At 46.9% G+C, this 284,033-nt stretch overlaps 7 protein-coding genes and 3 long non-coding RNA genes across 39 annotated transcripts in view; 6 read left to right on the top strand and 4 right to left on the bottom strand.

Moving 5' to 3' along the window:
* NPHP1 (nephrocystin 1) overlaps positions 1–92,900 on the top strand; it is a 104,996-nt gene extending 12,096 nt beyond the window's left edge. Inside the window, exons 5-25 of one of the 11 annotated variants that reach the window (XM_033401928.2) lie at positions 4,155–4,215; positions 5,300–5,424; positions 12,872–13,019; positions 13,333–13,434; positions 16,942–17,042; positions 17,372–17,414; positions 18,380–18,467; positions 19,959–20,053; positions 21,994–22,122; positions 32,636–32,710; positions 35,019–35,129; positions 36,247–36,329; positions 38,194–38,270; positions 39,219–39,318; positions 48,115–48,227; positions 50,249–50,322; positions 52,208–52,252; positions 65,407–65,607; positions 87,049–87,216; positions 89,449–89,571; positions 91,546–92,900. In XM_033401928.2, coding sequence (XP_033257819.2) covers positions 4,155–4,215; positions 5,300–5,424; positions 12,872–13,019; positions 13,333–13,434; positions 16,942–17,042; positions 17,372–17,414; positions 18,380–18,467; positions 19,959–20,053; positions 21,994–22,122; positions 32,636–32,710; positions 35,019–35,129; positions 36,247–36,329; positions 38,194–38,270; positions 39,219–39,318; positions 48,115–48,227; positions 50,249–50,322; positions 52,208–52,252; positions 65,407–65,607; positions 87,049–87,216; positions 89,449–89,571; positions 91,546–91,608 — 2,125 coding nt within the window. In that variant the 3' untranslated portion in view covers positions 91,609–92,900. Of the gene's footprint in view, positions 1–4,154; positions 4,216–5,299; positions 5,425–12,871; positions 13,020–13,332; positions 13,435–16,941; positions 17,043–17,371; positions 17,415–18,379; positions 18,468–19,958; positions 20,054–21,993; positions 22,123–32,635; positions 32,711–35,018; positions 35,130–36,246; positions 36,330–38,193; positions 38,271–39,218; positions 39,319–48,114; positions 48,228–50,248; positions 50,323–52,207; positions 52,253–53,697; positions 56,919–59,711; positions 62,369–65,406; positions 65,608–76,120; positions 76,178–83,209; positions 83,314–87,048; positions 87,217–89,369; positions 89,572–91,545 lie in introns of those variants that run through there. The other 10 variants (XM_033401931.2, XM_033401930.2, XR_007470745.1 and 7 more) reach the window with 10 other exon arrangements.
* Positions 92,901–101,157: 8,257 nt separating this feature from the next.
* Positions 101,158–119,172, bottom strand: LOC117195833 (uncharacterized). Its single transcript, XR_004475686.2, has 3 exons — positions 117,343–119,172; positions 104,379–104,604; positions 101,158–103,141 (listed from the first exon to the last, which is right to left on the bottom strand). It is a non-coding gene; the product is annotated as an uncharacterized LOC117195833 (long non-coding RNA).
* A 1,802-nt stretch (positions 119,173–120,974) lies between these two features.
* LOC101272122 (mal, T cell differentiation protein) lies at positions 120,975–138,753 on the top strand. The gene is made up of 4 exons (XM_004277801.3): positions 120,975–121,166; positions 133,363–133,530; positions 134,744–134,869; positions 138,205–138,753. Exons 1-4 carry the CDS (start codon positions 121,074–121,076, stop codon positions 138,277–138,279), a joined length of 462 nt encoding a protein of 153 aa, XP_004277849.1. The 5' UTR covers positions 120,975–121,073; the 3' UTR covers positions 138,280–138,753.
* A 3,766-nt stretch (positions 138,754–142,519) lies between these two features.
* MRPS5 (mitochondrial ribosomal protein S5) lies at positions 142,520–179,512 on the bottom strand. Of its 3 annotated transcripts, none has more exons than XM_033401924.2 (12): positions 179,315–179,512; positions 175,932–176,012; positions 173,262–173,399; positions 169,269–169,394; positions 167,245–167,478; positions 165,261–165,295; positions 163,620–163,710; positions 161,338–161,384; positions 160,805–160,862; positions 160,435–160,497; positions 156,948–157,084; positions 142,520–143,905 (listed from the first exon to the last, which is right to left on the bottom strand). In XM_033401924.2, exons 1-12 carry the CDS (start codon positions 179,370–179,372, stop codon positions 143,867–143,869), a joined length of 1,107 nt encoding a protein of 368 aa, XP_033257815.1. In that variant the 5' UTR covers positions 179,373–179,512; the 3' UTR covers positions 142,520–143,866. The 3 variants fall into 3 exon arrangements, with proteins under 3 accessions (XP_033257815.1, XP_004277848.1, XP_033257816.1); XM_004277800.3 differs by lacking the exon at positions 142,520–143,905 and adding an exon at positions 149,586–154,551 and having other exon boundaries at positions 179,315–179,509; XM_033401925.2 differs by lacking the exons at positions 142,520–143,905; positions 169,269–169,394; positions 173,262–173,399; positions 175,932–176,012; positions 179,315–179,512 and adding an exon at positions 149,586–154,551 and having other exon boundaries at positions 167,324–167,462.
* Positions 179,513–179,603: 91 nt separating this feature from the next.
* On the top strand, positions 179,604–224,312 carry ZNF2 (zinc finger protein 2). 13 transcript variants are annotated; one of them, XM_049696454.1, is made up of 7 exons: positions 209,296–209,416; positions 210,892–211,017; positions 212,420–212,509; positions 217,374–217,445; positions 218,683–218,809; positions 221,801–221,914; positions 222,442–224,312. In XM_049696454.1, exons 4-7 carry the CDS (start codon positions 217,413–217,415, stop codon positions 223,446–223,448), a joined length of 1,281 nt encoding a protein of 426 aa, XP_049552411.1. In that variant the 5' UTR covers positions 209,296–209,416; positions 210,892–211,017; positions 212,420–212,509; positions 217,374–217,412; the 3' UTR covers positions 223,449–224,312. The 13 variants fall into 13 exon arrangements, with proteins under 13 accessions (XP_033257809.1, XP_049552406.1, XP_049552411.1 ...); XM_049696451.1 differs by having other exon boundaries at positions 217,246–217,445; XM_033401922.2 differs by having other exon boundaries at positions 210,892–211,085.
* ZNF514 (zinc finger protein 514) lies at positions 191,427–202,258 on the bottom strand. Of its 2 annotated transcripts, none has more exons than XM_049696445.1 (5): positions 201,602–202,252; positions 199,766–199,854; positions 195,256–195,382; positions 194,841–194,936; positions 191,427–192,496 (listed from the first exon to the last, which is right to left on the bottom strand). In XM_049696445.1, exons 1-5 carry the CDS (start codon positions 201,735–201,737, stop codon positions 191,511–191,513), a joined length of 1,434 nt encoding a protein of 477 aa, XP_049552402.1. In that variant the 5' UTR covers positions 201,738–202,252; the 3' UTR covers positions 191,427–191,510. The 2 variants fall into 2 exon arrangements, with proteins under 2 accessions (XP_049552402.1, XP_033257818.1); XM_033401927.2 differs by having other exon boundaries at positions 192,354–194,020; positions 201,602–202,258.
* Positions 203,747–209,134, bottom strand: LOC117195831 (uncharacterized). The gene is made up of 3 exons (XR_004475684.2): positions 208,256–209,134; positions 205,135–205,230; positions 203,747–204,111 (listed from the first exon to the last, which is right to left on the bottom strand). It is a non-coding gene; the product is annotated as an uncharacterized LOC117195831 (long non-coding RNA).
* A 4,438-nt stretch (positions 224,313–228,750) lies between the features above and the next one.
* On the top strand, positions 228,751–259,612 carry ZNF892 (zinc finger protein 892). Of its 2 annotated transcripts, none has more exons than XM_049696444.1 (5): positions 228,751–229,077; positions 229,889–229,977; positions 233,069–233,171; positions 233,679–233,765; positions 259,068–259,612. In XM_049696444.1, exons 1-5 carry the CDS (start codon positions 229,059–229,061, stop codon positions 259,094–259,096), a joined length of 327 nt encoding a protein of 108 aa, XP_049552401.1. In that variant the 5' UTR covers positions 228,751–229,058; the 3' UTR covers positions 259,097–259,612. The 2 variants fall into 2 exon arrangements, with proteins under 2 accessions (XP_049552401.1, XP_033257804.1); XM_033401913.2 differs by lacking the exon at positions 259,068–259,612 and adding an exon at positions 235,967–245,006.
* Positions 251,895–255,523, top strand: LOC117195796 (uncharacterized). Its single transcript, XR_004475602.2, has 3 exons — positions 251,895–252,100; positions 253,575–253,711; positions 254,091–255,523. It is a non-coding gene; the product is annotated as an uncharacterized LOC117195796 (long non-coding RNA).
* A 140-nt stretch (positions 259,613–259,752) lies between the features above and the next one.
* PROM2 (prominin 2) lies at positions 259,753–278,332 on the top strand. Of its 4 annotated transcripts, none has more exons than XM_033401912.2 (24): positions 259,753–262,793; positions 263,460–263,509; positions 263,941–264,143; positions 264,239–264,359; positions 264,695–264,719; positions 264,944–265,033; positions 265,316–265,515; positions 265,910–265,984; positions 266,824–266,887; positions 267,132–267,291; positions 267,610–267,762; positions 268,697–268,820; positions 269,371–269,462; positions 269,590–269,674; positions 272,392–272,538; positions 273,032–273,103; positions 273,741–273,833; positions 273,969–274,022; positions 274,306–274,386; positions 274,609–274,677; positions 275,309–275,398; positions 275,599–275,705; positions 276,056–276,130; positions 276,390–278,332. In XM_033401912.2, exons 1-23 carry the CDS (start codon positions 262,550–262,552, stop codon positions 276,117–276,119), a joined length of 2,463 nt encoding a protein of 820 aa, XP_033257803.1. In that variant the 5' UTR covers positions 259,753–262,549; the 3' UTR covers positions 276,120–276,130; positions 276,390–278,332. The 4 variants fall into 4 exon arrangements, with proteins under 4 accessions (XP_033257803.1, XP_033257802.1, XP_033257801.1 ...); XM_033401911.2 differs by having other exon boundaries at positions 264,656–264,719; positions 276,056–276,126; XM_033401910.2 differs by having other exon boundaries at positions 264,656–264,719.
* The last annotated feature ends 5,701 nt before the right edge of the window (positions 278,333–284,033 follow it).

Below are 284,033 nucleotides of genomic sequence, written 5' to 3'. Positions count from 1 at the left end.
AGGATCAGTATAGTTCTTTTTGTATGCTTGGTAGAAGTCCCCAGTGAAGCCATTTGGTCCTGGACTTTTGTTTGCAGGGAGTTTTTAAAATTATAGATTCTATTTTACTTCTAGTGATTGGTCTGTTCAAATTATCTAGCTCTTTTTGATTCCGTTTTGGTGGGCTGTATGTTTCTAGAAACTTGTCCAAGAAATGCAGAATTTAGTTAAGCAAGAGAAGGAACTTCACTACAGTCTCAGTGGAGTTGCAGCCTTTGGTCCATTTGAATCAAATGCAAGAATTATGTCATGGTATAATTTGGGTCTAAGAGCAAACAACCTAAGCCTGAAGGTTATGGACTTCTTGTTGTGACAGCAACTATAAAAACAGCTCAGAGTGAACATCAGTGGCGTAGGTCAAATTGTGGTAAGTCCTTGGCCTATGTAGCCCCAGATCCTGTGACCTGTCAGAAGTCTCTGTCTATTAGCAATTCTGCCTTGCTTGGGATGGTGACCTTAGCTCTCTTGAGATGGGAAAACTGTTCTCATGATGGATGATTGTTTTTTGTTTTGTTTTGAATTTCCTTTTTAATCCTTGGGAGAGTTTAAAATTAACTAGAGTTTAAAATTACATAGACATGATGAACTAAATCAAATTAGACTATTATTACTTTTGTATTAAGTTTAGGACATCATTAAAATAATCTGTATGCTTTGGGTCTTTAAAGAATTTATAACATTCAAATGGATGTGAGATTTGTGCTGCTAGTTTAAATGATTCATTAGAACATTTGAAAAAAATTTACTTAAGTCAGGCAGAGTGCTTAAAAGCAAAATAAAATTTAGATGAATTTTAAGATGTGGGAATTTAATTAACTACCTTCATTAGTAGGATTGATTATTTGAGGAATTTAGCTCAAGTTGAATTAATCAAACAATAATGAAAGAAAAAGGGAAGGTAATTGTACTTGCTTTACTAGATTTTAAAATAGAATAAGAGTTATATGCTGAATTGAAGTCCCAGGGAAGACTAGATTTTTAAATTTTATTTTAATAAGCTAATAATTATTTTTATACCCAAGTAATAGTCTTCTCTGTGTATAAAAAATCCCCTCACAGTCATTTTAAAATACACATTGATATTTTCATGTCTGGAAAAAACATTCAGCCCTTATGTTTGATTAATAATTGGGTAGATATGGAGTAAAAAAATTTTCTACTTAAACCTTTGAAGACATTGTCTGGTTCCTTTACACCCAGTGATGCTGACAAGTTTCATGGTCATTCTTTTGTAATTGATCTCTGTTTGAGGCTTTTCTCCTCAGCCTTGGTGTTTTGAAATTTTGTCACGGTGTATTTAGGTGTTGTTTTAATTCTTCTCAACACTCAAAGGGTCTTTTCAGTTTGAAAACTCTTGTCTCTCATGAGCTCTGGGAGAGTTTCTTTTACTAAAAGGTAATTTTTTTACTTCTGTTTGTTTCTTCCTGAAACACCTTTGAGTCAGGTATTGAACCTCCTGGAATTTTCCTCTAGGTCTCTCCCCACTAGTTTTTGTTTCTTTGCTTTTTTGTTTATGCCTGAAAGGTTCTCTTGACACTTTTTTTTTTCTTTTTTGGCTTGCGGGATCTTAATTCCCTGACCAGGGATCGAACCCGTGCTTCGTGCAGTAGAAGTGTAGAGTCCTAACCACTGGACTGCCAGAGAAGTCCCTAAATTCAGTCTTATCTTAGCCAATGCTGACCTTGCACAAGCCTTTCTCAGTGTTCCTTTTCCTCAAACCTTCTGAAACCGTGCAACTCAGATTGGGATTTGAACCCATGGGCCGGGTCTCAGACCCAGCCAAAACCCAGATTGGGACTTTAACCCACGGTCTTTTAACTGAGATCACACACCTGGTCTCAGAACTTAATGAAGCTCAGGTTCTTGATGTCTCATCGCAGAAAGAATTCAGTGAGAGACAAAGTGATAGGTAAGAAGTGGATTTATTTAGAGAGAAACACACTCCACAGAGTGTGGGCCATCTCAGAAGGCGAGAGCAGCCAACTTTTTCTTTTAACTTTTCCGTGGATGTTTTATTTCAGCAGCTGTATTGTTAATTTACAAGTGTTTTTCCTTGTTCTTTAATTTTTCTGTTTTCTAGCATTGCGTTCCTGTTTTTAGGTTATCTCATTAATACTTCCGTGATTGGGAGTTGTTTTTTTTTTTAAAGTTCTTTTCTGTTCTCTGAGTTGTCTTTGGTTCCTCTGGGCTCAGATTTTTTTACTTTTGGTTAGTCTTAAATTTTATCTTCCATGTTGCTAGTTTTCTTCATTATGCCCAATGGTCCTTAGATTATCTTTTTTTTTAAGAATGAGGGACTAAGCTGATTATTCTAGAGAGTTGCCATGGGTTCTTCTACTGTTGTGTTTACAGGTCTAAAGGACCAGCCCTTCCTGTCATTTTGCTCAGTCATCTTCAGGTTGTCAGTGACAGCCCTGCATACCATTACAAAGTCCCCAGTCATCATTACCTAAAAGCAGAAAGGATGATGGTTCTTTACCTGCTCCATCAGGGAGAATAAAATGGGAGGAACTGCCCAACACATTTCTTTTATGTATCATTGGCCAGTGCTGGGCCATACACGCACCCTACCTGCAGTGGAGGCTGATCACTTGCGTGTCAGTGGGAGGCCAAGCATGCAGCATGGAGGAGGGTGGCAGAAGGGCTTTGGGGTAGATAACTAGCAGGGTCAGCTGCAGGTTGATGTTTCTACTTGTCTTTTCTGCCTCTTTCACAAAGGATTTTTGTCCCCCTTTTCACTGCTTATTTCATTTTATCAGTCTGTGGAAGAAAAAAAAATAACTCAGCATAAAAAATAATGACTTTTTCAGGTTATTGGTGGAGAAAACATTTGATTTTTGAAAACTCATAACTAGCTGTAGCCCATTTTCAGTCATTTTTTTCTCTTTTTTTTAAATTGAAGTACAGTTGAGTTACAGTGTTGTGTTAATTTCTGCTGTACAGCAAAGTGATTCAGTTATACCTATATATACATTCTTCTTTATATTCTTTTCCTTTATGGTTTATCTCAGGATACTGAATATAGTTCCCTGTGCTATGCTGTAGGACCTTGTTGTTTATCCATTCTATATATAATAGTTTGCCTCCACTAACCCCAAACTCGGTCGTTTTCATACGTCTAATTTGGGTGTCTAAGACTTAAGCCAAATTATATGAGCTGTCCATGAAATATCTAAAACACTGTACCCATATGGATGGGCCATGTTCACAAGGGGAGTGTGCTGTTGGGGGGAGAGGCCAGCTGTAGAATCCTAAACTCTGCCTTCACATGGTTACTCTCCCTCTGACTAGCTCTGGTCACTTTTCAGAACCTCACTTTCTTCAGCTGGAGTGAGGATTGTTATGAGACTCAAATGAGGTGATGCTTGTAAACTGCTTAGCAGTATTTGTGATGCAAAAAATTAATTTTAGCTGTTATTATCATTATTAGTTTTGTCGTCTTGGTTGCATCCTAGGTTTATGGAATTTTAGAGCTGGAGAAGCATTTTTAAAGTCCAGTGCTTTCCTTATTTTAGAGATAGGAAACTGAAGCCCAGAGTCACTGAAGTTTTCTGAGTTCTGGTTATCATACCTCATACCTGAGATCTTGACTATGAGCATCACCCAAGCTAATGGATGGAAAGGCATTTACATATGAATTTTTAAACATCATTCATGCAATAGAAATTGCCTTACCTGGGCTTCCCTGGTGGCGCAGTGGTTGAGAATCTGCCTGCCAATGCAGGGGATACGGGTTCGAGCCCTGGTCTGGGAAGATTCCACATGCCGCAGAGCAACTAGGCCCGTGAGCCACAAGTACTGAGCCTGCGCGTCTGGAGCCTGTGCTCCGCAACAAGAGAGGCCGCGACAGTGAGAGGCCCGTGCACCGCGATGAAGAGTGGCCCCTGCTCGCCACAACTAGAGAAAGCCCTCGCACAGAAACGAAGACCCCACACAGCCAAAAATAAATAAATAAATAAATTAATTAAAAAAACAAAAAAATGGCAGATGCTTGCTTTAAAAAAAAAAAGAAATTGCTTTACCTGCTTAAAGACTTATGTATGATTTTATAAAATAGCTTTTCGTTCTGACAATTAAAAAACCAATATTTTGTTTCTTTCTTTTTTAAAATTTAGATGTATCCAATTAAAACAGGCAATAGATGAAAATAAAAATACTCTTCAAAAATTAAGCAAAGTAAGTATTATGGTTAATCATGTTAAAAAAAATTCCGTTTTTACCCAAATATTTTGTTAAGTGGAAGTTCATTAGAGGGGGAAGTTCCTGGGTTCACATAAGTTATGAAGTGTAACTGCGGTCAGTGCTGACCTGCCCGATGGGCTTACTGAATGTGCTTGGGAGCAGAAAAGGCAGGGCTCCAAATCCTGGTAAAAGTTCAGCTTTTAATGAACTCACCCAGCATTGAGGACTCGGAAAAACCTGGAAGGAGCTATTTTTATTTTTGCATTGTGTAAGTTTTATGTTTTACAGTTTAGAATTGTTTTCATTTTAATTACATTGTGGGGAGAGTACATAATCTGGCCCTGAGGGTAAGTGGTAGAGAAACTTCTTATATCACATGGCAGCCCTGATATTGGTGACTCTGCAGAAACAGGGCAAACTAGAGTTTACTCTGGGCAGTTCCCATCAGGATTTCCTCTTTTAATATGAGCCTGAGCTTCAGCTAGGTGTCCGGGCCAGAGACTCACAGAGCATTTAGGGTGGAAGGCATTTGAAAGTCATCTGCCTGCCTGCATGTGGATCTCCTTTACTGCGTCTGAGACAAGGGGTCACTGAGTGTCTCTTCTGCATTTCTCCAGTGACACAAAACTGTAATTCCGCAGGCAGACTGACCCTAAATTTGAAAACCTAACTATTCCTGTTTCACAAATGAGGAAACTGAGGCTTCCAAAGGTGAAGCAGCTTTCCCAGTGTCTCACTGCCGGTAAGTGGCAGAACTTGGACTTGCCACTTGTGTTTTCGACTCAGTCCTCTGTCTGGAACCTGTCCCTTACTGACTATAGAGGGACTGCAATACCAAGCAAGAAAACAAAACAAAAAAATAGGAGGTATACATTTATTTTGTCATTTGGTTTGCATTCCAACATAACAATCTACATTTCTTTTAAAGTTATTTCTCTAAGGTAGGCATAGTCTCGTATCAATATTTGCTTTGTCTTATAGCACTTATTGGAGTTTTTTACTTTTAACATAAATGTAATTGGAAACTGAAATTTTTATTTTATTTTTTTTAGTAAAATAGACTTATATTCTCTCATAGGCTGATGAACCTGCCCCTGTTGGGAGTTACAATCAGAAGAAAGAGGAGGAACACAATCTTTTGGATAAGCTTACCCACCAACTGCAGGAACTTGCTGTGTCCATAAGTAGAGAAAATGTCACTGAGTAATGCTCCCTTCCTTCCTTTCTTTCTTTCAGATATTATGTCACCAACAGTTTTAATGTTTGACTCAGAATAAAGTCATATATAGATAAAAACAAATGGCAGTAACAGTACAATTAGTCAACATTTATTTATTGTGTATAATAGAAAGTGTGAGATCCCATGGTCTCTTATCCCAGGTAAGTTATAAGCTAGTTGGGGAAACAAAACAGAGATCGGAGGAGCTAAATAAACAGATGTTAGAAAATAAGGATCAGGCTTCCCTGGTGCAGTGGTTAAGAATCCGCCTGCAGGGCTTCCCTGGTGGCGCAGTGGTTGAGAGTCCGCCTGCCGATGCAGGGGACACGGGTTCGTGCCCCGGTCCGGGAGGATCCCACATGCCGCGGAACAGCTAGGCCCGTGAGCCATGGCCGCTGAGCCTGCACGTCCGGAGCCTGTGCTCCGCAACGGGAGAGGCCACAACAGTGAGAGGCCCGCGTACTGCAAAAAAAAAAAAAAAAAGAATCCGCCTGCCAATGCAGGGGACACGGGTTCGAGCCCTGGTCTGGGAAGGTCCCACATGCCGCGGAGCAACTAAGCCCGTGTGCCACAACTACTGAGCCTGTGCTCTAGAGCCCACAAGCCACAACTGCTGAGCCCGCGTGCCACAACTACTGAAGCCCGCATGCCTAGAGCCCGTGCTCTGCAACAAGAGAAGCCACCACAGTGAGAAGCCCACGCACTGCAACCAAGAGTAGCCCCTGCTCGCCGCAACTAGAGAAAGCCTATGCACAGCCTCGAAGACACAGTGCAGCCAAAAATAAACAAATTAAATAAATATATTTAAAAAAAAAAAAGAAAATAAGGATCATGGGCTTCCCTCGTGGCGCAGTGGTTAAGAATATGCCTGCCAATGCAGGGGACACAGGTTCGAGCCCTGGTCCGGGAAGATCCCACATGCTGTGGAGCAGCTGAGCCCATGCACCACAACTACTGAGCCTGCACTCTAGAGCCTGCAAGCCACAACTACTGAGCCCACACACGTAGAGCCCATGCTCCGCAACAAGAGAAGCCACTGCAATGAGAAGCCCACGCACTGCAATGAAAAGTAGCCCCCGCTTGCCACAACTAGAGAAAGCCTACGCGCAGCAACAAAGACCCAACATAGCCAAAAATAAATAAATTTATTAAAAATTTTTTAAAAAAAGAAAATAAGGATCATGCCTTTAATGTCAGTATTGATGTGTAAAAAGAAAATTATTTGGATTGTCTATTTGCATATTTATTTACTCCTTTTATAAATATTCTTTAAAAATTGGAAGCAGAAACATGCATTCTTTTCCTGCTGGAGTGGATGTTAATAATAGCCTTTGTAAAATGGAAAGAAAACTTGATAGTATAAACAAACCCAATTCATAGGAAGAAAAAAGGAAAAAGTCAACTATTTAGACTCTTCAAATGCTGTTCCCATACTTTTACACTGTATCCTGGGAAAAAATGCTAAAGAATATAGATGCAAGGATTCTAGAATTTCCATTGATTTCCAGTACTGAGAATGACAAAAGTGGCTGGTATTGGACTTACCCTTCCTACCATAAACACTGTAAAATCTGGACAAAATATACAAAATGGCTGTTTGAACTCATTGAACATCAACCAAGCAGGGTTGATATCGTTAATACAGGGAGACACGAGCTGAGTCCTGCATTTACCCAGACCCTCTTCCTGGAGTTAGTTTATGGGCGGTGGTGCAGGAATCCCAAACAGGGAGCTGCAGTCTCACCGGGCTGAGGAGGCAGAGATAAAATTCTGGACTTGCTAAGGCTGCTGGTACTTGTGGAGAGAGTGGAGAGAGAGAAGAGAGTTGCAGAGAGACAACTGCAGAAATCTAAATGGACTCCTGGGCTACACAGAGCATGATTCCAGAAGGCCTGGCAGAAAGCGCCTGCTGGGAGACTGAGAGCTTAAAAGATTCTGGAGGCCACAGAATCCTGGAAAAATATTCGAGTTTGTACCTAGCTGGAGTAAAGATACCTTGGTGAATGCTTCAGGCATTTAGTTGGAGATCACATAAGGCCTATGCCCTAGGAGTAAGGAAAACACCCTAATATTAAGAACTGTGATCTTGGAATACAGACAAAACTGAAGTAGGGCTTCCCTGGTGGCGCAGTGGTTGAGAGTCTGCCTGCCGATGCAGGGGACATGGGTTCGTGCCCCGGTCTGGGAAGATCCCACATGCCGTGGAGCGGCTGGGCCCGTGAGCCATGGCAGCTGAGCCTGCACGTCCGGAGCCTGTGCTCCGCAGCGGGAGAGGCCACAGCAGTGAGAGGGCCCGCGTACCGCCAAAAAAAAAAACAAACAAAAAAACTGAAGTAAATCTTTTCCAACAAAGCCTAAAATCAGACCTTAACAGGAACAAGATCATTTAACTGTATAACAGAACAAAATTCAACACTCTTTAAAGGATGACCACATAATCCAAAGTCTCTAAATGTATTATCCACAATGTCTAGTAATTTTTAAAAAATGACTAGAAATGCAAAAAATAAGGGGGAAGTAAATAATAATTAAGCAGTGAAAGTCAATAAAAGCAGAGCCAAATCTGAGCCAGATAGTAGAGTAAGCTGACAAGGATTTCTGAATAATATGATTAATATGTTGAAGAAAATAGAAGAAAAGATGGATGGAATGGGAAAAACATGGCATATTTTAAGAGAACTCAAATGTAGAAAATAACCAAATGAACATTCTACAACTGCAAAATATAATATCTGATGGAATAACGGCTGAGGACTTTCTAAATCTGGTTCAATATATAGCTTCAAAAAGGTGAACGTGTCTTATAATAAAGAGAAATAATAATCATTGGAAGTCTGGATGACCCAGATGTGAGAATTAGCAAACCAGAGCTATAAAACAACTATTTTCAATATGTTAGAGAGATGGGCAGATTGCTTGATTAGAGAGGAATCTTAAGCAGAGAAATGGAAACTAATACCAACCAAAATGGAAATTCTGAAACTAAAAAACAATATATGAAAAGAAAAAAAATTGGATGGTTTAACACAAGACTGGATACAATAGAGGAAAAGATCAGTGAACCCAAAGACTGAGCAATGAAAAGCTTTCAAACTCATGCACAAAAAGAAAAAAAGAATGAAAAGAACAGAACAAAATGTAAGAAAGATCTGGGACATGGTCATAAGTTATAGCATATGTGTAAATTGAAGTCCCAGAAGGAGAGGAGAGAGAGAATGGAGCACAAGAAATATTTCAATACGTTTTTAAATTGAGATCTAAAAAAGTTATCAATTCACTGGTCCAAGAACCTCAGGCAACCCCAAACAATAAATATAAGGAAAACTACACATAGATGCATCAGAGTTAAACTGCTGAAAACTAAAAATAATAGAAAATCTTAAAAGCAGTCAGGGAAGTAAAGAAACATATGTACCGGCAAACAACAATTCAAGTTAATGTTGACATCTTGTTAGAAAAAATACAGGTCAGAAGATAATGCAGTGACATCATAAAAGAGTTGAAAGAAAAAAAATCTATCAACCCAGAATTCTGTGTACAGCACAAGTGTCTTTCAGAAATTAAAGTAGAATAAAGACATTTTCAGACAAACAAAAGCTGAGAAAATTTGTCAAACAAATGCTGAGAAATTTGCTAAAGGAAGTCCTTTAGGCAAGAAGGAAATGATGCTACAGGAAACCTGTATTTGCAAGAAGGAATGAAGAGCACCAGTATGTGGGTAAATAGAAAGGCCTATTTCTTCTTTTCTAAATGTCTTTAGAGAACACTTGATTGTGTAAAGCAAAATATATATTTAAGAATTTATAATATATAGTCAATTCTCATTATTTGCTGTGGTTATGTTCCATAAAGTTGCTACAAATACTGAATAGGTGAATACTAAACCATGGCTTCTAGGGAAAATACACAGCTAGGTTCCTGTGAGGCTCTGGTCACAGTTTTTTTTGAAACCTGAGTAAAACATGTCCTTGTTTTATGTGTGTTTCTGTTTAAAGATACCTTATTTAATGTATGTTACTGATTCATTAACATTGAACTCACAGCCAACAGCCCTATAATTCATGCCTGAAGAAATCTAGCACACTTATTTTCTCCATTAGGGCACATCACAACCTTCTTGTGCTTTATGGCCATTTAAAACAGCATAGGTAGGTTGCAAGTAAAAGATTAGAAAAAGGTATACCATGTTAACCCTGACGAAAACAAAGGTGATACAGCTATAGTAGTATCAGGCAGAGAAGACTTTAAGGTCAAAAGTAATTTAATAGATAAATACATCTTATAATAATAAAAGCATCAATTCAATAGAAAAAATTTATTCCTAATGTGTAGACACCTAATAACATAGCTTTACAACGTATAAAGTAAAAATTGTTAGCACTGAAGGAGAGCTATATAATCCACAAACCTTAACCACCTTTACCTGATTAAAAATATATTTGTAGAATGCTGTATCCAACTAGATAATACACCTCTCTTCCAAGTGCATGTATAACATTAACCAAAATGAATCATAATGGACCATAAAGCAATTGTCAACAAATGTCAAAGGATTGAAATCATGTAGTGTATAGTCTGATGACTTGGAATTACATTAAAACTCAGTGACAATCTAAAACTAATACAATGGTATATGTCAATTATATATCAATTTTTTTAAAAACTCAAATGACAGAAAAATAAAAGTCTCCAAATGTTTGCAAATTAAGTCACATACTTCTATGTAACCTAAGGGTCAAAGAAAATATTACAATGGAGATCTTGAAATATTTTGAATGATAATAAAAATACAACTGGGCTGCAGCTAAAGCAGTGTTTAGAGGGAAATTTATGACTTCAAATGCATAGTTTAGAAAAGTTGAAAATTAATTACTGAAGTTTCCAACCTAAGAAGCCAGAAGAAGAATAACAAATTAAACCCAAGAAAAATAGAAGTAAGGAAATAATAAAGAGCAGAAGACAGTGAATAATAAACAGACATACAGTAGATAAAATCAATAAACCCAAAGTTGGTTCTTTGGAAAAGGTAATTACATGGGTAAATTCCAAGCAAGACTGATTAAGAAAAGAGAAAGAGAAGGAAAACAACAACAATAAAACAGGGAAGAAAACTAATCACTACAGAGTCTACAGAAATTAAAAATGTACCATGAAGACACTATGAACATCTTTATGCCAATAAATTTGAAAATTTAGATAAAATAAGTTCCTTGAAAAATAAAATGTACTCAATTTACACAAGATGAATAGAAAATCTTAATAATACTACCAAAATATCTACTAAAGAAGTTTAATATATAATTAAAACCTTTCTACAGAATAAACTCTCAGGTTGCTTCACTGATAAATTTCTGCATTTAAGTAAGAAATAATACCAGTATTATAAAATCTTTCTAGAGAATTGAAAATGAAACATTTCCCAAATCATTTTATGAGTGCTAGATAACTTCAATATCAAAACCTGATAAGAGTATTATAAGAAAAATACAAGGCCTTCATGAATGAATGCACAAACTCTATAAAGTGTCAGCAAATAGAATCCAGGGCATATAGAAATGACAGTACATCATGACGAAGTGGGATTTATTCTAGAATGCAAGGTTGATTTGACATTGAAAAATCACTAATTGAAATTTACTGTATTAGCATAATAAGAGCCATTTGGGTCTATTTGGCTAGTTTTATGGTTAGCAGTGTCCATTTGCATCAAAGTATTGTTATCCCATTTTATTTTTTATTTTTAAAAATTTATTTCATTTATTTAATTTTGGCTGCATTGGGTCTTTGTTGCTGCGTGTGGGCTTTCTCTAGTTGTGGCAAGTGGGGGTTACTCTTGGTTGTGGTGCGTGGGTTTCTCATTGCGGTGGCTTCTCTTGTTGTGGAGCACCGGCTCTAGGTGCACGGGCTTCAGTAGTTGTGGCTCACAGGCTCTAGAGCACAGGCTCAGTAGTTGTGGCGCACAGGCTTAGTTGCTCCACGGCATGTGGGATCTTCCCGGACCAGGGCTCGAATCCGTGTCCCCTGCATTGGCAGGAAGATTCTTAACCACTGTGCCACCAGGGAAGCCTCTGTTATCCCATTTTAAGATAAGCTTCTCTAATGTAAGCGTTAGGAGAGCAAAGACCTCTATTTTGTTCATTGTTAGCACATAGCTAGCACACTAGCACATAGTGTCTGTCACACAGTAGGTGCCCAGTAAATGCTGAATGTTGAATGAATAAATAAAGCTCAGGGAGACTTAACGACTTATCCAAGCTAGTATTTTAGCTCCTCTCTCTTCCCTCCTCAGTATCTTTCCCAAACACCTTTCTCTTCATCCCTAATTCTTAGTTTAAACTGTTTCATGTCTCACTGTTAACAGCCATCTTTGCCTTTAGCCCTTCTTCCAATCTCTTGCCCATGTGATAGCCTGATCAGCTTCCTGAAGTGCAGATCAGATCGTGCCTTTCCCTTCCTTCATTTTTAGGGAACACCTTTAGAGGTAAAGCTCCCATGGGCTGCGTTCTGCTCACCTCTTTTCAGTCTTATCTCCTGCTTATTTCTCCCAGGCCTCGTCCTGCCACTCGTGAGCTACTTGAGGTTCCCTGAGCTTGAGCCTCCTTTCTCCACTCCCTTCCTTGCCTTTCTACTCCCCTTTTACCTGATTAATTCCAACTCATCCCTCAAGACCTAATTCTAAGGCTTTCTGATCTCCACCCGTGCAGTCGAGGTTAGGTGTCTCTCTTGTGCTTCCTTAGTATCCCGTGTTTACCTCTACTGCAGTATCTGTTGAACTACATAGTACTTATCCGTCTGATAGATTGTTTCATTGTCCTCCTTGAGGACAGGGAATTGTGTCTCGTTTTTCTCTGTATCTACTGTGTCTGACATGGAACCTGACATATATCATCATCATCATCATCGCCGACTTTCATTGAAAGCCTGCAGACACCGTTGTAAACACTTTGCAAGTTTGTAACTCCTCTCATCTTCATGATGACCCTATGAGGCAGGTTCTATTATTATCTCCACTTTACCAATGAGAAATGGGGAGATTAAAAGAAACCTATCCAAGGTCACTCAGTGAGAAGGAGATAGAACCAGAACTTAAACTCAGAGCCCGTGCTCTAATCACTGTACAATAATGCTCAAGCAGCGTCTGCTGAATGGATGAATCCAAGATTTCAGTGCAAGTCTTGGCCTCCAGTCCAGCACATGCTTCACCGGTCACATACGTTCCTCAGATATATTAACTCCTCCTCACTCTCAGTTCCTGGGTCACATATTCTTTGCTAGATGGTAGAAACTTAGTTGCACTTTCCCTTTATTCCCTTTATTTGCCGCTTCCAAATATAGGCCAGTTCTATATGTAGAAGTTATACCCGTACTCGATCTGGATCTGTTCTTATACGTTATTTCAGGTGACCCTTGTCAAAGAATTATTTTTTGCAGAACTGGGGCGCTTACTGAAGGAGAGGACGATGACAGTTCTGCTGAAGAAGATGAAGAAGAAGAAGATGATGATGAAGAGGCCGCAAGTGGAGAATACGTTGCTATTGGAGATTTTACGGCTCAGCAAGTCGGAGACCTTACATTTAAGGTAGTCGAAACAGACTGGAAGCTAACTGAAGGCTAAATTTTCGTACCTAACGTAGTAAGAAAACTCTACCTGTATTCCTGGATTAGATATTCCTGATATTAACTTTTCAAAGACTCAATCTGTTTAAATAAAATAAGTGATAATTAAGATTTACAAGCGGTAGTCAGGCGAAATTCTGTTATCAAAGTTACCTGGTAGTAAAATGGTAAAAAGAGTAGACGCTCTTCTGTTTTTGAAAATAGTTTTCATGTTGATAATTCTGAATTTAGGGGTAAATTTTAATTTAAAAATTTTTACTTTTATTTTCTTTAAGAAAGGGGAAATTCTCCTTATAATTGAAAAAAACCCTGATGGTTGGTGGATGGCTAAGAATGCCAAAGGAAACAAAGGTCTTATTCCCAGAACGTACTTGGAGGTTAGTCTTTTTTGTTTATTCTTTCCTTTTTCTTCTTCAAGACATTTTTTCATTTATAAGAAAACACTAAGATGTAGTCTTTGATCAATTGACTAGTGAATGACTTAGGATGTAGAATTTGCCTCAATTGTAGAGGGACAGAGCATGGGAAAGATACTGTGTATTATAGTTCTGGAGACCTGTGAAGTGCTGTTATGTAGCTGAGCCCTAGCATGTTATCCCACAATGAAGATGTTCTGTGGATTAATGTTGATCATAAAAATTAATAGGTATTTATTATTTGTTGTGAAACAAAACCACAGTTAACTTTGTGTTAACTTCCACAAATATACGATCCTTTACTAAGATGTGGACATACTATATATGCATGTTTATGGCCTATTTCCTTCACATTTCATAATATAGCATGGTCATTTTCTGTGCCAATATATATAGATCAGTGCTGTCCAATAGAAATATAATGCAAACCACAAATGTAATTTAAAATTTTCTAGTAACGACACCGAGCTGTCTTGTTTTTCTTCGCACCACTTCTAACAGCAACTGTGTGTTTCTTTTCTGACACCAAATACATGTTGTTTTTCCACACTGATTCTTTGAAACCAACCAGGTATCCAACAATTCAGTTCAATTCTGACACTAGCTCCTGGAGTTAGCACAGACCTCCACAAGGTAAGGGCTCAGTCCCGTAAGACTGCCCCACTTCAGATGCCCGTCACAAGTCCCCGGGGCTAGCTGTGCTTCTGTGTGACTGGCTCTAAACTTGGAAGTTCCCACACCTTTCCTCAGGTTCAATAATTTGCTAGAGGGACCACAGATCTCAGGAAACACCTCACTTTTGCTTCCCAGTTCATTATAAAGGATATAGTTCAGGAACAGCCAAATGGAAGAGGTGCACAGGGCAAGGTATTGGGAGAGGGAGGGAGTGGGGCCTGGTTCTTCCATGTGCTCCTGGAACCACCCTGCCAGCACTTCAAGTGATGGCCAACCCAGAAGACCCTAAGCCCTGTCTTTTAGGGATTTTGGGAGGTTTCATTACATAGACACGATTGATCGAATCATTGGCCGTCAGTGATTAAATTCAATCTCTAGCTCCTTTTCCCTCCCTGAAGGTGAGGGGGTGGGGGGCACTAAAAGTTCCCACCTTCTAATCACTGGTTCCTCTGGCCACCAGCACCCACCCCTCCCCAAGCCATGACCTCATGAGCATAAACTCAAGTATGTTTGAAAGGGGCTTGTTATGAATAACAAAAGACACTCCTGTCACTCGGGAAATTCTAAGAGTTTTAGGAACTCTGTGCCAAGGACTGGCATAAAGACCAAATATGTATTTTTATTATACCACACACATTTTTTAAAAGTAAAGGGAAACAGGTGACATTATTAATTTTTTTTAAATTAATTTGTTTATTTTTGGCTGTGTTGGGTCTTCATTGCTGCACACGGGCTTTCTTTAGTTGTGGCGAGTGGGGGCTACTCTTCATTGCGGTGTGCGGGCTTCTCATTGCAGTGGCTTCTCTTGTTGTGGAGCACAGGCTCTAGGCACACAGGCTTCAGTAGTTGTGGCACACGAGCTCAGTAGTTGTGGCTTGCGGGCTCTAGAGCGCAGGCTCAGTAGTTGTGGCACACGAGCTTAGTTGCTCCACGGTATGTGGGATCTTCCTGGACCAGGGATCGAACCCGTGTCGCCTGCATTGACAGGCGGATTCTTAACCACTGCACCACCAGGGAAGCCCGGTGACATTATTTTTAATAATTTATTTTATCCAATATATCAAACATATTATCTTATTTCAGCGTATAATCAATATTTTAAAATCCTTTCTTTTTTTTTAATGCTAAGTCTTCAAATTCTAGTGTGTATTTTACACTTAAATAGCACATCTCAGTTTAGACTGGTCACATTTCAAGTGTCAGTAGGCACAGGTGGTGAGTGCCTGCCCTATTGCCCAGCTCAGTTCTGGGTCATCTGTTTCAATGGTAGCATAGTATTCCAGTCTCATTTAGATGGACATTTAGGTTTCCAACCTATAATAACTATAAATGACATTGCAAAGAAGGTAAGATTAGCTTCCGCTATGAGTTACAGAAGAGCTCCAAAATAGTGGCCTAAATAAGGTAGAAGCATATTTCTCTTGTGTGTGGAGGAAGTGTGGAGATGGGCAGTCAAGGAATGGTAGGGCCCTATCTAATGTTTTACCCGGTGGGTAGGTGCGAGCAGCTCTTCCTAGGGTTGTTATCTCTTTAGCTTAGGTTGGCTGCTAGATCTTTCGTTATTAACAATTCCAAGCAGTGACAGAGGAAAGGGGAAGAAGAAGTCAAAAGGCATGAGTTGCAGTCTTTTAAAGGTTTCTTGGAAGTTACACAAAAAACTTCCAGTTATACCTCCTTGGCCAGAATTGAGTTTCTTGACAACACCTACCTGCAAGGAGGGCTTGGAAAATGTAGTCTTTTAGCTGATTCATTGCTATATTCAGGGATTCTGTTAGAAAAGAAGACCCTGTGTTGTGATCAGTCTGTACATATACCTTGTAGACTGTCTGGTTATTCCCCTTAAATAAATTCCTGAATGCTCATTGCTGGTGCAAAGGGTTTACACCTTTGTATTTTGATTGAATTTGCCATTTTTCCTTTTAGGAAAGTTATGCCTATTTGGACTCCCATCTCCAGCAGCCGAGAGTGCTTGTTTGTCTACACATTTGCCAGTGATGGTTGTCATCAATCTTTTTGCCAGTGTGATAGACCAGAAAAACCCAAAAGGCTCATTATTGTTTTGTATTTGCATTTATTGTACTGCTCGTGAAGTTGAGCATGATTTCATTTGCTTTATGACCATTTCTATTTCTTCTTTGTAAATTGCCTTTTCAGTTCATTTTTGTAAGGGATTTTTGAAAATTGTGTTGATTTATAAGAGTTTTTGTCATATCTTGATGATAAGGATATCAACCCTTAGAAACTTGTGGCAGATATCTTCTTTGTTGACTTTCAGCCATGTTTTATTTTTTATGTAGTTAAATCAAAGTTACATGGTTTTGGTATCATGACTGGAAAGGGCTTTCGAATCTCAAGATTATTTTCTTCGGGGACTTCCCTGGAGGTCCAGTGGTTAAGACCCCACACTTCCACTGCAGGGCGTGCAGGTTTGATCCCTGGTTTGGGAACTAAGATCCACACGCCATGTGGCGTGGCCAAAAAAAAGGAAAAAAAAAGATTATTTTCTTCTAACACTTCTATAGTTCTTTTTGCTTTTTTGTCTTTTCTTTTTTTTTTTCATTTGAATAAGTCCCATCTGGCATTTATTTTTATTAAACTTGTTCTCTGCCTCTGTCATTGTAATTTTTTCATATAGTGACATTATCAACCATGTATTGAAATCTTTTTCCACTGATTTTTTATATGCCCATCATATCCTAAATCCCTATCTACACGTGAGCCTTTCTGAAGGTACGTTTATTGGTTGATTTTTGCATTAGGTAAAAAGTACTTCATATTTCAATAATTTTTCAGCCCTATAATAAAGAAGAAGGCCCGGAGTCTAGTGAAGAAGGCAGTGAAGAAGATGTAGAGGTGGGGGATGAAACGGCAGAAGGAGCAGAAGTTAAACAAAGGTAAAAAGGTGTGAGGGGACATCAAAGTAGGTTTAGGAAACATTTTATTTGTTTATTTTTACTATTATACGTAATTCAAGAATTTCTTGAAATGGAAACAGCTGATAGTTTGGGAGCAGGGCTTTTCATATTACTGTTTGCTTAAGATCATTGCAACTTTAACTTGGTGATTATTGTTAGCACATGCTATTATGCTTAGTTTCGGGGAGACTCTCTTAGGTTTTCAGAAGTTACAATTATATACTTTGTTCTTTGATTAATGAACTTCCCTAATTGAGTGAATAGGCATAAACTTTCTGTACACTCACCTAGCTACCGTTTCTCCCTAGAACCGATTCTCATTGGAGTGCCGTCCGAAAAGCCATCTCAGAGGTTGGTATCTCCTGTCTTATTAATGATGTCTCGTTTTGTTACCTAATAGCTCTGATAAGAGTTCAGATTCAAAACAGGATGGAAACTTTAAATGAAAGCATTGGATCTTAAGCAGGATACAGAGCATGGAATGCACAGAGCTTTAAAACATATTTCTGATTTAGTAAGCCTATGCCTATGAGGGCTTGGAAATGTCTCTCATTGATTCTGCTTGAATTTTCTATCATTTGGGTAAAGACAGTTGTTAAATTTTGTTAATATTAAAAAATTCCAAAAAGCTCAAAAAAGTAAGAAACTTGGGACTTTCCCTGGTGGTCCAGTGGTTGAGACTCCACACTTCCAATGTAGGGGCATGGGTTTGATCCCTGGTCAGGGAACTAAGACAGGCCATGGGGCGCAACCAAAAAAAAAGAAAAAGTAAGAAACTATCAATAATCCTATCATTTAAAAAGTTGCATAACAAAATGAAAATCCACTCCTTCCGTAAGTAATCATCACTAACCATTTAGTAAATATATTCTTTCTGCCTTTTTTACCCTACTTATCACTTACATGGACATGCACGTGTGTGCATGCGTGTGTGTGTGTATGTACATATAGTGTACAAAAAAGCCATTAATTCTTCAGTGCATATCAGTTTACGATATCAACTCATCTGTGACAGGGCAGTACTTTGTGGAGCAGGACAGGCCATTTTGATGGGGGCCATGCAGGAAGCAGCAGGTCTGGAGCACAGTGCAGCCCCCTGGGCACTGCATTGGGGCTTAGGTCCTCAGGAAAGGCCAGGATTCAGCAATGGCGTCTTCTCAGGAATTGGGGGTTAAATTGCTATATTCTTCCGCTAAAGTCTGTACATTTGTATTTTTCTTTCGGGGGTTGTAGTTGCTACAGTGATAAAGAGAGAGTATCCTAGAGGTGAGGAAACATGAATGAAACCAAGCAAATTTTTGTTTTACTCTCTTCAGCAGATTAACACCGTTGACGTACTGACCACGATGGGAGCTATTCCTGCCGGGTTCAGGCCTTCCACCCTCTTCCAGCTTCTGGAGGAAGGTAACAGGTGTCCATCAGCCACCACAGACTTTTAGTAAAGCGGTCACGGTTTACATCTAATTTTTCTGGCACAGCCAAAGCAAGTCATTGAAAAAGTTGTAACATCTCACATCTCTTGGACGCTCATCTTTTCCTTCATCTTGCTTGTGAAGGAGGAAGGAGCCCTGATCCTATCAGAGGCCAAGCCCCCTTCCATTATTTCAAAAACATGACTCTTTGATCAACCTTTTCCTGTATCTTCAGCCTGCTCTCCCCTGCCCCATTGGCTGATTCCCTCATCAGTAGTCCTAGCAAACCTAAAACCTCCCACCTTTACGGACCAGCTCCCCGCAACCCTGTCCCATTCTGGATGAAGCCTCCCTTTCTCTGCTTTTCCTCACAGTGAGACTTTTCCAAAGAGTTTTCCCTATTCACTGTTTCTGTTTCCTTACTCATTCTTGGATTGCCCTGTACTTGGCAACATTTGTTCATAAGCTCATTTTAAAGAGGAATAATGTTGTGGGGAGGCTCCCCTGTATACCCTGAGCTGCTGAGTCATCTGTGGAAGGGCTGCTTTGAGGCTTCTCTGTCGGGAGGCTCTTCTCAGCCCTCCCTGAACACCCAGCTCCTTCTCATGCTTTGTTTTATTTTTGTTTTTTATTATAAATCTCTTTTTATTTATTTATTTATCGATCTATTATTATTATTATTTTGGGCTGTGCTGCGCAGCTTGTGGGATCTTAGTTCCCCGACCAGGGGTCATCCCCGGGCCCTTGTGGAGTCCTAACCACTGGACCGCCAGGGAATTCCCCGCTTCTCATGCTTTGGGTCTCAGGGTACATTCCCAGAGACACCTTCCATGTAGGCCCTCCTACTCCCATTCACTTGAGCACCCTTTATAAGTCTAAGTCAGCTTATAATTATTTTGTCTTTTGTCTACTTATTTTTTGTAACAGTTTCCCCCACTGAAGTGTAAGCTAATGAGGGCAGGGGCCATATTTCTCTGATTCACGTTTATGTTTCCAGCTCCCAGCATAGCACCTGGCAGAGTAGGAACTCAAAAATGAGTTCTTGGGTGAGTAAATGATTTTGTAATAGGTATTCGTCATGACACGAGTATGGAAGAACAGTATTAAAATGCTTTTGTGTTAAGAAGTAAAATTAATGATTATATACTTTCTCTAAAATATCTAAAAAGTGTTCACAGAGTTTCTGCATTTTACAAAAATATTTGAATGGATCATCTTCATCATGGAGCATGTTACTGGCCTAAAAGTCTTTAAGATCTTTCCTAAAGCCACTTTAAGATCAGCTCTCATGTGCTTCTATCCTTACATTTCCTGCTGTTGTTCTTATCTCTGTTGGTATGTCTGTCTTAGGAAGCAAGTTTCTAGCAAACAGCTTGGCATTTTCGATGTCTGTTTCCTAAGTTTGTACCATAACATCATGAATTTGGGGTTTTGAATTTCATTCGTTCTTTGTAAGAAAATAAAGGAACAATTATTTTTGCAGGGAATCAATTTCGAGCAAGTTACTTCTTACAACCAGAGCTCACTACTTCACAACTGGCCTTCAAAGATCTAATGTGGGATGCTAAAACGGGCTCTGTAAGTATGGTTACTGTCAGTAAAATTATAAATTTTCCAGATTTTGTCATGGTTGCAAATATACAGGTAACGTAAATTGATTAATGCATTATAAAAAAACAAAAAAAAATTGTCTCCGCATTGTAATTTTGAAACACTTAGTGAGTTTCATGGCTGAGACAGAACTTGGGTCTGTTACCTTGACGTTATCTTGTTTCTCTTCTCCACTGCTCTCTTCTCCCATTGTTACAAAGGAAATAATACTAGGTATCAATCTTCATCATTCTTTGCCTCAATTTTTTCATCTGTAAAAAGGGAAAAATAGTAGTAATACTTCCAACATAGGGTTATTATGAGAATTGCACTGAATGTGTGAAGGGCTTAGAACAGTGCCTGACACATGATGATAACTTAGTAAATGTTAGCCAGTATCATTATTATTAGTGGCAGTAGTAATATTATTTTAATTAAATAGGAATGAGGAACTTGGCAGTACTTTCTGATTATACTTTGTGGGGAGCTTGGAGCGGAGGATTACTGGCATCCCCCTTATTTGAAGTAGGAAATGCTCTTGACATTCAATTCTCCTCCTTAGAAGATATAAACTGCATTTGAGCCCCTCACTCCCCTTCCTGTTTACCTTCTGCCTTTTCTCCCTTGCTCCCCCAGAGCCTCAGGGAAGAATAAGAGAACCCAGTGTGGCCAGGTTTTGTGGGAAGGGGTGGTGCAGAATTTTCGTACTCTTTTCCTTCTCAACCCGAGCATGCCTGGAATCTTTTTAGCATTAAACATCTCCTATTGCAAGTTTACAAATATGTTATATTTGGTGTGTGTAGTATACTAGTACTGAATAAATAGCATTTAATTTTGTGAACTTGTATACAGAGAGCTCAATTGTCAGCTCTCATTTTTTAATGGAAAAGGTGACAAACTGTTAAACATTGTCTGATTTTTTTTCAGTGATATGTTATTTAAAAGGAAAGGCCCAGGACCATAAAGCAGAATGTTAAGAATTGAAGATGTTCTTAAATTTAAAAAAACTAGAATGCCAGTTTTTTTTAATTGACATTCTGAATTATCTTGTGAAGTAGAACTGAATAACTACATCCAATGGTCAGTGCGTTCTCTCTGTCAAAACATCTATATTAGAAGCCAGGGAATAATGTAGATAAATGCTTGGAATTGAAACAAGGAGGAGCTAGCTGGATAATATTAACGCCAGGTGTCACTGGTCACTATGCTGTGGTGACCTTCTATGCGGACCTGCCTTATGTAAGAAGGAGCTGTAAGAACGAACCTGGAATACAGTTGATTCCATGGTCAGATCATTCTTTTTCCCTGATTGTACTGACTGTTCTTTTCATCACAATTTTTGTTTATTTAACAAAAAAATGCAAAATTTTTTAAAAGATTTATTTATTTATTTTTGGCTGTGTCAGGTCTTAGTTGCGGCATGCGGGAGGTTCGTTGCAGCACTTGGGCCTCTCTCCAGTTGTGGCGTGCGGGTTTTCTCTTCTCTAGTTGTGGCATGCGGGGTCCAGAGCGCGTGGGCTCTGTAGTTTGTGGCCCGCGAGCTCTCTTGTTGAGGCGCGCAAGCTCAGTAATTGTGGCATGCGGCCTTAGTTGCCCTGCGTCATGTGGGATCTTAGTTCCCTGACCAGGGATCAAACCCACGTCCCCTGCATTGTAAGGTGGATTCTTTACCGCTGGACCACCAGGGAAGTCCCCAAAGCAAATATTTTAAATATAAATATTTATGAAAATTTTAACTGAAGTTTTGGGTTAAATTAAACAGACTATTGAAACTTTTCTTGTGTGTGTATGTTGTGTGCAAAATTTATTCTTTTGTTCTTTTTTATTCTATATGCATTTTCTTAAGCATTTACAAAAGGTGCTTTGAAAATGAATTTGTCTTATAAGTCATAAAAGTAAACCTTCCTCATAACTAATTTTTCTCTCAGATTAGGTCAAGACCAAGTCGTGTTTCCTTGATTCTGACCCTCTGGAGCTGTAAGATGATTCCTCTTCCAGGAGTGAGCATCCAGGTTCTGAGCAGACACGTGCGCTTCTGTCTGTTTGACGGCAGTAAGGTGAGCTTGCTGAGGAGTTAAACCGGTTCCCACCATATGTTAACGCCACACATTAACCGCGTACTGCACAGGGTCTGTCTGTCTCTTTCTCCCTCTCAACCTCTCTCTCTCTGCGTGTGTGTGTGTATAAGTATCTATATAAAATGATGTGTGGTACAGTGCAAACTACATGTGTTCTGATGACACAGACTTAACTCCTGGCTCTTTCAGTTGCTAAGTGTGTGATATTTATACATCACAGTTAACGCCTCTGAGCCTTAGATTTTTCACTTACAAAAAGGCACTATGCCTATCTTCTAGTATTGTATACAGTTCAGGTTTGCAGGTTAGAGTATTGCATTTTTGACAGGTGTACACACCTGTATAACCAACATCCCAGGCAACATATGGAGCATCACCATAACCTGACAAAGTTGCCTTGTGTCCTTTTCCATTCTGTGCCTCTCTGATTCCTAAGAGAATAGTTTTTACCCAGTACCAAAAAATTTGAATAACTCTTAATTAATTGATTTATGAGATACAGATGAAACAGTGCCTGGATGGAACTTTATGACTTTAATTGCATACACTAGACAAGAAGAAAGATTTTTAAATCAGTGATCTAAGCTCGAACTCAAGAGCCTAGAAAAGGAAGAGTGAGTCAATCCCAAAGGAAGTAGAATGGAGGAAATAATAAAGAGTAGAAATTAATGAAGTAGAAAACAAGAGAAAGTCAGAAAAGGCAAAGTTTATTCTTTGAAAAGATTAATAAAATTGAGAGGTGCCTAGTAAGACTGATCAAGAAATTTTAAAAGAGAGAAAGAAACAAAACAAATGATTGTTGCCGAAACTCTGCCTCTGTTCACCGGTGCCAAATAGAAACACGGAAACAGAGTTTTGGGTGAAGTAGAAAAGAAGAGCTTTATTGCTTTGCCAGGCAAAGGGGGCCACAGTAGGCTAATGCCCTCAGAACTGTGTGTTCCACACTGGAGCAGGTAGTGAAGAGTGTTACAGTGCTCAAGGAGCAGAGTGTGATCAGCTCATGGACATTCTTCTGATTGGCTGGTGGTGAGGTAATTGGGAGTCAACATCATCAACCTTCTGGTTCCAACCAGTCTGAGGTCTGCGTGCTTGTGGGCAGCACACAGTTAAGTTCTCCCACCTGGAGGGGGTTTCAGTATCTGCAAAACAGCTCACAGGACATGGCTCAGAATATTGTCTATAGCCCTTGAGGAAGAACTAAAGGTCCTTGACTTTGTTTAATGGCTAAAGTATTACTATTTTGTCTTGCTTGACTGTTTTCCTTTCTTTCTGCATTTTTTCACTTCTCTGATTAAATTTATGCTTTGACGTTTTTCTACAGACAAAAGGCAGGTGGAGGACAGGGGTGGGGCTCTTTTCTGGGAAGGCCTGGTAGGGTCCTGCTTGGTTACATGATCACCATCTGACATGAAAATGGAGACCTCAGCACAGATCCTGCCCACATTAAAGGGATAAGCAGGGGATATTGTAAACAACTTTATGGCAGTAAATTTGATAACATCAATAAACAGATAAATTCTTTGAAAACCGTAACTTAACGAAACTGACACAAGAAGAAATAGAACAATTTGAATGACCCCTGTTAAAGAAATTGAAACAGTAATTAAAAATCTTCCAATAAAGAAAACTCCAGACCCAGATGGTTTCACTGGTGGATTCCTCCAAACATTTAAGGAAGAAATAATACCAATAGTACACAAACTTCCAAAGAATAGATAAAGAGGAAATGCTTCCCATCTCATTTCACGAGGCCAGGAAAAACATGATACCAAAATATGACGAGACATTACAAAAAAGAAAAATTACACGACCAGTATTCCTTATGAATATATAACTAAAATCCTAAACAAAATATTAGCAAATTGAATCTAGCCATGTACAAAAAACGACAGTATATCATGACTAATTGGGGTTTATTCCAGGAATTCAAATGTACACACCTGTGTAACCAATATTTAACATTTGATAATAGATTATTGTAATTTGCCATATTAACAGAACCGAAGAACAAAAATCACCTGATCATCTCAATAGATGCGGAAAAAGCAGCTGACAAATTTTAACACCCACTTATGATTTTTAAAAAGTTCTCACCAAACTAAGAACAGAAGGGAACTTCAAATTGGTAAAGGGCAACAAGAGAAAGCTAAAGCAAAGCTACTAGCATCATCACACTTAATGTGAAATATTGCATACTTTTCCCCTACGGTCAGGAACGATTCAAGGATATCCAAGAAATAAAAAAGATAACTCAGGTTTTTTTAATTGACAAAAGACTTGAACAGGCACTTAAAGAAAATATGGGGGCTTCCCTGGTGGCGCAGTGGTTAAGAATCCGCCTGCCAATGCAGGGGACATGGGTTCCAGCCCTGGTCCGGGAAGATCCCACATGAGTCGGAGCAACTAAGCCCGTGTGCCACAACTACTGAGCCTGCGCTCTAGAGCCCGCGAGCCACAGCTACTGAGCCTGCACGCCACAACTACTGAAGCCCGTGTGCCTAGAGCCCGTGCTCTGCAACAAGAGAAGCCACTGCAGTGAGAAGCCCGCACACTGCAACGGAGAGTAGCTCCTGCTCGCCATAACTAGAGAAAGCCCGCACGCAGCAACAAAGACCCAGTGCAGCCAAAAATTAATTTTTTTTAAAGTATAGTACAAATGTTTAAAAAAAAAAAGAAAGAAAATATGTCAAACCAATGGGTCTGTAAAAAGATACACAACATATAATAAGTCATCCAGGAAATGCAAATTAAAACCAGAATGAGAGAGAGCCAACCATAGGCTATGCTTAAGAAACCACCTTAAACATAGTAATATAAGCAGGTTAGAAGGAGAAGGATGGAAAAAGATACACCATTCAAAACATATTAATATCAGACAAAGTATACTTCAGAAGAAGGAAAATTACCAGGAATAAAGTGGTACATTACATGATAAAATGGACAATTCACCAAGAAGACGTAACAATCCTAAATGTGTATACACCTAACATCAGAGCTTCAAAATACATGCAGTAAAAATGGACCAAACTGAAAGGAGAAATGGGCAAAGCCACAATCATGATTGGAGACTTTAATACTTCTCTCTACAGTACTGTAGAACAAGTAGACAGAAAATTAGTCAGAATATAAGAGAACAGAATAACACCATGAACAAACTGGATGTAATTAACATTTGTACAACACTTCACCCCCAAAGAGGAAAGTACGCATTCTTTTTAGTGCATATGGAATATTCAGCAAAATAGATGGTCCTGAGCAGATTTAGAAGAATTGAAATCATACAATGTATGGTCTTGGATCACATGTGATTGAATTAGAAATCAGAAACAGAAAGATAACTGGAAAAATCCTTAAATACTTAGAAATTAAACGACAGATTTCTCAAGAATCAATGGGTTAAAAGAAAATTTCAAGGGAAATTAGGAAATATTTTGAACTGAGCAAAAAAATGAAAATGCAGCATAATATTTGTGGGATGTTAGCGAAAGCATTGCTTAGAGGGAAATTTGTAGCACCAGAAAAGAATTCTGTTATGGGGAGGGGGACGGGTAAGCTGTGACAAAGTGAGAGAGTGGCATGGACATATATACACTACCAAACGTAAAATAGATAGCTAGTGGGAAGCAACCGCATAGCACAGGGAGATCAGCTCGGTGCTTTGTGACCACCTAGAGGGGTGGGATAGGGAGGGTGGGAGGGAGGGAGACGCAAGAGGGAAGAGATATGGGAACATATGTATATGTATAACTGATTCACTTTGTTATAAAGCAGAAACTAACACACCATTGTAAAGCAATTATACTCCAATAAAGATGTTAAAAAAAATCTCAATTTCATAGTCTACCTCCTGAGGGGGTGATGCTTGCCTTGAGATCTGAGGGGTGAACAGGCCGTAAGGAGATGAGGAGAAAAGGGGACAAGGGGAGTGTGTACCTGGCTGAAGGAGCAGCACAGGCCAGGGCCCTGGCAGGAAAGGACTTGGGAAGGGGAGCCAGGGGGCTGAGTGGGGGCAGCAAGAGGAAGTGTAGGACGGGGTGAAGCAGGAGGTACAGCGTAAGACGCTGTAAGCCACGATGTAGGGAGTTTCGTCTTTACCCTAAAAGCGGGGAAAGTCGTTAGAGGTAGGACATGACTTAGACGTACGTTTGGGGATGATTTCTGGCTCCTCTCTGGAGGTGGATTGAAGGGGGGCGGGGGTCAGAGGGATCTGAGTAGACCACTTGGGGGCTATGTCACAGTGTGGTGGTCAAAGGGCAGCAAGTGTCGCCTCAAGAAAACGACATCTGGAGCCATTTTGCCTGGAATTAACCCTGGCTCCGCCACCTGGGTGTGGGACGCTGACCAAATGACTCGACCTTGCTGTCTTGTCTCATGTGCATCCCTTAGGGTCGATGTGAGGACTAAATGAGTTAATGTAAGTAAAGCACTTAGACCAATACATGGAACATTATAAGTTGACCAGATGAGAGATGACGATGGTAACTTAGATTAGGGAAGTGGAGATGAGAGCTGTGGCCGGAGGGATATTTAGGAGGCAAAACCCAACACACTTTGGTTGGTGGTGGGTTGGATGTGGCAGGTGAGGGAGAGTGGGACGCCAAGCATGACACTAGGTCTTTGACTTCCACATCTGGGTGGATGGTGGTGACGTGCAGTGAGGTAGAGAACACTGATAGATATCTTTCTTTCTGCTGAGTGTACTCCTAACTCGCAGCATGAGGAAAGTGCCTTTCTTTCATCTGCACTGCGGGTAAATAAGGATCTTTCCTTCCTTCTACATGCTCTGCACAAGATCACTGCCAAAAACGAGCCAGTAGGTGTCGTCAGTGACCAAGAAAAGATGAATTGCCTTCTTTTTCCCAGATCTGGTTCCACGCTTTTTGCTGTACCTCTCGCTATTCTCATACGTGACAACATAAAACAAAGATTAGAATTCTATTTTGAATAATATATCAAAATAGTAGAAATTATTTTATATAAAAATAATAGAAGTTAGTTTATGAAACAAATTTTTGCCAAATTTTCCAAATTGAGGAGTTAGAGAACATATTTAATAGTTACATACTCATGCTATTTACTTAAGAATACTTTTTTTTTTTTTTTTCCTGCGGTACGCGGGCCTCTCACTGTTGTGGCCTCTCCCGTTGTGGAGCACAGGCTCAGCAGCCATGGCTCACCGGCCCAGCCACTCGGCGGCATGTGGCATCCTCCCGGACCGGGGCACGAACCTGTGTCCCCTGTATCGGCAGGCGGACTCTCAACCACTGCGCCACCAGGGAAGCCCAAGAATACTTCTTTAATAAGCCTAAGCCACGTTACAAATAAAAAGCATTATTACTATAACTAGTTAATGAGACACTACTTCCAATAATGACTGAGTAAGCTCCTCTCCAAATAACTTGCCCAGTGATGAGAACTGTAAATTCTGGGTAATATATGAAAAGCAGCTCCCTTGGGGCTCTGAAAAGCATCCCAAAGCAGGCGGGTCCTGGAGGGGCATCTTTCACTCTTGAGTCTGCTGTTTTATTTCTTCTCTTTGTTCCCTCTTTTTCATTCCCCTGTTTTATTTTTTTCTGTCTTCCTATGTGTTACCTGAACATTTTTTAGAACTCCGTTCTGAATTGTCTGCCGTGTTGTTGAGTGGATCTCTTTGTACAGGTTTTGGTATGACTTTATACCTACATAACTTCCCACGGCTGGCTAGTGTCAACGTTCCAGTTGAAGTGACATGTACCTCCCTTACCTCCCTTTAAAGCTCTTTACCCTCCCTGCTTTCTAATTGTCTTAAATATCTCCTCTACATACATTGAGAACCACATCACACAGTGTTAGAATTTTCCTTCAACCATCAAGCATAATTTAGAAAACTTCAGAGAAACCTCTCATATTTACCCTTGTTCTTACTCTTTCCATTGTTCTTCCTTCCTGATATTCAGAGATTTATCATGTTTTTTCTATTTAGAGAACTTCCTTTAACCATTCTTTTAGGGTAGGTCTGCAGGCTACAAATTCTCGTAGTTTTTCTTTATCTGAGAATGCCTGTTTCCCCTTTATTCCTGAAGGATATTTTCACTAGCTATACAGTTCTAGGTTGGCAGTTCTTTTCTTTAAGCACTCAAAAAATATTGTTCCATTTCCTCTGGCCTCTGTCTGATGAGAATTGGTTTTTCCCTATAGGTGAATCTAGGTGGTGTTTCTCTCTCACTGCTTTCAAGATATCGTGTTTAGAAGTTTTCAGAAGTTTATGTACTTTGTCATGGATTTCTTGGGTTTAACCTGTTTAGGGTTTTCTCAGCTTTTTAAACCATAGGTTTATATCTTTTGCCAAATTTGGGGATTTTTCAGCCATTATTTTCTCAAGTACTTTTCCAGCTCCAAACTCCCCTCTCCTCTGGGACTCCGATGACATGAATGTGAGTTAGATCTTTTGTTATAATCCCACGGGTTCCTGAGGCTCCCGATCATTTTTTCCCATCTATTCTATCTCAGTTGTTCACACTGCGTAGTTTCTGTTTTCCTATCTTCAAGTTCACTGATTCTTTTCTCTCTTTTCTGTTCTGTGGTTGAGTCTCATCAGTGACTTGTGTAGGTATGTGTGTGTGTCTGTTTTTAATCTTGGTTATTGTATTTTCCAGTTCTAGAATTTCCATTAGGGTCTCCTTTATCTTTCATTTTTTTGTTGAGATTTCCTTATTTCTTTCTTGAGACTTTGTATTTCTTTCTATGTTTTAAATTTCTTTTAAGCATCTCCATAGTTGTTTATTGAAACATTTTTAGATGGCTGCTTTAAAATGCTTCTCAAATAATTCCAATATCTGTGTCATCTCAGTATTGGTATCTTTTGATACCAATCTCATTCAAGTTGAGATTTTCCTGGTACTTGGTATAATGAATGATTTTTTTCTTTTTTTTATTGTATCCTGGACATTTTGAGTGTTGGGAGTCTCTGGATCTTAATAAGTTTAACTTGTATTTTAGCAGGCCTCTGACACCATTACTGCCAGGTGAGAATGGAAGTCCAGATTCCCCACTTGGCCTCTGCCCACACCCCTGGGGGTAGGTGTGCCTCCTTACTTTTGGGCCCTAATGGAAGTTCAGGCTCCTCTCTAGGCCTCCAGAGACAGCACTCACTGTGTCATTCCTCAGGACCTATGACCCCTAGTCAGCCCACTTTCCTGTCTCCATTGTGGACATTACAAGAAGATAAAAACTAAGGTTACTGAATTTCATTGTGTTAAATTTTCGATCAAAAAAAGAACTGTGAACAAATGATGAACTCTAGCTAATGATATGCATGCTAATGTATTTAGAGGAAAGTTTACTTACGTCTGCAAGTTTGCAGTGTGTCAAAACATTAGGTGAATTGATGGATGGACAGAAGATATATGTGATAATGCAAGTATAGTAAAATATTGATGGCAGAATTTAGGTGATAAGCTTATGGGTGTTCACTATAAGTTTCTTTTAACTTGTATATTTATATATATTTAATATATATTTGGTATATATTTGACACATTTCATAATTAACCACCATTTATGTTTCATCCTTAAAAATTGATTGAAAACCCTTAAGAACTCAGTAAGAAATAATACATCAAGTAATTGTATTAGTTTTGCCAATAATAAATAGAAAGCAAGTGTAAATCTCACATTTAGACTCTTATCTTAAAACATTACAATCTTCCAATTTGTTTATTCTTTTCCTTTTACATGTATTTTATACCACAATCTGACTTTTACTGGAATTAGCAATATTTGTTAAATTAGTAACTATTTCAAATACATAGAAACATGCAGAAAAAAACATAACAGCTACCCATGGCCTTGTCACTTAGTTCTATTGAAGCCTCTCAGTTTGCAATATGTAAATGTTTAGCCTACTTACTTAGCTGTAGATTATTCTCATAAATCTAAACTCCGTATTTCTTTCTCCTAACACACCAAAGATACTAACATGCTTTACCTACCTACTGGCCCATCTTGTCATCGTTGCTTAGAAGTTTTTTGGGTTTTTTTTTTTAATGCAAACAAATCTGTTTTTTAAAAAACAGTAAATATGTAATTATGTATAGTGACATATTTTGTTAATATCTATGCTCTGGGTTGTTTCTTGTATTGTAAGTATTTGATTTCTTCATGTGTCCTTAGAAGCACATTTTATGCAGAAGATATTTTACCCTTCCCCCACCAGCCAAGCCCCACCAATCTAATGGTGTTGTGATTGCTACCTCCAAACTCCAGTCCAGAACCAGATCTTACAGTGAAGTTTAGCGTTCTTGATCTAAGCTGATGTCAGGGACATCAGCGATTCACTTAAAGGTTCACTTGTTTACTTGGTTCTGATCCTGGTGTCATGGCTCCATCTTTGTCCTTCCTGCTTAGGCTCTTTACTTCCTATGAGGAGGAAGGTTGGCCACCATCTTTCTTCCACCCTACTGGCTTCAAGCAATAAGGCTGTCTCTGTTCCTCTATCATGTGTTGAGTACCATTAGCCTCTGTAACATACAAATCTGGCTCCTTGTCACCACGTCCCGCTCTAGACTCAGAGCCCAGGAGACCCCCAGTTTTAGTCTTGCCCTATTCTTTGTTTTTCTCTTCTGTTTATGGGCCACTGAAATATTCATCTCACTTTTGGGTCCTCCTCTGTCTTTTTAAGTGTCACTGCTTTATGTTTGGAGCAGAGCAGCTGTGTTGAAGCATAAATTCATCTTGAGCAGAAGTCCTTATGCATTCTTTTGTTTGTTTGCTTTTTAAATATTTATTTATTTATTTGGCTGCTCCGGGTCTTAGTTGCGGCACGCGGGGTCTTTTAGTTGCAGCATGCGGAATATTTAGTTGTGGCATGCAGGGTCTAGTTCTCTGACAAGGGACCGAACCCGGGCCCCCTGAATTGGGAGCGCGGAGTCTTAACCACTGGACCACCAGGGAAGTCCCCCTTATGCATTCTTTTTTTTTTTTTTTTTTTTTCTGTACGTGGGCGTCTCACTGTTGTGGCCTCTCCCGTTGCGGAGCACAGGCTCCAGACACGCAGGCCCAGCGGCCATGGCTCACGGGCCCAGCCGCTCCACGGCATGTGGGATCTTCCCGGACCGGGGCACGAACCCGCGTCCCCTGCATCGGCAGGCAGACTCTCAACCACTGCGCCACCAGGGAAGCCCCCCCTTATGCATTCTTGATGCAGTTTGCTAAGTGGAAAAATCTCTAAAATTTTGAACCCTTGATTATTTCATCCTTATGCTCTGAGCCAGTCATTCACCCTCTCTTGAGGCAGTTTTCTCAAATGTATAATGAGATGTTTGGACTAAGTCCTTTTTAGCTCTCAGAGTCAGTAACTCAAGAAGGATGTAAAACTATCAAGCAGAGGAAGTTTTTCCTCAATCAAAATCAGCATTCTCCAAGTTGAGAAGATAAAAGCAGAGATAGTATGAGACCTCAATTTCAATGATTGCAAGGGACTTCTTAGATATTAGAAGTGGGGAGCACTTCTTGAAAAACCAAGAAGGACCTTGGAATAAATAAAATGCAGTCTTAGATTAGACACCAGATAGTGATCAAAAGGAGTTTGTACTCCAAGAGCCCAGTCTGAGAATATATATCATTTTAGAAAGGGTTTAAATAAATTCATTTATATTAGTTGTGGAAGGAAATGGAGACTTTCTCTGTGGAAAACAACTTAGCTGCCCATAAGATCCTCCTAGTTGCTTGCCAATAGCAACACAGAGGGCAGTGGGTTGAATTTGACCTCATAGGACACGTTCAGGATGATTTCTAATTATTTTTAAAGCTTAGTTTTAGAAATGCTATACTAAAATATTTTTATCTAAAATAAAAATTGTATATTATCTATTCTTCTGGAAAATGTCAGTTTTGGCCATAACTTTATAGCATTTGAACTCTTTTTTTTTTTTTTTTTTACAGTTTTTGCTCCATTTGTATTCTATTGATTTGTATATATTATAGGACTAACTTCTTGCAATAGCATTTTATAAGAGATTAAATTCCAGGAAAAGTATACTTTATAGGCCTAGGGATCTTGAAGAAAACTGTAACCGTGTATCTGAGAGGGTAGCAGTGTCTCTCTTGACGGCAGGGTAATGGATTGCACATAAAATGCTCTTGTGGGTCATATTTCTTAAAAGGTCGTTCATACCTAAAATTTCTCTGAATTTTCTGGTTAATCTATCTCATATATTAAGTATTTCACGTAATACAGTTTATCACTAGTGCAAAGATCTGAGTCTGAATTCATTTATCAGTTCTTCCGTTGTGTTATAAGTGCTGTAACACTTGTTTTTTTGTTAATCATTTTAAATGTTATGTATGTATAATACTTGATGTAAAAAGAAAAAAGAATTACAGAGTTACACAAAGTAAGAAATGAAATATCCCCCTCTCCCTCTGCCCCACTGTTAACTGTTTGGGACCTGGAAGTGATAATGTTTCAACGAGCTTTCTACAATATGATTTCAAATGGGAAAATCTCATTTCAGGTTCTGAGCAACATTCATACAGTCAGGGCCACGTGGCAACCTAAGAAACCCAAAACATGGACCTTTTCTCCCCAGGTAAGTAACCTGCTCACTTGTGAATGGAAGTAAGAAGAATGGAATGAAACGTGAACTTCTTTTACCTGATAAGTATTATATGATTAATTTCTAAGGCAGGATTGTCAAAGTGTATTCCTGAAATAATGTATTTGTATTTAACACAGAATATATGGGGCCAGATTTGAATCTTTAGATTAATGTTCTTTGAGGACTTTGATAACAATTACTCATGTTTCTGACTCACCAAAGTTATAATGCCTATGAATCATCTCATTCAATGGATCACAAGGTTTAATTCTAGAAAATTCCGTCTGATGAAAAATGAAAACAGAAAGAGAAAACTTACGAAATGTTTTTCAAAAATGCAGTCTCCAACTGTGCTCGTGAGAGTTGTGCTTTCTTCAGATAAAAATCAAGGGTGACGCCTAGGGAACTGGTCAGTACACCCAGGGACTGTCAAGACTGGGACAAACAAAGGCTGGAATGAGGTTAAGTGGCTTGAAACCACCGAGTCAGTGCCACATAGATGCCAGTGGAGACGAAGATATCTTTATGTTCTTTTAATAACATTAATTTTCTATAGTTCTATTTACTTTACTTTTTTTCTACCTCCAGAGTTTCATTACTTCCCTCCCACAACTAACTCCCTCATGTCACTGCCCCTGAGAACCCTTCATTAACCTTCTCCTATTGCATCAGAAGATCTTACAGCAAGATAGAGGTTCACTGAGAGGACACAGCATGTGGGGGAGGCCCGGCCACCTCGCCTGTGGGCTGTGTGTGTCCACACTTGTCTACCACGCGACTCCTACAAGTCCAGTTTGATCTTCTAAGCATCCTACTGCTTACATTTTTTTTAAATTGTAACAATATAATTGTTCTACTCTTTTTTGTGTTAATTTCCTTTTATTTTATTTTTTTTATGTTTTGGCCGCCCCGCGCGGAGTGCGGGATCTTAGTTCCCCAACCAGGGATCAGACCCGCGCCCTCTGCAGTGGAAGCGCGGAGCCCTAACCACTGGACCGCCAGGGAAGTCCCCCTACTGCTTCCATTTTGACACAGTACTTCACAGTTCTGATAGTGCGTCTCTGTGCATGTGAAGTGGTTAGGGTAGAATTTTCCAAGGTTTTCCTGGATATAAAGATGAACTGTTTGGAGGGATAAATAATATGTGTATGTTGCTTTGTTGAATGAAATTAAGCGTCCTTAGGTGTGAGGCATTCTTCCTAGGTACTGTGGGAGCTTACACGTTAGTAGAGAAGACACATAAAACACCAATATCCTCTATTTATGGAGCTCTGACTGCGTGCCAGGCGCTGAGGTAGGCCGTGATGTGCATTTTCTCATCTAATCCTTGGAGTCGCTCTAAGGAGTGGGTGCTTTTGATAACGGTCACGTAGGCAGAATGTAATGTCACACAGGCAGCACTTGGGGATCCAAGTGCTGTGGAAGCACAGAGGAGGGTGAAATTAATTCTAGTCCTTAGGCTCAGGGAAGGTTCTATAGAAGAGAAACTAAACTTTGAAGGATGGGTAGGATTTTATAGGCAAGGAAGAGGGATGTAGTTGTCCAGGGAGGGGGAATGGAAAGGGCAGAAGGGAAGGAAAGGAAAATTTCCAAGGCATGCCTGAGGAAAGTTGAGCAAGTGTGTGTGCAGTCTGCAATTTTAGTTCTGTTTCCAAAGGACATTGGTTAATATAAATATAAATATCTTATCAGGGAATTTCCTGGTAGTCCAGTGGTTAGGACTCCGCACCGCCACTGCAAGGGGCACGGGTTCGATCCCTGGTCGGGGAACTAGGATCCCGCGTGCCACGTGGCACAGCCCCCCGCCAAAAAAATCTTATCAAACTATTTTTGTGATACCTCTGAAGACCTTGGTACAGTGCTTGTTTCACATTAGCCTCTGCTCTAAGCATAGAGTAAGTGAACGTAAAGGTAGTTTTCTTCAACACAAAAATTACATTTTAAAATTTCAAATCATTGGTATAGACGAGTCCAGTCCATCTGCTTTTTGTTTCCTTTAAAAGACCTTTATTATGATGCAGCGGCATAAACTATTTATAGATGAATAGAGCTGAACCTTCCCTCCATTTTTAAAAAAATTTATTTTATTGAAGTGTAGTTGATTTACAATGTTAACATCTGCTGTACAGCAAAGTGATTCAGTTACACATATATATACATTCTTTTTCATAGTCTTTTCCATTATGGTTTATGACAGGATATTGAATATAGTTCCCTGTGCTATCAGTAGGACCTCATTGTTTATCCTCCAACCATTTTTCATGTTTATTAGTAATTTTCGTTTTTGCTATCGTTTCAGGTTACTGGCATCTTGCCCTGCTTGCTTGATGGTGACTGTTTCATCAGGTCTAATTCTTCTTCTCCAGATCTTGGAATATTATTTGAACTTGGAATTTCTTATATTCGCAATGTATGTCAGTTGAAAGATACAGCTTTCTAACGTGTCAAAGGGGAAGTTTTCCCTTATGTCTGTCTTTAGTAAAATAATCGAGGTTTTTATGTGTAACAGAATTTTAATCTCTTGAGGAATGAGAGTGACAGTGATTCTAATTTTTTTATGATGCTACTTTTCCATTAGTGTTTAAAATAAGTGTACTTGTTTACATTTATAGCTTGAGCGAACTCCAGTGCTTTTAAAGAATGAAGATTGGAAAAACATAAGACCTTGCAGAAAGTGATAAAAGATGCTAGCGGCCTTGCAGCACTGTGCTTTAGCTCTGTCCTGGAGGGTCAGAGTCCCCCTAACCTTGTAAATGAGGGTTCTAATGAAGGGACCTGGCAGAGGGGTAATTTTTATAAAGGGAACACCAGAAACTTGGATTAATTTACATCATGTAGACTATTGAATCAGTGGGTGTGGCTCTGTGGTAATAATTATATGTTTCCATAGACAGGTGTAGTATGTGTGCTGGGCCTCGTGATAACCCAGAGATTTTTATTATGTTAATGGTGTAATACCATTATATGTAATACCATTATATGTTTTATTATGTTAATGGTGTAATACCACAATGGTGTAATACCATCCTTTCATTTCTTTAAGGCAAATTCATCCGTCTGCTGCAGGTGGGTAGGACAGGAGCAGGTCCCCCAGGTGAACCCCAGACGCCTCTGACAATTGACATTGGGTTAAGTTCTGAGCAGAAGGACCCTTGAATGCTTTAATTGGCTCCTTCCATCTCTTACTGAGACAGAGCCTCCTACGCTCATGTATATTGAGGTGATCTGGAATCATCCCACCGCATATTTATGTCACTCAAGAAGCAATAGTAACAGGTGTCATATCATCAGCTTTAGGGGTTTTTCAGGAGCAATTTAACAAGAGATTTTCATTTTATATCCTGCCTTTACCATCTGGCCTGCAAGTCAAATGGGACTCCACTGGGTTTCACTTTGTTTTCTCGTGAAGAATTTTTTAGTTCTAAAGGCAAATACTAGTTTTATTCCTTTTAGAAGAACTTGGTATGTGCTTATAGATTTGCCTGATTCAGACATTAAGTTTCATACACTTTTTTTTTATTTTCTAGTCAACTGGTGAGAGAGGAGAATTAAGTTGTGGCTGGGTGTTTCTTAAACTTTTTGATGCCAGTGGAATTCCTATTCCAGCAAAGTAAGTTGGCTTATATATTCCTTCCAAACGGGTAATTTTGTGGAAATTCATTTTTTTTAGAATCTAGATACCTCAGGTTTCCAGAGTGTATTACTTACATTTCAGTAACTTGTGTGGAGAGAGCTTTTAATGTTGATTTTAATGTTCTTTTAGGTAGTATATGAAAACAGCACACATGAGCTCATCCTAGCGGGAAGAAATGACACATGTAGCAAAGGTATTTTAAAAGATATTTGCACCGGTTGTCTGCTGAGAATATTCTTTCAGTGATTTCCTGTGGCATTAGTACATTTCACAGTGCTGAAATAGAGCCTCATTCTCGCCGAAGAGTGAGAAAGCTGAGTCTGGGGTCCCCAGGTCCTCCGTGACTCTGCCTTTCTTTCGTAGGTGGTACATGGAAATTGTAGCAGCAGCCACTGTAAACAAATTTAAAATTTAAGACCAAAAACAAATATTTGTAATGCATTTGCAATATATACATAACAGTCACGAGATTATTATCCCTAATACAAAAAGAGCTTTCAAAAATTAAGAAGAGGCCAACCCAAATTTGAAAATGGGCACACACACACCAATCTAAGTCTGGAAGATGAGAAACCCACAGAAGAGATACAGATGGGCAGTCACTAGGGTGATGATTGAGATCCCAGATTTGGAATGTAAAATTCAGGGCTGTAGCCTGGGCTCTGTCCGTGTAACTGTAAGCAGGTTGTCTGCAAGCCTCAACTTCCCCCATCTTTAAAATGGGATCATAATAGTTCCCAGGCCCAAAGGTTTAATTCAGATAATGCACCCCTCTTCCATCTTTACTGATACCGCAGGGGTGGGCGTGACCTCCTTACCACTGGACAGAGGTAAAAGCCCTCCTCTGATGTCACCCCAGTGGGAGGGGGAGGGGCACTCTATCACACCCAACCTCCCCAGCCACTGCCTGTAGATGGAGAGGCCCAGGCTTCTTGTGGGTTGTTTTTGTTTTTCTGCTTTTGTTTTTAATACTGTTCACGGTTTTTTCACTGTGCTTAGTGGGAGGGAAAAGTGTGTTTATCCAATCCTTCTTAAAGTGAAGTCATAGCTATTTTTTAAATGAGGTGGAGGCCTATGTATTGATACAGAAACATCTCCAATGTATATTATTATATGAAAACGGCAAGTTGCAGAATCGTGTGTGTGCTGACTCCACTTCTGTTCGCAAAGAGCTGTGTTCATGTGCGTGTGTGTAAACTGTTCCCGGAGGTTGTCTCTGGGGAGCAGAACTGGGGAGGTGGTGCCACAGGATTAAGGAGGCCTCTTACCTTCTGCTTCCACACTTACGGAGTACGCAACTTTAAACGTGTGTCAGTTTAAGATTTACTGTTTAAATGTATGTGTTTGTTTCCATTTGTATTGAAACAGATAGGACAAGGGGCTACCAAACTAGGGGGGAAAGAAGGGGGGAGGGATTTTTCATTTTTTGTTTATCATTTGTATGCCATTTGAACTTTCTACAACAATCTACCTGTTACTTTTATATTTTTAAAATAGTATGAATTCATAATAGCTTTATTTCCAATGATGATTTGAAACATTTGAAAAATGCATTTGAATAACACGAGTCATTAAAGTCAAAAGACCTTAATGACATCAATTAATCTTTCTCATTTTTATGTAGAAAAATGTATTTTCTGTGGTTCATAGTTAAGAAAGAGACTTTATTTACTGAGATGATAACCCCATGGAGGTATCAACAACCTTCATTCTCATTTACCAGTGAGGCATAAATAAAATGTCTGTGAATGCGTCTGTGCTAAAAAACGTTCCACTACTGACTCTAATGTTTCTCAATGTCCATAACACGTATCCATCATGGTGTATTTTTCTTTTGTAGAACTTATGAACTCTTCTTGAATGGAGGTACCCCTTATGAAAAAGGTGTTGAAGTGGACCCTTCAGTATCCAGAAGAGGTACCACTCTTCTGTGTTGCTTTCTTTCCTTTCCTTAAAGATTAAACAAGCAGAAGATACATCGGAGAAGATACCTATAGTATAATAAGCGTAACACTTTTCACGTGAATTCACATTTTTAAAAATATGTCGTTTGATGTTAAAATCTTAATCATTTTTATCTAAGTGCTTATTTTCTTGGTAGCATATTTGAGACTCTAATGTAGGAAATTAGGATGCATGAGGACCCTGTATTGGTTCCTTTTCGTTGAACACTGGGCCACAGAATTAATAGAATAGGCCAATTCAGTGATTGCCTATTGCTAGGTCAAACGGTGTAGGCATTTGAAATTGTGGTATACATACCAGGTTGCCCTCCAAAAATACTGAGCATCTTTTAATGTGTTCGTTGACCAGGCACTGTGCTAGATAAAGGGAAAATGGAGAGTAAGGCAGATGTGGCCCTTGCCTCTTGGAGCTCAGAGCCTGATGGGTTTGAAACTCCCCTCTGGCTCCTCAGACATCCCGCTCCTTGCTTTGTGATTTAGGACACACAGCACTGCTGCCGCCCCAGCAATGCCGCCGCCCCAGCAATGCCAATCCCACCTTCTTGGAACAGGAAGGAGCTGGGATCTGGGATGCAGCTGGTTCTACTTGGAGTCAGACGTGCTTTTTAAACTCCCTTTCTCTTTGTCATCTGGCAGCAGTGATGCTGTCACGGTATCTGATGTAGTGGAAGCTCCAGGGGTGGGCTGGTTGGGTACATTCTGAAGGTCCTTAGGGCACATCATATTCATCAGTCCATTTAGGGCGTATGGGCGACTGCTGCCTCTCATACAATTCAGCCCCACTGGTGCTGAAAAAAACTTTGTCTTATTTTTATATATAAAAAAATGTATATAAAATACTCTATTATATTCACTGCCTAAGCACTTAAAGTTTTGAGATGTATTTTTTATTTTTTTAAAGCACATGGTAGTGTTTTCCATCAGATGATGACAGTGAGAAGGCAGCCTCAGCTTCTAGTAAAACTGAGATCTTTGAACAGAAGATCAAGGAACATGCTAAGGTTGGTATCTGCTGTTACCTGTCCGGTGAACTTGGGCCCATTCAGCGTTTGCGGACCATCTCTGTTTCTGGCTTCTCTACGTGCTTGGTCACCTTCTGTTAATTATTTTTTTTCCTCACTAATTCTTCTGCCAAGGATCAGTAGGGAAATGGAATAATAATACATTTCAGATTAGCTTATTCTTCTGTTTACCAGTTAGCACAAATGATAGATGCGGTCAGAAATAGTATAGAAACTTTTGAGTCAACGGGACTTATCCTCCACAGTCCTACCCTCAGGGAACTTTGGGGAACTTTTTTTAATGTCAAGTTTGTTGAGGTATAATTTACACGCAGTAAAATTTGCCCTTTTTAGTTTAAGTTCTTTGCGTTTTGACAAGTATATACAGTCATATAACTACCACACGGTCAAGATAGAGAATATTTCCATCACTATAAACAGTGAACTGATGCCCCTTTGTAATCAACTCTCCAGCTCCAGCCTCAGGCTACTGCTCCTCTGTTTTCTTTCCCAACAGTTTTGCCTTTCCCAGAATGTCCTACAAATGGACTCACACAGTACATAGCCTTTTGAGTCTGGCTTCTTTCATTTAGCGTAACGCAGTTGAGATACACCCATGCTGTTGCATGTGCTAGTGGTTTTTTCCTTTTTGTTCTAATTAGTATTCCATTTGGTGGATATACCATAATGTGTTTATTTATTCACTAGTTGATAGATACTTGGGTTGTTTCTGGCTTTGGGCAATTATGAATAAAGCTGCTCTATATATTTGCGTAAGAGTTTTTGTGCGTGTGGGCATGTCTTCCTTTCTCGTGGGTATAGGTACTTAGGAGTGGGATTACTGGATCATCTGGTGTTTGTTTAACTTTATAAGAAACCGCCAAACTGGTTTCCAATATGACTAGAGGCCATTTTACACTCTCTCCAGCCACATATGAGAGTTCCAATTACTCCGTATTCTTGACAACATTTGATATGATCAGTTTTTTTCTGTTTTGCCCATTTTATTTATTTATTTATATATTTATTTATTTTTGGCTGCATTGGGTCTTCGTTGCTGCGCGCAGGCTTTCTCTAGTTGCGGCAAGCGGGGGCTACTCTTCGTTGCGGTGCACGGGCTTCTTGCGGTGGCTTCCCTTGTTGCGGAGCACGGGCTCTAGGCGCGGGCTTCAGTAGTTGTAGCACTTGGGCTCAGTAGTTGTGGCACACCGGCTTCAGTAGTTGTGGCTTGCGGGCTCTAGAGCGCAGGCTCCGTAGTTGTGGCACACGGACTTAGTTGCTTCACGGCATGTGGGATCTTCCTGGACCAGGGATCAAACCTGTGTCCCCTGCATTGGCAGGCAGATTCTTAACCACTGTGCCACCAGAGAAGTCCTTGCCCATTTTAATAAATGATTAGTGGTAGCTGTTGGTGGTTTTAATTTGCATTTTCTTCAGGGAGATTTTGCGCTGGTAGAATCCCAGATCGATCCATCTCTAACTCAGTAACCTCTTGGACAAGTCATTTACCATCTTTCTCAGGGTCTCAAGGTCTACGTCTTTAAAATGGACATAATAATAGTATTAACCCCATCAAGCACTAAAGAGGTTTAAGGAAAAGAAAATATATAAAACACTTAGCTAGTACGTGGCACACAGTAACACACAATAAGTACCAGCTATAATTATTACTATTATATAGTAATAGCTATATTATAAACAGCTATAGCTATTACTATTATTATTATCATATGTCTAGATAAATGTAAATACAATGACAGGTGGCTGGCACTGTCATCACATTTGTTCAGATGAGGATGTGCTGTGTAGCTGGTAGGATCGGGGGATTCAAAAGAAGCTTTGAAGGTTTGGAAGAGGTGCCAGTTGATGACGTGGAGATGTGGAGAGTACGCAGTGGACAGGAGGGGCAGAGGGAGGAGCGTGGCTCGGGAACAGAGACTGATGCAGTTGACTGGTCCCACACTGACCTGCTCTCTGCTCGCGGATTATCAGGAAGCAGGGAACCTTGGTCCACCTCTGTGAATGGTTGCTTTTCTCATTCTAGATCATGCTCCCAGTTTAAATATCCCTTGTTCTTATCTCTAGTACTGAAATGTGTATTATAATTATAGTGTTAACAGTTAAATCTTTCAATAACCATTAATTATGTGTTCATGGATAGTATTCATCCTCTTGGCTTTTTTTTTTCCTGGATGTTCGTAGAGCCTGTAAATTCCCTTCTTTTGGCCAGTCTTTCCTTGGACAGTTTTTATTTTTCAAGATTAATAAAAGAAGCACAGTAGCGGTCTTTGTAGAAGACAAGCTAGAATCCTGTTTGGCCTCATTCTTCCTACGTCTTCAGCCTCCCGCTGCCCCCCTTGTTGATAAGCTTTCGAGAGTCCGAAGCACTCCCAAGCGTGTCTGTCAAGCACAGCTCTTAATAGTGTTTCTTTGGCCCCAAATATCAGTTTGCAGATACGCTTTACAATCTAGAGATCAAATCTGACTTGGGTGTGCGGCGGTCAGATGGGCGGGCCCGTTCTCCCAAAGCAATGAACGTTCTTCTGCATGCTGGGTTCTCAAAGAAGGGTCCCAGGTCCTCATCCCCTGACCTCAGGAACTGAGCCCTTGTTGGTTACAGCATACAGTAGGCACCCCAAAAATGTTTGTGAAATAATTTCCAAGTAGAGCTCTTCCTGCTGGTGTAAAAGTGGTCGGGAGCTCTGCTCTGCCTTCTGCGGTCCCTGGCCTCCCCCACCTCGTCTTGGTGTGCGCTCCTGTCTCCTCCCAGAGCCCCGAGAGAGACCTGAGCACCGTCTTGAAAGTGCCGCTCCACTTCGCCTGATTCAGAAATGCGCTCTGCTCTCCTGGTGGTGTCAAGCGTGGGCCTCAGGGCCCGCCGGTCTCAGGCAGGCTCTCCCAGGGGCAGACCGTGGGCATGGTGAAGCCAGAGGCCTTGGGCCCTACTGCCGGGCCATGGGCTGGGGTGCGAGGGCTGTGCTGTGGGTCCAGGATGAGAGGCTGGGATCTGGCCTGTGCACCCTGGAGGTGGAGCCTGAGGCGGGGCTGACCCTTCTCAGTCTCCTCTCCCTGACCTGCCACCTGCAGTGAGTGGGGAAAGAAGGCGGATGATGCTACCAACAGCCCTCCTCCTCCACTCCTCCAAACGCCCATCCCGCCTCTGTCCCCACTCTCCCTTGCTTAAGAACTTCATATTTTGGGATTTCCCTGGTGGTCCAGTGGTTAAGACTCCACGCTTCAACTGCAGGGGGCACGAGTTCAATCCCTGGTTGGGGAACTAGGATCCTACGTGCCGCAAAAGAAAAAACAAAACAAAAACAAAAATACCCTTCATCTTATGTATATGTGTAACTGATTCACTTTGTTATAAAGCAGAAACTAACACACCATTGTAAAGCAATTATACTCCAATAAAGACGTTAAAAAAAATAAAAATAAATGAATAAACCCTTCATCTTTGTTTAGCCAGATTTCTCTGCTTGAAGGAAAAAGGACGGGGCTCTTTTTGTTATGCCAAGGGACCTACAAAACTGCGGGCAGGGCCAAGGGTGGGAAGCCCAGTTATAATCTGCATTAGTGCCCAGTTTCCCCAGTATCCTTGCTGGTTGGCTTCATCCTGCCCTCTCACCAGCCAGCAATCTTCCATGTGTGTCTCCTTTGGCTGTCAGGAGCCCTGTGAAAATCCGATGAATCAACGTGGACTCGTCTCCTTGACCAAAGAAACAGCACCAGAATCCTGTCCCTGGGTCTCCTTTTATGGAGACAACTCTGATCATGTTGACCCTCAGCTGAGACGGAAGAGGGAGCAGATAGGTCCTCCTGTTTCACCAAGACTTGGCTTTCTGATTTGGGAGCTGTTTTTTTGATGGGGTTTAACTTGGTGTGATTTGGCCAAATGCATGCTTTTAAGCCTCTGATGAGGGAAAGCCCTGAATTTAGACCCAGTCTCCCAGAGCACGGGGTTCTGAATACCGAGACATACTGGTCAGTGGCAGTAGGCTACATGCCTTATATAAATTTGCTACAAATTTGTTTATTTTCCTTTGCTCTTTGGATGTATGCCATCTTTTTTTCTCTTTTACTTCCATTGTATTATTGCTAAAAATAAATGAAGTAATAGTGTTGCTTGCCGGGGGCCCAGTATCATGTTTATTGCCCTTCTGTTGGTCTGTCTGTGAGGTCAGAAAGAAGTATATCTTTACTTCTTCAGCTCAGAGCTTCCTGGTCACCTTGGATTTGGGAAAATCAAAGGATTTCCCTAAAGGAAGCTCTGATAAAGAGCCAGCAGCGTTGCTTCGTGTTATGGGGAGGTACCAGAAGGAAAGGAGTGCCAGCACTGTGGGCGCTGAAGGGCTCCACTGCAGGCTGGCCGCGATGCCTGCCAGACAGAGCAGGCCGATCTGGGAGAGAAGGGGAGGAGAGAATGGAAGGAAGGTTCCACCCCTTCCCCTCGTAGAATTAATGTCTGTTTCTCAGCATGAGACATGAGTTTGGGCATGCTGCTGAAACACTGCCCACATGAGCCATAGACCGGAGGGCGGGGTGTAGAACAACTCTTGGAATCACAGCATGAACACCGAGAAGGCATGTGGTGGCATCGAGGCAGCTTAAATGTCCCCCTGCAGCCAACCTGAAATCTAGGTCAGGGCTATGCACGATCAGAATTTTAGCGGGGCTGGAAAAGGATGGCTTCTGGCTCTGTGCATGAAATGCTCTATATGAATATAAGTGTGGTAAGAGAATCTATCCTGTGTTTCGGGGCATTTCTAGAATGCAAGGGTTAGGGAGTGGTCAAGGATACGTATCTAAACTCTGTGAAACTAGTCATAGGGACCCATTACTCCTGTACCATCCCTGGGGTCACGTTCATTCTGCTCTCTTTCAGCAGGCTGGAAGCCTGGATGTTACCTCTGTGATTAATTTTCCCTTCTAAAATTCTCATCCTAGAAGTTAGAGTGAAGGATTATTTTCTGAAGTTAAAGTCTCCTTTAACTTTAGGTGGTTTCCCTTAGCCCAAAGACATCTTCCTCTTGATAGAGGACATTGTTTGCAAGGTTTTCGAGATTTCCTATACGCTCATTCTTCATGCTTAGTGACAGAGTTCATGTATTTCTAAAAATAACACAGAAAATGTGTGTCTAGAATGATTCAAGACATTTTCTTGAGTATCTGCTAAGGTTAATTCTGGTGCTCAATATTCCCAGTAAGTATTTAGTGTGTACCAGGTGTCAGGTTTTAAAGCACTCACTTGTATTTCCAGATTATATTTTGAAATCTCAATATTTGAAATTTTATTTCTATTTTTTTATTCCCGAGTATTTTCTTTCTTTCAATGCTATTAGATATGCTATTAAATAAAATTAAAGTTTTAATTTCCTTTTCAAATTGTTCAGTGTTAGTATATAGAAACATGACTGATTTGTGTATGTAGATTTTATATCCTGCAACTTTGCTGCATGTGTTTATTATAACAGTTTTGTGTGTGTGTGTGTGTGTGTGTGTGTGTGTGTTTCCTCTGCATTCGTCACATATCAATGTAACTTCAATATTGAAATCACGTTGTGTGTGAACAGAGATAATTTTACTTCTTTTTTTTCTAACTTAGATGCTTTTTATTCATTTTTCTTGCCTGACTGCTCTGGCTAGGGCTTCCAGTAATATGTTGAATAAAAGTGGTGAAAACGAACATCCTCGTTTTGATCTTGATCTTGGAGGGAAAGCCTTCAGTCTTCTCCATTGAGTATGAGGTTAGCTATGGGATTTTCACATACAGCCATTATTACGTTGAGATAGTTTTCTTCTATTCCTAGTTTGTTGGGTGTTTTTATTATGAAGATATGTTGCATTTTATCAAATGCTTTCAGCATCAGCTAAGAAAATCACGTGTTTTTTTTTTCCTTGATTCTGTTAGTCTAGTGTATTACATCGATTGATTTTCTTATTTTGAACCATCCTGGCCTTGTAGGAATAAATCCTACTTGGTCATAGTGTATAAAACTTAATGTGCTGTTGAATTATGTTTGCTAGTATTTTGTTGAGGAGTTTTTGCATCAGTGTTCATCAGGGATATTGCTCAGTAGTTTTTTTGTTGTGTCTTTGTCTGGCTTTGGTATCAGGATAATGCTGGCTTCACAGAATGAGTTTGGAAGTATTCCTTTCATTTCAGTTTTTCAGAAGAGTTTGAGAGGAATTGGTATTAATTCTTCTTTAAATGTTTGGTAGAATTCATCAGTGAAGCCATCTGGTCCTGGGGTTTTCTTTGTTGGCAGGTTTTTGATTACCATTAAGTCTCCTTTCTAGTTATAAGTCTGTTCAGATTTTGTATTTATTATTTAGTCGTGTTAGATTGTGTGTTTCTAGGAGTATGTCTGTTTTATCTAGATTATCTAATTCGTTGGCATACAATTATTCATAGTCCTCTTTTATAATCCTTTGTAATTTTTGTAAAATCAGTACTAATGTCTCCTTTCATTTCTGATTTTAGTAACTCGAGTCTTCTCTCTTCTTTTCTTAGTCAATCTAGCTAAAGGTTTGTCGATTTTATTTGTCTTTTCAAAGAACCAGCTCTGCTTTCATTGGTTTTCTCTGTAGTTTTCTATTCTCCATTTTGTTCATTTCTGCTCTAATCTTTATTATTTCCTTTCTCTGGCTACCTTCGGGTTTCATTTGTTTTTCTTTTCAAGCTCCTTAAGGTGTAAAGTTAGGTTGGTGATTTGAAATCTTTCTTCTTTTTTAATGTAAGTATTTATAGCTATAAATTTTCCCTCTTAACACTGCTCTCACCACATCCCATAAGTTTTGGTGTGTTGTATTTTCATTTTATTTGTCTCAAGATATTTTCTGATTTCCCGTGTGATTTCTTCTTTGAGCCATTGGTTGCTTAAAAGTATGTTGTTTGATATCCACATATTTGTGAATTTTCCAGTTTTCCTTCTGCTGTTGATTCCTAGTTTCATTCCATTGTGATCAGAAAATGTACTTTGGGGGCTTCCCTGGTGCCGCAGTGGTTGAGAGTCCGCCTGCCGATGCAGGGGATGCGGGTTCGTGCCCCGGTCCGGGAAGATCCCACATGCCGCGGAGCAGCTGGGCCCGTGAGCCATGGCCGCTGAGCCTGCGCGTCCGGAGCCTGTGCTCCGCAACGGGAGAGGCCACAACAGTGAGAGGCCTGCGTACCGCAAAAAAAAAAAAAAAAAAGTTGAAAAGAAAATGTACTTTGGAAAAAAGAAAATATACCTTGTATAATTTGTCTTTTAAATTGTTAAGACTTGTTTTGTGGCCTAATGTATGACCACATATGTTAGGAGAATGTCCTGGAGAATGTCCCATGTGCACTTGAGAAAAATGCGTATTCTGCTATTGGGCAGAGTGTTCTGTATATGTCAGCCAGTTACAGTTGGTCTGCAGTGTTGTTCAAGTTCTCTTTCCTTATTGATCTTCTGTCTGGTTGTTCTATCCCTTATTGAAAGTGGGGTGTTGAAGTCCCCTACTATGATTGTAGATCTGTTTCTCTCTTCACTTTTGTCACTGTTTACTTCATATATTTAGGAGCTCTGATGTCTGTTGTATATGTTTATAACTGTTATATCTTCTTGATGAATTGACCCTTTTATCATTATATAATATCTTCCATTGTAACAGCTTTTTGGCTTAAGGTCTGTCTTGTCTGATGTTAGTATAGCTATCCCTGCTCTCTTTTTCTTTACTATTTGCATGGAGTATCTTTAACTATCCTTTCATTTTCAACCTATGAATGTCCTTAGATCTAGAGTGGGTCTCTTGTAGACACAATATAGTTGGATCCTGTTTTTTTAATCCATTCTGCCAATCTATGTCTTTGGGTTGGGGAGTTTAATCCATTTACATGTAAAATAATTACTAATAGGGAAGGACTTAATTGCCATTTGTTATTTGTTTTCTATATGTTTTTTTTTTTCTGTATGTTTTAAGGGTATTTTTGTCCCTCCTTTCCTCTCTTACTGCCTTCCTTTGTTTTTAATTGATTCTTTTTGTAATGATACATTTTGATTTCCTTTTGTGTATATTCTATACATTTTTTGTGTGTGGTTACCATGAGGATTACATACAACATCCTAAAGGTCTTACAGTCCATTTTAAACTGATATCAGTGTAACTTCAATATTGAAATTTTCTTGTCCTTGAGACCTTGCTACAGTATGTACCAGGCATTGCATTAAGCATTCCACATTTACCTCATTTTAATCCTGTTAGTAACCTGAGATGCAGCTATGACTATCTGTGTTCTACAAATGAAGAAACCAAAACACAAGGAGAATAAATAATTAACCCCAAATCACATAGCTAGGAGGTAGCACAGCAGAGTCAGAATTCAGTCTGATCTGCCACACCTTCCTGTGTTCCACCCAGCACTGGGAACAGTCTGAACTCGTTTCCTCTGCATTCGTCACATCGGGTGAGGTGGCAACATGGCTTTGTTAAAACTTGTAGCTGACTAGTCCCGTTCTTTCTAAAACACATAATTGATGACTTTTATTTTTTATTCGACATTTAACATGGCTGTATATGCGAACATGGAAACACAGAAATGGTAACCCAGAGTCGCAACTTGAAAGTACACACGTAAAAATAAAAGTTTTCTGAAGTTTAACGTGGTCAACTTATAGTGGAAGTTTTCCTCAAAATTATTAAAAATTTTTTTCAATAATGAAGCAAAACTTGAAACTCTTCATTCGAGTAATAAGTATACATTTTAAAAACACCGTAGGTTGGGTCATAGGGGATTGTTTAATGAATACATTTTTTTTTCTTCTTTAATAGTCTACTGCCGGAAACATTAATTGGAAGTATGTGCTCCGTTCATTTGTTGATATTTTATCGCCAGATTCTTGGTGACGTGCTCCTGAAAGACAGGATGAGCATGCACAGTGCTGGTGAGAAGTCTTTGCAGTTTCCTCACGTACAACAGTGCATCATGCTTTGAGTAAATGTAACCTCTGCCAGCCTTTATCTTCTGCTTCTGAAGGTGACATTTGGAATAAAATATTTAGAATAGCATCAGTGTCAGTCACTTACTTCAGACGCGAAGCATTGTGCTCAGCGTGCATCCTGTGTGAGCTCCGGACGTGTTCCGTTCTTTACAATATACACTTTTTACCATTCAGATTCTGGGGACTTGAGATCCTAAATTTCAGATATAATCATATTTTCCTTTAATGTCTTTAATAATGTTTTTACTACGTGTTTGTTATGTATATCATCTTTTTTGGAAAGAGACCAAAATTACCCAAAATAACTGGTTCTTAAAGCAAGAAGTTTAAAAATCAATAAAATTGGTGAATCCAGGTAAGAGGTGTTCAGCGGTTCTATTTTTATTCTTGCAACTTTTTTGTCAGCTTGAAACTTTTTCCAAGTAAAATGTTAAAAAGTAATTTTAAAAAAAATCAGTGAGCTGTCACACATGATTGAACTTGCACAGAGATATGCATGTGTTGTAAGAATTACCTCCAGAGAAAGTTGAGTTTTATTGGATATTCTTTATTGAGTGCCTAGTATATGCCAGGCATTGTGCCAGGACCCAGTGATGAATGAGACAGGCACCATCATCCCTACTCTCGTGGAGCAACAGACTTCAAACACAAAATTATATGAATAATCCTTTTCAACCTCAAGTGTTCTGAAGGGAAATACACAACAAGAGCGTACCCTAGGAAGACCTGAATTAATTCATAGGATGAGGGAAGGCTTCTCTGGGCAAGGAATATTTAAGAGAAGACCTGAGAGAGGAGTTAGACATACAGGGGAGATGGGTGGGGGCGGATCCTTTCCGGATAGAGGGACCAGCATGTCTGAAGACCCAAGGCAAGAAAACCAGAGTGCACTGGAGAGATTGAAATTGAAGGCAGGCCAGTGTGGCTAGAATCGAGTGAGAGGGAGAGAGAGCCCCATGATGACTCGGCTCTCATGGACAAGTGGAGTTCATGGTTAGACACGAGTCCCCTCCCAGGGACACACCACCTGGATAGGTAGGTAGAAATGGAACTACCTAGAGTCAGAGAAGCACCAACATTTCTCAAGGAATAATTGTAATTCTAAAGGAAGGACAGTTTAAGCCCTTTAGTCGTCACTTGCCTCTGAATTTGTTTCAATGACTCTAGAAAAACTTCACGAACGACCCGACTCCTTAAAGAGGAGTAAGGCTTATTAGTTTTCCTATAGGTAGGGAGAAGCCTACTCAGAATCGTTGGCTTCATTTGAATCTGCGCATCAGAATAAACTTAGCAAGACCTAGAGAGAGGATTTTTCTCTACTGAGGACACAAGATTATAGAAGTCATTGCCCTTGCCGTTTCTGAAGTGTCCTTCCTGGTGGGCCTCTTTGCACAGCCCTCCACGTGCCACTATTGATTGTGAAATATCAGTATTCTCCTGCGCAGTATGTAGGCACGTGGTCAGAATACCCAGCTCCTCATTCCTTCCGATGTCATCCAGCACCATCCGTTGGCCCCAGGCTGGGCAGGAGCTGCCCGCCCTCCACCTCCTTTCCCGTGGTGCCCCTGGTTCCCACTCAGCCTCCTGAGAGTGTGGGAGCCTCCTAATTGGAAGATTCCTCTTACCACACCACACTCATGAGGAGGAAAGAGAGGTTGGAAAAAAAACATAGAAGAACAAAATGTTCTAGTCTTATTCTGTTCAGAGCCACTTTACTCCCACCTAAAAGCTTTATCTACTTGGTACCAGACTCATTTCAGACTTCCCCGGGGTGTGGATATAGGGGCAGATGGAGGCCGAGGGGGCAGCTTCCAGCCCTCCGAGAGGTTAAAGTGGGTAGAATGTGTTATCAGCAAATCACGTGGCACAGTCATTGCAATCTGAATGCATGTTTCTATGTCTGTTGCTATAAAACACATTGGCTGAAGTTTATAGAAAATCCTTTTTATTCTTCTGTATTTCAGATTTAATTAGTAATCCAGTGCTGGCCACCTTCCCCAGGCTCCTGGAGCAGCCCGACCTGATGGACGCGCTCAGGGTGGGTAGTGTGCATCGTGGTGGAAACCTGGCGGGTCCTAAAGGCGGTTAGACATACTGCACAATGAGTTCTGACACCAGCTCTAGGCTTCTGTGGGGTTCGTTTCTTCCCTATTTGGATGATGTCTTCCGATCCCTGTCTGTTGTCCAGCTAACTTGGTCTCATCTGTCCTTTCTTACTATGGAGGTGACTTCCCCAGGGCTGCCTTCCCTGACCCCATAAGCAGATGGAGTGCCTGCCTTCTACCCCGTTGCAATCTCCTCCCTATTGTTTGTTCCTTGACTTAAGGTGGCCACCAATTGTGTCCTGAGAGCAAGAATCCAAAATGGTTTGTTAGATAGATTGACTGAGTTTTCAGGGGAGAATCAGGGCCTGCATATCATTTTTATTTTAATTTGAAGTATGTTATCTGTTGTATGAAAAAGCAGCTGGATATTAGGTTGAACCGTGTGAAACCTCTAATTTTTAGCCATTTATTGGCCTTCAAAAACGGCAGTTTCACAAAGTTCAACTTAAATATTAGAATCAACAAGTATTAGGCCTGCGACGCAAATACTCAGATAACATAAGTGCCGTAGGGGATGTGTAATCCAGGTCCTTGCAGATTTAAAGGAGGCAGCATGTAAGGAGGTCCTCAGGGAGATGCACCTAATGAAAGCCTGGGGGCCAAGCGGGGTTTCGACATACTGGGCGGGAGAAGAAGACATCACAGGTGGGAGGGTCAGCACAAGCAAACATTCTGAGGCAGGAGGGAAGAGGGTGTGCTCTTGCGGAGAGCAGACGACCCCATCTGGCCTGTCGGATGTCGTCTGTAGACGGTCAAGGGCGATCTCAGTCTCATCCTGTGGGTGGAGAGTGTGGTAGGTGGTGGGCAATCCGTGAAGGGTGTTGCTTTAGGGACCCCGGACAGCACAGAGACGTGGAAAAGCACGTGCGCAGGAGGGAGGGGAGCCGTGTTGGGAGGTGCGTCCTCTTGATAAGGAGGGAGGCCATACAGCCTGGCGGAGCTGGAAGGAGGAAGCATCGTCTACAGAGGTTTTTATTAGACTTTGAAACTGATTTCACGTGCTGGTTTGGCTGGGGAGGGGGTGTCAACAGCAATGATGAGGTTTTAGCAAAAAGGTGTAAGAAAATGTTCTTGGCATATGCTTATCTGTAATTTCAGACAAGCTCATCTGGCACTATAGTTAGCTAATGCAGAATTTCTCTTTCTTCCCCTATAAAGCATTAGTATATTAATATTTACTCGTTATACAAAACGTACATACATTGATTCATTCAACAGATATTTCACGAGAGCCCGCTATGGCTAAGGCACCATGCTGGGCCCTGGAAGGTCTTTGATTCATACTTCTGTGGGGTTAATTGAACTCTGGGTTTTTTATTTCTTTAAAGAAGCTTTTGTGAAACTTGGTGCACAGATTGGAAATATTTACTTGCAAAGCTGTACTTCATTCTACCTCTCCCTGTCCACTGTCCTCATCTCGGCAAACAGAATTGTCGAGGGGTATGGTATTTGGCAGAATTGTCTATTTTCATGACTGTCTTACCTTGAAAGCGTAATGGTATTTTATTGTTTAGGTGCTGCGTTGGTGCAGTTTGCACGCATGTGTTAGCGTTGCACTGATTCTCTGTTCTTAAATTAGTTTTGACTTGTAAGCATCACGGGCTTCTGAGGAATCGTTCACTGATACCTCCCGCCTAGTCAGTCTGGTTCTGGGTCATTAGCACTCGATGCCTAATTAGAGATTCACTCCTTACATGTGCAGGATTTGTACAGCGTTTGTAATCCTGTCCGTAAGTTTAATTACAGAGTGAAGTTGCAGAGGTGTGGCAAAGACTTGTGAATACTCGGATTAACATAATATTTCTGTTTGCTTTTTAGAGTTCCTGGGCTGAGAAAGAGAGTACCTTAAAAAGATCAGAGAAGGTAACGTGACTGTGCACCCCGAGCGTCACACGTTTTGTGCTCCGTGTCTGCCGCACACCCTAATCGTGCCTCTTTTTTAGCTGAAGTAACCATGGTCCTAGTCCCTCTTGACAGTTAAACGGTGTTATTACGGTTGCAAAGACACCTTCCCAGAAGGGTATGGGTGATGGATTCCAAGTGTAAAAAGAAACACTTGATCGAGACAGTCATTTCAGATCACTGAGTTTACTGAACTGAGGGGAACTTTCTAAGCCAAAGTGTCCCAGTTGGCTATCAAATTTCTCTCATTTAAAAAAAAAAAAAAATTCCCCTAGCTCTCAAAGTCCGTATCAGGTAAGGAGAGGGAAGAAGAAAATTGGCATAAGCTGTAGCACACATTGAAAGCAGGCGTGGCTGTGCTTACGTGGCCGGAGAGTGTGGTCATTACAGAACTTGCGGTGATCAGTGAGTAGTGGCTTGGCTGCTCTAGTCTGGGATTGACAGACTTTTCTGGTAAAGGGCCGGAGAGTAAATATTTTTGGCTTTGCAGGCCTCATGTGGTCTGTCTCAAACACCCAGCTCTGCCACCGTAACGCAAGGCAGCTTCAGGCATATGTAAACACCTGGGCAGGGCTGTTTTCTGTAAAACTATTTCTAAAAAGAGATGGCAGTGGGCTGCATGGGGCCCCTGGTCCATGGTTTTAGGACTACTAATCTGAACTTTTCATTAGCCTCAAGGAATCACGGGAGAACAAAGACACTAAAAATAGAAAAAAAAAAAGTGTATATATTATATCCTTATTTGAGTTTTTGTTTGACTAAAACTGGCAGGTTTAATGCCCTTCTAGCTTGGCAGTGGACAGGTGCTGGGCCTCGGGCCTGTAGGAGCTGCCTGTCCACACACGGTAGCCTGCGGGGGCCACATCGCAGTGTAGGCCGCCACCCCGGCTGTGATGCCCACCCCAGCTGTTGGAGCCGGGCCGCGGCCCGTGGGGGTGTTGCCCAGCTCTTGTTATGGGGAGGCGGGGCTGACAGCACATTCCTACTGCTTGGGGCTCCCTTCTCTGGATTTCACGCAGAGCCCTTGCTACCCGTCCCCCGTATCACCTTGACCTCATTCAGCAATACAGCTGACTTCACATCGTGTCTTAGTTCCGTTTACCTGGAACCGCACCCTTGTCCCCGGAATTAGACTCTGGCACCCCAGTCTGCTTGATGGAATGTCCATGGCACTCAGGGGGCACCCCGGCCTCAAGGAGCCCCTTGCAGACCCTCAGAGAGAACCACTTGTCTCTCTCCGCGGTGACTCCTGTTGTGTCCACGTCCTGACTGAGCTGCCAGACACTGACGCACCCCCCTCCCACCCCCTAGACAGCTTCTAGCTAACAGAGCTCGTCCAGTGTAACCCTTGAGGAGTAATGAGCTGGGTCCACTCACAGTCACTGGTGGTGCCGGTGTTTTCGCAGAGAGACAAGGAGCTCCAGAAGGCCGTGTTCCTCCTGGTTTACCACGACTGCGCGCTTCCCCTCCTCCACTCTGCGCTCCTGCCTCCGTTCAGGTGGGCAGAGGAGGAGACCGAGGCCGCGCGATGGAAGGTCATCGCCGACTTCCTCAAGCAAAGCCAAGAAAACGAGGGCGCCCTCCAGGCTCTGCTGTCGCCAGCGGGGCTCCATGAGCCTTTCGACATTTCAGAGCAGACCTATGACTTCTTGGGTGAGATAAGAAAGGTCGCAGCCTGACAGCGGTGCCCCTTGACCTTCCACTTCCCGCTGAATCTGATAGACCCTCCATGACAACCTGCATCACGTGAGAAAACCAGAAGTAACTGTCCCATCATAACCTAGGCTTTATTCTTTTTTGTTCAGGCCACATTCTATAAGAAATATTTATCTGGTAATTTGAATATGTGTTAATACAATGAAGTAAATTTTTATGAGAAATACTATTATATCTAAATTTAAAGAGAATTTTTTTTCAAAAACCAACTAACAAATTTTTGTTTTGTTTTTCTTTTTCTTTTTTATTGAGTATAGTTGATTTACCATATTATGAAAGTTTCAGGTGTACAATATAGTGATTAACAATTTTTAAAGATTATACTCCATTTAAAGTTATTAATACTGGCTATATTCCCTGTGCTGTACAATATATCCTTGTAGCTTATTTATTTTATACTTAATAGTTGTGCCTCTTAATCCCCTACCCCTATCTTGCCTCTCCCCACTGGTAACCACTAATTTGTTCTCTATATCTGTGAGTCTGTTTCTTCTTTTCTTATTGAAGTATAGTTGGTTTACAATGTTGTGTTAATTTCTTCTGTATAGCAAAGTGACTCAGTTATACATATATATACACTCTTTTTCATATTCTTTTCCATTATGGTTTATCATAGGATATAGTTCCCTCTGCTATGCAGTAGGACCTTGTTGTCCGTCCATTCTGTATGTAACACCAAGTAACAAATTTAAGTTAACTGTATCTATAGATTTATATGGAAGCAAGATTTTATCAAAAGCTAAATTTATGACTATTCAAGGAAGTGAAAATATAATCTACAGACTAGGAGAAGATATTTGCAAATGATATATCTGATAAGAGTCTAGGACCCAGAATATATTAAATATATGATTTTGCTAATAAACTTTGTGTTGTGAAATGTAGGGGAAATCAGAGTAATCTATTTGAGAAAGTTGTGCTATTAATCACTGAATTCAGTCTAATATTTGAATGTGGTTTATTCTAATTAGATATAAAAACAGAATCTAGTTTTACCTTTTCAAGTCCATATAATTGGTGCTCTTAAAAAGAAAATAAAACAAAACAAAAAAACACCTCCAGGCTTTGGGGACTAAGTTATCCCACCCCTGTGTCAAAGAACAAAGATTTTGTTGCATTTCAAATAAACCTGTGACTGCCAGTGAATTGTCCCAAGCCTTCACTGTGAGTGATAACAGTACGGATGGCGTTTGTTGAGTGCCTGCTGCGTAGTTCTCATTTACTAGGTTAGCGCTCACAGCTACTATAGGAGGCCAGCACTGGTGTTTTCCTGTATTACTACAGCTGAAGAAACAGGCCAGGCAGATTCGATAATTTTCCTAAAGTCAGAGCTAGTAAGTGGCACAGCTGATGTACCTCGTAGAGACACCATGTATCATCTGCAACCTAAGACACTCCCCTCATCAGTGCAAACATTTAGGAATTGCATGTGAAAATAAAACATGAGAAGGCTATTGGAAGAAAAAGACGATCATATTAGAGTTTAACCTAAACTATCAGAGCACCAACTGAGGAACTTTTTTGGACAGCGTGCTGCCTTAAAGGAGGCATTTACTTTTAGAGATCCATTGTATTATGAAACTCCTGGGCTACATCTTTAGTCAGCTTCCGCTAAACCCTTAACCGAAACTCAACGTGGGCCTTCATCTCCGAACTTAACATGGTATGAAAGGGCTTCCAGCCACAGATGTCATGAGAGAACATGGCCTCGGAGAAGAGATTTCACTACGTCTCCACCGCCCCCCCCCAGACCCCACCCCATGCCCTCAGTGACGTGTGGGAAACCATCATGACGAGCTGCCTGTCCCCTTCCCAGGGCGGTGCCTCTCTCCCTCTGGGACCATGGCCCTCCACAGCTCCTGCTGCAGGAGAGGGGTTCCCGCCTGTGTAAATGGAGGTGGCGAGCGTATGTACAGAGATTTCCCGGTTCTGTCAGAGTTGTCTCATCTTAGGTCCCTGCTATCTGGTTTGAGAGAACATGAAACCATGTCACTCCCCGTTGCGAAGGTCATTTTTCTGTAGACTCTTTAATTCCTAACTGCCACCTTTTACTTTTTCTAATCATTTAGCTTATTCTTAGCATCAAGCCAGAGGTGGGGCATTCTGAGTGAAAGAAAATATTGCTGGTGAATTCCTTTCAGTGAATGCACGGCGTGGAGCGAGGGAGCTTTCCTTAGAGGGTGTTTTCACAGACTGTCTTCTGTGTTCATTTGAAATGTGTCGTGCTTGACGAATGTGGCCAACTTCAGGGTTTCTGACACATAAGCAAAACACCGAGACAGGCGAGAAAACAGTTTCAGTCATGCTCAGGCCCAAAAGGAAGGCGCGGAGGCAGTTGGCCCGCAAGGAGGAGGCTGTTCCGCAGGGGTGAGCGTGTCTCTGCCATCGAGAGGCTGAAGTTCCCTCCTCAGTCAGTGGAGGCTTTTTTTTTCAAAACAATGAAACCTCTCTGGCTTTATAATGCCACCTTTTAGCTTCCAAAACAGGAAGAGGCTGTCAAGGAGCCAAAAACATCCTGGAAATGAGTCCTTGGGGGTCCGCATGTCAAGGAGCGTGACTTGGCAACACACCGACTTAACCGAGAACTGAAGCGGGGGAGCGGCAAGACGGCAGCAAGTATGGGGTGCCTCCCTGTGAGGGGGGGGGTCCCCACATCAGAATCACAGGTCGGGGCAGGGGGACCTTCCCTGGCGGTCCAGTGGTTAAGACTCCACCTTCCAGTGCAGGGGGTGTGGGTTCGATCCCTGCTCGGGGAGCCAAGATCCCACATGCCTCGCAGCCAGAAAACCAAAGCAAAAAACAGAAGCAATATTGTAACAAATTCAATAGAGACTTTAAAAATGGTCCACATCAAAAAAAAAAAAAAAATCTTAAAAAAAAAGAAAAAAGAACCATTGTGGAGGACGGGGGGATTGGCCCGCTCCCTCCACCTCCAGCCTCATACAATGGATCGAGCATCACATCCATCAGATCTGCTGGAGGCGGAAAATGTTGCAATTCCCTGGCCTGGGGGGCCAGTCTGGATGGCAAGAGACGGGGCATGTACTACGGAGCAGGTACCACCTCAGTCTCCAGTGGTTTTATGGTCTAAGATTGAGGCCAGAACAACTCACAAGGGAGTGGTTGAAATGCACGATACCACATACAAACAGAGCAGGTTTAACTTGCCAACCCAGCAGCATCTGGGAAACCTCCAGGGACCAGGGAGGGCGCTGGAAGTGTCATCTGCCAGCCCAGGGCTTTGTCAATTTACAGTGTTACAGGACATCCTTTGCTGTGGACTTGGTCACTTCCTCTGGTGTGAAGCATTCCAAGCTGGGAGGTTTTCTCTGGGCGTGGAGGTGACCAGAGCTGGCTGGAACCTAGCTGCTTTGTGTTCTGCTTCCTCAAAACAGAGAATCTGAGACAGAGCCCTACTGATTCAAGGCACCGTACATCTGAGGTTTATAATCGCCCGTTCGTTCGTTCATTCATTCATTATGTATTTGCTGAGCACCTACTATGCTCCAGGCACAGCATTCAGCTTGGAGGACCAGGTGGGAGCAGCCCTGATGAGATCCCTGTCCTGACTTACAGTGCACGATGTGGACGTAATCACACATGAGAACCGTGAAGAAGGGCACAGACTGCTGGAAGGGCCTCTCGCTGTGTCTTTCCGTTGTTGCTGTGATATTTAAATTCCAGCCATCCCATGTCTGCAGGGTTAAGAGCCCTGAAGCGGGCACCGAGTAAGCGATCAGCACAGGTGGTCCTTCTTACTGCGCTCTCTCTCCCCAGACGCCGCCATCCCACGTTGGGGACCAGCTGGCTTCCACTCAGTTTTTGGATGAATCCCTCACTCTCTGAACTCCCACCGTTCGCTGTCTGAAACTCAGGAATATGTGGATTTAATAACATGTGGATCCCTCAAGAGCCAGACTTGCTGGCGGAAATTCTGATACATGAAGGCAGTAATCGAGTAATCACAGATGGACGGGGGGAGGGATGGGAGGAGTGATAAATGAACGGTGAGTGAAGGGCTGTGCCACGATGTGTAGGAAAACGGAGGCCTCGGAATTTATGTCTCAGTGACTGACACTGAATGAGGGCGTGCAGGCAGAGTATAAAATGGAAACCAGAAATCACGGATGGAAAACAGCTTGCACTCGGGACTTTGGTAATATGGCCCTTGGGTAGTCCATTTCTCGTGCTCTGGAGACAGACTGGACCTTAACCTGCTCATTTGTATTTGACTTTGCCAACAAAGATTAACTTTGCCGAACTTCGCCCTTTCGAAGAGGCCACTTTGGGGAGATAACAAAAAAGGCTCCAGGCTTTCTGAGCCATTCTCCAGGGAGGTCTCTCTAGATGACCCAATCATTATCCCATGAGTCCGTCCTTTTTCCTGCCAGCTGTCCTTTGACCCTGAAGCCTTCTGTGCCTGCCCAGACCCCAAGGACACTGGGAACCAGACTCAGTTCTTCCTAATGGCCACAAACAGCATTAACCGCAGCCTCCTCCCAAGCCTGGTGCTGTGGTTGTGTGCATTTCTAACTCCCCCATTTGGGAGGCAGATTGATTTGTAGAGATAGTAGCTGCAATCCAGCTGTGTCTGAATGAGCAGGCCAGAGCCAGTGAGACATGAGTGTCCCTGCAGGGTGAAGGGGGCGGGCTGGGCTCCTCCTTCTACAGGGGGAAGCAAGTGCATGGACATCTGGTGCATTTGCTGTCCAATATCCATAGACTTCTGGTAGCTCCACCCCCCCTTCTCCTTCTGGAGGAGCCCCCCCCACTACACCACACCCTTTGATCCCTTTCATCACAGCTCCAGGAGGGGCTATGATTGGCTCAAGAAGATCAGGATATGCCACTCCCCTGGTCACAGTGATTGGATTAAGAATGGGCCAATAGAGAGCAAACCCCAGATTTATTCTAGAGCCCTCTCCTTCCCTGCCCAGTGTAGCAGGAGATGTGAGATCTGGAGCCACTGTGTATTGCCACAATTTTACTACTGGGAAGTGAAAGCCTAGAGCTGTGTGTACATGGGGGTAGCACCGAGTGAGGTTAAGAACAAAGCCAACGGTAGTGACAGCGACAGGCAGGCAGGGCTGACCAAACAGGGGATCTTAGGTCCTTGGTAGCATTGTTTGAGTCCCTGGATCAAGCCTCACCTGAAGCCAACATTCCCCCAACTTCTCACTTACCTGAGGTAATAAATTCCCTTGGTTGTTAGAGCCAGTTGGGATGGGTTCTTCTAACACGTGCAGTGGGAAGAATGGATATGCTGTCCCTTCTCCAAGCATCTCTGGCTTTCTCCTGGCCTGCCCCTTATCTGTCAGGCAACCAATAAATCTTTTATGAAAAATGTATAAGGCGATTTATTGGTGGGGAGAGAGTTTGAGAAAGAAGAGACAAAAAAAAAAAAGAGAGAAGCAGTTGTCTCCAAAGTCTTTCTGACGGAGAGGCTCGATTCAATCATTCGAAAACATTTATTGAGTGCTTACTGTGTGCCAGGCAATATTCAATACAAACAGAGTTACTGCTCCTCCGAAGCCAACATCCGAGGGAGGGCAGGGGCGGGAGACAAACAATATGCAAATGAATCAATAAACAAAAATACGAGGTAGTGATAAGTGCTATACAGAGAATCAAAACAGGCTGGTAGAGTTTTGGTTCTGGTCAAATAGTGATGGGTATTCTACCCTTTCCTCCCCACTGAATGCAGCTAAAGCCCTGGACAGGATGCGTGAAACAGCTTTCTGAGGACTCTGAAAAATAAGTAGAAGTGGGACTATTTGGGAAGGAAACCAGAATTGAAAATACTACCAAAGTGGTGGTGAGTTTCCCATTTTTTCCCTCCAGATTCTTCAGGCCTGGGCTCAGACAACATGAAACCTAGAACTGTGTACAGGATACAGACCAAAAACGTCTTCGAAAAAGCCCTCCATTTCTGGGCTTAGGAATGGGAAAGAGAGCCCATATAGGGCAGAGAGAGTGTAGAAAACCCCTGTTTATTTGTGGAGTTTTTTCCATACTTTCCTGCCCCCAGGCAATCTAGTGACAGTAGGGGTGACAATGGCAGTGGCAGCCAGACAGGTGACTAAACTCTAAGGAAGGGCACCCTTCTCTCTGACCAAAGGAACTGTGGTCCTAAGAGCATGGGGGGAAATCCTTCCTTCTTTCTCTTTCTCTGTGTAAATATATCTTGTTGCTTTTTGTCACAGTACAGCAGGGAGAGTAAAACCCTGGCTTTTTAGCCAGGGGACCAAGGTGAGGGTGGAGGGGTCAGGATCACCTGGGAACTGGAAAGTGTGGGGGGATCATGGGGAGGAGGGAGCTAAAGAAAGTGATCCCATAAAGTAGTGTGTGAATGTCTTAGCTGCCCCTAAACAGCATGCCGGAGGATTTTAGAACGGAGCAGCACGGTCCCAGACTGAGCCTAGGTCCAAGACTAGCACACACACCAAACAGATCTCAATAGCACTGCAAAGCCTTGAAAACTGAACTGACATTGTTCAGGTGGTTTCAGACCAGAGAAGGTAGACAGGAACTTACTTGCAGCCTGCATCTAGCCAGGTTGGTCACCTGCTAAAGCAAACAAAAAATCAACATTTTCTATAGGATTTAAAGAAGACCCATAATCCTATAACATAATATTCAAAATGTCCAAGGTAAAATCCACAATGACTTGATATTTGAAGACCCAGGAAAATCTCTCAAAGGGGAAAGATGAAAGGACAATAAGAGAAAACAAGTCTGAGATGACATGGTTGTTGGAATTGAGACATTAAAGCAGCTGTTATAATCATGCTCTAAGAAGTAAGGGCAAATCCCCTCGAAATGAATAGTCTCATCAGAGAAACAGATGATATAGAAAGAACCAGATTGAAGTTTTAGAAACAAAAAATACAATAACCAAAATGAAAAAGATTAATGGCATGAACTCAGTAACAGTATGCAGATGATAGAAAAGTCAGTAAATTTAAAGATACTTCAATAGGTCAACGTAAATCAATATAGATAGATCAATACAAATTGTCCAGTTGAACAATAGAAAGGAAATAGATTGAAAAAATAAACAAATCCTTAAGAACCCATGGGACAATGCCAAAAGGTCTAACATTCTTGTAACCAGAGTCTCAGTAGGAGGGGAGAAATAGTGTAGTACAGGAAAAAAAAGTTTTTTTGAAGAAATAATGGCTGAAAACTTTAAAAATTTGATGAAAGACTTAAAAGTTACAGATTCCAGAAGCTTAGTGAACAACAAAAAAAAAAACTCAGGGAAAGCCATGCACAGCCGTATCAGAATCAAACTATAAAACTAAACACGAAGAAAAAAAAAAAGTCTTGGAAGCAACCAAAGAAAAACAATGCATTCAACAGAGGGAACAACAGTTTGAATTACTGAGAATTTCTCATCAAAACCAGAGGCCAAAACATTTCTTAAGTGCTGAAAGAAAAAACAAAACTGGCAACCCAGAACTCTATATTCTGCAACAATACCCTATAGGAACGAAGGTGGAATTAAGACATTCTCAGATGAAGGAAAACTAAGGGAATCTATTGTCAACAGACTTGCTCTGAAAGAAATGCTAAATGAAGTTCTTCAGGCAGAAGGGAAATGATACCAAAGGAAAGCTTGGAACATCAAGAATGAAGGAACAGCAACAGAAATGGTAAATATCTGGGTAAACAGATTAATTTTTTCTCTTAAGTAAGTTCTTTAAAATATGTTTGATGGTTGAAAGCAAAAAACATAACATTGTCTGATGGGGTTTTCAACGTATGCATTTATAACGTGAATGACAACTACAACTGAAAAGAAGAGGGTAAAGGGACCTATATGTTCTTCACTCCATCCGAAGTGGCAAAGTACTCTTGAGTTGACTAGAAAGTTAAGTATGTATACTGTAAATCCTAGAGCAACTTCTAAACAAATAATACAAAGAGACATGGTAAAAAACTCAATAGATGAATTAAGATGGAATAATAAAAATGTTTTTTAAATCCAAAAGGAGGCCCAAAAGATGAAAGAAAGAAATGAAACACAGAGCAAACAAATAAAAAACAAAAAATGAAATGGTAGACCAAAATCCAAATATATCAATAATTACATTAAATGTAAATAGTCTAAAAATACCAATTAAAGGCAGCAAATTGTTGGGAGTTCTCTAGTGGTCCAGTGGTCAGGACACAGCACTTTCACTGCCATGGCCGAGGGTTCAATCCCTGGTCTGGGAACTAAGATCCCACAAGCTGTGTGGCACAGACCAAAAAAAAAAAAAAAAACAGCAAATTGCAAAACAGATTAAAAACAAAGGCCCAACTCTGTCATAACCACACACACACACACACACACACACACACACACACACACACACACACACACACACACACACCATTATAAATATAGTGATATAGGTAAGTTAGAAGTAAAAGAGTGGGAAATATATATCACGCAAACACCAAGTGTATTACAATAAACATGCAAACATCGATTATAAGCAACAGTATTTGCATACATTGTTGGTGGGAGTATAAATGGTTTAACCACTTTGAAAAATAGCTTGACATTATCTAAAAACGCACACCACATGACCCACAATTCCATTCCTGAGATATTCCCAATAAAAATGCATACCTAGATGCCCTGAAAGATATGTTCTAGAATTTTCATAACAGTGTTACTAATTAAGACCCCAAATTGAAATAACCCAAATGTTCATAGATGATAGAATGAGTAAAGTGTAGAATATTTATACAATGGAATACTGTGCAGCAGTGAGTGAACTACAGCAGCACACAACAACGTGGATGAGTTTCCCAGGCATAATGTTGGGCGAAAGAAGCCAGCCGCACAGAAATTCATTCAAAATCAAGCAGAACTGACTGATAGGGTTAGACATCATGGGAGCAGACATCTGGGGAGAAGGGAGGGCGAAATGACTGGGTGGCGTCTGGCAACGTTCTATTTCTTGCTCTGGGTGGTGGTTTCATGGTCTGTATGTTTTGTGCATTTTTTCTGTAAGCGTATTATACATCAGCAAAAACAATTTTGAAATGATTTTTTAAAATCAGAATGGAGGGACTTCCCTGGTGGCACAGTGGTTAAGAATCCACCTGTGAATGCAGGGGACACAGGTTCGATCCCTGGTCTGGGGAGATCCTACATGCCGCGGAGCAGCTAAGCCCGTGCGCCACAATGACTGAGCCTGCACTCTAGAGCCTGCGAGCCACGACTACTGAGCCCGAGTGCTGCAACTACTGAAGCCCACACGCCTAGAGCCCGTGCTCTGCAACAAGAGAAGCCACTGCAGTGAGAAGCCCGCACACCGCAATGAAGAGTAGCCCCCGCTGGCCACAACTAGAGAAAGCCCGCGTGCAGCAATGAAGACCCAACGCAGCCAAAAATAAATAAAAATTTAAAAAATATCAGGATGGAAATATTAACAGAGGAGGTGCTGGTCTTACTATGGAAAGGAGAAGCAAAGAGAAGTGATTTCAGGATTAGAATTAGATGAACAACTACTTGTTAAGCGTCTGCCGTTAGCCAGCACTGTCCTGGAAGTTTTCAAATAGACTATATCTCATTTAACTCGCCCCAACACACAAAGGAGAAAATGTGACCCGCAGCCTCACACCAGGCTCTGACCTTGTCTCACAGTGCATTCACACCTACAGCCCCAGCGAGGCATCAGCTGGACTGGAAGGCGAAGATGTTCTCACAGCTCTAAACTTCTGTCCGTCCCGGCATCCCATTGCCTGTGGTGCATTATGAATCCTACAGCTTTCTTATGAAGAGCCTCAGTAGATTGTGCTATACTTCATCGCATATAATAAAACATGACTTGGCTAAATGTAAAATGTTTAAAATATGCCAAATTTTTTACAGCCTTGTTTTGTCACATCTTCCCTTCTAAACATATGAATTGTCTCAGAAGGTAGAAGTGGCTCAGGCCCTGTCCAGGTTCTGGTGTTAACTCTACTTCATAGTCCGAGAAAGGTTATTTTCCTTCTTGTTTTCCCTGAGCTGTTCCCATAGACTATGTGCCATGTTGTCGGTGGCTGAGTCCAGGGTATCCTACAGCCCAAGAGAGTGGCCACGGCTGATTTACAACAGTCCAGAGAGGGGGCAAGAGGTGGGATTCCTGGGGCAGTGCCTGCTGTGCTGGGTTCATCCTGCAAATGAGGTGGGGCTGGAAAGCAGGTGGGATCAGGGCCTCACTTCCCCGCTAGATCCCCCCAGGCCTGAAGGAGGGCATGACCGGGCTGGCTTGACATTTACTCCATGTGCCCTTTGCCTCTCTTTGCAGTGACTTTGCTTTGGGCTCATTTGTCCAAACTCCCCTGTCCCCTGGCTCTCACCCAGCTCTCTCCCAACCAGGCAGGGGCCCAGCAGATTGCTACCCTGACCTGTGCCCGGGAGGGCCGGCCCTGGTTGTTCAGGAGCTGGCCTCTTGTGGTGGACATCTCCTGACCCCAGCACACAGAGCAGTCCTCCCACATCCCCTCCACTCCAGGGCTGAGGCCACGGAGGGCAGGGAGAATGGACCTCCAAACCCCGAGCATCCCCAGCAGACTTTGGGGCACCAGGCCTTCCTGCAGGGTGGCAGATTCTCAGATGGACAGGCAAAGGGCCCACATCTCCAGGCCCTTTCTTTAGAGGGAAAGGAGCCACTTGGTCGCTGGGTCACAGCCCTGGAGCTCGGCCAGTAGGCAGGCGGAAGGCAGGAAGGAAACGCTTGGCCCCAAGCCTGGCTCCTGAAGCACCGGCTGGGGTGCTGGGGCAGGGAGGGGGTACCCACTGGGGCGGATTCTTCCCAGAGAGGGAGGCCTCCTCCGCTGGGAGAGAAAAGTAGGAGAGGAGGATGGTGACAAGGGTGCAGAGAGAGAAGGAAGTGCTACGTCCCCAGGACGGGGCAGGAGCTGGAAGGGAGGGCGGCTCCTCGCCCTCCGGCTTGAGGCCCCCAAGGTGGAGAAGGCGGGAGCAGGGCATGCTGTGACCTTGACTTGACCTGGCAGATTCTTGGTCTCCTCACTTGGAAAAGGGGCAACCCGGTCATGTGCCGGGCTGTGGGGAGCACCAGAGCTGACTGCGGATTTCTTGGCTCCTAGTAGCTCTTCAATAAACGGTCCTTGTTATTCAAGCGGCTCAGCCTGTATTCTGGGCACCCGGTTGGGGTGGTGGCTATAGCTGGCCTCCCCTGGAGTAGCATGCCTGGGATTCAAAACTTCCTTAGGAGGAAAAGTCTAGGAAGAGGCTCCAGCTCTCCTTCCTTAGCGACTCTGCCCCAGCCCGGGCGAAAGCCTGTCTGATGCACAAACCGCATTTCACTGAGGATTCTCTTGGCTGGAGCCAGTGGAAGGACCTGCTGGGCTGGAACGGTTTTTTTTTTTTTTTTTTTTTTTCTTCCTTCCAGGCAACGTCCTCTGATGGGTGTGTCGGGCAGGAGGTGATATTTGAAGGGCTGCGGGCACGGGCTGTGGAGCCAGGGCGCCAGGCAGTGGGTGAGAGCATGGCCTCCCGCGACCCACCTCCCACCAGCTACACCCAGCCCGAAGTACCCTCGGGGATCGCGCTGTTCCTCACCATCCCCTACGCCTTCTTCTTGCCCGAGCTGGTGAGTGGGGCCGTGGGGGCCACCTGCGTAAAGTGGGGGCTGGGAGATGCCGGCCTGGAGCTGGAAGCAGCTCCCTGGGGAAGGGGCTCCAAGGCCAGAGCTGCCGTGGCCTCCAGTCTCCCCCATGGGGCTCCAGGCTGGGTGTCCCCTAATCCTTCCCTGAGCACCTCTGGGCTTCTGCAGCATGGGTGGGTCACCTGCTCCCCAAATGAAACCCACCAGGGTAACTGGGCAGGCGACCTGGTGATCGGAGGTGTGGGCGAACTGCTAAAGTATCCTGGGTCCTCAGGAAGATGTTGGGAACGGACTTTTATGATGTGGTTTCTTTTCTCCAACTACTTGTTGTTTGTGCTTTTCTAAAGTTCACAACGGGGGCACTCTGTCTTTCCTTCTGAGAGCAGCTCTTCCAAGATTTTCTTAATTGTCACGTCAGCTAACCTTGAACTTGGAGCTGTGTGGGAAGTTGCTTATGATAAGATCTGCCATAGAAGAGTCGTGTGAGATGCCCTGGGTGCTCTCAACGACCTGTCACTGCTTTCCTCTCCGGGTCCCTGCAGCTGAAACAGGGCCCCAATCCTTGCTGGGTCCAGAGTGTTCAACAGAATTCGAGTCTACTCCGAGCCGGCTGTCACCATGTCCTTTTCACTGACGGGGATCACAAGTCTGGTGAACAATTTAGGGCAGAGAAGTTTCTTTTGGTTTTCGAGCACCTTCTGAAATATCTAGTTGGTGGGTGATATTTTCTTACCAACTCTGAGTTTGGCAGTGCTGGCGCCGGGCAGGGAGAAAAAGACAGAAAGTGGTTCTAACTTCCAGTTGGAACTGACGGCCCTGTCACCCTGTCATCTGCCTGGAAGGCTGGCCTGATTGAGTGATCTTTTGGCAAACTGGCTAAAGGGAGCCCATTGATGGCAACATGAAAGCTAAGCCTGGGAATTCCCTGGTGGTCCAGTGGTTAGGACTCCGTGCTTCCACTGCAGGGGCTCGGGTTCGATCCCTGGTTGGGGAACTAAGATCCTGCATGCCCTGTGGCACTGCCTTAAAAAAAAAAAAAAAAGAAAGAAAGGGAAGCCAGCCAGGGTGGGCCCCACGTTTGGGTGGCTCCAGCTGAAACCCCACCCAAGAAGCAGGTTTCTGCCAGGCCTGGCCCCTAGGGGGATACAAGTCAAGGCATCCCGCCAGACTGATGGCATCTCAGCGCTCCTGTGAGTTCTCTGGACCAGGTGTGCCCCTCGCCTCGGAACAGCCACAAGAATGGCCAGGGTCGGGGTCGACTCCTCCCCTTTTTATGGAGCACATGCTCTATGTCAGTCACACCAGCCACTGGCGACAGGACCCATGCCCTCCCAGGTTCCCTGTCTGCTGGACAGAGGCCCGCAAGCACTTCCTCGCTACAGTCAGACGGTACTTGAGGGGGCGAAGGTCCTGCGCTGTGACACCAGCAAGGAGAGGCCATCCGACCTTGTCACCTCGGAGAGGGGTCCGGGCCTGTCACTGAGGAGGTGACTTTGCAGTTGGACCTCAAAGGACAGGCTGGATTTCCAGGCTGGGGGCAGGAGAGGGAAAGGCCTGGACCCCAGGAGAGGCTGGCAGGTAGGAGGCTGGAGGGATGGGGCTTCAGGAGTCAGGAAAGTACCCGGCAGTCGTGAGAAGGGCCATCTGGTGCCCGCAGCCCCAGGACGCTGGGCTCCTGCAGCGGAATTCCCGGAGGGGAAGAAAAGTGCTTTGTTATGCTGGGCTCTGGGGCCTTGAGTATCTCAGGGGGTGGGATGATGTCACTGGTTCCATATCGTTCATTTCCTTTTCTTTTGAAATCATTTTAGATTTATAGCAACGCTAGTAACAGTAGAACAGTGTTCCCATATACTCTCTACTCAGCTTCCCTTAAGGGCCACATCTTACATAGTACAACTGTCAAAATCAGGGAATTAACATTGATACCATGCTATCCACTGTTCTAACGAACCTCGTTCAGATTGCGCTGAATTCCCCACAAATGTCCTTTTCCTGGTCCAGGATCCAGTTCAGAATTCTGCATGTCATTTGGTGGCCGTAACTCCTTCATCTACTTTGATCTGGGCCGATTCCCTCCATCTTTGTCTTGAGACTTTTGAAAATACTGATCAGTTATTTTGTACAATGTCCTTCCATTTGGCCTTGTCTGATGTTTCCTCATTACAACTTCAGTTTTAATTCGTAAGTAACCCTTGTTCATTGCTGAGCACTTAGAAAATACAGAAAGAATTATAATCATGTATATGCATATATTCGTATTTATACACATATGAGTATATATTTAATGGGTTTATTCGGTACATGCTCTTCTGCACCTGCTTTCTCCTTAAATGAGCGTTCCTAGCATGGAGTATAGGACCAAGTGTGCATCATATCTGGGGTGCAGATGGGAAGGTAAACGGGAGAGGACGGGAGAATGTCCAGTTGGTGGTTAATTATTATTATTTTTTTTAACCGCGTCGCGCGGCCTGAGGTATCTTATTTCCCCAACCAGGGATCGAACCTGCGCCCCCTTAAGTGGAAGCGTGGAGTCTTAACCACTGGACCACAGGGGAACTCCCTGGTGGTTGATTCTGATCCCCGTGAGCAGGAGATGTGCTGGGCTGGAGAGAAGAGTGCTGGATAAGCCTAGCAGAAGCCCCTCTGTCCCCGGCCGCCTGGGTATGCTGCCTGCTGCCACCCATGGGGCTGCCCACAGAGCCCCAGGCCTTGGGGGGTCCCAGATTCTCAGTCTGGGGGGCCTAAGGCATCAGGGACAGGCGTATGCTTTTCTAAGGCCATGAGTCCAGAGAGTAGATTCTCAAACTGGGAGCTCAGGCCAGCAAAAAGGGGCAGAGAAAGCAAAATCTATAACCTGGATTCAGATGTGGTCCATGATGGGGGCGGCCAGGGTGTACATCAGGGGTGACTGCAGGCATAGCTTCCTCCAGCCACTGTTCCCTAAGACAGAGAGGGTCTTCTTATAAAACGAGGGCCCCAAAACACAGGGAGAGCAGAGGGCTCCCCTGAGGCCTCACGCCAGCCCCCCGCTGCCAACAGCTCCAGCTCTTTTGTATCAATGATGATGACAGACTAGGATGGCCCAGACACCAGGGGCTCTGCGTGTTCCCTGCCAGCTCTGCTCCCCACAGCCTGCTGTTAACGATCTTTGCCTAAGTGGCTTTATTTTAGAGTTTTTAACATTAAAATGCACATTTTCAAACCTTTGTCATAGTTATAGATTGATAGGGAGTTGCAAAGAGGCCTCCCACACCCTTCCCCCAGCCTCTTCCTGTTAGTCACACCTTTTGTAATAACTCTCTTTTACAATATGACACCAGGGAGCCGACATTCTTAAGCTATGTCTCTACTTCCATGCCATTTTCTCACACGTGTAGATTTACGTAACCCCTACCACCAAGACACAGAACCGTTCCATCATCATGAAGATCTCCCCTCCTCCTTCTGTTTTATAGTCACCCCATCTTGTCTTCCTTCACTCTCTCACCCCTGGAGACTATTAATTCCATCCCTATAATTTTTTTTTCTATAAATTTATTTTTATTTTTGGCTGCGTTGGGTCTTTGCTGCTGCACGCGGGCTTTCTCTGGTTGCGGTGAGTGGGGGCTGCTCTTCGTTGAGGCGCGTGGGCTTCTCATTGTGGTGGCTTCTCTTGTTGTGGAGCATGGGCTCTAGGCGCGCCGGCTTCAGTAGTTATGGCATATACATTTATTCATTCTTTTTTAGATTCTTTTCTCATATAGGTTATTGGGTGGATGTAATTTTCACGTCTCTGGGGAAATGCCAGAGTGAGTGTGATTGCTGGGTTGTATAATAAAGTGTCTGCTTCACTACAGACAAACTGTTTTCCAGAGCGGCTGGGCCATTTTACATTCCCACCGGCAACGGATAAGACTTTGGAGATTTTAACATTAAAGTTTGTATTTTGTTTGGTTTACAGTTGAATTCAGATTTCTCATCTGAAAACAATGTTAATTTCAAAACGTAAGCTCCAAGCGTGAGGAGCCTCTGAATCAGTGCATTTTAAGGTGAGAACAGATGTCGTTTATTTTCTCCTTCATTCAGTGAGCAGACATTGTTTATTCCCTCCTTTCCTCAGTGAGTGTGGGAGCCTGCTGGTACCAGTGCCCCGCGGGCTGGGGACCAGGTGACTCACAGCCCCACGGCCGGGCTCTTCAGAGCAAACAGCGTGTGGGTGGCCGGCCGGGGGCAGGGATCACATGACCATTACCTGCCTGCTGTGAGCTGGCTCATCAGCTTTTTTACAAGATGAAAGGTGGACACACAGCTGGCCCTGGTGACGACAGCTGAGGGGCAGTTCTGTAAATAAGAGTCCAAGGAAGTCTTTTAACTTTCAACCTTTTCACTAGTGAACTTATTAATCAGATACTTGACTCATGACAAAGAAACAGCTAAGAAGGTTTCTAGAGAGTCAGCCAGTTCAAAGGAGAGTCAGTGTGGACACTCTGGTGTTTGATTCTTTCAGCTTTTTAATTTGCCCACACAGTGGTCAGAAGGAAATACTCTGACCACCCTAGAAGCTCATTCCAGAACCTTCCCGCTGGGGAAGCTCACCTTTACATCTTATCCAGATCCCCAGCTTCCCCTTCATTTCAGCCTGTTTCTTTTTCTACTCTGTTTATATGTAAAAGCCTGTTTGAGAGCTTACTGAGTCCCAGAACCGTCAGTCAACTGTGTGGGGCTGAGAGAGGGAATTAGGGCTCATCTTGGGCCTGGTTTAGGGCAGGTACCACCCCTTTGTCATAACACTTCTTTAGAAGTTGAGTTTTCCAAAAGGAAAAATCCTTTCTCTTGTTTCCCTCTGCTCCCTTTTCAATTCTCCATACTTCTGAGAAGCAGTAAAAGTAAACTCAATTTGCCCCAGCTTTACTTCATCTTTGTGGCGTCTGTCTTTCCCTTCATTCCACACCTGGTCCCCGGCCACGCCCCTGACCTTGCCCAGCCCCTGCAGGACCAGGGGCCAACAGCCTCCATGGCCAGGGCACCACTGAGACCCAACCCAACGCAGTGATGCCCAAGGAGGCCCCAGGAAAGCTGCGACAGGGCGGGAGGACAGGGCAAAGGGAAGGTAAATTAAAGTGTGGAGCTGGGAAGAGCAAGTATCCTGAGAAGAACGGGAGGCGCCGTGTGGACAGGAGTCGGATGTCAACCTCCCCAGTTGCCTGGACCCGTTTTGGCTTCCTGGCCCCAGGCCCAGCCCTTACCCTGGGAGGCCCCCCGCCCCTCCCCCTGTGCTGTTCAGGTTCAGTAAAATAGAGTCAGTTGGGAGGGGTAAGCCTGGCTCTGCCGCCTAATGGCTGTGAGACCCTGGGCAGGTTACTTGACCACTCTGAGCCTCAACAATGGGGCAGCAGCAGCAAAGATCTCCTAAGACCGCTCTGGGGTTTCGGTAACAACTGTTCTAGAAATGTGAGCCCCTGCTATGTTATTGTTGGTGGTCGTCTGGACCTCTTACTAGAAAGCGTGGGTCTCTTGTGAGCCAATCCCAGTTGTAAACCAAGAAATATTTACTGAGATTCTACTATTGCTCTAGCCCCATGCTTTGCTTTCAGGGGGATACAAGAATAAAAAGGTAATAGTAAGAGGGATGTGGTAAATCCTGGACCCTGTCTTAAAGGAGTGATGCATGAGCGTTGAAGAGCATCGCAAGATAGGAAACGGTAAAAAGCAGGGGTGCACAGCCTCACCTGTCAAAGGCTCCTGCAGCTAGAGAAGTGGTCAGGACAAGCTCCCTCGGGAGGAGGGCTTGGCATTCTTAAAGAGTTTGGATTAGGGATTAGATATTTGCTTGTTCAGACTAAGACTTCCTAGGTCTGAGAAGTTAACAAATATATAAAATCAAGCTGTAAGGAAAGAAGTCAGCCCCACTTAAATCCCATGTATTCACTCAACAAATATTTATTGAGCCCCTACCCTGTGCCTACCACAGGAATATAACGAGGAAGAAGACAGACATGGCCCTGTCTCAGGGAGTTTGATGCTTAATGGGGGCAGACGGAGCCTAGCCAAGGAGACCAATAAGTGGTGTCTTTCAGTGCAGGAGGGAACGGAAGGCGCGGGGCGTTCTGCCCACAGAGGGCATTGGACATAGGGAATTGTTCCTGCAGTTGTTGAAAGGCTGAAGGAGCAGCAAGGAGATGCTGAAGCACCCGAGGGTGATAGGTACACAAAGCAAGCACCGTGCACCCTCCAGCCGCTAGAGGAAGCCCAGCTTTGGCGGGGTGCGGTGGGGCTGCAGTGAGGCGGCGGTTGCCCCAGGGGAGGGGCACAGGGACCTTGGGGTTGGAGCCAACTGTTGCTGGCGTGACGGTGACAGGACCTGGGAAAGTCTCCTTTTCCAGTCCCCTCCAAGTTCTCCCAGTGCCAGAACTTAGCAAGAATCCAGCTTCAAAGGGAACCGGGAAACGTGGCTTGCAGGGCCCCAGCCGCATGGCGGAGCAGACCACGGCAGGATGGGCTTGAGCTGAGACCCTCAGAACTAACTAACAGCCCACATCCCCACATCTGCACACTCCCCTCTGCCTGTGTCTGGACGTCTGGTCCTGTGCTTCCCCCGACCATTCAGCCAAACCATAAGCAACCTTCCCTGAGCTGGTGGCCTTTCTCAGTTCAGACAAGACAGGCCACCAAGGCTGCTGCTGGAAGGTCAGCAGCCAGGAGGACTTTTCTTAACCGGCAGGTGCCCTGAAGGGAAAAACCAGGGCCCCCGGGCAGAGGGAACCAGGGAGGGGCCAGCACGCTGAGTCCCGCTGGGCCGAGGGAGCCCCAGATAAGAAGTCTCACTGATAAGAAGGCTCCACCTCTGCCAGTGCCCTTCCAAGGGCTCTCCACCTGGGGAACTTTCCCTGTGGGAGGCAGGAGAGGCTGCTAGAGTCTCGTCCAGGCGGGCAAGTGGCGGAGTAGGGAAGCAGGCCAGAGTAGGGCAGGGTGGAGGAGCCCCACGGCCGGTTCCCTGGACTTGACCCCTCTCCCCTCTCCCCAGCCAGCTTCCTTCCCTACCTGCCAGCCAGCCTGCCCCTCAGCTGTCACCACCTGGTCAGACCTTCCCCATCTCAGCCCAGCCCTGTTGTAGCAGAGTCGGCCGGTGCCCATGTTCCACAGTTGCCCCCAACCTCCAGCCTCAGGTTGGACCCAGAAGGTACCAGGTAGGCCCCAAAGCCGGGCCTCCGTGGACTCCCCACCCAGCGGGGGCCAGACATCACGGGTTTGGGGCTCCAGAGTCCTTTGACCTGTTTCAAATACGTCGCCCCCTAGCCCCTTCCCTTGGAGGGATTCTCTGAGCTTAGCTTCTCTGCGCCTGCACTGCTTACTGCTTCAATTTCCACCCCCTGACACCTGGCCCCTCTCTCTGCCCACGTGATGCTGGGTGGGAGTGGGAGTATGTGTGTTTATTTGAACACCGTCCTCTCCGACAGCACGTTCTTGCCCAGTCCTTCCTACATGCCGGGGGAGGAGGAAGGGGGTTGGAAAATCTTTCCAGGGAAGCCCAGCTGCTCTCCCAGGGGAGATGCTCCCGACCTAGAGAATCTCTAGGGCCCAGGAGGTGATGGAGTAGGAAATGCGTGAGGATGAAACAGATGGGTGTTTGTCCCCATGTGGTCCCGGCTCCTGGCAGAAATGCCAGTCCGTGGCTGGGCCAGTGGCTGGCCCAGAAGGCGTCAGGTACTGCCACCTGTGTGGGAATCAGGCCCAGGAAGATGAGACTGCACTGCCAAGAGGGGAGAGTCCAGCAAGCTGCCACCTGCCTCTTGAGTGGATCAATAGCACGTGCTGCACACCTGCTTCATGCCAGGCTCCGTGCCCCACATCGGGGACGCAAAGACCACAGGTCAGAGTCCTGCATCCAGGAGCTCAGGGACTGGGGAGGAGTAGTCAGGAGAGGCTTCCTGGAGGAGGTGACAATTGGTCTGGTCCCTGCCCTCGAGGGTCTGGTCTTAGACAAGCAGGGGAAGGGCAAGCTGAGCAAGTCAACTGGAACTAGAGTGAGTGGATCCTCGGTGCCTGGAAGGGCAGGAACATGGCCACGAGTCACAGGATGTCTGCGGTTCCTGAGGGAAGGAGAAGGTGGGGCCCTCCCCTGAGCCCAATTCCAGGGCTCATCTGGGGACTTCCTGGGGACATGTGAAGGGAGCCAAGGTTAATAAACATAGTGGGAGCCAAGGAGGGAGAGACCAGGGGGGAGGCCTGGGAAATGGGGACCACTGGGGGGAGCGGGATGTATTTATCCTGCTTCTTTATATCTTTTCTGTACTTTCTAAGTTTTCTAAGGTGCTCAAATTTTTTTTTAAAAGGAAACAAATTTGCCCCTAAAATGCTTAGGTTTTTGTTTGTTTTTTTAAGCCCTTTAGACTTTAGAGGAATAAGAAGGTTTTTTTTTTATCTTAGTTTATGTTACATTGTAAACCTGGACTGCTGAGTCCATGAGAAGCGGGTCCAGTGGGGGTGGGTGTCTGAATGGGCGGGCGCGGTCCTGGGGGAGGAAGCCGATGTCGGGGGGAGGAAGCCGATGGGGGGGCGGGGGGAGGAAGGCAGAGGAGGCCTGGCCGCTGACTCACCAGCCCCTCCCAGCGGCATCCTGCCCCTCCCAGGCTCACGCCCCAGGGCAGGGGCTGATTTCCTGGCGCGCGGCCAGCCCAGCCTTGCGAGCCCTTGTGGGTACCAGGGGTGCGGATATGACTTCTGCCGGGGGCGGAGCGCTGGCCCGCACCATTGTTCCTGGGGTGGACCGAATAAGACAGGGGTCCTCACGCGGAGGCCAAGGGGCCTGGGCCAGCAACTTCCTGCTCACCTTAAAGCCACAGAGAGAAAATTCTCACTCGGGGAGTCAGGACGGAGCGGCTGGTGTATGGAAGGGTCCTGGGTTGAATTATGGAGCGTAGCGCTTCCACGCAATGCCAGTGGCCTGGGTGGCCTGGGGGGTCCGGGATGGCAGACCAGGCCGGCCACGCCCCCACGGGGAAGTCGCTCCGCCTCTCAGAACCGGTTTCCTCCCGGGTCAGAGGAGGTGACCTGCCAGCCCAGAGATCCTCACAGGCTGGGGGCCCCAGATGTGGAGATGGGAGTGGCCTCGTGGGTGCTGAAGAGGACCCACGTGGGCACTGGGGGCCCTGCGCTGCCCGCAGGGAGGCCTGCAGCCAGGGGAGGACTGCTGAGGGGTGCCTGACCCCACGGAGGGGCGGGGTGCGGCCTGGAAGAGGCTGGGCCCCACCCCCCGAGCTGTGGAGGCCGCCGTGCCTTTATGCTAAGTGCCGTCGCCGCAGATAGGGGACGTTCCAGGACTCCCCCGCGTGTCTGACAACCCGCCGTCCCCTCTCCCTCCCTCTCAATGGCTCACGCTTCCCACACAGGCCTCAGCATGGCCCCCCAGGATGCAGGATGGGGCTCCGGCTGCAGCAGCTGCCAGGGCTTTGAGTGTCCGCCCGCTGGCACAGTGCAGGGGGGGACTGTGGAGAGGGACAGAGGCAGGCTAGACCTGGGGTTTCCACAGCTGACCGTGATGCACTGAAGAAATGTATTTTCATGGCAACTTCGTGTGTGTGTGTGTGTGTGTGTGTGTGTAACTGAAACAAAAGATTCAGGAAACAGTATTTCCCTTTCTATGGACAATGCACTGTATTTTTTCTTCTAGTCTACTTAATTTTTTTTCAAAATAAGCTACTTTTTATTGAAGTATAGTTGATTTACAACGTTGTGTTAGTCTCGGGTATACAACGAAGTGATTCAGTTATACGTATATATATTTTTTCAGATTCTTTTCCATTGTAGGTCATTACAAGTATTGAATATAGTTTCCTGTGCTAGACAATAGGTCCTTGTTGTTTATCTATTTTACATATAGTAGGTTGTATCTGTTAATCCCAAACTCCTAATTTATCCCTCCCCCCTTTTCCCCTTTAGTAACCATAGGTTTGCTTTCTATGTCTGTGAGTCGGCTTCTGTTTTGTAGTAAGTTCATTTGTATCGTTTTTTAGATTCCACATATAAGTGATATCATATGGTATTTGTCTTTCTCTGTCTGACTTCCTTCACTTAGTATGATCATCTCTAGGTCCATCCACGTTGCTGCTAGTCTACTTAACCTCTTAATGCTGGTGGTGACTAGAGGGACTTCAACACCCACTAACAGATCTCAGCCCGCATTTGGAAGGCCCGATGCTGGGGTCACTGCAGGGGCCTCAGGGAGACTGGCACAGGCAGAGCCTGCTGGGTGGTGGCCGAGTGTGGCCTGGGGGTCACGGGGAGCCAGTGAGGGGGTGAGGGGTGTGGGTGGTGTGTGCAGACTCGCATCCCATGTCCTCAGCAGGGCTATGACAAGAGCTGTCGCTGGCTCAGACCGGCTCCAGCAGAAGGGAAGTAGACAATCTCACGTCCCGGGAAGCCTGAAGTTAGGCAGGCTCTGCCTGGGCTGGTTCTTTGGCAGTGCAGTTGTGGCATACATCTTTCCTTCTCTCTCTCCTCTTTTTCATCATCGCTCCAGGCCTAATACCAGACACAGCCATGGCCAGAGTAAGAGTGGAACTGTCTCATCACTGAGGCAGGAAGTAGCCCTTCCCAGGAGTCCCCAGAAGGCTTGCATCTCACTGGCCAGGGCAGTCACATATGTGTCCCAGCCAAGGGATGCGTTGAACCTAATGCATGTTGGAAAGTCACCCACTGCATCCCCTCTCTCCCCACGCCACCCACCAGTACGCCCAGTTGGGCAATTTACTCCACAGAAAGAATTTTAAAAAGACAACTATCTCTGCAGTGTTATTTACTGTGTCATCATCTATAACAGGGAAAAGCTAGAAACATCCAACCTCCTTGCCCTGGGGCCTCATTGAGCAAATGAAGTTTTATCAACTTGATGGAATGTAACGGTGGCATTGAAAGTATAGTCAGGCCTCATTACTCATGGATTCTGCATTTGCAAATTCACTTACTAAAATGTATGTGTAACCCCCAAATCAATACTTGCAGTGTTGTCACTGTCATTTGAGGACATGTGCAGAGTGGAAAAACATTTAAGTCACAAATTTGAGACACACACGGTAAACCTGAGGTTGATAGCTGCCTTCTTACAGCTCATACTGTAAACAAGGTCCTTTCCCAGGTCTGTTTAGTGCCATGTCATGCATATTTTTGTGCTTTTGGTTGGTGATTTTGCTATTTAAAATAGCCCCAAGTCCTCTGCTGAACTTATTTCCAGTGTTCCTAAGTTTGACAAGGCAGTGATTTACCTTATGTAGAAAATACGTGTTAGATAAGCTTATAGTTATAGAGCTGTTGGCTGAGAGCTCAATGTTAATGGGTCAACAGTATATATTAAAATAAGGTGTCTTTAAACAGAAACACACATAAAACAAAGTTATGTGTTGATCAGTTGATGAAAATGTTGTGACCACAATCTCACAGGAACCTAGCTCTGTATTTTCCCAGGAGCAATGCTTCACGATTCACAACTAAATCTGCCAGTGCTGAGGGCAACTTTACAGAACTACCTTGAACGACAAGAATCGACTGTATTATTGAGCCACGTAGCAAAATAGAAAAATATGAAAAGTTGGATACAAAATGTATGTTCACTATGATTTACAACTTTATAAAGAATATGTATACACCGGCACTAGGCCTGGGAAGAAACATACTAAAAAATTCCTTTGCTGTTAACATTATTTTTACAATCAATTTAAAATATTAGGGTTGAAAAATAATAACAGATCTAATTCCTGGCATGCCGTTTAAGCCATTAAAATCGCCCTGGAGTTAAGGCATTTTGAGTGGATGGTACCAAACTCCCGAGGGACGCATGCTCTGGCCACAGTGGCACAAACAGGGGGTGCTCTGTTCAAAGGAGCTGTGTCTCTCGGGCATTTGCACCAGAACTGCCCGATGGGGTCCAAAGTGCAGCCCTGGATGCATCTCCTCTTATTTTTCCCGTTTAAAGGAGGTGCGTCAAACAGGTAGTTGTACGTTCATGTTCACAGTAGCACTAGTCACAAGAACCAAAAGGTGGAAGCAGCCCACGTGTCCATCGATGGATGAATGGATAACAAAATAGGTACATGGTATAATGGAATATTATTCAGCCTTAAAAAGGAAGGAAATTCTGACAACAGGGATGAACCTTGAGGACGATACGCTGAGTGAAATAAGTCAGACACAAAAGAACAAATACCCCGTGATTCCACACATATGAGGTACTTAGAGGAGACACATTTATAGGGACGAAAGAAGGACGGTTGCCAGGGGCTGGGGGAGGGGGGAAGTAGTAAGTTATTGTTGAATGGGTGCAGGGTGTCAGCTTTGCCGGATGAAAAGTATTCTGGAGATGGATGGATGGTGGAGATGGTTACACAACGACATGAATGCACTTAATACCACTGAACTGTACACTTAAAAATGGTTTAAATGGTAAATTTTGTTCAGTGTATCTTACCACAGTGTTTTTTAAAGGGGAGGGGGGTAAGCAGTGGCCAAAAGACCCTGGACTCACACAACGTGGGCCATGGACACCTGAATGTGAGGGACAATCATTTTCTTCATCTCGAGACACCTCAGCATCAGAGGGAGCCCTCAGGGAGTTCTGGTTCCCACCGTGGACAAGGCCAGAACTTGTCCTTCACGAAGCCCGTTCCTCCCGGGCCATCAGAATAGGTGGGAGCCCCCAGTGCACTTGGCACTGCTGACCTCCTGGGCCTCCCCGTCTTGAGTCAGGCCTTTTCCTCCCAGCCTGCAGTTTCTGAGGCTTCGTGGTACAGTCTGTGTTCACCCGAGTACCAGGAAAGGGAAGGAGGGGCCGTGAACGCTTCATGAAGATTAAGGCAAGTGGTAAGAAAAGGAATGCAGTGCTGGTGGTGAGTGGACCAGCCAGGCTGAAATACCGCCCAGCTATGCAGAAAAACCTGCCACCTGTAGTATCACCTGTAGTATCGCCAGCATCTCCTCCCGGGTCTCAGCACCTGGTCTGCCCCACCTGGACCACACCTGCCAGGTACAGCCAGGTGTCTTCTGGCTCCTCCTACCCCCTTCACATGGGGTCATCCCTAGGGCAGCTCTGTCTTCAGAAGCTCTCAGGGTGTGAAGTTCGCTGCCCTGTGGCAGCCCAGCCCCTGCATGGGCCCTTCGGAGGCCCCTCAGCTCTCTGCTGCTCTGTCCAGGTGTACAGATCAAAGAAAAGGCAATTCTCCCCAAAGGAAAGGCAATTCTCTTTTTGTCTCTCCCATTCAAAATCTTTTTTTTTAATTTTTATTGGAGTATAGTTGATTTACAATATTGTGTTAGTTTCAGGTGTACAGCAAAGTGAATCAGTTATACATATACCTATATACACTCTTTTTAAAATTTTTTTTAGATTCTTTTCCCATATAGGTCATTACTGAGTATTGAGTAGAGTTCCCTGTGCTGTCCTTATTAGTTATCTATTTTATATATAATAGTGTGTATATGTCACTCCCAATCTCCCAGTTCATCCCTCTCCTCCCTTTCACCCCTGCTAACCATAAGTTTGTTTTCTACATCTGTGACTTTGTTTCTGTTTTGTAAATAAGTTCATCTGTACCATTTTTTTAGATTCCACATATAAGCAGTATCATGTGATATTTGTCTTTCTCTGACTTACTTCACTCAGTGTGACAATCTCTAGGTCCATCCACGTTGCTACAAAATCTTTTGACTTTTGAAACGAGCATCCATCATCCAGCACAGCGTCTTTCTTCTTTCTTTTTCAGTGTATATGTTGGTGATTTGGATTAGTTTAAACCTTCCCAACCCTGTCCCTGAGCCAAGAAATTTTCCTCCCAGGAGGCCGGGGCACTGATTGGTTTATGGAGTCTCATTCCAGAAACATTCTGTGCACCTACAAACAAATACACATAATACACAAGCGCACACACATACATTTTCTTCTTTTTCTATATAAATCATAGCATGCTGGGCACGCTGGTCTCTGCCTTGTACAGTTCTTAGAGTTTGTTTCATTTTGGTATACAGAGTTTTCATTCTTTTTGAAGGCTGCTGAACGTTCCATTGTGCAGACATAATTGTTTTCACTAGCCCCGTCTGAATGAACATTTGGGATGTTTCTTTATCTTTCTGTAGCCAGCGAGGCTTTTTTGGGGGGAGGGGGGTTGAATTTTTAAATTTTATCTTATTTATTTTTTATACAGCAGGTTCTTATTAGTTATCTATTTTACACATATTAGTGTATACATATGCCAATCCCAATCTCCCAATTCATCCCACCACCACCACCCCCGACATCACTTTCCCCCCCTTGGTGTCCATACGTTTGTTCTCTACATCTGTGTCTCTATTTCTGCAGCAAGGCTTTAATAAACAACCTTATACATTCATCATTTTGTGCATGTGCGTTATTTATAGGACAGATTCCAAAAAATGAAATTACTGGGTCGAACCATATGTGCATTTAATGTCTTGATCAATATTGTCAAAATAGTAGATTGGCTGACAGCACCGTTATTTAACCTGGCGATGGCATTGGCAATTGACTTCAACCTGGGGGCTGCAGGTGGGCTTTGAGGGTCTGTGAGTCCCAAGATTTGTAGACAAAAATCGTGCACACACATCGGTACATTTTTCTAGGTGACCAAAACTTTCATCAACTCCGTAAAAGGGTCTGTGCCCGCTAAATGTTCTCACTCACCCCACTGATGGGTCTTCCAGCTCTGACAGAAGTGAACTTCCCATCCCTCAGGAAGGCTGGCCTTGGAGTTTCCCACTTCTGGGTCTTTCTCAGGGAAGATTCCCTCCAATCTCATTATAGCTAATAACATGGCCACAAATGGTTACTCAACACTCACCCTGTCCCAGAGAAACTCATCTAATTTTCACAGAAACCAGGAGAGAGAAGCCATCCCCACCTCCTCTGTTTGATGGACCAGGACATGGACACAGGGATGAGTTAAATAACCTGCCCAATAGGCAGAGGTAGGATTCGAATCTGGGAACATTGATGCTTCCTGTCTCATGAACTGAAGTGGATAAGCCTGGAAGCAAAGAGGGGCTTTGGGGGTTCTCAGTCCTGGCTGCATCACCTGGGGATCTTTTAACAATGCAGCCTCCCTCACTAGTTCCATCAGAATCTCTGGGGCAGGATCCAGACCTTGGGGCTTCCTCAAAGTCCCCGGATGGTTCCAGGAGTAGCAAGACTCAGGGTGCTGCTCTGAGGGTTAAGACTCAGGAATCCAGGTATTTTAGAAGCTCCTTACCCTTATGCCATATTTTTGGCTTAATTCTTTTCCTTTGTTAAGCATTTTTCAAAATAATAATTATTGGCGGTATAGTGGTGACCATAGCTGCCTTCCAAAATAACAAGCGTCCTCCAAAAGTGACCAAAGTAGGGCTTTTTAAAGAGTATCATTTTCAACTCATGACTTGCGACTTGGTTGATATAGTCCAATCCCATAGTAGTTATTATATTTATTTAGAGGTCAAGTTGTCCCATCTTTGGCCAGCAGGAGCCTTCTGAATCCTTCTGACCTAACCCCAGAAGGCTTTGCTATCTGCCGTGATGAGGTATCATGCCCAACTTCTCACCCTAGACCTGGAATCAGCCATCGCTCCCATCTGGGTGCTGTTACCCCAGTTCTCATCCTCTAGTTCTTTAACCAGCTCTCTAAACGTGAGGGAGCTATTCTCCATGTTCTAGAGAAGAATGAGTAATTAATAAACTTCTTGTTAAGCTCTGTCCTCCCTTAAGTGATCCTTTCCAGTTTAGGTTTAGCCTTTAGAAAATGCATAGATGGGGCTTCCCTGGTGGCGCAGTGGTTGAAAGTCCGCCTGCCGATGCAGGGGACGCAGGTTCGTGCCCCGGTCCGGGAAGATCCCGCATGCCGCGGAGCGGCTGGGCCCGTGAGCCATGGCCGCTGAGCCTGCGCGTCCGGAGCCTGTGCTCCGCAACGGGAGAGGCCACAACAGTGAGAGGCCCGCGTACCGCAAAAACAAAAAAAAAAAGAAAATGCATAGATGAGTAATCTGTGTTTGTTCTTAAGGAAGAGGCTTAAGAAATTGCCAGAATTGTATTTGAAATACACTTGCTCAGAATGTCTGCCTCTAATAAAATATTCTTCCAAGTTGAAGGCCAGCCCCAGACATCTAAAAATATCTCCTGCTCTTGAGAAATATAAAATGAGGATTAAAAGGAGACAGCAGTTTAGGTTGCCAAAGAAAATTTGGAAAGCTAAATATAAATTAAAAAAAAAAGTCAAGACAAATACTCGAAATTGCCTTCCTTGTAACGAATCCAACCCAGGCTGCTTGAGACAGAAACAGGATAACAAACTCCACCGGGTTTCAGTTCACCTGGAGTTTGTCCTTGGCCCTGGTCCCTTCAACTGTTCAGAAGGTAGAGGGTGTGGAAATAAAAAGTAAATCACATTCCTCTTTGTAACGTTGATTATGGATTATGCAACCTTTACGCCAAGAAGATTCCCGTGCAATTTGAGTAGATTCCCAAATGCTCAGAGGCCCTACCTTTAGGGTGTGAAATCTGGTTGTGAGGCAAGACAGCACAGGCGCCCTACCCTGTGCCCTGCGTGGCCTCAGACCTCAGTCCCCTGCAGGGCAGCAGCACCTCACAGACCGTGGTGAGAATGAAGTGGGGACATGTAGACTGCGTGCATGCAGCAGTGTCTGCCCAGGGTGGCCTCTGATGGCAGGAGCTGGGCGGGGACCCCTTTGCCAGCACTGACAGGCCGGCTGGGGCTGAGGCACACTCGCCCGCTCCCCCGGGCCTGGCACAGGTAAGCTGCCAGTAAGTGGCGGCAGGTGTCAAGTGGCAGCTGTCTGGTCTTAGAAAAGCCCAAGGGAGTGAGAATTGCTGTACAGAAATGAGGCCGTCTGAGTGAGTGCATTTTATAAACTGTAAAGCCCCTAGTGAATGTGAGGCGGTGGTGGGCTTATCACTGAGTCAGTTGAAAGAATGCTCTTTGATACCCTTCCCACCTACTTTGTTCCAGGCCCTGTGCTGGGAACTAGGAATACAGCGGTGAATGGCACAGACCGTTCTCTGTCCTCGGAGGTCTCAAGTGAGACTAAAATTTTACAGGTTCTGGTGCAGTCACTAACTCCCGAATGCTATTCCCAATAATAACCAGCATTGTTCGGGTACCGGCGGTGGGCCAGCATCTTTATGCACTTCCCATGGCTTGGTGGGGAAGGTGCTTGGCAGGTACCCACCAGCCAAGCCCTGGCACCTCCCTGAAGCATCAGCGCCCCCGTCACTGGGATCAACAGGCAAGAGCCTGGGGACAGCGGCTCTCATCCTGCATCGCTCCCTCCTCAGGACAGGGCAGCCCTGGCTCACTCACTGGCAGTCCCAGGCCCAGCCTAGGACTTCCAAAATTCACTCGGAGATTGTTTGTTGAGGTCTGGGGAGATGTGCTCCCAGAGCTGGTGCTTTCAGAGGCGGCCAGGCTTCCGGGGGTGTTGCCCAGCCCTACAAGAGCCTAGGAAGCTGTGACTTGTTGTCAACTCTCTGGTCTATTCTGGCTTCTTCTCCTGGTGCCTTTCTCTTCAGAAGAACCTGAGAATTCTCCATAAATTCAAACGTACTTTTCCTCTCCAGGACAATGGCAGTGGGAACCTTACTGTTTATTTGTAAGATGAGAACTCTAGTCCCAGAAAAGCAGGACCTGAAAGCTGCATATCTTTCAGCCGAGCTGGACAAAAGTAAGTGGAGTTGTTTATCCGGAAAGTCTCCAAGAGCATCATTCAGAACTGAGCTACACCCACAGTTGTGATCACAATCAAACTTCAATAAACATGGGAGGGAAAAAGTGAACAGGAATGAAAGTTAACAGAAGCCACAAACTAGAGAATCAGGCTACCAAGACAAAGACAATGGAATCATCAGATATTGAATATAAAATAAATACCAAGCAAAATTAATGAAAAGATACGCAACACCTCAACGCCCTGTACCATTATTGCACAAACTGCAGAACACCAGAGACAGCAAGAAGACTCTAAAAGCATCCATATACCTAAGACAGATTCCACAGCAGCAATGAAGCTGGAGCAAAATGGAATACTATGGAAAGATGTAGAACACTGTGGGAAAATACCTTCTAAGGAAATAATTGTCAGGGGGGAAATAAGGACAGTTTTCTGACAAACTGACTGCTGCCATCTGAACTTTCCTAAAGAAACTACTAACAGTTGTATTGCAGGAAGAAAGAAAGTGATCCCAGAAGAATATCTGAGATGCAAGAATATCTTCATTTCTTAAGGCGATCTTAAACTTGACCGAAAAAGCAGTCTATAAAAGAAAAGATTAACATATTCAATTACTTTAAAATCAAGAACTCAGTTCACCAAAAGACATCATCAAATGTGAGATATAAATTGGTGCAGCCACTATGGAAAACAATATGGAGGTTCTTCAAATAATTAAAAATAGAACTACTATATGATCCAGCAATTCCACTCCTGGGTGTTTATCCAAAGAAAGCAAAAACACTAATCAAGAAGATATATGCACCTCAGTGTTCGTAGCAGTGCTATTTATAGCAGCCAAGATATGGGAGCAACCTGAGTGTCCATCAACAGATGAATGGATAAAGAAGATGTGGTATATACACACAATGGAATATTACTCAGCCATAAAAAGGAATAAAATATTGTCATTTGTGACAACATGGGTGGACCTGGAGGGTATTATCCTTAGTGAAATAAGGCAGAGAAATACAAATACTCTATGATTTCATTTATATGTGGAATCTAAAAAATAAAACAAATGAACAAGTATAACAAAACAGAAAAAAATGTGAGAGACATATGCTGGCAGAATATATCTGCCATATTTATAACAGTTAATGAGATCCACACTATTAGGAAGAATTCCTATGAATCAATTAAAAAAAAGACACACTGTAAGAAATATGTAACCAATTAAAAAACAACAATAAAAAATTGCACAGAAGAAGAAATACATGAAACATATGAAAATAGAATCAATATTATTAGTAATCATAAAGATTAAAATCTAATGAGACACATAGAAAATCCCAAGGAACCTACCAAATAACATCCTCCCCCTCAAAAACCAAAACCCTCCTTCAAGTAATACGTGAGTTGCAGGATACAATATTGACAAACAAAAAGTCAATCATATTTCTATCTGCTAGCAAGGAAAAACTGGGAAATGGAAATTTTAAAAAACAACACTATTTACAATAGCTCCCCCAAAATAAAATACTTACGCGTAACTATAAGAAAATGTGTACAGTATCTGTATGCTAAAAACTACAAAACGTTGATAAAAGAAGTCAAAGAACATCTTAATCATTGGAGAGGCATACCATGTTCATGGACTGGAAGACTCATCATAGTAAAGATTTCAAGTCTCCCCAAATTGATCTATAGATTTAACACAATCGAAATCCCATCAGATACATATTGTAGATATTGACAACCTGATTCTAAAATTTATGTGAGCGACTTCCCTGGTGGTGCAGTGGTTAAGAATCCACCTGCCAATGCAGGGGACACAGCTTCTAACCCTGGTCCAGGAAGATCCCACTTGCCGTGGAGCAACTAAGCCCGCAAGCCACGACTACTGAGCCCGCGTGCCACAACTAATGAAGCCCGCATACCTAGAGCTCATGTTCCGCAACAAGAGAAGCCACGGCAAAGAGGAGCCCGCGCACTGCAACGAAGAGTAGCCCCCACTCGCCACAACTAGAGAAAGCCCGTGAGCAGCAAAGAAGACCCAACACAGCCAAAAAGTAAAATAAAAAAATTGTTTTAAGTAAAAAAAATTTTAAATAAAATTTGTGTGGAAAGGCAATAGAACTAGGGAAGGGGGTGAGCTTTCTCCTGAGATGGACAGAAGTGTGAGTCACCTGCACTGACAACTATTTTGAGTGCTGTAACTTTAGAGAAAAATTTTTTTAAATCTAGTAGTGTGAATCCTCCAAACCACAAACCCAAGAGACATCCTTGGCTCCCTGTTTCCCATCACTCCGAATCTCCAGTGGTCTCATAGTCCAACGAATTCTTCTTTTTCAGAATTACTGTATTACTTAATAAAAGCTATACTCCCATGTACCTTCTATGAAGTGAACGACATAGAACATTATCACATCTTTGGAGGCCACTGCACACTCGTTCCCAATCCCAAACTCTCTTCCTCAGAAGGATCATTCTCAGGACGTGCTGATGAGGGTTTTGAAGGAATTGGGGAATGGCAATGAGTTCAGATTTTGTACCTGTTAGACTTGAAAAGCTTGAGGGGGAGGGCCAGGAGTGGGGTGAGGCAAGTGGGGTGCCTAGGGTGCAAATTGTAATGAGGCACTTGCTCTCAGGGGTCATACAAGTGCAGAGAGATGTCCAGGTAGAGACACCAAGCGGGCATGCAGGGCTGAAGGCTGCAGAGAGAGACAAATGCCCTGCACTGGGTTCCTGGGATCGCCAGCCCGTGTGGTGCTTAAAAGCACAGATGTAACAAGGGGGAACCCAGGAGACTCGCCAGGACATTCTAAGGAGGGCCAGGAAGGAGAGGAGACAAACCAAGAACAAAATTCCTTGGTGTTCATGTGCTGTAAACCCTTGTCGTCCAGGCCTCTAACTGAATGTGCTGTCTGGTGGACATTTAGTTCCTCCCTGGGCTCACCGACATGGCTGCAAGCCCAGCCCCAAAGCAAACAAATGCAGAGCCCAAGGCAACAGCAAAAATTTTGGCTTTTCCGCCAAAGGGATAATAAGTGGCTAGACAGAGTTGAGAGGTGATTTAAATGGAACTGTATTGCCCAACTGGTAACTGACTCCAGGGCGTCAGATACTATACCCAGGAGGCTCCAAACCAAACGTCCACAGGGCCAGGCAGGGACTGTCGGTGGATGAAGGGAGCCAGAAGGAGAATAGTATTCCACAGTGCAAGTGAGCAACCGGGAATGTGCCACACAATGGCATAGGGATTGGGAAGGTTGGGGATGTGATCCACTGAGAACTCCAGGTCCTTTTTAAAGAGCCAGTCCCAACTGGTTTCAGGCTACTCTGGCCTGGGAAATGGGTTCACTGTGGCCAGAACTATGGATTTCTCAAGAAAATGTCTGAAATCTGAATTTTTCGTGTGAAATATCCCGTTTTAAATGTTGGCAACTTATGAAGAAATGGTTCAAAAACTCTATATGCCAACACTGTTTGGGCCAAGAAGACACATCCACAGCCCAACTTTAGCCAAGTCCTTCCATTGGAAACTTCTGTGTTAACCAGGTGTATTTCCTAACAAAATTTACTCTGACTCAGGGGCCAGCCTTCCTTCCCCATTTCCCTCTTGAATCCCACCTAACTCCACCTGAAGAGCGTTTAACCAGAGCCAGAGGAGGAGAGAGGTGACCTGCAAAGGGAAACGTGCCCCACACCAGCCAATAAAGCCCCTTCTTCTGTGGTTTTCTCTTACAGATATTTGGGTGCTGGGTCTGGATCCTGGTGGCCGCCACCCAGGTAGCAAACCCACTGCTACAAGGATGGGTGATGTACGTCTCACTCACCTCGTTCCTCATCTCCCTGATGTTCCTCTTGTCTTATGTGTTCGGATTTTACAAAAGATTCGAGTCCTGGAAAATCCTGGTAAGAACAAGTGAGAGCGACCCAGGCCCTCAGGCTCCTCCCAGGCCAACGTCCTAGGTGTGGTGACGACGACAGGCCTTCTGGGCGGGAAGGAGAACCAGAGACCTTTCCTGGCCTGGGCCCCTAGGGCAGCGGTCCCCAACCTTTTTGGCACCAGGGACCGGTTTTATGGAAGTCAATTTTTCCACGGACCAGGGTGGGGGTGGGCGGGTGCTTCAGGCGGTGATACGAGCAATGGTTCAGGCGGTAATGGGAGAGATGGGGAGCGGTGGGGAGCAATGGGGAGCGGCGGGGAGCAATCGGGAGCGGCAGATGAATCTTTGCTCACTCCCCCCCGCCCCTCACCTCCTGCTGTGAGTCCCGGTTCCTAACAGGGGCTGGGGACCCCTGCCCTAGGGAACCCCGACTTTTTGTTTGAATGTGTTTACTATTAGGTCGGAATGAAAGCTTCCCTCTGCTAGAGTCCATCCTTCACTGTATTCCCCCCATTGCCTCCCTCATTAGGGAATATCCATGGCCTGTCTGCTCCTGCAGCAAGTGCATCTGGAAGCGTTTTCCCTCTAGATTTAATTTATGGTCAAATCATTGGAGCAGCATTGAATGAAAGGCTATAGAAAAAGACTCACCCCAATCTCAAGACCCTACCACAATCACCTATCACAATTCATTCTTCCATATTCCCGGCAAATTTTATGCGAAATGTATAAATCGCACTGAACCAATAATCTTGGATGTAGAGTCTTTCGTTTAATGTTATGTTGTTAAATTTTTTTCATCCCATCATCTCGATAACCACTGAAATTTTTTCTATTTTGAACAAGTCAAAACATATACAAAAAGTAGGGAGGGTTATTTTATGGGCCGTCACGTAACCATAACCCAGATTCCAGAATTTTCAAGATTTTATCACAGTTGCTTCACCTAGCCTTTATTTTTCCCCCTGAAGAATTTTAAAGCAAACCCCAAACATCATGTCATTCCATTCCAGACACGTCAGTATACCTCCAAAAAATACACAAATTTTCTTATATTATCACACTTACATAAAGTTAACAATAATTCCTCGGTATCATCAAAGACGCAGGTCACATTCAGGTTTCCCCCATTGTAACTGAAACATCTTTTTGCAGTTAGCCTGTTTGAATCGGGGTCCTCACCACGCCCACTCGCACTCGGTAGTGATGGTTCTTGGGTACCTTTAATCTAGAATGATTCTCCCTGACGGGGACTTGCTGAAGAAACTGGGTGGTCAGGTGTCCTGTAGAAGGTCCCACATTTTGGGTTTGTTTGCTTCTTCCTGGTGTGATTTGATTTGCTCGTCTAGTCCCTGAATTTTCTGTAAGCTGGAAGTTAGCATCTAAAGGCTAAACTGAAGATGGGTTAAACCTTTCTGGCAAGAACGCTTCATAAGTGGCTTCAAGTCACATCACACACAGTGACTGGTGGTCCCTCTGTGACAACCATACCCCATCAACTTTTTCTTAATGCTTTCTTTCATCTACTGATGAATATTCTTTAGGGGCTGCAAAATGCCGATTTACCTATTATGACATTTCTCCCAGAATTGATAACTATGACATCCTAGTGGTATTGAAAACTCTGCTGAGAGTTTAGCATAGAGGTTCAAAAATTGAAATCTAGAGTCAGATTAGCCTGACTCTGCCATGTGTCAGCTAAGCCTCAGTTTTCTCATCTGTAAAGTGGAGATGTTAATAGTAGCAGCCTTATGAAATTAGCTGCGAAGATGAAATGACACATGTGTATATTGTTAGGACAGCGCCCAGCACACAGCAGGTCTTCATAACACTAATGGTTAGGAGCACAGGCTTGGTGTTAACGTGGCCTGGGCTCAAATCCTGGCTCAGCTTTTATTCACTGACTTTAACCTTGAACTTCTCTTTCCTCAGAATGGCACTAACGATAAATAGTACCGACCTCATAGTTGACAAGGGTAAATGAGATAAATGGGGAAAAGGCTTAGCCTAGATCTTGGCTGGGAAGAAGCACTCAATAAATGGATGCCATACTGGTATTATTATTGCAGTATATTAATCCACTATTGTTCACCACATAGAAATTTCATTAGAAACACTGCAAAAGAAAAAAGCAGGAGTTTCGGGAGCAAGCTAGTCTCTTTTGCCCCCTCTTCCCAGCTACGTAGTCAAAGAGGAAAGAGTTACCTGCTCGCGTGTCCGCGTGACTGTGGCCACGGCCTCTGCTCCATCTTTCCAGGACAGCCTGTACCACGGGACCACTGGCATCCTGTACATGAGTGCCGCCGTCTTACAAGTACATGCCACGATCGTGTCTGAGACCCAGGACCTGAAAAACTACTACATAAACACTGCAGCCTCGGTGAGTGCTGGACAAGAACATGACAGCTGCCACCACGGAGGGAAATGCATGAGGCTTAATTCTGTCTCCCGCAGAACAGATGTTCCTGAGCCCTCAGGCAGAAGGAGCCTTGCAGGATAGGAGGAGGGGTGTGTGTGTGTGTGTGTGTGTGCGTGCGTGTGTGTGTGTGTCTGTGTCTGTGTGCACGCACACACATGCGCACGCAATCAGGTGTGCCCAAGCTCGCAGGGTACCAAGCCCAAGTTCAGGTGTCATCTCTCGTCTTTGGTTTTCTTGCCCCCTTACACCCACTACGCTATCCTCAGAATATGCTTTTCCAAAACGTAAATTTTCCAAAATACACATCTCTTATTGCAAATTCCTCAGTGACTCCCATGGCTACTGGAACGGAGCCGGCATTCCTCAGCATGGCTCAAGTTCCCGTGTCCTTTTATTTCAATGACAGACGTGCACAGGGTAACATATTGGCTGATGGAATCCGAGGCAAGGTGGTCCAGGCGAGTCATGGGACGAGCAGGACCCCTGGACTTTAGGTCCACTGGGACCGGAGACTCTAGGCCAGCAGGGCCCGGCCTTTCCAGTCCCCGCGAGGCAGCCTCCTTCCTCTCTTGGTGGGATGGCGCCCTCACGTGGCAGCTGGCTCACAGCTGGGGAATTTCACCTCTGGAGCCGCCTAACCTTCCTTACACCTTCCCAGGAAGGTCTAATACCCAGGCTGGGTCCCAGTCCACCCCCACCTGTCGCTGTGACCGGAAAGGTCCTGTGTCAGTCGGGGACTCCCACAGGGATCAGGCAGCAGGAGGAAGGGGTGTGGCGCAGGGTGCTGACCCCACTGTAAGAAGGATGAGGTGACCCACGAGGTGACCCACGAGGGAGGCCTCAGGGGACTTCGGCTGCCTTTCCGGCCTGTCTGCTTCCTCCCGTTCCTGGCCCAGCCCCACTGCACCCCGCAGCCCGGCTGCTCGCCCTTGCTCTGCTGTTCCAGCCACATCAGTCTCCTTGCTGCCCCTGGACCCGCTCTCGCCTTGGCCTCCTTCTGGGTGAGGCCATTCCCCTCCCTGTCCCCTTCCTGCTTTGTTTTCTCCTGCGCGCTTAGCCCCACCTTCCATACCACTCTACTGGTTTATCTTGCTGATTTTCCGCTTCTGCCACTAAAATGTAAGCTCTAGGAGGACAGGAATTTCTGAATTTTGTTCAGCATTATTGCCACAGTTGCTCTTGAAGCACAACAGGTGCTTGCAAGATATTTGTTGGATGAATGAATGAATGGAACAGAGTGTGATTGGACGGGGGTTGAAGTGAGGCTGGAGTCGTCTGCTGGGCCAGGACATCTTCAGGCAGTGCAGTTGGGCGACTCTGGGGATGGCTTTGGACGTGGCGGGTTGGGGAGGGACCCCTGGGGAGGGAGGGGTGGGAGGGATCACAGGTTTGTGGCTTGGGTAGCTGGATGAGATGAGGGTCCTGGGGCCGACTGAGCTTGTGAGGAAATCCCAGGAGTTCAGTTTGGACCACAGAGAGGTCGTGGGGCCTCTGAGGCTCTGAGGGGCTGAGAGGTGGGTGCGCAGATATGATTTCTGGACCAGTGAGTGAAACTTGTCATCAGAGCACAGACAGTGGCTGAAGGTGGGTGAGGGGAGAGTGCCCAGAACCAGACAGCAAGAGAGAGAGACACAGAGAGAGAGAGAAGAGGGGGACAGTGTCCAGGGCAGGGATGGAGATGGACCCACTTTATGGCCAGGTAGAGGAGCACACGTCTGCAGATGAGAGGGACGCTGCACAGTCACAGTGGAACATGGGGATGGAGCGTTTCAAGGAGGATGGAGAGGCTGGCCAGTCGTTGCCGCCCTTAAGCCAGGCAGGGCTGGGGCAGGGAGGGGATGAGGCAGGGTCAGAACAAGGGCCTCCCAGCAGCTAAGGGCCTCTGTGGGCTGGGAGCGGGCATCCCTAAGGAAGTAACTCCCCGGACTCTTCCAGTTATTTGCCTTCATCACCTCCCTGCTCTACATCCTCCACGCCTTCAGCATCTATTACCACTGAAGAAGCAGGGAGCTGGGCCGGCATGGGAAATGCTCTTTTAAAGCCTGGAGTATCAGCTCCCCAAAGAGGTTTTCAACATGTGCCATCTGCGTGATAAACAGAAGCTCAACGATGACATCACTGGATCAACAGACCATCTTTTCAGAGCGAGTGCTGAAATCGCATGCTGGGCAGATCTGTTCGGACATTTTAATTCATTGTGATGAATATGAAAAAGCTGGGAGGAGGGCTTTGTTGTTTTGTGTTGTTTTGTTTTGTTTTGCTTTGCCTGGGAAAGTAACTGTCTCTTGGAATTATCTGACAATGAACCTCGCTCTTCTAGAAAACTAACATCTGTAAGCCCTCACTACTGAAAATTCCAGGTCTACCATCATCAGGCCTGTTTGGGGATGCTGCCTCAGCAACGAGATTCCCCACAGCAGGTCTATGGGAACCTTCATAATTTTCTTAAAATCGAAATGGTGCTGTCAACGCTTTCAGATCTGAAGACCCATAGACCTTGTTCCTGTCCCGTGGTCTTGTCTCTGCTTCTCAGCAGTGGTCCAAACCCACTGCCCCCTCCCACGCTGCCCGACCCCCATTCACATGCCCTCCCCTTTCCTCCCCAGCTTTGGGAGCCAAGGGAAATCTGTGTAAAATCAGCTTTGAGGGTAGATTTGTGGGGGAAATAAGCGATTGGTTCTAGAAAATTTTTACACAGCAAGACCTGGGGGAGGGGAGGAGGGGTCAGGGAGGGAAGGGTGTAACCCGCTTCTCCATAACTGTAAGTCAGGCCGCTCTGCTCAGAGAACTGCAGGGCTGCAGGACGCCTGGGTCAGGCCTCCGGACCCCACCCCCTAAGGACTGGGAGTCACCCTGTCCCTCAGAAAAGACCATCAAGGAAGCCGGCAGGACGTTACATGCCAGGATTCTCCTCTGGGCTCCTGTCACACGTAGGACACCGATGAGGCCGGAAAGGACCCATCCCAGGGTTCCTACTGTTTCCCATGCATCCCTGAGTGGTCCAGCTGGGAGGGGCCTGGAACCACCCAGCCAGCCTCCTGCAGTGAAGGGCTCCCAGGGGCCAGGACATGCAAATGCGTTTGCACTTCGGGGCCATTCTCAAAGAAAAGGCACAGAGAAGTGTACAATCGAGGTGCTGGATTCCCAAGTAAATGTTGTTCAAAAGTAGGCGTGCCATCTGGGGTTCCAGCTGCTTGGCCTCAATCTCTAACGTTGAGTCAGGGCTCAGCCCCTTAACTGCGTGGACCCGATGCCATTTTGAAATGAAATAAATTATTATGTGGAAGGGACTTGTCTTAGCCTATTCTAGGGCTTACAGTTTTGTATTGACTCTTTTCTGCTCCTGAAGGGGAGGGGGAGGCAGGAGGGGAAGTCGCCGGAGAGAAAACTCTGGCTTCATTCCCTGCTCACTTCCTAATCGCCCCCATAGCTTGAAAAGCCACCGTTCATCTCTCACGTTCTTGCCTGGTGGCTATCTGAGATGGTCACTGTTAAGTATTTACTGAGTAACCACATCCAAGTAGAAGTCATTTGTACAGTCAGAAGCCTGGAGTTGGTCGGTTTCGTGGTGTCCACACTGGAACGGGCCGCCATGTGACAGGTCCCGACAGCAATTACACAGAAAGCGCCCCGTGGAGGGTTTTCCGGCCCAGCCCACCCGGCCCTGCTTCTAGGGCAGCTACACAGAGACACTGAGACTGTCTCCAGGGCTCCGGTTTGTAGTGTCATTTCCACTTCAGTAAGAATAGTTTGGGTGCAAGTTCCAGAAACCAAACTCATGCAGCTTAAGCAAAGGCAGGGATGCCCTGGCCAGGGCTGGGGGGTGCAGAGGCCTGGGGGGGCAGGAGAAGACCCCTTACCCAGCCCTCTCCCTCATGTCCCTGCTCTCCTTCATGGGGTGCTGTCCTGTCCTCCCATCACATTGCAAGGCCCCCCACCCACTGGGCACACACTGTGGACCCAGCCCTGAGCCCCGGCACCCCCTAGTTCACCTGCAGCTGCTGCAGCTCCCGGCCACCTTCCTTCCTTCAGGACGGCTGTCCTCTCTCTCTAGGACTCTCCCCAGCTCTCATCTTCTGTGGGGAAGACCCGAGGCAGCCTACCAGACTCCTCAGAGCCCCCAGCAGAGGGACGCACCCCCTGGGCCGAGCCAGGCTGGGCTTTGCTGGGTGGCCCTCACCCAGCAGGAGCCAGGGAGCCCCTGCTTTCCCATGGGGCTCCCTGGATTCTGCACCGACATCCTTGCCTCAGGGTGGGCTTCAGGGGAGCTCAGGCTAAGACACCCTGATCTCGGGTAGCCTCAGCCTGCAGCGGCTTAAAGCAGGGTTTCGGTTCCCCAGCCAGAGCTTGAAGTCAGGCCGAGGCGGCGAGAACGCTGAATCCTAGCCTCGAGGCCACGATGGCCAGTGACAAGGCCCCTGGCCCTTGGGCTTTGCAGAAATGAATTCCCACAAAGAGAGAAAGTAGCAAAACAAGTAAAGTGTTTATTAGGAAGAAAAAGAGTACGTGTGGATAGACACAGGGGTGGACTCAGAGAGAGAGTTGAGCCCTCAGGGTAGTTTGAATCACTTACCTGGGGCATTTGTTCCAGGTTTCCTTTGGCCAATTATCTTGCTCTGCCTGGTTCTGTGTCCATATTTGGTTTATCTCAGGGTCCTCCCATGTGTGCGCATGCGTCTCTTAGCCGAGATGGATTCTAGCAAAGAGGAGTATAGCTAGGTTGACATCACTCCCTTTGGGACCTCCTGAGCACGTATAGTCGGGAAGGTCTCCTTGACCTCAAGAACAAGGAATATGTGGTCTCTATCTCTTATCTGGGCGGGGCTCAGCGCCTCTCTCACTCCTGCCATTTTGGAGCTCAGCCTGGGGCCCATCGAGCTCCTGCCTCAATCCCACAACCTTGTCCTGAGCCTCGAGCCCATGCTGGGCACTGGGGCCACGGGCACTGGGAGGCAGGGTCCTGCCAGCTGCACCCTGTGGCCCTGGCTGAACAAGTCGGTAGCAGGTTTGACTGGCAGCTTTGTCCAGACAGCCCAAGTTCTGCTTTGACCAATAACTGGGCTGTGATCTTTAAATGAGATAAGAAAAAAAAACCCATTAAAATTTGAAAAATAAACAACATACTTAGCTCTGGGGTCTACCTCAGCAGGAATGGAAAATCCCTAGTTGACAGGGTGTTACCCTCACCCTCCTGCCCCCTCCTGCCCCCAAATCTGTCACTGACCTTCCCGTTAGGGATTTGCCGGGGAGCACATCTGGACGTTGACCATGGAGGACCTCAGGCAGCCCTTGATCAACGTGATGGGCAGTGGGGGAGCAGTGCCGATGTCCCCTGACATCTGCAGAGCTCACACCCCACGTTCTGCTACTAGATTCGCCCGGGTGGGACCCGGTGCATCCTGGGACACCAGAAGATGACGAATCTTATTCCCAGCACTCCTGTCCCTCGGTCAACCATCTCCAAGGCCGCATGTCCCTGCCTCTGTCCTAGCCTGGTCTACACAGCAGCTGGCCCATCACCTCTCAGCAACTCGTGGGCCGGGCGGTGGAGGCTGTGGGTGACATTTCCATGGTGACGCTGGACCTCCCCTGCACAGAGACTTTACTCCCAGGAACTCGTACCGGCCTACTCAGCCTGACTGTGTTGGGATTGATCTCTGCATACAAATCTGGAACGGGCGTGTAAGACGCTCTGTCTCCTCTGTGTGTGTGTCTTATCAGAGAAGAAATGTTAGAGGTAGTGATTAAGCACCTGGCGTGAGTCAAAACCCCACCTATGGAGAGGTGTTCTGGAGTTCTACAAATAGAACTACCATATGACCCAGCAATCCCACTACTGGGCATATACCCTGAGAAAACCATAATTCAAAAAGAGTCATGTACCAAAATGTTCAATGCAGCTCTATTTACAATAGCCAGGAGATGGAAACAACCTAAGTGTCCATCATCGGATGAATGGATAAAGAAGATGTGGCACATATATACAATGGAATATTACTCAGCCATAAAAAGAAACGAAATTGAGCTATTTGTAATGAGGTGGATGGACCTAGAGTCTGTCATACAGAGTGAAGTAAGTCAGAAAGAGAAAGACAAATACCATATGCTAACACATATATATGGAATTTAAGAAAAAAGATGTCATGAAGAACCTAGGGGTAAGACAGGAATAAAGACACAGACCTACTAGAGAATGGACTTGAGGATATGGGGAGGGGGAAGGGTAAGCTGTGACAAAGCGAGAGAGTGGCATGGACATATATACACTACCAAACCTAAGGTAGATAGCTAGTGGGAAGCAGCCGCATAGCACAGGGAGATCAGCTCGGTGCTTTGTGACAGCCTGGAGGGGTGGGATAGGGAGGGTGGGAGGGAGGGAGACGCAAGAGGGAAGAGATATGGGAACATATGTATATGTATAACTGATTCACTTTGTTATAAAGCAGAAACTAACACACCATTATAAAGCAATTATACTCCAATAAAGATGTAAAAAAAAATACAGTATATTGATGGAACTATATCAATAATCATTGTGAATGTTCATGGTTTAAATGCACCAAATAAAAAACAGGGATTGTGGGAGTAGATCAGAAAACAAGACCCAAATATACGTTGTCTACTTTAAAAAAAAAAAAAAGACCTCACCTAGACATCTCTTTTATTCTAACTTATCCACCAGGGCGTCCAGGAAGCACACTGGTTTCTGCCCACTTTAAAGTGTCCCATTGGCCCCAGTCCCCCACTTACACCCTTGCTCCAGGGCCTTTGGCTGCATCTCCTGCAGGGTTCAAGCGAGGAGGGTCATCTCTGGCCCATCCTTCCCCTCCCAGCCCCGCCCCCCAGGCCTCTGCACCAGCCCCCCTCCCTGTATCAGCCCCCTCAGAGGCGGTGCATCCTTACCTTACAGAGAGGAAGACATCTGGATCTCACATCCAGAGCGCCGCAGTATCAAGTCATAGCTCAAAGCCCCAGGGTTTCTCCAAGTTTTCTTCCTTGTCTTGACCCTTCCCTGTAAGGAGACGTTCTCAAAGCACAGGAAACAGAAAAATATGGCCCAGTTTATCAAAACATGCAGAACGTCATCCCAGGAAGGTTGTGCATCCCTGAATCACACTTTCTTCTCGCTTTCACGTTAGCGCCGAGTTGTTAAGTTAAGCGTGTGTGACAGTCAGGGTTCCCTCACCCATGTCTGGCTCCCCCTTTGCTGGCAGGATCCAGCTATTGCTAACAGCAGCAATGTACCCAAGCTGCTTTGCAGCTGGGGCTCGATTCTGGCTACTGAGAGAGAAGCAGAGGCCTGCTCCAGTGGAGGGTGGGGTGCAAGACTGGGGAAACATTTTTCCCTCTGGATAAAAGGGTCAGACATCACTGGTTGTCTGAGATTGAGTTTCCCCGGGGACAGACTCTGTGACCGAAGCTGCGTGCATGCAGCTTCACCAGGGAGGGCTCTTGGGAGATGCACCTGGGACAGGTGGAGGACGCAGGGCCAGGCAGAGGGAGGAGGTGGCCTGCAGTGAGGTTGCAGCCGAGGCCTTGGTGGATGAGCTGGCCACCCTGTAGGGACGCCCTGCCTGAGTCCAGAGGGCAGAGCCTTTGTCTCCCACATCAGCCATCATTGGCAATCATTGGTATCAGGTCGTTTCCAGAGGGGAGGGGGGCGTGTCCATCAGTGTGAAGAGGTGGGCTGGGCAGTCACCACCATGCCCACTGCTCAGCCATGTCCCCTTCCTGCCGTGAACGAGAACACCATGGCCGGGCTACTGACAAGGAGAGGGCAAAGACATCGGCCCAGACACTGAAGACTGTTGGACAAACATAGCCACCTCTTTCCTCAGACTTTTTTCTCATTATGTGAGAAAGATGACTCCCTGTTTGTTTGTTTTTTTGTTGTTGTTTTTTGTGGTACGCGGGCCTCTCACTGTTGTGCCCTCTCCCGTTGTGGAGCACAGGCTCCGGACGCGCTGGCTCAGTGGCCATGGCTCACAGGCCCAGCCGCTCCGCGGCATGTGGGATCTTCCCGGACCGGGGCACGAACCCGTGTCCCCTGCATTGGCAGGCGGACTCTCCACCACTGCGCCACCAGGGAAGCCCGACTTCCTGTTTGTTTAACCCACCGTGGTCTGTTGGCCGATACAGCGGCTGAACGCACAGCTGCCAGAGACTTGTGTTCTTTCCTGCCTTCCCCTCCACCCCCAAAGCCTGGCCTCCCCTCAGCGCTATCCCCAGACACTCTACGTCCTGAATGAATCTGAAATTTGTCTTCTCCGTACTACCTCCCAGGTCCTCATCACTGGGAATCCCAGGACCTAGGTCCCCAGAGCCAGGCAGCCAGTCGTGGATAAGATTCTGTCCCTCCCTGGCTCCAAATCCTTCACTGCCCTCAGAAGAAAGTCCAAACCCCTTGGAATGTGACCGCCCAGACTCTAAATGCAGCTCTGACCCCTGTCCCAAGTCCAGCTGCATCGCTGTCTGGCCCTCACCCCAGGCTCACCCAGCTCTGATGGTCCAGCTCAGCACTGCCGCTGTGTCTGTGCATGTGGTGGACATTCCACTCCCTCTTCCTGGGAACTTGAAGGCCCTGACCTTCCTGTGTGCATAAAAAACTCTTGTTTATCTTGCAAGATGGATTTCTTGTCCCCTGGAGTTAATCTTTGCCTTCTCAGGCTGCCTCTGTACCTGGGGCGTGTGCTGCCGTCCCACTGCATTGCTCTAAATGCTGTGGTGTCCCCCCACCAAACCAGGACGTTTCAAGGGCAGGGGTTTGGGTCTTGGATGTTTTTATTGTCTTTGCTCTTCCCTACTGTCCCCTGCCAGGGCCCTCTAACCTCAGCTCTGAGTGCTTGGCCAGCACTGATGACAGAGATGTGGCCTTGCAAAGGCTGCAGGGACTGATGGCAGAGCTGGCTCCCAAGCCCTCCCTCCCAGGTCTCACCTCCAGCCCACGGTCTGACATCCCGGGGGGCAAACGGGTGTTCTCTGCCTTGTCCCTTTTCTTCCTGGACTTTCACATGACAGTTCAGCTACTTTCACCCTAGAATCCCATCCACAATGAGGAAGAGCCCAGTGTGCCACCGCCAGGGCCCAGTCCAGCACTGGTGGCCCTGCTGCAGTCAGCTGGAGCTACCCGTCTGGCAGACTTGCTTCCCAGTCCACACTGGTGCCGGGCCCAGCGCACAGTAGGGTGGATAAAAAGGCATTAAGTGTGCCCTAGAGTTCCGAGGGCCCGGGTATAGAGGCGGCTCCTCCGAGGGAACTGTTAGGACAGTGCCTCCAAAAACATCAGAGCCAGACGTGAGAAGCACGGGGATTTGGGAGCTGGGAGGGGCAACTGTGAGCTTCGGGTGCTACTGGGAGCGAGGTCCTCCTCTTTGCCCGAGGAGGACCCTGGCTTCGGGCTGCCGCTGCTCTTTCCAGCCTGCGGCGCAGGGAAGGCTGTGCAGAGGAGGCTGCTTCTGCCTCTTTCCAGCCTTGTGAACTCAGGCAAGGCGCGTCACTGCTTCAGGCCTCACCTTTCCTATCTGTAAAATGGGATGCGAGGGATCCCTACACTATAATATCAAGATGAGCTGTGTCAAGGTAAGCTTATGCCGAGGTGAAGTGAGGTCCAGGAACAGATAATGTTAAGCTGTAATTACGCAGAGGTGGAGTGATATTAAGGTGCATTTATGTCAAGATGCAATTATGCAGGATTTAGATATGTCGGGGAGTATTATGTCAAGGTTCAGTGGAGCTATACCAGGATGTGCTTATGTTATGGTGTACTCATGCCAAGTTATCTCAAGGTGCAGGTCAGCTATGGGGCACCTGTCAACGCCATGGCAGCTGTAGGATGGGAACCTGTGAAGTGGGATCATTATTGACTTGTGTAATCGGACTTGGCAGGAACCCACGAGGGCGCCCGCGAGGTTAGGTCCCTTCCTTCAGCAACAATAGGAAACGACTCCACCTCCATTAAGATCATGAAACTATTTCTCCTTTCACAGTTGACTCCTTCTAAGCGAAAATAATTCAGGAGCCAGATTGACGTGGGAAACTGGTTGAAGGAGCTCGGTGCAGTTACCCGAGTGCTCCACTGGGTGGCGCGCGGGCTCTGCTCCGATGCGGGAAAGAGCGGACTTTCCAGGTGGCGGGAGGTGGTCGGGCCGGAAGTGGCGGGAAGTGGGGACCCGACGCAGGCGGGCGTCTTTGGGGATTTTGCCGGGGAAGGCGGCCCCTGCCGCAGGAGACAGCAGAGATGTTCCCTGCCCTCGGAGCTTTACCCACTGCCTCACAGATGGGGAAGGAGGCCCAGGGACCTGCTCTGGCACAGTTTGCATGTTGGGTCAGGGCTGAAGGAGAGGGGGCGGGTGTCACACGGAGGTCCCCTCTGTCCATCCACCGTTGCTGTGGCGGGGGGATAGCTGTGCCCAAGTCAGGGGAGAGGTCTGCTCTGCCTGGAAGGGGGGCGGAGGGACTTCTGTCTGATGCCCTCCCAGCCATCACCACCCACTCCACTCTTTTCGCTGGGCTATGTTCACCGAGCGCCCACAAACTCCTGGGACCTGGGGTGATGAGTCTGTGCCGAGGATGGACACATGCTGGGTGGGAGTTGAGGCTGCTCCCAGGGGCCACTGAGGGAGGGAGGGCAGAGCATGGAGGATCCCAGGGTTACAGCACGACATTAAAAGCCACCCTTTCCTTTAATCAGCTTCTATCAGGTATATGCCCAGGTTTCCAGACGCTTCCAGGGGCATCCCTGACCCCGCCCACCCAGCTCCCCAGCCCCCTTCAGCGCCCCTGAACAGATACCTTTATGCAGGTGTTTTGGGCCCCAGCCCTGTTATGTGGCCCTACCCATTGCTGAAATTCTGCAGCTGGGTCCGAGGAGGGGGCCCCCAGCGTGCACTGACACCTGCAACCCTGGACATGTGCCTTCACTCTGTGCCTTGGTCTGCTTCTCTGTGGATGCAAAGATGCCCTGGAAGGTCCTCTGGGGCCACTGCTTCCTCCTAGAGAGGCAGGCAGGGAGGGTGGAGAAGAAAATCGAGGAGGGAGACCCCAGGCCACTTTTGTGCAGTGGGAGGGCAGGTCATGAGGCCCAAGTCAAACCTGGGGGGTCCCCTCCGAGCCAGGCTCCTTTGGTGTGGACTCAGGAGACACGGGTGGGAGCAGCTGAGAGCTTTGGGGCAGGGTGCATGCCTTCTAGGGGCAGCCTCGATGTTTGCTGTCAGCAAAAACTCACAGGTTTTGTTCTGTCGCCTGCATGTTTGCTGAGTGTCTGCTGTATGCCTGGCCCTGGGCAGGGCTCTGCTCTCAAGGACTCAGAAGTGGGGTGTGGCAGGGGCCACAGGGCTCACGTCTTAGGGCGATGGGCCACTGACCCAAAATGGAAGTGATCTCGGGTGGCCTCGGCCTGCAGTGGCTTGAAGCAGGGTTTCTGTTCCCCGCCAGAGATTGAGGTCAGGCCGCAGCAGTGAGAGCACTGAATCTTAGCCTCTAGACCACCAGGGACCAGTGGCCAGTCACAAGGCCCTGGCCCGTCCGCTGTGTAGAAATGAATTTCCACAGAGAGACAGAAAGTAGTGAAACAAGTAAAGTGTTTATTAGGAGGAAGAGTACAGTACGTGTGGATAGACACACAGGCGGGCTCAGAGACAGTCGCGCCCTCGTGGTAGTTTAAATCACTTATATGGGGCATCTCTTCCGGGTTTCCTTCGGCCAATCATTTTGACTTGCCTGGTTCTGAGTCCGTATTCGGTTTATCTCAGGGTCCTCCCTGTGTGTGCGTACATCTCTCAGCCAAGATGGATCGCGGTGAAGAGGCCTATGGGTAGCTCGACATCGCTCCCCTTTTGACCTCCAAGAAGCGTTATAGTCGGGAAGGTCTCCTTGACTTCGAGAATGAGAAACGTGTGGTCTCCTATCTCGTACCTGGGCGGGGCTCAGCTTCTCCTCCCTCCTGCTATTTTGGAGTCTCTGTCCACAGGGGACCAACTCCAGCTGTTCGGCCTGGGGCCCATCTATCTCCTGCCTCAGAAATAGCGGGGAAGGATTTACAAAGGGCCTCCTAGAAGATGGGACCTCCTGAAAGTTTACCAGCGCGATCAAACACCTGGAGTCCTTCCCCCACCTGGAGTCGCAGGCTGGGGTTCTAAAGATGGGATGCAGCCTTTAGCGGGGAGAGGGCCGTCGGGATGGGGAACAGTGTAAGGAAGGGCTCCGAGTCCAAAGCAGCTGTGTTTCTGGAGCCAACGGCAACCAGGGGGGAGGGTGACTGTGACAGCGCCTGGGCTCACAGGTCTTAGCAGTTACCACGATTCTCCCACAGGGATGAGGACCTCGGGGTGGAGGTGCGGGTTAAGCAGGGAGTTCTGACCCTTGTGCCTGCACTGGCCACCCTGCTGACCAGAGCATCTTTGGAGACTTGTGTCCTCGTTAAGAATCTGTACTCTCGGGAACTCCCTGGTGGTCCAGTGGTTAGGACTCTGTGCTTTCACTGTCAAGGGCCTGGGTTCGATCCCTCGTTGGGGAGCTAAGATCACACAAGCCACAGGGTGTGGCCAAAAAAAATCTGTATCCTTGAAAAGAATGTGCAAAGTAGGAAAAAGTCCATTTTGGTTTTGGAAATTACAGCCTGCATAGCTCACACATGTGTGCACACCTGCACACACACCTGCACACACATGCCCTCAGCGTAGGGTGCTGCCCACAGTGGGATCTCTGAGCCTGAACTCGCACCTGTGGACACTACAGCCTTTCCTCTTCGGCTCAGCCCACAAGCAAAGGCCAGAGCAGCTGTCGCCCAGGACTGTATTGTAGGGATTGGCTGGAAGCTGCAGGGAACACCTGCAGGGGTTGTGGGAAAGCCCGTCTGCCTCCGTCTTCCTCTGTTGAGGGGGGAGGGGAAGGGGCAGGCCAACGGGCAATCTGGAACGATGTCAGAAGGGCCAGTCCTGCCCCCAGCACAGCCCTGCTTCACGTGACCTTGTTTCCAGGACGACTGTGGTGGCCCAGCTGAGTAAGTGGCCTGGTGCCCATTTCCCTGGGATGGAGGTTTGGGTCCTCGCTCAGTTTGGGCTGAGAGCTTATGGGTGGTGGAAAGGGGGGACCCAGCCAGGCCACAGTTCACGAAGCAGAGGACCAGTGGGACTGCCGCGTTCAGGCCTGGGTCTGACCGGCGAAGGCCCCCAGGGCCTGTCCAGCTGAGGGGAAGCTGAGGGAAACAAGGGCTCTGCCCTTGACCTCAAGTGGCTTCTGTGAGAAACTGGCTAGTAATATCTCCCATGCATTCCAGAAAGGGCAAGATAAAGCAGGGTGTGGTAGGTTAGGTTGTTTATTTGAGATTTTCCCTGTTTCTTGAGTTAGACCTGTATCACTAGAAACTTCCCTCTTTGAACTAGTTTTGCAGCGTCCCATAGATTTGGGAAAGTTTGTGTTTCCATTTTCATTTGTCTCGAGGTGTTTCCTGATTTCCTCTTTGGTTTCTTCTTTAACCTCTTGGTTTTTTTTTAGTAGCATATGTTTTAGTCCCCAAGGGTTGTTGTGGAACCTAAAAAATAAAACGAATGAATATAGCAAAACAGACTCACAGATATAGAAAACAAAGCAGTGGTTGCCAGTGGGAGAGGGAAGCCGGGAGGGACAAATTAGGGGTAGGGGCTTAAGAGGTACAAACTGCTGTGTATAAAATAGTTAAGTGACAAAGATACATTGTACAGCACAGGGAATTAGAGCCACTATCTTGTAAAAACTTTTAATGGAGTATAATCTGTGAAAACGTTGAATCACTGTGCTGTACACCTGAAACTAATATAATATTGTAACTCAACTATACTTCAATTTAAACAAAAAAGAAAGATAGGGGGGAAAAAGCAGGGCATGAATGACCCCAGCTCTGGGGCCGAAGCAGTGGGCAAAGCAGTGGGCTTACCACAGGAAGCTGCTGGTACCCCCTGCCTGGAGTCACAGTTCCCAAGGCAGGTGGATGCATCTGCCCAAGATGAACAGACCTGGGTTTTCAGTGTCCAATCAGGCCAGTGTATTCTGCAGCCCTGGGTCGAAACACTGGTGTGGCTGAAACCAGCCAGCCCCACGGGCATCTCTTACTCATGCACTTTAAATGAAACCTTTGCCTTTCATGTCACACATAGAGGTGAAGTAATGCTCTAGAAATAATTTCACACCAAAATGTAAGTGGCGGGCACAGGCCATTCCTTCCTTCACAAATGTTTATTGACAGCCAACAGGTCAGCAGTCAGAGGCGAGAATTAAGTGAGGTAATGCAGATGGACAACCAGGCACGTAGGAGAACCTCCTTACATTTTACTTCCCAATCCTTTACACATCGTGGAACACATAGAAAATAATACAACTCTTTCTGCACATTGGGATAAACTGAGATAACTATATAGGGCTTAATAAAAAAATTCATTACATTATCTTTAAGTATATAAACAATTATGATAAAGATAAATTTAAAAGTTTGGGGGATGGGCTTCCCTGGTGGCGCAATGGTTGAGAGTCCGCCTGCCAATGCAGGGGACACGGGTTTGTGCCCCAGTCTGCGACAATCCCACATGCTGCAGAGTGGCTGGGCCCGTGAGCCATGGCCGATGAGCCTGCGCGTCTGGAGCCTGTGCTCCGCAACGGAGAGGCCACAACAGTGAGAGGCCCGCGTACCGCAAAAAAAAAAAGTTTGGGAGAGATATTAAATGTGGAATTGGTATGAAACATCAAAATACATTTTCAAAAAAAAAAAAAACTTGCGCTTGCATTTATGTACATACCTTTGGGGGTCAGCTTGTTTGTTTGGACTGGCTACAATCAGCTCCTGATCAAGACTTTTAGATCATTTCTCAGTTGAGTGAGTGCATTTGCCCCCAAGGTCTTCAGGTAACTGGCACAAGAACTGTCCTTGCCAGCAGGCACCTGGATGCCCAGATCAGAAGGACTCCGCATGAATTCAGAAATGTTTGGGTATTCGGGTCCGGGTGTCAGGAAGGAGTCTCATATCTGGAATTTTTTGCAAGTAATGTATTAGAGACTGGGAACTCTCAGACTCTGGTGTGTAATTGCTTTAGATTTGCGGTTTAGGCTGAAATCTAAGTTTGTAAACAGTGCTGGAACATTTAAGAGAATGTAAGGTTCATCAAATTCAGAATTTGAAATTAAAAGGCTCAAAATGACTTTGTCATCAGACCATTGAAATACTTAAAAAGGAAAACGTATATTAAACTTATAAAGTTTTAAATGTTAGAAGAGTTTTCCTTAAGTAAGTTTGCAGCTGAAAACAAATGTTAGTCAAAGGCCCATTAAAAGTGATTGCTGGCTGTACACTAACAATGAATAATCCAAAATTAAATTGAGAAAACAATTCCATGTAAAATAACATCAAAAAGAAAAAATACTTAGGAATGAATTTAATTTATAAATTGCAAGACTTGTACACACTGAAAACTACAAAACATTGTTGAAAGAAGTTTTAAAAGACCTAAATAAATAGCAAGATATCCCATGTTTATGGATCGGAAGACTTAATATTGTTAAGATAGCAATATTCCGCCATTTAACCAACAGACTCAGTGCAGTCCCTATCAAAATTCCAGTGGCAGTTTTTGTAGAAAATGACAAGCTGACCCCAAAATTCATGCAAAACTGCAAAGGACCCAGAACAGTCAAAACAACTCTGAAAAAGAAAAAGTTGGAAGATTCACATTTCCCAATTTTAAAACAATACAAAGTACAGTAGTCAGGACAGTGTGGTACTGGCAAAAGGTTAGACATGTAGATCAAAGGAATAGGGTTGAAAATCCGGAATTAAACCCTCACATTTATGGTCAATTGTTTTTTGACATGAGTGCCAAGACGATTCAATGGGGAAAGAATTGTCTTTTCAACAAACAGTGCTGACAACTGGATATCCACGTGTAACAGAATGAACTTGAGTTCCTACTTTGCACCAGATACAAAAATTAACTCAAAATGAATCAAAGACTTAAATGTAAGAGCTAAGCGCTTCCCTGGTGGCGCAGTGGTTAGGAATCCACCTGCCAATGCAGGGGACATGGGCCTGAACCCTGGTCCGGGAAGATCCCACATGCCGCGGAGCAACTAGGCCCGTGCGCCATGACTACTGAGCCTGTGCTCTGGAGCCCACGAGCCACAACTGCTGAACCCACATGCCACAACTACTGAGGCCCTCACACCTACAGCCCGTGCTCCACAACGGGAGAAGCCACCACAATGAGAAGCCCGCGCACCACAACAATGAGTAGCCCCCGCTTGCCGCAACTAGAGAAAGACTGCGTGCAGCAAAGAAGACCCAATGCAGCCAAAAATAAATAAATAAAATAAATAAATTTTTAAAAAATGACAACGTTATAGAAATAAAGAACAGATCAGTGGGCCTGGGGCTAAGGAGCGGGTGGGGCAGATGAATACTGAATGTGATTATAAAGGACACATGAGGGTTCCTTGTGATGGTGGACATGTTCTATATCTTGACTGTGGTGGTGGATACATAAATCTACACATGATAAAACTGCATAGAACTAAATATACACACACACACACACACACACACACAAACACACACAAATAAGTACAATAACACTGGGGAACTCTGAGCAGGACCAGTGGCCTGTGCCAGCGTCACATCCTGGTTGTGATGCTGTACGATGGTTTTGCAACACGTTCTTATTGAGGGAGACTGGGCAGAGGGTACCAAGGTCTCTCTCTGTATTATTCTGACAACTGCATAGGAATCTGCAATGATCTAAAATTTAAAGTTTTTTGCTTTTTGTTTTTTTTGGGTTTTTTTGCGGTACGCGGGCCTCTCACTGTTGTGGCCTCTCCCTTTGCAGAGCACAGGCTCCGGACGCGCAGGCTCAGCGGCCACGGCTCACGGGCCCAGCCGCTCCGTGGCATGTGGGATCCTCCCGGACCGGGGCACGAACCCGCGTCCCCTGCATCGGCAGGCGGACTCTCCACCACTGCGCCACCAGGGAAGCCCGAATATTCATATTCTTATTTGATTCCTAGGCTCATTGGTTTTCTCAAAAAAACCCTCATGATAGAAATAGTAAATTGCAGACATTTTTATAATATTTTAGGAAGTTTCAAGGTGCAAAAATAAAACTCACTTGGAGCGCCCCTGCCTTGGCGACTGCCAAAGTTAATAATTTGGTGCGGGCGTGCCCTTCCTGACGGTCTTTGTAAATGTGACAGGGTGATAATGGGGTCTTGGCGTCTCTGTGGAGAGATGGGAAGTCCAGCCACGTAGGTTTTATCAAAGGGATCTTCTACCACTATTATCGTCCGTTATCCACTTTAATGGTAGGGGGTAAGGGAGGACAGTACCCGCAAAGCAAACAAAGGGGCATCAAAGGAGCTGCCAGAGAACTTGGCTGGGTCGCCGGGGGGGTGGGGAGGTAGGTGCCAGGGTGCGGCAGCAGATTTGTGCCTGGAGGATCTAAGAGCAAAGAGCTGGGCTGGGGCTGTCCCTAGAGCAGAGCGGGGAGAGTCACGCAGAGAGTGCACTGCCCTCCGTGGGGGGGCCGCAGGGCCAGTCTCGGTAACAGGCATCGCCAAAGGGCCCGGGAGGCCTGGAGAGGCAAGGTGACCTCCCCCCCGGGGAATCCAGGAGTGGAGGGCAGCCGGCAGCCCAGAGCTGAGTGCAAGCAGCCCGCAAGGGAGGAGCCCCTGTCAAGGAACCTGGGGTGGCTATTCCCCAGCACAGAAGCCCACGGTGGCAGAAGGCAGCCCAGGGTGCTACCCTGACAGGAACAACTTCAGGGACACACAGCGACCCAGGATTCTGTCCTTGTCCTCTAATGGCCCCTGCCCCCGGTCCTGGGCAGAGGAAAAGGGGTGGGGTGGAGGGGCAGAAAGACTACCTATCAGTGGGAGAACAGGTGAAGTGAGGAAGAGAGAAAAGCAGCCCTCCACTCTGCCACCTTCTGCCCCTTCTACTGCTGGTTTCCAAGCCCAAGTCTGTTTGGACTTCTGAATTGGATAAAAGATGGCAGCTTTGGGGCTTCCCTGGTGGCGCAGTGGTTGAGAGTCCGCCTGCCGATGCAGGGGACACGGGTTCGTGCCCCGGTCCGGGAAGATCCCACATGCCACGGAGCGGCTGGGCCCGTGAGCCATGGCCGCTGAGCCTGCGCGTCTGGAGCCTGTGCTCCGCAACGGGAGAGGCCACAACAGTGAGAGGCCCGCGTAACGCAAAAAAAAAAAAAAGATGGCAGCTTTGGTTCCAGACTGGACCAGATTTTTTAAGACCTGAAAACAAAACCATTCCTCGATATCTGAGAGCCAACTGAGACTACTGAGCACTTGAAGCAAGGCTGGTCTGAACAGAGATGTGCTGGATTGTGAAGTACATACTGCAGTTCATTTTTGTAGTTGACGTAAAAGCAGTATTGACAGTATATTGGTTTCGGGTGTACAACCTAATCATTCGATATTTGTATACACTGCAAAGTGACCACCACAAAAGTCTAGCTCCCATCCGTCACCACACAACTGGAGCCCTTCACCTTTTTGTCCAACCCACAGCCCCTGGCCCTCTGATATAATCACCAATCTGTTCTCTGCATCTATGAGGCTTTTGGTTTTGTTTTGTTTTCTTTGTTCATTTGTTCTGTTTCCTTTAGCAACAGACACATAGATCAATGGAACAGAATAGAGCCCAGAAATAAACATAAATTTACGGTCAATTAATTTACAACAAAGGAGGTAAGAATACACACTGGGGAAAGGACAGTCTCTTCAATAACTGGTGTTGGGGAAGCTAGACAGCTACATGTAGAAGAATGAAATTAGAGCACTCTCTAACACCACACACACAGAACTAACTCAAAATGGATTAAAGACCTGAATGTAAGACCAGAAACCATAAAACTCCTGGCAGAAATCATAGGCAGTAAGCTTCCTGGTACCAGACTTACCAGAGGGGTCCTGTGGTGTGATCCGGCACTGGCAGAGGTGGGAGCGGCCTCTTTCTCAGACAGGTGTTTTCACGACTTCTAGGGAGATCCCCAACCCACTTCACGTGCTTTCCTGCGCACCTGTGACCCACAGACCCGCAGTGAGGGAGGCGGTCTCTGTGCACCCTGGCTGCTTACTAAGGAGCCCTGGGCAGCCAGCCTTGCCTCCAGCCTTGCCTCCAGTCCCTCAATGTGGCCCTTTTCCCATGTGAGGCCTCTCCCTCGCTCTCTGGTCCACAGTAAACCTTCCCAGCATCCTTTGCCACGACGCTTGGGGCTCCAGCAGGAGAGCAGAGCATCAGCTGGTCACTCACTCTCTGGATTTTTCAGGCTGGAATCCCAGACCAGTCCCTGTGTTCCCCAAACCGTGGGGTCACATGTTAGCCTCTTCAAGCAGGCTCCTTAAAGCCCTGCACCTGAAGCAGATAGTACCCCCTCCGTCCCCTTGGGGATCAGCTCCTGAGGCCTGCCAAACTCCTTCTCATTTCCAACTCTCAGCCTTCTACCCCGCGACGTGAGCCCACTGTTAGGAGTCTTGTGACTGATTTTCATCGCTTTGTTTCCAAAGCTCCAGGGCACAGCGTGCCTGGGGGTTCCCATGAGAACTTCCCTCACTGCCAGGCCAAAGTTTCCCGAAGTGTGACCTAAAGTGGCGGCCTTGCTGCAGGGATGACCTCCCTGGGCCCTGTCTTGGTTTCCTCGTCGAGTAAATGCATGGACGTTAGCACACGTGACCTCACGGTGCTGTGCTCACTCCCATGAAGATGGTTCCACTCTGAGCAGTCGCTCTGGTCTCTGTTCTAGAACATTCTCCTTCTCACACAGCTGCGCACCGGGCCCCTAACATTCTCCATGTCCTCAGTCAAGTTCAGAGCCAGGCCTCTTGACTTCTAGCAGGTTGCACTTGGTCCCCTCCTCCTTCTACCCAGGGGGGTCCGGCCTCTCCTGTGAAATGCAGCATCTGCTGTCCATGGTTGCCTAAACTGACATTTCTGTGCTAACATCTGCTGCACACGTGCGCAGCTAAATGGGCTCGTACTACACACGCTCCCTTCCATGTAGTAGATTTGAACATCTCTCCAGGTCACTGTAGGTTCACATTAGAGTTTCCACATGGCAGATCCCAGAATCTCTGCAAGGCAGGGGTGATGAAACCACCTCTAGCTTGGCTTGCGGCGCCCTGTCTCTGGGGCAGCTGCCTGTCTAGAAAGCAGTGTGGCACCTTGAGAGGGAAGCAGCCTCCCCTCCCTGGCAGGTTGGGGTGCGTGAGGGCTTCTTTCAACCCGGAAACATCCTCTTCAACACCACACTGTTCATTGGCTGCACTGCGGTCAAAGCAGTGTCTCAGACAATGTCTCCAACCTGTGCCCCGAGGTCCCTGCCGTCTGGAAGGCTCATGGAAGAGCTTGCTGGAGGAGCAGGAATTGGGGGTGAAGAGGAAGGGACCCTCCGGGCCAGGACACAGGGGAGGCCGGCGGGGTGGGGGGCATGCAGGCTGGCTGGGTTTTACAGAGAGGAGGAGAGACGGGAAGGCGTCTACATCATCACTAGTGCCTGACGCTGTCCTTGAGTAGTCCGCCGGTGGGATGGGCTCCACGTAGGAAAGGCTGGTTTAATCCCTCAGCAGCCCCAAGGGGAGGTACCACAAGTGTGTCTACTTCACAGGTGAGGAGACTGAGGCTTCAGGGTGTGAAATGACTTGAGCAGCCTCCAGGTGACAGGAGTGGACTTGAACTCATGCTATGTGACCCACACCCAGCAGACTTCACAGCGCCCGCTGAGGGCTCCTTCCTGAGGTCCCCGTTGTCCCTGCCCTACAACTACCATACTATCCACACCAGGGGCCAGGAGTTGGAACAGGCCTTCCCGTGAGCACTTGGTATAACACTCTTGGAGGTGGCAGAGCTGCAGGGGCGGGGGCCCAGCTCTGCCCCAGTCGGTCGCACCGTGAGCTCCGTGGGCTCCAGTCCTCCACCACGGACAGAAACTTAAAGGCACCCAGTGACCAGTGGTCCAGCCCAGCACGGGCCGGCGAGGGCCAGTCCTGTTCCAGCTGTGGAGTGACGGAAACCCAGATTACGTTCCAGGGTCTCTCGCCAGGCTGTACACCCTGGAGCTGGTTGGCGACCCCACCCCTGTGTGTACACGGCCGCTGTGCATCTCCAGCTCCCCGCACATCAGAGGCTGGGGCGGGGGTCTCTGTAGTGGGGGAGATGAGATGGTGGGGCCACCGTGACTGTGAGTGAAAGCCCAGGGCTTCACTCTAGGAGATGAGAAATTCCTCAAGCTAGCCAATCCACAGGGAGCCCGAGAAGCCTAGCTAACGGCTTGCTACACACAAGCTGCCCTCTGCAGCTCCAGCTGCCTGGTCCCCGGGTACGAGCCCCTGTGTGGCCTTGCCTGGCGGCTTGCTCTGGCTTGGAGCTGTAAGTAACAGAGTCTGCCTTTCATATATCTGAGGATCTTTGTGTCAGGGCCACCATCAAAGGGACCTTTAAATCTTAGGAAACAATTGGTGCTGTGAGCAGAATGGCGGGGCCCTGACCGTTGGCTTCTGGAGAGCTTTGTCGGGAGACGGCTCTTGGTTTATTTATTGGTTCTAGACCACGGTGAGAGGGCTGGGGACAGAGCTGGGCCTTGCATGTCGGGCTTGTTGCTGCTGCTGTGTGCTTGCTACTCTCCCCTCGCCCAAGCGTCCTCAGCATGGGAACATTCAAATGAGGGGTGCTAACTGGCCGAGCTCTGGGGACTGCCTGCCCCCTCAGGTGGCCCACTTTAGGGCCACAGGAGTGACGTGGGTCACCAGAGCAGCACTTTTCTGGGTTGCTTGTTCCAATGTGTCTCCAGCATTTATCCAGGACCTCATCCTGTCTTCGGTGTCGTTTTTTTTTTTTTTTCTTGCGGTACGTGGGCCTCTCACTGTTGTGGCCTCTCCCATTGCAGAGCACAGGCTCCGGACGCGCAGGCTCAGCAGCCATGGCTCACGGGCCCAGCCGCTCCGCGGCATGTGGGATCTTCCCGGACCGGGGCACGAACCCATGTCCCCTGCATCGGCAGGCGGACTCTCAACCACTGCGCCACCAGGGAAGGCCGGTGTCGTTTATTTAATTGTCCTTTGGGGCGGGACTCTGGTTTGTCTGTGTGTTTTGGGTGATCCCCGTGGAAAGATGTGCTGGTTGGACCCCCCTGAGGTAGAGAAATGGGCCCCGCCTCACTGTCCGTGTTGCTCAGGTGGCGCTGGCGGCCTCCGTGTCTTTGTGGCTGCATAACTCACTGCTCTCACCTGCATACTCCCTGCTCCCCAGACCCTCAGGGGTATTGTGAGTTACATGTTCTCCCATCCACCCCCAGCCCCTGCCCGAGCCACGTGTGCTTGGGCCTGACTAAGCACCCCCAAATATTAACATGCAAAGGGACTGATCCCTCAGACTGAGGGCCCAACTGTGCTGTCCCAAGGAGAGGCTGCTATCGCTCTTCTAAATGCAAACCCCCATCTCTGGGAGGGGGAGGCCCTTTCCCCACTCCTTTTCCTTAACCTCCTAGAAGGCCTACACTATCAGTTATCACAGACAAAAACTAAAAACCACAGCTTTAGGATACTAGAAGCCCCCCAAAAGAAAGAAACCTGGATACAGAAGGAGGTTCATATATATTATATATATAAATTATACACCAACCTTAAAAATACCTTCCCATCCCCCTTTCCTATATTTAAAGGGAGATATGTCTCAACTTCATATATATGAAGACTCATTACACATGAGGCCCTTTACTCACATCTTTCCTTATCTGTATGGATTTTCAATCCTGCCCCCATCCCATAGGGCTGGAGGCCAGATCGAGGGCATATATTCCCTCGGGACGCATTGACCACAGATTGTCTCATGGGCCGGACACCTGCCCATCTGGTATGGGGCCCATTTGAAACTAAATTTCCACCATCCAAAACTCCTTCCTTAACGACTGGGTTCTAAGGGTGCGTAACTCATCCGGGCTTCCCCAAGGATCCTCTCCAGGAAAGTACAATTATTTCCTCAGAGCCGTTCCCACAGATAGTGTGGTCTATCAGAAAGAGAGATAAAAAGACAAAAGGTCCACTCAGTAAATAAAAATCACTGTATCCCATAATGATGAAACCAGCCAATCCCTCATTTGTAATAGCACATGCTAGGGGAAGATCGACCGCAGACCAGAAAAGCCTGTCTGGTACAACTACACGCCATGCTATTAACTCTTGGTCTTGTTAATGCTGCTCTGGGTGCTTTCACCACTTTGCAATTCAGAGGCCAGAACCCTCCAAATGAGCCACTGTTTCAACCAACCACGGCAAGTGCCAAGGCCCGCACGCATTCTATCGTATTAGGCTGATACTCTCTCTGAAGCCCAAAGACCCGGCTGGCGTGGCCGTCACCAACCAAACCAGCACCTGAGCCAGGAGCCCCATGGCAATTGCCAGATTGGAGGGCCTGCCCCCAGGCTGTGCTAAACTCCTACCTCAGCCACGGGGATCTCAACTGACAAACAACCTGACACTCTCTTAAGGGCCCAAATCAGGCCATATGTTTCCAGCCTATCTGCGGCAAAACCCCTCTCATCACCCGTCTGGGCAAAGGCTGGGAACCTTGGAAACCATTAGATTCGGTCACGCTTAAACAGGGCTTGAATTGTGGCAGCTGGGTTCCAGAGCTCTGGTCCAGTGACAACAATATCAGAGATGCTGAGCTCACCTTTGCTGGCTGTGCACCCACAAAACCGCTTGATTTAAAAGATATTCGCAGGGATTTGCTGGTGGCACAGTGGATAAGAATCCGCCTGTCAATGCAGGGGACACGGGTTCGATCCCTGGTCCGGGAAGATGCCACAGAGCAGCTAAGTCCTTGCGCCACAACTACTGAGCCTGCGCTCTAGAGCCCGCAAGCCACAACTACTGAGCCCACGTGCCACAACTACTGAAGCCTGCGCTCCTGGAGCCCGTGCTCCGCAACAAGAGAAGCCACTACAATGAGAAGCCCGCGTACCGCAACAAAGAGTAGCCCCCGCTCGCCGCAACCAGAGAAAGCCCGCACACAGTAACAAAGACCCAACACAGCCCCCCCAAAAAGATATTCACAAATCAAGCTCCCAGGCTTCAAATTACAAGGAGCTGAGCCACAGAGCCACAAAAACACAGCCCACATCAACCCAAGTGGATCTCCACTTGGAAAGACTACCTCAGTCCCACAATCCACATCCAAGACCTGATGGTTAGAGACGGCTTTGCTCCAGACAATGAGACCATTGCCACAGTGAAGGCCAGGGGCTGCTCCTAAGGGGCTGACAAACTGGACTCAGGGTATTTATGGCTTTTCTTCCCTTGATATTAGGGATTCTATTCTGTTTCCTGAGCTTGCTGTTTGCCTAGCCCACGATCCTGTATATTCCTTGCTCTCTGCCAAAACGTACACCTCTATATTCCCACGCCTGGGGTGAAATCTTGGAGATGTTACTACTGTCCATGCATTTGCAGCCATGTTCACCACAAGCACCTCCTCCCCCTTGGTCACTGTTCCTTGTCCATGTGTCTCACTGAACTATCAGTTCAGAGCCTCCAACAACATAGCTGCTGGACCTGCCCCCTCGGCCCAAGAAATATACCAAGACATTATCATCATAAAAATGTCACTCGTACTTTTAACGTACTTTACAATTCCACCAAGATATTATTAAAGACCCCAAAACATTTCAGATCTGTTTTCTTAGCTAATGCCACGTAACCAGGAAACTTGGTTATGGGCCAGCCTATACGGACTCCCTGTATGAATATTTCTTCTTGTTTTCCTACCATTTACAGCAATGTATGCCCTGCGCTCTAAAAGTCTCCTCTACTAGTCAGGCCACTAGTAATACCCCAAATAATCAAGCTCAAAACTGACGCCAGGACATTAAGGGGTCAATTATAATAGAGTTGTGTTTTGAACACCATCTAGACCCACTTTTGAGGCCGTGGCTAGAGGCTTGTCAGTTCCTTTTCTTGAGAAGATGATTAAGTCCACACTCCAACCACTTCCCTTATCAGGCTCTCCACTGTGGACCGCTACACATCAGGCCCCGGGAGCAGGTGCCACAGGTACCTGCCAACCAGGCACAGGCCCTAGACCCTAGGGCTTATAATTCCAAGTCATTCAAATTAGCCAGTCCCCGGGAAGGCTGTGAACCCCAGTTAGCTCACCTCACCGGCCACAGCCAAACTGCTCCACACAGCTCCCACTGCCTGTTATTCTGCTCCCAGGTGCACGTCCCCTGCTGTGGCCCTGCCTGGAGGCCTTCTCCCATTTGGAGCCATAAGGAACAAAAAATTCTGCTAGAAACTGCCTGCCTAGAAACAGGCTCAGGCCTGGGAAGTGACCACCAGGAAACCAGGCAGGCATGCAGGGATGTGAATAAAAGCCAGAATGTTCTCTAATGGAATCTGGGTTCAATAAGGGAGAAAATTTATCCTCTCCCTTATTGGACCCAGAATGAAGGTGTGTGAAAGGGCACACGCACGGCAATGATGAATCCCAGGGGAGTTTTGTGAGCATCTACTCATACAAACTTCCAAGTCTTGAAGTTTACCTCATGGCAGGCACTGCAAAGGGCACCTGACACATATTACCTCATTTAATTCACAAATATCCCTGTGAGAGAGGGATTACTCTTGCCATTTTATAGACAAGCAAACCAAGGCAAAGAAATCAAGTACTTCATCTGAAGTTGCAGCGAGTATATTTCTATCTACTTCTATTTACTTCTTCTCAGGAGAGATTTTTAACCCAAGTTCCACATTCACACTCTATAAGCTGAGGGCTCACCAAGGTCTCTCACTAAGTATCTATTGTATATTCAACATGGGACCAGAGGGAGGGCCATGACTGTGATAAAATTAGGGGTGCAGCTGTGGCTGTACGTGGCTGTCTTTGTGGAACACAAGATGCAGAAGAGAAAGCCAGAGGCCACAGTTCAGAACAGCCAGATGCCTGAGCGCTCAGGTCCTTCTTGCAGGAAGGAAACCCAGGCAGGAGGACTGACAACCAGCGGACCTGAGGCAGCCCAAGCAGGCAGAACCAAGATGTGCCCTCCCGAATGGGGTCTCCAACGACAAGTTCTATGTTCCGTGTCCACTGTTCAAGAAACAGTGTCATTTCTCTCCTACCCTCAGCCTCACGTCTCTACGTACTGGTCTGCAGCTTCGTCTTTTCACCTCCAAATTATGCTCTCCTGGTCATGTTCCTGTGTCAGCACATGGATGTCTACTGTGCCTTTTCCAGCTCTGAGAGGGCCTCCCACAGAATGGACACAGCCCTGGTGCGTCTGGGTGACCTGTCCTATTCGGAGTGGATGTGGTCACAGGGCTTCTTGAGAATGGGCTGTCCTTTCCCACAGAGTTGCTCTCTCCCATTGACTGACCAGAGGTGGGGAGGGGATGTCGTGTCTCAGAGAACCTGGTAAGGCCAGGATTCGGGTCCTTCTGATGTTTAAGTTGGGGTCTGAAGCACCTCCCATGATGCAATGGCTGCTCTGCACAGTCACGACTGCTGCCCAAAACAGCTGGGCTGGTCAAATGAGGGCCAGGCCTCGTCCCCAGGGGCTGTGGCCCCGTCCACCCTGTTCAGCCAGGCTGTGTCCTGCAAACTTCTGGGTGCAGCTCTCTGGAGCCTTCTCTGTCATCCAGGTGAAGCAGCGACAGGCGCCCTCCCTTCCTTGCAAGGGCTTAGCTGCTCCGAGTCAGAGACCAAGACCTAGAGCAGCCAAGAGCTCTTCCTCCTTTCTGTTCCCCACATCTGGAAAAGCCAGTCTGTTTACAGTGATAGCAATCAATTCACCCAAAGGACACATCCTGGCAAGTTCAGGAAACCAGTGGGACACAGCCCCTGTGGAAGCTGAATGTTCCTGGGCTTCCAGAAACCTGCCTGCACGCTTAATATTTCCCTCCCTCTTTCTGTCCCTCCTTCTCCCCACCCTTTCTCCCTGTCCTTCAACAAACACTCATCACCCTTCACATGTACCAGGCACTGTGGTTAAGTACTGAGCACCGAAAGGTGAATTAGCAAGTTCCTACTACTCTTCATAAGGACGTGCCGTTCTTCTGCACCAAGTTTCAAATTCCGCTTGGTTGAGGTTTTCTATAGTTTTATTGTATTTTCTGAATTCATGCTGTCCCAGATATCGAGGGTCCCTACGCTGATTCAGAGAACTATGGGCTGGTCCCTGGACCCCTGTTTCTTTAGGCTCTGTCCCAAGTGCTTTGCACTGACCAAGTCTTCCAAGAACTGAAGAAACATGGGCACCTGCTGAAATCCCCTCTCTTCCCTGGAGGAGAACTCACAATGGCCTTGTCAAAGGCCGTCATTGCTGCCACCTGGAATGCTCCCAGGTACAATGGCCTCACCTCCGCTACCCAGGCTCCCACATATACCTCCCTCTCCAGCCTGGTCACTTGTGCTCAGACAGCTTGGGCGTGGCACTTTGAGGGTACATTTTAGGTTGAATGAATGGACAAGTCACCAGGTGGAAACAGAAGCTCAGAGAGGTAGCAAGTCTGCCCCTTCATGACTTCTAAAAGGTAACATGCAGAGCTGAAAATAGTTGCCTTGATTTGAGAGAATCAGGGAGTATTAGTACAATTTTCCTTTCTATGTTTTCTAAGTTTAAGTGTATTTTTTCCAAAAGAAAACAAATGCAGAGAAAAGATAACAAGAAAGGTCCCTCTGGCACAGTAGGTGGGAGGGTAAAGGTTTCTCAATACCTGGAGGCAAGTGGCTTCTCTAAAAGGTGGGTTCCTGGTCATCCAAGAGGGGGTCAGTTCCCATGGGGAGGCCTTCGGAGGAAGCCTGAGTCTGAGAGTGAAAGGCCCAGGATCAAGGCTGTTCCAAGATGCACCTGCTAAATTCTAGTGCTTTCTCAGCAATTCTTCGAAGTCTTAGTAGCATGCTGCAAGGCAAAGGCTATTTGAGAGGTGCTGTAAGTGAAACCTGGAAAGGACATGCTTAACAGGGAGCAGCCTGCAAGCCCCAACCCGCACAGCTTGAGTAGTGAGTCTGCATCCAGGGGACCCACTGGCCCAGCCCTCTCTGTGCATCTGATGCTTCCTGATGTCCTGGGCAACTTGGGCCAAACTCTAGGTGTAACTCACTGGGCAGGCAGTGAGCTCTCCTGCAGAGTGGCAGGGTCCCCACCCCTCTCTGGGGCAGAGAGCATGAACCTGATTATTCTCAGGGCTGAACAGGGGGAAATTACTAAGCTTGAAGTATGCTTAATACTCTTTAGATTTTGCCCCTTTCCTCTGAGCCCAGCCTGCCCTTGGCCTTTCCAGCTCTGCCCCAGGAGCCACCCTGCTCCCCACAGAGATCAAAGACTTTCCAGCCTCCAGGACCCTTCCAGGTGCACCCTGCCTCCCTCTTCCTGCACAGACTCCCCTATCAGCATCTGTCCTGTCTTCTTCTCCCAGAACCCACCGTCTGTGCCTATTTCCTTCTGCCCTAGACGTCCATGGCTCTTCTCCCTTCTCCCCCAGCACAGTGGCTCTGACCCCTATCAGGGATTCCCTTATTTATCCTGCAGCCCTTGCAGCATGTGGACCATCCTCCAGGGCCCGTGCCTGCTGTTCCTCTGTAGGGAAGGCCTCCTTCTCTCTCTAGTTAACCACTGCACACTCGCTCAAGGGTCACTTCCTCCCACAAGCTCCCTCCACCCCTAGGCCAAGCCAGGCTGGGCTGCTGGGTGCCCCTGAGGATCCCTGCAGTCTCCTCCCAGCACCAAACCCTTTACACATTTATCATGCAGTGTTTGATTGATCTCTCTCTCTCCTTTCCCTAGAGTAAGCTTCAAAAAGGCAGGGATCCACATCCTCACCAACATTTGTTCTATGTGTTCCTTTTGATGACAGCCCTTCTGAAAGGTGTGAGGTGACATACCACCATGGTTTTGATTTGCATTTCCTGGATTAGTGATCAGCATCTTTTCATGTCCCTTGGCCATAGGCATTTCCTCTTTGGAAAAATGTATATTCAGTTCTTCTACCCATTTTTAAATTGGTTTATTTATTTATTTTTTTAAGTTATATTAGCTGTTTATATATGTTGAGTATTAACTCCTGTCAGTCATATAATTTGCAAATATTTTTCTCATTCAGTAGGTTGTCTTTTCATTTGTCAATTGTTGTCTTTGTTGTGCAAAAGCATTTAAGTTTTATTACTAAGGTCCTATTTGTTTATTTTTGCTTTTATGTCCTTTGCTTTAGGAGACAGATCCAAAAAATATTGCTACAATTTATTTCAAAGAATATTTTGGCTATGTTTTCCTCTAGGAGTTTTATGGTTTCCTATCTTACATTTAGGTCTTTAATCCATTTTGAGTTTAGTTTTGTATATGGTGTTAGAGAATGTTCTAATTTCATTCTTTTATGTGTGGCTGTCTAGTTTTCCCTGCACCACTTATTGAAAAGACTGTCTTTTCTCCATTGTATATTCTTTCCTCCTTCATCATAGATTAATTGAACATAAGTGTGTGAGTTTCTTTCTGGGCTCTCTATTCTGTTCCATTGATTTATGTGTCTGTTTTTGTGCCAGTACCATACTGTTTTTTTTTTTTTGTTTTTTGTTTTTTGTTTTTTTGTGGTACGCGGGCCTCTCACTGTTGTGGCCTCTCCGGTTGTGGAGCAGAGGCTCTGGACACGCAGGCTCAGTGGCCATGGCTCACGGGCCCAGCTGCTCCGCGGCATGTGGGATCTTCCCGTACCGGGGCACGAACCCGTGTCCCCTGCATCGGCAGGTGGACTCTCAACCACTGCGCCACCAGGGAAGCCCTACCATACTGTTTTGATGACTGTAGCTTTGTAGTATAGTCTGAAGTCAGGGAGTATGATTGCTCCAGCTCTGTTCTTTCTCAAGATTGTTTTGGCTATTCAGGGTCTATTGTGTTTCCATACAAAATTTAAAATTATTTGTTCTAGTTCTGCAAAAAATGCCATTGGTATTTTAATAGGGGTTGCACTGAATCTTTAGATTGCCTTGGGTAGTATGGTCATTTTAGCAATATTAATTCTTCCAATCCATGTTGGTGAGGATGTGGAGAAAAGGGAAAGCCCACACACAGTTGGTGGGAAGGTAAATTGGTGCAGCCACTTTGGAAAACAGTATGGAGGTTTCTCAAAATACTAAAAATAGAACTACCATCTGACACTACTCCTGGGTATAACTAAACCACTCATTTGAAAAGATACATGCACCCCAATGTTCATAGCAGCATTATTTACAATTGCCAAGATATAGAAGCAACATGAATGTCCATCAACAGAGAATGGATAAAGAAGATGTGAGATACACACACACACACACACACACACACACACACAATGGAATACTACTCAGCCATATAAAAGAATAAAATTTTGCCATTTGCAGCAACATGGATGGACTTGGAAGACGTGCTAAATGAAATAAGTCAGACAGAGAAAGACAAATACTGTTGATATCACTTATATGTGAAATTTAAAAAATACAACAAACTATTGAATATAACATAAAAGAAGCAGACTCACAGATATAGTTTTCAAGTGTGTGGATTTTATGCAGGGGGCACGGAGGCAGTGGGACAGTCTGCCTTCTAGAGTCAAGAGGCCCAGTTGCCCTCCATGTGGCCTGGGCATGTTCCTTCCCCACTCTGAGCCTGTAGGTGGGGTGACACCTACTGGAAAGGCTCTGTGGGATTAAATGAGGTCATGTGTGCAAAGAGCCTATGGCAGTGCTGGACACTTAGTAGGCCCTCAGCAGTGCTGGCTCCCCTCCACCCTCCAAGGTCCGAGGCAGCTGGGACTGTCCTTAATCCATCGCCCAGCAGCTCCACCACAGAGTGATGCGGACCGGGGTGCAGCGTTCCGGTCTCCGGGCTCTGAGGGTGCAGGGAGAAGGAATGGGTGGCCGGAGCTGGTCTCAGCACCGCCTCTGCAGGGCAGGGAACTGGTCTCACGATGAGCCTGGACCCAGAGGTCACGCGTATTAACTAACCCAGCAGAAAGATGAAAGAGCTCCAACTTAAGAACAGTTCGAGCAGTGGTGACCCGAGGGGTGCCACGGTGGAGAGTTTGGGGGGAATAGTGGTTGATGGTGATCATTCTTAAATGGCGATCACCTGCAGAGTGCAAAGTGTGCGAAGTGTGCGAAGCGCCTCACCGCGGTAGCTTTGGCTCCGGGTGGGAGGTGGCGCCCAGACGTGGGAATCAGGAGTCAAACCCCCGCCCCAACCTCGGGGTGGTTCAGGGCTGCGCCCTTGGCGCTGGGCAGGTCCCTTGGGGTGCCCCTCAGTCTAGGGCGGGGGCCGGGCGGCGGCCGGGGCTCCTCCCTCTTCGTCAGGGGCGCCCCTGCTCTTAACCCGCGCGCGGGGGCGCCCTGGCCACTGAGCTCCGCCGGGCAAGCGAGCGCTCAGCGCAGAGCCAGAGCTGCGCGCGTCCTGTTCCGAGGCCGTCGCCAGCCCACCAGCATGGCCCCCTCAGCGGCGTCGGGTGGCAGCAGCCTGCCTAGCGGCTTCGCGGTCTTCATCACCTTCCCGGACCTGCTCTTCATCTTCGAGTTTGTGAGTGGCTGACGCGCGACGCGCCCCGCGCCCGCGCCGGGGAGGGCGGGATGGGATGGGTCGTGCCGCGCGCTCTCCTGGGGGATCCGCACAGCGCGCCGACTGATCCGCAAGCAGCGAGGGTCCCTGAGCCTCGGTAGCCGGGCCCGGGGAGGAAAGACTCTCCCGCACGCCCACCCCGCAGTAATACTTTGGCCCCTTCTAGCTAACGGCCATGGGGAAACCGTCTCCAAGACTTAGGTGGAAAAAACGAACTCGCAACACGGGTCAGATACCCGAAGCCGGCCCCGGTCCACTCTTTGCGCGCCGGTTTCGATGCTGCGCTCCCGACCTGTCTCCCATGGGCCGAGCAGAGGAAGCCCTTATTGGAGAGCGACGTCCCTGTAGAGGGGCCCAGCTCTTTCCAGGGTTAGGATTTTGCTTCAAAATTTAAAAATCATCAAAGGAAACCTGAGGATTACCAAGCGAACTGTGGAGATTGGGTTGGTGTCATAGGAGGAGCCGAATCCGGATTATTTTCTCTTGAACGTCTCTGGTGAAGGTATTTGCGACAACTTTGATCTGGAACTAATAAAACACGCTGTCGTTTGCTCCGCCACAGCCATGGTGCCCAGTGTGGGGTGTGCGAGGGGAGAGGGACCTGTGAGAGCCGTCCCCGGCCTTGGCTGACTTTGAGCAGTCTGTAGACCTCTGCACCGCGGCTGGTCCCTCCTTACACTGGAGCCGCACAGCCTCGCACGGCTGCAGGAGAGCACTTCCTCCTCTGGGCTCCTGTAAAGTGCTCACTGCCGGGAGGCTTCAGCCTAAACTCCCCAGGGCCCCAGGGCCTCCCCTAAGGGGGTGGGGGGAGCGGGTGCGGTATTTCTTCTGTGGGTGCCATTCCACGGGCTCCGAGACTCCTTTCCCTGCGTCCCCACCGCAGAAGTGGCTGCCTGGAGAGTCAGCTGGAAAAGAAAATGTCCAAGCCTGTTTAAAAACGGGACCCCAGCTTCTTATCTCCTGACGGTCAGGGAGGGTGTGAACAACAAAGGGATCAGGTTCTGTCATCCATGGAGGGTTGGGGGAAAGGGAAGCGGGGGTTGAGTTTGCTTAATGGTACCATATCAAGGAAGTGACATCTAGGAGACACACTGGACACCTCTAAGCTGAGCCACACCATTTATAGGTAGGGACACCCAGGCCCAGAGTGGAAGGGGCTTGCAGTCACTGGAACATTCCTTCCCCAAATGGCTCATCTCTGCGCTTCCAGTTGCACTTAGCCTGAAAATGAGTAACAGGTGGTTTCTTCAGAGGCTACTGTACTTACAAAGGCAGCATTTGGTGACTGTAAGTGATGATGGCTAGAGGTGAGATGGGGCAGAGAGATTTTTAAGCAACAAAATGACTTGCTCGTATCTCTTGAGTTGCCCTAATGAGTTTTTTACTCTGCCTTTGTAGCTGTTTGGGGAGCATTATAACAAGAATCATAAGAAAGTGTGTTGAGAATTCCCTGGCAGTCCGGTGGTTAGGACTCTGTGCTTCCACTGCCAGGGGCCCGGGTTCAATCCCTGGCTGGGGAACTAAGATCCCGCAAGCCACACGGCATGGTCAAATAAATAAATATATATTTTTTTAAGTGTGTTAATCGGGCTTCATGCAAAAGACTCTCGCACACCCTCCTCCTCTTGCCCTGACCTGAACAGGTACATGAACATGTGTGTCACAATAATCAACAGGTGGAAACAGCCCAAATGTCCCATCAACGGGTGAACGGATAAGCAAACTGTAATATTCCATGCAACAGAATATTATTCAGCTGTAGAAAGGAATGAAGTACTGATACAGGTTGATAAACACTGAAACACTGCTCTAAGTAAAAGAAGCCAGGCACAAAAGGTTACATAGTGTATGACTGCATATATCTGAAATGTCCAGAATGGGTAAGTCTATAGAGACAGAACACAAATTGGTGGTTTGCCAGAGGCTGAGAGGAGAGGGAAACTGGGAGCAGCTTAATGGGTATGGGCTTTTCTTCCAGGGTGATGAAAAGGTTTTGGAGTTGGCGGTGATGGTTGCACAACATCGTGAGTGTCTTAAATGCCATCCAACTGGTCCATTTTAAATGGTTAGTTTTCTGTTGTACCAACTTCAAATCAAATTTTTTAAAGTAAGAACTATTTCAAAAATGACAGAAAAGTATATATACTTTAATAGGCTTCCATGTAATTCACATTCAACTTTGTCAAATCTTAATATTTTGCCTTATTTACTCTCAGTATTAAGGAAATAGGGCTTTCAGAGGACATCTAAGCCCCCTGGGTATTTTGCTATGATCTTACCTTATCTCTCCTCCCTCCAGCCTCAGGACGACCCCTGGGCTGAATGTGTGTTCAAGATTAGACCTTTATTGCACACCTAGCTATCCATGACTACACATAGTGTGGTTTTATATTTTTTCTCGCTTTCTGAAAGTACTGTCACCCCGTACACATCCTTCTGCAACATGCTTTTCATGCAACCTTGTTCTGAGCTTTATACATGTTGACACTGTTTATTCAGTCTTCTATTGATGGACACTTGGGCAATTTCCAATGTGTTGCATTTTGATAGCGCAGATGGAACCGCCAAAGAACATCCTTGTATTTGCCTCTTTACTTTTGGGAATTTCTTGTGGGAACACACAGAGATTTGACTTGCTGGGTCATAGGGAATGCACACCCTTGTTTTCCCAGATGTTAGCACACTGATGTCCAAAAGGGTTACAACGTACACAGCCAGAAGTGAAGTTTCCAGGAAGCTGATGAAGCTTAATTAAGCTCAGGACCCCCGCTTGCTCAGGACCCTTCCAAGACTCTGACTCACTCTGCGTGCTTTCGTAAAGAGGGCCCCCATATTGTATAACTTCCTGACCCCACCAGCGGCTTATGAAAGTCTCCATTGTTCCTCATCCTGCCACACTTGGTAGAGTCAGACTTTGTAATTTTCTGCTAGTCCAGAGGGTGTGAAATGCTTGATTATTTTTTAACTCTGTGGTCCAGCGAGTCGTTGATTACTCCCAGTCTGTATTCTCATGCCTGACCTCCCAATAGCCTGGGAGGTGCAGATGCCAAACTTTCAGCCTCCAGGACTGAGGGTGGAGCTCTGCCCAGCTCCCAAGACATGCCCACAGAGCAGGGAAGGCTGGTAGCTCGGGCTGGCGCAGGGCAGCTCAACTCTGGCCCTGCACCCCTACCCCTGAGCTCCTGACTTCTGAGAGTTGCAGGGTCTTCACGGGAAGGGGAAGGCAGGCCCAACCAGTGGTGTGACCCTGCCCCCGTGAGCACTCCAGAGCCGCAGAGGCCATGCCGCTGTTGCAGGCGGTGGGGTCACAGGTGTACCCCCATTCAGGTGCAGGTGGAACGCCCAGTGTCCCCCCTCCCACAACAACTCCGCCTAGGGCTTTGCTTCTGGTCTGTTCCCGCACTGCCACCCAAGGACATTTTTCCTTTTGGAACCAAGGCTCTGTCTCCCCATCCTCGTCTTCCCTCTAAGCCAGGGGCTTTGGGACACTTGGGACATGTTCAGAAAATGGGATGTTAACATAGGATGTTTTTTGTCTCAGCTCTGGCCAGCTCTGGTCTCCCCAAGTGCCGGGAGAGACGCCTCCCTTTCGAAACTTGTGAAGGGGATACCTGAAAACAGGTTATGTAATAATCTTTAACCCAACTGCCTCTTCCCCAGCCTGCTAGAGATGGAGCCGCTGATAGAATGGCTGGACCTTGAGAGAACATTTCTTTGGAAAGAGTGTGCGCACCTCAGAGTGTGCCCTTTGGGGGGCGGGGGTGGGTGTTGGAAGCCACCCGGAATCAGCTGGCAGTGTTGATTCTTACAGTGAACTGGACATAGTAGTTACTGAAATGAGACTGCTTCTAGGACCCAAAGTGACTGGGGACTTTTTATTATTTGAGAGTGACCAGAAAAATCCTGGGACTGGGGGGGCGGGGGGGGGCAGGATGACAAAGCACTTTTCTGACGGGTGGTCCACATTCTGGCTACACTGGGAAGGCAGCATGAGGACCCCTAGGAGATGAGAGATGTGGAATCACAGAAACATAGTTTTCAAGAGGTGGGGGGAAACTGAGGCTCAGAGAGGGGAGGCAGCTCGCCTGGTACCTCCGTCTCCAGTGGTACTTCTTGCAGTGACAGCAGAGCTCTTGCAGGTTCCTGCATTCACCCAAACACCCACGATGAACTTCCGTCTACAGCAGAAGGGACCACACTGCCCACCTGGCAGCCCTGGGCAAGGCCTGGTTCCCTCTTCTCCCCCCAAGGGAGTGAAGGGACAGCTCGGAGCCACTGGGGAGCTCACAGCTGCCTAGGCCTTATTGTCAAAAACACCCTGGAGGTCCTGAGTCGCTAGGTCCTGGGCCGGCCCAAGAATCTGCATTTGATAAGCACTGCACAGCCCGCATCATCCAGCTAGGTTTGGAGTGGTCGACGGGAAGCCAGTCTACCCCTCAACGTTAAATGGGCGACACGACACTGGAGATGGCTCTCAGTGAAAGGCTTGGGCAAGAAGCCAGGTGCCCTGAGGTTCTCCTGGGCTCGGCGGAAGCACCCTCTCTGCTCCTGGGGAAACATTCCTGCTGCCCCAGGCAGGGACCTCTCCTACAGTCACCAGAGAGTGCGGGCCGGCCCTGCTGCCAGCGCAGGACGGTGGCAGAGCCTCACTTCCCTGGCTGTGCCCACTGACTCCTGGCCCTGTGTCTCTCCTCGTGTTGCAGGCCCCTCCCTGGAGCTGTTTAGAAGGAGGTAAGGGTACTGCTGGGTTTTCTCCTTTCCTCTTCTCTAAAGGGAGGGGAAGAATTACAGGTAGAGGTCTCTCAGGGGTTTGTCCTTGGAGCTGAGAAGTGACTTTTCCAGGTTTTCAAGAATGGGAGGCCTGCTTTGATCCGAAGTCAGTGACTGAGCTGTTCTCTGGAAACCGCTAAGCGTGATGATGCAGCTCAGCTCCAGGATCCTCATGCGTATGTCGTCACAACCAAGCTGCCTTGAAAAAGATCGCTTTAACGCTTTCCATAGGTCACCCGCAACTCGACGCAGATGGGCCCCCCTGTCTGTCCGAGTGCTTTCAGAAGAGAGTAGGCAGGTTCCAGATGCCCCTGCAAGGCACAGCTCACACTCAAGTCAGGCCAGGACAAAGGATGGCTGTTGTACCCACTCCCTCCATGCTGGCTGCCAGGGCGCGTTGGGGACGTGTGCTGTGCTGCCAGCCAAGGCTGGTTCTGCAGAGCCTTAGGAATAGCTTGTGTTTTTTGTTTGTTTGTTTTTTTAATTGAAGGATAGTTGATTTACGTTGGGCCAATCTCTGCTGTACAGAAAAGTGACTCAGTTATATACATACAGACATTCTTTTTTAAAATATTCTTTTCCATTATGGTTCATCCCAGGAGATTGGGTATAGTTTCCTGTGCTATACAGTAGGACCTCGTGGTCTATCCATTCTAAATGTAATGGTTTGCATCTACCAACCCCAAGTTCCCAGTCCATCCCTCTCCCTTCCTCCCCCTTGGCAACCACAGGTCTATTCTTTATGTCTATAAGTCTTTTTCTGCTTTGTAGATAGGTTCATTTGTGCCCTATTTTAGATTCCACATGTAAGTGACATCATATGGTATTTGTCTTTCTCTTTCTGACTTACTTCACTTAGTATGACAATCTCTAGTTGCATCCATGTTGCTGCAAATGGCATTATTTCGTTCTTTTTAATGGCTGTGTAGTATTCTATTGTATATGTGTACCACATCTTCTTTACCCAAGGAATAGCTTGGCTTTGCTCTGGACTCAGAACACTTTATCTGAGGGAAGGGCTGGGCATGGGAACTGGGCCACCTGGGGCCTGCCTCCAGGCAGGATGGGGCCAGCCAGTCTGGACCTGGATGGGGGCTGGGGACTGACTCCCCCTGGATTCCGTGCTGAGCCCTGGCTTCCACCCCTGACACAAGCCCAGCTGCGCTTCTTCTTGGCTCTCAGGTATAGGTCCCTGGACTTGGTGCTTTGGACCAGAGGCCACTAGCGTCAGGCACTGATGAGAGGCCCCAGCAGGTGCTCTCTCCAGATGCTCATGAATGTGAGGACAGCAGGTGAATGACAGCCCTGGTCCCTGAAGCACTGATGCCTTGGGTAGGTGTGGGCCAGCTCCTCACGGGTTCCAGACTATTCCTCAGAGCACGCAGCAGGGCCCTGGTACTCTCTGCATTGTGAGGCTCTGACCTGTCTTCTGCATTCTGATGGGAAGCTGTGGTTCCTGGTAGCTTCTGGATGGGTAGCTTCTAGTGGCATAACTACTTCCTAGGGGAATGTAGTGGCCTTGATTCTCTGTCCCTCCCACCATGTGAAAAATATTCAGTTCACGCTGGGGCAAAACAACCCTTGTGTTGAATCATTTTAATACACCAAGGTCCTAGGACCTAGAACGTACACGTAGGAACTAAAAGAAAAGCCTTGGCACCAGCCATCACACATTGATGTGCATGTGCAGTGAGAAAAAGGGCCACACGGCCAGTCTCAGCTGACCTGAAATTCCACACTGGAGCCTTGGTTCCTATTAGAATACAGTCAGGCTGGGAGGGGAGGGGGCAGAAAGAGAGGGACGGGGGGAAGGGGGAGAAGTACCCCCGCATGCTAATGACCAGTGCTATGGAGAGAGGGGGGGTGGTACTCACCTGAGGGAAGAGGGGCTCAGGCCTGGACGGGGGGCCACTTCCCAGTCCACACTCACCCTGTTAATATCAACTACAGACGTGAACCCACACCCTGTCTTTTTGAATCGCAGACCTCTATCCTCCTCTTCACAAACAGACTCAAGGTCCCCTGAGTCCTGGTCTCACCCTCAGATTAAAGGGACATTATCTAAGTCTATATTGGGAGGGTCATGTAATGATGGTTCCCCAGAAGGAAGGAGCCTGCTGACAATGGGACCAGGAGGGCAGAGCACCTGGCATAGGTAAACTGAGTCACGAAGCCTCAGCGGCATTCCTGGTGTTCACCATGGGATAGACTCAGAGGTCAGACTCCTCAGTTGGCAGAGGGGGAGAGGGTCCCCACAGAGAGAATCTCTGACCTGCCCCAGATACCTCCATGCTGTGCAAATTTCTGGGCTCTTTCCCTCTCCTTGGCAGAGGTGTTCAGCTGGTCACCCTCACTGGGGCCCTGACACTCACCAGGACCTGCCTCTGCCCTTGGTGGCCCCAGAGCTGCTTGAGTGGGACTCGGCAGCAAGACTGGAGGAGAGAGGCCAGGACGGGCGAGATGGGCTCCATTTACTAGTGTGTCTTTGAATAAAGTCTGTCTCCCTGGACATACCTGCCCCCAGTGCTGCCATTTCCTCTCAGTATCTGTTAAATGCATAAGTGAATGAATGAATGAATGGGTGGCTGAGTAAGTGAGAGGTGAAGGAAGGCTTTCCTTACTTGCTGGGAGCCCAGCTCCTCCATACAAGGGTGGTGGGGCTCATATGAGAACTAGTGTTTGCTTCCTGCTGTCTCTGCTTTTCAGAACAGGAAGAGCCCCCAGCCTCCCCCTTAGACCCCTTTTCGTGGGTCTTGGGGAAGATTTCAGTGCTCCGACCTCCCTCTCTCTATACTCTCCTGCTGCCTGGCGCTTAAGTCCTCTTGACCTGGTGCCTATCCCCTTCCCTGCAGTAGCTCAGCCTCCAGACACACACGCACAAGAAAACGCCCTCTGCTCTACCTCACGGAATGACTGCTTGTTTTAGTCAACCAAGGCTCAGAGCTGGGACTGCTGCTTCTCCTGGAACACCGTTACTCTACTGGCCAAGTCACCTGCATAGGCCCTCCCAGCATTGCAGTGACCCCTGACTGCCAAAAGAATTCAGTGGATAGAATTCAACTCCACAAACTGGAGTTGCTCTTCCTGGTGGCCTTGGGAGAGCACCTAAGGGCTCGGAGCTCTCGGCAGCCGGGACAAGTCTCATTGGTGTGTCCATCTCTCTTCTCCCTCCTGGGGAGGTGGTTTTTGCCCACCTGACCGAAGTAGCAGGACTGCTCAGGGCTGGGTGCGCCACCTGTGTTCTGCGGCCAGTTTCCTTCTCAAGAGTTCAGGGCACAAGCTCCTATTCACATACATGTGCCCTTCAAGACCACACCGTGCCCTCGGAGCTTGGGAATTCTGACACTGGGCCCCGAGGGACTTACTACCGGTGTGTGTGTGAACAGCCCCACGTGGACGTCCTCCTTGGGTCACGTCTTGCCTTGTTATGGGAAGACTGCCTGCTTGTGGTGACCCTGACAGAGTAAAATGAGCCCCAGAAAAATATTCAGAGAATTTGAGCGATTCTTCTGCCTTGAACTCGACGATCCAAGTCCTGCCGCAAAACACTGGACAATTGTGGACCCAGAGCTCTCAGCCCTGCACAAGCAATGGAGACACCCTACCAATCTCAAGAATGTGCCGGAGGAGTCCTTTTCCCACTTCTGTAACCGGAGCTCATTGTTGGAAGGAAGGCTTTCGCATATTTTTATGTCCTTTGTGTTCCCTTCGGCAGAGGCAGACACATTTTCCTCAGCTTTTGATTTCTGGGAGATTTTAGGTTTTTCTCTTTTTGATGCTTCTGAAGTTATTTTAAAATTCTGGGTCCCCACAAGGTCTTGGGGGGGATAATTGTGCAAGTTGAGATCTTGACCTACTGGGGTTTTCACGTGGTTACAGGAGTGGCTTCGCCCCATCGTAGGACAGTTATGACAGCAAGTACTTAGAGCACTCGCCGTGTGCCAGGCACCTGTAGATATAAACTCATTTCACCCCGGTCCCATTGGGTGGGCACTACTGCTATCACTATTTTTCAGATAGGGACCAGAGAGGAAGTAACCTGCCCAGAGACAACCAGTGACCCAGCAAAATGTGGCAGAGCTGATTCAGATTCAGTAATTCTGAAGCCTACACCCTTAACCACCCTGGCCTGCCTCCTCTGGATTAATTCAGAAAAGAAAAGAAAGAACCTACTCTTGAGTTCACGTGAGACCTTCCCCAAGACCATCTCCTGAGGAAATTGTTTTCACAAAAATCATGTGATGGGGTAGACCGCCGATTAAAACTTTTTTAAGTCTTTGGAAACTTTTTGTCTGGATTTGTACGATATCCTTGGTTCTTACAGAACTTCACCTCTGCTCAGCCTCCACAAGCACACTGAATGAAAGATGGGCGGTTTCCAGGCCTGAAACACCAGGGTGGGTAGAGGCCTCAGATCCCCAGCTCCACCCCATTCCTGGATACTGAGGCTGTGTCCCCGTGTCTAGAGGACACCCAAGGACAAGCGACTCTCACGTTCAGAGCAAGACAGGGATGGAGGCTTAAGGAGAGGAAAGGAAACTTTGTATCAGAGCCAGTGAGGAACTGGAGAGGCCTCTTGGCCGGCATTGCTGGACGTTGGAGACAGGAACCATTTCTCCTTGTTTGACAGGAGTTACCAAAACTCCATCCATGGACCGCTTGTGTTATGGAAACATACTCCAAAGCCTTTGGCAAAGAGCCTGGGATGTTTGCTTCTTGTCCTATCACTCTGCTTCTCTCCTTGGCATGAGACCTGGGCACTGGGGTTTTCGAGGTGACCCAGGCGATTCCAGTGCAGAGTGAGGGCTGAGGACCACTGAGCCCTAGTCCAGGCCCCACCCCCGTTTTCTAGCGTGGGGATCTGGGACCCAGAGAGCGAGCTCAAGTCTGGTGACTCTCGGGCCACTCAGCTAAGAGATGTTATGCAAGACGGTGACCTGGGCGCAGGTGAGGGTGGTGGGAATCTGGCCTGTTGACGGAGATGAACGGAAACTGGGGCCATGCCTCCACCTGTGTAACTGATGTGTCAAAACGATGGCCTCTCAGCGTGCTTCCTGAGAGCTGGGAGCCCCTCCGGGTTCTCTTTAGGAAGGGAAGTGCTTGAACCCTCACCTACCCCTTTGCTCTTGACAAATATTTGGCCAGTGGGGCTCTGAGGCCAGGGTGCAGTGGACACTCCCTGCCTGGGATGCCTTATCTCCTAGGTGTGGGTGCTGTACTTGCTCTGTTTGCTCTCTGCAAACTTTGTAGGTGGAGTGAGGCAGGCACTGGCTTTGCCCCGTGATTCATGCTGAATCTCGGCTTTCCACTGAGCAGGGCCTGGCACGCCTTTGAGGTGGCCCAACGATCAGTCCTGTGTGAAGGTCACCCTTCCTCAAGCCGCACTCCCTGCCCCTCCTTGTTCCCCAACCTCGTGCCAACTCACGGCCTTCCCAAGCCCTCACTGCTGCTGCAGCATCCTTTGGGCTTGGCATGTACCCTTTCCTCCCCTGGAAAGCCTCGTCCTGACCTTCTGGCCTAAGTCCACCTCTCCCTTCAAGACTCAGTTGGGGCCGTGTCCCAGTCAGGACTGCTTTGCCCAATCGTCCTGCGCTGTCACTGGCTGACTCTACGTCTGTCTGCACTGGGCTGCCGGCATCCTGGGTGAGCAGACTTCCCTCTGCTGTTGGGTGGTGAGGGGGCACAGGGCCAGAAGCTTCACACTCACGCCCGCAGTTTCAGGCGGTTCGCACCAGCCGGCAACGTGCGGAGTGAGCTGCCAGGTGCCATTTACAGTGGAGGAAGCCAGGGCCCGACAGGTGGAACCACAGGCTACAGCATCCTCCAGCGGGTGCGGTGGAGAGGCCCTCTCACGCCATGTGCCAGCAGCCCTCTGCTCCCAAGATGGGCAAGCCAGTTCCACCCTCTTCTCCATGCCACACGCTCGTGCCTTCTAAAGCCAAGTCTGTCTCGGCCATCGGCACGATCACATCCTTTTGTTAAGCGTCCCTTATGAAAAAGTCCCGGCAATCTGTTTGATCTTAAAGGCAACTATGGATGAGTCTACACACACATCTTACTCTACAGCAGTCTGAGGATTTTTATTTAATCGATTTTGCTCCACTTATTGTAAGTTGGAAAGTGTGTCCCACTGCCTCTCAGTCATCAGTAGAGGAATTTTCTGATCAGAGATGCCCACATATGATTCATCAGACCCAACTTGGTTCTGATAACTCCAGATTCTTCACTGCACTGATTTTCCTACCCAAATGTGATGGTCACCTGAAGCGTCTCAGCTAAGAGGCTCAGAGAACACCTGGGGAAGTGCTATCTCTTACCCAGCAAGTGGGCAGCAGGTGCAGGGAGACAAGGTCAGGGTACCACATGCATTTACACCCCAGGGAATGCAGGGCTAGGAGGGCAGCCCGTCCTCAGCCCCCAGACCCTCAGGAGGATGGCGCTAAGCTCTGCAGTACCTTGGACCCTGTGACTATCTCCACCCGTGTCCCAGCCCAGTCCTTCTCTGGGTGGGGTCGGTGAAGGAGGCTGAGGTGACTTCACTGGGATGGAGAGGGACAAGGAGAATGGAAGACAAGTACAGGAAATCCCAGCTTGGGTTGTACCTTGTCCACAGGGGGAGCCGGACTATACCATTGAGATTATGAACCCCAAGTCTGTCCTTATGCTTCCCTTGAAAACATGGGGCTCCCTGACCCTGAGGACACCAAGTGGGATGTCTTCTGGATAATGACAGGGGGAGGAATGCTTCTCCCACCTCTGAGGAGACCAGGCTGACCTGGGCCCTCCCCACTCCAACCCCATCTCCAAAAGTCAGAGAACTTCTGGGACTTGGGGATTTAAAGGTCAAGTTTTTTTCTTAAATGCTAATGATATAGTATGGCTAATTTGTTTTGCCAAGTAAAGACCAAAAGAATCAGCTGGCCACTACCATTTTATAAAAGAAAGAATATTTGGGGGAGTTTCCTGGTGGTGCAGTGGTTAGGACTCAGTGCTCTCACTGCCATGGCCCCGGGTTCAAGCCTTGGGCCACAAGCCGTGCAGCGTGGCCAAAACAAAACAAAAAGGATATTTGTCTATAAAAAATACTAGGAAGGATATAATCTCAGAGTTTGCCCTTCTACTAAAAAACCCTGGATGGCCTAAGTCCTTTCTAGGGGTAACAAATTTTTTTTTTTTTGGGGGGATAACGAATTTTTAATTCAAAGGTGCCTCTGTTTCCCCATCTCACAAATGGGTCAGTACCACACTCCCAGGGATGTTGTGAGGATTGACTGAGTTACCATTTATAGAGTGCCCCCGGTTCCCCAGCGTGACCTCTGGGTCTGGTCCTGCCTGGGTGTGGGCTCTCCCGGTCTGACCCTCACCCCTTCTCTCCCTCCCTCTGCAGGTCTTTGGGGGGCTGGTGTGGATCCTGATTGCCTCGTCCCATGTGCCCATCCCACTGATCCAGGGCTGGGTCATGTTCACGTCTGTGTCTTGCTTCATAGCCACCACTCTACTGCTCTTCCTGTACCTAATTGGTGCCCACGGCAGCAGAACTTCCTGGATCACCCTGGTGAGTCCCGGTCCTGCGATGTTTGAGGTGCGGGTGGGGGTGGGGTGCGGCATCGGAGCGTCGCCCCTGGTAGGTTGGCTTGGCCGGTGCTGGGTGAGGTGCCCCGTACACGTCTCCCACCCATGCGCCAAGGCTGAGCCGGTCAGGCCCTCAGATCCGAGCTGCCCATAGCAGCCCAGGGCTCCCCGCCGCAGGAGGTCGGGCAGAGGTGAAAGGCAGAAGCGGACTGTCACTGTCACTGCCTGATCCTCTGCGGGCCTGCTCTGCTTTCTCCCGGGTGAACTCCCTTTTCATGCAAACCGGCAGCCCAACAACCCTCCCTGTACCTCCTGCACCTGCCAGGGGCCAGCTGGCATCTCCCACCACCCAGAAGGGCTGGCTTCCATTTCGGGGGAGGGGACAGGGTGCTGGGGGCTGGTCCTGGCTGCCCAGCGTGAGGCCACGCTCACTGCCCAGCTCTCAGTCACCACCTTCTAGAGCAGGGTCACCAGAGAGGGACTTGGCCCAGGAAGAGGGAAGGCCTATGATCGCTCTTGCACATGAATTCTGCTTTGAGGCCCATGAAGGGGGTAAACTTACACGTGGGCCACCTGCCCTTACCTCCCCTGGAAGGGGGTGGGGCTGTTAGCCAGGCCTCTTAGTCTCAAAGGGCCTCCAACCTAGACCTTAGAAACCACCTCCAAATCGTAACTACTCAAAAACCTGTTCTAGCGCTTTTCTGCTTTTAAAACATACCTGGAGCCCCAATCCCTGGCTCCCCCCAAGAAAAAGCTAACAACAACACAACAGTGGAAATGGCCTGAGCCTCTCACTCTGTATTGGCCACCAAGGCCACACCCGAACTGGGGACTGTGACTGCAGCTGACACTTCTCAGGTCCAGAACCAATTTCTACCAATCCCAAAGGGCCACCTCCCCACCCCTTACTAGATCCCACCTCAAGGGAAAGCAGTATCCTTCCTCCATCAAAGTCCTTACTCTGGCCCCAAACCAGTGAGATAACTCAGCTCGGCCGCTCTGGTTAATCAATGTCTCTGAGGAGGGGGGCAGGGTTGGGGGGTGTCAAAGGGAGTAGCAGATGATGACGGGGGACCGGGTCCTGGGGTGGGTTCCCCGTCATCTGAGGGGTGGACAGGCCCTGCTGGGACCACAGCTGCCCCACGTCTCCACATCTGGGTGCCCCACCTGTCTAGTGGCCTTTTCTCACCCTGCAGGATGCAGCCTACCACTGTATCGCCTCCCTGTTTTACTTTGGTGCCTCTGTCCTGGAAGCTTTGGCTGCCATCGAGCTGCAAGTGGGCTTCACCTACAAACATTACCATGAAAACATCGCTGCTGTGGTGAGTCCCCAGTCAATTTGCCCCGTTCACAGCTCCCACTGAAAAGGTTCTGAGTGGAAGGCTGCCTGGGCCCTCCCGCATTTTTTTAGTTCACTAAATTTTGAATAAAATAAACCTTCTCCTCATTTCTGAAGAAACAAAGCCTCAGAAAAGGGAAATGATGTGCCCCAGACTCCCTCAGCCATCAGTCAGTGCTGCACTGCCCAGGCCTGCACTGCCCAGGGGTCCAAGCCTGGTTGGGCTTTGAGGCAGATGTGGGAGGAGACATGACCGTGGGGCCTGGCACTGTCTTGGGCCCTTGTGAACAATCTTGCTAACCCCTCACGACACCGCTAGGAGGGAGGTGCCGTTATACCCATTTCACAGATGGAGAACTAGGGCCTTAAGAGCATGCACAACCTGCCCCAGGGTCACCCAAGGTCAAATGTGATGACACACCACGAGATGTCCACCCCAGGTGCCAAATCTGTGCCACCCCCGCCTCTCTTTGGGAAGGGTAGAGCAGAGGCTGAGAGAAAACCCACAGGGTGGGCGCAGTTGGGCTCTGGGAAGGGGGTTAGTGAGGGTGCCCTTCCTGTCCCCAGAGGGAGGGGTCTGGGGGAAAGCTCCTCAAAGCCTGTCTGCTGGTCCCCAGGGGCCCACCCCCTTCCCTGGGGAAGCCACACACTCCCCTCAGCTCCCAGTCGCTCTCCAGTTCCATAAGCATGGCCACCTCCTGGTTCCTGGCATCCCCTCAAATGTCCCACCGTGTGGGACCCTCCCCCATGTGGGCTCATCTCCCAAGGTGGCTGGTTCCTAACCAGGAGCACAGCCAGGCAGCACCTTGGGTGTTCTTCCCTCTCTTGGGAGACTGGTCATCTGCCTCCTCCGTCACCTTCAAATGACTATTTCATCGCCCCCTCACAAGAGAACCCACACACACCTCCCCCATCCCAAGCCCAGAAGCCTTGTCTCTGAACAGACATCAGCCAGGCATTTGACAATCGTTTCTGTAAAATTACTGCAGAAGAGGGCAGTGAAATGGAGATGGAATGTGGGTAGTGGGCCAGCCCTTGACTGAGCAACGCAGGAGCGGGGAGTAAATGACCTGCCCACTGGGCAGATATCTAATTGGGAACCACTGGGCTCTACCAGGCTCTACCCTATTCTGACTTCTCCCTTTTACTTTCCATCAAAATGCAGCATAAACAGGCATCCAGGGAGGTGACCTGGAAGCACGGGTACAACCTGATGAATTCCCATAATGCACCCAGGACTCATAGTTCACAAGCCCTCCGTGTACCAAAGCATCCAGGTTAAGAAACAACATGATAAGCAGCTCCCAGAAGCCCCCTTCCTGTCCTGCTGCGGTCACTGGGCCCCTGAACTGAGGATAAGCGCTGGCCTGGTTTCCAGCTCAGGTTCCACTTCCCCTGCTTTGCATTCTCACGAGCGTGACGTGCCTTCTCCCGTGTCTGGCTTCTCTCTCTTCGCCTCCCGTTTGTGAGGCTCCTCCACACTGCTGGGTGGGGATGCAGAGGTTCGTCCTCTGTGCTGTTTAGTGCTCCACTGAGGACTGTACCAACATCTATTTATCCCTGCCACGATGGATCACGTCCCCACGTCTCTGGGAGCTGAGCTGGAGAACCATGAGGAGGCCCAGGCAAAGTCAGCAGGGCTGGAACCAGGAATCCACACGTTGCCAGCGGACGGAAATGCTGGGCTGGAGCCCCCCGGGGGAAATACGAGCCCAGTTCAATGGAAACTCACGCCTTTCTGTTCAAAACATCAGTTTGTGTCCGTGCACACGGGAGACGGGATCATGACGACACGCTCAGGATTTAACCCCAGACCCTGCCCAACACCCACATGCCCCTCCCATGGTCTCAGGGTGGGGCGGGGCTGCGGCAGTCCGGGGATGTGACCTCCCGCACACCCCTGGCCTTTGGGAGCATCTGGCCTCCTCTCACCCCTCTGGGGCTCCTCACTTGCCTCAAAAGCTGAGCTTCTCCCTCTCTCCTCGGCTGGCAGCAGAGAATCTGCACCAGAGGGATCCCTGGGATTGGTGAGAGTTGCCTGAGAGTAGCTGGAAATTTCTGGAGAAATCTAGAGGTTTCTGATCTTAACTGTGGTGGGCAATAATGGCAGCTGTTCAGGGAGAGGGGTTTTTAAGGGCCTAAGTTCATGTCCATTCATGGCCCTGGCTCTCCATGTTCCGTGTGCCATTTCTTGACCCCCCTTTAAAGTAAGTGTTTCCTGTTCCTGTGGGGACTTCTGAGGTGCTCCTGCCAAGGGTCTCCGTTGGGCTCGGAGTCCCCGACACAATACACTGCTCCCTCCTGATGCACAGGGGGGTCTTCGAGGGGCTTCTCACTCGCGTGTGACTGCTCCCTTCAGACAGGATATTTGATTCCCAGATACATTTTCTTACCTTGGTTATTAAATAACTCAGGTTACTTACCGCCTCCGGCAGTGAGGGTGAGGGTTCGCCCAGGTGTGGAGGCAGCGGAAGAGCAGGCACAGTTACGGCTGGTTTTAGGGGAATTTTCAACAGTCACGGGAGTGTAGCCGCCCTGATGTTATGCCTGGGTTAGAAACTCCTGACCCTACACCCAAGGTCACAAGCCAGGTGCAGATATTTGCTTGGGAGCAGGCAGCCCTCAGGGCCGGCCACCCAGAGCAGGGTGATAGGACAGATGGTGCCCAGGTGCACAACAGCAGGTCAGAGCCTTGACAGGGCACAAAGTGACCTTTTGCCACATTCCCCAGCCTCTGTTCCCAGTAGTAGCTTTCTCAGTAAGCTCCCTGCTTTTGCCAAAAGCTCAAAATCCTTCCTCTCCATCCCAGTCCCTCACTTCCTGTGGCCTGGCTCCCTGGCCCATGCTTGTGCAATTCAGAATCTTAGAATAAAATTCTGGTCAGGGTCTGAACACGTCCAGGCGGCAAACCCATATGTTCAGACTCTCTTAGCCGAGGCCGCTGGGATCACAGCTGGTGGACTCTGGTCTTATCAGTGTGCAGGCAGGAAGTTTTCCATGAAGAGCCCTTCAATCATCACTTGAAGGGTCTCTGAGGACCCTCGTTTCCAGTTGGATGGTACCAATATGATGATGTGTGACGGCAAATTGTTGACCTTGCACACCAAGTTCAGTATATCATTAGGTCACCTGGAGTCTGTGCTGAGAGCGTTCTGGGTCGCACCTAGGCTCTGCAGGAAAGCATACCTGCGTGTGTGATGGGAAGCAGTGGCAGTCCACAGACGTAAGGGCCATGCACGTGGCGACCCCAGTGTGCACAGCCCATGCCTTTCCCTCTCCCCATGCACGGCCATTAATTGTCACTTATCTTGCTTTCAGGTGTTTTCATTCGTAGTCACTCTGCTGTACGTGGTCCATGCAGTGTTTTCTCTAATCAGATGGAAGTCTTCCTAAAGCAGCAGAAGAACTGTAGCTGAAAACCAAGAGGGTTATTAACGGATCGGCCCGCCTTCCAGCATAACACTTTAGAATGCAGAAATGTTCCTGATAATGGGTAAAGAAAGAGGTTTACTCTCCCATATACCTTCATGTCAGAGTAGGAGGCTTGCTACATTTATCCTCCGACTACTGAGCTGTCTTTCCAAGATCGTTTCCTATTTGAAAGGGGGCAGTGGGAGTGGGAAGTGAGGAATGTGATCTGAGAGACCACAAAACTGGACTGCTGACTCCTGGACCGGACCGTGAGAACCGTCTACTGGAATTTTCCTCCGGCTCTTTTGAGTGTCCATCTTGCAGCAAGTTTCTCTGTCTTCAAGGATATTCTACCTGTCAAGGGGAATAAAATTCACCCAACAAATGTTTGCAGATGTCCACAGTGGGATGTGATAAACCTTTGAAATACTTTATAAAGTACCTTTATGTTCAATACTTTCATGGGGGTGTTTTTCAGTTTTGTTTTTTTTTTTCATTCTCCAGCATAGAGAACACAATCATGTCAGCTTTCTGAGGAATCCTCGGTTTAGACCAAATCTCTGGAGGCAGCATCAAAGGGCAGTTCAGGTGACAGTGTGCCCAGCCACTGCATCTCAGAGAGACCACCGTGGGTATCCCATTCTCCCCAGGAACCAGGGAGGTCAGAGGGCTTCGCCATCTCTGGAAACTAACCAAGAACCAGCCTGGGTGACCCCTTCTTTTTCCTACAAAACAGAGGGGTGGGTCCGCGCTAAATTAGAAAATCCTTAAGCCAAAAGAAAACAGGGGCAGAAGTTTCTTCTGACTCTCTATGAAGCTGATCAGAAATTTTCTGGGCAGTATCTTCCATGTTCTATTCCCATTAGGAACGTGGATAAGAAACTGTTTTTAGAATTTCCTTGGACCACACTGTTGGAGAGAAAGGGGACCGGGCCACAGTGTGAAAGGAAGTAGTATGACAAGTGGCAGTGCTACCTTTCAGGTATGAGATGTCTGGGTCGGGAGGAGAAAGGATGATTAGGAAGGAGGGCACTCAGTAAGGAATCCTGAAAACTCCGCTCCCGTTACGAAATGCTCCTTCGTTAAAGGAAGGGAATGATGTTCTAGAGCTGGGACGCCAGAACAGGTGTCTCAAAAGCTGGTCACGTTCCAGCGTGGAGGTGCAGATGCAGAGGCTGCACGACTGCTGGCTGGCGGGCACGCAGAGCAAAGACTGAAGCCTCAAGCAGAGGTCTGACTAGTGGATGTGTTACTCCCCTTCCAACATGGGGACCCTGTGACTCAACTGGATCTCAGTGGTATCTTCAGGAGCTGTTATCCCAGGGTAATTGTACCAGAAAAGGCCACTTTCACTGAGTCCACTTAAATTTAAGGTAAAATTTTACATTATTAGGAGCAAAAGGTGATTGGGGCTATATCCTGAAAAATACAAGTTAAGAAATGATAGCAAGTTTGTCACGTGTTTAACAAAATTTGCTACCAGGTGTTGACTGAGGGAAGTCTACAATTTTTTCATCACGCACCAAGATGCTAACAGAAGCTCATATTCGACCCCATCGAAAAAAAAGAAACCAGAGGCTTAGTCGAATTTCCCAAGGGTTTCTCAGTGTTTTTTCAATTATCCTCTTTAAAGGAAATTTGATGTGCTCTTTCTCTACTTTCCCTTTTTCAGTTGGGAACTGTCTAATTCTAAACCCTCATTAATCCCAAGCTTTGCAGAAGATTCTCTGACATGACCTTCTCATTCCTTCTATCCTGAGTCATTTTTATAATTTGCAGTTTCACTGGGCATTCGACTTGCCTCCTCTTGCTTTGGGTGTAATAAGGGTGGGCAGCCTCAAGAAATGCCCTCTCCTGGTCCTGTTTTCCTTCACCCAGACCACCCCGCCTCTCCCCACCCCCAGCAGACCCTGGTCCAGTCTCCCGGCTGGTACATCTCACTGCTCAGCTCCATCTGCATCCAGCTACTTAGGAAGTGTTTGCAGGTACAACTTCTGGCCAGTGGGCAGGGCTCCTTGCTAAGGGCAGTGCTCCCAGGAACCCACGTGGCCTGGGGAAGGGGGCATTTAAGAAGCCTGCTGGGCAACAGCAGAAAGGTCCTCCGATCACAGAGACTGGGCGTCAACTGAGCACCTACTGTGTGCTGGGACCATTGGTCCCTCCAGGTGTGGGATGGTGTCTGCCCCCCAAAGCTTCTCGTGGCTGGCATGCCTCAGCTCTGCCTCTGGGTCTTGGGCAAAAGGGAACCTCCTATGGGGCACATCTGGCTCCCACCCCAAGGGCAGGTGGGACATGCCTTAGAGGTTGCCTGCTTGGTGGCCCTGGCTTGGACCAAAGGGCAGGTCACACTGCCCTTTGCACTGTGTGACCATCTTGGCTGCCATGTTTGGAGCTCCTGGCTTGGGTCAGACACTGTGGAAGCACCTCCCATGTAGAGAGCCTCCTGTCATCCTCCCAGTGGGCACAGTAGACAGCTATGACTGTCCTTGTACAGGTAAGGAGACAGACTCACTGAGCAGGTGAGAACTGGAGCTGGGTCTGGGGCCAGCTTCTTCCGTCCCTGAAGCCCTGTGCTCACTCACTGTCCTCAGGTGTCCAGACCTGTCCCCATGAGGGTCTGTCCTCTGGCTGCTTCTCAGGAAGTGACAGTGAGACAAGACCTTGTAGTAGACCTGCTATCAGTGAGCAGAGGACGTCAGAGGGGGATGAAGCCGGGCATGTGGGACAGACCCGGACCGCTAGCAGGGCTTGCAGGAGGCCACACAGCCGAGTCCAGGTCCTGGGCACCGTTGTCTTCCTGAAAGGGGTGGGCTGCTCTGAGCTGCAAAGTCATGGCCAAGCCTGTCCAGGCAGCGGCCGAGCTCCACGCTGCAGTCCCGACAAAGCCAAAGGGCCCCCGGGCCAGATGACGCTCTGTGAAGAAGGTGAATAACTGGATGTCTCTAAGTTCATAGAACAAAGAGCTATGTCCCTCCACGGGCCTGAGAAAGGAGTAAGAAGTCAATGTCTGTACGTGACCAAGAGGCAAAGCTTGCAGCACAGAACAAACCATGGTGACTACAAGCTTGGGTGAGGGTGTGCGTCTCTGGACGGAGAGAAGGAGAGGCAGCCGTGGATCAAATCCCGCCAGGATATTCGGGGTGCTTCTACCTGTGACTTCAGTGCCTGTGGCCCCCTTGCTCTATGGGGGCTCTGGGGACACATCCTAAGGGCCTTCCCTGGGCAGGGCAGGCGGCCTGGGAGGGGCTTCATCACACGTAGTCCCCCTCCAGGAACCGAGCCCCTACCCCTTGCTGCGCTCCCAGTGGGTCCCACCAGATCCGCCCTTCTCCTGGAGAGGACAAAGCGTAGAGGAGCTGGGCTTCACCGACATGCCCGAACCGAACTCTAAAAAGCACCTCTTATCAGAGCCCCTGCGGCAGCCCACGTGCGGGATTTAAGGCCTCTCCATGCTGACCTTAAAGAGACACAGGCTTTGCACTGCCAGCCGTGGCCCGTGGGCCGTGGGCCAGTGCAGCCTTCAAGCCCACACAAGGGATGATTGTTCCCGGGGTCACAATGGGGCCTCTGAGGGCCAAAGTGCCTCTGGCCTGGCCGAGTGCTCCTACACACATGGGCATCCGCCCAGGGCATTTAGAATAACACGACTTGAGAAAAAGACTGAAAGTGATTTTCCCCGCTCTCTGCATGACTCATGGGCTTTGTTCTCATGGGCCTTGTTCAGCAGCCTCCAAGAACTGGGGTGCTGGAGGCAGGCGCTGGGGTTCCTAGCTGTGCCCTCTCTCTTCTCTCACAGGTAATCTGGGACAATCACAGTGCCAGGCTCTAGACATGGTACCCAGAGAGGTTTGATACATGCAGGGCGTTCAGCTTCCAAGACGTCCTTCAGCCAATTTGTAGTCAAGGAGAGCCTGGTAGGAGGCAGGCGCCCAGGGACGTGATGGGAGAAGCCTTGCCAACAACACTGGCTGCTCAGTGCTGCTTAAAGCACTTTACTTATTCACTTAATCCTCATGACAACCCTATGTGGTGGATACTGTTTAGACGAGGACTCTGAGGCGAAGAGAGGTTAAGTGATTTACCCAAGGTCACAAAGCAAGCAGGCGTGACTCGAGTTCCAAGGGTCTGGCTCCACGGCCCCCAGTGTTACCTGTCATGTGCCACATCTCACAGGACCAGGGGGCACAGACCTGCCGAGCGAGTCCTTCAAACCCACAACGCTGACAGACGATACAGAAGGTTCCAGACTACACACAGGGACTTTCAGGAAACGCAGGCCGAAGCCCAACCCGCCAAGGAAGCGTGTCTGATATGAGAACACCTGCAGGCAGGGAGTCTTCCCCAGGCAGAGCCGGGACAATGATCCAGCCAGGTGGGGCGGGGGAGGGGAGGCGTCCAGAGGTCAGGAGAGTCTGACATGGCCCTGAAGGCGAGTACCTGTTGGCAGGGGCAGCTCTCCAGGTGAGAGATGCTATGGGTGTGGGCAGTAGCAGGGGTGGTGGGGGAAGAGCGGCGGACAGGCTGGGCTGGGGAGGTGGGATAGACCTGACCAGGTTTTGGTGAACAGAGATCCCATGGAAGGCAGCGGCTGAAGACACGGACCCTGAGCCTGCACACGTGTGTGACCTCTCAGCCTCAGGGCCCTTGCCCACAGAAGGGGAATATTCATCCTGCCTCACAGGTTGTTGGGAGGATTCAAGAACTTGGTTCAGGTAAGCACCTAGGACCAAGGAAGGCTGAGGCAGTGTCAGCTGGGCTCACCATCATGGGAATGAAGGAGGAAAAGGTCTAGAATGATCCTAAGTCTCTAACCTGGGCAGATGATGGTTATTGGCATTGTGTTTATTAATTAACCATGTTCCTGACATTGTCAGAAACTCGGACTGACACTTTTGCTTTTCCCCACAGAACTGAACATTTAATCAGCCATGACATACTTTAAAATAGCCCCACCTAGAGAGAGTGGCATAGACATATATACACTGCCAAACGTGAAGTGGATAGCTGGTGGGATGCAGCCGCATGGCACAGGGAGATCAGCTCGGTGCTTTGTGACCACCTAGAGGGGTGGGATAGAGAGGGTGGGAGGGAGGGAGACGCAAGAGGGAAGAGATATGGGAACATATGTATATGTATAACTGATTCACTCTGTTATAAAGAAGAAACACACCATTGTAAAGCAATTATACTCCAACAAAGATGTTAAAAAAAAAACAAGCCCCACCTAGTTGATGACAGACTGAAATCATACGGAAGTAATCACAACTCAGGAATACAAAACAGGGCAGGTGGCCACTGAGAATCTTGTCTCAGACACGTCCCTGCACCACTGAGAACTTCAACATTTTCTTAACTATATCAAACCAAGGACACCAGTTGTTTTTCAAACAACATCTGTGGTCTCAAGGCTGTTCCCCCTTCTAACTACACAATCACTTCAGACTCCAACTGATCCTTACCTCCTGCCGGCTCCAATTATAATTCTTGATCAACAACTCGTAACTAACTGTGGCCTTGCGGGTTTTGCCTTTATAAGCACTCTCCATTTTGTCGTCCAGCAGAACACGATTCAAGTGCTTCTTGAATCTGGCTCTCCTGGGCTGCAGTCCTAAAAAACCCCAAATAAATGCCTCTTTATTTCCATTAAGTCTTCATTCCCCAAATTTTGATTAACAGAGTAAACCAACTTTCAGTCCCTTGGGAAGGAAGCCATTTCTGCCAGAGCCCTCTGACCGCCAAGTGCAGGTCACTGTCATGGTCATGGTCATCTGACCAGACCCTTCAGTCCCTTAGTTGCCCAGGCATGAGTAGCCAGACCTAACAAGCTTCACTCCTCCCTCCTGGGGGCAGTGCTGGGAGGGGTCGGGGACATTCCAGATGAAGAACAGGAGGCTGGAGAGGCCAGGAGACTCACCTGAGCACCCAGTAAGTTAGCGCTGGAGCAGGCACGCAGCCTCAGGGCTCCCGGGCACCCTCCTCTGAAAGCTGCCCCCCTTGTCTTCCTGCCCCTGCCACCCTCCTCTTTTTCCCTCCAGTTTTATTAAGATACAATTGTCATATAACATTGTAGAAGTTTAAGGTGTTCAACATGATGATTTGATCTATGTATATATATACTGTGAAATGCTACAAATGCTTTAATTAACATCCATCACCTCACATAGTTGACACAATCTTTTCTCCTTGGGATGAGAACTTTTAAGATTTACTCTCTTAGCTACTTTCAAATATACAGAAGAGTGTTGTCACCTATTGTCATCATGCTGTACAAACACGCCCGGGACTTATTTATCTCTAACTGGAAGTTTGTACCTTTGACCATTTTCACCCAATTCTCCAACGCCCTAGCCCCACTTTGGCAACCACAAAACTGATCTGTTTCTATGAGGTAGTTTTTGTTTGTTTGTTTTAGATTCCATATGTGAGATCATACACTGTCTTTCTCTGACTTACTTCACTTAGCATAATCACTATCCCAGAGAGACACCTGTACCCTCACGTTCACTGCAGCATTATTTACAGTCGCCAAGACACGGAATCAATCGAAGTGTCCACTGACAGGAACTTGAGGGCGTTGTGTCTTCCTCTTTTAAGATATCCCACCGCTTTCTGCCACTTGCACTGAGGCAGAACAGAGAGAGGGGCTAACTTAGCAACCTGCACTGACCACAGGGCAGGAGGTCAAAAAGAGCCATCCCTGTGAGTGTGGAGGTTCAGTGCCTGGGCTGTGGGGCCCACCAGCTGCCCTGCAGACTTCAGTTTCTGGGGTAAGAACGGATGACGACCTTGCGAATCACCGGACAGCATCCACCAGCGGCTCGGGAGGGGCACGGCCGTCCCTGAGAGTCAGGCACAGATCACCCAGCCCACTCTTTGAACACTGTACCACGAACATCTGTGACGATGCCGACGCGTCCCCACACCCAGCCTGCTCCCGGTGTCCTGCTCTCCACACCACCAGCCTCTGCTCTTTAACCATACGAGCACCTCGCCCACCCCCACCTCCCAGGCAGATGCCCTGACTGGTTGCTTCTCTGCAGATGCTCGCCCTACCCACCCCCCAACAGGACACAGTGAGGCTAGAAGGACCGAGGGGCTCTCAACAGCTCCCAGGAGGAAGAAGTTCTTTGGTCCCAAGGGCCCCTCCTGGGACTCATTCCTATCGCCCCGGTCGGGAAGGGATGGCAGGCAGGGCAAGTGCAGGTGGACAGACAGCATATTTCTGCCAAGCCCTCACTTCTAAAAGTGGGGCAGGGGCCTTCAGCCTCGGCCTGTGCCCTGCCTTGGGCAAACAATGCCTGGAATGCACCCCGAGACAGCGTGCCTGGAGAGCTGGCCTCTTCCTCCAGATGCTCTGATAGGGCTGCCCGCCCTTCACCCCACTCTCCTAAGTCAGGTGGATTTCTGGCCTCTGACTCTAACAGGGGAAAGATCCTGGACCCTTTTGGGGGTCTCCCGACAGGGTGTCCTCCGTGGCCGGGCACAGCCCTCAGCGGTAATGGAAGGCGCAGGGGACTCTGGCCTCACCAGGCAGGGAGGTGGGGGAGGGTTAGGGGGAGAGGAAGCTGCCACGTGGTCACCATAGGGCCCCATCCTGCCCCCCTGCACCCGCTCAGCTCTGCTCCCTCCTGGGATCCACACGAGGGCCCCCAGTGGCTGGCGTGCACCCCCAGTGGGACGGAAGCTAAGAGCTCCCCACGTGTTCTCTGCCGTCACCTCACGGCGATCCTACCAGGCAGGTGTGGTCACCGTTTCCACGGCGCAGCCTCTAGATCACGCCCCGCTGAGGCCGCTGCTAAGAGGCTGAGCCCAGCCCTGAAGCAGGGAGGCTGAGCGGGCGCCCAGGCAGGGAAGGAGCCATCCCGGAAGAAGCATCGCATTCCCCACCTTCCCCGGTCCCCTCGAGCACCTGCCTCCCCCGCTCCCCCAGCTCCGTACAGGTTCTCAGCTGCCCCGGTTCACCTTCGGGGCTTAAAGGGACTACGGCTCCCGAGGATGTTGCATTTTAGCAGGAGACCCTGAAAATCTGCAAGGAAGGATTTAACGGTGTTTGGCCACCAGAATCCCATCCTTCCCGGCCCCGAAATCTTTCTCTCAAGGAGACTCTTCTTCCCGCTGGGGTGAGAGAACAGACCCACAGGGAATGGAACCCCCCCTCACACCCCCAACCCTGAGGAGCAGTAAGGAGCCCCAGCTGGACTCCGCGAGCTCCGGTCTCCTGGGCCCAGAGAAGTCATTTCCCAGAACAGCTGTGAACAGGAACACACGCGGCTGCAGAAGCCGCCGGGGTCCGGAGTTGGCAGGAGGCAGGGAGAGGTGCCCGGGACAAGGGCAGCAAAGCGACATGCAAGACGGCTCTCCTGTCACTTGCCCAGAGGGTGGGCACTAGCGTCACTGGCAAAGCTCATTAACAATTCCTAGTATATAAAAACAGAATCTGAATAATAAAGTCTAAGCTCTTTTCCTCCTCTCTTTTCCTTTGTGCTCAGTCTGGTGTCACTTGGTCAAAGGGTGCCTCGAGCAGTGGCTTCGCACCCGGCACTTCAGACAGAGTTCCCACAGCCAGGGGCTGCGCCTGACCACTCAGCTCGGCGGGCCGTGCGCAGACGGTGCCCAAGACACTCAACCCAAGATGGCGGCGGCAGGCGGTGTGCAGAGACGTTGCCCCGCCCTTCAGTGTTAAGTGCAGTGAGCAATGCGCCTGCGCTGGACCTGCAGGAGCCCACCCGGCCCTCCATGGAAGAGAACCTGATTGAGCAGCCCGGCCCGTAGCCTTTCGGGAAAAGCGTGTACTCTGAGGCCGCTCACACCTCTCCATTCTTTTATCAGAGAATAAAACTTCCCTTCGCTTCTGAATCGAACTCCCTCTCGTTCTATTGGCACAAGTGATGCCGGACAGAAGGACCTTTGTTGGGGCCTGAATCCAAAGTGTCAGTAAAATGACTACTTTTCTTTTCCTTAAAATAATTTTATTTCCCATAGGGTTAATATCTGTGGTTTTTTGTTTTGTGTTTGTTTTTAAAGGGGAGGGATTTATTTTTTTCTATTATCATTAATTCAACCAAAATACTGTAGCAGTTTTCTAAATCTCTCAAGTTGTGAGATGTGTCAGATATTCCCTCAGTTTTTTTTTTTTTGACGTTAATAAGTCTCTCCCAGAGCTTTGCAATCTGAATTGGTTGTCCTGTTGGGACCTTGTGCCCAGCTGTCCCCTCATCATCACTCTGCATGTTCTCTCCCTGCCACGTTGCTCTCTGGTTTCCTGTGGTCCATACAACCCTTGCTCCTTGTTTGGCTCACTCCTTCATTTGGGGGAGCACATGCTTTAGTTACTTCCTAGGAAACAGGTCAATGGGGACTGAGGTGATTGCTTTTAGACTGCTTGTGTTTGAAAATATTTTATTCTACCTTTGCACTTGATTAATAGTTTAGCAGGGTATATACAATTTGGGTTAAAAATAATTTCCCTCCAATCATCAAATAAATAACAGCTCTGAAATCTTGAATGCAACAGAGCAATGCTTCACATATACATAGCAGATATACATTTGATTATCATTATTCACAATAACTAGGTTCTATAAAGTCACCACAAACACTGGCTTGGTAAATACTGAACTACTGCTCCTAGGATAAATACAGCATTAGGTTCTATAAGTCTATGGTCACTACATTTTCACCAGTTGGCAAATACATCCCCTTGTTTTATCTGTGTTTCTGTTTAAAGACACCTTATTTAATGTATTTGGTTGATTCACTAACACCGAATTCATGACTAACAGCACTATGATTCATTCCTGAATGAAGCTTGCCTAACACAGGTATTTTCCCCATAAGGCACATTACAGCCTTTTTGCGCTTAGGGACACTAGTCAGCACTAACTGTGCTGCACTAACTGCACCATTTTAAAAAGTAAAATCACCAACAAAGAGCACAAAAATGCAAAACACATGGCACTAAATAGACCGTGAAAAGGATACTTGGCTACAGGACAAGGGCTGAAACATGAAAGCAGAGCACCACCTTGTTCAACCTCAGCCAGAATGTGCACATCAGGCAACTCAAATTCCCAAGTACCCTGCACATGTCCACAAATGACCCAGAAGTACCATGAGGATCCACTTCAGGGGTAAAATGAATGTTAGCAAGTTGGCAAATTCACAGTACAGAACAAATAATGAGAAGCAAGTGTACATATTGTCAGAGGGATGCATGACCCAAGTTGGATACAAGTCCTTTGTCAGTTATATGTGTTGTGAATATTTGCTCCCAATCTGTGGCTTGTCTTTTTGTTTTCTTTTTCTGTCTTTTGAGAAGCAGAACATTTATTTTTATGAAGACTGGTCTACCAATGTATCTTTTTTATGATTTATGTTTTTGTGTTTCTAAGACAACAGTTATCGCCTACCCTGAGGTCTTCAAGATTATCTTCTAGAAATTTTATTGATTTAACTTTTATATTTAGGTCTATGATCCATTTTGAGCTAACTTTTGTGTGTAGCCTAAAGTAAGGTCAAGCTTTTTTTTTTCCATTTGAATATCCAAGGGTTCCAGGCACTAAATGTTGAAAAGACTATTCTTTTCCTCCTTGAATTACCATGGAGTCTGTCAAAAATCATTTGACAATATATGTGTAAGTCTGAAATTGCAGAAAATCAGAGAGTTCCATGATGGCCTAGTGATTAGGATTCTGGGCTTTCACTGCTGTGGGCCGGGTTCAACCCCTAGTTACAGAACTAACATCCCACAAGCCACATGGCCAAAAAAAAAAGTACCCTCTGAAATTTCAGAAAATCAAAGGTAAAGAAAAGCCTTGAGAGAAGCCAAGGGAAAAAATATCTCACCCATAGAGAAGCAAAGATAAGAATTACATCCATCTTCTCCTCAGAAATCATGCAAGTAAGAAGCGAGTGGAATGAAATGTTTAAAGTATTGAGGGGAAAAAAATCTCACCAAACTTGAATTTTGTATCCTGTAAAATTATCTTTCAAAAGCAAGGGAGAAATAAAGACTTTCTCAGACAAACAACAATTAGGGAATTTGTCAAGTAGACTTGCCTTGCAAGAAATGTTAAAAGAAGCTGTTCAGAAAGATGGAAAATGATATAGGCCAGAAACTCGGGTCTGCATCAAGAAAGGAAGACCATTAAAGAAGGAATAAGTGAAGGAAAAATAAAAATTTTTTCTTAGTTATCTAACATAAAACAGTTCAAAATAAAAATAGTCACAGTGTATCATTGGTTATAAATTATGTATAAGTGAAAAGAATGACATTAAGGGACGAGAGGGAAGAATTAGAAATACTTTATTATTATAAGGTACTTGCACTACCCATGAAGTGGTACAGTGTTATTTGAAAGTGGACTTGGATTAGTTGTAAGTTTATACTGGAAACTTTAGGGCAGCCACTAAAACAAAAAGTATAATGACATGCTGAGAGAGAAAATGAAATCATATAAAATGCTCAATTATAACAACACACACACAAAGCAGATAGGGGTGGAAGACAACAATAGGAACAGAGAACAAGGGCAACAAGAAAGGGTTCTCAGAACCCTTTGGTTGTAGCAGGCACCAGGAATCTGTCTCCCCATCTAAATAACAACTGTGCTGGCAGAATCTGATGTAACTGTTTTGGAATTGTGGAGTCTATTGAAGGTTTCTGACTTTCAGGGAAATGCATGGATGGTAAATTGTGGCTAATTTTGGTCAGTTTCATCGCTCAGCACAGTAGCAGCTCCCCACCCCTGCTTTAAGCCACCTGGCAGGCAGCTGTGCAAGTGTCCTTGGAGCAGCCTGCACACAGCTTGCTGAAGCCAGGGTGAGCAAAAAGGACCCTGTCCCCCAAATACCAGGGATCTCTGCTCTGATCACTGATTGTTGCCTCTGATCAGAGAGGTGTAGACAAAAAGGCTGGTGGCTAATTTTGTTGCACCTCCCACAGCTGTTCGAAGTCCCTCCACCTCCAGCTGAAGTGACTTTAAGGGGATTTAAAGGGATGATGCCCTTTTCCCCTTCTCTCTATTTTTCTCTTTTTCACCTTTTGGGGGTCACACATTAAAGAGTAGGAGGTTCAAAAGGAGCTGCATATACAAGGAACATTATAAAGTGACCATTCATACCCAGGGAAAGGCACAGACTCAGAAAAGACCTGAGAAGACCTTAAGTTTACATCTTGGCATATTCTTGACATAGAGGCAACCTACAACAATATAAATACATACATACATAAATTTAAAAACATCAAACCCTGGGGAAGGAGGAGAATCTGATTTCTGGAGTTACCACATTATTAGATTAAAATGTCTACTTTTGAATCTGTCCCTGAGAAAGACCTAATGGCAGATCTAACAGACAAAGACATTAAAACAACTGTCTTAAAGACACTCAAAGAACTAAAGGAAGATGGGGACAAAACCAAAAAAACACAATGTAGGAACAAAATGGAAACACCAATAAAGATATCGAACACCTAGAACGAAGCAAACAAAAAAGTTCTGTAGCTATATTTTAATAACTGAAATGGAAATTTTTATTAAAGGGATTAAAAGGCAGGTTTGAGCAGGCAAAAGAAAGAGTCAATTAACTTAAAGAAATTATCAATCTGAGGAACAGAAAGAAAAAGATTGAAGAAAAATGAACAGCGCTACGGGACCTGTGGGACAGCATCAAACAGATCAACACGCAAATTGTGGGAGTCTCAGAAAAAAGAGAAAAGGGGAGAATAAAACACTTGAAGAAGTAATGGCTGAAAACTTCTCAAATTTGATGAAAGACATGAATATAAACATCTAAAATATAAATTCCAAGTAAGATAAACTCAAAGGGATCCACACCAAGACACATTATAATCAAATTTTCAAAGGACAAGCACAAAGAGACAATCTTCAAAGAGGCAAGAAGTAAATCATCACATACAAGGGATCCTCATTAAAACTACCAGCAGATCTCATCAGAAAATTTGGCTACATCGTATGTTAGGCCAGAAACTGTCATACAGATTTTAAAAGATAACTATTATAAAAAGTAACCTATCCAACCACAACAAGAAGTCAGAAATCAATAACAAAAGGAAAACTTGGAAATTCACAAATTTGTAGATCTCAAACAACACACTTTAAACAATCAATAAATCAAAAAAGTAATCACAAAGTGAATTAGAAATACTTAGAGATATATAAAAAAGAAAATACAACATACCAAAACTTATGGGACACAACAAAGCAGTGCAAAGGGTGAATTACACAGCTATAAATGCTTACACTGAAAACCAAGAAAGATTTCAAATTGACAACCTAATTTATAAATTAAGGAACCAGAATAAACTAAACCCAAAACTTGCAGAAAGAAGGAAATAATAAAGATTAGAGCAGAGATAACAAACTAGAGAATAGAAAAATAATTGAAAAACATCAATGAAAGCAAGAGTTGGTTCTTTGAAAAGATCAACAGAATTGACAAACCTTTAGCTCGATGGACTAAGAACAAAAAGAGAGAAGACTCAAATTATTAAAAAATTAGAAATAAAACTAAGGTTGTTAATACTGATTCTATAGAAATAAAAAGGATTATAAGAGAGTATACTGGACAATTGTACACCCATAAATTGGGTCAGCTAGATGAAATGAACAAATTCGTAAAAACACAAAAGCTACCAAAACTAAATCACGAAGAAATAGAAAATATGAATAGACCTATAACTACTGAAGAGATTAAGTAGGTAATCAAAAATCTTGTGACAAAGAAAACCCCTAGACCTGGTGGCTTCACTGTTGAATTCTATCAAATATTTAAAGATGAATTAATATTAATCTTTCTCAAACTTTCCCCCCAAAATTGAAGAGGGGGGAATACTTCCTAACTCATTCTATGAGACTACCATTACCCTGATAGAAAAGCCAAAGACACTACAAGAAAACTACAGACCAATATCCCTTATCAAATGGAAATTGCAAAAGCAATTTCATTTAAAATGGCATCAAAAAGAATAAAATACTTAGGAATTAATTTAACCAAGGAAGTGAAAGTACAATGAAAACTATACAACATTGCTAAAAGAAATTAAAGATGTAAATAAGTGAACACATACCCACGTTCATGGAATGGAACACTTAATATTGTTAAGATGTCAATACTACCCAAAGTGATCTACAGAGTTAATGCAATCCCTATCAATATCCCAATGATATTTTTTGCAGAAACAGAAATACCCATCCTAAAATTCATATGGAATTTCAAGGGACACCTGACCAGCCAAAACAATCTTGAAAAAGAAGAACAAAACGGAAAGACTCATACTTCCTGATTTCAAAATATCCAACAAAGGTATAGTCACCAAAACAGTGTGGTACTGGCATAAAGACAGACATGTTAACCAATGGGACAGAATAGAGAGCCCAGAAATAAACCTCTGTATATATGGTTGAATGATTTTTGACAAAGGTGCCAAGACCATTGAATGGGGAAAGGACAGTGTTTTCAACAAATGTTGCTGGGAAAACTGGATATCCACATGCAAAAGAATGAAGTTGATCTCTAACACCATACACAAAAACAAACTCAAAAGAAATCAAAGGCCTAAATGTAAGACCCAAAACTATAAAACTCTTAGAAGAAAACATAGGACAAAAGCTTCACGACACTGGATTTAGCAATAATTACTTGTACAGAACACCAAAGATACAGGCAACAAAAGAAAAACAGACAAATTAGACTTCATGAAAATTTTAAAATTCTGTCTCTCTTCCATCTGGAAGTTCATCTGTATCCTTTATCATATCCTTTTATAATAAACTGGTAGGCAATAAATAAACTGTATTCCTAAATTCTGTAAGCCACTCTAGCAAATTATCAAACACAATGAGGGAGTCATGGGAACCTCTGATTTACAGCTGATGAGTCAGAAGCACAGGTGACAACCGGACTTGCAATTGGTGTGAAGTGGGGTGGGGGCAGTCTTGAGGGACTGAGCCTTTAACCAGTGGAATCTGATGTTACCTCCAGGTAGACAGTGTCAGAATTGAGTTAAATTGTAGGACAAGTAGCTGGTGTTGCAGAGGACTGCTTGGTGAGGGGAAACCCCCCTCATCTGCTGTCAGAAGTGCTGGGAGTGTGGTAGTACTGTGAGAGTTAAGGAGACACACAGGAGGGGACCTTGGCTTTTCCCCACTGAAAATGACAAAAGGACTCTCGGAATATCAGGAAAGAAGAACGACTGAAAGAGCAAAAACATGGGTAAATACAATAGGCTATTTTCTTTTCTTCTTTAGTTTTTTTGTTTTTGTTTTTTTTTGCGGTACGCAGGCCTCTCACTGTTGTGGCCTCCCCCGTTGCGGAGCACAGGCTCCAGACGCGCAGGCTCAGCAGCCATGGCTCACGGGCCTAGCCGCTCCGCGGCATGAGGGATCTTCCCGGACCGGGCACAAACCTGTGTCCCCTGCATCAGCAGGCAGACTCTCAACCACTGTGCCACCAGGGAAGCCCTGCATATTATTTTTTATTAGGTCAGACTAGAAGCCCTGCCTCCCTAATTTGCTAGTTTAAATGAATATTTAAAGTAGTTTTTAACTAAGATAGGTATGTAAAGTTCCTATCACAGTAACTGGTATATATGACGTGCTCAATAAATTAAATCTATAATTATTTGTTATTTGTAAATAAAGAAGTGTAAGGTTGGCCTTTCCTTTAAAAAAAAAAAAAAAAGTGACAATCCAAAGTGTGAGGGGTTGAGGGCTTCCCTGGTGGCACAGTGGTTGAGAGTCTGCCTGCCGACGCACGGGACACGGGTTCATGCCCTGGTCCGGGAAGATCCCACATGCCACTGAGAGGCTGGGACCGTGAGCCATGGCCACTGAGCCTGCGCGTCCGGAGCCTGTGCTCCTCAACGGGAAAGGCCACAGCAGTGAGAGGCCCGCGTACTGCAACAAAAAAAAAAAAAAAAAAAAAAAAAATCAACAAAGTGTGAGGGGTTGACTCTCTCCCAGGTGTCAGAAGCAAGAGATGCCAGGCTGAGCCAGGCCAGATGGAGGCCTAGGTGGCGCCTCTCTTTAAACTTGACCACACAGAGCGCTTCATACCCTGGGCAGCCTTCACATCTTCCCAGTCCAGTTTGATGTTTGGAACCTCATCTTCCGGCTCCGGATCCTTTCTCAAGGCCCCCTTGGGGGAGGCAACCACGATGGGCAGAGGGCCACATTCCTCCCGGAATTCCACAACATGGAGACTCTTCTTATCAGCCAGCTGTTGATGGGTTTCCTGGACACGACCAAATTGAGGACACGAGGTTAGGTCTATGAGGTTGGTCTAACATGGTCCAGCCCTGATACTTATCTTGCATGGCCAAAACTGTCTGGTTGATTAAAATGTAGCAACTCTTTAAAATTCATTAACTGAGGGTGATTATTACAGCAGGAAACATGGCCCAGGTAATATAATATCAAGCTTAGTTGTTTACTGAATTATTTAAGAGTGATTAAAAACAAGATCTTAGGGCTTCCCTGGTGGCGCAGTGGTTGAGAGTCCGCCTGCCGATGCAGGGGACACGGGTTCGTGCCCCGGTCCGGGAAGATCCCACATGCCGCGGAGCGGCTGGGCCCGTGAGCCATGGCTGCTGGGCCTGCACGTCCGGAGCCTGTGCTCCGCAACGGGAGAGGCCACAACAGTGAGAGGCCCGCGTACCGCAAAAAAAAAAAGAATCCGCCTGCCAATGCAGGGGTCACGGGTTCGAACCCTGGTCCTGAACGATCCCACATGCTGCGGAGCAACTAAGCCCGTGCACCACAACTACTGAGCCTGCCCACGTGCCACAACTACTGAAGGCCGCACGCCTAGAGTCCGTGCTCCGCAACAAGAGAAGCCACCGCAATGAGAAGCCTGCGCACCGCAGTGAAAGAGTCGCCCCCGCTCGCTGCAACTAGAGAAAACCCGTGCACAGCAACGAAGGCCCAAAGCAGGCAAAAATAAATAAATTAATTAAAAAAATTTTTTTAATCTGACAAATGGATACATTTCTATGAACACTGACTAGATGTCTGATATCTCGTTACTGTTAATTTTTTACATATGATATTAGTATTGTTGGGTCCTTTTTAATCCTTACCTTTTAGAGATACATGATAAAATATTTATGAGTGAAATAAATTGATATCTGAGATTTGGGTCAAAATGACTAGGGCTGGTTGGGGGTGGTTTAGAGAAACAAAACTGGCCACGAGCTGCTAACTGTTGATGCTGTATAAGAGAGCCATGGGGGTTCATAACAGAAGGTAACCATAAAAGTCGGAAAAAGGCGAATAAACTCAATAGATGGTTTATTGATCGTAATTAAAATACCTAAAATACCATGAGAAATGTACAATCTCATGTTTCCAGACTTTATGCGCATCTTGTACTATTCTAATTCTATATACGTTTGAAATTAGAAAAGAGAAGAGCGGATTCATAAAAAAAAAACATAAAATAATTTAAATTGGAGTGTCTTATAATCAGTGGCATGTTGCTTACACTGGTGTCATTTTTTTTCTTTGAGTAGCAAAATGCAACTTTTTATAGCTGATGGCATTTTAGAACAGGTCTACTTGACCATAAATATGACCTATCTAAAACAAATATCTTAGCTACATCAAACAATTAAACCTCTTAACAGTAAGTGTAAATTTAGAAGTGCTTTTGAAGGATGTTTTAGATAGTAGTAACACACACACACACGTTTTAGACAGTAGTAACACACACACAAACACACATACACAAACATGAACACAGCTGTTCAAAAAAAGTTTTTTAAGCAAAGCTTTTTCTTTCAATTAATTTTCCTATTTTAAACAGAGACGGCTACAATTATTCCATGGATCACTTTATTCAGAAACAGCCATCACACTCTGTCAGGAAGCCTGTCAAAGTCCTCAGCAAATGGAGGTCAGCAAATGTCTCTTGAACCTGGCTGTCTTTCTGCTCACCCAGCTCTGCTAAGGTCCACCCATCCTTTCAAGGCACAAGCCATCCCCACCGAGCTGGCAGAGAGGCAGCAGGCAGCCCAGAAGGGGGGGCCCCGTGCAGCGACAGCCCTTCCTCCCTACCGTTGGAGTGATTGTGAGCCTAGCCGAGGCTGAGGGGGTGAGCTGGGCAGGGGCCCAGAGCTCCCATCTATGTGGAGAAATAACCTGAACTACTAATGTTCATATTCCTACTGACTCAGATGTCCCTCTGAACTACCGATACAGGTGACATGAAAACTGACTGTGCTTCAGTTGAAGACCGCTCTCGAGTAGAGGCGCCCGAGGGGCTTCACCCAGTTCCAAAGGAACGGACGAAATTAGGAAAGAGACTTTCTCTTTTTACTTTACATCTTTATGTTGTTGAAGCTTTAGAACAGCGGGTATTCTTTCCATAATAAAGCAGATTATAATTACTGGCTTTTAAAAATACTTAATTTTAAAACTTCAAAACACCCACAGAGTATTTTTTTACAGGATAATTCTCATGAACTAACTCGTCAGCTGGATTAACTAACCTGCTGCAGCCACAGACAACAAAGAATGCCCAGTCCTCAGGTGGCCCGAGAGCAACTCCAGGACAGCCCAGGAGACGGTGGTCTCAGAGCACACAAATGACATACAAACTAGCCCTTCTGTTTCAGAGCCCAGGGAAGTTACCTGGCGGGAGAGCCCGTAGAAGAGGCCCCGGGTGAGGTTAAGCATGTTGACGGAGCCAGAGACCTTGATATACATGTCTTTGATGCCAATGAGCCGGCAGATGGTGATGATGGCCCGGTGGCAGCGGAGGCCATAACCTAGAAAGAGGAAGAACAAGTCAAACACCTGCCCACTGCCCACGGTGCAGGCGGCATCACCTGCTGGCTTCGCACAGCTTCCAGCTCTGGGTTTAGGGGATGCTGGTTCACATTCCGGCTTCACCACTTCCCAGCTGGGTGACACTTCACAACTTACTTAACTTCCACAATGACACTTATTTAAATGAGATGTTATAAGGATTAAAGAAATAATATATAAGTTTCTTAAACATATGGGCAAAAAAAACAGGGCTGTTAAGATTAACAGAGATGCCTGAAGGTTCTTGGTGACCCGTGTCCATGTTAACTAAGACTCGAGGGACACATCTGTTCTCAACCTCCTTGAATGCTCAGCTGCACTGAGCAGAGACATCCACTTCCTCCTGGAAAAACTCTTTTAGCTTCGGTAACACACCCTCTCCCGGACTTCCTCCTAGCTACTGGCCCATCCTTCTCACCTCCTTGCTGGCCTCTAAATCTTGGGTGGCTTCCCCTCCAGCCATTCGCCCTACTCTTGTCTACCTGTAATCCCTTCCCTAGGGAGAGCTTTAAAAACACAAAGCAAACACATCACTCCCTCTTTAAAGCCCTTCACTTCCCACTGTCCCTTGAATTAAAATAAGTACAGTTGACCCTTGAACAGTGTGGAGGTTAGGGGAGCCGACCCTCCACAAAGTGGAAAATCTGAGTCTAACTTATAGCCGGCCCTCCATGTCCTCAGTTTCTCCATATCCAAGGTTCCACATCCATGGATTCAACCAGCCACGGACTGTGAAGCACTGTAGTATTTAGAAAAATAGCCGAGTATAAGTGGACCCGAGCAGTGCAAACCCGTGCTGTTCAAGGGTCGACTGTAACAAAGAACTCCACGGCCTTCAAAGCCCTCTGTGACTGACATCTCACCAACTTCATCCAGAGACACCACTCTCTGTGTGCTGGCCTTCCCGCCGCAAGGACTTTGCACTCAGTGTTTCCCTCAGCCTGCTCTCCCTGCACGACCCCTTCTTACCTTCAATGTCTCGCTCAGATACATCCTCCTCAAAGAGACCTTCCCTGACCACACTAGTGAAGGTGGCCTCCTTCCTCCCTCCCCATGCCCTCCCCTGCAAACCAGACCCTGATGGCTGCTTTCAAGCACTCAGCCGAACTTGTTATCCGATGTTTCCCCTCAGCAGAATGCGAGTTCCATGAGAGCCAGGATATTGTTTGCTTACTGCTGTATCCCCAGAGCCTAGACCAGCCCCTGGCAGATGCAGGTGGGAATGATGCAGAGAAAAAGCCCAAATTTAGACTCTTAACATTCTGATTAACCAGGCATGGACCTCAGGACATGCCTTAAAGGCAGGACTGAAAACTACAGCTTTGATTAGAAGACAGGGAAGATAAAAAAGGTAACTTCTGCAATTAAAATGGTAGCAGTCTTTCCAAAATCATTCAGATAAAGATGTATCCAAAGTAACATGTCTAACAAAAACATGACACAAGCCACAAATGTAAGCCATATATATGATTTTAAATTCTCTCGCAGATATGTTTTTTAAAGTTTTTTTAAAAACAGGTAAAACTGATTTTAGTAATGTATTTTATTAACCCAATATGTCTAAAACATTATCATCTGAACATGTAATCAATACAGTAATATTTTTGAGATATTTCTTATTCTTTTTTTTATACTAAGTCTTTGAAATCTGGTGGTATTTGACACTTACAGGGTCTCTCAGAAGCCACATTTCACGTGCTCCGTAGCCACACAGGCCACAACTACCACATGGGACACACCTTAGCACAGGTCTAAACCTTAATGTCTAAGTGTTCAACTCAATACTTTTTCTAATAATAAGATAAATGGTTTTTATCTGGCATATGAATGATTAATTATGACTTTAAAGCAGAAGGCAAGTTCTGGTGCACTAATATAATAGGTACTGTACTTGATTTTTATTTCTCTTGGTTTATTTCCATGCCATAGCTCTAGCAAAGTTGTATGAGAAGCTTTGACATGAAAAATTTAAATACTGTTTAATATTTTATCTTCTGATCCAGACCTTGCAAGTATACCTAGAGTTATATGAGATCATTTTTACTGTAGAACCACAGGTGAAACACAAATCAGAATGTTCAAGAATTCTACACCTCGAGACCACTGGGCATGACTGGCATAGCTCCATGACCCTGAACTCTGCCTGCTTGCTCTTTCCAAGACAGGAAGAAGGTCCATCTCTGAAACCTCAGAGCTCAGTGTAGCACCTGGTTCACAGAAGATGCTCAGTCACTACTTGGTGATGAGAATAAATGAGTGGAACTGAACAAGCTGTAAGAAAAGAACCACCTGGGACTTCCCTGGTGGCACAGTGGTTGAGAATCCGCCTGCCAATGCAGGGTACGTGGGTTCAATCCCTGGTCCGGGAAGATCCCACATGCTGTGGAGCAACTAAGCCCGCGAGCCACAACTACTGAGCCTGCGTGCCACTACTACTGAAGCCCGTGCGCCTAGAGCCTGTGCTCTGCAACAACAGAAGCCACTGCAATGAGAAGCCCACACACCGCAACGAAGAGTAGCCCCTGCTCGCCGCAACTAAAGAAAGCCCACATGCAGCAACTAAGACCAAACGCAGCCAAAATAAATAAACAAATTTATTTTTAAAAAAAAGAATCCGCCTGCCAATGCAGGGGAAATGGGTTCAATCCCCGGTCTGGGAAGATCCCACATGCCACAGAGCTACTAAGCCCGTGCGCCACAACTACTGAAGCCCACGCGCCTAGAGCCCATGCTCCGCAACAAGAGAAGCCACCACAACCAAGAGTAGCCCCCAGCTCGCCGCTAGAGAAAGCCCACGCACAGCAACAAAGACCCAACACAGCCATAAATAAATAAATTAAAAATTTTTTTTTTTTTTTTGCGGTACGTGGGCTTCTCTCACTGTTGTGGCCTCTCCCGTTGCGGAGCACAGGCTCCGGACGCGCAGGCTCAGCGGCCATGGCTCACGGGCCCAGCCGCTCTGCGGCATGTGGGATCTTCCTGGACCGGGGCACGAACCCGTGTCCCCTGCATCGGCAGGCGGACTCTCAACCACTGCGCCACCAGAGAAGCCCCAGTTATTGTTTCTTATTCATTAAGTGCTCTTCCCACCTACAGTCACCCCTGGAAGTGTTTTAATCATGAGAGCCTGGGTAGGATGACTGCTTTTTATTTCCCCAAAAGCCTCAATCTTCTTAAATCTAACTTGGGCCTTTACATTTTGGTGTTTTCAAAATGAGTTCAGGTAAAGGTGAGCAAAAATAGAGGGCAGGATGAAATTGGTACAGTTTCTCTGCTTTATCTTCAACAAATTATGAGTTTTTTTAGTTACCTCTGGTTTGTTTCTTCATCTTGATATGCGTCCTTTTAAATCTTAAAGAAATATCATGGTATACTGGAGGGTAAAAACATAAATATAAGAAGGGTTAGGGGTATAGATTCAATGCCCTTGCAAATATCACAAAGCAACCAATACTACCCTAAGCAGACGCCACATGTTGGCCAAGGATGAGTAACAAACTCCGATTTCACTCATTACTAATCTTCTCAGGAGAGAAAGTTTGTTTCTACATTTTATATATTTATATGTAAGAATGCAGTAACAAGCAGGGAAACACAGAAACACCCACAGAGATATACAGCCACACATAAATAAAACAAATATAATCCTGCAAAGTTTAAAAGAAAAGATTAAAACTCACTTGTATGGTCTTCATATCGTTCTATATAATGCAAATAGTGAACGGCCTTGTTCTTTGCCTGAAAGAAAGAAGGAAAATATTTTTCTTAAATCTACTGTTAGAATTTACATTTCTTCAGGGATTTCAAAAAATACCTTTTATAAAATATTTTATTATGGAAAATTTCAAATTTACACAAAAATGTCAGTATATACTTCTAAAAGCTAAGGATTTAATTAAAAAAAAAACAAACGTAAGTATAACATCACTATCACACCAGAAAACAAACCCAAAACAATTCCTTAATATCTCTGACAGTGTTCAAACATTCCCTGTTGTCTCGTAATTTTGGTAAGCAATTACAAGTCTGATAGAAATGATGCAAGAATACAGGCACTTCTGAAATTGCTTTTTCTGAGGTAAGTAACCTTTGCCAGTAAGTATTTGACAGTTATTAAGTAACCTTTGACAGTAAGTATTTTTTTGTGGTTCCCACAATGTCTAGCACATAGCTTATTGGTCTTTTACTGTTAACAAAGGGAAAATGTACATACTTTTCTGAAAGCATCTGCCCGTTCACTGGCTTTCCCAATGGCAAAACCTTTAAAAGAAAAAGCATAAATATGAAAAGGGGCATAAATTTGGCACATAATGTCTTTTACCACATTTCAGGTTTCAGTTCCTACAACATTTCACAGTAGTTCATCTTTCCTCTGCCCACAGAAAACCCGCTATCCAAAACAAATGACAAAGCATGAGGCTACAGAGATTTGCTTCTTTGTTTTGGGGCATTTTGGAAACATTACATTTGAACGTACCTATGAAATTCAAGGTTAGATGCATAACATTACCTTTTATGAATTTCTAGATAAAACTACACTGAATAAAAAAACAAACGAAAAACCCAAAAAAACCCTAACCATGCTAAATTAATAAGGTAAATGGTTTTCACAAATTCTGAAAACAGATTAAAATAACCAGAACAGCTGGGAAAATAACATACACTGCTAGACATACACGGAAATAAAAATCAATGATTCCTGAGTTTGTAAATGCTTAATCCTGTGAAATGAGGTTTACCACAAGTTAAGAAAATGTTTGCATTATTTGCTATCACCATTATTTATTTTGAAGAATGTATTTTGTTTTTAAATTATCCACAGAAAAGTAACATAAGACAGTACTGTTCCATGAGATATGCAAGACATCTGAGAAGCTGGGGCAAAAGGGGCTGTGGATTACAATTACTAGTTTAAAAAAAATTAAACCATGTAAGTCCTTGAGGAATATATGGGTGAACTTACTTGCTATATAAAGGTATAAAGTTTCTGTGATTTAAAAACTTTCATGTGGAAAAAATTTAAAACTAAGTCAAAATATATGACAGATAAAGGGCTAATGTCCTTAACATACAAAGAGGAAAATCATTGAGGAGAATAATCACCCAACAGAAAGTGGGTGAAACACATGAACTAACAGATCTCAAAAAGGAAATTATAATGGCCAACGGACATGTAAAATGGTGTCCTAACTCTCATAACTAAAGAAATACAGATCAAAACTAAGAGTTATGTTTCATATCGTCACTTACTTACAGTCAGTAAAGTCTGACTCTATCCAGGACTGGCAAGGGTGTGACGGTGCAGATAAACATAAACGGATGCAGCCTTTTGGGAGGGCAATCTGGCAACACTCATCAACATTTCAAATGCATGTAACTTAAGAGGCAGCAATTTCACTGCAAGAAATTTCCCCCATCGATATGCTTGCAAAAGTACAACATATGACATGTACAAGAAGCTCACTGTTTTTATAAATAGTAAAAAAAAAAAAAAAAAGTATAAACAACATAAATATTCAGCAATAGGAAAAAGGTTACAAAAATTACGCTATCCATACACTGGAACACGATGCAATCAATACCAAAAAATGAGGGGGAATCCACTTATGCTAATATATAAATCTCTGGGTATAATACTAGGCAAGAAAAACAAGCTATAAAATTATGGATATAATATGACCCTTTGTATAATTTTTTTAAAAAAGATATATGGTGATATTTGAACAAAGAATTTCTGAAAAGATATAAAAGTAACTGTTAAGAATGGTTTCCTTTGGCAACATACTATCTACAGGTATTAATTGTTTTGAAAGTGTCAGTATGGATTTAAATAGGCAGTTTTCCATTTTTCTTTCCACTTTTCTTTCCCTTTTGAAATGTATTCATGTATACATTTCAAAAACAGATGTTCACTATGGAAACTTTAGAGAGAAGTATCATGAAGAAATTTAAATGACTGGCAAACATACTAATTAAATATTTTTAATCTTTTCAGTGTATATCCTTCCAATCCTTCCAGTCTTTTCTTTGCATATAAACATACTTTTAAAAAACTGGGATTATATTATACAGTTCTATATGAAGTGGGTTTTTGTTTCTCTGTTCATTTGACTTACCATTATTTTGTAAGTAATTTTCCATAATTCTTTAATGGCTATAGACTATTACAATGTATAGCTATACTCTTCTTGTAACTGTGTCCCTACTGTGGAACATTTAGTGTCCACCCCCCCCTTGTTTTTCACTATTATACATAAACAATAGTGTCTTAAGCCTTTTAAAATATTAATTGTCTTCATGGAAAAAGGCAGATGTAGGAAGATCCTTCTTTTGACTCTAAGGGATTATATGGGTTTACCACAAAGTTTGTGAGCCCAAGCCGCTGAAAGATGTAATTAGCCAAAAAAGCCTGAACCCACTGACTCCACGGCTGAGCCCAGGCCACAGCTGTCCCTCCACCACCAGCTCTCCGTATATGATCACAGCTCCATTCACCTGCAGCTCCTCTGCCATTCCCCACAGCGACCAGGACACGGACTGATCTCTTTCTTCCCTCTTTTGCTGTCATGTTGAAAACATTCCTCACCTAAAAGAAAATGTTTCATAAATATTACACCTTAAGAAAATTCTGAAGTAGGGAACTGGAGTGACCTCCTCACACACACACACACACGTGGTGAATACACACATCATCCCTCAATCCCACGAGCACCAACAGCACACTGTCTCCAATGGGAAACCTCCATCTGGACTGTTTCTTCAGGAGTAAAACGGAAGTAAGACTTTCTCTTCTTATTTCACAGGCTTGTTAGAAAGTTTGACTGAGAAACCTTTTAAAGGATGTGAAACTGTAAAACTCAATGCACCCTATTTTAATGAACGCACCACAAGAAAGATAAAAAGTTGCCGATTAAACTCTGACACAGTTTATAACTAACTGATTATAAAAGCACAGCCTTCGAATTCCCTGGAGGTTGAGTGGTTAGGACTTGGCGCTCTCACTGCTGGGGCCTGGGTTCCATCCCCGGTCAGGGGACTAAGATATAACCAGCTGCGGGGAGCAGCCAAAAATCAATCAATCAGTCAATCAATCACATCCCAGTATCACAGATGTTAAAATATGAAAAAATGTGCATCTTAGAAATGATAAAATGCAGTGTATAGAAATAATTAGCACAGGACTGGATCTCTATGGGTTAGGCTCAACTGAAAATAGAAAATTTGGAAATACCTGCTTATTATGAACTACAAGAAAATCTGCATTTTTTTGGCATATTTATAAATTTACCAAGAACTATGAAACGTTAACTAAACTGCTTACATGGCAGCCCCTTTCCCATAAGGTAAGAAAAGGGGGCTCAAGCCCACTCCTGTGGATAATCCTACAGGAAATCACCCACACAGACAAGAGTTCTTCAAAGGAATTAATTTCAAAAGGGTGTAAGCTAGGACCCAAAGACTTAAAATACTTGTAAATATATCTTAAACTCTGTAATGCAACTGATATTGAAGAAACAATATACACATTCAATCACAAACTCAATACATGATTATTGCATATGGCATTTAACACTAAGTATGCAGCACTAGCTCAAAGGGAAGTTGACTATTTTAGGAAACACCCTGGAAAGAGTGATTGCAATTTACCTGATACAGGCTTCAGTTTCAAGGGCCTACAAGCAGCCCAGCAGATCATTTCCCCACCAAGAGCTGGACATACACAGTAACTCCAAGCTTTCTACCCTTCCCCATGGCTCCCCTCAATCTCTGCCCGCTGAACTGAGCGTCAGATACACCGAATTCAAGGAGAAATTGCTACTGCAACCTTTGCTTTAAGAAGGAGGAAATTTAAATGCAATCTCCAAATTCTGTTACCTACAATAACACTGAAGTTGCTTTGTCTTGAGACCTTAATGGGTGGCCCCCCCAGAAGGGCAGCAGTCAGAAAACCCAATATGATCAAGTAACTGAAATTAAAGTTTCATTATTTCCTTACCCAAAGCAGCTCTGTAGCTCAGAAAAAGTCATGCATCAAAGGCTTTTCCTCACTGTTCCTCTTACCCTCTCCACCCACCCCACTCCATCCATCCCAACTTCTCCGAAGGCTTAACTGGGTATTTAATTCAGCATGCCCACCTCAAGTATTCTGGTATCGAAATCATCATATGTTTCTGTAGGGAGAAAAGAAACAGGTATACAGATAAATGTGTCTATATAATTAGTGTATGAAAGTTTTTTTTGGTTTTTTTTTGTTTTGCGGTACGCGGGCCTCTCACTGCTGTGGCCTCTCCCGTTGCAGAGCACAGGCTCCGGATGCGCAGGCTCAGCGGCCATGGCTCACGGGCCCAGCCGCTCCGCGGCATGTGGGATCTTCCCGGACCGGGGCACGAACCCGTGTCCCCTGCATCGGCAGGCGGACTCTCAACCACTGCGCCACCAGGGAAGCCCCAACACTGACTTTTAACTAAGAAAGAATCTCAGATATTTTGGTGCCACTATCAAAGCAACACCGTGGTCCTCCATCATCACCAGAAACTGTTCTACCACTAAATTCATAAACTCGACCACTATCTCCCTGACTGCACCCTCCCACCTCTCCAGCTCTCACTCAGTGACTGAAAGGTGATGGTCCTTGGGGCTTCCCAGCACCTCCAGACTCTTGACCACTGTTCCCCTTCCCCATCACCCCTCTGGTCTTCCAGTCTCTCCCACTCAGTCAAGACACCACAGTCCAGCACTTCCACCAGGTCTTGTGAATGTCCTCAGCTCCCTCACCTCTTCCCCTCTCCACCACACTATCCAGGATGGAATCAATGCCGCTGTCTGGGCACACCTGACCTGCCAGGCGCTGCTGTAGAGAAGTCAAAGCATGGGACACACGTGGGCCACGAAAGACTCATGGTCTCCAACTCAGTCAAGTCCTCCCTGCTGCCTGCTGGCCTTTTACATCCTTTTAGTTAGGTCTCTCTCCTCTCACCACAGCAGCCATTTCAAACACTCTCTGTGTTCTTTTATTGTTAATGACTTTTTACTAAAGAAAATTTACATTCATAGGCAAAAAAACACCCCAAAAAACAGTAAAACGTGAGCTTATGTACCATTAGCTAGCTTCAATGATTATCAACTCACAGCCTATCTTCTTTCCTCTAAACTGTCCAAGTCCCACTCCACTGGATAATTCTGAGGCCCGTCCCAGATACCCTACCTTTTCATCAAAATATTCTGGTGGCCGTGCTCATCCACGCCCATCTCCTCCTCACAGACTAACTGAAGGCTCCAGAGAGACAGCATTGACACAGGCCCCACCCCCTCCTTCCACTACCAACAACACAGCGTACCCGGCTCTGTCCCCTGCCCTTTCTCCCATCACAAGTTCGTCCATTTATCTACACTCTAAATCTGGGCCCTCCCTAGGGACTTAAGTTTATGGGTTTTTTCTCTCCCTCCCGTATCTTCATTCTCCCAGTGGAAGCATTCTGCTCAGTCCTAAGCATGCTGGCCTGAGTCTCTCCACCTCAACCTCTCGTCTCCTCTTTGAGCCGAACTAAAGAAAGCAGCGGAACCCTTGTCTATTTCTTCATCTCCTATTCATTGACAAGAATGAATATTTCAGATGATTTTTACTTCTTTACGTACTCAGGAAGCAGTGGGGAGATGACTTTGTTTTCTAATTTAGTCTGATAAATATTATCAACTTTTATTTCATGTGTACTTTTATGAAGCTTAATGACAACTATTTGGTTTCTTCTGTTATCAAAACAGCACTCCCAAGCCATGCTGCTCCGTACCCAATGACCAGCAGCATTTGGGAAACTGCATCCTACAGATGACTTATATAGAGCCATATGCACACCACCAAGTTCAAATGCTCTGAGAAGCCACACAGTAAAGACACCAGAACCCAGTGCTTTGCCCCCTATTTGTGGAATACTTCTTGGCTCATAGGCCTCTAGTGCTCCATAAAATACATTTGGGTAATAATGTGAAGTTATTTCAATGATGCTCAAATCCTTTTTAGGAAGAAGGCAATCTAAACAGAGTAAATAAAATCATATCAAAGAATTCCAGAAATAGGAGTGCTCTCTCTGTCACAATGTAAGCAAAACCAGGACTCTGCTACCTCCGTTGGGACCAGGGTCAGGGGGGCCGAGACTGACGCCTCCCCATGTGTTTCCGCTCCATCCTCGCTCCCGTTTAACCTTCATCTTCCTCTTCCAGTCCCACTCTTCTCTCTGCCGGACCATATCCGCCTCTACCTTCTCCTGCTCTTCCTTGCTTCTTTGGGCAATGGTCTGCACAGCTCCATTTCTCATAAGAGGGACATTCAGACCAGGCCATAGGAAGCCATAACGCCCTGAAGGTTTAAAAACATACATAAATAAGGATTTTTTTAAAAGCATTCATTTCTTGAGTATTAAAATGCCAGGCAATGTGTATATAGATAATGATACCGCTGGTGGGAGCTTAAGCTAACATAATCACTCTACAGGCCACTTGGCATTGTTCATTAAAATTTTAAACATACCTACCGTAACAGCTAGTAATTCTACTTACTGGTATTGCCTAGAAAAACACTCCCATGCAGGTATGAGGCATATGTGTGCTTGGACAAGGATGTCCACTGAAGTGTTATTTGTAAAGGCAAAAAACAGAAACAATCTAAATATGTCCAGCAATATTGGAACAGTAAAATGAACTACGGCATATCCAACCTATGAAATACTCTATACTAAATTCAAAGAATAAGTTAGCGCTATAGGTTCTGATGTAGAACAATTTCCAAGACCTATTATTGAGTGAAAAAAAGCAAATAAGACAATATGTACCATATGACATAATCTAATTATTTTTAAAAGAAAATATATACTCCTTTTAGGGTATTTATATATATAAAAGCATTAGAAAATGTCAGAAGGAAACACATCAAAATGAAATCAGTGGTTTCCTTAGGGGAGGCAACTGGGATTGGGGGAGATAAAAAAGGCATCAAGGGGGACTTTAGGTTTCTCTATTTTTTTTTATTGAGAAATTTTTTTTATTGAGAAAGTATACATATATGATTGTTTAAAATGTTAAAAAAATAAATAAATAAAAAAGATATAAGGTAAGTCATGGAGAAAAACATCCAAGTAGACATGCAACAGCTACAAGTGCAGTGAAAGGTGTTTTCTTTACATGCAAAAGGCTATTACTATCAAAGATAATTTGTCAGCAACCACAGTAAAGAATGTTGATTCAAGTATACTATTTTTATTCTTTAAAAAACACAAGTATAAACAATCATGTGTTCCAGAAGTTGGCAAAGGCCCACAATCCAAATCTACTCCACCACTTTTTTTTATTTTTAATAAATTTATTTATTTATTTATTTATTTTTGGCTGTGTTAGGTCTTTGTTGCTGCGTGCGGGCTTCCTCTAGTTGTGGCGAGCAGGGGCTACTCTTCGTTGCGGTGCGTGGGCTTCTTATTCCGGTGCCTACTCTTGTCGCGGAGCACGGGCTCTAGGCTCGCAGGCTCTAGAGCGCAGGCTCAGTAGTTGTGGCGCACGGGCTTAGCTGCTCCGCAGCATGTGGGATCTTCCCAGACCAGGGCTCAAACCCGTGTTCCCTGCATTGGCAGGCGGATTCTTAACCACTGCCCCACCAGGGAAGCCCTAGCCCACCACTTATTTTTGTAAATAAAGTTTTATTGGAACACAGGTATGCCCATTTGGTTATGTATTGTCTATGACTGTTCTTGTGCTACAACAGCAGAGTTGAATAGTTGGAACAGAGGCCATGTGGCCCATAAGGCTAAAAAAGTATTTACTACCTGGCCCTTCAGAGAGAAAGTTAAGCCAGTTCTTCAGTTATTCCACCTTCTACCTCTGAATCGTAAGTTCTTTGAGGATAGGGACTTTTGCAGCAGATGCCACACAAGGGCATTTAAGGCTTGTTGAATGAATAACTAAATGAATGAATCCCTTTCTATGGGATTTTCCTTTCCCTGAATCATGGGGCAATAAGCCATTTGGCTGGACCCTAAAATCACAGAACCTAATGCCCTTCATGAGAAATGTTTTATGCTTCTAGTTTGTAAAATATCTATAAAATTTTGGAGAAAAAATCTTAGAAAGCACATTAGCTGTTTTTATAAATAAGTTTACCTTCACCGATGATCTGACCCCTGTTCAAATCTTTTCTTTTCTTTTTCTTAGTTCTTTTGCCTCTTCCTTTTCTTGTTCCGGCACCAGACTCTGCTAAGGCACCTTTCCACAGCTCATCTGCTGTCACTATAAAGAAATAGGTTTTAAAAAATTTCTTCAAGAAATGATTTACGGTCTATTGATTTATTCCTGTTGAATACAAAAGGCTGGAAGAAGTCGGGTCACATATCATTACGGCAATGAAAGCAAAATTGAAACATTCTTTGTACACATCACATGGTTACATTTGGAAAGCCCAAGAGGAAGCGATTCTACTCCTTTTACAGAATATGGCCTTCCCCCACAAAAGACAACCATATTTCAATCCCTGTTACTTTCCAGTAGATTTGTCTCCCAGACATTTTAACAACTGTGTGACTGGTCTCTTCCCTGCCCTCTTGCCTCCATTATAACTATTGAGATAATCAGTAACTAGACTTCCAAAATACAGATCTCTTAGCCCAAAGTACCAACACTGCAATTTGAACCCCAAAATCTTAATAATTTGGATTGTTTGCTCTATTCTGTAAATGCCCTAAACATCTCTGTATATCCTTCAAAATGAGATGCCCAAATTCACCTTCAACTCTGATTATAGCCTAACCAATACTTGCAAAAGAATGAGTGTGTAGAGGTCTGATAGTTAATACCTGCATGTGTATGTGTGTATTTCTTAAATCATTGTTGTTGTCTTTTTCTTTATATATAGACCCTGACACTGCTGATTTATTTCCATTTGTGAGTTTCCAGGGTCCCCAGATCTTTTTCTATCATAAATTGCAAGCAGTATTTTCCCCTTTGTACTTGTGGAATATTCAGATTCTTTACTTTTGACCACTTCTGAATTTTATTGGTCTATGTTGTTTAGCTAGCTATGTTGTTTATTAGATTTAAATTGTCTTCACAAGGACTTCTACCTTTCACAGTATCACCAATTGATTTTATGACCACAGATTGTTCCATTACCAATTTAATAAAGAATCAGAGCCATACAAATGTTGTACTAGTCAAAAATCTAAGATACATATATCTACATGCCTGAAATATTAAACATATTCTAGAACTCAAATGAGTATCTTCATTCTCCTCTTCTGAGCCCTTAAGCTTTAAAAGTTCTACCATACCAAGGGGGTAAGAGGGGGTGGGTGGGATGAATTGGGAGATTGGGATTGACATATATACACTATATATACACTATTGATACTATGCATAAAACAGATAACTAATGAGAACCTACTGTATAGCTCAGGGAACTCTACTCAATGCTCTGTGGGGACCTATATAGGAAGGAAATCCCAAAAAGAGGGGATATATATTATACATATAGCTGATTCAGTCTGCTGTACAGTAGAAACTAACACAACATTGTAAAGCAACTATACTCCAATAAAAATTTTTTAAAATAATAAAAATGAAAGTTCTACCTGCTAGCCTCCTGAAAGGCCTTACACCTTGATCCTTTGGGTAGATAACATGAAAAGGGAGAAATGCTTTGGATTTATAATATTTTTTAATGCTTTATAGCTATACAGTACCCTGTTTTTAAAAATACAAATGTATTATTACAGATGATCTGCATGACTGAAGCTCACAAAAGTAAGTAAGCTTCCACATCACATGCTGCTTTGTGTATCCCTGATCAAAGCAAAGGGTTAACTTCAAACTTTAGGCTGACACTGATTCGTTTAAAAGAACCACAGGTTTGAAATAAAATTACCAACCTCAAACTAAACTCTCACTAAAGACTGCTTTTCTTTCCTAATTGCTTAAAAATGATGGTATCTATAAATGCCATCAAAAACTTGAAAGTTCACAGCGAGAGCACTTTTAATGGAGGCATAAGGAGGTCAATCAATTACAGTTTCTCTTAGAATCAGAATAAGCAAATCACTCATTAAGACTAAAAGGGATTCAATTTTAAAAGAAACAATATTAAGACGAAGATTTAAAAGACTCCACCATTTAATGGTGGACCCTCTATGGCAGAGGGATAGATTTACAAATACAATGTTAAACGTTTTTAGGAAATCTTAATGAGTTTTGAAAAAATTATGGTTTTCTTTATTTATTGGAAGAGATTTAGAAAATCAAAGACTAGTTCCTATTAAAACAGCAAAAACTAGCCCCATGCTGGTTTCAACTGAGTTCACCCCCACCCCGCCCTGACTTGGGAGCAATAAACTCATAAGGGTACAGAGTCCTATGACTGAGGAAGAAGGGAGGCTAATGGAGAGTCAGAGGCAGGTGTGAGTGGTCTCAGAGGGCAAGGGGCACCTCTAGAACAAGAAGAGTTAGAGAAAAGGCCTTTCAGGGCAGGGAAAAGACTATTTTTAAAAAGGCCTGTAAGTCTGATATACACCCGCCCAACACCCCCCAACCACCACCATCGAAGCACAAAGTCAGCTCTTAGAAAACACTGGGGCTGTAAGTCTGATATACACCCGCCCAACACCCCACAACCACCACAATCAAAGCACAAAGTCAGCTCTCAGAAAACACTGGGGCTGGGGGCACCAAGAGCCTCATGGCTCCAACTCTACCCACCTCTCTTTTCTCTTTACACCAAAATCCTCTGATACAAGGAAGACTGTGTTACTTGCAATTCCCCAACATCTGGTCCTCTTTTCTGCATAGCTACACAAATGACCTAGTAGGTCATTATTTAATTTAATCCAAATTAAAGTGATCTGTACCCACACAATGAAATATTCTACAGTTATGACACTGCACTGGAGAAGCCCATGTACTGTCATGGGAAAATGTATAGCGTACTGCTGTATGAAAATAGCAGCAAATCCAGGATTTCAGGGTAGTAGGATTACAAGTGATTTTTTGCTTTTTGATTCTGTATTTACCAAATAGTCTAAAATGAATTGGCTTTATAATCCTAATTTCTTTTAATTTGCCTAATGCTGAATTGTAGATTCAATCTCCATTTCTTACAAGCTAATTTCAGTTCAGACTGGACTCTCAAATACTATCTCAGGTAGGAGTAATATTAGTAAAACAACATCTCCTTAAAATTAACTTTTCCTGATTAGTCCTATCTCCTCAACTAAAGTGCAGCTGAAAACAGATTTTGAGTATATTCTTGGTGTGAATCTAAATCAGCAGGGATTTGGGCCACAATTCCATCCTGGAATTCCAGGGATTCCACAGGTCCTTTAGACCTCAGGTGCCCCAAATGAGGGGATTAAAGTAAACTAGTGCTCCCAAAAGTGTGTATAGTACAACTGGTAGCATGTAAGATAATTCTAGGAGGTACGTGGAGGAACATTTTTATTTGAATAGCACAGGCACACCTTGGAGACATTGTGGGTTTGGTTCCAGACCACTGTGACGAAGCAAACATCACAATAAAGTGAGTCACACAAATTTTCTGGTTTCCCAGTGCCTATAAAAGTTATGTTTATACTATACTGCAGTCTTAAGCATGCAATAGCATTATGTCTAAAACAACAATATATATACTTTAATTTTAAAAATATTCAAAAATAACATAAAAAATACTCTACTGCTAAAAAATGCTAATCTTCAGCCAGTCATAGTAGCAACATCAAAGACCACTGATCACATATCACCATATCAAATATAATAATAACTAAAAAGTCTGAGATATTGCAAGAATTACCAAAATATGACACAGAGACAACACACAAATGCTGTTGGAAAAAATGCTGCAGATAGATTTGTTCAACACAGGTTGCCACAAACCTTAAATATGTCAAAAACGCAATATCCACAAAGCCCAATACAGTGAAGTGCAATAAAATGAGGTACGCCTGTACATCATCATTAATACATTAAAATGAGGTACGCCTGTACATCATATGTTAATCTCTGAAGTGGTAGTTCATTTAAGGAGGAAAAAGAAAAAGAAGAAAAATTAAGATACAAATCCACCTTTTATTTTCCTGTTTCATGAAATGGGAAGTTTGTGGCCAGTCTACGTACATTTAGTGAAGAAACTATAGAATCTATACTGTTGGCCCATCAAGTTACTGGGAGAAGAAATACAGCACTGTGTCTGTAGCGCACGGGTCAAGCTGATAAAATGACGGTTGTCTCTGGTTCCTGGAGATGACAAACAGCCTGCAGGTAGATGGAATAAAACTTTGTTAGATGCTCCACACCTATGGAGAAACACTGCCAGCACCAAAAAATTAACTGTTACTAATAAAAATAAGTCACTAAAATCCTGAACTTTTAAGAATCTTTTTTTTTTTTTTTTGCGGTACACGGCCTCTCACTGTTGTGGCCTCTCCCGTTGCGGAGCACAGGCTCCGGACGCACAGGCCCAGCGGCCATGGCTCATGGGCCAAGCCACTCCGTGGCATGTGGGATCTTCCCGGACTGGGGCACAAACCCGTGTCCCCTGCGTCGGCAGGCGGACTCTCAACCACTGTGCCACCAGGGAAGCCCTAAGAATCATATTTCGAGGACAGTCTCTCTTTAAAAGATAAAACTTCTGGAGGCTGGCTCAGATGACATAGTGAGGTCTCTCTGGACCTATTAGCTTACTTTGTAAATTACTCAATTAAAAGTAAACAGAAAATACTGGCTTTTCATTTTAAATATATTCAGATCTTCAATAATCATTCTAAATCCCATTATGTTGGACACATTTTAGTTTTCCTTGTAACCTTCTCAATCTTCAACAAAATATCAAGTGCACATGAATTTATTCTTGTAGTTTAGAACTACAATCCTTGACATACTTTAAGAGTGTAAAAATCACTACCATCAAATTTAGAATTCTTTAATCTTTTTCTAAAGACCAAAATACTATTCACAAATAATAATGTAGTTAGCCTACAAAGGTCCAACTGTCAAAAATAGAAAGAAATCAACTTCAGACTTCAGAAATAATCTCTTTCAATGTACTGTTGCTACAACTGTTTGCTCAAATTGCATTGTGCTTTTTAAAACAGGAGGTGGCAGCAGCTCATGCTAAATCACATTTGAAGTCCAATTACAGATTATCATCCACTAATGATCAATTAACAATTTTGCTCTGATCCTTTGAATGCTTATAAATTTCAGACCATGAAGTCTCCATCTCAGGAATAGCATGGAGTCCACAGAGGGCCAAGCCCAGGAAGCTCCCTTGGGTGGACTTCTTCAAAGACAGAGTCTGCCCTTGAAGGTTTCACTTCAGTGTTTAACAGTTTTCACCATGAAGAATTTCTTCCTTCTAATTTAAATCTCTTCTATTAAATCAAACTGGTTAATGAGTGATGTGTTTCAGGGATTTTAGAAAAATTATTGCTATTTCTGACCAATCTGTTGCAGCCTTTAGGAAAATACTGCAACAGGTACAAAGAATACAAAGCAATTTTTTAAAAACAAGGCAATTACTAACTCTAGGGAAAAGAAAATGTTGTAGGAGAAAGGAAACATAATAAGAGAATACAGCTGACCCTTAAACAGCGTGAGGGTGATGGGCACTGACCCCCCCCCCCGCCAGTTAAAAATCCACGTATAACATATAGTTGGCCTTCCCTATCTGCGATTCCACATCCTTGGATTCAACCAACCTCGAATTGCATGGTACTGTAGTACTTATTTCTTGAAAAAAATCCACATATAATTGGACCCGTGCAGTTTAAACCCATTCTGGTTGTACAGGGTCAACTGTACTACCTAGCTCGGCTGTGAAGAACATATACATAACTGCCTACAGATTCGACCAAAACTGTGCTTACAACTATGCTCAGAAAAAGCAGGGATGGTGTCTAATTAAATCTTCAATTAGCATAACGACGTTAACAGAGAAAAGAACAAGTATATACACTATCTGTTTAGAAATATAACCAGATGGAAGTTAAAGTGTCACTGGAAGATGAGAAGGCCTAGAAAAGGGAAGTGGTGGGTTTTTTTTGTTTTTTTTTTTTTGCGGTACGTGAGCATGTGGGATCTTCTTGGACTGGGGCATGAACCCGTGTCCCCTGCATCGGCAGGTGGACTCTCAATCACTGTGCCACCAGGGAAGCCCTGGGAAGTGGTTTTAAGATATAAACCTTTTAGTACTCTTCGGAAGTACAATGTTTCAAGATAACAATCTTTAAAGTAGGAACTACCATCCTCATTTTATAGAAGAGGAAACTGAGGGTCCAAGGGGTGTGGTGTCATTAGTTCATGGTCGCACAGGCAGAAAGTGGAGGAGCCGAGAACTGTGCAGTCATTCCACCAGTCAGCACTCTCCCCACCCCTTCTACAAACACGGTGTTTCCAGAACACATCACAGTATCCAAGACAGCTCAGGACCCAGTCCTGCCATTACTGGCTGTGTGACCTTAAAGCAAGTCACTTAGCCTCTCAGAGACTCTCTTCAGCATCTGTAAAATGGGAATAACAACTCCTCATAAAAACTGGTGTGAGGATTAACCAAGATAACATACTATTAACCTGACACAGTCATTACTCAATAAATCATGGCTATTATTTTTTAAAGCCTTGAATTATAACAGCTGTAATCATTAAAAAATTGAAAAATACTCTTTAGACCTTATCCATTTCTATTACAAAGAATGTACTTCATTCCTCTACATTTTTAAAAAACTACATAAAGTACTCTTAACACTAGCTCTTATAAGAAAAGGTAGTTAGATAAATAAATCTCACCATTGCTGGGAACAGTCTTCAATGCCAAAATGGAAGCTGCTGGAAAGCTGTTTAGGTAAAGCTGCCTGGACCATAGATGACCTATAAATTAAAAAAAAAAAAAATTAAGATCCATTTCTACATGAAAAGAAACATTTTTTAACACCTAAAGAATAGTATTATCTATAGAATAAAAGAATCAAGACAAGTAAATGAGTAATTTCTGGGCTCCATGACCACTTGCCCAAGTAAATGAAATCACATCACATCGGCTCCTTCACTCTCACATCTGACCTGTTACCAAGCCCTAGAGATTCTCCTCAAAAATCAATCCACCTCTCAGCTACACACCCTCCTACAGTCTCACCGCCCCTCTTTGTTCAAGCTCCATCCCTCAGCCACGGGGTAAGGACAGTCTCCTGTTGACAGTCTCCTAACAGGTCTCCAGTCTGCCTCCAGTCTCCCTCTAATTCACCATCTGCTGTCAAGCAGGCCCTTTTCTCTCTCTCTCTCTTTTTTTTTTTTTTTGCTTATTTCAAACTCCTAATTTACCCCCCTCCCCTTTTCCCTTTGGTAACAGGCAGGCCTTTCTAAAACTACAAGTCTAGTCACCGCACAGCCCTGATATATCATTCTTTGGCTCCCTACTATCTGCAGAACAAATTCAAAACTCCTCAGCATCACCTACAGGGCTGCGGCTTGGCCCCAACCTTCCACGTCAGCCTCATCTCCACCACTCTCCTCTCCATCCCCCTCTGGCCACACCAGACTCGCAGTCAGTATGGAACACACTCAGCTCTTGAATCCTTTACTGTGTCTCTGACACGTTCTCCTGGTTTGCCTGAAACACCACCTCTCGGTGAAGGCTCCCCAATTCCCACAGCACTCTGCTCCCCTCTTTCATCAGGAGCTCCTGCAGCGCCAGGCTGTAACTATACGGTGTATCACTTCACACAGTACAGTACTTCAGAACAGGCTCTGACAACATTCACTGGACACTAATTTTTGAAAAAGGCGCCAAGAAAAACCAGTGGAGAAAGAATAATCTTTCCAACAAATGATGCTGGGACAACTGAGTATTCACATGCAGAAAGAATGAAGTTGGAGCCCTACTTATACCATACATAAAACTTAACTCAAAATGGATCAAAGACCTAAAGGTAAGAGCAAAAACTATAAAACCTTTAGAATAAAACATAAGGGTAAATAATTATGACCTTGGATTTTGCAATGGTTTCTTAGATATGACACTAAAAGCATAAGCAACAAAAACCAAAAACAGGTAAATCAGACATTATCCAAATTTAAAACTTTTGTGTTTCAAAGGACACTATCAAGAAAATGAAAAGACAACACAGATGGGGAGAAAATTTTACAAATCACTTATCTGACAAGGGACTTGTATCTAGAAAATATAAAGAACTCTTACAATTCACTAATAAAAAGACAGCCCAGTTTAAAAATGGATATATATTAGAACAGACATTTCTCCAAAGAACATATAGGAATGGCCAAGAAGCACAAAAAAAGACGTTCATTAGCCATCAGGGAAATGCAAATCAAAACCACAAATTGATACCACTTCACACCCACTAGGATGACTACAGTCAAAAAGACAGAAAATAACAAGTGTTGACAAGGATGTGGAGAAATAAAAATCCTCATGCTGGTGGGAATGTAAAAAGGTGCAGCTACTTTAGACAACAGTCTAGCAGTTCCTCAAAAAGTGAAACATGGAGTCGCCGTTTGATCCAGCAATTCCACTCCAAGGTGTATACACATGAGAAATGAAAATATAAGTACATACAAAAACACTGCACACAAACATTTACAGCCACGTTAGGCGTAATAGCCAAAAGGTACAAACTACCCAAATGCTCAATAGATAAACAAAATGTGGTATATACACACAACAGAATATTATTCAGCCGTAAAAAGGAATTAAGTACTGATTTATGCTACAACATGGACAAATCTGGAAAACATGATGCTAAGTGAAAGAAGCCAGTCACAAAAGACCGCGTATTACTTGATTCCATCTATACGAAATGTCTAGAACATGCAAACTATAGAGAAAAAAGTAAATTAGTGGTTGCCCAGGGCTGGGGGCAATGGGGGGCTGGGGGGATGCTAGCTAAGAGTACAGGGTTTCTTTTTGGGGTGATGAAAATGTTCTAAAATTGACTGTGTGATGGTTGCACAGCTCTGTGAATACACTAAAACCCACTGAACTGTATACTTTAAGAAGATGAATCCTGTGGTACGTAAATTACATCCCAATAAAGCCACTACCAAAAAAAAGTTCATACACTAGAAAAAGAAAAAAAAAAAAAAGAAGGAAGGAAATAAAGAGGCTCTGGAGCCAGGTGGTGTGGGTGCAAAAACCTGACATCCTCCCAGGCTAACTTTGAACAAGTTTCTCAACCTCTGTGTGCCTTAATTCCTTCATCTGTAAAAGGGGAATAATAAGGGCATCTATCTCATACAGGCATTGTGAAGATGAAGCGAGGAAAAAAGCATAAAGAGTTTAAGACAGTCCCTGCTACACGTAAGAGCTCATGAAAGAAAGCTACACATGCTAAGTGCTATTTGATCGGGGCTTTGGAAAAGGAGGAGGTGGTCACAACATAAACAAAAGTAAAAAATGCTCAGGTCAGATTTTCCTACAAACGATTGCAGGTCAAGTTTCCCGACAAAATGAGTTACTAAAAAGAACTTTTCGATTTTTACAGATCTTTGGATTTCGGAATTACGAATGTTGGATTGTGGGTTTATAATAAAATAGAGCGAATAGAGGTCAAATTAATTACGAAGTGGTGCCTAGAGATAAACATCAGGCTGGAGGATAGCAGATTGCCTTTCCTCGGGCTGCAAACAACCAACTAGGGGTGGGGGAGGACAATAAGAGCAAAACTACTGACATTCCAAACATCCTTGTTTTTAATAAAGGGCACTGATCAGCCCGGAATCTAAAATAACTGACACTAATCCTATCCGACTCAAGCTGGAGGGCAGCCTATTTCCCTTTCGAGCTGGCCGCCATCCACCTCGAACCCCACATCAACATCACCAAATGAACCTGTGAATCACGCCCGCGGGGAAGGCGATGCTCGCCTGCCACTACCCTGCCCCTTTTAACCGAGCATGCACGAGCGGCCTGGTGAACTGGAAGAGACTCTGGACCGCGTCCAGTCCACCCTCAATTTACAGACCCGGGCCCTGCGACCCAGAGAGGATGCGGACGCGCACAAGGTCACACAGCAGGTCCCAGCGGGACAAGAGCCGGGCGTGAGAGGCCGGGGCTGCGGCTTCTCGCTTCTTTCCACCCGGGTGTCTGCAAGCCCTGGGCGAACCCCCACTCCCGCCGCGCTCTGAGCCCCTGCTCCCAGCGTCCTGGCTCTCACCCGCCGGCGCGCCACACAGCACAGGGAGAATCCCCGCAGCGCGCACCGTCGCCGCCATGGTGGAGACCCACGAGCGCCTCCGTCCGGGCAGCCTTCCCACCGCCTGCCGCGACTGCTCCTCGTCCAACGGCCGCGGACCTCGGCCCGAGACTGAATTTCCGAGGCCAGGGGGCCGCCCCGCAACGCAGGCCCGAGTGAGGGGTTGTCTGGACGGGAAGCAAAGTAGGATGAGTACGGCGCAGCCTCGGACAGCCCCCGCGGGGGACCTCGCGTTAGGACCCAGGGGCGGGGCTTGGGCTGGCTGCCGGTGTGGCCGGGGCTGCCTCTCGGTGTTCTCTTCAGAGACCCGGCGGCACCGTCGGGATCTACAGGGCGGCGGGACCGCGAGCCGGTGACATCCTCCTCCCTTGGAACGGAGCTGATGCTGCGGACTCTTCCCAACCAGAAGTGCGAGGTACAGACGAGCACGGAGAGGGTCTCAGTGAAGGTCCGAGGGGGGGAAATAAATAGGAGAATGAAAAAGCTATTCATACCCAACTCCAGCAAAGCTCTGGATAGTTGTTTTGGGAGAAGCATTGCGGGCAATGAAGACAAATCCATATCCAGAGTGTCTGTTCCAGTCAGAACAAGGTGCTGCTCCTTCCATGATAGAACTGGCCCGATGTAATCAATCTGCAACCAGATAGCTGGCTAATCCTCGTGAAGTAGTGTCATAATGGGGGCTCAGTGTTGGTCTCTGCTGTTGGACTATTGCGCACCAAGCAGTGGCTGGAGCCCGATTGGCCCTGGTGAGTGGAAGTCCATGTTGCTGAACGCAAACGTAACCTCCATCCCTAGTGCTTTGTTCTTGAGTCCATTTCTGTGGAAGGAGGCTGACTGACATTCACAGGTTGGTTATTCTGTCCACCTCATTAAAATCCTCCTCTGTGGAGGGCACCCTTTGGTAAGCATTCATATGGAACATAATTATCTTAACATTCTGTGCCAAATTAGAGAAGTCTGTCTACACACCTCTCCCCAGACTCCTTGTCAGGCTTCCTTGAATTTTCTAATCATACTCCTTTCAAGTACCTGACCATCCAGCCAAGCCATTAGCCACAGCGCATGAAAAAGTATGGCTCTGTGCTTCTCATCAGGCAAAATGAACAACGAGGTGCACTGCTCAAATTTCTGCCCACTGAGAGGATTTCCCTTCATCACTGTCCCGCAGAGCCTTCCCAAAGGGAGATGTTGTGCAGCTGTGTCCTTTTAGGTGATGCATACCATGCAGAACCCAAGAGTTTTCCTCTTCAGGCAACTGGTCAGAGGGAGGTTACCGTGAAGCTGTAGGTAGGGGTTGGAGAGAGAAGATAATGTCGCAAGAGTAGAGGCCACGGTCATGAGGAAATCAATTTCTTGTGCCTCCAGGATCTGCTTGAGCGCAGCTTCATATATACCACTTCCACTTGATGGTGGCGTGCTGCTGTGTGCCCAGCTTTATGGCTTGGTGGGTCAGATGGCACCCAGTTCATGATGGACAGCTCAGGTCACAAGGGAACTTGCTGGCCCATGGCCAACCAGTCAAGTTCTGGTTTGTTTGTTTTTTCTAACTTGTCATTTTGAAATAATTACAGACTTATAGGGAGCTGCAAAAATAGGACAGAAAGGTCCCATGCACCCCTCACCCAGTTTTTCCCAATCGTGACATCTTATACAGTCATCTCTCAGTATCCACAGAGGATTGGCTCCAAGGATACCAAAATCCATGGGTGATCAGGTCCCATAGTTGGCCCTCTGAATTCGTACTGTTGCATCCATGGATTTAACCAATCGCATATCATGTAGTACAGCAGTATTTATGGAAAAAAAATTTGCATATAAGCAGACTCATGCAGTCCAAACCCATGTTGTTCAAGGGTCAACTGTATAACTATAATACAGTATCAAAACCGTTGTACACATTGATACAATTCACAGAGTTCATTTGGATTTTATCAGTTTACATGCATTCTTGGGGGTGGTGTGTAGTTCTATACAATTTTTATCACGTGTAGATTTCTGTAACCACCACAATCACGATACAGAACTATCATCACAAAGATCCCTTGTGCTTTCTCTTTAGAGTCACATTCTCCCTCTTCTGTCTTCCCCAACCATCCCTAACCCTTGGCAACCACTAGTATGTTCTCTATATCTAAAATGCTGTCATTTTGAGAATGTTATATAAATGGAATAGAGAGATTGGCTTTTTTCACTTAGCATAATACCATTGATGTACATCCAAGTTGTTGAATGCATCAATAGTTTCTTCCTTTTGTTCCACCATTCATCATTGTAGGATAGCTAGTTTTTCTCCAATTTTTGGCTGTTCCAAACAAAGCTGCTGTGAATATTCATGTGCATTTTTTGACATTTAAAAATTTTCAAATTGTGCTAAAATACACGTAACATAAAATTTACCATCTTAACTATTTTTAAGTGTACAGTTCAGAGCATTGAGTCCATTCATATTGTTGGCAACCATCGCTACCATCCATCTCCAGAACTCTTTTCATCTTGCAAAACAGAAACTCCCTATTCCTTTCTCTCGCCAGTCTCTGGCAACCACCATTCTATTTTCTGTCTCTATGAATTTGATTAACTATCTCCTATAAGTAGAATCATACAGTGTTTGTCCTTTTGTGATTGGCTTATTTCACTTAACATAATGTCCTCAAGGTTCATCCTTGTGTAGCATGTGTCAGAATTTCCTTCCTTTTTAAAGGCTGAATAATATTCCATTGTATGTATATACTGTATTTTGTTTATCCATCTGCCAATGGACAGTTGGGTTGCTTCTACCTTTTTGCTATTGTGAATAATACTGCTATGAACATGGGGTACAAATAGATTTTCAGGTCCCTGCTTTCAATACTTAGAGGTATATGCCCATCATGTACATGTTTTTGTGTGGGCATAAGCTTTCATTTCTCTGGAATGAATGCCAAGCAGTGAGATTGCATGGTAAAGGTATGTTTTGTTTTTTAAGAACAGCCAAACTCTTTTTTTTTTTTTTTTTTTTTTTTTTTTACGGTACGCGGGCCTCTCACCGTTGTGGCCTCTCCCATTGCGGAGCACAGGCTCCGGAAGCGCAGGCCCAGCGGCCATGGCTCACGGGCCCAGCCGCTCCGCGGCATGTGGGATCTTCCCGGACCGGTGCACGAACCCGCGTCCCCTGCATCGGCAGGCGGACTCCCAACCACTGCACCACCGGGGAAGCCCAGCCAAACTCTTTCATAGTGGCCGTACCATTTTATATTTCCACCAGCAATGTGTGAGATCTACTTCCTCTGATCCTCACTAGCATTTAGAATTGTCACTTAAAAAACACTTTTTTAAGCTGTTCTAATAGCTGAGTAGTGATAAATCATCATGGTTTTAATTTACATTTCCCTAATAGGTAATGATGTTTGAATGTCTTTTCACGTGCTTGTTTGCCATCTGTATGTCCTCTTTGGTGAAATGTTTGCTCACTCTCTAGTTGGATTGCTTGGTTTCTTTTACTATTGAGTTTTGAGAGTTCTTTGTATATTCTAGATGGGAGTACATTCCGAAATAAGTTGTCTGCAAATATTTTCTCCCAGCCTGTAGCCTGTCTTTTCATCCTCTTAATAGGGTCTTTCACCAAGCAAAAAGTTTCAGTTTTGATGAAGTCCAGTTTATCGGTTTGTTTCTTTTATGGATCATGTATGGAAATATTATTGATTTTTGTATATTGATCTGATTGTATCCAGGAACTTTGCTGAATTCATTTATTCCAATAGGTTTTTAGTGTATTTCTTAGGATTTTCTACATATCAGATCATGTCATCTGTGAAAAGAGAGAGTTTACACTGTCAGCCTCCTAATTAACATCTTATTATGTTATATTCTGTTACTCTCTCCCTCTCACATTTCTGTTCACTACTGCAGCACCCTGAACCCTGCCACACTCCTGCCCCTAACAGAAGGAGAATCTCATGATTGTCTTACCTTAGTTAGGAAACTTTCTGTACCTTGCTCAGATTTACCAGAGACTCCAATTAAGAATTCTGAACTAATATTTTTTTGTTGATGAAGCATATCTCAAATATGAAACCAAAGGTTATCAAGAAGGATATGGTGTCACTAATTTAAGTTCTCTTTAGAATGTAGTCCTTTCTACCTGAGTTACAGTCAGCCCAGATGGCAGAACTTATTGCACTTACTCTATACAGTTAGTCGACTGGCCAAAGACCAGAGGGTAAGCGCGTACACAGATAGGAGGTATGCTTGAGATCAGAACATGACTTTGAGATGCTTTGAAACAAAGAAGGTTTCCTAACCTCTCCTAGAATCCCCATCAAAAACGGACAACAAGAACTTACGGATTCACTCCTGTTTCCTAGAGAGGTGGCTATTATAAGGGCTGAGGCACATATAAAAGAGATAATATGGAAGTGAAAGGAAATGCACTAGCAGATCATTAGGCCAAACAAGCAGCCTTAACCCAGGTGAGGTTCCTAACTAAACCCTCAAAGGATAAATCTCTGGAGGAATTCAGAGAGGCCACTATAGAATATCAATGTTTAGCCCCTGACTCTGAAAAAGAAGAATGTTAAAAAATGTAACCTTCACTCAGATCATCACTGGTGCTCCCAAGGTGGCCACTTGGTGGTGCCGGATGATTTCAGATGACAGCTGAATTTTTCCATGAAACTACACATCATGATACAAATTGGTTACAATCTTAAATTAACATTGGTAAATAAACTTTAAAAAGAAAACTTTTTAACAGGTTATTTTTAGGTCACATGTCACCTATAATCATAATCTTGACAAAACTAAAGGTGGGACATGGCCTGGAACCAAAGCCTCCAAGATCCTTGGACACCTTCAGATGGATTTTATCCAGCTCCTACCCTTCATGAAATGGGAATGTTTTAGTTTTTAATATGTCTATTTTTATGATGGACTGAAGCATTTAGCTGCTATGAAAAGCTATAGTCCTTACTAAAAGCTGCTTGGTTTTGTGTATCCAACCTATCACATCCCATTTTTTATATCAGGTGATCAAAGCACACACTTTACAGGAATCAGTGACATCCTTAACTTAAAATTAGCAAAAATCTCAGAAACCCTTTAGCTCCCTGGCCAAGGGTACTCCCAGAAGCCCTTATGGCCGTATGGTTCACTCCCTTGGGGATACATCAGTTATCTAAGAACTGAACCCATTTATTTAGAGATTCCACTTCCAATACTAGACTCTACCCTGCTGCGTGCAGACATGGCAAAATATTACAAGGGATTCATGTACTCTACCCAGTCCTATCATCAGCAGGTTAAGGACATCTTCCCCCAGCATCTTCCTAAATAGCTTCTTGGTGATCTTCAACCATGAGATTTTTGTCTGAGACATCAGAGAAAAATTGTTCTTGAACCTTATTGTATAGAACCTTATCGGGTACTGTTAACAAATACAGCAGTGAAACTCCAGGGGGTCAATTCTTCAATACATATTTTACAACTAAAGAAGAATTTCCGAATTGACACAACTGGAAGCCTATTCCAGTAGAGGACTTCAAACTGAGGATTCTCCCAGATGCTCTAGAAGCAGCTGGTCTTCAGAAGCATACAGCTGACCAAAGACCTTTGGAATAAACAGATGACTTCAGGTGACAGATAGCTTCTGCCCAAGATGTCAGACCAAGACCTGTGTCAAAGCCCTGTTTTGCCTAACACAATACTGTATCAACTATACTTCAAAAATAGTCTTGTTTTGTTTTTCATCTGCTTGCTTATAGTTACTCTTCTCATTTCTATTGATTCCTGGTTGTCATCCACCCATAACGACCCGTTTTCTCTTTTCTTCCCTCTTCATTATAATTGTTAGGTCAGAGCGTACTCATTCTTTTTTTTTTAAAGTCTTTTATTGAATTTGTTACAATATTGCTTCTGTTTTATGTTTTGGTCTTTTGGCATGTGGGATCTTAGCTTCCCAACCAGGGATTGAACCCACACCCCCTGCGCTGGAAGGCAAAGTCTTAACCAATGGACCGCCAGGGAAGTCCCCAGAGCGTACGCATTCTAATGCCATTCTTAGATTATCCTAAATAGTAGCCACTGCTCTAAATCTCACCAACTGCTGGATATGCCATCCATTGGCAGACCATCATGATAAATATATATGAACGGTTCTGGTCTCACCAAATGAGACTATAGAGAATTAAAGCCAGTGGTTTTTCCATTAGCACCTACAGGGACAAATGACCTTAAACAAAGCAACCTGTGACTTTGCTAGTGTCCCACTCTCCCAGAAAAAGAGCCAGTTATCACAATCTGTTGATCAGAATCCAGGTAATTCTGAATTCGAATTCAACAACCTTCATTAGGGTAGTAGGCCAGTTACTTATCAGCTGGAAGACAGTAAAGGGATCCAAGTATATAGCAGAGCTAAATATATAGCAAAGCTGCCTAAGGGTGGCTTTGGCTCCAATCTCATGTCATGAACAACTTTTTTCCTGGATCTCTATGTGCCCTTACTGGATTCTACTTCCTTTGTAACCAGGTCAACAGGTCTCGTTTTCCGCAGACTAAAAATTCATGCACTTTAGGAATAGCATCCCAAAACTGTCTGTATATAGAAATCCTAACTTTATACATCACCAGTGCTGGAAATTCCAACCCAGGCAAGAGCTCCAAAATGCGGCCACCCTTAATTATTCATACACTCTGCCTTGGGGAATTGCTGACTCATTGTTTATGTGAACAATCAGAGCAGTATTTCCAATGGTGGGAGACAAAAAGACTATAAGAGACCTATCACTCACTAACTGCCACAAGTTATGACATCACCTCTTCCCTAGACTGAAGATCTGTAGATTTGTCTCAGCTCATTGGCTCAAGTAGTTATGGGCGATTGCTTTGCACTAAACTTCTTACTGACTGATCATGGGGGCATCTATGCCATTGCTATAGTTGGCTCAATGAAACAGGCATGGTAGAACAGGCAGTACATCACCTGAAAGAAAACACTACTTGGCTCAATGCTTCTGCACAGCTTCTCTCTCATCAGATCTGATTGCCATGATGATACAACAAAAAGATCAAAAAGATCTCATGATAAGTTTACTATGGAGACAACCAAACAGTCCTCCGTAAAGATCTGGCTCTCTAGCATCTCTGAATTGGTCAACCTCTCTCAAGCAAGAAAGTGACCAAAAGGGAGAACTGAGGGACTAAATATACCAGTGGACAATGGATACACCTTATATGACAATAGAACTCTGTCCCACACCTTTGCAGCAACCAGCCTGGAAGCCAAACCACAGCCTCTGCAGCAATCAGCTCAGAACAGCCAAATGAATGCTACTTCCCCCCTATTCTTTGCCCTCACTTCCAACTTAGAACCAACCATAGAAAACCAAATATGCTGCCCAAACCAATCACATAAGATATCCTGCTCCGACTTAGCCCCCCTCCAGTTTTCCCATGCCGACAACTTCCAGTCAGGGCATACCTGAAGCTTTCACTTTTTTTCTTCTCATCGTAAAGCTTTCTTAATCCCTTCATGCCTTTGGGTCTCTGCCAGGTGCAGGTGATAGTGGCTGATCCTTTGCTATGGCAAGCTCTGAATAAACAGCCTGTTTCTTCTCATTTGGGTAGTCTTCATTTATTTCCACAAGTGCAAAGCCCTTCATCTTACAGAGGAGAAGACTGAGACCCAGAGAGGATCGTAGATATGATCTCATTCCCAAATGACTTTGAAGTATTGGGGTCTTCAGGCACAGATTCCTGGTCATTTGTCAATATCCATCCTCCTCTTCTTCCTTAGTAATAGAATCCCCCAATTTTCGTTGGCCCCATTGCTGCCCAGGACAAAAACTTCCATTTCCAGCCTCCCTTGCCATCAGCCATAGTCCTATGTCTAAGTTCTTGCCAGTGGTCTGCAAGCAGAAGTGGTATATTGCAATTATTTGATGAGGAATGTTTAAAGTACAGTCTTTATGTTTATGACTTATTTGAATAATAACTGAAGAAGCTTTTTTTTTTTTTTTTTTTTTTTTTTTTTGCGGTACGCGGGCCTCTCACTGTTGTGGCCTCTCCCGTTGCGGAGCACAGGCTCCGGATGCGCAGGCTCAGCGGCCACGGCTCATGGGCCCAGGCGCTCCGCGGCATGTGGGATCTTCCCGGACCGGGCCACAAACCCATGTCCCCTGCATCGGCAGGCGGACTCTCAACCACTGCGCCACCAGGGAAGCCCAGCATTTTTACATTGATTTGAATGTGTGTTAGGAGGTAACCTCTAAATCCTTGGAACTTCCTGAGTGATAGGATATCTCTGTTATTCATAGTGACCCCCCCAAGGACCATATCTGATAGTTTATGCTAATGAAGTGACTCGTGGTTGGCCCCTAGTTTACTCAAATGAGATGACTCAAGATGGGGACTGGCCATGCCTGACAGATCAACCAAGTGATTAGAGGGTTGGGGCTTGAGCCACATGGTATCAGCCCAACCTGGGGGTGGAGGGCACTGGAGATGGAATTCAACTGTGTGGTCAATTGATCACGCCAGCGTAATGAAACCCCAATAAAATTCTGGGCAATGAAGCTCAGGTGAGTTTCCTGGCCTGGAAGCACTCTATGTATTATTGTTACACATCAATATGCCAGAAGGGTAATGTGTTCCTGGGGAAGCCTCACATTTGTGCTGTTCCCAAACCTTACCCTATGTGTCTCTTCCTTAGGCTGATTTTGATTTGTATCCTTTTGCTATAATAAAATTATCATAACAAATACAGCACTTTTTTGAGTTCTGAGAGTAGTTATATATATAGAATTACCAAGTCTGAAAGAGTAGTGGGAACTCCCAAATTTGTAGCCAGATGGTCAGAAGGGTGACCTAGGGACCCCCAATTCATGGCTGGTGTCTGAAGTGAGAGCAGTCTTGTGGGTGACTGTTTCCTTAACCTGTGAAGTTTGGCCCACCTCTGGGTAGCTGGAATGAGAAGTCATTGTAATGCTACAAAATAAAATAGCAGTGAATTTTCATATACGCATACAACAACCCCAAAAGATGGAACAATGCTAATCTATATTTGAAATTGAAAAATAATTACAGGAACAATGTAGTATTTTTCTAAGAAAATATTTGATTGGTAGTGTTCTAGAAGGAAAGATTTTCATCTAGTAGAAACTATGCAGTCAGAGCACTGAGAAAACTTGGGCAATACAAGTTGTTTTTCAAATTAATACGTGGTTAGTGAGGACCTACTGGGTGCTCATTTCTGAGAGGAAGTGTGAGAAATGACCTGAAGCAGCTGATAATCTGGTTCAGGAGACAAAGTGGCAAGATGATAAACAACCCGTGACTTAAATAGATCAAGGCAGTGATAAGAACTATCCCTATCTATATGTTCATTTTTAAATACTTATGGATACAACAAATGCTTTTACAATTGCAAATGAATAAGACCTGACTTCTCATCAGTGTTCAAGAGAATTATTCCCTAAGGAGTGGACCTTTGAACAGGGTTCTGACTGATTATTAGGCTTTAGACAGTGGAGGGGGCATTCCAGGCTGGTGGAAAGGCTTGAGCAGAATGGCCCAGGCTGGGAAGTGCAGAGGCATGTCTTAAGTATGGCAGGCAAGCTAGTTTTTCTGAAATAGAGGTTCTTGTCAGGAGCAGCAGGAGATTAGGGCAGACTGAAGAGGGCAATAAATGCTAAACTGAGAGGTGAGCATTTATCCTGTAGGCAGTACAAAGGCTTTCAGGGGTGCGAATGGGTGCACACTGATGAGAATGGTTAATGTGGCTGAGGTACAAAAGAGGAAGGGACAGATGTTAGGCAAAGACCAGCTACAAAGTTGTTGCAGGTATCCAGGTATATAAAGTGACCTGGGCGGGGGTTAGAGAAGGGCACTGGAGGGAAAGAATGTGTGATAGAGCAAACTAAGCTGTTACTAATGTAAAATATTTGCTATTTCTGCTTGTGAACTTTGAATCTCTGGGAAGAATTTCCCATGATTTTCAGGCTCCTAGGCTGGCATCATGATCTTAGCTGTCCAGATGCCTCCTGTGCCTTCTACCTGCCTACTCCCCTCTGCCAACCTCTTGTACCCCTAGATCCTGCTTGTCTGCATGGCCCCACTTTGAGCTGGTTCCCTGAATTCTGGGCTCAGCTAACTCATCTGAACTTTAAATGTTTGAACGACTGTCCTTAGTGCAAGCTAATTCCTTTAGCCAAGACTCCTCTGGCCTATGACAGCTCTTGGTCTTGGCTTCTCCACATAGGTTGCAGAGACATGATATGAACTTGAGACCCAGTAAGCTTAGGAATAACCATTACAGAAAATAGAAAGTGATAGCAAAGACACACAGATGGCTTGAAGTAACAGACGAGATAGGAAAATTGGTTTAGCAATAGTTGGTATGTCTGTATATTTGATTTTTGAAAAACAGTTGAGGTATAATTTACATACCATAAAATTTAATTTTATTTGCACATTTCAGTGAATTTTAGTAATTTACCAAGTTGTTCAGCCATCACCATAATCCAGTTTTAGGACAGCCCCACCACCCCAGTGAGATTCCTTGAAATATTTGCAGTCACTCCCAGTTGCCACTCCCAGCCCCAGGCAACCACTGATCTACTTTGTCTCTGAAGATTTGCCTTTTCTGGCCATTTCATATAAAGGGAACCATACAATATGTGGTCCCTGGCATCTGGCTACTCTCACTTAGGATAATGTTTTTGAGGTTTTGATTTTTAAAATACCCATATTTTAATTGATGTTTAAAATTTTTTTATTTCAAAAATCCCAAATCTAGTAGCATAAAGATCTATTAAAATTGCTTTTTGCTCGCAAAAACTTTAATAAGAGTACTCTACTGCCTCATAAAAGTAACATTACAGAGAAACAAGTGCATGGAGCTTTTGTGTAGAGAAGGCCTTCACTCTCTCAATCCCCAAACTATAGCTGTAAACCAGGAGGAAAGAAGTCCAGCAGTTAGGTGTATAGACCAGGGCATGGCACTCTCTGAACCTCAGATTCCTTAGCTGTAAAATATGGCTGGCCTAGGTCCCTGGTGCCTCCACCTTCCTCAGCCTTCACTCTCTTCACCCACACAGCACCCCCTCTCCCATCAGTAACAGGATGGGGAGACAACACAAGTGGTTATAAAAACAACCCCCAGCAGGTAGGAAATCACCAGACTAGGTGGTCTCTTATCTTCCTTTCAGCTCTAGATTTATGAATCAACTTTCCTCACATTCATTAAGCTCCCAGGGTTTCCCTTTTGGGTGAAGCCTTAATGCATGCTGAGGGTTTTGGATTTGGAAAGGCTTTAGTTAGAGAACACACATTATTACTAGTGGAGTTCATATAAAGGGAACTATACAATATGTGTAGTTCTGGCTTCTGGCTAGTGGGCTTTCCCAGTTTCACTAAATTCAGAGAGTCACTCTAGTACAAATTCTCTGATGTGCAAAAAGGGCAGAACATCCACCAAAGCCTTTCCCACATGCTTTACATCCCCAGGGTTTCTAACCAGTGGGGTGAGCTTGCTGATGTTTATAAGGGGAAGAGGTTTGGCTGAAGGCTCTCCCACATTCACCATGTCCACAGGGTTTTTCTCAAGAACGAATTCTCTGATGCTTAATAAGGGATGTGCTGTGATTGAAGGCCTTCCCACATTTACTGCTTTCTCAGCGATTCTCTTTAGTATGTATTCCTGCTGCTTAGTAAGGCAAGAAGAGAAGTATTACTGACAGCTTTTACTGTACTTGAGGAGTTTCTCTCCAGTATGGTTATCTGGTTTGTTTGTGTTTTTTTTGGAATAATATGTGACTGAAGGCTGTGCTATTCTCATTACACAGATAAGGCTTCTCCCCAGTATAAATTGTCTGATGTTGAATAATGTGTGTCCACTAACTAAAGCCTTTCCAAATCCATTATGTTCACATAGTTTACTAGTTTGAATTCTCTGGTGTTTGATAAGGGAGGAGTTGTGACAAAAGCCCACTCCCTCTCTTGATATTAGCAGAGCTTCAGTTTAGTATGTCCTGTCTGATGTTTAACAAGGTCCTCCGACCAGAAGCCTTCCCACATACATTACACTCATATAATATATGTATATATATACACATATATGTATATTCTCTGAGGTTTAGTGGTGTGTGTACTCCAGCTGAAAGCCTTCCCACATTGTCTGAATTCATAGGGTTTTTTTCCCAGCATGACTTTTCTGATGTTTAATAAGGGATGCAGTGTGAGCAAAGGCTCTTCCACATTCGTTACATTTATAGGGTTTCTCTCCAGTGTGAAATCTATAATGTTGAGTGAGAGAGGAACTCTGGCTGAAGGCTCTCCCACATCTATTACATTTGTAGGGTTTCTCTCCTGTATGAAATCTGTAATGTACAATGAGAGAGGAACTCTGGCTGAAGGTTCTCCCACATTCTCTGCATTCATAGGGCTTTTCTCCAGTGTGAGTTCTCTGGTGTTTAATAAGGGATGAAGTATGACCAAAGGCCCTTCCACATTCATTACATTTGTAGGGTTTCTCTCCAGTATGAAATCTATAATGTAGAACAAGAGATGAACTCTGGCTAAAGGCTCTCCCACATTCGCTGCATTCATAGGGCTTTTCTCCAGTATGAGTTCTCTGATGTTTAATAAGGGATGAAATATGACCAAAGGCTCTTCCACATTCACTGCACTCATAGGGCTTTTCTCCAGTGTGACATCTCTGATGGCGCCTAAGTTCTGACTGGAAATGGAACAACTTCCCACATTCATTGCATTTACAAGATTTCTTCCCTGGATGGGTTCTCTGAGAGTTATTTCTCCCTGAAGTCTCTCTGAAATCTGTATCACATTTATAGTATCCTTCTCCCATGAGAACACTGTGTTGGTTAACAGGGACTGATCTTAAACCCAAACTTGTCCCAAATTCACTCCACTCGTGATCTCTCCTAAGGGTGGTAGTATATTTGTGAGTGAGTGACATTTCTTTCAGATGTCTCTCCTGCTTTTTTGGATGCATCTCTAACTGGTCATCACAACCACAAGTTGCTTTCAGTTTGGAGGACCAGAGTTCATCTCTAATGTCTTTTTCCACTGATGCTATCTGGAATAATTCTTCTTTGGAAATTCCCTGACTTAGCACTGATTCCTTGGCTTGATGCCTTCTCTCCCAGTCTGGGGAAAAAAAAAAAGACAGTCTGTTATTACCTGTTCTATGTGCCAAGAGGAAGTAAAGTCATAATAGATCTAAGATAATTAACCTTTAAAATAATATCTAGGGACTTCCCTGGTGGCACAGTGGTTAAGAATCCGCCTGCCAATGCAGCGGACACGGGTTAGATCCCTGGTCCGGGAAGATCCCACATGCCATGGAGCAAATAAGCCTGTGTGCCACAACTACTGAGCCTGTGTCCTAGAGCCCACGAGCCACAACTACTGAGCCCACGTGCTACAACACTGAAGCTCACATGCCTAGAGCCCATGCTCCACAACAAGAGAGGCTACCGCAATGAGAAGCCTGTACACCGCAACAAAGAGTAGCCCCTGCTCACCACAAGTAGAGAAAGCCCGCACACAGCAACAAAGACCCAATGCAGCCGAAAATAAAATTAAAAAAAAAAATTTTAATAAATAAAATAATATCTAAAAGAGGTGTACAGTTTCTTCCAAGAATGGTGTATGTATGAACAAAGTTTTGGAGGTGTCAAGAATAAGATACACAGGTGACTGGAGATTAGGAAAACCTGAGAGAAGAGTGTTTGGACTCCAGGACACAAGATAAGTCCAAAGATTGTAAAGATGAGAGGAGGGTTAGGAAGATGCCCTCCACAAAATCTTCCCTCAGTCCACACCACACATTATTATGTATTATATAATATACATATACCATGTACTATATTACTGTATGTAATTGTGGTGGGCAGAATAATTATCCCCCAAAGATTTCCATGCTCTAATCCCAGGAACATATGTTACTTTACATGGCAAAAGGGACTTTGCAGATGTGATTAAGGGCACAGACCTTGAGATGGAGAGATTATCCTGAATCATTCAGGTGGGCCCAATCTAATCACAAGAGTTCTCAAAATCAGAGAACATTTCCTGGCTAAGTCAGAGAGATGTGGTGTGAGAAGGACTCGATCCACCATTTCTGGCTTTGAAGGTGGAGGAAGGGCCCCAGGGGCCAAGGAATGTAGCAGTCTCTAGAAGCTAGGAACGCCCCTCAGCTTACAGCCAGTAAGACAACGAGGAGCTCAGTTTTACAACTACAAGGAATTGGTACTGCCAACAACCCAAAGGGACAGGAAACAGATTCTTCCCTAGACACTCCAGAAAGGAACTCAGCCCTGCTGATACCTTGGTTGTAACACTGTGAGACCCATGCTTGATTCTGACCTATGAACTGTGAAATAATAAACATGTTGCTTAAAGCCTCTAAGTTTGTGACAGTTTGTTTCAGCAACAACAGAAAGCTAATACAATAACAGTGACCCTTCTGAAGAGTAAAATGACTGGCAATGCCTAACCAGGGCTCCCAGAGGCCAGATTCTGAGCCAGTAGGTCTTGTGTGGCTCCTGGGGATATGAGTGTTTATCAAGCTCCCCGAGAGATTCTGAAACACAGCCATGTTTGCAGAACATTGTAAACAGACATATTGATGATGAGACTAGATCCAGACGTCAGACCCTTGCCCTCATTCTGGAAGGAAACAAGATCAAGAGAGTACTAAATACAGAGGAGATCAGCATCTTCCCTCTCTCTTCTCTCTTCTAGGTTCCCATGACAAGGCCCAGCCTGTGCTGTCGGGATTTGAGCCCTGCTTTCAGGAGCGTTAGCTCTGGCCTGAGGCTGATTCTGCCTCAGAGATGGACACTGACATAGACTGTCATCTCCAGTATGCTTGGGCTACACACGGGAGTCAGGAGAGCTTTGTGTCCATAATTCTACCCCAAGGGGTGGAGCCTACGGGGTACTCTCAAATCACCTAGGAATAAACAGTTTCAAAGAGGTTCCATCAACAGCTAGTAAGGAGTAGTCTTTGTTCCTGGAATCACCTCTGTTGCAGCTTAGCTTAACGAAGCTTGAAGTGTCCTCACTTTGATCTTCCTGACTTTATCCATCAGGATGTCCTTGCCAGTAACCCTTTAATTTCTGGGCTACTTAACTGTTCAGTCTGGTCCCTTGCTAACTCTCTTAGCCCTGCTGATACAGGATTGCTGGGCACTTACATCTGTTGTTCCTTAGATTCCATCTAATACTGACCGTGTGACATCTAGTGATGATGCACAGCCCCAAGAACCCTGAAGGGTGGGCAGAGATAGGTAACAAGGGAAATATAAACACTAGAGAAGAAAATGAACATCTCTTCTTTTCCCACCAGAAAAACACAAAATACTGGTGTTGAGGGTTCCTGGCAAGTGACCTCACCCTTTCAAAGAAAAGCCCCCTGACCAAGGGCTCAGGGGAACTTCCCACTCTCGGTTGGGCCTTATTATCTGCTTTGGTCCAACTCACTCACCTGCGGGGGCACCTGTTGAGATTTCTCTCTCCAAAATACAGGGCTCTTCCCCTTCCTCCAACCGGCAGATCACATACGGTTTGGACATTGGAAACCCTGGTGGAAAGGAAAAGGATCATGACTGTGTATGTCAGAGGTCAAGGCTTGTAGACAGCCTCCAAAGAATAAGCATTGTGAAGTATCAGGAGCAGAGTCATGAAACTTCTTATTCTGAGTTCATATGGAGTGGGACCTTTCCTAGGAACAAGGAGTAGAAATACTGTATCTCTGGGTGCCAAAGAGAATGTAAATGTCTAATTCCAGAATCCCAGGGCAAAAATCAGTCAACAGGCCCAGACACCCCTAGCTTTTAAACACCAAAGAAATAAAGATGGCATGATGGGCAGGCTTTGGGCTTTGGAGGAGCTGAGCTCACCCAGGGAGGCCAGGTTCTTGAAATTCTCTAGCATCACTTCCCGGTACACATCCTTCTGAGTAGGGTCCAGCTGCCCCCACTCCCACCGGGTGAGTTCCACAGCCACATCCTCAAATGTCATCAGGTCCTGAAACACAGAAGACACTCTTGCACCCTCGGGAGCACACTCATGACCCTGGGGAGGAGAGTAGACTGGTGTCTGAGTAGAACCTCAGGATGTACGGGAAGGGATTCCGAGAGTTCCTAGCGATCGCAATGCCCCTGTTCTGGGTTTTATCATCTCAAAAATATTTTAAGCTGCTCCAGGGATTGTGTCATCCTTACTACTTGGCATCCCACCCAGTGCCCACATATGTCAACATCAAGTGCTTAGAAATGTAATCGGGGTCTCAGGAGAATCAGGCCTACAGAGACACTCTGCTTATATGGGAGAGAGAAATACCATCCATTTCCTCAGTCTTCCAAAGGTTTCACTCTCAATTTAGTGACATTTAAATAGAATCAATTCGAAGTAAACTCATATACTCTGCATTCTGAAATGCAATGGTATCAGTAGTTTTCTAATTAAGTATTTCTGAAACTTGTGACCTAGGATTTCAATGACAACTGTTGCTAAGGCCAAATAAAATCATCTGGGGCTTAGAATAACTTATCCCCAAAACAGCCTGCCAGCACGCAGTTCACTGGAAGTATATCAAGTGGCCTTATAGTGAATCAGTTAAGACTTCTGCGAGTTTGATTCACATAAATCCTCTCCCCCAAAGCCTAATCATTTTTCAGTTCCTGAATGTGCAAAGTTGAGAGTGAGACCCTGGATCTCAGGTCCCCACAAGGTACAACCATTCTGTGGGTCCCAACCAGAACTATCCTGTCACTCTCTATAACAGCAACACTCTCATTTGACTTACATTGTACAATAGTCCATAAACTATGAACTATAAAGCAGATAAGTGAACGTAGTCTGTTACTTTCCCCCCAAAACGTTTAAAAGTCAAATCCCATTTAGATACTAAGGTTTCCACAGAATAAGCCAAAGTAACAATTTTATATTAAGTTAAAGGCAGTCCAGAATAATCAGATGTGGAAAACTCACTACTTTAGTAACCTCCTGTGATCGATTATTATATTATTTGTTCAAAATATTCATTGGCCCTCCCTACAAAATTGATCTTCCTACCCCACTGTCTCAGGTGTGGCCAAATACTCTGCTTTCACAGATGGAATGTGAAGGAAGTGACATGAGCTTCTTAATGAGCGAAAGCCTTCAGGGTCAGTGGAGGTTCTGCAATTGCTTCTTTTTCCTCTGCTTTGAGAACAGCAAACGATCCCAGAGTGAAGATGTGGGGCAAAACCACAGCTTGTGTGTAATGTGGACAAGAAATAAACCATTGCTGGTGTAAGTCTCTCAGGGTTTGCTGTTGTTATCATAGCATAACTAGCCTAAATTGACTCATTAAAAAAGCTGGTACTCCAATAGGGTTCTGCCACGACAAAAAGCCTAAAATACGTGACACTGTCTTCAGGGCCAGGCAGTGAGGAAACTTATTGGCAAGATGGCAGCCCATGTAATTTGGTGCTGAACTGTGGGGTAAAGCTGTTGCTGCCGTAACTTGAAAGACAAACAGTGCAAGCATGAGCTTGTGAAGTTACGAAAAGAGGAGGGAAACATAATATCAGTAGTATGAGTTGGTTGTCATTGGCACTGTCACTTGACAGTATTACAGGAAAACCAAAAAAAATGAGCTCAAGAGTTTGCTGATTTGCAAAATAAAAATGGAAGGCCAAAGAAAGTGTCCAGAAACTCCAGGACCTGCAGGGTTGGAGAGTTAACCAGTTCTCGTTTCCAGCTGGTCAAAGACAAAATAAATATGGCTTTTGCATGACAGAGGCTGATTAAAACTCAGCCTAATGGCAAGGACCAAATCATGGGTGTGATTGTCAAACCTTTTGTTTAAACCTCTTATTAATTTCAGATGGCTCCCAGTAAATCCTTTCAGTGGGCCCAATTTGTTCAGAGTGACTAAAGTATGGTTTTCCCAAGGAAACCCCAAAAGCTCCACAATTAAGTCTAAAGAGAGGGGCATATTTCAACAAGAACTGTGGGAAAAAGCTATTGACACAGGGAGCTAATGGAAGGAAGTACACAAAAAGCTGGTCGAGTTTTTGAGAGTTACACTGAATGTTCATGACTGGAAACAATCCTTGGGCCATCAACCTACTCAGGCAGAATGAAAAAGCTGCTTAGCCCTCAAAAGAGTTTATCCTCCAACATCATCTTCATATGTGACCAAGGGGGATACTGCAAAAGGAAGGAACTTCTGGAGGGCAGAGCCAGGAGCCAAGGAGAACACTGGACTGGGGAGCTGTACCCAGGGAGCAGAGCCACTGCATATAACCAAAAGACTTCCCCACTCCCAAGGCCAAGGTCCTCACCAAGTCTGCCCAGTGGAATTTTTTTTTTTAAGAGATCTTTATCGGAGTATAACTGCTTCACAATTCTGTGTTAGTTGCTGTTGCACAACAAAGTGAATCAGCCATATGCATACTCTGCCCGGTGGAATTTCCTAACTGTTCCAGACCAGGGACTGCTGGGCTCCTCCCACGGTTCCCCTTTCTGAACAGCGGTGTTTATTGTGGTTATCCAGCCCCATTGTTCCACTGTTTGTGGGATATCTGGATTCTTTTTTCAGAGATCTCCATATCCAGAGGAGAAATATCCAGACCTGATGTCCAAAACATCACACCATCCAGGACTTCAATCCTCATGCTCCGACTGGATGGGGCTTTGGGGTTATAGCTCCCCTGGGGAGAGATTCTGTGTGCAGGAGGGAGGGAAGTGAACATCTGTGAGCAAGAGAACAGACAGTGTAATTGTTCAGAATGTTTACTGCCCCTCCCTCTGGGCCCCTTACTATGGGAGGCTTATACTTCCCACCTCACGGACATTAGGCATGGCCACGTGACCTGCTCTGGCCAATGGGTTGTGAGCAGAAGCAGCACATGCCAGTTCTCAGCAGAAGCCTGGAGAGCCGGCTCCTGAGCCTCACACTGCACCTTCCCCCAGCCACGAGAACAACACACCCCAGAGGAGGGCTGATCCTTCATCCTGAATCCCACAGTGAAGAGGGTATGGATGGAGCAGAGTCACGGCCAGCCCCCTAATGACAGGTAACGTATAGAAGAAACACACTTCATTACCGTGAGCCAGTGAGAGCTGCTGTTGCTACCACAGCATAACTAGACGAAGCTCTCTGATATACCTCTGAATGGTGTACATCAAGGCCAAAGAGGTTTAAGCTCTTTATTACTCTACTAATTACTTGAGACAATTCCTTATTGGTGAGGGTTTCCCCTACTGACTAGAAAACTAATTATGAATGTCTATTATCAAGCCAGAATCCCACTTGGATGCTAGGAAACGATGCAGGCTGGCGTTCACGGCCCTCCACTTGGTTCTCCCTCCACATCCAGCCTCCTACAGCCAAACCTGAATCCACCTCTACAGTCAGTCACCATTAACCCCTGCATCCCCATCGCAACTGAAGCTGACAAGGACCAGGCAACTCCATGTGCCAGGAGACTCCAAGAGCGACATGAGGTGGCTGTGTTACTGAGTGGTTGAGTCTGGAGCCAGGCAACCCAGATCTGAAACTGGCTCCCCGCCCCCCCCATTAGCTAGATAACCAGGACCACGTTACTTTATCTCTCTGTGCCTTGGTTTCCTCAGGTTACCTCTCTGTGCCTCAGTTGCCATTCTTCAAAATGGGACTGTTTTAAAGATGAAATTAATTAGTATAAATAAATTGTGTAGAATAGTTCCTGATACCTATTTGGTTTTCAGCAAATAATAGCTTTTATTATTTTCATCATTATCATCCTCATTTTACAGTTGGCAAAACCAGGGCATTGAGAGCTTAGGTGATTCATCCAAGGTCACGCAGCCGGAAGCAGGGAAGTTAAGTGTGTTGCCACACTAATCCGGGAAGATAACATGTGCACGGGGGTCCAGCCTCAAATGACCTCCTCACCTGTCCGAACCCTCAGAACCTCCTTGTCCCCCCTTCTCCATGCACCTTCCCCAACCTCTCCAGCACAGGCTGGTTCTCCTTTTCCCAAACTGATGGAAAGGCCTGTCTATGCCATTCCATCTGCCATCAAACCACGCACATCCTTACTGTGATTGGGGCTGCATCCCGGGTGCGAGAGTCCCCTCCCCTCCGTGGCTGTGACATCTCCTTCAGGGCCAGGGTGCTCTCGCATTACTTGGTACTCACCACAGTGCCCGTTACAGAAATAAACCAAAGGATCTGAGTGAGTGCTCACTGAGCAGAGAGGAGAGGGCCCTGGACAAGGGGCAAGGAGGCCAGCAAAAGCCTTGATGGGCTCGGCCTCCTGCAGAGCAGGAATTGGGGTCAGTTCCCTTTGGCAAACCAGGAAGCTCCAGAGAAAAGGAGGCAAAACTAGCCATAGTTCAGGCAATGGAGGAAACATCAAAAGAACCCCAACTCACCTGGGGCCTGGCTTTCAGGAATAAGCTGGCTGTTCCCTTTTCTCCTGGGCATCTCTCTGGAGGAAAAGCAGGGTCCTGGGAAGGGAGAACTAGGAAGGTAAAAGGAGACATAAGGAAGGCTAACCCTCATGAGATTTACAGCTCCCAGACTCCCCAAGTCAGTGTGTCACTTCCACGGTTCTGGGGACAAGGCTGGGCCAAAGGGAGCTGACGGACGGGCTAGAGGCTGCCCTTGGACACAGCTGCGTGAGGTCCCCACCTGTCCATAGGCCACAGCAAGCTGTAGGTAGCTGAAGTGTGACCACAGTCTGGCCACTCTATCGGAGAGTTATTTACTGGGCCTCCAATAATGCAGGTCATTTACTAGGCCTTTTGAAAATATAAATGTGAATAAGAACTTCAAAGAATTTTAATGTAACCTGAGGATATAAGACAGGTTAACAATACAAAATAAGGCCTAGGACGAGGCCACATAGGGATATAGGACTTTGGGGAAGAAGTTACACCTCTCCCCTTATCCCTGGGAAGCAACGCAGAGGCCAGCTCTTCCTGAGAAGCTGTCCTCTATGTTCTTAAGCACCATTAGGTCTCTAGAGTGTATTTTGAGAGCCCCTCTATTATAGGCCTTTGTATCATACTCTTTTTAAAGTCTTCAAACAAAAAACTAACCCCAACCATGCCAGAGAAGTGGCTACGGCCACCACCAACAAAAGTAGGGAGGTAGGCAGGCAGCGTGGTATAGCACAGGTCAGCACTTTTCAAACTTTAATGTGCATATGCATTCCTGAGGATCTCGCTAAACAGACTGGGTCAGGGGATGTGGGGTAGGGCGTGAGAGTCTGCATTTCTAGAGAGCTTGCAGGGGAAGCCTGTGCTGCTGGTCTACAGACCACAAGGCATATAGGAAAAAAGAGAGGGTGAGAGTCCCAGAGATTTAGCCCAGTTCTGTCATTGGCCAGTTTTATGACCCTGAGCATGTGCACTGAAGAACTAAAATGCCCACCCGGGACTTCCCTGGTGGCGCAGTGGTTAAGAACCCACCTGGCAATGCAGGGGACATGGGTTTGAGCCCTGGTCTGGGAAGATCCCACATGCCGCAGAGCAACTAAGCCTGTGTGCCACAACTACTGAGCCTGCGAGCCACAACTACTGAGACCATGCACCTAGAGCTCGTGCTCCGCAACAAAAGAAGCCACCGCAATGAGAAGCCCGTGCACCACAACAAAGAGTAGCCCCTGCTCGCCGCAACTAGAGAAAGCCCGCGTGCAGCAACGAAGACCCAAGGCAGCAAAAATAAAATGCCCACTTGGTGAAGGGCGGGAGATTCTAAACTAAGAAAGGAATGGCTTAAAATCTCCTGGGCCACCTGGATTGCACTCTCCCCAACACTGGGGCAGACGGTGGTCACAGGAGGTGCCCACCTTGTACACTGCTGACCTTGTACCCAGCTGCTCCGGAAGAACATTATTACTTAATGAAGTAATAAGGGAAGTGGGTGGCAAGGCTCCAAATAGCCCCACTGTCCTCTGATCCCTGGCCAAGGGCCACTCCCTCACAGGTCTATTGCCGTCTCCCTGCCACAGCAGGAAGAGATCCCCTCCTGCTCTCCCCTCTGTCCTCTGGCCTTTGGGATAAGTCTCCCATGGCCATGCCCTCCATGGTCTCTGGATGCTGGGACTTCACGCTCATTAGCCTGGAAGGCACCGCCACAGGGAAGGCGGTTGCAGGCTCTGCCTCTCCAGTGGGATTCCCCGGCCCTTTCCTAGGGCCCTCCTCCTCGACCCAGCACTAACCCCCCAGGAGGGGTCTGGCCCGCGGCACCCTCGAGAGCCAAACCTGATGCTGTGGAGTCCATAGCTGGTGCTAAGGGACGATGTCCTTTCACTAGGTCCAAATCTCTGTCCTCCGGCCGGGTCCCTGCGGTCCTCCTGGGGTTCAGGGAGCGGGGAGCAAGCTGGGTGACACCAGGCATTCCCACTCCGGCAGCGACGCCCAGCCAACCCGCAGCGCCCAGAGCAGGGCCGTCAAACCCGGGTCCACTTCCCAGCGGCGCGCAGCATGACTGCGGGGGCGATGCTCTTCTCCCGCTCCCACTCCCAGACCCCTCACGCGCCCGGCCTCCGCCCACGGGCTCCGCTCCGCCGCTCTCCTCCTAGGGACCAGGCTCTGGAACCCAGCTCTCACGCAGAGCACCCGGAAAAACGGCCCCAGCCACACCTGCGACCTCGGTGCCCGCTCCTCCACTGCCCGGAGGCAGCAGGGATTCTGGGGAGAGCCTCACAGGGAAACGACCGGCCCCGCAACTCTGCGCCCAGCTCCAGGCCTCCTCAGCCCCTCGCAGGTGGGCAGACGAAGGGACACTCCCCACTGTGTCACGGGCTCGGGGCACGGTGCCCAGGTCAGGCCTGCGCGCCAGGAGTAGCTAAACCCACAAAGATCCAAGGGACGCCCGGGTTCCAGCCCCAGCCCCGCCTCCCGGGACCCGTCCTGAGCCTGCGCAGACCGGCCGCCACGCGAGGAGGCGCGGCTGCAGGGCGGGACCCAGCAGCGCCTGCGCCCTGGCAACTGGGGAATCTTGGGTGCTGTGCTCCCGCAGCTGCGGATGGGGAAAGTGGGCATCAGCTACGTGGATGGAGGTGTCACCCTGCTCCCAGCCACGGGCAGGGAACCGGAAGCAACCCCCATATTGGGAGTGCCTTTAGTACCTGGGCCGGAGAGCCTGGCTTGGGGCTGCTGAACAGAAGTCACTGGAGATTTGTTAAAAAGCCTGGGCCCTACCCTTAATCTGCCAAATACGAATTTCTAGGAGGCTCTCCAGACATGTGTATTTCTTATAAAGTGCCCAGGAGATCTGATGGCCCATGGTGAGGCAGGAGATAGATGGGTCCCAGGCTGGAAGGGGCCAAAATAGCAGGAAGGAGGAGAAGCTAAGCGCTAGACCGCTTATTTCTCATCTGGAGGTCGAGGAGGCCTTCCTGACTACACATACGCAGAAAGGCTCCTTGAAGGTCAAAAAGGGAGGGGCCGCCACCACATAGTAGGTGATGTCAATCTACCCATAGGCCTCTTCGCTAGAATCCATCTTGGCTAAGAGGTGCATGCGCACATATGAGAGGACCCTGAGATATACCAAATACGAACTCAGAACCAGGCAAAGCAAGATGATCGGCCAAAGGAAACGTGGAAGAAATGCCCCATAAAAGTGATTCAAACTACCACAGTGGCAGGACCCTCTCTGAGCCCACCTGTGTGCCTATCCACACGTACCCTTTTTCCTCCTAATAAATACTTTGTTTCACTACTTTCTGACTCTATGTGGAAATTCATTTCTACACAGCTGATGGGCCAGGGCCTTGTCACTGGCCACTGGTCCCTGGTGGTCTGAGGCTAGGATTCAGCACTCTCACTGCCACGGCCTGACTTCAATCTCTGGCTACAAACCGAAATCCTGCTTCAAGCCGCTGCAGGCCGAGGCCACCTGAGATCAATTGCAGGCTACTAACTGCATTCTACAGGCTGTTAACGTGCCTGTCTTTCTCCCACTGCCCCCCGGTTTTGGATTCAGTGAAGGGTGAACTCAAAGAAGGGAGGGCTTTGGACTCCCTCCTCTTCTGGAAACGCGTATCATATAGGACCTAAAAGAAATGGAGAAACAGTCTGGATATTAAAACAGTGGTTCTCTGGGGGCACTCCTCAATCAGAGAGGGGATTTGTGAGGACTGAGAGGTTGATTTATAGACCCTAATTAGGGGTTCAAGGAAGAATAACCTATTAAATCAGGGCAAAAAGTCCACTCTCCTTTTTTTTAAATAAATTTATTTTTGGCTGCGTTGGGTCTTCGTTGCTGTGCGCGTGGGCTTTCTCTAGTTGCGGCGAGGGGGGCTACTCTTTGTTGTGGTGCATGGGCTTCTCATCGCAGTGGCTTCTCTTTGTTGCAGAGCACGGGCCCTAGAGTGCGCGGGCTTCAGTAGTTGTGGCACGTGGGCTCTAGTGGGCTCAGTGGTTGTGGCTCACGGGCTCTAGAGCACAGGCTCAGTAGTTTTGGCACATGGGCTTAGTTGCTCCGCGGTATGTGGGATCTTCCCGGACCAGGGCTAGAACCCATGTCCCCTGCATTGGCAGGCGGATTCTTAAGCACTGCACCACCAGGGAAGTCCCCATTCTCCTTGCTTGTTCTTTCAATCTGTTTCACTTTTCTGCCAGCACTTCTGGTGGCACAGATGGCCAGGGTGGTACAGCAACTGCCCGGCAAGTAAGCCCTCTTTCTCCCAAGCCGAGGAGGTGTGGAAAGGGGGTGCTGCCTGGGAACCATGGCTGGCACAGGAGTTTCTGTTCTCTTCTGTGCTCTGGAACCAAAAAGGGGAGGGTATGGACACATGAGAAAAGAGCGTCATCTCATTGGTGGCTGACATAACTAGAAATGGAACTGCTTCGGATGAACTTGAGGGGCTCTGCCTGCCCCTGATACCTTTTCCTTTAGGCATCGGCCTGCTACAGTGCCTGACATTTCCCACTCTTAAATTCCGTCCTTTGGGACAGACCTTGAGCTCGAGGCCCTTGTTACAATGCTCATTTGTTACCCTGGAGAGTTAATCAATAGCTTACCAGTGATGTCTCTTCCCCGACTCCGAGTGCTCTGGTGCGCCATTTGATGCCAAGTGCAGTCAGGGGAGCCCTGGTCCCCAGCAGCCTGATAGGTTTCCCCATTACCCCTGACTTTCCCTTTTGCTGCTCCTTTGTACTCAAACCCTTCTCCCATCCCAACCCTTTGTGATCACTGCTCTATTCTGTGCTGTACTTTTCCAGAATACCTTATAAACAAGATTATACAGTATGTAACCTTCTGAGAGTGGCTTCTTTCACTCAGAATAAAGTCCTTGAGATCCAGCCATGTTGTCATGTGTATCAGTAGTTCATTCCTTTTTGTTCTGATCCAGCTCTCCTTTTTGGAAGGTTGTCAGAAGGTGCTGTACAACACATCCACTTACATCCTATTTACCAGAACACATGACCACACCTAGCTACCAGGAAATGTAGTCTTTATTCTTGTGCCTGGCTAAAATTCTACTACCACAGAAAAATAATGGGAAATATCAGATTTTAAGAACAATAATATTTTATCCAGAGGAAAATCAGATAGCAAGAGCATCTCTCTAACTCACATTAGCCTGAAGGAGATGGCTTACTCTAGTTTAAAGAGCTAAAGGAATTTTAAGAACTAATTAAAAGAAACAAAAATGTGAAAGACTGGCTGGTGCTTTTGAAAGGCAGAACTGAAGCACAGAGATTTCTGCAGGTCCAACGTGTGCTCTAGCAGACAGAGCCTCCTTAACTAATGTGGGATGTTAGAGCACCGCCATGTGACTTACCTGGGTAAGGAGTCCCACGGTAAAAACAGGAACCTGTTCACAATTAGGGCTCAGGCATATACAGTCATTTAGGGTGGACTAAAAATCCAATGGTATCTATTTTGAAAAAAATATATTAAACAAACAAAGGTATAGAAGTAGATTACCGGGCTTCCCTCGTGGCGCAGTGGTTGAGAGTCCGCCTGCCGATGCAGGGGACATGGGTTCGTGCCCCGGTCCGGGAAGATCCCACATGCCGCGGAGCAGCTGGGCCCGTGAGCCATGGTCGCTGAGCCTGCGCGTCCGGAGCCTGTGCTCCGCAACGGGAGAGGCCACAACAGTGAGAGGCCCGTGTACCACAAAAAAAAAAAAAAAAAAAGAAGTAGATTACCAATCTGACCTGGAATCAGACCTAGGCATCAGAAGAAACAATGCTTTTCAGGTATAGCCTAAAATTGTGCCTGAAGATTTCTCTTCCACCTCACCTACCCAGCTTCTGATGATACACATGCACCCCAGGAAAAGAGAGGTGGTAGTAGAAAATAAAGAATATTACTGCTAACTAGCCAAATCCCTTTGCTAGGGGACAAACCATCCTCTACCCCATAGACTGAGTGGTTAAACTGAAAACACTTATCACTAAGGGTCCATGCTCTTCTGCTAAGATAACGCCTCTTAAAAGGCCACATGCTATAAAAGAATGATGTTTTCTTTTGACAGAGAGTTTGGAGAGATGTAGATCTGGATACAGAGTACCAGGTAGTAGCAGCAAAGAGAAGAGACGCTCAGAGAAATAAGGTCAAATGGTGTCCAAGAAGAGGGGTCTTAGAATTGCAAGAGGGGGCCTGGGAGGAGCTGTTAGAAGCAAACTGCAGCAGTTCAGGAGACAGCAACACAGCTGAGCAAAACAACGAGACACAGCAAAACTGTCTGCTGAAAATAGGGACACTGCAAGGCCACATTCCACCCCCGCCCCACCTGTCTCATAGAGAAACACCCATGAAAGGGGAAGGCTAAAATCCTATGTTGCAGATTTTTTTAAAACGACCATCGTTTCTTTGACATGCCTCCCTTTGAGAGGTGGGCTGTAACGCCCTACCCTTGAATCTGGGCACGCTTGTGACTGCTTCAGCCAACAGTGTAAAGCAGAAGTGAACTGATTTTCGAGGCTAGGTCATAAAAGGCCATGCAGCTTCTGTCTTGTTCACTGGGACTTTCTCTCTTGGAGCCCTGAGTTGCCATGTAAGAAGTCTGACCACCCTGAGACCACCACGCTGTGAGGAGGTCCAAGTACAAAGAGAGGCTACGTGTAGGGACTTTGGTCCACAGTCCTGGTGAGCCCAGCCATGGATGCCAGTCCATGTACCAGACACACAAGTGATGAAGACACTTGAGTCCTCTTCACACTGGAGTCAGTGTGAAGCAGTGACAGACCACCCTTGCTGTGCCCTGTCCAAGTCCCTGACCCACAGAAGTTATTGGCATAATAAACGTTGTTTTAAGCCACTGAGTTTGAAGTGATTTGTTACACAGCAGCAGATAGCCATAACATCTTGCAGTTTGGCAGAGCCCCCAGCTGGCAGGCCTTGTTTTATTCTAAACAACGTTGTTTCTCGGCTGTTCAGCATCCGTATGCCCTTCCTAACTCTTCTAAGAAAACTGGCTAAAGTTATCTTAATCTTTCCAGCAACATGGCAGATTGGGTTCCCTGAACAACCCTAACTGAAAAAAACAAACTAAAAATGCTGAAAACTTATAAATCATCTCTCTAAACACACAGGCATGAAAGTAAGGAATTTGCAAAGTTAAAAAAAAAGAAAGAACGAAAACAAAAAGATACACTCACCCCAATGTGCACAGCAGCATTATTTACAATAGCCAAGATATGGAAGCAACCTGTGTCCAGCAACAGATGAATAAGATGTGGTATAAAATATTCCAGCAAAGAATGGGGGTAGGTTGGACTTGGTCTCCTTCAACGGGTATCTGCTGCCAAGGAGGACAGTGGACTTGTGTGTGTACACACACACACACACACACACACACACAATGGAATACTACTCAGCCATAAAAAAGAATGAGACTTTGCCACCTGCAACAACATGGATGGACTTGGAGGGTATTATGCTTAGTGAAATAAGTCAGATAGAGGAAGACAAACACCTTACGATATCACTTATATGCAGAATCTAAAAATACAACAAACTAGTGAATATAGCAGAAAAGGAACAGACTCACAGATATAGAGGACAAACTAGTGGTTACCCGTGGGGAGAGGGGATGGGAGAGGGGTAACATAGGGATCGGGGATTAAGAGGTACAAACTACTATGTAAAAAATAAATAAGCAACAAGGATATATTGTACAGCACAGGGAATAGAGCCAATATTTTATAGTAACTATAAATGGAATATAATCTTTTAAAATTGTGAATCACTGTGTTGTACAACTGAGACTAATATAATATTGTAAATCAACTATACCTCAATTTAAAAAAATAAGGAAGTGTGAGCTAGAGCCCTGAGAGGTGAGTGAGCAGTAAACCCAACTCTTACCCTGCTAAACCCTGGAGAACTTAAGCTCCCACTCTGACAGCAACCTGGGGAGTTAAGGTAGCGATGAAACCCTAAGGCCTGCCCAAGGGTAGGGAACTCTAAGAAACTCACCCAGGACCCTCAGATTTCCACTCTCAGCATAAGGCTAAACGAATAACAAAAACCACTTGGGCTTCCCTGGTGGCGCAGTGGTTGAGAGTCCGCCTGCCGATTCAGGGGACACGGGTTCGTGCCCCGGTCCGGGAAGGTCCCACATGCCGTGGAGCAGCTGGGCCCGTGAGCCATGGCCGCTGGGCCTGCGCGTCCGGAGCCTGTGCTCCACAACGCGAGAGGCCACAACAGTGAAAGGCCCACGTACCGCAAAAAACAACAAAAAAAAAACATCCACAGAAGGGAACAGCAAGAAAATATGTCTTGGACATTGTAACTTTTCCAAGTCCTAATCCTCTTGGAAGGTACAAACCCCTTACTATAGCACAAAATCGTCCTCCATCTGACTCTAAGTCATGGTTATCAGCCCCTAAACCTTATCCATCAGCCACTCATCTTGCTACTAATTCTTTGCACTTTTACCCTCTAGCCTATACCTTTGCAGATGCTATTCTCTCTGCATTTTTTCTAATTACTCTTCTTCAAGTATACCAGTTATAGGAAGCTTTTTCCAACTTTCTCGGCCATAGTTAATTGCTTCCTCAGTTGTACTCCCAATAGTGTCTCCCAATAGTGACATAATTGTAGAACACACTGCTTTGTGTTGTAACAATTTCACATTCTGATTTGTCCACTGGAACACGAGTTCCTTTGGGGCAGTAACTGTGTCTTATTTGTATTTGTAACAATGCCTTGCCTACGGCAGGCAATTTAGGTTTTTTGAGTGCAAGTGTAGACTTGTTCCTGACTGTAGAACTTCATCACATTCTTTGTATCTCAAGTCTTCCCTGAAGCTATAGAGCAGTGATTCTTAGCTTCAGCTGCACATTAGGATCACCTGCAGATCTTTTCAAACTCTCACTCCTCATAGTGGGCCCCAAAAATCAATGTATCAAAGCTCTTCAGTGATTCCGGCGTGCAGTCAAGGTTGAGAAGCCCTGCGAGACTCCAACGAGGGTCCTTCCAGTAGCACCAAGGAAGACAGGCTGGTGTGCACTCAAAATGTCGGGAGTCGGGCTACCTGACTTACTCCTGGGCTCTTCTCTTTTCTGCACAAAAATGTGCACATACCCAGCCCCATCCTCAGAACCAAACTCTGCGTCACTCCTGCCCAAATTTTACAACCAAATTCCTTAAAGTGAACAAGTTGAAGCGGAAACAAGCCCCTTCCGAGGGCCAGAAGACTCGAAGTCATTCTCAGTAGGGACCGGCCCCCAAAGCTAAAAGAGGCACATTTCCTTAGGACGGCCCTCCCATCGGAGGACTGGAGGGACGTGACATCACACATAGGCAGCACTTCGAGGCTGGCCACGAGCCTCCCTAGCGTCCACGACTGTTCCCTCTCCGTGCTCAGGTTGCCGCACTGCTGCGTCGGATCCGGTTCGGCACCGCCCACCCCTTCATTAGAAGGGTACGCTTGCGCAGATCTTTAGACATCAAATTCAAGCTCGCCAACCGCTGAGACTTCTGGGAAATGGAGTCTGCCAAAGCCGAGCATTGGTGGGGAGCGCGGACGTCAGAACCCCCTGCGCCGGCGCACTGCTTTCCCGACCTGAAAAGGCGCCGTCTTCCTGGGTCGCGAGCAGTCTGTGCCGGAGGTGAGGGCTGTGGGTGTGTGTCTTGGCGGAGCCGAGTGAGCGCAGCGGCCGAGAGAAGGGGACACTGAGAACTTGGGGGAGGTGCTGTGGGAGTAGAACAGGTGACGCGGGCGGAGCCAACCTGCAGAACGTCTGAGTGTGTGCGTGTGTGCGCGTGAGTGTGTGCGTGTGTGTGTGTCGACGTCCCGGCTCGGACAGGTGCGGACGGAAAGTTGTCCCCCCAGCCCCCGTGTGCGCGTGTGTTCCGTGGGAAGTTTGGAGCCTTCCTCTGCACCTCCCGTACCTTCTTCCCATAATAGGTGCTTAATAAACGTGGGTGGAATTGACACTAAATCTAGGGTGCCGCCCACTCCAGTCCCTCCGTCTTTCCCAGAAATCGCATCAGATTGTCTCGTTTAGCTCCCTACCATAGGCCTCCGCACTAGATCAGGGGACCTTCGTGGAGGAGGTAGAATTTGATGTGAAAAAAATAGGAAAGAAGTAGCGAAGCATTAGGCAGATTTGAGAAGGAAATGCTATGTATAAGAGTGAAGTATCGAGGAACAGTGGGGGACAAGGGTGGGGAAAAGCACAGTGGGGTCAGAGCATAGAGGATCAGGACGAGACACGGTCAGCAGGGTGGATTGTATGCGACGGATCGGGGACTGACAGGACTAAAACTATTTTGGTACAGTTATTCTAGAGGTTCCATCCAGGACTAGAGAGGGGAAGGGACTAGTGCAGGGAACCAGTTAGGAACGCTTGGTAGTGGTAGTAGTCCTGAGGCAAGCTGTTGTGGACCTGAATTATGATGGTGTCGGTGGTGGGTAAGGATACAAATGACATTGCAAAAGAAGACTCAGAAAGATCTGGTGACTAACTAGATTTGGGAGGAAAGATAGCTAGATAGGAGTTTGAATTTGGGGCACCTGGGAGAATAATAGAACATCTGCTACAAATGTAAGGACAGGGAGAGGAGCTCATGTGGGGAATTGCATAGGGGGAGGTGGTTTTAAGATGCCAACAAAATGTCTAATTGAAAATTCTTAGTCATTTGGAAATGCAGGATGAGTTTGGAAGAGGGGTTGGGACTAGACCCGGGAAGCATTTCTGTAGAGGCGGAAATGGAGCACCAGGTGTGCATGGACTTTCTGCGGGATAGCGGGAAGAACGCTGTACGCAATCTGAGCCTTGGGCAGCATCAGAAACTTGTCAAAACAGTCAAAAAGCTGCAGAGAAATGAGGAGAAAAGGACTATCGGAATTAGAGCTCAGAAATGCATTGGCAGTTTTCAAGCATGCGGTTTCAGGTGTGTGAGGGGTGGCAGGAGCAGAAAAATGGCTTTGAGAAGAGTAGGTGGTGATGATGTGGCATCAGTAGGTATGTAGAAGTTTGATCATGAAAGGAAAATCTAAATCAGAACTGTTTTGCCAGAGGGAGGCCATGGGGCACAGTGAAGATAATTTCACATCGAGGAGGATTATATCTGTTTGCAGACATGTGAAGAAGCTCCTGAAGCGATGGGAGATGCTGGAGAAAGGAAGAGTGGGTCATGCAGGAAGCAGATTCTGAGAGGAAACAATGGTGGAAAAGAAAGTAGGACACAGATGTAGGACGCTAAGGTAAAGTCCTGGAGAAGAGACATTTCCATTTTGCTGGCCTCACACCCAGGCTGCCTAGCACATAACAGGTACTTGGAAATATTGGTTGAATGGGTTGGTGTTGGGCAGTAGAAAGGAAAGAAGCTTTCATTTTTTGAACAGACTGTAAGATAAATGCTTTACATTAATTTTCTCATTTACTATTATAACTGCCCTGTGAAATAGATATTAAAAAACAGGGGATGGGAGGTCAACAGTTAGCTTAAGTAACTTGCCCAAGCCTTCACAGTCAGTAATCCAGGCCTGTGGAATGCTTTCTACCACAGTCCTACCTTGCTCAGTGACTCACTCTTGCGAAGCTTCAGTGTGGTGAAAGTGTTCTGCTGAAATTGAAGAGTAGCCATGGAGGTTTGGGATAGCTGTGTAGCTAAGATGGGAACGGTAAAAGCTTTCTAGGCGAGCACTCTTTGAAGGTATAGAATAAGAATTTGAAAAGCATTTTCTCCAGAAATACTCTGAGATCCAGAAATAGGGAAAGGAAAAACAGAGGTGACCCTTTGCTGGCAGTGATTCCATGTGAATGTGGTAGATTTGAGGAGTCCTGAGTACCATTGAGAGCTTACCAAAGTGACTGCTGGTGGAGTCTAGACCTGACGGGGAATGAAGTTGGCCTGGCAGGGAGCCCACAGACGATGAGCACCTTGGGAATACTAGCTGGTCGTTTAATGGCTGGGGAGCTTTTATGCTCACCTTTGTTTGTAATTTGGTTAATACTCAGTGTATTAAAGTTATAATCTAATAAATGAAACTTTGAAAATTGTCTTTAAGCATTTAAACATTGAGCAGTTTGAACCACAATTTCAGATGTAGTTCAGCTGATTTGTTCAAAAAGTTCTAATGCTTTAGACAACATACACAAATACTTTGATCCCAATATTGTGGCTACACTTACACTTAAACCTACTCTAAAACAGCAGCGACACAGTGTAATTAATATTTTCTTTATTTCTACCTTCCTAGGACTCCTGACACTTACTTAGCATATTATTCTAAATGCCTTACACGTATTATCCTATTTAAGGATCACGATAACTTTATGAGATGTGTACTTTCACTATCCCAATATTACAGATGAGCAAACTGAGATGTTAAGAAACTTACCTGAGGTCACACAGGTAGGAAGAGGCAGAGCTGGACTTTGATTTCAAGCGGTCTGCCAGAGCCTTTACTCCTATACTCTCCTGTATCTCTAAATGCTAGTTTTGACATCTCCATAGGACCCAAGGGTAATATTTTGAGACCCTCCTGGGGATGGAGGAATCTTGACAGACCAACAAGTGTAAGAATACATATTGCCGCAGACAACACAAGTTGGAGACTCTGGTTGCCAACTGATGTTGTATATTTGTTTCCATTTGTACAGGTATCCTCTTGGCCTCCTAGCAAGATTCAAACCCCAATCTCTCCTCAGGTTGAGATTCTTTTTTATAGTTACACCAAACTTCTTTTTCCAGTAAGTTTTGTTTTAAGTTTTTGCCTTTCACATAGGTTTTAGTTTTTGCAAACTGTTGTTCACCCTCAACGCAATATTCTTTTAAAGTTTGCTTGGCCGGTGTTAACCCGTTGTCTAGTAAGTATATATTGATCTAGTCTTTTGGCATTTTTGAAAACGTAACTTACCTTATTAGTATCTTATAATTAATAAGACCAGCTGGAGGGCTCATCTCCTAAGGGAAGAAGGATTAAGTCTGCAGTTACTTTGCCTCTTTAGAATCTGAGGTTGGTTCATTGTGAGGAGCCCATGTTCTTTCTACCTGGTCCCATTGCTGGTTAGTCCTTCCTGTTTGGGGTACGGAATTCCTATTTCTGGGATTACTTTGTTTATCCCCTTTTCCTAGGTTTCTTTTTTCATGCTTATGTGAATGAATACAACTATATATCTCAAGGATACGTCTATACTTTATGAATAGTCTTACAAATAATAGAAAAAAACAAAGTACTATTATATATAACTAAAGGCTTGAACATTGCCTTCTTTGTATTATAACCATTTTTAAAATACTTTATATTAACCTTTCTATTTTGAATGAAACTCACAGTTTTTCAAAATTCAAGTGATTTCATTTGGCAATAATAATTTTTACAACTTGGTCAGTGGGAGCCAGAGTCATCTGATTTTTTTCCTATCCAGAGATGTGGAAACAGCTCAAATTCTAAATGCCCAAAACTGTACTTCTTAGCTTTCCCTCCAAAACTACTTTTCTGTCGCTCATCTCTATGAATGGTGCCATTATTCACACGTTGCTCAGATCTGTGACCTGGAGTCATCCTTGCCTCTCCCATCACCTTCAGCCTCCGCTTCTAATCTATGGCCTATTCTTAATATCTCAACAGTAATTCCCCTTCTCTCTATGTCTGCTGTCCAGTTCTTCATCATTTCTTGCTTAGTTAATTGTAATAGTCTCCTCACCAGTCTACTCACCTCCTCTGCTCCCATTCTGCCACAGCTACCCAGAGTGGTATGGCGGCCTGTGTGGGGGGTGCCCAAGATCAGCCAGATTATAAGGGGAACAGATAGGCAGAGTCTGGAGGAACCCATGGGAAGTCTTCCTCATGCTCTCTCCCTCCCATGAGGGGTCACACAGAGCACTTCCTCCTCCGACAATGAAAATGCAGCAACATGTGTGTGATGTGTCAGCCCAGATAAGTTCTTTAGACTCAGAGCCCAAGCTTTTTAGTGAGGGCTAGCCACGTAGGCGCCTCCTGCCTAACATATACCAAAATTCCAGGCCCTCTAGCAAGACAGCAGGTGTTCAGCAGAAACCATATTGTTTGCACAAATAGTTTAGGCATAATGGCCCACCCTACCTCTTAGGAAACCCTCTTAAAATGGAAGTTCCCAGACCCCAGCCAAGGGCCAACATTGCAAGTAGATGTTCCCAAGAATGGCAGTGTCAGGTCTGCTATAACTTTCTGCACACCTCCTTTCCTTCCTTCCTGTTATTTTTCCTGTACACCAAAGTAAACACATAACTCTTGTAAAAAAAAAAATCAGAATATAAGGAATTGTAAGAAATAAAATAAAAATCACTTGTAATGCCACCACTCAAATTCCATTTACATTTTTTTCCATTTACATTTTAATATATATTCTTCCAGTCTTTTTTCTGTACGTGTGTGCATGCTCAATTATGTAATTTTAAAAGTGTGCATTCTTCACTTAATATTGTGTGAATTTCTTTGGTTTATTTTTTTTCCCTTTAGATTTTTTTTAACAAAACTTTACAAAGTTGAAGTCTCCTAGGTATCCCTCCCCAATCCTATTTCCCTTCTTTCCCAGAGATACTCACAATCTGTTGCTTATTGTCCCATATAGATTTTTGTAGATACCATTTACCTGTTTTTAAATTTTATATAACTATTACATAGTAAGTCATTCTATAACTTTATTTTTGCTCCGTAATTATATTTCTGAAATTTGTATTACTAACATGAGGTTCTAGTTCATTCATCTTAATCAAGGTATAATATTCACACACACATACACATATAAAATCACAGTTTATCCTATTGATGAACATGTAAGTTGTTTGCAGTTTATTACTAGTGATCGTTCCCCCAGTGATTTGTGATGCCACTTCTGTCATGTGTCAAGCTTTCCTACCTGCTTTGATATGTTTTGGTATTTTCTAGTCTATTGGTCTGTTATCTGTATGGCTATCTTTTCACGAAAATAAATCATTACAGCATAGAGGTTAAAAACTGCTAGCCAGACTGGGGTTCAAATTCTGCCGCAGCCTCTTACAAAGCCTAAATTTCCTAATCTGTGAAACAGTACGTACCTTATTGATTCATAAGGATGGAATTAAACTGTTCTTATAAAGAGTACTTAGTACAGTGCCTGGTCAGTAGCATAAGTTCAATAAATGCTAGTTATTATTAATATGATATTAATTATCATATAAAATAACATTTAAAATATGATAACATTATCATACTAATATGATAATATCAGTGGTATTCCATTATATGTATGGTCTGGACCATAAATTATTTAATCAAATCTCCTATTTTATTTTTTATTTTATCTTTTTAATAAATTTATTTATTTATTTATTTTTGGCTGCACTGGGTCTTCATTGCTGTGCGCGGGCTTTTTCTAGCTGCAGTGAGCGGGGGCTACTCTTCGTTGCGGTGCGTGGGCTTCTCATTGTGGTGGCTTCTCTTGTTGCGGAGCATGGGCTCTAGGCACACGGGCTTCAGTAGTTGTGGCTCGTGGGCTCTAGAGCGCAGGCTCAGTAGTTGTGGCACATGGGCTTAGTTGCTCTGCGGCATGTGGGATCTTCCCGAACCAGGGCTCGAACCCATGTCCCCTGCATTAGCAGGGGGATTCTTAACCACTGTGCCACCAGGGAAGCCCTCAAATCTCCTATTTTAGAAACTTAGGCTATTCCAAATTTTTGCTGTATTGTAAGGATTAAATGAGATGACACATGTAGAGTGCTTAGGAGGTTGCCTCACATGGCACTCAGTAAAGGTTAGTATTAGTGATGATTAATAAAAAACTTTGCATGTGTTCTTACTTATTTCCTTAGGAAAAACTCCGAGGAGAAAATTGCTGGGTCAAAGATATGTATTTTAAGGCCCTTGATACAAATTGCAAAGATCTTTCTAAAACACAAATCTGGTGGTGACCCTTCCATGCTTAAATCCTTCTGTGATCCCCATGCCAGTGGGAGTAGGACCACGCAGAGCTCTCCTTGATCTAGCTGGTCTCTGCCTACTTCTTCAACCCCATCTTCCCCCCCAGCACTGCCCCAACCTAAACATTGCCATTCTAAACTCATTACAGTTGTTAATCCTTTCCCTGTAAAGACCTGCCTCCTTGTTTTTGGAAAACTTGATTTTTTTTTTTTGTTCCTAGAATGTTCTAATGCCTCCCGCAAATCAAAACTTACCTTAGGTCCCACTTCTGCCAAGAAACCGGCAGTGTTCCTCCCTGCCTCCCGTCTGGGTTAGGCGAGCCTCTGATGTGCTGTCTCATAGTTAGCTGTGCACATCTCTTTAGAGCATCTATTCATCCTGTAGTGAAATATTAACTTGATTACTTGTTTGTCCTGCATAGTAGTCCATAAGCTTTTGAAAGACAAGGACAGTGTCGTACTTCTTTTGCATAAATAGTTGGTGCTGAATAAATGTTGGTTGGATAGATGGATGAAGGAATAACAAGGATCAATGAATATATTCCCTTGGCTGCAGGACAGTAGTCATTGAGCCACATACACACCCTTTCCTTCTCCTTCTCAGGACCACACTCTCCCCACACCCCACTCATGAATCCCCAAAATGCTTGATTTGACTGTGTCTCAATTAGACTCTTGATTGTGAGAAACTGAGATGGACTCAGTTAATGCAAGTAAAGTTTGGTGATAAAGATTCACACAGAGCCTGAGAAGGTTACAGTCTTATGGAAATCTAAGAATAAATAAGACTGGTCTGCATGCACATTGCTGTCTGGGGTGGTGCTAGGTGAATTAGGGCCTTCAAGGCCAGGAATTCTTGGGTCTTTGCTTCAGTGCTTCACCACCAACGTGCCCGCCTGTGTTTAGTCTGTTACAGCCTATTCTCTACCTCGTGCCTCCCACATGCTCATGGGTTCTGCTTCCTGGTACCTTTGGCTCCTTGACCCTCGTGGCTACTTCTGTCCCTCACGGTATCCTTTCAGCTCATCACCCCCTCGTTGTCCCAAATATTTCTTAGTTCACGATCCTGAGGATGGATGTCATCTTTTCAAGCCAGACCATATGTCCGTCCACTGGTCAGCCTGTGCATTGCCCACCTGTGGCCTAATCAGTGTGGCTCCAGGAGTGAGAGGCAGGGTCACGTGGAACAAACTGTGGCTGCCCAAGGGCTGCTCCTTTAGCATCGGGTATTGCTGTGAATGGGGCATTTTTCCTTTGAAGAGGCTATGGGTATTTCCCTGACAGAACTTGTCCCTATAGCCATTCATAAAATTTCTTATGCTTTTTGTCTAGTAATCATTCTGAGCAATGTTGAATGTGAATTTGTAAAGACAGTATGAGCCTTAATATGTTCTTGACTGCCAGGAACAGAACTTTGCCTCTAAGATTATGGTAAAACAAGCACCACATTGTGTTCTGTATAGCAACATCCATGGCCTTTCGCTCTAGCTCTGGGATGGGGTGGGCTTGCTCTTGGCCTTGCTTTACTTTGCCTTCCCTTTTGTAGGGTATTGAGAATGAAGGTGAGTACCTAACTCACTGGTGTGTGGAGATTTCTTGCCTCATGGGTCACAAAACTACAAAGCAAGACTGCTCTTCTACCCTCTTTCTCATCCCACACCTCTGCCTCATTAGGACTCGGCTCTTCTCTGCAAGGAGAGCACTCGGGAGGGAATGGCTGCTGTGTCTCCGACTACCAGATTCCAGGTGAGTTGGACTTTTGTGTTTCTGAAATACTCTATCGGGCTCCAGAATGTAACCACGTTTCTTTCTCTATCTTGGAGCTTCTTTGATCAAACCCAACCAGGTGGAGGAAGGACTCCTTAGGGAGTGTGTCCTTCCCATTTGATTTGTGATATCTTTCAGTGATGCTTCCTTGCCTTGAACATGTGCCCACTAGCCTGTCACCAGGCACGCAGCCCCTGTGGCCTTCACCCTAAGCAATTTTGCCCAAAAACCAATGGTACGGGTCTGATTGGAAGGTTTGGGGAACAGCGGGCTGTTTCTAGTTCTGACTTCCCTTTAGTACATCCACTGTGTATGGACTGAAAGTAGGTCCCCATATCCCAGGGAGTTCTTGGGTTAGGCAGAGAACGTGACACATACTGTAAAGCACCTCAGTGAAGTTGAAAGAGTCCTGAAGAGAGTTGTGTGTGGGTAGAGACGTGTGGTTTACCCCCTTCCTGCCCAAGGGCAGGGAGTCTTGAATTCCGTGCTCTGGCTTAGAGCTTCTGCAGACACTGTGGAGACTCATCTGGGTTTCAGGATTGGGGGTAAAGATGCAACCTTACAGAATCACAGAACAGCAGAGTGAAATGAGAGAGATCTTAAAGATGATCTAATCTACACCATTATTTGAAGGATTTTTTAAAACACACACACACACACAGACAATTGGTGAAATTTGACTAAGGTTGTAGATTAGATAATTATATAATATCACTGCTATCCTGATTTTTACAATCATGCTGTGATTATACAAGAGGATATCCTTATTCTTACAAAATACACATTGAAACATTTATGAGTAAAGAGACATCATGTTTGCAAGTTACTCTAAAGAAGTTCAGGAAGAAGATAGGTGAATGTGCGTGTACTGAGAGAGACAGAAAGATAAAGCCAGTGTGGAAAATGTTAATTTGGGGAAGCTGGGTGAAGGGTACATGGGAATTCTTTGTTCTATTCTTGCACATTTTCTGTAAGTCTGAAAAAAGAGCCCCTGATATTCAGAGGCTCGGCTAGGAAGAGAGTGTGGGGTTGTGACCAAGAACTTCATGCCTCGGGGGAGTATAGCACTTTCCCCAAATGCTTCAAAGCCTTACTTTGTCAGAACCATTTTCTTTCCACTCCCTCTGCATCCTCCAGGCTGTCATCATTATGATAGTTTTGTCTGGCCATGTAAAGAGAAGGGTTATGAATAAGGAGAACATAATTGTGTTTCCAGGACCCAGTGACATTCGAGGACGTGGCGGTGGTTTTCACAGATGAAGAGTGGAGGTGTCTGGTCCCTACTCAGAGGGACCTCTACAAGGAGGTGATGCTGGAGAACTATAAGAGCATTGTCTCGTTGGGTAAGGAGAGTTTCCCACCAGGAGTAGACTCTGTACTGTGTTGATGTGGGCTCGAGAGGCTAATAAATTGACACCTCTTCTCCTCCCACCCAAGTCAGAACCCCTGAGAGACAAGATCGAAGAGCAGAGGGATATGGCTTAGGTGTACAGCAAGAGTGGGTTTCGTAATCCTGAACCCCAGCCTGGGACAGGCTTGCTCCCTGAGCTGTAAGCAGACTGGACAACCAAGGGGCCCTTGCTGAGAAGCCTGGCCCTGCAACACGGAGGGCCAGGGCCAGGGCCAGGAGGATCAGGGCATGTGAGAGCCTGCTGCAGGGAACTGCTCTCCAGAGGGTTGGGGCCAGCAGAAGAGGCCGAGTTACCTACGCCCAGGTCTTCCCTCAGCTCAGCAGTAACTTACTCAGCTCCATCCAGAGTACTAAGGGGGAGTGCAAGGGGCATTCTCGTTGAGGGAAAATTTCTCCTCAGAGAAACAGAGGAGGGGGAAAGAAGTGTTTCCATTTTTTAAAAAAAGGGCAGATGGACAACAGGGTCCTACTCTTTAGCACAGGGAACAATATTTAATGTACTGCGATAAACCATAATGGAAAAGAATCTATTGATAAAAAAGAATGTATATGTGTGTGTGTGTGTGTGTATATATATATATATGTATGTATGTATGTATGTATAGCTGAGTCACTTTGCTGTACAGCAGAAATTAACACAACATTGTAAATCAGCTATTCTTAAATTTAAAAAAAAAAGAGGGGGACTTCCCTAGCAGTCCAGTGGTTAGGACTCTGTGCTTCCACTGCAGGGGGCGTGCGTTTGATCCCTGGTCAGGAACTAAGATCTTGCATGCCACACGCGCATGCCAAAAAAAAAAGAGGGCATGTAGGGGTGAGATTAGAAGGTTGTAGCTCAGAGTAGGTCACTAGAAATGTGTTTGATTTTGAATATTTGTCTTAAGGACATCTTAGAGAGATGCCTGCAGAAGGCACTTTGCAATGATAGAGACTTGTGTGACAAAAGGAAAATTAAGAGCTAGTGCTGATGTGAGGTATTCGTGAGAGTAAAGTTGGGCTCCTGTAAGGAGAACCTCTCAGGAGCTTCCAGAATAAGAGGCTGAGTGTGTACAGATTTAGAATAGACTTAAAATCAGCAGCAGGAGGCGGTAAAAGGAGTCACATCGCAGATTTCATTCAAGGCAGGTCAAAAAAGCAAGCACAACACCCTGGAGTAGCTTAAACAGGACAAATCTGGAAACAGAAGAGAATGTTTAGGGAGCATTAAGGGAGACTGCTGAGCCTTTGTCACTTTGGTAGGAAAAATAGAAATCTAAGGACAGAGACAGGAAGCCATGGGCAGGTGATGGATGTGGCCGTTCTCAGCAGAGAGTCAGCATACAACCAGATTGATGATCCTTGGGCCCAAGAAGAAAGTACCTCTCTTGCCCAAGTCAGGGGTCCCAATGCAGGGGAAGTTTAGACCTCAAGACTATTTCTAGGAGGGGATCTGTTTTTTAAATGTAACCAAAGATGGACAGATTCACTTCTAGAAATTTGTCCTAAGGAAATAATAAGATTAGCAGCCTGTGGTGTACACAGATATTCATCATACCATTGTTTGTTTTAGCAAAACATTGAAAACAGTCTGGAATGTCTGTCAGCAAGAGATTAATTAAATAAATGATGTTATTCCATGCAATGTAATACCATGTAGCCATTAAAATGGTGAGGTAGAGCTGTGCTAATTAAAGTAATATTTTAAATTTTTTATTATGTGAAAAAATCCAAGTTTAAAATTTAACATTATTTCATCATCCAGTTATTTGGGGTTTTTCCTTGTTTGTTTGTGTTTTTAATTGAGAGTCTTCTGCCCAAAATGATGTTTTCGATGTAAAAGGGCCTGGAGTGACATATATTATATATAGTGAATCGTTATGGATTTAGAAATTATCTACTTGTGGATGTCAAAATAAATCAAATAGGAATGATTTTAGTTGGAGTAGTCTTAGTTATTTTCCAAAATCGCTCTCCAGTAGTTTTTTATTATTTTCAAAAATTGAGATATAATTGTCATTATCCAGTTTTTAACAAAATGTATCTATAGGTATCTTTCAGTATCAAAGTGAATAGAAAGAAAGAAATGAATACAAAGTACGAAAGGTGATTTTTTCTTATTACTTGTACATGCCTCTAGATTTCCTACAATGAACATGATCCACTTGTTTAAATAAAATCACAATAGTAAAGGGTAAATAAACAAAAATGGGCACGTATATAATACACATTACATATTCTTTTTTAAAAAAATAAATGTATTTATTTTTGGCTGCGTGGGGTCTTCATTGCTGCACATGGGCTTTCTCTAGTTGCAGCGAGCGGGGGCTACTCTTTGTTGTGGTGCGCGGGCTTCTCATTGCGGTGGCTTCTCTTTGTTGCGGAGCATGGGCTCTAGGTACGCGGGCTTCAGCAGCTGTGGCTCGAAGGCTCTAGAGCGCAGGCTCAGTAGTTGTGGCACATGGGCTTAGTTGCTCCGCGGCATGTGGGATCTTCCCAGACCAAGGCTCAAACCTGTGTCTTCTGCATTGGCAGGCAGATTCTTAACCACTGTGCCACCAGAGAAGCCCCCACATTACACATTCTTATTCACTGTGACCTTTCTTCATTCTCATCTTCTCTGAGTTAAGGACTTTTCCCCCCATCCTACCAGTGCTAAAGCTAGGATCATCCCATTCACTTCATGGGGAAGAATAAACACATTAATTCAAATGGAGTCTATCAACTCTCTGACCAAATGCTATTTGTTCCTTTTTAGAACCTCAGTCTTAACCTCCATTCAGAGTTTCCTGAATTCCTTATATGACTTCATACTCTGTATTCCTGGTGTGCACTTTCTGCCTTTTGCATTTGCTCTCTGAAAGACGTAGAGGTTGGGATTAGCTTTGGAGTCATTGTGTATTTAATCACACATGACCACCTGGCTTGTTTCTTTCTCCATGAGCAGGACTTCCAGTTCCTGGACCTGATGTGATTTTTCAGTTGAAAAGAGGGGATGAGCCTTGGATAGTGGAGCTTCATGGATCTGAGGGGAAAGAATGTGCAGGGAATGTCTCTCAAGGTAATTGAGTATGAACTGGGCAGGGCAGAGTTTTGTTTTGCTTTGTGGTTGTTATTTAGGTGTATGTGGGAGGGAGTATTGGGTATCACCTTTTTCTCAAATTCAAATCTTGTCCTTTATTATTTATTCTCTGTCCCCCACCAGCTCTTTTTTTTTCTTTTTCTCTACACCTTAAAGTTCTGTGCACTATTATTCACCAAATGTTTACTTTCTCAGACCTGTCACATTACCCATTCACACTTTGATATTCCTATTCCTCACCATCCCCTCCACTTAGCCAGCTCTCCTAATTAACCTAGCCATGCTCCCAATGGAAATTCTCCTCTTTTCTGAGATTTCCACTATCAGTTCTATTCCCCGTTTCAGTCCCAAGTCTTGGTTTCTCCCTAGATTGTAACACTTTCTGGGAGCAAGCAATGCGGTGACTGTACATGACTTTTCAGATTTATCATAGCATCTCTCCTCTCTGCTGTAACATTTCCTAGCCCAAGAAAGAAACATGCATCTGTGTTTTCTGTCCATTCCAGACTGGGAGACTAAGCCTGAGATTCAAGGTGCTTCAGAAGAAGAAAAATCAGAAAGAACCTTGAGGGAAAAGCTTGGAATGAAACGTCCTTCATCTCCTAAATTTGAAGTTCATGCAGTGGATGGTGGGTTGGGAACAGAGAAGGAAAGCCCTGCAGAGGAGGCCTGCAAGAAATCCCTTTCTCAGGAGGAAAGGTTGCAGCATGGGGCAACCCCTCCCAAGAAAATTCTCACTAAAGAGAGAGACCAGGAATGCAGTGACTGTGGGAAGACCTTTTTTGACCACTCCTCCCTTATTCGCCATCAGAGGACTCACACTGGAGAGAAGCCCTATGACTGTCCTGAGTGCGGGAAAGCCTTCAGTCACAGGAGCAGTCTCAGTAGACATCTGATGTCGCACACTGGGGAGAGCCCCTACGAGTGCAATGCCTGTGGGAAAGCCTTTTTCGACCGTTCATCCCTAACTGTACATCAGCGAATTCATACTGGAGAGAAGCCCTTTAAATGCAATGAGTGTGGAAAAGCCTTCTTTGACCGCTCGTCCCTTACTCGACACCAGAGAATTCATACTGGAGAAAGTCCTTATGAATGTAATCAGTGTGGGAAAGCCTTTAGCCAGAAAAGTATTCTTACTCGACATCAGCTAATCCATACGGGCAGGAAGCCGTATGAATGTAACGAGTGTGGGAAAGCCTTCTACGGTGTCTCATCACTGAATAGACATCAGAAAGCCCACGCTGGAGAGCCTCGCTATCAGTGCAGCGAGTGCGGGAAAGCTTTCTTTGACCGCTCCTCCCTTACGCAACATCAGAAGATTCACACCGGAGACAAGCCATATGAATGCAACGAATGTGGAAAAGCCTTTAGCCAGAGGTGCCGGCTTACGCGACACCAGAGGGTTCATACAGGAGAGAAGCCCTTTGAATGCAGCGTGTGTGGGAAGGTTTTCAGTTCCAAATCATCAGTTATTCAACATCAAAGGCGTTATGCCAAACAGGGAATAGACTGAGTTGAGCAAAAGCTTTAGTTAAAGGACCTCCATGCAAACTCAAGATAGGTCTTCCCCAACTTAAATCCATCTCCCGGTCATTGCACCTATGCTGGCTACTACTCTCCTTACCTGCCTCTGTTACCACAGTGTTTGAAGGAACATTCTCTACCCACTGTGTTATAGAGCTGATGTGGGATGCCAGAAATTAGGATGTGACTCTTTAGAGTCAGCATTTTGCAGAGGTTTGTCAGACGATAGGGACAAACGTTAGGAGGCCGTCCTCAGACACACCTCTCGTCCTATGCCCCAGGTATCACTACACTTTAAATAACTGGAGGCCACAGCAGGAGAGGAAGGCACACTAATGTCAGAGCAATACTGTTGTTTCCAGAACAGTTCTTTATAGCCGTTAGTCCCTCTCTCTTGGAGACTTTTTGGGCACTGACCTTGTTCTGTTGTGTCCCAGCTTCTAGATCTCTTAATACTACTACTAGTAGCTAGCACTTATTGAGCGCTTATTATGGGGCAAGCACTCAGCTGAGAGTTTTGCAAGGAGTAGATTATTTGCTCCTCTCACTAACCCTCTGAAGTAGGTACTGTTACTACCCACATATTACAGATGAGCAAACTGAAGTTTAGAGGAGTTAAATAACCTGCCCAATATGACAGCTAGTAAAAGGTGAAGCCAGGTCTTGAATACAGGTCTCCCTTCAAAGTCTGTTCTCTTTACCATAATGCTATAAGGTTTGTTTTATAATTTATGTACATGTATTATTTCCTCAACCAGGTTGTAAGCACTCGGAGTTGTGACTTATATGTCTTTGTATCTCACACAGTGCCTTGCAAATAAAAGGTGCTCAATAAATAATTATCTGAATTAATGACTCTTTGACTTACCAAGTTCTATTTAAAACACCTCTTAGATTCACATCCTTTCTCTGAATTTCACAGTCTAGCCTGTACCTTTATCATCTCAGGCTCCCATTACTGCAGTAGACACTCCTTGATTCGAATTCTTTCCTCTTCATTATTGAGGAGGGAGATGTTAAGCTATGGGGCAATAAGTGAACCCCAAATAAAGATTCATTTCTCACATAAACTCAGATATGAGTCTGTCTTCCTTCATCCTCATCATTTAGAACATGTTGCCTCCAAGGTCATCATGGCAGAGAAAGCTGGGGGGTATGCTGGGATATTTTTCAGGGCCATCACTTCTGTTTATATCTCATAAACCAGAACCCAGCACCAAGATACTAGGAAAGTCAACAGGCACCTCAGCATTTGGTTAATATAAACAGCCTCTGTCACAAGTTACATTTTTCATATTACTGTTAGGCCGGTCTTTCCAAATGATCCCTTCCTGCCCATCATTGCCTTACTCAAGACCTAAAATAGCTCCCTGTTTAATGAAAACGTCTCTGAATATTTAAGGTCTGCCATGAGGTGATCCCACATTGCTAAACTTGAAATCTCGACTCCCAAAACCCTATTCCCTGGACCCAGTCCTATATTTTTATTTTATTGACAGTCAGGCACTAGGCAGCTTTGACTCTAGGCTCTGCATTCCCTTTCTATTTGCTTAAGGTGAAGCCCAGAAGAGGACTTGATTCTGAAAGGCTGTCTGGAACTTACCTCGCCCTGCATGAATCCCAGTGGACCAACATGCATTTCTCCCTGGGAGTAAAAGTCTGATTCAAGAAGCTGGAATTCCAAACAGACCCTTCCCTAATCTACCCACAACCCTATTGATCCACCTTTCTTAAAGCAGATAAGCGGCAGGAAGACTTTTCACATGTGGACTCTCAAAGTAACTTGAGGAAAAACAGTGCAGAATCTACTGAAGTGGATAATATCATTATTTAATAATGTCAAGTACAAAATAAAAGAAACTACTGACAGACTTTTGGCTGATGACTGTCTCTGAGAGTTCTGAATCTTTAATTTATTGCCTTGTTAAAAGTAAATTGAATGTCAGGTATTCCCCTAAGATACTCTGCCATTGTCAGCAAGATGAGACTAGAATGGACTTTTGAGTAAAGTGGTAATCAAAACAGAGTGGGGACATAAAGTCAGCAGTTCTCCCTTTGTTCCTTTCTAAAATTTGGTGATCTGCAGAGCATTTTTAAAAGGTGGAGTACTGTTCCATCTCCTAAAAATTCTGAGGAAAGGGCCATTTTACCTCTCAATAAGGTATGGAGTAGTGGAGGTCTTAAATTTTGAGGTTTTAGCTTCACTGAATGGCCATTAGTAGGGTGAAATCTTCGAATCAGAAATTGGACAAACTGGAAGTATGCCAGCATTCTTTTTTTTTTTTTTTTTTTTTTTGGCTGCAGCACTCGGGATCTCGTTCCCTGACCAAGGATCGAACCTGGGCCCCTGCATTGGGAGCGCAGAGTCTTACCCACTGGACCACCAGGGAAGTCCCTATGCCAACATTCTTTAAGATACAAGGCAAAATACTTTAAAAGGGGTTTCAAAAAAATGAAATAATCTCTCTGATGCTTAAATAAGCCCTATCTAAGTTTAAGAGAATTGAACACTTACCACAAAAATTAATAGAAGCACACCATGAATCAACACTTTAAAGAAAAGGATAAGCAATGCTAGGGAACTTCGAGATGAAGACAATATGGTAAATAGAGAAAACCAGTGCACTGAAGCCTGGGACAGAGAATTGGTGGGACTACTAATCCCAGAAATTTATCTCACCCCCAGGCCTGTGCTTCTAAGAATAAATTAACCCCCAAGTCTCACATAAATAAGACAGAGGTGAGGAGGAGCTGGGGAGCAAGGCTACTGGGTGCTGGTCAGTAGATAACTTTTTTTTTTTAAATTTTGGCTGCACCAGGTCTTCGTTGCGGCACACGGGATCTTTGTTGTGACATGCGAACTCTCAGTTGCGGCATGCGTGTGGGATCTAGTTTCCCGACCAGAGATTGAACCCGGGGCCCCTGCATTGGGAGTGCAAAATCTTAGCCACTGAACCACCGGGGAAGTCCCTAGATAACATACTGATAAAGCCAGAATCATGATTCCTTAGTAAGTCCAAGAGAAAGCTGGCTGTGGATGTCAAGTTCCTAAGTGGTCTGTCTTATCGAGGTGGGACTTCTGCGGTAAAAAGGCAGAAAGTAGTTGAAGTACCCATGTTGAGGTGATGGGGATCCTGGTGAGAGTCTTCCTTGACTATGCATTAACAAGAGCCTGAATGTACAGGGGAAATGTATGTATCAGCTTATATCGATAGTAGAACTGTGAAGATCATATGGCACCAATGTGAGAGACAAGAACCCAAATCTGACCCTGGAAAACTGCAGTACCTTTCCCCTCCAGGACCATTAAATATGAAATCAACTTGAAGAGACTCTAAGCCCTATACCCGAGTCCAGGCATTTTAGATCAGTGCTGCCCAACAGGAATATAATGCCATATTTTAAATATTAAAATGAAACAGCAAAAGCTAATTTTAATATTTCATTTCAATCAATATTTGAATTTCATTCAAATATTTTTAAAACTTCAAAATAGAGTCAATATAAAAAGCATTGAGATAGATACTACATTTTTTTAAAACTACGTCTTCAAGTACTTTATTCTTACAGCACATCTCAAATTCGGACTAGCCCCGTTTCAGGTGCTCAGTGGCCACTCTGGGCAACTGCTATTGTATTGTATAGCACAGTTTTGCAAAATCATCAGGGGCTGTTAGAGGTAAAAGGTAAGGGATTACTTTGATCATTGGAGACGTTAGAGGGATGCCTGCTCCTGGCCACGTGGCAAGCACTGTGTACCTGCAGAAAGCAGTCTTCCGCTTCCAGTAGGACAAATATCTGGGTGGGGTCCAGGCTGGGGAAACCTGTTGTCACTGTCCCTCAGACACATTTTTCAACAGCTCTCAAAACAGCTGTTCTGATTTCTATGTGCCTGCCTCCTTTGTTCTGAGTTCGATCAGAACTCAAGCGGGGAAAAGATGTTACTTGATGAACCTCTAACAACCCAATGAGGATATGGAGGAGGAAGTATCCAAGGTTGCTAGTTAGGGAAAGTTAAAAGATACTTCGTGTGATCATGTATTTTATCTCTTTCTGAGCAGGATATTAGAATCCATTTATTATGATTCTGGAGGGAGGAGGAAGCTCTATTAGAGTGGCAAAGCATGAATGGGTGCTGGCAATGGACACTCCAAAACTGTAAATATAAAACAGTGAGGGGGCTTCCCTGGTGGCGCAGTGGTTGAGAGTCCGCCTGCCGATGCAGGGGACCCGGGTTCGTGCCCCGGTCCGGGAAGATCCCACATGCCGCCGAGCGGCTGGGCCCGTGAGCCATAGCCGCTGAGCCTGCGCGTCCGGAGCCTGTGCTCCGCAACGGGAGAGGCCACAACACTGAGACGCCCGCGTACTGCAAAAAAAAAAAAAAAAAAAAAAGAATCACTTTGCTTTCATCCCCCTGGCAAGAGGTAGGGATGATGAGGAATGTCATTTTTACTCCAGGCAGCCTTAAGCCTAGCTAAAAGTTGGGGATTCTATTAGAGAAAGGACAAACAGACGTTGTGGCTTATACCCAAGCAGGGACAGTTAGGTACTTTGATTTTCTTTCTTGGGAACTTGAACTGGATAGAAAATTGGCCACTTTATTGTGGGAAGGAAGGTGAGAACATGCACCAGCCTGAAGATAACCCCACTCTCAGCTGACGTTTCCTAGAGCTCCTTGGGAGTTTGAAAGACTTTCATGTTCCAGGCACCTTAAGGTCAGCGGTATCAACTATTAACTAATAGCTTCTTGAGGACCGGACTGAGGTGCTTTCCGGGACTGAGATTCTGCTTTTCAATATTTCGAGGTGCTGCATGGAATAAACATCCCTGGTTACTTGAGGTAATCTCTGCCCCCCGACAGTGGGTCGTGGAGGCGCAGTACAGGGGAAGCGACGTGGTGGGGTGAACATCCTTGGAACGCGGACGCCTTCCCTCCGAGGGAGCAGAGCAGCCAGGGAGGAATCCTGGGTGGGTAGCGGGGCGCCGCCCTCTGCCAGTTACAGTTGGCTGGGAGTGAATTTCCCTCTCGAGGCGGGGTTTGGCGCGGCCGAACACGTCCTCCGGGGTTGGAGGCCAGAGTACACACTGAGGAAAGGGCGGCCCCTGGAGCGTCCAGGAAAGAGCTCTCCGAGAGGCCGAGCGCTGCTAATCACCCGGCACGGCCGCGCGCCATCGCAGAGATGCAGGGCCGGGGGCAAAGGCGGACCCGCGGGGTCCTCTGGGAAGCGTCCTCCGGTGACGCGCCGCCGCGCCCTGCGGAGGATTCTGGGAGTTGTAGTTCATTAGCGAGTTCGGGCTGGCGCGACTCGGCACGGCCGGCTCCTAGATACCTTTGTCGCGAGCCGGACCTCCACAGCGTTGTTCGCGAGGTCGAGCTTGGGCTCCAAGAGGGCTGAGCGCGTGTCCTTCGGAGTCTGAGTGGCCGGAAGGAGGGCGGTGGAGGGCCTCCGGGTGGAGGACACCGGGCTGCCCAGCTATAGGGTCGCGCGCGTGTTCCCGGGCCTCGGGGTGGACTAGAGCTGTGGACCCCCGGCCCCTAGTGCGTTCGTCGCGCCATTTTCCCACGGTCGTCACTTGCGCCGGCGGGCAGGAAGTCACCATGGAGCCTAAGGGCAGAGGTGAGAATTTCAGAAGGATGCCGCCTGCTGGAGAGAAAAAAGGAGAAAGGCTGCCCTCTGGCTGGGGCAAGCTCTGGAAGGACAAGCATCACATCTTCTCTGGGAGGGAGCCCATTCCTACCAGCTGGTCTCATGTTGGGGTTTAAGGGGAGCCCGCTACCTACATTGCCCTGCTGGTCTTTAGGATGATGTATACCTCCTTTGCCACCCCCCGCCAAATCACCATATCTGACAATTTGGCTTTTCATAATGACTTTCTTTTGTTCTCACAGGAACCTCGTAAGGCGGTTATGGAGGAAGGAGACTATCAAATAGACCCATCTGGCAGATGGGGAAAGTGAGGATTCGAGAAGTCACAGGATTTATTTAGAGTACTTGGATTTTTTTCCCCACAGGCCCATTGCTTTTCTGAGAAAGCCAGTTTTGTATCTGAAAAGCCAATGTTCAAAAAGAATTTAACTAGTCTTTCATCCTGTGAGCCTGGAATAGAACAGGAGTGACTCATTGAGGCACGGATTGACACACCGAGACTTTGAGATTATTTTGACGACACTCAGCAGATGAGAAATGGAAATATGTATTTAAGTGTCCAGGATCTCCTAGCAGAGTTCTACTGGAGTTTAAGGGCAGAGGAGCATAGGAGGAACCTGAGGCAGCCATGGTCATGACTGTCTTGTATAAGAGATGTTGTGGGATTGTCCCTTGGTTCCCTGTGTTGACTCTTCTCAGGTGACAAGTAGTTGTGTGTGGCAGTTTCTGTGAGTGTACTGCAAGCAAGAGTAATCACTGGGGCTCCTATTTCCACTTCTAGGGTCACTTTCTGAGAATTCAGACCTTCCCCATGCTGGAAACCCAAAAGAAAATGGCCTGACCTCTGTGCTGCTGACCCCTGCATACCAGGTGGGTTTAAATTTCTTCTTTTTTTTTCTGTTCTCAGAACATGAATATGGTTTCTAGCATTGTTATGGACTTGCTCAGCCGTGGTTCCTAGACCACTGGCTTCATCCTAATAAAATAATGAGCAGTGAACCTGATAGTAAATGCTCCTCGCAGGGACAGAACTTTCCCTCCTGGCATCACTTCTGTATCCACTTAGTGCTAGGTGCACACTTAAAAGCTCTTCAGTGCTGTGATTGGCCTCCTGGCGAGATGCAAAGGAATAAAAGCCAGTTGCCTCTGCCTTGTGAAGTTTACTGAGGAAATAAGATATAGATAAGTAAAATAGTTAAACAGCAAGAAGAAATATATATATAGAGAGAGAGAGAGAGAGAGAGAAATTACTAGTACAGACAAGTCATAAAAGACCTTAGAAGAGGTTTTCCATCCCCTAGAGTATTTGGGGGTAAAATGCTGGGATAAAAGCTGCATTTTGGAAGACAAGAGAGAGTAGGTAGTTGGAAAATAGAATATAGGAATATTCCAAGAGAGAACAGCTTTGACAAAAGTCTCCAAGTGATGAGAGAGTCAGAGGTCTTCAGGGAGAATGTGTGTCACTGTGGAGTGAGCTGGAGTGTGGTGAGGGAAGTGTAGGCGTGTTGTAGCCAGACCACAGGAAAAATCCACACAGGATCTTATTCCAAAGGCAGATGAGGCCCCGTGAAAGTTTTTAGAGGCCCAGCAAGATGAAACATGCCGTGAATGATTGGAGAGAGAAGATTAGTCAAGATACTTCTGTAGGATCTGGTCTAGGATACTGGGAGAATGGCAGACCCGTGGTAAAGGCATTGGGACCGCCTGTCAAGCTCAGACCTGCCTCACAGCATCCAGGTGCTGACAGTGCATGCAAAACGCTAGGAAGAAACACCAGTACTGATTCTGATCTGAATTGGTAGATCTCTTTCAGAGGGAAGAGGAGAGAGAGTCAGTAGCATCTGCTGGATGGTAGATGTGGTCTACCTGTGCCCTCAAGCCCCCCACATACTCACACTGAGCAGCAGCTCCTTAAATGAGTTTGATTGCTGAGGTTTTCTCAGAACTAAAGTCTGAAAGGAACTGCTAGGCAGTCTGTTACTGCTGCGTTGATTGTAAAGAAAAGAGACTGTACAAATTACATGGCTTGTGTTGAGCACTCCTGAGGCATGTGGCCTTAAGGGACCGTAACTTAAATAAAAAGGGAAGTTATTTCATAGTTCAAGTATTAGAAGAAGATTTAAATTATTTTGAGCAAGGGATTTTCCAAGTAAGTTCTCTTAACTTTGTGTCATTATGTGAATTATTTTACCAGTTGGTTTTGGAGGATATGTACACATATATACGTGTGTGTGTATACATATAACATGTATATATGTATATACATATATATTCAGAGGCTATGGCAAAAGCGGTGTTTCAAAGAAAGCCATGACTGGTTCATTTGCTAGCATCCCAGGGACTGGTCTGTTTCAATGTGACTCCATTACATTGAAGTTGTATAGAAAAAATTTTTAATAGAGTTAGAAAAATTATTAGACATTTGTTTTATCAGCAGTAAACAGATTCAGCTCTAGATTCAAAGGAGCATTACCCACCCTGCGCACTCTCCCTACATTTTAGTAGACGGTCTAAACTTTGTGCCTGTCATCTAGGTCAAGGTAAGGTAAAGTAAACACTCCTGTAATGTTTTCAATGTTTGATACACTTCTGTTCCCCTCCCACCTCTGTTCCCAGGCACACTTTTATAGAACTTTTAAACTTAATTTTAAACCCCATTTAAACTTAATTCTTGTTTCTATTAATTCTTGTTCAAGTGTTTCACCTTCTTTTAATTCTTTGACAAATATTCACCGTGTTCCTGCTCTGTGCCAAAGACTAGGGCTGCTTCACTGGGAAAAATTAAACCTGGCCTCTACTCTCTTCGAGGTTAGCTTCTAATGGGACAGACAGACGTTAATCACAAAGTCCCCTTGCTGTGTGCATAGCCCAAGAGGAGGGAAGGAACATGGTGCTACCACCCAGAGAATCAGGGAAGGCTTCCCTGAGGAGGTAACCCCTGAGCTGAGATCCGAAGTGTGAGTAGGATTAAAATAGCTGAAAGGATGGGGAAAGGGGGGAACATTCAGGGACAGAAAGCAGTGTGTGTAAAGGGGCAGAAGGGAGGGAGTATGACGTACATTTCAGGCAGCCAAAGGGCAGCCGGCAGCTGGAGCACAGAGAATGCAGGAGAAGCAGTGTATGATGGGGTAGAGAGGAGATGGTGGAGGTGGGGGGAGAGTGGTCAGACTGACTGGGGAGAAATGGCAAGAACACTTTCGGAACTCTGATAATTTGGGCTTGAAATCTGGTTTGTTTGTTTGTTTTTGCGGTACGCGGGCCTCTCACTGCTGTGGCCTCTCCCGCTGAGGAGCACAGGCTCTGGACGCGCAGGTTCAGCGGCTATGGCTCACGGGCCCAGCCGCTCCGCGGCATGTGGGATCTTCCCGGACCGGGCCACGAACCCGTGTCTCCTGCATCGGCAGGCGGACTCTCAACCACTGCGCCACCCAGGAAGCCCTTGAAATACTGTTTTACAAATCTATATACTGTGACGTGTGTAGCAAACACCTTAATTTTTAGAAAATATATTGGACTGATTTTATTCTCAAAGGAAAACGAGAGAGAAAAATAATTCATATTTCTTGAATCTCTTGTATTTTAAAAACATACCATAAAGAAAATACTTAATTCATAATTATATTTTCTCCACTTTCCCATATCTAAATAGTAAGGATTTCTGTAGTTCTATAATTTAACTTTTCACCACGTAAACTAGTAACTTGGTACCTTCAGATTTTACCCTGCAGGTGTTCTTTCCCACTTGCAGGTTACATGCGATTCTGATGCGTGGAGGTAAGGAGCGAGTCTGTGACTCCAGATACACCAGAGAATCTTAGTATTGGAAGGGATGGTAGAGGTCGTTTTGTCTAACCTTCCTGTCCTTCCTGTCTTTCTCCTCTTATGCCGTCTGTTTGAGTCCTTCCCAGAGGCTTCTGGAAGGATGTCCCTTGGTGAGCACTTGATGTGTTCGGTTTTTCAGGAGTCGATGATCAGGGATATGGCTGAGGCTCTCACCCAGTGGGGGCAGCTGAACACTCCTCAAGGAGATGTGCCTGAGAAGCATAGGAATCTGGTCTTGCTGGGTAAGCATCACCCCGGTCCCCACCCAGTGTGGGAATTTACCCAGTGTGGTACCTTTGCTTCCTCAGTTCCTAGGAGCTCTGACGTTCTTAGATTCAAAGATTCTTAATCCCTGTGTAAAGTCTGATGCAGGCAATTTCTTCTTTTTGTTTCTGGATATAAGTTTAAACCTTCTGGAGTCAGAAGTGGACACCTTTATATCGTAATTGCCTAGGCAGTAGCGTCCTTCTTCCCTACTCCCTGACCAAGGATGTTGAGACAAAGTTCTAATAAAAACACCTCTTAAGAGATGGGTGCTTATTCTTTTAATAGGGAGAGGTAAAAACAAGTGATTCAATTATTCTGAACTCAAATAGACCCCATATCAATCTTCCTACCTTCTTCTGAGCGCTGTTGAGGGAGAAATCCAGAACCGACCTTTCTCTCTCTTATACTGACTGTCTTTTCTAACGACCAAGGAGCTAACACTGAGCTCTTTACCAGACTCCTTTTTCTTTCCCCACAAACAGGGCTTCCAATTTCCAAGCCTGATGTAATCTCTCAGTTAGAGTGTGGGGAGGAGCTGGAGAGAGAAGTCTCAAAAGCAACTAGTCCAGGTGAGTGATTTGTGGAAACAGTGAACGTAAAACCCAGATGGTCAGTGGGAAAAGCATCTTTGCAATGCTTGTGGAGGAGCCTTTCCAGATTTCGCTAGACCCATGGAAAGCTTGAAGTGAACTGCCTTTCTCCTGGGCCATACTCCAGCTCTGTGTATGCTGACCTGTTATAGAGTCATAATTTTATTTTTTAGAAAGTCAGTACTTTCCACCCTTTCAAACCAATTCTTTTTCCCAAATAAGGTGAAATAATGTTTGTTAATAATTTGTTTGGGTGCAAGGCTCTAAACCAGGTTTTTTATTTTATTTATTTATTTATATTTATTTTTTTTGCGTTACGCGGGCCTCTCACTGTTGTAGCCTCTCCCGTTGTGGAGCACAGGCTCCGGATGTGCAGGCTCAGTGGCCATGGCTCACAGGCCCAGCTGCTCTGCGACATGTGGGATCCTCCCGGACCGGGGCACGAACCCGTGTACCCTACATCAGCAGGCGGACTCCCAACCCCTGCGCCACCAGGGAAGCCCCAGGTTTTTTCATATATGTTATTTTATCTCTGCAGGATAATATGACTTTTTGTCTCAGAACACTGACTATAAATTGATCTCTGAGTCGTCCCTTGCCTTCTTCTTTAAGTGGAGGTAGCATAGCATAGTGGTTAAGAGTGCAGACTTTGGAACCACTCTTCCTGGGTTCAAAGCCAATCTGAACTACTTACTAGCTCTGTGAGCTTTAACAGATTGATTATTCTTTCTGTGATTCAAATTCCCCAACTTTAAAATGTGGGTAATGATAGCACTTAACTCATAGGGTTGTTGTGAGGATCAAATGAAATAATCCAAGGGAATGCTTAGAACAGTACATGGCTATGTGCTAAGCAAATGATAGCTAATGATTAAGTCCTGCTAACTTTTCTTTTGAAAGATGTCATGGATTTGAGCCTATCACTTTTGTCAAACTGGATACTGCAATAGACTACCAGCTAATTATACTTTCTTTAGCTTTTAATTATACTTTCTTATCCTTGTCTAATTAGGCAGCATAATACTGCCAGATTTCCCACAGTGAGTTGTTTACTCTGCCAGTTCTCTATTCCTCTACCTGCCTTCAAGACCTACCTGCCTAGTCATTTTATCTTCTCTGTTCAACTTGAACCCTTAACACGAGACAGGCAAGTCTCTGACTATCCTCCGCTAACCATGTGTTTTCTGCAAATGTTTGGGGCTTCAGTTCTTCCACTCCCCTTAGCTAAAACTCCATTTGCCTTTAAGCTGTTTCTACCTATTTATCCTTACAATCCTAGCCACTTCCTTGATTATGATACGTCATTGAGAAGGTTATATCGTATTGATTTATTTCATGTAGAGTCATGGTTGGAATGGATAGTAATGACCATTTAAGCCTAGAATATTTAAAAATTTCTAGCAGTGCAGGTTTTTCCCCCAAACTCTTCCTAAGAAGCCTGGAATTTGGGGACAGGTGTCCTGACAGGTTGGGGACCAATCTGAGCATGTGGGGATTTGACCTTCCCCTCCCCACACACTACTTATTTTTTTGTAAAGGTTGGTTCTGTTTTGCTGTTTCCAATTTGTTTGGTGTGGCGCGATCAGAGATGATCAGTTGCTTTTTAATTACTAATTGAATTTGTAGATCTGAACTACCTTGAATGCTAGCTTCTAGGATTTGTGTCTCACCTTGAGACAGTGGAACCAACAGAGATTTTTGTGTAAGAGGTATGCTTTTAAAAGGTTAGTCTGCCAGCAGTGATTGGGACATATTGGAACAAGAAAAGATTGATGGTAAGATCAGCTATTGATGGACATTCTCAGGGCATGATGCTCTGGTGAGGTGGTGACAGTGGGCAATCCATGGGAGACCATCATTTTCTGATCCCAGTCCAGTCTCCACCAGACCCTGTTTCTTATCTGCTATTTCCCCCATCACCTCTGTTTAGTCTTGTTCTGTTATTCTTTCTCATTTCCTCCCCTGCTGGATACAGGAATGTTGAGCACTGCTTTGCCCAGTCATCTCTCTTTTCTCATGCTCTCTCAAGGTTGCAGCGCTATTTTTGAGAACTTACAAGTTCCTCTGTCCCCTGTAAGCATTTTTTGTTCGTTTCATTATTTTCCTACCACAGCAATTATTTTTCTCTCAGTGTAGGAAATGATACATTGTATTTTTGTTTCTTTCACACTGGGATACAGGACTGGAATGCAAGGAGCTAACTCCAGAGCAGGACATTTCTGAAGAAGAATTAGCCCCTGTTAACACTGGGGTGTTAATAGAGAGATTTCCAAAGGAAAGTTCCAGTGAATGTGAGGATTCTTTAGAGAGTCAGCAGGAAAACCATGAGAAACATTTAATACAAGAGGTTGTGCCTCAGAAGAAACCTTCTGGGGAGAGAAGTTACCAGTGTGATGGATTTGGAAGAAATTTTAGTCGGAGGACATTCCTTGTTCAGCAGCAAGGAGAGCGACGACACAATTGTGATTCATTTAAAAAGAACTTGAAACAAAATTCAGATCTAATGAAACATGAGAAAATTTGTGCAGAAAAGAAGCCTTGGAAGTGTAATGAGTGTGAAAAGGCCTTTAGTTACTACTCAGCTTTTGTCTTACATCAGAGAATTCACACAGGAGAGAAACCCTACGAATGTAATGAATGTGGTAAATCCTTTAGTCAGAGCATACACCTTACTCTACACCAGAGAATTCATACGGGAGAGAAACCTTACAAATGTCACGAATGTGGGAAAGCCTTCAGTCACCGCTCAGCCCTTATTCGGCATCATATAATCCATACTGGGGAGAAACCCTATGAATGCAATGCATGTGGGAAGGCCTTTAATCAGAGTTCATACCTCACTCAACATCAGCGAATTCATACTGGAGAGAAACCTTATGAGTGTAATGAATGTGGAAAGGCCTTCAGCCAAAGCACATTCCTTACCCAGCATCAGGTCATTCACACTGGAGAAAAACCCTATAAGTGTAATGAATGTAGGAAAGCTTTTAGTGATCGTTCAGGCCTTATTCAGCACCAGAGAACTCATACTGGGGAGAGGCCTTATGAGTGTAATGAATGTGGGAAAGCCTTTGGCTACTGTTCAGCCCTGACTCAACACCAGAGAACTCACACTGGGGAGAAACCCTACAAGTGCAATGATTGTGCCAAAGCCTTCAGTGACCGCTCAGCCCTTATTCGTCATCAGAGAACACACACTGGAGAGAAACCTTACAAGTGTAAGGATTGTGGAAAAGCTTTCAGCCAGAGCTCATCTCTTACAAAGCATCAGAAAACTCACACTGGAGAAAAACCTTATAAGTGTAAGGAATGTGGAAAAGCTTTCAGCCAGAGTTCATCCCTTTCTCAACATCAGAAAACTCATTCTGGAGGGAAAACCAAGGAATATGGAAAAGCCTTTAGTGAGCATTCAGCCTTTGGCCAGCAAAAGAGAATTCATACTGGATAAAGGTTCTGTACGTGTAGTATGTTCAGAACATATTTATTGAACAATTACTATACATGCTGTGAGGGCTACAAAGGAATTTAAGACTATGTTACAAAAAAAGATCTAATTGAGAAGTCATTGTTGATATGGGACATAGCTTATTTAGAGTGTGAAAGAAGGATTTTACATTTTTTTAAGTAACAGAGGAAGTTGTGTATTTCCCTGGGGAGAGAGGGAAATTATTTCCAACATCCTAATGTGTATGTAAGCTACCAAATCCTTGCGAGAGAAATAGGGTGTGCCATGATGGAAAGAGGCCATCTTGGCTGGGGTAGGTGGTCTCATAATGCTAAGGAGATGAAGTTTTGAAGGGATAAATGGTCCTTTTAGGCAAATTGCAAGGGTGGAAATAAGAGGTTGGCAATTCACAATGAACCTGTACAGGGTTGAGAGTGGTGGTGGAAGGGACGTTGTCCTTGGGTCTTAAATACCAGAGCACTTAGGAGGTGGATAGAAAGCATAGACAAAAAGAGCTTGGGGATGAACTCAAATGTTGATTGAGATAACTACTCAAATGAGTACCAAGAACCAGGAAAAATATCAGTCAGGCTTGTTAGTTAGTCACAAAGTTTCCATCTTGAAGCCAAGGAATATTGGCCCGGCAAGTCCACTTCTGCACTTTTGGTCTTTTAGACAATGTTCATTGAGAAGTTACCTACTAAGAATCACAACTCCAAGGGTCAAGGCTGACAACCTAGAAAGGGAGATTACAGAAGGGACCTCTGATGCTTTCAGTCTGTTTTAAGGTGAGTTACCTGAGAATGTGCATATTTATAAAAATTTGCCTCAGTTGTATGTAGTTTGTACCCTAAGCTTTTTCATACCATCGTTTAATTTACCTGTAGACCTGAACTGACGCGGCATATTAGGTGGTAAACAACTTGAAAACGCTAGAAACACCTTTCATCATTTTACTCTTAAATAGAGGCAGGTGACATCTTTATATTTGTTTTTTTTTTCACTGAAACTTTGAAGATTATTTTTGCAAACATTTTGAGTACTGTGTTTTTAGTGGTTACAAGTTCGACTGTGATGTCTTAGTGTGCATTTCTTTCAGTTTATCCTGCTTTCTGTGCTTCTTGAGGCTGTAGGTGTGTGTCTTTTGCCAGATTTGGGGGATTCTCAGCCACCATTTCTTTGAATACATCTTCAGCCTCCACCCCCACCCCTTCTAACAAATGTTAGATCTGTAGTCTCACAGGTTCCTGAGACTCTGTTTACTTACTTTTTGGTACGTTTTCATCTTAGTCTGCATGGGTTGCCATAGCAAAGTGCCATAGCTTGGGTGACTCAAACAACGGAAATTAATTTCTCACAGTTTTGGAGGCTGGAAGTCCAAGATCAAGGTGTTGGCCTTGGTCTCTGATGAGGGCTCTCTTCCTGGCTTGCAGATGGCTGCCTTCTTGCTGTGTCCTCATATGGCCTTTTCTTGGTGCCTGAGCATGGAAGGAGAGAAAGAAAGTGCTTGCTCTCTTCCTTTTGTAAAACCACCAGTCCTGTCCGATTAGGAATCCAGCCTTATGACCTCATGTAGCCTTAATTTACTCTGAAAAACCCTATCTCCAAATACAGTCTCATTGGAAGTTAGCACTTCAACATATGAATTTTGGTGGGATACAATTCAGTCCATAGCATTTCAGTCCCTGGCCCCCCAAATTCATGTTCTCACATGCAAAAATATATCCACTCCCTCCCAACAACCCCCAAAGTCTTAACTTATTGCAGCATCAACTCTAAAGTCAAGTTCAAAGTCTCACCTAAATATCACATAAATGAGATATGGGTGAGACTTGAAGTATCATTCATCCTGAGGCAAAATTCATGTCCAGCTTTGAACCTGTGACACCAGATAGGTGATGTGCTTCCAAAATTCGATTGTGGGACAGCATAAGATAGACATTCTCACTCCAAAAAGGAGAAATAGGAAAGAAGGAAGGGGTGATGGATCCCAAGCAAGCCCAAAACCTACCAAAGCAAGCTCCATGAGATCTTCAGGTGAGGATAAACCTCTCTGGCTTTGTGTCCCACCTTCCAGACCTGCTCGTGCAGCCATCCTGCTGCCAAGCTCTGCTGGGCAGCCCTGCCTCCAAACTGTGGCTGGAGGCTGTCTGGCCTGTTGAAACCAAGCTGATGTCCCCACCCTTTGAAACTGAGGAGGCAGCCTCAAGATCTCTGAGTCGACTTCAGAGTCATTCTTCCCTTTCTTGAAGCACGGCGCACGTTTGCAGCTGAATAAGCTCTATTGTCTGGCCCTATAGGATCTAAGAAGTCCAACAGCCTTCCTTCATTTGTCTGGTTTTTCTATCCCCTTTAGTCCCAGCTGGCTGTGTTTCTGCTGGTATAGTCCCATTTCTGTCCCTGGCTTCTGCTGAGATGGCTGATTAAATCTACGAGTCACACCCATGATCTCGTTATCAAATGGTTGCTCAGCCTCGCCCTTAGTGTTCTCTTCAGAACAAGTTTTCTCGTGTTTTGCAACATGGATAGAATTTACCAGACCTCCAAGTTCTAGTTCCTTTTGGGTTAACAATTCCTTTTTCATTCATCTCTCTTCTCTCGAATATTTTTTTTCTTGGTTGGGTTGGGTCTTCGTTGTTGCGCACAGGCTTTCTCTAGTTGTGGCGAGTGGGGGCTATTCTTCATTGCGGTGCGTGGGCTACTCATTGTGGTGGCTTCTCTTGTTGCTGAGCGTGGGCTCTAGATGCGTGGGCTTCAGTAGTTGTGGCGCATGGGCTCAGGAGTTGTGGCACACGGGCTTAGTTGTTCTGCGGCATGTGGGATCTTCCTGGACCAGGGCTCAAACCAGTGTCCCCTGCACTGGCAGGCGGATTCTTAACCACTGCGCCACCAGGGAAGTCCCTCTCCTCTCGAATTTTGCTCTAATCAGTAAGGAGGACCCAAGCTGTGCCTTCAATACTTTGCTTGGAAATCTCCTATGTTGAACATCCAGTTTCATTGCTCACACGTTCTACATTCCACAGAACACTGGAACACAGTGCAGTGAAGTTCTTTGCCACTTTACAACAAGGATTGCCTTTCTTCCCATTTCCAATGATGTGTTCCTCATTTCTGATGTCTGAGACCTCACCAGAATGGCCTTTAATTCTAGGAGGCACCTCAAAACTCTTCCAGCTTCTTTCCGTAACCCAGTTCCAAAGCTACTTCCACATTCTTAGGTATTTGTTAGAGCAGCATCCCTCTTCTAGGTACCAAAACCTGTCTTAATCTGTTTGGGTTCCAAACCAAAATACAGGCAGACCTTGTTTTATTGTGTTTCATTTTATTTGCACTTTGCAGGTATTGTGGGATTGTTTTTTTGTTTTTTGTTTTCCAAATGTAAGGTTTGTGGCAACCTGGTGTTGAGCAACTCTATTGGTGCCATTTTTCCAACAGCATTTTCTCAGTTCGTGTCTCTGTCATATTTTGGTAATTCTCTCAATATTTCAAACTTTTTCATTATTATTATTTGTGTTATGGTCATCTGTGAACAGTGGTCTTTGATGTTACTAGTATGATTCGCTGAAAGTTAGCATCTTTTAGCAATAAAGTTTTTTTTTTTTTTTTGCGGTACGCGGGCCTCTCACTGTTGTGGCCTCTCCCATTGCGGAGCACAGGCTCCAGACACGCAGACTCAGCGGCCATGGCTCACGGACCCAGCCGCTCCGCGGCATGTGGGATCTTCCCAGACCGGGGCACAAACCCATGTCCCCTGCATCGGCAGGCAGACTCTCAACCACTGCGCCACCAGGGAAGCCTGCAATAAAGTATTTTTAAATCGAGGTACGTACTTGTTTTTTAGACATAATACCATTGCACACTCGATAGACTACAGTATAAAGCTAACTTTTATATGCACTGGGAAACCAAAAAACAGTATGTTACTCACTGTTGCGATATTCACTTTATTGTGGCTTTCTGGAACTGAACACACAGTATCTCTGAGGTGTGCCTGTACCATAGGCTGGTGGCTCAAACAGAGATTTAATTCTCACAGCTCTGGAGCTGGGAAGGCTAAGATGATTTGGTTTCAAGGGGCCAGCAGATTTGGTTTCTGGTAGGAGCTCTCTTCCTGGCTTGCAGGTGGCCACCTTCTTGCTGTGTTTTCATGGCCTTCCCTCAGTGCATGGGTGTGGAGAGAGAGAATTCTTTCCCTCTCTTCTTAGAAGTCTACCAGTCTTATCACATTAAGAACCCATACTTATAACCTCATTTAACCTAATTACCTTCTAAAAGCCCCATCTCTAAATACAGTCATATTGGGGGTTAGGGCCTCAACATATAAATTCAGGGGACACAGTTCAGTCCGTAGCAATTTTCTCTTTGTTGTTCAGATTGGGTATTTTCTATTGTTCTGTCTTCAAGTTCACTGGTTCCTCTGTCCCTTCCATTCTACTATTTGAGCCCATTATTGGGTTTTATGTCAGTTATTGTGTTTTTCACTTGCATTTGATTCTCTATTCTGTTTCTCTGCTGAGACTTATATTCTTTAAATTTGTGTCAGGTGTGTTTGTAATTGCTCACCGAGGCATTGTTATAATGACTGTTTTAAAATCCTTGTCAGGTAATTCTCACATCTGTGCCATGTCAGTGTTGGCATCTGTGGATCATCTCACTCAGGTTGAGATTTTCCTGGTTCTTTGTGTGATGAGTGATTTTCCATTGAAATCTGGACATTTTGAGTATTATGAGGCCCTGACTCTCTTTGGAGCTTCCGTCTGGGCAGCCTTCCTCTGACACTGCTCTGGTGGAAAGCGTTGGGGGGACACTGCCTTATGACTATAAGTTGGTGTTGGAAGTCCCGGTCCATCATTGGCCTCTGTTGATACGTGGGACAGGGATCCTCAGTACTGCTGGGCTGGGGGTGCAGAGGAGTTCCAGCTCCCCACGTGGCCTCCACTGACACCACACCAGTAAGGAAGGGGAGAGACGTCTTGTCTCTGGGTAGGGTTGGAAGCCTAGTCTCCCCAGAGGGTCCCCGGTGACACTGCTGAGGTGGGATGGGGGAGGGGTTGGCTTTGACAATCCTGTCCCCCACTTGACCTTCTCTGACACCACTCAGGGTGGGGATGGGACATTGAGGAGCCTCATTACAGCCTGTGAGGGTGGATATGTAGGCTCCCCACTTGGCCTTTGTTGGTTGTGGATAAGAGCACAGTGTTTTTCCATGGTCTCTGGCCGGAGTAGGGTGGTTCTTGTCTAAAAGTTTTCTGTCTTGCTAAGCTGCTCTTTTTTCCTAGTCCTTTGGCTAGAATGAGCAGACTTTTCTTGGGCTTTTTTTTTTTGGTCTGTGCTTGTTGTTGTTTCTGGATTTCCTGCTTCTTCAGAACCCAGTCTGGGACAAATGAAGCAAAAAGAAAACCCAAGGAGCCCTGCGTTGTTCTTCAGGTCCAGAGGTCCCCAGCCTGTCTGTATTCTCTCCACCTTTCAGAATCTTATGTTGTTTTCTATAGAACGTGCAGGGGTTTTAGCTATACTTAGAGAAATAGGGGAAATCACCACTCCATCTTTCCCGTGACATCCTCCATCTGACACTGAAATGGCAGGTCAAGTTGCATCAAAGGTTTGTAGCTTACACCGGGCATTTGTAACCAAGTAAGGACCAAGAGGAATGCTCACTTGTTCCCCAAAGATACATTGCCTAGTTGGAAGGTAGAAACTATCAGGCTGCAAGCGTCATCTAGCTTTGTGGGAACTATAGTTTTTAAGTTGAGGAAATACCAGCATTTAATTGTAGTTTACAAATTCAAGAAGGAAGAATAGATATGACTAAGAATATAAACTATGAGGTTAAGCATTTTTATTTGTATCTTTGCTCCAAGAACATGTGAGGACCACTGGAGAATTAGATTCAGAATTGTGTGTTTTTTTCCTATTATGTATTATCTATGTGTGTATATCACAGAGAACCAACAAAATAAAGAAGGAAAATAATTGGAATTTGGGACAAATCACGTCATCCTTTTAAATCTGTTTCCTCATTTATATATATTTTAAAATGTCATACCTCCTTGAGAGTGGCTAGATTAGATAGATAGTGGGTGCAGAGTGATTTGTAAGCTATCAAGTGCTGTATGACTATTAGGTATTGGTATAGCTGTTTAGATGACCTGCCATCATGTAAGCTTTATGATGGTGTAGCCCAATAAAATGATGATGAATATAACATGTGTCTTTTAATCTTTTATTTAAAAAAGTTTTTTTTAATGAACAGTAGTAAAATCTGCATCTTTTGAGATGATTGTATGGTTTTCTGTAATCTGTTAATGTGGTAAATTACATTGATAAATCTCCTAATGTTAAAGAACACTTGCATTCCTGGGATTTACACAACTTAATGATTTTCCCTACCCTTGGAAGAGTTTGTGCTCCTTGAATGTTTAGTTACATTCACCTGTTAAACTGGGATTATTGTTGTATAGTGTGTGTTTTGACTGGTTTTAGGGGATATTCAGATTTTCTATCTCTTCTTGAATTTTTTTTTTTGAATTTTTTTAAGTTAGGCTTTTCTAAAAGTTTTCTTTTTTGCCATTAAGTTTTTCAAATATTTTTATTTTATTTAAAATCCCTGTTTTATCTGTAGTTATGATCTCTTTTTCATTCCTGGAATTGCTTATTTGTCTCCTCTTCTTTTCTCTTGATTGTGTTTCCAGAGGTTTGTCAGTTTTACTACTCCAAAAAAAAAACCTGGCTTTTGGGCATTTTATAAAATCAACTTTATTAAAGTATACTTTTAGATAAATTCACCCATTTAAAGTGTCCAATGAGTTTGATAAATGTAATACCTGTTTAACCACCAAACTTGTGTGTGTGTGTGTTTATAGTATGGTTTTTTCCTTCTCTCTTTCCTCCTTTAATCTCATTGACCCAACTAAAATAACCCAACTATTAGTTTCATTGATTTTTTTCTATTGTTTATTCTCTATTTTATTTATTTCTGATCTATATTAGTTTCTTCCTTCTGCTAACTTTAGTCTTAGTTCTTTTTTTTTTTTTTTTTGTGGTACGTGGGCCTCTCACTGTTGTGGCCTCTCCCGTTGCGGAGCACAGGCTCCGGATGCGCAGGCTCAGCGGCCATGGCTCACGGGCCTAGCCGCTCCGTAGCATGTGGGATCTTCCCGGACCAGGGCACAAACCCGTGTCCCCTGCATCGGCAGGCGGACTCTCAACCACTGCGCCACCAGGGAAGCCCCAAGATTTTTTTTTTTTTTTATCAAGATATTTTTTAAGTTCCTTGTGATTTCTTCTTTGACCCATTTGTTGTTCAAGAGTGTGTTGTTTAATTTCCACATATGTGTGAATTTTCCAGTTTTCCTTTTGCTATTCATTTCTAGTTTCATTCCACTGTGGTCAAAAAAGACACTTAATGTGATTTCAATCTTCTTAAAAATTTTAAGACTTGTTTCGTGACCTAAAATGTGATTTATTGTGGAGAATGTTCCATATGCACTTGAGAAGGGAATGTAAATCTCTGAGTTTATCCTTTTCTTTTACCACTTTGCCCAACAACATCAGGAGTAACCAGCCAACTTTATTCTATTTGTTTGTTTTTGTGTTGTCAATCTCAGCCTATAATGATGCTATTGGCTAGAAGTGCCTGAGGTACTCACCTAGGCCCATACTACTAGTAGTGAGCCCGGAGCCAATGTTGTGGCTGGACCAGCCCTTGTGTTTCTTGCTATGACTGCAAGATGCACTTCAGCAACAACCATCAGAGTACTTTGAAAAAAAGATTTATTACTCACAGGTCGTAGAGGGTACCTGGCAGGCCCAAGGGCTATACAGCATGGTCAGGGGTAGAAAGAGAGAGAGTGTGGACCTGGGACTCTGCCTTTATTGGGGTCTGAGTGTTTCACAGTTTTATTCTTTATTTGTGAATTTAAAACATAAGAGCAGGAATTAGTGCAGGGGAAGAGAAAAGCAGGGTCACTGGAGTAGTCAGTTACCTAGGTTGCCTAGGGCTTTCTAAAAGGGGAACATACATCATGGGTGGGGCAGCCCGGTTTCTTATCTAGTTGCTTTACTATTAGGTGTGTCATACCACTGGCAATGCGTTTATTTGAGATGGATGTCTTTGAAATGGATGTCTTGGCAATCAAAAGCTTAATGTCAGACACACAACAGTTAGTTTTCTGAAAGTGTTCCTCCCAGCTTCTTGCCTTTTTACAAATGGTTGAAATGATTAAGAGTATCCAAGGCAGATATTTTGCATATCTCTGTGGCCAGATCACATCATAGACTGTCGGTGCTCTCTTTACTACTGGAAATAGCGTCATGAGGGTCTTTAAATCGAATCGGATTAGAGAGCCAATTCCAGAACCCCTAGGACCAATTCAGAAAACTCATCCTTAAAGTTTTGATTTTCTAGAACCACTCTTGGTACCAAACTCTGTATTAGTCAGGGTTCTCCAGAGACACAGAACCAATAGGAGATAGATATAGGTATAGATGATACAGATATAGATATCTATCTGTATCTCCAATTGGATAAATAATGATATTTATTGTAAGGAATTGGCTCCTGCATTTATGGAGACTGAGAAGTCCCATGACCTGTTGTTTGCAAGCTGGGGACCCAGAAAAGCTGGTATATGGTTAGAAGGCCTGAGAGCCAGAGAACAATGCTGTCGATTCCATTCCCAGTCTGAAGACCTGAGAGCCAGGAGTGCTGAGGGCAGGAGAAGACCTATGTCCCAGCTCAGCACTCAGGCAGGGAGAGCCAGCTCACCTGTCCTCTGCCTTTTTGTTCTATACATGCCCTCAGCACGTTGCATGATGCCCACCCACACTGGGGAGGGTACTCTTCTTTACTCAGTCCACCAATTCAAATGCTAATCTCTTCTGGAAACACCATCACAGACACCATGTTTAACCAGCTATCTGGACATCCCCAGGCCCAGTCAAATTGATCTATAAAATTGGCCATCACACTAATATATTTTTACCATTTAGTCTTGTGCTTTTTTTTTTTTTTTGCCTCCCTCCACTTTTCTGTTTTCTTTTGGATTAATTAATAAATTTTATTAAATTTCTTTTTTTCACTTTATGAGTTTGAAACATATATACCCTGTTTCTATTCTTTTTAGTGGTTATTGTTCATATTTTAACAAGCTGAGTTAGCTTAAAGCATGTTTAACTGAAACTCTAAAGTTAATCAATTTCATTCCTACAAAGAAATTAGGGACCTCAGAATCCCTTAACTTCAATCACTCCTATATCAGCTAGCTATTGTTGCATAGCAAACCATTCTAAAATTTAGTGGTTTAAAGCAATAACTATGTCTTATCCTCCATGAATCTCTGGGTCAGCTGGATGGCGCTACAGATCTGATCTCAGCTGGGCTCGGTCATGTGTATACAGACAGGCTGGCTGGCCGAGGATGGCCTTGGATGGGATGCCCCTGCCCTCCTTCTGCCGTTCCAGCAGGCTAGCTCAGGCATGCTCTCCTGGTGACGGGTCCAAGAGAGTGGAAGCATGCAAGGCTAGAAATTAGCACACCATCTCTTTCATCACATTCCTGGGCCAAAGCAAGTCACAAGGCCAGCCTGGATTCAAGAGGTAGGGAAATAGATTCTATCTCTGTATTAAAGTCACCAGGGACTCCCCTGGTGGTCCAGTGGTAAAGAATCCACCTTCCAATGCATGGGACGAAGGTTCGATCCCTGGTCGGAGAACTAAGATCCCACATGCCGCAGGGCAGCTAAGCCCGCATGCCGCAAGCGCCTCAACGAGAGAGCCCGCGTGCCCCAAACTACAGAGCCCACGCGCCCTGGAGCCCAAGCACGGCAACTGGAGAGAAACCCGAGCAGACCGTTTGCCGTAAGGAAAAAAAAGATCCCGCATGCCTCAACGGAGATCCCGTGTGCCGCAACTAAGACCCGACACGGGCAAAAATAAATAAATTTTAAAAAGGAAAATAAATAAAATAAATATTTAAAAAAATAAAAATAAAGTCACATTACAAAGGCTGTGGACATGGAGGGGTGAAGAATTGGGTCAGTCTTCGCAACTGATATACCACACTCACCCTCCCATCTTAAATATTAGTGTTATAAGTACTGACATTGTCATTGTTTTATAAAGTCAATGTTCATTTAGATTTGCCCACAGATTTATCTCTATTCCTTCTTGCATTCCAGAAGACCTTCCTTCTGGAATCATCTTTCTTCCTGAAGGATATCTTTTAGAGGTTACTCTCGTGAGGATCTGTTGTAAATTGTCAGTTTTTTGTTGATTGATGTCTTTATTTTTGCCCCAGTTCTTGATGTATATTTTCACTGGGTATAGAGTTCAACGCTGACTGTTACTTTTCTCTCAGCATTTTTTTTTTAATTGGCTTGCGGGACCTTAGTTCCCAGACCAGGGATTGAACCTGGGTCCCATCAGTGAAAGCACTGAATCCTAACCACTGGACCGCCAGGGAATTCCCTTCCTCAGCATTTTAAAGATATTGTTCTACTTTTATTCTGGTTTCATTTTTCATGGTTTCATAGTCATGAGTTGTGAGCTTAAATCTTCCTGATCTTTTTTTTTTAATTTTATTTAGTTATTTTTGGTTGTTTATGTTTTTCCTTTGCCAACCTATTTGAAACTAGATTGTTGACATTCAGTTTCAGCCCTGATGTCATATATTTTATAAGAATATGTATCAGCGTGTGAGCAAGTATATCCTCCGACATAACCACAATACCATTATTCAACCCCCAAAATCTAACATTTATGCAATAATATTATCTAACATATAGTCAGTTTTTTCCTTAAAATATTTATTTATTTATTTATTTTGCTGTGCCAGGTCTTAGTTGCGGCACATGGGATCTTTAGTTGCAGCATGCAGGATCTGGTTCCCTGACCAGGGATCAAACCCGGGCCCCTGCATTGGGAGTGTGGAGTCTTAACCACTGTTCCACCAGGGAAGTCCTTGGTCAGTTTTAATTTATCCACGGTTATCCCAAAATGTCATTTACAGCTCCACCGTCTGTTTCCAATCAATGATGGCACATTGCATTTTTTTGGTCCTGCCTCTGTAGTCTGCTTCAGTTTAGAATGGTCTTTTAACCTCTTTTTGTCTTTCATGGCATTAACATTTTGAGGAGTCCAGGCCAGTTGTTTTGTGGAATGTCCCACAATCTGTATTTTCTGATTATTTTCTCATGATTAGATGCAGATTAAGCATTTCTGGCAAGAAAGCTATATAGCTGTTGTGTAATCCTCAAATCACATCAAGAAACTCAAGATGCCAATTTGTCTATTGTTCCTAATGCTAAGTTTGATTACTTTGCCTTTGGTTCCTTTTAATGAGAAATGATTTTTTTAAAATATTTATTTATTTATTTTGGTTGCACCAGGTCTCAGTTGAGGCTCGCCGGCTCCTTAGTTGCAGCACGTGGGGTCCTTAGTTGTGGCATGTGGGATCTAGTTCCCTGACCAGGGATTGAACCCAGGCCCCCTGCATTACCTACTGCGCCACCAGGGAAGGCCCGAGGGTTTTTTTTTTTTTTTTGGTTTTGACGTCTGAAAGTAGTTCTTACATTTCTATGAGCAGACCTATGATTTTTTTAAAATACTGTTTTATTATTTTTTTAATTTATTTTTGGCTGCTTTGGGTCTTCGTTGCTGTGTGCGGGCTTTCTCTAGTTGCAGAGAGCGGGGACTACTCTTCATTGCGGTGCGCGGGCTTATTGCAGTGGCTTCTCTTGTTTCGGAGCGTGGGCTCTAGGCATGTGGACTTCAGTAGCTGTGGTGTATGGGCTTAGTTGCTCCGCGACATGTGGGATCTTCCCAGACCAGGGATCAAACCCGTGACCCCTGAATTGGCAGGCAGATTCTCAATCTCTGCGCCACCAGGGAAGTCCCACTTATGATGTTTTAATCCAGCATTTCCATCTGTGTGTGGAGTTTTAGAAAGAACATCTGCCTCACTGAATGCTGACATAATAGTTTATATGAACGTTTATTCTCCTTGTTTCTCTGCTCATATAGAATTGGACTTCTCCAAACTTTAGAAATAAAAGGAAACTCGTACACTGATGGTGGGAAGGTAAAAATGCTACCACCACTTCGGAAAATGGTTTAGCAGTTTCTTAGAAAGTTAAACATATACCTACCCGTTGACCCAGAACTCTGACTCCTAAATATTTACCCAAGAGAAATGAAAACATTTGTTCACAAAAGCACTTACACAAGATTGTTCCTAGTAGTGCTGTTCTTAGTAGCCAAAACTGGAAACAGCCCAAATGTCCACCAGCAGTGTAATAGCAAACTAAAGGACAGCATATGCACACAATGGACTACTGCTCAACAATAAAAAGAATGACCTACTGATGTATGGACGGATTTAAAAAACATCATGTGAGTGAAAGAAATCAGAACATACAGTACATGCAATACGATTCCACTTATATGAAAGTCTAGAAAAGACAAAACTGATCTATAGTGACGGAAGGTAGGAGAGTCACTGCTCCCTGCGGGAGCACTGTGTGGGAAGGGGCACAGGGAACTTTCTAGGGTGACGAAAATGTTCCTCCTTATCTTGATTGGATGTGGATTCTACAAGTGTGTATCTGTCAAAACTGTACAGTTAAGGTTTATGTATGCATGGTACGCGACATTTTTCTAAAATGCAAATAAATGTATGTGAGTATGTGTGTATGATTCACATCTCCACGTTTAAAAAGAGATAAAAAGGGAAGGAAGGAAAAAATTTTTTAACGTCTTTATTGGAGTAGAATTGCTTTACCCTGGTGTGTTAGTTTCTGCTGTATAACAAAGTGAATCGGCTATACATGTACATATATCCCCATATCCCCTCCCTCTTGCGTCTCCCTCCCACCCTCCCTATCCCACCCCTCTAGGTGGGCACAAAGCACAGAGCTGATCTCCCTGTGCTATGCGGCTGCTTCCCGCTAGCCACTCTCTCACTTCGTCCCAGCTAACCCTTGAAGGAAGGAAATATTAACTGCCTGGCAAAGACTCAGAATTAACTGAGTAGATCACGTTAATTTAAGATTAGGCGAAAGGGGGAACTGAGATCTCTGCAGTGTGCTGGATCCCCTGGCACTGCTGTCCAGGAGCTCAGCTTCGGTTTTGCCCTTTTAAGAGGCTTATTGTCCTTTTAAGAACTGCCCTGTAGTTCCCTTTGGCTTCACCAGGTGGCAGTGTTGTACCAATCAGTCAGGACCAGTCAGATCTCTGGAGATGCCTGTGGTGTCCAGAGCCGCTAAGGAGAACTGGTTTCCTTTTTGTCATCATTATCATCATCATCCACTTTTGGGCAGGTGACATTACTCATCTCAATTACCTATTTAATTTACCAGCCTCAGCTGAAAATGACTCATCTTTTTCCAGCCTGAGGAGGAGTCTGGAAAATGATTTACCTTCACAGAGCCATGCCCCTGAGATTTTCAATTTATTAATGAGCTCCAGGCTCATTATATTGAAAATTACCAACATTTATTGAGCGTCCGCCACGCAGCAGGAGCTGTGTAAGTGCTGAATATATATTATATCATTTCTGCTTCCGGAGGGAGGGACTGTTCATAAACCAAACTTTCAGGTGAAGAAACAGATGAAAAGGGTCCTGTGATGTCCCAGTGCAGGGAAGAGGGGAACTGGGCCTGGCTCCAGCAGCGGGCTCCAGGGCCACGGTCGAGGCGAGTGGACCTGGGACTCTCCTGGTCTCGTTGCTGAGCAAAACAATAGGAGACAAGTTTTGCTTGACGTTTCCATGACAGGACTTTGCTTTTCATCCCTTCCAAACTCTGGGGTGGCTTCACCACTTCAGTGCATGTCATTCTTAGTACATCCTGTGGACTTGCCAACAGGATTTTCAGCCTGTCTGCTTCAAAGAGGAATGAGGTGATTAGAAGCCTTGTCTATGGAGAAACCACAACAAGAAAATGATTCTCTTTTCTTGTCATTACTGAGCACATCTCTGTGCCCTGATCCCTGCCATGGGTCCTGCTAATTTAGACCGCTCCTTTTATATCTTCAGGAGACAGAGTTGTAGAAATATTCCTCCATCGCCTTGTGCTCTCAGCTCCCAGCACGGTGGTGGATACACAATGGGTACTCAGTGGAGGTTGGTGGACTGAAAGGCCTTTTGAATTCTTGGCAAAACACACCTGAAATTATTTTTAGCTCTCTAATGATAGTTTGCCTCATTATGTGGGATGTCCTGTTCTCTGTTGGACTCACTGTTTTCGAAAGATGCGCTTTCTCTGGGGCTGACTTCAAGTCACGTTCGAGGCTTATGGTTTTAGATTTTAGAAGCACACCTTCACCCAGAGTTCCTTTTTTTTTTTTTTTTTGCGGTACGAGGGCCTCTCACTGCTGTGGCTTCTCCCGTTGCGGAGCACAGGCTCCGGACGCACAGGCTCAGCAGCATGTGGGATCCTCCCGGACCGGGGCATGAACCCGTGTCCCCTGCATCGGCAGGCAGACTCTCAACCACTGCGCCACCAGCGAAGCCCCCAGGGTTTCTTTTAAGGACTCCAAATTCTAGCTCTTCGTTTTAGCTTTTTACAGACACACACACACACAGGTTTTTAATAGTTCTTTTCCTTTTCAATACACACGTTTGCTCAGCTGGGGCTGCTGCTTTGTGCTCCTGCCGCCCCACAGAACCAACAGCTGACACATGGTTCATCACCTCGTGTCTCCCACAGAGTCAGGTCTGTAAAGTCGTTGCCATGGAGATGACTGGAGGCCGAAGGATGGGGGAGCAGAACACGACCTGCTGTGGGGAGATAGCTCTGACCCCGGCTTCTCGGCCAGGAAGAAGGAGGGCCCCGTGCCTTTGAGTTGGGGTTCCTTCTGACTATGTGCTGAGGTGAGACCCAAGGCCCCTTGCCTGGAAACATGCCCTTGGGTGGTTCTGGTCCAAGCGAGGCCTTCACACGGAAACCCAGTCCAGCGTCCTGGTGAGCCTGCTCCGAATTCTTGCAGTGCTGTAGACTCATTTCTCAGAAACTTGAGTCAAGTGGAGACAGGAGCAGAAACAGTTACACTCGCAGAGCAGAGGTGCAAGACAGGTGCTCGGGCCTCAGCCCCACTGGGCGATGCAGTCAGCGGCTTAGCCGCCAGGAACTTCAGGAGGGCACTTGGGTCGGGACACAGCCTGTCCAACAGCAGAGAAATAGAAGCATGAAACACCGGCAGGCTGGGGGCAGAGCAACTTCAGCGCGGCTGTCTGGGGCTGGAGGGGTATGGCAAAGTCTCTGGAATTAATGGTTGATGGAGAGCGCCTGATCCCCGGGGTGTGGGTGGAGGGAATGTATTTAGTTAGGATCGTCTAGGTTATGCTTCAGTAACAGATGAACGCCAGACCTCAGTGCCTAATCCAACGAGGATTTATTTTTCTCTCTGGTGGCCCAGGGTTGGGGGGCCAGTGTAGTCTGGGGCAGGGGCGGAGGGTGTTGGGTTTGGCAGCTCTGCCAAGGCCCCGGGATCCAGGCTCATGGAGGTGCCACCGTCCTGTAACATCCTCATCTTTATGTGCGGCTGCAGGGGCCCGACGCAGAGGGAGAGAGTTGTGGGACCTCATACCTGCCCTGCTGTGCTTTGGCCACAGAATAACTCCCTCTACTTCTGCTCACAGCCCGTTCGCCAGGGTTAACCAATCACACGGCCTCAACCCAACTACAAGGGAGGCTGGGAAACGCAGTCTGCCTCGGCCTCCGGGAGAGGAGGCTGGACCGGGGCTGGGGCTGGTGAAGGCGGACACTGTCTTTGCTGCAGCATCTGACCAGCGCTGGGGACGGAACATTATTAGGGGCACGAGTAGCCCTGAAGTATTTCACGTAGGGGGGTGTCATGACCAGATGGGGTCCCCTGTGGGCCATTCCCAGGACAGGCAGACGGGAGGTGCAGAGGCTCCACAGGTGCTGCTGAATCGCAAGGATTTTCATCTGCCAGAGAATCAGGGGAAGGGATTCCCGCTGTGCCCACTTCCCCGACCTGAAGCAAAGGCCATTTCTCCCCGAGAGTTTCCAGGTGTTCCTGGGTGCCTTCCATCTACCCAAGAGGAGCCACGTTCGGCCCAAGTCTCCTTACGAGAAGTTGGGTTTGGAGGGACCTGAGTCCTTGAGCTGACCCTGGGGGGCTCCCAGCAGGCCCCAGAGCTGGGCCCTCCTTCCCACCACCCTGGGCCAGCTTTCCTGCCCTGGCTGCCTGTTGCCTGCTGAGACTTACGCTCACCTGCTGGTGTCTTGGAATCTGCACTCACCTGGGTCCCACCTGCGTATCCAGTTCCTGCCGTCCTTAGCCTGCTGCTACCTCTTTTTTGTTTGTTTTTGGCCTCGCAGGCTGACTTGCAGGATCTTAGTTCTCTGACCAGATTGAATCCACGCCCTTGGCAGTGAAAGCGCGGAGTCCTAAACACTGGACCACCAAGGAATTCCCGTGCTGCTACCTCTCGATGCCAAACTTCTGTCCACCGAAGGTTTGCCAACTCATTGCCTTACACTGACTGATGTGTGTGTCTGGACTCCATACATCCTGCCGGGTCCCCAGTTTAGTCTAGATCCTTGGTCCCAGTGTACTCCCTTAGCTCTTCCTCTCGTTGAGCTATCCTGCTGACACCCACATCCCTGCTTTGTCCCGCCTCCTTTCGAAGGGCCCAGTCTGCTTTGGGGTGCAGTGCCCTCATCACCAAAGTGTGCTCCTGGCCTGGCCGTCCTCGAGCAGTCCCCTTCCCAGCTTGCAGTCATTCATCCCACGGGTCACCTCGCGGGGCATCAGCGTTCACCCCAGCTGCCCCTCCATCGATGCCCTGATGTTCTCCGTCTCTTGGGTTTTCACCCTCCCTCCCTCTGGGCCAGAAAGACCCCGGCTCTGTCTCAACCCTGGAAACGGGCACCCTTGCCTCTCGTCCCCGGCCTGCCTCATCTGTGGGAACGATGCTGTCTGGGCCAGAACTCGCCCTGCTGCAATCAGTGGAAGTCAGCCGTCACTGTGTGGGATTGAGGGGCCGACCTCAGCAATCAGGCAAGACCAAACCTCCCTTTTGCATTTGCGGAAACTGAGGTCCTAAGAGGTTAATGAGTCTGAAGTGAGAGGCCGGAACCCAGAGCCGACCTCCCTGGGTGTGACAGACGTGTCCTTGAAGTGTCACCTGCTGTGTACACAGAGGGCGCTCATATCCCAGCCCGAACAGAATCCCTTGACGACAGTACCCTCAGGTTACAAGTTGGGGTTTTCAATACCAGGACCTGGGACAGGAGGAAGACTTAAGACAGCACAGTGGAGGAAGGGCCTGAGGACAGACAGAGCCCCGGAGAAACTTCCCCCCGGCGAGAGCTGAGCGGGTTGCTAGGAACGCGATGACTGACATTTCAGTTTGAGGATTTTTTCCTTCATCTGCTGCAGTCACCTTCCTTTACCCCCTAGCCCTTAGTCAGAGATCTTTATATAATTGTTTTAGTGGTGAGTCAGGGATGAAGGAAAAAGGCCGGCTCCCCAGGTGCCAGGTGATGACTGCTGCAAGGTGAACAGGGGCCCTGAAATATGGTCCTCGTTCGCTCCAAGGCCTCCAACAGAGAAGTGACCTTGAAAGGGAGTGGGGGCGGATGGTGCAGGGCAGGAGTTGAGCCGTATGACCGGGACAGGAGAGGAGAGGAGGAGCTGGGGACCTCCAGGCAGCAGTCCCTGCTCAGGGGTCCAGTCCCGGGGGTGCAGCTGGCAGCATGGGCCCCAATGCAGGACCTGCAGCTCCCCTGCACCTTGAAGGCTTTGCCTGGAGCTGTTGTACCCGCCATGCACGCTGTACCACATTTGAGTCCCAGCAGAGTCAAACGCGAGCGAAAGGGGAAGAGGAAGACACGAATGATGTGGCTTGGGTTTGGCAAGCACAGGGTCCTGTTCTGATACAATTTAGGGATGAATGTTTACGTTTTCTTCAGTACTATATAATTCGGTCTTAAAATACTTTCACTACTCGGGGACTAGGAGAGTAGAACCTAAACGTATTGGGCAGCTAGACGTAACACATTATTCTGCAGTTTAAAGGAAAACACACTTTCTGAACTGTGCTCTGAAAACAAAGGCATCTGTAGTCAAATATGCTTGGAGCACCCAGGGTAGCAGTGAAAGCTGGATCTACCCAGTGTCCACACCCCACTTCTTCCTGAGCCACAGAACCCTGGCTTTATTCCAGGCACAGAGCACCCAGCCCAAAGAGCATGTTCCCAGCCTCCCTGTAGCTCCGTGTGGCCTTCTGATCAAGCGCTGGTCAATGAAATGTAAATTCAAGGTCTGGGAGTGACATGGTGTGGGGTGGGTTGTGGGGGGGTGTAGAAGCTGCTTTAAAGGAAGTTGCCTTAGCCAGGAGGGTTATCAGCCCCTCCCAGCTGTTCCCCAGCCCGGAATGTCAATGTGATGACTGGACCTCCAACCCTCATTTTGTTCCAGGAGGCAATCACGAGGTTGGAAACCGCCAGAGTAAACAAAAGAGAGGAGGAGCCTGGGTGCTGTTGCTTCGTGGAACTGCCGGGCCAGCCCTGGATGACCAACCTCCAGTCTCACTTTATGTGAGACTACATTCCTGTTTTGGTTTACCCATTGCTATTTTGGATTTTCTGACGTAGTTAGTTGAATCTAATCTTAACAGTAACGGCTGGCATAGAAGACTTCCTTTTGGGAGACTCAGAGATCATATTAGCAAATTAGAGACGAATGAGAAGCTTTGCAATAAAGTAACCTATCATACGCAGAAGTCTAGAGATATCCCCTGAAGATTCCTGTCCCTTGGTTATTCACCAAACACTATTCTAGGCACTGCTGTGACGGGATTTTGCAGATGTAATTAAGGTTACTAATCTTCTGGCTTTAAGATAGAAAGCCAGTTCTGGAGCATGCAGGTGCGAGTCCCTAATCACAGACTGGGAAGAAGAGTTGGCCAGAGAGACGAGCTGGAAGAGGCAAGGGAAATATGATTGATGGGGAAGTCAGTATGGGAAGGATCGGAGGCACCATCGCCGGCTAAGGGATGTAGGGGCCCACGTATGGGAGCAGAGAGCAGCTGCTAGGATCTGCCCGAGGCTGACAGCCAGCCAGGAAGTGGGGACCCCAGCTTGAGGCACTGCTGCCCTCTCCTCTCCGTTTGGAAGCCGATGCTACCCTTCACTGCTCCACTGCCCTTTTTTTTTTTTTTTTTTTTGCGGTACGCGGGCCTCTCACTGTTGTGGCCTCTCCCGTTGCGGAGCACAGGCTCTGGACGCGCAGGCTCAGCAGCCATGGCTCACGGGCCCAGCCGCTCCGCAGCATGTGGGATCTTCCTGGACCGGGGCACGAACCCGTGTCCCCTGCATTGGCAGGTGGACTCTTAACCACTGCGCCACCAGGGAAGCCCTCCACTGCCTTTTGAAGGGACTGCTCCTTTGCCAACTATTTTGGACGTCCTCTGCATCTGGAGGTGGTCCTCCTCTCTCCCCGGCGTGTGGAAGGTGCTGAGCCCGGAAAAGCAACTACCCAGTTCCCTCCTGCAGAGAGCGTCCTGCCTCCTAGAGGGTGGTCACTGCAGACATACTTTTCAGGGGTCTGCTGCAGGGGTGCAGGAGTGCCTGGGACCTCTTGGGTATCTGGGGGCTTCCTATGTCCTCATACACGGTCTAGGGGGACCCTGACGCGTTCAGCCCCATCGTCAGCCTGGAGGACACACCAGCAGCACGGAAAAGGGGAAATGCTGCTGGCGTGGAGCCCCAGCAGGACTTCGTGTGCCCGTCTGTGTCCCCAGTGGCTGTGACCAGGTTTGTGGCCCGGTCTGCAGTGGGGCAGAGGAGGAAGGAGGCAGGTCGGGGTGGGGCTGGGGGGACAGTCAGGGCAGGTCTCGTGGCTGCTTCCAGCATGGAAGATGGGAAGCCAATGGGGTCTTTTCCCTGGCTCTCCTGTCCTTCCTCCTGACCTCTGGGGGTGGTCCTCTCCTGGGCACAGGTGGCCGCTCCTGGCTTGGTGCTCTGGCCCTGCCTCACCTACCTAGTCGTGGCTGTCACGAGAGGGAGTTTAAGTTCCAGAGCAGGGCTGAGCCGCACAGGACAATGGCCCTGGCCTCCCCAGGGGGGACCTTTGACCTCTCAGGCTGGCTAGCATTACAAAGGCATCTTAGCTGTCTGACCTCATTATTGAGGTGCTACCTCAATAATGTGCTACCTTGTGCTACCTTGTGGTCAGCTGGCCCATTACGGTCTTTTTGTTTCCACAAACAGTTATGAATCTAGGAATCTGTGAATTGCCTGTGAATAGTTCTCCTGGCTGCATTTCATGCTGCGGGTTTGAACCCCCCAGTCCAGTGGATTGAGATTCTTTCGAACCCTCACTCTGTTATCAGGACCACACACCATTCCTCCTGGTTTCGCGTAGTCAATGTTGAACAGGAGACCGGTTCTGATTCAGAGCAGGCAACACGCCACCTGAAACTACCCTGTGGACTTTAGATATCACTTTTCAACTCTCCACGATGTAACCCATCTGCTGGTCATGGTTGGGTGGGCTTATCTTTTGGGCTTAACCCCCCTCTTCCAGGTCTCCACTCCCGGGGAGCCTCTGCTTCTATAGCCTATGTCCTCGCAGAGCTGTCTTAAGGGGACAGAGGGTGGAGCCATTTTTTCCTAGCTACAATATAGGACCTTCCTCTTTAAGACTTTTGGTCTGGACCTCCTGGGCACCTGAATGTGCCCAAGAGGAGACTCAGGGGTCAGACAGAGCTCCTGAGGGTCTGGTCAGTGGTGCTGTCACAAGCACCCAAGGGGAAGCAATGGACGCAGGGCACCTCCAAAGAGGGACCATCAACAACCTTCCCTGGCACCTGCTGTGGTGATGGGAGGAGGCTGCACTGGAGAATAGGGCCAGCGGCCCTTCTCCAACCTGTGCCTCTTTCCCTTCTAAGTCAGGCTCTAGGGGAGGCCGGCACCGCAGCCGGCTCCTGCGGTGCTCCTGGACCACACGACTCCCAAAATGGCCCCGAGGTTCTGCAAACCAGGCCTCTGTCTGTCTTCTCCCCAAGAGGCCATGGCCACAAGTGCCACAGGGTGAGGAGGGAGCTGATGTCAGTGTCAGATGAGGCCTGGGCCCTGACCTTGGAGAGAGAGGGCAGCCCAGGAAGTCTGGCTCAGGCCAGAAGATGCTGTCCTCCCAACTGACACAGAGATCAAGTCTTGAGGACATGGTGACCTTGAATCACATTCAGTTTCAGACTCTCTGGCTGCAAGAAAATCTTATCTTCAAAGGTTTTGAAATCTGCTTTCCTCAAGCCTAGGGAAACATTTATGGAGAATAGTCGGTGTGCCGGGGACTGTACATGGGGCTGAGGAGATGGTGAAGGTGAATAAAATACAACCTGTTGGTACTTCCCTGGTGGTCCAGTGATTAAGACTCCGCACTTTCAGTGCAGGGGCCCAGGTTCCATCCCTGGTAGGGGAACTAAGATCCCACATGCCGCATTGCACAGTCAAAAAAAAAATTAAGAAAAAACCCTAATGAATAAATACAGCTTGTTTATGTGGGGGAGACAGACTGGTGAACAAGTGATAGGGAAGCAGCCTGAAGGGGCCCCCAACTCAGCCTGGGGGAACGGTCCGGGGAGCCTCCTAGAAATGACCACCAAGCCAAGTCTTAGGGGATTAACAGAAGTGGGGTGCAAGATGGGAACAAGAGTGAAGAAGAGGGGATCCTGTGGCAGGAACAGGACAGAGGGGAATGTCACAGGGAGGGCAGAGCACTCGGGAAATTGCCGGGGGGACTGAGGTGGGACCAGTGGCCAAGGGCCTGGTGAGCCAGGTTAAGGAATTCACTTCTATCCCGAGGCTGGTGCAAGAGCCATTGGAGGGTTTGACGCCGAGGAGTCACGTAGCCTGATACCCACTTTCGATGGTCCATTCTGAAGAAATGCCCAGGAGGGGGCACTGGAAGGACACTGCTGCGTGGCTGGATGCAGGTATGAGGGACGAGAAGCCAGGGATGCTCTCGTGGGTCTGGGTTTCCCCAGGTCTCCACCTCCACTCTCCCCTCCCTGACCTCAGGGCTGTGGGGTTTGGAGACCATCAAACTTCTGATGATGTTTGAAGTCAAGTGTGGGAAAGTGGCCCTGGGAAGTGTTCCCAAGGTAACAAGGGCCAGCTTATCCTAGATCAACCAGAGAATTTCCATGGGGCTTCCCTGGTGGCGCAGTGGTTGAGAGTCCGCCTGCCGATGCAGGGGACGCGGGTTCGTGCCCTGGTCCGGGAAGATCCCACATGCCACGGAGCAGCTGGGCCCGTGAGCCATGGCCGCTGAGCCTGCGCGTCCGGAGCCTGTGCTCCGCAATGGGAGAGGCCACAACGGTGAGACGCCCAAAAAAAAAAAAAAAGAATTTCCATGGATGGTAGCGGGGCCCAGGAGCAGCGGGAGGAAGGGAGGTGCAGGTGTGCCCAGAAAGGCATGACTAAAAGGAGTGCGCAGGACAGAACCTCCTTTGGACCCCCTTCCCGACATCTGGAAGCCCTCCAGCCCTGCTGCCTGCCAGCCCCATGCCCTTAGAGGCTGCTGCAGGGGTATCCCCGCTGCCGAGGGGCCCGGCCCCACACAGTCTGCTCGGTCTGTTCCTCCAAGGAATTCAATTCTAGCAGCAATTTCATCTCCTCCTCTGCCCAGCACCCAGGGCTGACCCCTGAGCCCCACCTGCTCTCCCAGTTAGGGCTGGGGGAGGGGAGGAGACTCAGGCTGACCAGCCAGCTTGATGATAGATTGTTCCATCAGGATCTGGCTCAGGAAGGAGGCTCTTGGCTTGGCCCCTGCCTCGGGAAAATCCCTTCTTCGATGCCTCACTTTGTCCACCTATCAAATAGGCAGATTCAGTATCTTTATCAACCCTCCTGGCCCTATGCTAGAAAAGAGGCTTGGTACGTTTTGTTTTTTTCTTGGGTGAACGCTTATCTTCAAAGTGCAGCGCTTTTACTAGAGACACAGGAAAACAAGAGCAGTAGCGACTGATTGCCTTAATTACAACAGCTGAGAAGAGTCTGGCGGGGAGACAGGACGTGGGGGCCTGGGCTGCTTATTTCCCAAAGCTCCAAGGGTTCCTAATCCTCCCCAGGAGGCTGGGACCTCAACTCTCCTACACTCTCTGGGGTGCACCCAAGTCAGAAAATACAAAAAAGCCTAAATGGCATTTACTAAATCACCAAGGTGGATTATATCAACTTGGGAAAGGGCTATTGCCATGCTGCTGGTGGCGGGACTCGTTATTGATAGAAAGTGATGGCCAGGGGAGTCATTCCTTCTGACAGCTCACATTGGAGGAGGAGAGCGAAGAGGGGCAGGCAGGCTGTGGGGAGACCAGGCCTTCCTGACGGCAGCTTCCGGGAGGCCAAGACACCCCCCAGCACAGCTGCTGAGCTCAGGTGAGTCACATGGGAAGGGTGAGGGGTGGGTACGGCCTGCGTTTAGCTTTTCAGCACAGTCAGAGGGGGGAGGGGTCAGGGGCCTTCCCCCGTGACTGAGGTTGGGCTCCAGGGGTCAGTGCTGGCCCTGGACTGCACCCCCTGCCCTGGACCTGAGGAACTAGGGCACCCCCAGCCCATTCCCCACTGCAGCCGTGACCCTCATCTCTGAGTCACCCTTTGATGAGGTTCCGATTCCTGTCTGCACCCCGTTATTAACTGGACTCTTCCTTCCACAACTGTGTACTCTTATCCCCCAGCTCTGAGCAAACTGTGGGGGCAGCAGTGGGAAGCGTGGGCACTCTGCCGCAGGCCCAGCTGTGACTTACACTTAAATCACTTCCCTACTGCAGACTCCCGTGAGCAGCCAAAGACCCCTGTGCCCCTCACACACCCCGCAGACCAGGGCTGAGCTGGGGGGATGCAGGGACAGGCCCAGCCTCTCCCTCCAGGGCTCCCATGGGGGCTGCTGTGGAAACTCACAAACTTCTAATACTTCTTTGAACACAAGTAACGCATGTTTGTTGCACACACATTAGGAAGCACAGATGAGCAGAAGAGAATTAAAAATTGCCCGTGATTCCACCCGGAGATGATCATCGTTTTATGCCTTCACTCCGTGTATTCAGCCATTTGTCATCAGCTGTTCACACTTGTTAGTGCGCTGCGAGCATCGTTCAGGGCAAAAGAGCCATTTCCCCATCATTTTCTTTAATGACAGCCCAGTGTGTGAGGTGGTCATTTCACCAATTTTTTCACGGTAGTGCCATCGGGGCTGCTTCCTGTATCATGAATAACGTTGCCAGGATCATCTTCCATCCATTTAGCAATATTTTCCCCGACTGCTCAGCTACAGGCACCCTCTGGGTACTGGGCTTACAGCCACTGACAAAACAGAGGCCTGTGCAGACACATCTCTGGGCATATTCTTTTCTGTTTTTTTTTTAACATCTTTATTGGAGTAGAATTGCTTTACAATGGTGTGTTAGTTTCTGCTTTATAACAAAGTGCATCAGCTATACATGTACATATAACCCCATATCTCCTCCCTCTGCGTCTCCCTCCCACCCTCCCTATCCCACCCCTCTAGGTGGTCACAAAGCACTGAGCTGATCTCCCTGTGCTATGCGGCTGCTTCCCACTAGCTATCGATTTCATATTTGGTAGTGTCTATATGTCCAGGCCACTCTCTCACTTCATCTCTGGGTATATTCCTGATAGTTCTTTCAGCTGATGACTGGATGGGACATTGCTGGGCACAGCTTTGCTGGGATTCACTCTTCCAAAGGATTGTGCCCGTCTCAGTGGCCCTTCAGAGAGCCGCTCTGGACAAAGCCCTGTGGCCTCTGTGCTCCAGAATGACCTGGCATGGGCGCAGGCATGACCCTAGGAAACAGAGCAGGCCCCAGCGGAGTCTGGCCGCACTCCGGGCCAGACTTTCACGGGGTGGTTGTTTTCCCAGGCCCCAGATTTGGCGGCTGCGTCTGGGCGCAGGATGTAATAGTTGAAATTGGGCCATCCTAGATAACCCAGAGGTACTGAGGTGCCTTCCCCACCCAGCTCCGGAGGCAGCCCTCCCAGAAGCATCTGGGTAGGGGAGAGGGCGCCCAGGCTCCCACCCCAGGCCGCTGGGAGCGGGTCCGGACCAGGCCCTGCCCCCCACCCCACAAACCCCACCCCCAGCCCAGGCCTCCGCCCCTGCCCCGGCCGCGCTCCGGCGGGTGCCCAGGTAGCCCAAACCTGTCGGGCCGGTTTCGAGAGCAGCGGGACGGAGGCTGGTGAAGGATGCACGGCCAGCCCCGTGCGCGGCCCGCACTCTCGGCCGCCTGAGCCCCGTCCGCCCGGCCCGCAGCCCACCGGCCGACCCCATGGTGCGTGCGCCCGGCCTCCTGGCGGCCCTGCTGGGCCTGGGGCTGGCCCTGGCCCTGGCCCTGCGGCGGGTGGGCGCGGCGGACTGCGGGGCCCTCGGCCCGGCGGAGCGCCTGGCGTTCGCCCCGGCGGCCAAGACCCGCTGGCTGGCCCCTCGCGTCCGCGCGCCGGGGCCCCTGGACCCCCTCTACGGCACCGTGCGCCGCTTCCTCTCCATGGTGCAGCTCAACCCCTTCCCCGCCGGTGAGTGCGTCCCTCCCCCGGGCGGGCCTCGGCGGGTATTGGGTCCCCACTCTGCACCCTAATCTCCTCTCCACCGAGGGGCGCACCCACCGTCGGCAGGCACTTGGAGGGCAGGGTCCCCAGCACTCCCCAGCCCCATCTTCCTCCCCAGAAGGCCCGGGCACCCAGGGCATCACCTTCCTGTGTGACCTTGGCAAGCCCCTTTCCCTCTCTGAGCCGCGGTTTCTCTGTCCTAAGGTAGAGGAAGTTACAGGCAAAGTTCTCCAGCAGCGGGTTGAGCTTTTTCTCTGGGTCTGGTGGTGCCGTGCTGGCTGTGAGGACCAGGATGGGCAGCAGGACAGCTCCCAGCCCGTCGCCTGCCTCTTAGGGGAAGGGCTGCTGCTAGGCCAGGCCCCTTCTCTGCTTTTAACCGGGCTGCCGGCTTCCCCGCTGCAGGGCCTACCTGGGGGGCGCAGGAGGAGGGGGGAGCCAGGCTTCCCTGCAGACACAGCCTCCTGTAGCCCGGCTGAGGCACGAGGGCTCCGGGCTGTGGTGACACTGCCTTCTCCGAGGGTGCCGAGGTGGTGGGAGGACACCCTTCGGAGAGCCTACCTTTGCCTGGCAGCGGGGGTGGACGCAGGGGCAGGGCAGTCACTGCCCCCAGACCCAGCTTGACTCTTTTCCTAGAGCTGATAAAGGCCTTGCTGAATGAGCCATCCTCCGTGAAGGCGGATGAGGTGAGCGGCCGGGGGGCGCTGCCGGGGGAAGGCGTTCAGCGGTGAGCACGAGGGACCGGAGAAGGGGAAGGGCCTCGTCGGCTCAGCCCACTTGCTGGGTGTGCCCCAGGGTGGGGTTTCTGGCATCCCTTCCCCTTTTCCGTGAGCACTGCAGTCCGCGGACCTGATTTCTAACCACGGCTCTGCCCTTCAGCGGCTGTGAGGTTTGCAGGGAGCCCTAGCCTCTCTGGACTTCAGTGTCCTTTGTTTGTAGGATGGTAACACGGTGCCCCTCACAAGAGTTAAAGGAGATGCGAGATGTGTGCATAGTGCCCCCGCCGCCCCGCCCCCGAGTGTGCCTCCCTCCCCTTGGGTTTCCCTCTAGAGTCAGGCGGGAGAGGGCTGGGATGGCAGGATCAGGACAGCCCCTCATGCCTTGCTGCCCTGCCCAGGTGGTGCAGTATGAGGCAGGCTACGTGGTGTGTGCCGTGATCACCGGCCTCTACCTCCTGGTGGTACCCGCCGCTGGGCTCTGCTTTTGTTGCTGCCGCTGCCGCCGGCCCTGTGGTGGCCGAGTGAAGATGGAGCACAAGACGATGGCCTGCGAGCGAGGCACCCTCATGGCCTTCCTGCTGCTGACCACCCTCGTACTGCTGTGAGGGGCGCCCAGGTCAGGCGGGAGGCGTGGGCTGAGGCCCAAGGTGTCCACAGGCATCCAGCCAGCCCCTTGCTCTTCCCCCATCCCTGCAGGATCGGCGTGGTCACTGCCTTTGTCACCAACCAGCGCACGCATGAGCAGATGGGCCCCAGTGCCAAGGCCCTGCCGGAGACTCTGCTCAGCCTCCGGGGCCTGGTCTCCGATGTCCCCCAGGTGAGCACCAAGTAACCCCACACGTGCCCCCATGAGCGCCAGCCGTGGGCGGGACAGAGCAGGGTAGGTCCTGCAAATTCGTGCGTAGCCTGCGCATTAGAGAGGGTGCCCCCTTCCAGCACGCACCTGACTGCCCCCTGCTGGAGAGTCCCTGTAATCCATGACAGTACCCATGGTATTCTCAGGACAGACGCCCAGTTGTGGCGGGTAGTGGGGGAATAAGGGCTGGGGAAGGGCCAGGAGCCGGGGTGTCCAGGGACAGGAAGGAGCAGCCTCGCGGCCCTGTGTTTGCCTAGGAGCTGCAGGCCGTGGCACAGCAGTTTTCCCTTCCTCAGGAGCAAGTCTTGGAGGAACTGAATGGTGAGGATTCCAGCTCAGGCCTGCCTTGGGGAGGCCTCTCATCCCCTCATCCCGGGCTCCACCTGGGAACACCCTCGCAGAGGCGGGGATAGGGTCCAGCTGGGGAGCACGGCGGCCGCTCTGCCGCAAGACCACCCTCCGGAACCCAGGGGAGGAGGATGGTTGGGGGGGGAGGCCCCTAGTCTCCTGGGGGCCAGCCCTGCAGACTGCCCTGCACGCTCCAGGTGTCCACGGGAGCATTGGGAACACGATCCACACGCAGCTCCGGAGCACCGTGTATGAGGTCCTGGCCTCTGTGCTCAGCCTGGGCCAGGGTGAGTGTCGCTGGGGGGCAGGCCCCGCCCTCGCCCAGCCCTGCATTTCTTACACTGTCCGCGGTCCCGCCCCTGACTTTCTCACGGCTTTATCCTAGGATCCCTTGTGGCACCTTTGCCCACTCCTGGCTTAACGTGCCCCAGGGCAGTTTCCATTATAACTACAGAGATTAAGGACCACCAGTCCCCTGGGTTTGGGAGGGAAAGATGTTCTGCCTCCTGCAAGGTCTCCAAGGATGCTGTAGCAGTGGAGACCACTCAGTCCAAATGTGGGTCTCGCAGCCCTGCAGGTCTCCGTGGACCACCTCCGAGCCCTGAACGCCACCTCCGTGGAACTTCAGGAGGGGCAGCAGGCCCTGGCGCCGGCTGTCCAGGGGCACCGGGAGCACCTCCTGGCCCTGCTGCAGGAGCCCAGCTGCCGGGGCTGTGCAGAGGCCCTGGACAGAGCCCACGCCTTGGAGCTGGGAGCTGACTTCAGCCAGGTGCAGGCCCAGGCCTGAGGCCCCTTGGGGTGAAAGGGGCTGCTCTGCCTGCTGCCCCAGGAATCCCTGGGCAGCCTCTGTTCCGGCTGTTTCCTGAAGCGGACTCCTGATCCCTTTCCCTGGGCTGCCCCTGCCCTCTCCACGCACCCAGAGTTAACGATGGTCATCCTGGCAGTGGAGTGAGAGCTTCCCTGGGCCACGCGCTGTGCCGTGAGCCTCGTGTGACTTTGCTTCTTGAGTTCTCACTGCCACCCAGGGCCTTCGAGGCTGTGGTGGTCCCCATCTTGCACACGAGGACACAGTATTCAGAGGCCTCTGCCCCCATCCTTCCCCAAGGACCCCTCCCAGGCCTCTCTGTGGACTTTGTCATAAGAAGCTCCTCAAACCATTTCAGGTGCCCTCTGTGGATGAAGCCCTGCATCGGCTGAAAGGCGTCCCAGAGGCCAGCTTCTCCAGCATGGTCCAGGAGGTGAGTGCCCGCCCCAGTCTACCCGATGGTCCAGGAGGTGAGTGCCTGCCCCAGTCTACCCGACTTCCTCGCAACCTGGCTGGGAACTCAAATGTGAGGGGCCTCAGTTTTTCTCTTTTGGGGTGGGAACCCAGTTGAACCTAAGACTTGGGTCACATCAGGGCCTCGCCTACCCCGTGACGCCCTGGGCTGGAGGCTCGCGATGCTGGTCCTTGTGTGCACGGGGTCTGGTGGGGGAGGCAAGCCTGGAGCTCAGAAGGAAGAGCTAGGACCCTCAGGAGCTGGGGTCTGGGGATGGCCAAGGAGCGAGCACACAAGCTGAGCCCCAGACGACAGGCGGGCTCTCCTGGGTGGAGACGGGCTGTGGGAAAAGGTGCAGCATGAGTCAGCGCCTGTGACCCAGGGCCTGGAAAATGCCGGGGTTGGGGAAACGGTGAGTCAGTCATGCTGGGTAACTAGAGCAGAGTGTTCCAGGAGGAGGGAAATAGGGCCTGAGGCTGGAAGAATAGACTGGAGCTGGACTTCAGGGAAATAGCCCTGGTGGTCCTGTGCAGAGTGGCTGGGAGAGATGAGAGGATGGCTAGGAGTCTACTGCAACAGCCTAAGCAAGAGGGGCGGGGACAGAAAGGAGCAATGTTTGGGGGAATTGAGTCAGGCCAGGCTGAGGGAGGGGAGAAGAAGGCACTGACTAAGAGAGCAAAGGGAAGCCTGTTTCCTGATTTCCTGGTCTGGGAGCACCGAGGGGGGATGCTCTCCCAGTGGACCTGGCATGCAGGGGTCCCCCAAGCTAGGACACCCGGGCGGACAGCAGGAGGCACAGATGCATTTGCTTCCGGCAGGAGAACAGTACCTTCAACGCCCTCCCGGCTCTGGCTACCTTGCAGACGGCCGACGTGATCAGAGGTGAGGCCCCGCCCAGGGGCCAGGCTGGCTGCCTAGGATGCCCCCCAACCCAGCCCTACTGACGAGGCTTGTTGAGAAAGGAGTGGGGTAGTGGGGTGGGGAAGGTGCAGGCTGTCCTCTTGGCTGGACCTGGACAGAGAGTGAACCATCTCTGTGCATCCCAGATGTTCTTCCTGTCCAGCCATCTCCTCCCTGGGCCCCTGGGGGTCTTCCCCATCCCATAAGCCCCTGCTGCTTTGGGCAGAGCTGAAGAAGGTGGTGGCCCAGCAGCCTAGAGAGCTAAGGACACTGGTCGAAGCGTTCCCAGGCTGGGAGGCGGCTTCTCGCTGGAGCCAAGCACTGGAGGAGATGGAACAGTGCAGCCGCCCCTACCTGAAGGAGGTGCAGAGATATGAGAAATACAGGTGCCTGGGAACCCGTGGGCGTGGGTGGAATGGGCAGCTCAGCTTCTCAGCCACCCTGGAAGCAATTTCCAGCCCTCATCAACCCTCCTTATACTAAGTCTCCGCCTCTATTTAAGCCAAGACCCCTCTCTCGTTGGGCCTCCGTGTCCCCACCTTTGCTGTGTGCCCTGGGGATCTGAGCCTGGGGACCCTGTGGGAAGTCACACTTCTAAAACCTCAGCCTTGGGGTAGTGGCCCCACCCAGCCACTAGGTCCTCCACCAGCCCCTCCTGTGCCCACTACTGCCCTTTCCGTGACGTCCCACCTTCTCTGTGGCAGGTGGATGGTGGGCTGCCTGCTGTGCTCTGTGGTCCTGCTTGTGGTGGTCTGTAACCTGCTGAGCCTCAACCTGGGCATCTGGGGGCTCTGTAACAGGGAAGACCCCAGCCACTCGGAAGCCAAGGGCAAGGCTGGAGCCCGCTTCCTCATGGTGTAAGAAGGGCTGGGGAGAGGGGGAGGGTCTCTCCCCCTGCCCCCGGGCTGGCACATTCCTCTCATGCCCATGGACAGCTTCTGGTGTAGCTGCAGGAGCGAGTCCTGGGGATCAAGAGACTGAGCTGTGGTCTGGCTCTGGGCTGACTTGCTGGGTGGCCCTGGGCAAATTATAACCCACCTGGGCCTCAGTTTGTATAAAAGGGTTGGCCTAGAGCAGGAATGCAAATAAGAAGCACTTCCCCTTCCCACACCAGTGGCAACTTTAATAATTAATGGGCACCTTTTCTCTCTGAGCCCAGATACAGCCTCAGAATCCTGCTTAACCCAGTGTCCAGGCAGCACTACCATTAGGAGGTGGCACCAGAGGTAGAATCTGTTTGCCAGCCCTGAACTAGATAGTCTCTAAGGCCAGGGCTGCCACATTCAGTTGTGCAGGAGGGTCACTGTATAAAGGTGCCTGGCCAAAGGGGTGAGTGAAATCCAGCCCATGTTTCACTCTCCAAGCCTCAAATCCTGGCATGGGGCCACGCCTGTCTCACAAAGAAGCCTTGGTCAGTGGCACAGGTCCTACTCAGATGCTGTAGGTTGCTGCCTCTGCTGGTGGGTCATGGCTGGCCATGCCAGGTGGCCCCGTTGAGGCTGAGCCCTGGAGCTGGTCACCTCCATGTGTCCTCAGCCCAGAGGCCAGCAGCCCTGGCTCTTTGAGCAGAACAGCTGTGCTCTCCTCTAGGCTGCCAGGGCCAGCCAGGGCAGCAGCGGTAGAGTGGGGATGGGGGAGGATGAGGTGGGGCCGGTGAGCAGTTCTGAGTCCTCTCTCCTGCCCCAGGGCTGACCCACTGACCATGCTGGCCCCGGGATGGAGATGGGGATGGAGCGCACGGTCCAGGGCATCCTCCCTCCTGTCTCAAGCCTGTCCCTCTGCCTTCCCCAGGGGTGTGGGCTTCAGCTTCCTCTTCGCCGCGCCCCTCATCCTCCTTGTCTTCGCCACCTTCCTGCTGGGCGGCAACGTGCAGACCCTGGTGTGCCGGAGCTGGGAGAGCGGGGAGCTCTATGAGGTGGGCCTGCCCCGCTCTGGGGCCCAGAGGGACGAGGAGAGAGCTGTGGGCAGAGCAGGAGGTTTAGAAGGAAGTAGGAGCCCGAGGGGTTAGAAGGGAGAGAGAGACAGGAGGAATGATGGAGATGGCCAAGGAAAGAGATGGAAAACCACCAGTGAGAGAAAAGAGCCAGTGAGTCCCCGGAAGGCTGCCCAGGCCCCAGGCAGGGACCTCGAAGGATGGCCCCCAGACCTGAGGCCCTCTGCCCTCCTAACACTGAGTCTTGGAATTGGGGATCCTTGTTCCCTGTTGCACTGAGCAGGTGAGCCGAGATGCTGGCCTGGGTCCTCTGCTGAAGACAGGCCGGCCACCCTCCTGGAGAGTCACGGGGAGGGTCCCTGCCAGGATTTAGGGCCCTGGAGTGATCTGAGTTAGAGGCAGGTGTGGGCTGGAGTCCCAGGGTTGTGGTCTCTGCTGTGCCAGGGCAACGTGGGACTAGGCCCTGGGAAGCTGGGTGGCCTTGCCCCCCCACTCCCCGCTCCAGGCCCGTTCCTCTGTGTCCCATCCCCAGTTTGCAGACACTCCGGGGAGCTTGCCGTCATCCATGAACTTGTCCCAACTTCTTGGCCTGAAGAAGAACCTCAGCGTCCTCCTGGCCTATCAGTGAGCGGGGAGTCTGGGCTGGGGGCCGGGGTGTGCGGAGGGGCTGGGGCGGGCATCCCATTAGGATGACGTCAGCCCCCACCTGCCCGCCCTCCTCTCATCTCTGATGCCTGTCATTCCTCCGCAGGCAGTGCAAGCAAGGGGCTGCGCTCTGGACGGTCCTGCAGCTCAATGACTCCTATGACCTGGAGAAGCACCTGGATATCAGCGAGGTGAGAGAACCTTCTGGAACACACATTCCTGCAGATCCCCCTCTTCTGGTCTTGCCTTGCTGGAGGGACCATCTCCTTGAACCTGAGAAGTCTACAAGAGCAGTTGAGGCGCCTCAGGGGCAGAGGACCCGGGTGCAAGCTCAGGACCTGGCCCAGGGCTAGAGCCCAGGGCAGCTTCCAGAGCGTATGGGTGAGTGCGCGAATGCCTGGAGGCTCTGACCAGCTCTGAGCACTGCGCTCCCGGAAGAGCTGAACACAGGTAAGGTTGAGGCCGGACAGGGCGGTGACAGTGAGTGAGAGGACTAGGGTGTGTGTCCTGACTGAGGACAGGCATCGGTTTGGATGCTGCAGTGGGAGCGCGGAGGTTGGCGAGGGAGTGTGACAGTGAAAACGATGGTGATGAAGTTGGGTACCACTGGAGGAGGGCTCCCCACAGCCTGTTCCCTAACCACTGGACTTTGTCAGAACTTGCTATGTAGAACTGGAGAGATTTACTCACACTGGCAAGAGACAGTTCTAGAACAAAGAAAAGGAAGTGCTCCTTCATGAGAGGAGACGTACTTTGAGAACGTGGTTCTCCTAAGGGTGCACAGAAGCTGTAAAACACCCCCTCCTTTCCTCTCTTCACACCTAAATGAGGTGGGAGGAGAGCTGCCTTGGCTCCCAGGGTCCGCCAGGAGCCCTTCCCAAGCATATCCTGGGAAAACCACATTTCTCCCACCTGCTTCTCCCCCACCCCTCCTAAACTGCTACCTCCTGATTCTGCCTGGTCTCCAGAAACCTTCCAACTCCTCTTGAACCCACCACCTGCACCTAGTCCGCAGGCTAGCATAGCCAAGTGGTCCAGATTTCAGTCCCAACTCCACGCCTTAAACTATAACCTGGGGCAGTTTCCTTAATACCATAGCCGTCTCCTCTTTCAGCGTCTCTAATCAGAAGAGAGGTCCACTGAGCCGGCACTGCCCTGGTGCAAGGCCACAGGGTGAAGGCTGGCCACAGAGGGCTGCAGCAGGGGGCCTGAGCAGAGGAGGCCCTGTGCTCTGCTGGCTGAAAGGGGAGGGCTCTCAGCCCTGGTCCAGGGAAGGGAGGGGTCCAGGTCACAGAAGAGTCTGGACAGATAGGGCTTCAGGTCCAGAGGGACTGGGCAGTCCTTGGGGGCCATCTGGCAACAAACCAAATGTGACCTTAGGAGAACTTGTCCTCGAAGGAGATAATAGTGAGCTGATGATGCAGAGATAATTAAGACAAGGTGTGCTTTCCCAGGCACCACGAGGACACTGCCCACCTTGAGACATCTCCTTTACCTGTGTGTTACTGGTGCCTGAAATGCTGCTCCAAGACCCCTGCCTCTGAGAGGATGGGTCTTTTCTCCCCCTGGGGAAGGCAGTGAGGGATGGCGAGAGGTGAGCTGAGCTGGGCTCCGTACTCTGAGGCTCCGCCCTGTCTTCAGCCTCTCACCTGTGAAACACTGGGGCTGAATTTCATGCCCTTTAAATCTCTCCCAGCAATGGTTGGAAAATGTCGAGTCCCTTTTTTTTTGCGGTACGTGGGCCTCTCACTGCTGTGGCCTCTCCCGTTGCGGAGCACAGGCTCCGGACGCGCAGGCTCAGCGGCCATGGCTCACGGGCCCAGCCACTCCGCCGCACGTGGGATCTTCCCGGACCAAGGCACGAACCCGTGTCCCCTTCATCGGCAGGTGGACTCTCAACCACTGCGCCACCAGGGAAGCCCTCGAGTCCCTTTTTTTTTTTTTTTTTTTTTTTTTTGCGGTACGCGGGCCTCTCACTGTTGTGGCCTCTCCCGTTGCGGAGCACAGGCTCTGGACGCGCAGGCTCAGCAGCCATGGCTCACGGGCCCAGCTGCTCCGCGGCATGTGGGATCTTCCCGGACCGGGTCACAAACCCGTGTCCCCTGCATCGGCAGGCGGACTCTCAACCACTGCGCCACCAGGGAAGCCCTCGAGTCCCTTTTTATTTTTATTTATTTATTATTTATTTTTTTATTTTTTTAACACCTTTATTGGGGTAAAATTACTTTACAATGGTGTGTTAGTTTCTGCTTTATAACAAAGTGAATCAGTTATACATATACATATGTTCCCATATCTCTTCCCTCTTGCGTCTCCCTCCCTCCCACCCTCCCTATCCCACCCCTCCAGGCTCGAGTCCCTTTTTAAACTGTGCTCTGTCTTAGAAATGTGATTGGGTCTATTCACTCATTCATTCATTCACTCATTTTTACACATTCGACAAATTTGTACAGCCCCACCACGTAAGAGCCTCTGCTCTAGACGCTGAGGGTTTGGTAGAGTGGGCAGATGAGGTGCGGTTCTCGTGGAGCTGATGGCAGTAAACTAGTACCCAGATAAGTAAATAGCACACAGGTGCTGTGAAGACCTTAACACAAGGTGATGTGATAAAGATGGGCCGGGGAAGCTCTTTTTCTTCTGTGTGGCCTGGGAAGGTCTGTGCTGCTGTCCAGTAGCCAGATAGGCGCTGGAAGAGAGCTGGGTCTCGGTGGGGGTAAGGTGGAGTTGGGGATGGGTGGGGAGCAGAGGCCTGCTGGGAGCCTGTCTGGGGCTGGGAGTGTCCAGGGTAGGGGCCCTGGATATCCAGAAGGAGGGCCCTGAGGGCCTGCTGACCCCTCACTTAGGATAGCAGCTGTGGGGTCCTGGCTCACCCACAGAGCACGGCTCCACCCTCCTCCCTCCCTCCCAGTACACTGCCAAGCTGCAGCAGGAGTTGCATAAGCTCAAAGTGGACGTGAAGAATCTGGACCTGCTGAGCCCAGCCGCCCGCCAGGACCTGGAGGCGCTGCAGAGCAGTGGGATCGAGAGCATCCACTACCCAGGCTTCCTTGTTGAGGTCAGCAGTGGGCGCCTCAGGCCAGACCACGGCAGAGCAGAGGGGCCCGCAGAGGAGCTGGGGGTCGGGGAGCTGTCTCACCTTGTCTTGGCCCTCCACCGTCCCTGGACCCCTCCCCCTCCACATGTCCCTGGGGCCTCTTCTGCCGGGGGTGTCTCCAGACCATGTGTCCCAGCTGCCAGCACCTGGGCTGGGCGAGAATGAATGCGCCTCCACCCAACAGCGTGTGTTGCTGTCCGTGGTCCTGAACCCACTGCTGTGGCGAATGCTGGTGGGACGTCACCTCTCCGTTGGGTTACACCAGAGGGCGCCTCATTGTTTTTTCTTTCCTAATGGAAAGTGTCTCATATGTTTCACAATTTCAGGTCAAACCCACTGTGACTGATGTGTCACGATAGACTCAGCTGGTGTGGGTGCTTTTGCAAAGACTGGGAATTCTGGGGCTGGGGGAGCCGGGGTTCATCCCCTCTTGGCCTCTCCTGTCCGTCTCCAGATTCAGAAGCCTGTGGTGAACATCAGCGTGGAGAAGCTGGCCCAGGAGCTGGAGGGACTGGCCCAGACCCAAGTGAGAAGGGAGCATAGACTCCTGGCAGGCTGGAGCCAGGGGCCTGGGAGGGGGGATGGGGTGGGAGTGCCTGGATTGGGGAGGGGACTGAGGGCCCCTGTCACTGAGGGCTGAGACTCTGGACCCCCAGCTGGGGTGAAGGGTTCTGTAGCATCAGATGCTACAATCAGATGACGTCAGATGTGGTCTGACATCGCACAGCTGGGCAAGCACCGCTAGGTGCACACCGCTTGTGGAATCTGCCGGGACAGACGCTGTGAGGACAGCTCGACGGATCAGATATCATGACAGTTGCCTCTAGAAGCTTCAAGTGTACTGGGAAAAGTAGCACTTTGTATTTATAAATATAGAGAGTTTAAAAAGTTCTCTTCAAGACATCTCATAGACACCCCTCCCCTACCCCCCACGATGCGCAGAGCAAGCTAGGGCCGGACCTGGAACTTGGGCTCAGGCCCCCAAACCCAGATCTGGCCAAGGAACTTAAGGAGGCCTCAGTTTTCTGCCTCTGAGGCCAACCTCTGATTCCAGCGCTTTCCACATCCCTCCAATATGTCTGGTTGAACGGTTTGGTGAAGGATTTGTCGTCAAAGCCTGTCTCGGCCCGGGCAGAGTGCCATTCTGATATGTCTCCCCTCAGGGCAATACTGTGCTGGCGCAGCAGCTGCAGAAGGAGGCCCAGGGGCTCAGAAACCTCCATCAGGAGAAGCTCCTCCTCCAGCAGAGGCTTGTGGTAAGTCTGGAGGCTCAGGGAGTCTGGGACCTGGAGAGGAGATGCAGGCAGGGGGCAAGGAGGAGGAGAGGGATGCTGGGAACCCTCCCTCCTACCAGTTCCTTCCCCTGACCAGCCCTGATCTCTTTTTCACAGGCTAAGCTCAACCTCAGTGTCCATGCCCTGGCATCCTCTGCCCCACTTCTCCAGGTGGCTGCTGGGGATGGATGGGGTGGGGGGGAGCAGGTGGGCAGCAGAGGGAGCAAGAACGTGCGGGCCCAGCTGGCTTGGGACCTCACCTGCTCTACCCAGGCCCACTGGAAGTTGAGGGTGGGGTGGGAAGATCCTTGAGGACCGCCATATGTGTCCTCTGTCCTTAGGGCCTAACACCGCCCACCCCAAGGTGAGTATGTTGTGTGTCGTACGTTGAGTTAATGAATGGATGAGTGAATGAGTGGCTGTTCCCTGACCGAGCCCCTCTCCTCTCCCCCAGCTGGAGACCTCAGATGTCCTGGACAGAGTCACTCACCTGAAAGGAGAGCTGCCTACCTGGGCCACCCGTATACTGAAGAATGTGAGTGGGAGGATGGGGCAGGGCTGGGGGGTGGCTTCAGAGTCAGAGGTGAGTTGAAGGGTTAAGGCTCGCAGGGCTCCCACCCCAGGATTCTCCAGCCCTGCCGCCTCACCGTGGCTCCCAGGAAAGCCAGCTTGGCCTGTCCTGATGGTGCCAGGCATGGGGGGCAGGGGTGCTGGCCCTGGGCCTCCGACCAGCCCAGGGCTCCTCTCTTCCCTGCAGGAAACTGAGTGTTTCCTGACCCGGGAGATGGGCTACTTCTCCCAGTACGTGGCCTGGGTGAGAGAGGAGGTGAGTGTGGGCTCAGACCCTCCTGGCCTCAGGCAAGCTTCCAGCGGTACCAGCTGTTCGACCTCCTCTGCCCCCTGAGAGCCCCTGGGGGTGCCCTAGGCCTTCAGGATTGAACCCAAACTCCCAAACCTGGCATCTGGCTGGCTGGGTTCTGCCCATCCCCCAAACTCTGCCATAGCCCTTCTCTGAGGCCTGAGCGTGGACCGGGCTGTCTACCACCCACACTGGACTGGCAGGGGTCTCGCTTAACCCTGAGTGTGTCAGGGTTACATGTGTACATGTGTACATGCGTGTGCGAGTATGTGTGTGTGCAAGTATGTACGTGTGTGCAGTGCATTGTGTGTGTGTGCACACGTGTTGCCTCCCAGTGAGAGTGTGACTTAGAGAACAGCTCTGGGCACACAGTAGGGGCTTAACCCAGGCTGGTGAACAGGGTGGGAAAGGCAGGAGGTGAGCGATGAGCTGATGGCAGTGTGTCCTCCCTTCGCTGTGTTGCCACATCCGTGTGTCTGTGTACAGCTGTGCAGTGGCTCCCCACTGTGTCCCTGGGCCTGTCTGTGTCCCTGTCAACCTCCCTCTGAGGTTGGGTCTGGGTGTGTCTGCATGTACCTGCCTCACGTTGACACCACAGGTGACTCAGCGCATCGCCACCTGCCAGCCCCTCTCCACAGCCCTGGACAATGGCCGTGTGATCCTGTGTGACATGGTGGCTGACCCCTGGGTGAGTGCCCCCCAGCCCATCAGGGCTCGTGGATGTGGAGGCCCCCACGGGAGGGGCAGCGTGAGCGGGGCCCTGCCCTGGGCCTACACCCCCGCCCTTTCCCTCAGCTCTGAGAATGCGTCCCCGTGCCCCACACTGAGTCAGCGGGGGGACTGGGGGTGCCCAGACGCAGTGCGCTGACCTCACCTCCTCTGCTCCAGAACGCCTTCTGGTTCTGCCTGGGCTGGTGCGCCTTCTTCCTGATCCCCAGCGTCATCTTCGCTGTCAAGACCTCCAGATACTTCCATCCCATCGGGAAACGCCTCAGGTGAGGAGGCTGCCAGGCCTGTGGGGTGCAGCAGGGGCCCAGGCAGGAGCCCTTCCGGCTGCTGGGCCCGGCCCCTGCTGCACGCCATCTTGAGACCTCCAGGCAGGGGAGGCTTACGCCTAACCCTGAAGTCACACAGTCTGAGGAGCTCCAGGGCCAGAAAGTTCTTCCATGTGTCTACCCTGAATCCTTCTTGCTGCAACACATCCACCAGACCTAACTTTTGGGCACCCTTGCTACCCCTGAAGAGCTTCTGAGGCAGGAAATTCCGGGCTCTGGGCTTGTTGCTGTGTCGGGGCTGAGGGCCTGGGCCTGGGGGCCTCACTCACTCACTCCCTGTGATGCTGCAGCGCCAGCAGCTCTGAGGACACTCAGCCCTTCCACATCCCCCGTGTCACCTCCCTGAAGCTCTAGGACCGCAGTGAGTGAGTTTCCCCCTGCTTTACTCCTTGGTGCCAAGGGTGGGGCTGAGAAGGGAAGGGAAGGGTTTGGGTTCTGGGGTCTCCAGGGCCCAGGAGAGCAGGAAGGTTCTGGGACTTGGCTGGGACTGATAGGCCTGAGCTCAGCTCCTCCCCTCCCTCCCCTCCCCTCCCCTCCCCTCCCCTCCCCTCCCCTCCCCTCCCCTCCCTTCCCTTCCCTTCCCCCTCCCCTCCCCCTCCCCTGTTTGTTCTTAATCCACAACAGGGATATGGACGCAAGGTGATGCATGGGGCTGCCTGCCTTCCCTGCTGACTTTGCCTGGACCAGAGGATTTCTGTCGCTTTTGCCACCAGAGCCCAGGCTGGCATCCAGGCCTGGATTGTCCCCCAATTCCAGTTACCTGAGCCCATCTTGCTACTCCCTTTGCACCCCTTTCTGCTCACGACCCCTTCATTCATGCTCAAAAACACACTTACCTTCTGTTGAATCTCAGAGCAAACAGGTTCCTCCAGGTGTGTCTCCCTCATCCTCCTTGCTGCAATATATTAGCTCCAGGAAGAGCCTGTTCTCCACCTAGTGGAACCTCCTCTTCAGCCCCTTGGGCAGGACAGAGGCCCTGGCCAGCCCCACTCTGTCCCATCTGCCCCTCCCCCTGCCCATGCCTCCCACACCTTGCCCCTTTTCCTCCTCTCCTCTGACCCCCCACTTGCCCCACTTCACTCTGTCCCCTCCCCAGCCCTCACTCCCTCCCCCCAGGGAAGCCCTTTCCCCCCCTTTGTCCCCTCTTTACCTGTCCCCTTACTACCTGTCGGCCACAGGGACCCCTCCTGCCACCAAGCAGGCCAGGGGCCACCATGGCCTGGGCCCGGGCCGGCTGCAGGCTCTGCCTCGTGGCCCCTGAGCCCTCTGCTGCTCAGGGGGTGGGACCCTCCACAGACCCCGGCCTGGATGTCTGGCCCCCAGGGGGTGTGGGAGGCCCGTGTGAAGGCTGAGCCCCCCGTCTGCACCTTGGGCTGGAAGTCACACTGCTGTCCCTCGCCTTAGGGAGCACTGACTCCCTAAGAAGGGACCTGGGATGTGGGCTGGAGCAGGGGCTCCCCCTCAGCTCCCGAGAAGGTAGCCTCTTCGACAGTCACCACCCAGCTTTCCAGGAGAGATCTGGTGGCCACAAGAGGATTTGGCACTGTGGCCCTTACCTCTTCTATCCTATGCCCCTGACTGGGCATCACCCCTAGTCCATCCCTGTGCCCTCCCTGCATGCTGGACCCTGAGTTCCAGAAATGGGGAGGAGGAGGGGAGAGAAGAGGTGGACAGGACGGATCCATTAAAGTGTTCTCACCTGGCTAAGTCTTGGCCTTGGATCCTTCCGCTCTCCCAGGTAGGGCCCTGGATGGGGTTGGCGCTTAGTGAGTGTTTGTGGAGAGAATCCAAGGCCTCCTCTGACCACAGGCATCCAGGGGTCCCCCCAGTAATCAGCAGGTGGGGAGTGGGGCCCACACTGAGAGCAGGCAGACTTGGGTTCACACCTGGCTCTAACGTTTGGTAACCAGGGCACCTTGAACATGATCCATGGGTCCCCTAGACCTCAGTTTTTCCACCTATAAAATGGGGAAAATAGTCATAGCCACCTCCTAGGGTTGTGAATAATGTGACAATGTGTGGAAATCCCTTGGCAGGGGCCTGGCACAAAACAGATACTCAAATGCTGCTTTTTTTTTTTTTTTTTTTTTTTGCCATGACTGCTCTGGGCCGGGGGCAGAGCTGGGTCTGGGCAGATACAAGCGAAGAGGGAGATGGGTCCCTCTTCAAAGGAGCAAAGCCCTTCAAGATTAGAGTCTGCTGAGTTTCAGAGGGTGTCTATGTTTAGTTGCATCTTACAAACCAGCAACAAATTTGCTACTAGAAATTGGGATGGTGCCTACACAATGTATGGTCACTATGGCACGCACACTCTCAGACCAGCATCCTTGAGTGTAGCACAATTGCCTCTTCTGGGCTTTTCCCAGAGGATTCTTGGCTTGCTTTTCATGTTGCTCTGTGTGGGGAACTGAAGCACCCTGCATTTTAAGAATGAGATTGATGGGATAAAAATAGAACTAGAAAATGATTAAAAAATCATTTCTAGTTCTCTATCAAAGTTGCCTATCTTACCTTTTATGTATCTGAGCAAACAAGTATGGTTATTTTAAAGTTCAATAACTCCCTAATATGGAGCCTCTGTGAGTCTGTTTCCAGTGTCTGTTGTTTCTCTTGGTTTTTGTTAGTATTGTCTTGTCTCCTCACATACTTGGCAAAAATTGAGTGCCACACTTTGTTTTTTTTTCTTTTTTCTTTTTTTTTTTTTTGTGGTTTGCAGGCCTCTCACTGCTGTGGCCTCTCCCATTGCGGGGCACAGGCTCTGGACATGCAGGCTCAGCGGCCATGGCTCACGGGCCCAGCCGCTTCACAGCATGCGGGATCCTCCCGGACTGGGGCATGAACCCGCGTCCCCTGCATCGGCAGGCGGACTCTCAACCACTGCGCCACCAGGGAAGCCCAAGTGCCACACATTTCATATGAAAACCTGTAGAAATAATTTGAGGCACAGAATGAAATTATCTTGCTCCATGAGGATTATGTTTACCTCGGGCAGATGCCTTGGGATCCTGCAAACCAGGTTGTTTTACTTTACTTTCAGGGACTGAGATGATTTGCAGTCCCTTGGAGCACTTGTCTATTTCTAGTTCATTCATATTCTGGGGGTGAAACCCTCTGGGGTTCCAACCCAAAGCATGAAAGATTTGCCGGGTACCCCCTGCTCTTGGTGGGCCTAGTTTTGACCTCCTTAGTCCCAGAGGCTGTTAACAGCTCTGCTCAGCACCTTTGCAGTATCTTCTGGGCTCAGCAGACCCCCTAGGGAGAACGTAACCCCAGCTGCCAGCACACATCTCTGGGTTTCCTTCTTTTCCCAGAACTTGGCCCTGTGATTTTTTTACTGCCTTGTTTGCTCCCTGATACCCCTGAATCAAACTTTAAAAAATATATTTTTTGAGCAGCTTTTCGTTGTCCTCAGTTGGGAATTTAGTCCAAATTACCTAGTCCAGCATGATCAGAAGTTAATAGTCCTAAAAAATTAACTGAGGTTCCCCCTGTGAATTGGGAAAGGCTGCCACTCATTGAATTTAGTATCCAGAAACCTTGGCCTAGGGCATTGCACACGGACTTTTCAAAGGAGCTCAGTTCAGAGCATCACTGTGGGCTCTGGTAACCTGGAGGTGGGGTGGCACTCAGCAGGTGACAGACAGAAATAGCCACAGAGAGAAATATATTACATATTTTCCCAGTTTTAAAATGCTGGGATCCTACAATGCTCATCCTACGTTATGTGTGAAACAAAGCCCCTTCGAGGTCACAGTCTCATCTGTTCTTATGACATTCCCTGAAGCAGGTGGGGATCGTCATCCTTGTTTCACGGTTGAGCAGATGAAGCTCTGAGAAGCTCTGTGGCTGATTCAAGGTCCCGTAAGTTGAAGCCCCGCCAGGCCTTGATTCAGATGCCCTGACCCTGGTGGCTCTGGAGGTTTCCTCCTGGGCACTCTGTCAGCCGCGTTCCCTGTGGGTGTGTGGGAGGGAGGCTCCGTCTCCCAGGAGATGTGATCCAAGTGTCCTTGCTGTCCCTGTAGCAGGAGGGATGACGGATTGGAGGCCCTGGGAGTTCTGCCAGCCTGGCCATCCCAGAGCAAAGGCCATAAGCAATGAGTGGCAGATTCTGCCAGAGAAATGCTACGTGGGCCAGGGTGTCAGGTCCCAGGTGGCTGGCCAGTGTAGTTCTGTCTGGCTCCAGGTGTGCAAAGGAAGGGTCATGCGGTTAGGGGCCTGCCTAGGCTCCCTGAGGGGACAAACAGAGTTTCACTTATTGAGCTCTGAGTATAAATCGGGAAGTGTGTTGAGCGTGCACATGTATTAGCTACGAGATAGACACTGTTATTTACCTATTTATGGTTGAGAAAACTAAGGCACAGGACTGGATGCGGGCTGAGGAGAAAGGGCACAACTTACCCCAAAGAATCAACTGATAATGGGGGTACTTTATAATTCAGGGGATACCTGAATCCTCCGGGTGGTCAAGGCCAGTGTCCCTCCTACCCTCCTGGACCCAGGGCCTGTGCTCGGAGCTCCTAGTGCCCTGTCTCTCCAGACCTGAATGCAGGGACTGAACCAGGAGTCTGGTGGCCAGCCTGGGCCACACCCCAGGAATGCTGGAATGAAGCCTCTTCTCCGTGGCCCCTAATCCTTCCTTGCCCTTCACGGCTGTGCCACCCCCGAAGCAGTTAGCAGTTGCCCATCTTACAAACCGCACTGCAGCACCGGGGGAGGGGAAGGCAGGGTGTGCACAGAGATGAGCCCACCTGGCCCCTGACTTCTGCCCAGCAGCAATGCACAAGCTCAGCAGCCCGAGCCCTCACCATACTGACGGTACCCAGGAGTCAGGCTTTGGGGCTGGGGGAGAGATTTGGGGGAGGTGAGATGAGCCCAAGGGGAGGGGTGGGGGACCCTCCCTTCGCATCAAGCCAGAAGGAAGGGGTTTTAAAGAAAGGCTTCAGAGCCTTCCAGGTGTCCCCTGCAGTTTGAGAAATCCAGCGGACGAGTCCCAGCCCCACCTGGGAGGTCTAAAGCGCAAGAGACAGGCTGGCTGCTGTGGCGGCAGAGCCAGGAAGAAGGCTGCTGGCCCAGACAAGAGCCTCGTGGGAGGGAGGGTCAGCTGGAGGCTGCCTGGGGGGGTGGACAAGCCTCAGCTGTGCGGAGATGGAGCTGCCTGGCGGGCTGGGGCTCCTTGGCACCCCTGAGACCTACGTGAAGTACCCTGGTCAGGGGGAAGCCGCAGAGGTGCCCAGTGGTGGCCAGGCTCTGAGGACACATGGAGGCGCCCGCAGGAGGGAGAGGTATAGTTTCCAACCTCTGCCAAACCCAGGGTGACATTCAGGACAGCTCCAGTGGGAGGCCCCAGCCCACCTGAGCTGGGCGGAGGCCTGGGCTGTGCAGCAGGAGGCCTGGCCTTGAGCAGGGCCCGGACCCCAGCTGAGACTGTTGTGTGAGGTGTAGTGGACCGCCGTATCTCCCTACCAAGCGGCATCCCGGGTCTGCTGGGTTTCCATCCAGCCGCCGGGCGGCGGGCAGCGGAAGAGGTTTCCAGGGCCAGTGGAAGACAAATAAGGCTGCATTCGGTGGCTTTCCGGTTCCACAGCTGTGCCAGCTCATGGTGACACCGGAGTGCTGTGGTGTCCAGGGAAGCACTGTTTCGGGGCAACAGACGTTTCTTGAACTCCTGTGGGGAGGGGTTTCCACATGCCTGGTGAGACCCACCTCCACCCAGAGGGGGCCTTCCTCACAGGCAGGGGCTCTTGGTGGAGCAAGGGCCCAAACCCTGAAACTGTATTGAACATCTTTCTGTCTGTCTCTGTGTCTGCCTCTCTGTGCCCCTCAGCCAGGGGAAGGCAGAACCAGGGCCCGAAAGGGTCCGGAAGAAACATACAGACTGGGGACTCCATGGGGCCAGGTTTGGGGTACTGAGGAGGAGGGGTTTGAACCTGGGCCTGGAGTGGAGAGGATTGTGTGTAACAATTGAGGAAGGTCCGGAAGACCCCCAAGGCTTGTGGGTAGGGGTGGTGTAAGCCCCTCACCAAGATGGGATTAGAGTGAGGCCCTGAGCCAGCTCAGATGGCTTGCCACTGCCTCTCCTCAAATGCAAGCTACTCAACCTTCCTCCAGGCTTGAAATGAGCCCCTCCTTCCCCCTTCCACACTCCTGCATCCTCGGGCTCGCCACTCTGCAGTGTGAGGAAAACCACAGCTGAAGCCTATCAGGCTGGAGTTCGTGGCCGGCAAGGCAAGGTCGTCCTGAAGCCTTCCTTGATCTTTTCGGGTCTGGTGCACTGCCAAAGAATCTCCGGAAACTCCCAGACATTCTCAGGGAGAGTTAGCCGCTGCCCACGTGCCCACACCACTGTTGGGCCCGCTGAGGCCCACGTGGGGAGCCCTGCTCTGGCGTGTCCTTGACCTCCACGCTCTCCTGCCCTTTCTCATCCCTGCATTCCCCACAGGCCTGTGTGGGACCAGCTGGAAGCACTCTAGAAAAGCCCCCGAGGGCGCTGGGGGAGGAGGGAGGATGGGGGGCACAGATCATGGCGGGGCACCCCCCCATGTGTGTTTTATGAGGTGCACCCCCTTGATGGCAGCTGAAGTGGGAGGTACCCCAAGGGCATGGGGGCCTGGCGGGGGAGCGCGGCTGCCCTGTTTTCTTGTAGTTGGAAGCTCATTAGCTTGTTAATTCAGAAGAAAGCGTCTCTGGGTAGCAGAAGTTCAGTCCTGACGCCAAACCTGGGGGGAGGGGCCTTCTCTGGTTCCACCTCCGAGCGCCAGGCCATACCTAAGGCCAGGCCTGTCCTGGACAGCACGACTGGCAAGTGTCCAAGTTGATGTCTGGAGCGTGGGAGGTTTGGCGGGTCTTAGCCACGTGTTCACTTAGGGGTGAAAGGAACAGGCTTTTTGCACCAGCTTTGTCACTTTCTAGCCCATGACCTTGGGCAAATCCTTTAACTTTTCTGGGTGTCACTTTCGTTATCTGCAGAGATAATGGCACTTCCCTGCCAAGGCCACTGTGAGGACTCAACATGTTCAGGGAACCCCTGCTTGTTCAGAGCCAAGGTCACCAGGTGAAAAGGCCCCCAGGCTCTCAAGGAGCTCAGCCTCTGAGCCTGACCCTGCAGCCGCCCTCACCTCCGCCATGGGCGGCGGAAGGGGGGCCGGGGTCTGCTGAGTTCCTGCCTGGCACGAGGCCCAGGCGGTCCTGGAAGTCCAGCGGGGCCAGACACACGGGCTGCCTCCTGTCTAGAAATAGTCGTCCTCCCTCCATGGGCAAACAGCTCCAGACTATTTTCTTCCTCCCACGATCTGAAAGTTGGAGCCGATTGGCTGGCTCAAAAAAAAAAAAACACCCAAAAACAAAAAAAGAGAAGGACGTGCAAGTGCTCTTGTGTGCCCAGAAGAGGGGGTGTCTCAGGGCTCTGTTTCCAGGGGAACCAGTGGCACAGGCTGGCTCCTTCCTCAGGGTGCAGAAAAGAGAAACTTGCCTGAGGTTTCAGGCACCTGGCTCCTGGCTGGTTTCCCTGGGGGCTGAGCAAATGCCCTGGAGTCTGCCCTCCTGAGGGGCAGCCAGGGTCCCCCCTCCCCAGGATGCTCAGGGGCCCTCACCCCTTTCCTCCACCACCACAACCCCCAGGAGGTCTGGTCAGGTCCCTCAGCTGCCCTGATGTGGTCCCAACCCGGGACACAGACGATGGGAACAGACACCAGGCTCCCTGGAGTGTGTAAGGAGCTCAGGTTTGGAGAGGGCTCCCCGACGGCAAGGCCCCGCGTGCGGTGAAAGGAGATAAGTAAGCGTGGGGCACCCGTGAAACTAGCTGAAGGACCCCTGCCTGTGACGCACGTGACGTGGCCCTGGTAGCCATCACCATCTCTGGGTGGTGAGCCCCCATCAGTGGGGCCATTGAGGGCCCAGTGCCCAGAGCGATGTCCCCATCAGGAGGATGCCCCGGATGCCAGGGGTGCTCAGGGGTCATCTGCAGGGTGGCTGGAGGGACACCAGGGAGATCCCCCTCCACGGCCCACCTTGACTGCAATGGCCCGAGGTCATGGGGGGGGGTCACTCCACCTGGTGTCCATAGGAACCAGTAGGATGAGAGAGGGGACAGCAAGGAGGGGAGGGCTGGCCTCTGCGCGCTCCACTGCCACACCCCCCCGTGCTGGGACAGGAACTTGTGCCGGAGCTCCCTGCCCCCAGCCCGGGCTCTCGGCAACCCCCCACCTCTCCCCGCTCCAAGGTTGGGGAGCAGAGTGTGTGCTACAGACAGACGGGGCGGGGGAGGGGGAC

The sequence above is a fragment of the Orcinus orca genome, chromosome 13 (genome assembly GCF_937001465.1).
Source record: "Orcinus orca chromosome 13, mOrcOrc1.1, whole genome shotgun sequence".
NCBI lineage: Eukaryota > Metazoa > Chordata > Mammalia > Artiodactyla > Delphinidae > Orcinus > Orcinus orca.
Note: the sequence above shows the minus strand (reverse complement) of the source record. Positions and strands in the feature narration are given on the sequence as shown.

What these genes read in the sequence shown, in the direction of transcription:
- LOC101272122 (XM_004277801.3), top strand. Translation starts at nt 121,074, where the DNA reads ATGGCCCCCTCAGCGGCGTCGGGTGGCAGCAGCCTGCCTAGCGGCTTC. An exon ending in GAACTTCCTGGATCACCCTG is followed by an intron (nt 133,531 to 134,743) that starts GTGAGTCCCGGT and finishes CTCACCCTGCAG; the next exon opens with GATGCAGCCTACCACTGTAT. An exon ending in ATGAAAACATCGCTGCTGTG is followed by an intron (nt 134,870 to 138,204) that starts GTGAGTCCCCAG and finishes TCTTGCTTTCAG; the next exon opens with GTGTTTTCATTCGTAGTCAC.
- MRPS5 (XM_004277800.3), bottom strand. Translation starts at nt 179,372, where the DNA reads ATGGCGGCGACGGTGCGCGCTGCGGGGATTCTCCCTGTGCTGTGTGGC. An exon ending in TCGATACCAGAATACTTGAG is followed by an intron (nt 163,711 to 165,260) that starts GTGGGCATGCTG and finishes ATTTTCTTTTAG; the next exon opens with GTGAGGAATGTTTTCAACAT. An exon ending in TCTACGGGCTCTCCCGCCAG is followed by an intron (nt 154,552 to 156,947) that starts GTAACTTCCCTG and finishes GGTCGTGTCCAG; the next exon opens with GAAACCCATCAACAGCTGGC.
- ZNF2 (XM_033401918.2), top strand. Translation starts at nt 179,736, where the DNA reads ATGCTGCGGACTCTTCCCAACCAGAAGTGCGAG. An exon ending in CTCCGACTACCAGATTCCAG is followed by an intron (nt 217,446 to 218,682) that starts GTGAGTTGGACT and finishes TTGTGTTTCCAG; the next exon opens with GACCCAGTGACATTCGAGGA. An exon ending in TGCAGGGAATGTCTCTCAAG is followed by an intron (nt 221,915 to 222,441) that starts GTAATTGAGTAT and finishes TGTCCATTCCAG; the next exon opens with ACTGGGAGACTAAGCCTGAG.
- ZNF514 (XM_049696445.1), bottom strand. Translation starts at nt 201,737, where the DNA reads ATGCCTGGTGTCACCCAGCTTGCTCCCCGCTCCCTGAACCCCAGGAGG. An exon ending in TCCTGAAAGCCAGGCCCCAG is followed by an intron (nt 195,383 to 199,765) that starts GTGAGTTGGGGT and finishes TCTGTGTTTCAG; the next exon opens with GACCTGATGACATTTGAGGA. An exon ending in CTCAACAGGTGCCCCCGCAG is followed by an intron (nt 192,497 to 194,840) that starts GTGAGTGAGTTG and finishes TTTTTTCCCCAG; the next exon opens with ACTGGGAGAGAAGGCATCAA.
- ZNF892 (XM_033401913.2), top strand. An exon ending in TGCTGACCCCTGCATACCAG is followed by an intron (nt 229,978 to 233,068) that starts GTGGGTTTAAAT and finishes TCGGTTTTTCAG; the next exon opens with GAGTCGATGATCAGGGATAT. An exon ending in CTCAAAAGCAACTAGTCCAG is followed by an intron (nt 233,766 to 235,966) that starts GTGAGTGATTTG and finishes ACTGGGATACAG; the next exon opens with GACTGGAATGCAAGGAGCTA.
- PROM2 (XM_033401911.2), top strand. Translation starts at nt 262,550, where the DNA reads ATGGTGCGTGCGCCCGGCCTCCTGGCGGCCCTGCTGGGCCTGGGGCTG. An exon ending in GGAGCCCGCTTCCTCATGGT is followed by an intron (nt 267,763 to 268,696) that starts GTAAGAAGGGCT and finishes TGCCTTCCCCAG; the next exon opens with GGGTGTGGGCTTCAGCTTCC. An exon ending in CCCATCGGGAAACGCCTCAG is followed by an intron (nt 275,706 to 276,055) that starts GTGAGGAGGCTG and finishes GTGATGCTGCAG; the next exon opens with CGCCAGCAGCTCTGAGGACA.